Genomic DNA, 288,358 nt, shown 5'->3' with positions numbered 1-288,358 from the left:
CTCTGTTTTATTCAATGGGACCTCTAATTGCTTGCCAGTTCTAAACCAGGATCAAGTATCTTCACAGTTTTCCCATGCCCCACCATTGTTCCACCGTGGGATCCAAACTCAACCCTCAACACTAACCTTGCCCCAGCCCCAAGTCCCCCTTGCACCCTCTGTCCCAATAAGACCACCTTCTCTCCCATCCCAGAGGAGGACCAGTAGGGTATCTTTTGCTACATCCCAGAAAAATACACAATCCTTCACCCCAACTAAAATGCAACATCTGGAGTGGCCCTTGTTGCCAAAGCAACAAGGAAGGGGGAAGACTTTACCCACTATGGAGAAAAGATCTCCAAAATTCTTTAGCCAAGTCCCTCCCAAGCTTCTAGAGGACCACCAGGCCTCCCGGGCCCACAGATCAGGTTCTACTTATCAAGGGGACTTTGTCATCTTTAATATCCAGAAGCCACAGCTTCAGAGGAAGCTCAGCAGGGATAAACAGCAAAGCAGTTTGCCCCACAAGGTTCAGCTGTCTCTGGAACTGAGGTGGCCTCAGGATGAATCCCCAAGAATGAGTCAGGCACAGAGAGAGCAGGGGCTCTCAAGGCCCTTTGTGTTTAAAGGTAAAAGTAGCCAAGCTACATGGAGGACCAGGTCCAGATACCACAGGAAGTATAAAGCAAGATTCAAACTAGAGAAGAACTTTGGTAAGGGTCTATGGCAGTGTCTGAAGAGGACACCAACAGGTCTCTCCAGGATCTCAGCTAGATTCCCAGTGAAGGTTCTGGGAACCAACTCTGAGAAGGAGTTTGGAAGACCCTTAATAGGGGCCTTGGAGGGTGATCCAGGAAAATACTTAGCCAGGGGCCCAGACAAGAAACATATAGAAAAAACTTTAAAGGTTCATTTACACAGGAAATTAGGACAGATCAATATAGGTCTGATCCCTGTGACTGTGCGTCGATCCTGGTTTGTGGCCAGCCATGCTTTTCCCAAGTCCCAACCCCACATGGTTATCAGAAATCTAGCACCCTTAAAGGATCAGGAGCTCTGCGTAAACACCTCCCATGAGCTGTCCTTCCTTTGTCCTAACACTCAGCAGAAGCTGGAAACACACATCATAAGTTTTCGAGTGAGGCGTAAGTGGGACCTACCTCTCCAAACTGTTGAGCCCATAGATCTCAAACTACTTGAAGCTCAACATTTGCCTTTTCCCCAGTCCCCCTTTCCATGCTCAGCCACCTTTGTACCTGGGGCCCCCTCAAAAGCCAAATTTTACAAGTTCTTGGGGAAACCACCTCAGCCCCATCCAGAAGAGAAGGGTATAACTAAAAAGTCTGATCCCACTTCAGGGAGTCCCCTGCCTGTTCCCTCACCCATACGTGAGCAAATCCAGCAGGCCCTGGGAAGGACTTTACCTGGTGATGGCCATCAGTCCTCAAAGATGTCTTTATCAAGACAGGAGGGCAGTTCACCTTCTTGGGCCTCTATTCTCAGCCTCCCAAACAGAACCCTGCACAGCAAGACTGGTATGGGGGCCAAGAAAGACAACCTGGAACCAAGTCCAAGTTTAGCAATGGCCAGGAATGAGCTAAAAGAGAGTGGGGGTCAGGCCTCACCAGACATGGTAGCAACACTGAAGATGAAGCTCAGGTCCCAATCTCCAAGGTCTGAAGGGGCCACAGAGGCTATGGAGGCCAAGAAGGCCCCTGCCTGGAAAGTTGTCTTAAGACCCAGTGGGCTGGCCAACAAACCAGCCATTTATGTGGATCTGATATCAGGATATCCAGGTGCTAGGAAAAGCCCCTCACCATCTACAGTGTTGGTTGCTCAATATCCAGAGGAGGTAAGCCTTGAAACAAAGGTTAGTAAGGTTGAGCTCCAAGAGAAGATAGAGTCAGAGAACCAGCCTGAAGGCTCTACCACTAGTGAGCTTCCTCAAGATTCTCCCAGTGACCTCCTCCTTCCAGACTTTGCCACTTGTGTGCTTGTTGAAGACAGTGGCACCAATGTGCTCCCACCAGACTCTCACACTAATGCTGTCCTTGCTGCAGACAGCTTGACCACTCAAGAGTCACCCTCCTGTTCCCAAATGGAACGTGCCAGTGGAAAGACACCATCTTCCCCGGTGTCACATAACCTTAGCTCAAGTGGATCAAGCAGTGAGGGGCAGCAAGAGCCCTGTGGACCAAAGGTTGAGGAACCAAGTGACAGCCAGAGCAACAATGAGACCACTGATGAGGGAAAGGACGAGAAGAGACCCAAACCAGAAGAGAATAAAGACAGGTGTGCAGAACCATTGACAATCAGGGCTTCCCAAGCTAGCAAGATAGGCCACCCTCCCCAGGTCAGAGGATCAGGAGAGAGCCTTGGGAGCAAATACCTCCGGCTCATGCCACTGGAAAAGGGACACGTTTTTCCGGAAAGCCACTTTAGACAAAGGATGAAGAACTTTCTGCAGTGCCTTAATCCCAATAAAAAGAGCAAAGGACTGGAAGGCCCCCTTCAAAAAGGCAAGCCTGCATCGGCTTCTGCCCCGAGCTGGGTACCAGTCAGAAGCAGATCGGTTATGGACAACAGGGCTGCCGAAACTCAGACGGTAGTGACAGCCGTGAGACAAATCCTGGTGGAAAAATTGGGACTCCACCAAGGAATTCGGGCCTCAGAGATGTATCAGCACAAGGAATTGCAGGCCCCAGTACGTAGGCATTCTTGCCCTCACAGGGCTTTCGCCTTTACAGACCCGAAGAGAGTGATGGGAGGAATAGCCTCCAATCAGCAAGGTACCTCCAAGGGCCATAGCTGCCCGAGCAAGAGCCAGCTGACCAGATACAGGAATGGTGAATGGAAAAGCCTCCCCAGGAACCTGGGGCCCCCAGGCAGACCCAGCCAGCACCAGCCGATGGTGGCAGGTGTCTCAGGTCGAGTTCATCATTATCCTACATGCAGTTTTCGAAAATATGCCTCAACCTATCAGGCAGAGAACGCTTCACACATCTTTTCTGGTCAGAAAGATTTCCCTCAAGAAAAAATCGAGTATATGCAAAGAAAGTCCATTTTTTCTCATATTAGTACATCCTCTGTGTGCTAATGACTTCCCCATGCCACAATTTTGTCTCCTGAAAATATATGTTTGGTGTTTTTTCTCTCATGAGTGGTGCTGGACTTTGTGTGTGCCCTGCTTGGGTGGAGGGGATCAGAGTTTTCTCTCCCCAAAGGCCTTCTTTGGTTTCCAGAATGATGGGGCCTTGGAGGGCCAGGGACCTTGGGGTCCATCCCGTCCCCTTCCTCACACACCTTCCATTTCCACGACAAGGTGAACAAGACCCAGAGTGGGACCTTGCTCTGCCCATCCTCTCCTGCTTTCCTTCCACCTGAAATTTGTGTGGTTGTAGGGAGGGTCTGCTGAGGCATAAATCCCACTCAGGCTCCAGGAAGACAGAGTCCTAGATCAGAGTGGGGCCTGCAGTTGGGAGACGCAAGGCTGGCCTTGAGGGCAGAGGTGAGAAATCCTGCCCCCATCCACGTATCCTGTGGGGAGTAGAGGACGGCCATCCCAGGAGCCTTCTCACCCCCAGATAATCTCATCTTAGTTCCATGCAGCCCCTTTTACACTCGGAGCAGCAAGGGATGAGCTCTCTCCCAGCACTGAGGGTGTGTGGGATGCCACAGAGAACCCCAGGCACCAGCCTGCCCAGCCCCAGGGCACTGAAGGGGCCTTCTCACCACCACCCCCTTCCCCTTCTGGGGGATGGGTGGGGTGTGGCTGTTGGCAGGGGGACCCTGTACTTAGGGTGGGAGGCCAGGAAGGAAGCCAAGTGTCAGGGTAAGCCCATGCCTGGTGTGACGACTGAGGACCCTTTGTGTCCCACTGCCACCTACAGGCCCAGAGGGGAGAAGTTGGAGGCCCCGGGACTGTCCCCACAGGATTTCCACCCTACTCCAGCTGCCAAGTCCAGGGGTGGGGTTGTGAAGAGGGTGGGGTGGGGGTTGTACAGAAGCCACCTGAGCTCCCACATGGAAAGCCAGGTTCCCAGAGACAGCCAGGCCTTCAGGCAGAGAAGTTAAGTTCTGCACAATTTGATAAGCTTGTAGGACTGCGGGCCCCGGGAAGACTTGTGGTCTGTGACCTTTATGTACACGTGTGGCCCAAGGATGGCTCCCAGGGGACTGGTGGGGACTCGGAGGCCAAGGGACTGGCCTGGCTCCTGGTCATGGTTACCTCAGAGCCCAGAAGGGCAGGAGGACAAGATGGGGCTTGTCCCACCACCGGCTGGAAGGAGGTGTCCAGAATGAGGATGCAGTCCAGGAGGCTCCCTCACCACCCGTGTGCCCCGGTCCCAGCCCAAAATCATCCTCTAGGGCCCCTCACACATAACTCACATGGTAGAGAGTCCCACAAGTCGGACGTGCACTCCACACTCCTGTTAGTAGAAGTGCCGTGGACAGGAGGCTGGTGGAACAGCCAGAAACAGGAAGGAGCAAATCCCCTTGCCCTTCTCCTGCCAGATGGTACAAGAAGGCCAGAAAGGGAAAGCCCCATGCCAAGAGACCTTGTGCAGAGACCTCTGACAGAGACCCACCAAGGCCTCCCACAGAGACTCATACAGAGACCCACACTGAGACCTCCCACAGAGACCCACACAAAGCCCACATAGATCCTACACAGAGACCTCTGACAGGGGCCAACATCAAGAGCCCTCATGAACACCATGTCCACGGATGATCTTCAAGGCCCTCCCACACAGACCTTATGCAGAAACTCTCACAGTGAACAACACCAAGAGACTTCACAGAGAACTGTGACAGAGATCCACACAGATTTCTCTCAGACACACCTCAGAAACTGATCTGAATACCCACACACAGCTCTGCAGAGCCCACACAGAGGCCTCCAAGTGCCCTGCAGACACCAAAGACATACCTTGAACAGAGGGCTCACCTCTATCCTTAGGAGCCCAAGTAGCCACCCAGTGTCAGGCCCCGCTTGGATCTGAAGCCACTTAACAAACTGGCAGTGAAGTTGTGCTGTAAAGGCTTGTGTATTTTTTAATTACTTCTGAAAAAGACTTAGATTCCCCATGTAAACCTGAAAAATCCTTTCCTTCACAAATTTTCATTAGCCTGAGCTCCCATGCACAGTTTAAAGAATCAGAAACTGAAAACAAAACTTTGCCATCGTCTAATGAGGGAAGAACTCTTATTTGTCCAGTTTTAGCTACGGTTTAGTGAAATGGCCTCAGGGGTCATGTTCTTTATTTTGTTAGGGACAAGTCCCTCCACCAAAAGTGACTTATTCACATTGGAAATGCTGTAGGGAGGCCTACAGCCATTGGAACTTGGGATGGAGTGAACCAGCAGAGAGGTCATCGACTCAAATGTACAGACAGCATGCTCTTTGGCCCAGAGCAGCTTGTGGTAGGTTTGGGAGGCTTGCTTTATTTTTAAATCAAAGAACTCACAGTGTCAAACACATGAAGCTGTTTTAGAAATGAAACAGTTTGGCAATATATCTTTTTTTAAATTTTTTTTTTATTTTTTAAAAACATATATTTTTATCCCCAGGGGTACAGGTCTGTGAATCACCAGGTTTAAACACTTCACAGCACTCACCAAAGCACATACCCTCCCCAGTGTCCATAAACCCACCCCATTTCCCAACCCCCCTCCCCCCAGCAACCCTCAGTTTGTTTTGTGAGATTAAGAGTCACTTATGGTTTGTCTCCCTCTCAATTCCATCTTGTTTCATTAATTATTCTTCTACCCACTTAAGCCCCCATGTTGCATCACCACTTCCTCATATCAGGGAGATCATATGATACTTGTCTTTCTCTGCTTGACTTATTTCGCTAAGCATGATACGCTCTAGTTCCATCCATGTTGTTGCAAATGGCAAGATTTCATTTCTTTTGATGGCTGCATAGTATCCCATTGTGTATATATACCACATCTTCTTGATCCATTCATCTGTTGATGGACATCTAGGTTCTTTCCATAGTTTGGCTATTGTAGACATTGCTGCTATAAACATTTGGGTGTACGTGCCCCTTTGGATCACTACGTTTGTATCTTTAGGGTACATACCCAGTAGTGCAATTGCTGGGTCATTGGGCAGTTCTATTTTCAACATTTTGAGAAACCTCCATGCTGTTTTCCAGAGTGGCTGCACCAGCTTGCATTCCCACCAACAGTGTAGGAGGGTTCCCCTTACTCCACATCCTGGCCAGCATCTGTCATTTCCTGACTTGTTGATTTTAGCCATTCTGACTGGTGTGAGGTGATATCTCATTGTGGTTTTGATTTATATTTCCCTGATGCCGAGTGATATGGAGCACTTTTTCATGGGTCTGTTGGCCATCTGGATGTCTTCTTTGCAGAAATGTCTGTTCATGTCCTCTGCGCATTTCTTGATTGGATTATTTGTTCTTTGGGTGTTGAGTTTGCTAAGTTCTTTATAGATTTTGGAAACTAGCCCTTTATCTGATATGTCGTTTGCAAATATCTTCTCCCATTCTGTCAGTTGTCTTTTGATTTTGTTAACTGTTTCCTTTGCTGTGCAAAAGCTTTTGATCTTGATGAAATCCCAATAGTTCATTTTTGCCCTTGCTTCCCTTGCCTTTGGTGATGTTCCTAGGAAGATGTTGCTGCGGCTGAGTTCGAAGAGGTTGCTGCCTGTGTTCTCCTCAAGGATTTTGATGGATTCCTTTCTCACATTGAGGTCCTTCATCCATTTTGAGTCTATTTTCGTGTGTGGTGTAAGGAAATGGTCCAATTTCATTTTTCTGCATGTGGCTGTCCAATTTTCCAAACACCATTTATTAAAGTGGTCTTTTTTCCATTGGACATTCTTTCCTGCTTTGTCGAAGATTAGTTGACCATAGAGTTGAGGATCTATTTCTGGGCTCTCTAATCTGTTCCATTGACCTATGTGCCTGTTTTTGTGCCAGTACCATGCTGTCTTGATGTTGACAGCTTTGTAATAGAGCTTGAAGTCCGGAATTGTGATGCCACCAACTTTGGCTTTCTTTTTCAATATCCCTTTGGCTATTTGAGGTCTTTTCTGGTTCCATATAAATTTTAGAATTATTTGTTCCATTTCTTTGAAAAAGATGGATGGTACTTTGATAGGAATTGCATTAAATGTGTAGATTGCTTTAGGTAGCATAGACATTTTCACAATATTTATTCTTCCAATCCAGGAGCATGGAACATTTTTCCATTTCTTTGTGTCTTCCTCAATTTCTTTCATGAGTACTTTATAGTTTTCTGAGTATAGATTCTGTGCCTCTTTGGTTAGGTTTATTCCTAGGTATCTTATGGTTTGGGGTGCAATTGTAAATGGGATGGACTCCTTAATTTCTCTTTCTTCTGTCTTGCTGTTGGTGTAGAGAAATGCAACTGATTTCTTTGCATTGATTTTATATCCTGACACTTTACTGAATTCCTGTACAAGTTTTAGCAGTTTTGGAGTGGAGTCTTTTGGGTTTTCCACATATAGTATCATATCATCTGCGAAGAGTGATAATTTGACTTCTTCTTTGCCAATTTGGATGCCTTTAATTTCCTTTTGTTGTCTGATTGCTGAGGCTAGGACCTCTAGTACTATGTTGAATAGCAGTGGTGATAATGGACATCCCTGCCGTGTTCCTGACCTTAGCGGAAAAGCTTTCAGTTTTTCTCCATTGAGAATGATATTTGTGGTGGGTTTTTCATAAATGGCTTTGATGATATTGAGGTATGTGCCCTCTATCCCTACACTTTGAAGAGTTTTGATCAGGAAGGGATGCTGTACTTTGTCAAATGCTTTTTCAGCATCTATGGAGAGTATCATATGGTTCTTGTTCTTTCTTTTATTGATGTGTTGTATCACATTGACTGATTTGCAGATGTTGAACCAACACCACAGCCCTGGAATAAATCCCACTTGGTCATGGTGAATAATCCTTTTAATGTACTGTTGAATCCTATTGGCTAGTATTTTGTTGAGTATTTTCGCATCTGTGTTCATCAAGGATATTGGTCGATAGCTCTCTTTTTTGATAGGATCCTTGTCTGGTTTTGGGATCAAGGTGATGCTGGCCTCATAAAATGAGTTTGGAAGTTTTCCTTCCATTTCTATTTTTTGGAACAGTTTCAAGAGAATAGGAATTAGTTCTTCTTTAAATGTTGGGTAGAATTCCCCTGGAAGCCGTCTGGCCCTGGGCTTTTGTTTGTTTGGAGATTTTTAATGACTGTTTAAATCTCCTTACTGGTTATGGGTTTGTTCAGGCTTTCTATTTCTTCCTGGTTCAGTTGTGGTAGTTTATATGTTTCTAGGAATGCATCCATTTCTTCCAGATTGTCAAATTTGTTGGCGTAGAGTTGCTCATAGTATATTCTTATAATAGTTTGTATTTCTTTGGTGTTAGTTGTGATCTCTCATCTTTCATTCATGATTTTATTTATTTGGGTCCTTTCTCTTCTCTTTTTGATAAGTCTGGCCAGGGGGTTATCAATTTTATTAATTCTTTCAAAGAACCAGCTCCTAGTTTCGTTGATTTGTTCTATTGTTTTTTTCGTTTCTATTTCATTGATTTCTGCTCTGATCTTTATGATTTCTCTTCTCCTGCTGTGCTTAGGGTTTCTTTCTTATTCTTTCTCCAGCTCTTTTAGGTATAGGATTAGGTTGTGTACCTGAGACCTTTCTTGTTTCTTGAAAAATGCTTGTACCGCTATATATTTTCCTCTCAGGACTGCCTTTGTTGTGTCCCACCGATTTTGAACCATTGTATTTTCATTATCATTTGTATCCATGATTTTTTTCAATTCTTCTTTAATTTCCCAGTTGACCCATTCATTCTTTAGAAGGATGCTGTTTAGTCTCCATGTATTTGGGTGCTTTCCAAATTTCTTTTTGTGGTTGAGTTCTAGCTTTAGAGCATTGTGGTCTGAAAATATGCAGGGAATGATCCCAATCTTTTGATACCGGTTGAGTCCTGATTTAGGACCGAGGATGTGATCTATTCTGGAGAATGTTCCATGTGCACTAGAGAAGAATGTGTATTCTGTTGCTTTGGGATGAAATGTTCTGAATATATCTGTGATGTCCATCTGGTCCAGTGTTTCATTTAGGGCCTTTATTTCCTTGCTGATCTTTTGCTTGGATGATCTGTCCATTCCAGTGAGGGGAGTGTTAAAGTCCCCTACTATTATTGTATTGTTGTTGATGTGTTTCTTTGATTTTGTTATTAATTGGTTTATATAGTTGGCTGCTCCCATGTTGGGGTCATAGATATTTAAAATTGTTAGATCTTCTTGTTGGACAGACCCTTTTAGTATGATATAGTGATATAGTGTCCTTCCTCATCTCTTATTATAGTCTTTGGCTTAAAATCTAATTGATATGAGATAAGGATTGCCACTCCTGCTTTCTTCTGATATCCATTAGCATGGTAAATCCTTTTCCACCCCCTCACTTTAAATCTGGAAGTGTCTTCGGGCTTAAAATGAGTTTCTTGGAGGCAACATATAGATTTTTTTTTTAATCCATTCTGATACCCTGTGTCTTTTGACAGGGGCATTTAGCCCATTAACATTCAGGGTAACTATTGAGAGATATGAATTTAGTGCCATTGTATTGCCTATAAGGTGACGGTTACTGTATATGGTCTCTGTTCCTTTCTGATCTACCACTTGTAGACTCTATTTTTGCTTAGAGGACCCTTTCAATATTTCCTGTAGAGCTGGTTTGGTGTTTGCAAATTCTTTCAGTTTCTGTTTGTCCTGGAAGCTTTTAATCTCTCCTTCTATTTTCAATGATAGCCTAGCTGGATATAGTATTCTTGGCTGCATGTTTTTCTCGTTTAGTGCTCTGAAAATATCATGCCAGCTCTTTCTGGCCTGCCAGGTCTCTGTGGATAAGTCAGCTGCCAATCTAATATTTTTACCATTGTATGTTACAGACTTCTTTTCCCGGGCTGCTTTCACGATTTTTCTTTGTCACTGAGACTTGTTAATTTTACTATTAGGTAACGGGTTGTGGGCCTATTCTTATTGATTTTGAGGGGCATTCTCTGAATCTCCTGAATTTTGATGCTCGTTCCCTTTGCCATATTGGGGAAATTATCCCCAATAATTCTCTCCAGTATACCTTCTGCTCCCCTCTCTCTTTCTTCTTCTTCTGGAATCCCAATTATTCTAATGTTGTTTCGTCTTATGGTGTCACTTATCTCTCGAATTCTCCCCTCGTGGTCCAGTAGCTGTTTGTCCCTCTTTTGCTCAGCTTCTTTATTCTCTGTAATTTGGTCTTCTATATCACTAATTCTTTCTTCTGCTTCATTTATCCTAGCAGTGAGAGCCTCCATTTTTGATTGCACCTCATTAATAGCTTTTTTTAAATTTCAACTTGGTTAGATTTTAGTTCTTTTATTTCTCCAGAATGGGCTTTTATATCTCCAGAGAGGGTTTCTCTAATATCTTTCATGCCTTTTTTGAGCCTGGCTAGAACCTTGAGAATTGTCATTCTGAACTCTAGATCTGACATATTACCAATGTCTGTATTGATTAGGTCCCTAGCCTTCAGTTACTGCCTCTTGTTCTTTTTTTTTGTGGTGAATTTTTCCCTCTTGTCATTTTGTCCAGATAAGAGTATATGAAGAAGCAAGTAAAATACTAAAAGGGTGGCAACAACCCCAGGAAAATATGCTTTAACCAAATCAGAAGAGATCCTAAATGGTGAGGGGAAAGAAAGGGGATAAAAAGAGGTTCAAAAAGGAAGAAAAAAAAAGAATGAAAAAAAAAGAAAATGAATAAAAAAATATATAAAAAAGAAAAAAATATATTAGATAAACTAGTTAAAACACGTTAAAAAAGAAAAGGGTAAAAGTTAAGAAAAAAACTTTATCAGAAGGCAAGAAAAAAAAATGAAAAAGAAAAAAATTAAATTAACTGAAAGACTAAAAAAAGTCACAGGGAGAAAGCCATGAGTTCCGTGCTTTGCTTTCTCCACCTCTGGAATTCTGCTGCTCTCCTTGGTATTGAAACCGCACTCCTTGTTAGGTGAACTTGGTCTTGGCTGAAATTCTTGTTGATCTTCTGGGGAAGGGGCCTGGTGTAGTGATTCTCAAGTGTCTTTGCCCCAGGCGGCATTGCACCTCCCTTACCAGGTCCCGGGCTGAGTAATCCACTTGGTTTTGCTTTCAGGAGCTTTTGTTCCCTGAGCGCTTTCCATAGAGTTCCAGAGGAAGGGAATACAAATGGCGCCCTCCTGGTTTCCGTCACGGAGGAGCCGAGAGCCCGGGGCCCCTCTCCTCAGTGCGCCCTCAGAGAACAGTGCCCAATTACTCCCATCTGTCTGACCTCTGGCTTCACTCCGAGCTCACCGAGCCTGTGGCTGGTTCAAGGTAACCCTGAGCTGTGAGCTTACTGTTGGCTCTGTCTCTGTAGCTGGTTTTCCAGTTATAATACCTGCAAGCTCTGCGATACTCAGACACCCAGATCCTTTTGTGACCCTGCGGGACCTGAGACCACGCTGACCCTGCGTGGGCTTCGGCCCGCGTTTAGCCTCTGGAGTGATGTCCCTCAGTGGAACAGACTTTTAAAAGTCCTGATTTTTTGGGCCAGTGCTCCGCCGCTTGCCGGGAGCTGGCCCCTCCCCCCAGGGTCTATCTTCCATTCGCTTTGGATTCACTTCTCCACCAGTCCTACCTTTCAAAAAGTGGTTGTTTTTCTGTTTCCAGAATTGCTGTTCTTCTTCTCTTCGATCTGCTGATGGATTTGCAGGTGTTTGCAATCTTTAGATAAGCTATCTAGCTGATCTCCTGCTAGCTGAAGTAGTCTCAGCCTGCTACTTCTCCCCTCAGTTCGGCAATATTTCTATTACCCTTGGTTTGTTTATATTTACTGTTAACAACATAAAATAATTATATCTTTTTCTTTTTGTTTCTTTTAAAATATGATAGTATCCTTAGATGATATCATGTATATGTTCAGAACATGAAAAAAATCACAAGCTAATGATCAGCTATGGTAGCTTAAACTTCTGGAGTATTCAGAAAGTTTCATATTTTAGAGAATCTTAAGGCACGTTCAGTTTCTATGACTCAGGAAGTCAGGCTCTGCTTTATATTATCAGCTAAAAAAGGGCACAGTGCTTAAATAATTTTGAAATCTTAGAAAATGTTCCATTTAGTTGCTGCTTGAAATATATATTACCTCAATTAAATTAGTTGGAAATTGGCATTTTAACATCTGTTAAATTTTAAAAGTATACATTTAATCAGCATTTCATTATAATAACAAAGAGCTCACTATCTACCTAATATTTTCCAAGCTGGGCATTTAGTTGAGACTCCGTATTTCTCACTGGTCTTAAGACTCCTGTTGCCCTGACTTGATAAGATCTAGATAACAGATCTCAAGTGTATGCCTAAATCTCTCAGGTGACCCGTTGAGGTGATGATGCCACAATCTTTTCTCTCAGAAGAGAGGAAGAGCTGGTGTCAGTTCTGTGGGTATATATACACTTTTTAATTAAGAAAAAACATAGGCAGTAAAATATTTTATGGACTCACAGTTATTAATGTTATTAACATTTTGAAATTTGCTCCCCTGATGATACTTTCTCATGTTACTGAATCACAGGAACTATGGAAAATGGCCCTGGATAGCCTATAATGTCCAATCAGTAGTATTTAATAACCGAGACAACACATCATTTCCCTATAGTTGCCTGCATCCACAATATCCCACAATCATAAAAAAAGATACTTTCTTTTTTAAGTTTAAGCTACTTCTAAACCATGCTTTTAGTCAGAATAAAATTAAATTCTTGTAAGAGGTATAAAATAATGTAACTTCTAACAAAATAAATGGGAATTTTTGAAGTTTTACTGTCTTTTGAAGGAAAACATCACTGCCTTGTCTCATCCTGATAACAAGAAATGAGATGACACAGCTCTTTGCTCTCAGTAATTTTATGTGTGTGTGTGTTAGTTGGTTCTGTGGCTCAGATGCATTAGTATTTTTTTTAAAGATTTGTGGGACAGACTATTTTTATAGAAGAGATAAATAGGACATATGTCTTGTTAGTGTCAGTAGCCATTCTTACCCCACTTGGAATAAGGGCAAATGAGGAACCAACACAAACGTTTTCTGGGAAGTGATTCCATTACCTTGAACCTTTCTTAGTAGAAGAAAAGGTGGGAGATCTCAGGTAGGAAGCTGAGACACTTTTGCCTCACAAATAAGTACACTATTCATAGGCCATTAAAACTGGGAGGGCTGCTGCAGGCTGTTGGCTGGAAGGATTTGCAGAGAGCAAATGAAGACAGACAGGTACATTTAAGGTCTATTGGCCATAGCCAGGACACCATTTACAAAATGTGCCCATATAAATTTTAGCATTATTTGTTCCATTTCTTTGAAAAAGATGGATGGTACTTTGATAGGAATTGCATTAAATGTGTAGATTGCTTTAGGTAGCATAGACATTTTCACAATATTTATTCTTCCAATCCAGGAGCATGGAACATTTTTCCATTTCTTTGTGTCTTCCTCAATTTCTTTCATGAGTACTTTATAGTTTTCTGAGTATAGATTCTGTGTCTCTTTGGTTAGGTTTATTCCTAGGTATCTTATGGTTTTGGATGCAATTGTAAATGGGATTGACTCCTTAATATCTCTTTCTTCTGTCTTGCTGTTGGTGTAGAGAAATGCAACTGATTATATCATATGATCTCCCTGATATGAGGAAGTGGTGATGCAACATGGAGGCTTAAGTGGGTAGAAGAAGAATAAATGAAACAAGATGGGATTGGGAGGAAGACAAACCATAAGTGACTCTTAATCTCACAAAACAAACTGAGGGTTGCTGGGGGGAGGGGGTTTGGGAGAAGAGAGTGGGATTATGGACATTGGGGAGGGTATGTGCTTTGGTGAGTGCTGTGAAGTGTGTAAACCTGGTGATTCACAGACCTGTACCCCTGGGGATAAAAATATATGTTTATAAAAAATAAAAAATTTAAAAAAAAATGTGCCCATAATATAAGTAGGAAACAGAACTTGACCAAGGCTGCTGCGTGTCCTATCTTCCCTCAATTTACACAGCAAAGACACTGCCCTCCACCACCACCTCCCCACAGAATCCTCCCTCGTTGTCAGTCAGAAACTTACTGTGGACTTCAGATGAAGAAGTAGGTAAAGAAAGGAAGAAGAGAAGAGGGGAGACAACCATTACCAACACACACACACACACACACACACACACACACACACAGTGGTGTTGGTCTCTGCTTTATCCCAGCCACCTAGTTAACAAATGGGGATCCCATGGCACAGAGTCTCCCCAAGCCACACAGGTACTCAGTTTCCACACCTGACTTTAATCCAGTGCTTCCTCTGCTACACGACTTGAGCAGTGTAAAAGGATCTCTTTCCTAAATCAGACAGATGATATCCCTACAGGAAATTATTTCCACCACCACCAGATAATGGTACATATCACTTATTTCAGAGAGAAAAAAATGAAGGAAAAGTCATCTTGCCATTTAGATAATGAAAATTTCACAGAATAGAAACCTCTCTGGATCACAGTCTTGTTTTTCATTTGTTTGTTTTTTAAATATTTTATTTAAAAAACAGGAGTATAGAGAGGGAACACAAGCAGGGGAGCTGGAGAGGGAGAAGCAGGCTTCTCACCCAGTAGGGAGCCCAATGTGAGGCTTGGTCATGGGATTGAGCCAGAGCTGAAGGCAGACACTTAACGAATGACCCACCCAGGCATCCCAATGACAGTTTGTAATATTTCTCTAAAAGAAAAGAATGACAAATGGGAATTTAAATCTATTAACTTTCATGAAAATAAGTACAACGGAGTGTGTTCCACTTTTCCCTCTGGGTGGACTCCTTCGTGAGAAGTGTACCTTTGTCCGCATCTTGAATCCGCCTGCAATTCCAAGTAGTCCTCACAGATTTTGAGGATTGGAGGCAAAAGTACACAAAGTCCAGTTCCTGGAGATACCATCCCAGCTTTGCTCATCTGAGAGGCTTAGGAAGTCCATTAAGAGTGAGACAGTAAGGGCCTATTTAATGTTAAAATCTGTTTAACTATTAGGGCCTGCTTAGCTAGAGCAACTCCATATTGCCTAGGTAGCCATATTGTTGCTTACATCCACGGACTTCATTCCAGGAATAAACACCCCATTAGTTCCTGGTATCAGTTCCAGGTATCGATTCCAGGAGCAAACACCTTAACAATAGAAGCCACATACCTTGAGGTCCGTGGTTATGCCCTATAAAACCAGCTTGTGAGATCGGGATGGGGTCACTCTTTTTGGAGGCGGACCTGGCCAGTCAGTCTGACTTCTAGTGCTTGGCATAGAATAAAGTTTGCATGACTTTCACTTTGTCTCAGTCTCATTCCTTTGATAATGGGCCCGAACAGAGACCTTTTTGTGGTGGGGCTCACCAGGTGACTGGACAGGACAGTACACCGGGGTGCAAAGGAACACATTAGAACTTCCATTTGGAAACTTTTTCATCTCATTTTTTTTAAAAATCCTTATATTTATATAAGCTTTGCATTGGATATAAATTATAGACTTATGATGCATGTAGTTAACTTACAAATACATAAACACATACACATAAGAGGCTACATATGCTGAAAGATTTTTATGGGCTCAAAGAATGGTAGAAATGTAGAGACCACTGACATGAACAAAATTCCTGGTCTTTTCTAAGAAGCTGATCCAGAATCCAAAACAACCATTGGTTCTGGGCTCCATCAGCCAAACCATCTATATGGCTGGTCCAGAAAGAATGAGGACCATGGAACTCCAAAAGGGCTGTTTCACCAAACTTGGCAACCTTGATCATCCCCTCATAGGCAGGGCGTGGGGGTCCAGAAAGAATGAGGACCGTGGAACTCCAGAAGAGCTGTTTCACCAAATTTGGCAACCTTGATCATCCCCGCATAGGCAGGGCATGGGTGACACAGAGGTGAGTGAACCATTCTGCCCCAACTCACCTGCAAACACAGCAGAGCTGTGCACAAATAAAACCCCAAGCCTGTGATGAGGGTTGTGTTGAGGGGAAAAGAAAGGGAGGTGAGATTCAGTTAGAGTGCAGTGAAGGAACCTCATGCCTTTCCTGGACCATCAGACCTACGGGAGGTGTGGGGAGGGTGCAGAAGCCATGGGAACCCCGGACAACATTTAGCAGAGATCACACACACCATACTCAGGAGAATCGTTAAGAATGCAATGGTTTGCATTTCCATTACATTTTTGTGAGTATCCTATTGCTTTCAAGGTAAAATTTTGAAGGTATTTTCCAACGTAAAAAAATGGAAAATCCACTGGGAGATGTTATTTGCTTTGGATCATGTGAATAGTTCTGCGGACAGAAAAGAATGGATTCCTGCAGTCAAGTATATGGACACAGTGACTTGACTAGGAAGCAAGGGGGCTAAATACATTGGACCAAATTAAACAGATTGGCTATTCCTCGGGCACACAACCACTGATGGTGCTCACAAGCTGGCTTATTAAGACAGACCTCTAGCTAACAGGCCAAGCAGCTGCTGTGAGTGCACTTAAGCACAGTCCGCCTGGGAAACACCCCAAGGTAAGGGCTACAAGCAAGGATGCAGCGAGGTCAGCCAATGACCCAGTTCTGGTGAAGGCAGCATCTGCGCTGGTCAGCTCTCACCATAGAGGATGATGTGAGAAGCACAAGTGGAGAAAGAGAAGTATTTCAACTTCGATGTCAGAATCAATCACCTGAATGTATCACTAGATGTAGAAAACGAACTGAACTGAGAGTCTAACTGGTTCATCCACGACACGCTGTCTACATTACCTGCTTGTCTTCTGCAGAAAGGACGTCATTATTTAACAGATTCTCTAATCCCCACCACACTGGGAGAGTCTGATATACTTGTCAAGGTGAAGCCAGACATCAGGGGACAGACTCACAGGAAGTATGAATGTCGTGCAACTCCCTGAGAGACCGGCACCAAACGAAACATTTCATGGCATGACATGATAAGATATGATATATGATGGATGTATCGACAAACAAAAGGATGGTGAAAAAATACTATAAATTATAGATGTGAAAAAAAAATGACCTCTGCCATCTCAGGAGAAGTACCCTACTTTTAACTTAATTCTGCCACTCTCAAGGGCTATCATGTCTGTGTTCTTTTTATTGGGGTGTCATTTTTGCCTGTACTCAGCATATGGATAATTTATCAGTGAACAAGTTCTTATTAAAACCCTTTGCAGGAATGCCTGAGTGGCTCAGTGGGTTAAGCCTCTGCCTTCAGCTCAGGTCATGATCTCAGGATCCTGGGATCGAGCCCAGCATTGGACTCTCTGCTCAGCGGGGAGCCTGCTTCCCCCTCTCTCTCTGCCTGCCTCTCCGCCTACTTGTGATTTCTCTCTGTCAAATAAATAAATAAAATCTTTTTAAAAAACCCTTTGTATTCAAATTACAAGCAGACTTTATATAATAAATGCCTTTCTATTATATAAATGTCATTTATTTTTATGATAATTTATACATTTGTATACATCTTATACATTTTTATAATAAATGTTGTTATATAATAAGTGTTTTGTGAATGTCCTCTTTGTTTTATAACATTCCACTCTGATACCAGTCCACTAGTTTTCTAGGGAATAACAGTGGGATGGTGAAAAGTCAGAGGTTGAAATCTTAAGCAAAGGGAATCAGAGGGCCCAGGCTGAGACAGTGCTTAAGAGAGAGTGCAAGAACTGAAATCATCTTGGTGGTTTTAACATTTATGAATTTTTACTATGTCAAAATAAATATAAAATTTGGGAGTGGAAGAGTTAAGGCAATCTTAGAGAATACACCCAAACCAGCAATGCACTTACCCATTAATCTCTTTCTCCCCATACATTGAACAGGTTTTGCTAGAAGACCTGTACATTTCACTGATTTCTAGAATTCAAGAATTATATCTCCCAATAGAAGGTAAAAGCTTACCCATGTTCCCTTTACTGATGGGATGGTGGTGGGGGTATCCAGCCCTGCTAATGTCCAGAAGTGGCCCTGATTCACACCAGGGCCATGTTACTCTCCTCTTGGACATAAATGCCAAGGGGTATCACAGAACACCAACGCCAGACAAAGTTACTCTGAGATCATGATAAAGGGGGACAAAATGAAGGTAACTCATAATTGTTTTTAAGTATAGAAACAAAGATCACCCCCAAAATACCCCCCAAAATACCAGGCACCCCATTCTCTTCATTAATATGAGTGACATCTACCTCATTACCGGTAATGGTTTCTTCTGACTATAATCTTCCCTCCTATAGATAAGATTTATTGATATCATAGAATTGCCTCTGCCTTCAGCATCCAATTAAATGTGATTAGATTCAGCATTCAATCTAAATCCAATCTAAAGTGACCCCCCACTTTTCGTTCTTCCCTCAAATCACCCAACCAAAACCCAATCCAACAGCAGATTGTTTTCTAACACCTCCTCCCCAGACACCTCCTGGTTCCCCATGGTATATGTTCTCCCTCGTTGCAATGAATAATAAGCCCAGCTTGTCCTGGATAAAACTCGTTCATAGGAGTGTTCCTAGTGGTCTCTGGCTAGAGGATGTGGACTTTGGAATGATCTCAGGGCAACCAGCTGATTCTCCCTCCCAAAGGAGAACACCCCCCATTCTTCAGTCCTTCCTCCAAACACCACTCACTCCACAGCACTTCCATCCTCCCCCAGCTGAGTCAGGTCCCATGTGCTGCATTCTCCAGACCCCCTGCACTCCCTCCTGTGACAGCCACTGCCTATAATGTCAGGCTTCTCACAAGTGCATTGAAAGCTCCTTGCAGGCCCAGGGAGGAATGTCTGACCACATTGCCTGTAATTAGTCTGGGGCCTGTTGAGACGGATCAGTAAAAATTGGCTTATTCATGATCACATGTCGTAGAGCTTTCCAATCTCCCTGAAGACTGAATCACAACAGTGTAATCACATTTTTAAAAAGGTTTCCAAGTAGCCAATATGTTTTGATAAGAATCTGTAAGATAAAACAGCATTAACAATTGAAATTTAATGATGCAAAGAAAACTCCAAATTATTGAATCTAAGTCTTTTATTTTATATGTCAAATACAAATATCCTTGTCGCTTTTGAAATTAATCACAAAACTTGTTTACAGAATACAGTTTAAAAAGCATTTTACCTTAAGGTATTACTTTATGATGACGAGAAAAATCATTTAAAAAGCTATTACCAAAGAATATATTTAAGATAATTTAAATATGAAACTTGCAACAACCACATATATTGTAAATCTACTATTCTAAAAACAAGAAACAATTATCTCTTGTTTACTTTAACATTTAATGTGCTGAAAAGTCCAGAGAACCATTGGTTTATTAATAAATTCATATAAAAAAGGGTAGTGAACAATCACACTACATGCATTTTCCCTCTTTGAAAATTATTTTTGAATTATTGAAAGTGTTTAAAGACATTATTTGAAAAGTGTGCAAGAGAGAGGAAAATATGCCTGCGTGCTTACTGCCTAACAATTTAAATTACAAATATACAGAAGCACCAACTTTCAGTTATCAGATGAATAAATTTTAGATATTTAATGCATAAAGTGGTGATTATAGTTAATAATAATGTATTATACATAGAAATTTTCTAGGAGAGTAGATCTCAAGTGTTCTCTCCACAAGAAAAGGGCAAAGACATAAGGTGATAGTAATTTTAATTAGCTTAACTGTGGTATGATTTCCTGGTTTCACTTGTGAGATGATTGTTAAATCATTTCACAATATATAGGTAAGTGAAACATCACATTGTACAACCTTAATCCATACAATCGTTATTTGCCCATCATACCTCAATAAAGCTAGAAGAAAAAATGCACAGATGTATACACACACATGTATATCCATACATGTTACACGGTGTATATACATGTGTGCATTTTAGCATCCTTAAATTTGTATTACCTGTTCCAGTTTTTGCTGGAAAATGCTGTTTTCATTATTCTACATAATATGGCACACTAAGGTTGATAAGCAGATATGATGCCCAAGTAACTTTTTTCTTTCTCCAGGGGTTTCTTCCAGGTCAACCTGAACTTGAGTTTGGAGAATTACCTTCCTGCTCTACACCAACCACTGCCAGCATCCCCAGCTCATTCCAAATCCTCTGGTTCTCCAAAACTTTCATGAGCATAAAGAGAGGTTTTTTCTTGGGAAAACATTGGATAGCTCTACTATTGACCACCTGTGCATTTATAATGAAGGATCAATCTGTGTGATTTGTCTATAAACTTGGAAGGGCAAAATGAATGCTTTTCCTTTTTACTCAGAATAACTAAAGGTATAAATGGATATACTATTAAAGGTAAATTTTCATTAAAAAGTGTTCACAAAAAAGAACTAAGAGTTCTTTGTGTGTCCCTACCTCTAAGAGGTTTTCTCCTAGGATTTTCTTTGATCATTTTATAATGTTATGTTTTATAGCTAAGTTTCTGATATATTTTGAGTTAATTAGTATTAAGGGTCTGAAGTTTGGGTTGAGATTTTTTTTGAGCCTATGGATGTCCATTTTCTCCAGTATTATTTTTTAAAAGACTGGCTTTCCTCTTTCAGAAAAAAATTGTCGGAGACCATAGTGAGCGAAGAAAAAAAAGTAAAACTGAAAGTGAAGATTTTTATTGCCTTTATAAAAAATGCTTTAAGAGATTGCCATTTCTAAACAAATAACAATTTATAGAGGTACATTAAGCAAGAAATAATTGTGAAATTGAATCATGTTCAAAATTAACCTAGCATGTTTGAGGAGAAGACCTCATTAATCATATCCATTGCTATGAGATCATCACAACTTTGCAGGTATATTGGTGAATCTGAAACACAACTTGATCTCCCATGGCCCTGCTGTCATCTTGGGCCCTCACTCAGGATTGTAAGGTCACCTCCACTTTTTCTGTTGCATCTTCCTCTATCTTCAAGTCAACAATGATATGTCAAATCCCCCTGTGCCTGAAATCTCTCTGACCTTTTCTTCTTTTTACCAGACAAAGCCTGTGTAAAGAGCTCACCTGATTGGGTCTGGCCCACCTGGATAACCTCTATGTCTTAAGGTCAAGTGACTCAGAGTTTTAATTACATTTGCAAAAATTTCTTCACAGTGGTACCTAGATTAGTGTTTGATTGAATAATAAGAAGACCTGAATCTTTAAGAACTGTGTTTAGAGTTATTCCTACAATGGGGCACCTGGGTGGCTCAGTCAGTTAAGCGTCCAACTCTTGATTTTGCACAGGTCAGGATCTTAGGGCTGTAGGATTTAACCTATTTAAGATTCTCTCACTCCCTCTCCCTTTTCCCTCCCCTTCCTCTCTAAAATAATAATAATAAAATTATTACAACCATGGCTTACATCCATACTGTTCTCCGTACTGGCTTCACTAATTTATAGTCCTACCAACAATGCATGAGTATTCCCTTTTCTCCACATCCTCACCAACAATTATTATTTCTTCTGTTTTTGATGGTAGCCATTCTAACAGGTGTGAGGAGATATCTCACTGTCATTTTGATTTGCATTTTCCTAATGGTTACTGCTGGTATGCATTTTTTTTTGTACCTGTTGGCTATCTATATGCATTTAGAGGACTGTTGTAAGTTTGTTTGTATCTGCATGTACCTGTTGGCCATTCTCTTCCAATTCTATCTAGAACTCACTCAAGCAGGCTAGCCCACTACCAAAATACCTGCCTTAGAAATCATTCCTCCTCTCTCTCTGCCTGCTTCTCTGTGATCTCTGTCTGTCAAATAAATAAATAAAATCTTTTAAAAAATGGGGTGCCTGGGTGGCTCAGTGGGTTAAAGTGTCTGCCTTTGGCTAAGGCCATGATCCCAGGGTCCTGGGATCAAGCCCCACATCGGACTCTCTGCTCAGCAGGGAGCCTGCTTCCTCCCCTCTCTCTCTGCCTGGTTCTCTGTGATCTCTGTCTGTCAAATAAATAAATAAAATATTTTTAAAAATTAAAAAATTAACAAAAATTGGGGCTCAGTGGGTTAAAGCCTCAGCTTTCAGGTCAGGTCATGATCCCAGGATCCTGGGATGGAGCCCCACATCAGGCTCTCTGCTCATCAGGGAGCCTGCTTCCTCCTCTCTTCCTGCCTCTCTGCCTACTTGTGATCTCTGTCTGTCAAACAAATAAATAAAATCTTAAAAAAAATAAAAATTTAAAATTTAAAATTAAAAAAAAAAAAAAAGAAATCACTGACCACTTTCTACATCCAAAGTTTAATTGAAAATCTTTATCTTAACAAACACTAGAGCAACAATTGACATTGATGGAAACCAAAACCTCCTCATTGGAATGATGTCTTCATTTGTCTTCTAGGCACCCTATTCTCTGATAACTCTCCTACCTCAGGAGCCACTGTATCTATGTCTTTTTTGTTATTTTATCCCTATTTTCTCATTCTGCTTTTCTCTAACTCCTTGGAGTTAATATTGTCTCAAGACTTTAGATCCCATTGGTATGCTGGTTACTCACAGGTTTGTATTTCCAGCCTGGACCTATACCCCTGAACTCCTTCTCATATGTCTAACTCCATATGTGTTGGCTCAAACCAAGTGTCTAGAAGTCATCTGATCTTTCCTTATCTCCTATCCTTGCTCTTTGAATCTTTTCCCACCTCCAATCTTTCTTCTTCCAGCTAATGGCAACTCCATTCCCCTAGTAGCTTAGGCAAAAATTTTTGGTGTCATCCTTAATTTCCAACTCACATCCCACATCTCTCATATCAACCAATCCCACTGGCCCTATTTCAGAATTATAACTGGTGTCTAGCAATGTCTAACTCCCTCTCCTGCTCTTACCCAAAACTTGTCACTTTTTCCTGGGGTTTTTTCATTTCCTCACTTAGATTACCTCTACTGCTTATACCTTATGCTTCTACAGTTTATTCTTAAAAACCAGAAGGAGTGAGACTTCTAAAACAAGGCATACAGTGCCACCCCTCTGCTCAAAGCACCAGAAGAACTTCCCGATTCATGCAGTCAAGTCTAAAGTGTTTACTATGGCTAACCAGACTCTCCACTCTTCCCAGGAATCCCCCTTCCTTGTTCTCTACCTTCTCTGTGTTGTCTAGTTTGTCTCTGAGCTCTTCTTTAAACCTGTCACAGCTTTTCACCTTATTTGCTTTGGCTCTGTCCTCACGTGCTTCTCCCAGACATTTACATGGCCCTGCTCTCACTTCCAGCTCCTCTGCTAAAAAGGCACCATGATAGTAAAAACTTCTCTAATCACCCTCTTTTTTTCAAAAGACAATGGTCCCCACTTCCCCATTTTGCAATCTTTTTCCCCCTTTTGTTTCATTTTATTTAAAAAATTATTTTTAGAACTGGTAAAGAAAGATCATGAACTCACCTCCTTCCATAAACACAACAAACCTATGGCTGCATATGCAATAATTCCCTCCTCTGAAAGAATCCTGAAAACTGTAAGAACCTATTTATCCAGAGTGACTCCATCTCAGTTAAATAGCCACTTTGTTGTTTATGCAGTAAACTTAAATTGACCCTGCCCCCAGATAAACTTACTTAAAGCAAGTCCAGAAACCAGTAAAATGTAGTCAGCTAAGGGGGAACCCTCTTACACTGTTGGTGGGAATGCAAGTTGGTGCAGCCACTTTGGAGAACAGTGTGGAGATTCCTCAAGAAATTAAAAATAGAGCTTCCCTATAATCCTGCAATTGCACTCCTGGGTATTTACCCCATAGATACAGATGTAGTGAAAAGAAGGGCCATCTGTACTCCAATGTTTATAGCAGCAATGGCCACAGTCACCAAACTGTGGAAAGAACCAAGATGCCCTTCAACGGATGAATGAATAAGGAAGATGTGTTCCATATACACTTTGGGGTATTGTGCCTCCATCAGAAAGGATGAATACCCAACTTTTGTAGCAACATGGACGGGACTGGAAGAGATTATGCTGAGTGAAATAAGTCAAGCAGAGAGAGTCAATTATTATATGGTTTCACTTATTTGCGGAGCATAACAAATAATATGGAGGGCATGGGGAGATGGAGAGGAGAAGAGAGTTGTGGGAAATTGGAGGGGGAGATGAACCATGAGAGACTATGGACTCTGAAAAACAATCTGAGGGTTTTGAAGGGGTAGGGGGTGGGAGGTTGGAGGAGCCAGGTCGTGGGTATTATGGAGGCCATGCATTGCACAGAGCACTGGGTGTGGTGCAAAAACAATGACTTCTGTTACGCTGAAAAGAAATAAAAAAAATAGTAGTCGGCATAGAATAAAGCTTTGCATAACTTTAACTTTGTTTCAGTCTCGTTCCCCTGGCCAATCAGTCTGACTTCTAATACTTGGCACAAAATAAAGCTTTAAATAACTTTCACCTTGTCTCAGTCTCATTCCTTTGATAACGGACACTAACAAAAACTAGATGAACAGTGCCTCCACCACAAATTATAAAAGAGCTACACTGAGATAGGTAGGAGCAGCAGAGACATGCTTTCCCCCAAAACACCACCACTGCAGGCAGGGCAACACACAATCAGAAGGACCTCAAAGATATCGAACTTTTCCTGAGGGGCAAGGAACTTGTCTTCTATATCAGGCACCCCAATCCCTGGGCCCTGCACCAGAGAAATAAGCTTCCAAAACACTTGGCTTTCAGAGCGATAGGTACTAAAAAGGCCATGTGTTGTGATGAGCACTGGGTGTTTTGGGGTTTTCTTTTGCCTGATTTTTTTAACTTTTTTATTATGTTATGTTAGTTACCATACAGTACTGCATAAGTTATTAATGTAGTGTTCCATGAAGTGCTGGGTGTTATTCGTAACTAATGAATCATTGAACACTACATCAAAAACTAATGGTGTATTATACAGCGGTTAACTGAACATACATACATAAGAAAGACACTTGGCTTTCAAAACCAATAGGGAGTATGTCCAGGACAACCACAGAACTCTAGGGAATAGACTATCCATTCTTAAAGGACTTACACAGAGATTCACTCAGCCTGGGACTGAGCATAAAAGCAGCATTTTGAAAAAACCTAGACCATATGTGGAAACTACTAATCTTAAAGTGACTTCCAGCAAGACAGAGGCCTGTTGTGACTCTTTCCAGAAATGAAAGTGCTGGTGGGCACTACTGTTGTAGTCCCACTCTACCTATTAATGCTGGTGTTGGCACTCTGACCTACTAGTGCCACTGGGCACACCTTGCCACACACATAACACAGCACACTGCAGCCAGCCAGGAAAACCCCAGCTCTACTCTATATGCCAGCTACACCAGAGCCATCCAGGAAATCACCCTATCCCCCTGTGCTGCAGCCATGCCAAGGTCCGATGCCTCATCTATGTGCTGCCTACAAGAGACCCACTTCAAAATTAAGGCACATGCACCCATGAAAAGACATTTCATTTAAGTGAAAACCAAGAGAAGCTGTTGTAGTTAGACTCAGACAAAATAGACTTTAAAATAAAGGCTGTAACAATAGACAAAGAGGGGCATTATATAATGATAAAGTGGTCAATCCAGCAAGAAGATGCAACATTTATAAATACGTATGCACAAAATATGAGTGCTACAAGACAGACAGCAAATATTAATAGACCTGAAGGGAAGAATTAACACAAGAAAATATAATATACTACAATACAAGTAGACAACTTGAACTCCCCCTTACATCAATGGATGGATCATCCAATTAGGAAATACATAGGGAAATATCAGCCTTAAACAGCACGTTAGACCACATGGACTTAAAAGACATGTACAGGACTTTCCATCCGAAAGTAGCAGAACATATACTCTTCTCAAGAGCATATGGGACATTCTTCAAGATGTATCACATGCTAGGCCACAAAACAAGTCTCAGTATATTGAAGAAGACTGAAATCATATCAAGCATCATTTCCAACAACAGCAGTATGAAATTAGAACTCAATTACAGGAAGAAAACTGGAAAAATTATTAATATGTGGAAATTAAACGTGCTATTGGACAACCAATTGGCAATTAAAGAAGTCAAAAGAGAAATGAAGAAATACCTAGAGACAAATGAAAATAGAAATGAGACCTATCAAGGGCACCTGGTGGCTCAGTCAGTTAAGCATCTGCCTCTGGCTCAAGTCATGATATTGGGGTCCTGAGATCAAGCCCCACATCAGGGTCTCTCCTTCTCACTCTCCCTCTGCCCTTTCCCCACTTGTGCACTCACACGCATTCTATTTCTCAAATAAATAAATAAATAAAATCTTTAAAAAACTTTAGGAAAAATCGAAATGAGACATATCAAAATCTATGAGATGCAGGAAAAGCAGTTATAAGAGGGAATTTTGTAACAACCCAAACCTACCTCAAAAATAAAGAAAAATCTCAAACAAGCAATTTAATTTTACAGCTAAAGGAACTAGAGAAAAAGAAAAACAAAGAGCAAACAAGGATCAAAGTTAGAAGAGGGGAAATAATAAAGATCAAAGCAGAAACAAATAAAATACAGACTATAAAAACAATACAAAAAAAATCAATAAAACTTAGAGTTGGTTCTTTGTAAAGATAAAGAAAATTGACAAACCTTTAGGTAGACTAGCCAAGAAGAAGAGAGGGTTCAAATAGATAAAATACAAATAACAAGCAAGAAGTCATAACTAATGTCAAGAAAAATGCAAAAGATAATAAGAGACTACTAAGAAAAGAGAAGCCAAGAAACTGGACAGCCTAGAAGCAATGGATACATTCCTAGAAACATACAGTCTGAATCATAAGAAATAGAAATTCTGAACAGTTTGATTACTGGCAAGGAGATTGAATTGGTAATCAATACTTTCCAAAAACCAAACGTCCAGGACCAAGGATTTATAAGTATATCAAAAAGAGTAAAATACCTAGGAATGAATTTAATTAAGGAGGTTAAATACATGCATACTGAAAACTGTAAGACACCGATGAAAGAAACTAGAGATGACACATATAAATGGCAAGATATTCCATTCTCATGAGTTGAGAGAATTAATATTGTAAAAATGCCCATACTACTCAAAAAAATCTGCAGATGCAAGGCAATTCCTATCAAAATTACAATGCTGTTTTTTTTTTTAACAGAACTAGATTAAATAATTTGTATGGAGCTATGAAACACTCCAAGTAACCAAAGCAATACTGAAAAAAGAGGGACAAAGCTACAGGTATCCCACTCCATGATTTCAAATTATACAACAAAGCTATAATAATCACAATAGTGTTGTACGTACATAAAAACAGACCCAGATATGAACAGAACAGAACAAATACCCCAGAAATAAACCCATACATACATGATCGATTTATGACAAAGGAGGCAAGGACATACAATGGGGAAAGAACAGTCCATTTATTAAATGTTTGTAAAACTGGACAGCTACATACAAAGAAAAGAAACCTGATCACTATCTTACACCATATACAAAAATCAACTCAAAATGTATTTAAAAAAAACTTGAATGTAAAGTCTAAAACCATAAAACTCTTAGAATAAAACATAGACAGTAGTATCCTCTTTGTGTAGTTTTTCGTTTTTTTAAGATTTTATTTATTTATTTATTTGACAGAGAGAAATCACAAGTAGATAAAGAGGCAGGCAGAGAGAGACAGAGGGAAGCAGGCTCCCCGCTGAGCAGAGAGCCCGATGCGGGACTCGATCCCAGCACCCTGAGATCATGACCCGAGCCGAAGGCAGCGGCCTAACCCACTGAGCCACCTAGGTGCCCCATCTTCGTGTAGTTTTGTTTTTTTTTTTTTTTTTTTGGAGCTGACTCCAAAGGCAAGGGCAAAATAAACAAAAGTGACCACATTAAACTGAAACGTTTCTGTGCAGCAAAGGAAAACATCAACAAAAAGAAAAACAGCCTCATGATATGGAAGAAAATAGCTGCAAATCATATATCTGATAAGGAATTAGTATAAAAAATAAATTTTTTAAACATTTATACAACTCAATAAGAACAACAACAACCAAAATCTGATTTTTTTTAAAGATTGTATTTATTTATTTGACAGAGAGAGATCACAAGTAGGCATAGAGACAGGCAGAGAGAAAGAGGAGGAAGCAGGCTTCCTGCTGAGCAGAGAGCCCAACAAGGGACTCGATCCCAGGACCCTGAGATCATGACCTGAGCTGAAGGCAGCGGCTTAACCCACTGAGCCACCCAGGCACCCCCAAAATCTGATTTAAAATGAGCAGAGGACCTAAATAGATATCTTTCCTAAGAAATACAGGAGGCCAAGAGATGCTTGATAAGATGCTCAACATCGCTCATCAAGGAAGAAAAACCAAAACTATAATGAGGTGTCCCCTCACCTCTCAGAACGACTAGTATCAAAAATACAAGAAATAACGTGCTGGTGAGGATGTGGAGAAAGGAAAACCTGCTGCATTGTTGGTGGGAATGTAAACTGGTGCAGACACTATGAGATATGGTGTGAGGGTTCCTCAAAAACTGAAAAATAAACAGCCATATGATCCAGGAATTGCACTGTGGGGTGTCTATTTGAAGAAAATAAAAATACTCTTTAGAAAAGCTAGTATACTACAGAGATACTGTTCTGTTCATGGCAGCCTTGTTCACAACAGCCAGGATATGGAAACAACCCAAGCTTTCCCAACAAATGAGTGGATAAAGTAGGTTATACCTATATGATATGTGTATATATATATATATATATATATATATATATATAATTGAGCATTCTCATAAAAATAAAGTCGTCCATTCTCCAAGAATATATAGCAATTCTAAATGTACATGCTCCTAGAAAAAATCTTCAAATATATGAGGTGAAAGCTAATCAATATGGAAAAAAAAACACATAAATACCACAGTAGGGGAATTTAATACTCTTCACTTAATAAATGATAGAATAAGTGAGCAGAAAATCAGGTGAAGTATCTTGACTTCAAAAAGCCAGATGTGGGGCGCCTGGGTGGCTCAGTGGGTTAAAGCCTCTGCCTTCGGCTCGGGTCGTGGTCCCAGGGTCCCGGGATCGAGCCCCACATCGGGCTCTCTGCTCAGCGGGGAGCCTGCTTCCTCCCCTCTCTCTCTCTGCCTGCCTCTCCAACTACTTGTGATCTCTGCCTGTTAAATAAAAAAATAAAATCTTTTAAAAAAAAGCCAGATGTTTTTGTGATTTCAAAAACTCAACTAGAGATTATAGTGTACCATTAATATGTTGTTTTGGCTATTTCTCAAGCATTATCTGAAGAGCAAGTGTGGTTAAGTCAGGGTCTAGAGCTGTGTGCCATTTATAAGGATTTATCTCTTGCAAGGAACACCAGGAAGAAGCTAGTGGGAATGAAAGGATGGCTCATACAGAGACAGTGGCATAGTACATTTGTATTGACCTAATTGTGGAAGTTCTTGTATCAAGACTCCCAATACAATTCATTATGCCAGCACATACATAAAATTGGAACTTAACCATTCCTTTTCTTGAACCCTATTAATGTTATGAGCCCTCTCATAAGCAAGTTTCCTTACCAGTGAAAAGTTTTGTTTCTGATTTTTGTTTCTAAACTACAGTGAAAACTTCTTCAATCCAATTTCACACTAAAAAACAAGAAATTATAATAAATATATAAGAAATTGTTCAATGTCTCCAATAAAATAATGTTTGCACATTGAAGTGGGAAAAGCAAGGGAGAGAGGAAAGAAGATGACAGGGAATAGATATTAATATGTCTTCTTTTAAAAAAATCTAAACATGCTGGTATGTTAAGCAAAACTCAAAGTTAGAAATACATAAAAATTCACACACATGCCATTCCACAGCAGAGGCTGAGAACATGATAAACATGGCAGCAATTACAATACTAAAAAAATGAGAGTCTGGTTATCAAGAGCTGATGGAACTTCTCGAACCACAGAGCTCCTGACCCATTAGCGGCTGAACCGAAGTGGGGAATCAGCATCAAATAGCAGTTTCCTGGAACCATAACTAAAATAATAATTACATAACTGTGAACTTATGCACCACAGGAGAGAACCATTTACTTGAGTTTATTAAGAAATTAAAATTCCGGTATAACTCCAGAATAAAAGTCACTCCCTTAGGACTGACTATGGGAAGATAGTTGTACTTTACATAATTTACCTTTTAGCACATTATTAGAAATGTAGTGAAAATATCAGAGGGATTTATCAAATTTTTCATCCCTCCCAAGTAATTATTAATTATAAGTGACAGCATCAATATTTTAAAAGAACTAAAGGAGAAAACACTAGATGAAATATGTGCTTTGATTTAAAAAATCATAGAAATATTAAGGATAAAAAACATGTCTAACTATTGGAGGAACACAGCAAGTCCCATCATATGGATCAATAATCAGACTATTTAAAGAGGATGGACACATTATAATAGGAACATTCATGAACAGCTGTAGCTCTAGAGGAACAAGAACAGAAGATGAGGATTCTGAAACATGGTCTCAGAACTTAATGGGACTAAGATTTGCTGAAAATATGAGACCTGGAGGAGGTGCAGTGACATAGGGAAGTGAGATCTAACTTGCTAGAAAAATTAGTTGGAGAGGTCAAGAAGACTAGCACTGGTGTTCAAAGAGGCATATGTAATGAATACAGACTCTTCTACTCTGCCTGGAGCCCTCTCCAGGGAGCTAGCTTGGCCATAGCTGTAGAAGGAGACTATATAAGGAACACCTGTGGAAGCAGGAAGTTTCACTCAATGACTGAAATGTGTGAGACCTGAGGAGGGGCATTTAGATGGACTTTAGGGATATCTAGTCTAACTCCCAATTCCATGGGTGAGTTTACCAAGGCCTGGGAGGGAAAGAAATAAGGCAGTTGATAAGTAGCTGGGCTGTGCTATAATCTAGCTTTTCAAGTTTAGTGATAAGATCTTAAATTTCTTGAGGATAACTACCTTCCATTCTGAGAGATTTGAATTTCAAATTCAGGATTGCTTGCTCTCAGGCGATAGGTTTCCAGATGCCTAGTTTCCTGGAGACCTATATTGCTAATAAATGGACTACTACATAATTAGGCATTCAGTCAGTCCTCGTTTATTTGGCATATATCCTCATATCTCCTTTTAATGTTTCTAGGCCCCATCAAGTCTTATAATCCTAATCCAGGATAAATTTTAAAAACACACATATACATTCAGGAAGCTTCTTTCAGAAGTTTCATAAATGTCTGGGTCTTCATTATAAAACTATATACCACAAAGTGTACAGCTTCAGAAGTCAATGGCATTTCCTTTCTCAATCCCTCTTTGTTAAGTCATGACCTTAGGTACAATTATATCACCAAACCCAGAGATATAAAAAGTAAATTTATAATTTTTTCACACTGAAACCTATCTATAATTACCTTTTTTTTTTCTTTTGCCATGATGATACTCTCCAAAAATATGAAGTCCCTTGAGCTGATTGTTTCCAGAAGGCACTTTTTCTACTCCTAAATATGAATGCCAAGAGCAGGTAAATTGCCATCCTTAAGGGCCTTTATATTTTTATAATTATTTCACACTCTGCAATAATCAGTAATAGCAAAGAAAAGTTATTTCAGTTACCCTGAAATGTGCTACTAGAGTGACATATGGATGCTTGATTGACTAGGGTATGAGCACAATGTAATTTTCTGATTAATCAAAATGTCTAGGTTTTTTTAAGTCATATTTTCCAGCTAGTCAATAGAACAGGTCATAGACACTTTAAGTTTAATGAAAAATTTAAAAATTAGAAATATCCAATTAGAAAATTAGAATACCCAATGCATGGAAACCAGTAAGGTTAAACAAGTAATTACGCTTTGATGTTAAGATCAATCCTCATGGGAGTGAAGACATTGGTGCTGGAAGCCCCAAGCATCCATCTCTCCAGATGGACAACAATTGTACTAGCAGAAACCATCTGAAGAAAACACTTTGCAACTCTGTAGTTTCTTTGTTAACTTGAAATGTCCAGGGGATAGTTTGCTTGGGAAATTTTGGTTAACTTGATTTATTTAGGCATGAAGGTAATGGCAGCTACCCAGCCCCATATCAGGCAGTTGTAAAGAATATGACCCATGTTTCTGAGGAAGCTTATGGGACCAGGGTTGCCAATGATAACCTTGTCATCCAAATAGTAGGGACTTAGATTCTCATTAGGAGTTATTGCTCTGATTGATGAGATGGGGACAGGGAGGCTGGCCCCCAATACTCCAATTTCCACAGCTGAAGTGACTTCTGGGAGATTTGAAAGAGTCACATATGTTGTTTTGATATTAAAACAATTATAAGGGGGAATTTAGAAGGCCACACACTAAACCAAAGAAAGATGCAGCTCAGAAAAAACACCTCAGCACAGAGGTACCTTATAACATAAAAAAGCACCAAACCTTGGTTAAAGGGGGGAATCTTATTTCCAGTTTCCACATGATAAGATTCAAAATTCCAATTTTCAATTTAAAAAAATACCAAGGCATACAAACAAACAGGAAATTATAGCTGATTCAGAGAAGCAAAATGAACCCGAGGAAACCCAGGTGTCAGGCTTATTGAACAAAGACTTTAGGATAGCTTCCTTAAAGATGCTCAAAAAGATAAATGAAGACATAGACAAAGAGGAAAATAATATGTGGGAAAAAAATAAAAAGATAAATTTATTTTTAAAAAGAACCAAAAAAGGGGCACCTGGGTGGCTCAGTGTGTTAAAGCCTCTGCCTTCAGCTCAGGTCATGATCCCAGGGTCCTGGGATTGAGCCCCACATTGGGCTGTCTGCTCCATGGAGAGCCTGCTTCCTCCTCTTTCTCTTCCTGCCTCCCTGCCTCCTTTTGATCTCTTTCTCTGTCAAATAAAATCTTCAAAAAAAAAAAAAGAACCAAAAAAATGTCTAAAGTTGAAAAGTATAATAACTGAAATGAAAAATACATCAAAACGATTCAAAAACAGATTTGTGCACGCGGAAGAAAGAGTTGGTAGGCTTAAATAATTGAAATTATCAAGTCTGCAGAACAGAAAGAAAAAAAAGAATGAAAAAAAATTGAACAGAGTCTAAGGAACCTCTAAAACACTATTAAGTGGACCAACATAGGCATTGTGGGAATGCCATCAGGAGAAGAGGGATAGAAAGGAGCAGAGTGGTGCCTGGGTGGCTCAGTTGGTTAATTGCTGCTTTCAGCTTGGGTCATGTTCTTGAGGTCCTGGGATCAAGCCCCTTGCTGGGCTCCCTGCTCAGCAGAGAGTTTGCTTCTCTTTCTTCCTCTGCCTTCCCCCCATGCTTGCACTCTTTCTCTCTTTCTCTCTGTTTTATCACTCAAATAAATAAATAAATAAATAAATTTTAAAGGGAAGAAACAGAAACTAATTTGAAGAAATAATGTCAAAATACTTCCAAAATTTAAAGGATTGAAATTATAATAAATTAGTCTACACATTCAAGAAGTTCAACAAACTCTAAGTTGAGTAAAATAAAGATACTCGTCCAACTACACATTGTAAACAAAATGTTGAAAGATAAAGCCAAAGAAATGATCTTAAAAGCAACAAGGAAGAGGTGACTCATCACACACAGGAGATCCCCAACAAGATTATCAGTCAATTTCTCATTTGTGGAGCATAAGAAATAACACGGAGGAAATGGGGAGACAGAGAGAAGAGAGTTGGGGTAAATTGGAAGGGGAGATGAGCCATGAGAGACTATGGACTCTGAAAAACAACCTGAGGGTTTTGAGGGGGTGGTGGGGGGGAGGTTGGGGGAGCCAGGTGGTGGGTATTAAGGAGGGCATGTAATGCATGGAGCACTGGGTGTGGTGCATAAACAATGAATTCTGTTACACTGAAATTAAATTAAATTAAATTAAATTAATAAATGAATGAGCACTAGTGTAAAAAAAAAAAAAAAAAAAGAAAAAGAAAATCTTGGAGACCAGAATTAGGTGGTTTGCTCTACCCAATATGCTTAAAGGAAGAAAAAACAAAGACAAACAAAACTGTCAACAGAAAACTTTATATCCAGCAAAATTGTCTTTCAAAAATTATGAAGAAATGGCATTCTCAGATTTTAAAACACTAAGGGAGTTCATTACCACTACACCTTCCCTGCAATACATGCTAAAAATAGTCCCTTAAGTTGAAAAGAAAGGAAAATAGTAACTGGGAGCCATATTAAAAAAAAAGGGTATATAAGTTTATAAAAAATAAAAAATTTAAAAAAAGGGTAAAGGTAAGACATGAGCATTGGAAAAGCGATTATTATTATAATGTTGGATTATAATATAGGCCAACTTTCTATTTTCTTCAGCATAAAAAAGACAAATGTACATAAAATAATCACTGATTTATATTATGCAGCATACAATGTATAAAGATGTAATCTATGACAATAGTAACAGAAAATGAGGGTGTAGCTGTATAGGGGAGGAGTTTTCTATGCTATGGAAGGAAGTTGGCATCAATTCAAATTATATTATTAAAACTTTTAGCATGTTAAATGTAACACTCATAGTAACTACCAAGAAATTATGTATACAGCATACATATAAAGAATTGAGAAGAGAATCAAAGTATTTCACCACACACACACAGACACACACACACACACACACACACACAATTAACTAAAATGAAGACAGTAATGGAGAAAAATGAGGAATAAAAAGACTACAAGCATGTGGGAAACATTTGTTTGTCAGAAAATGGCAGAGATAATTCCCTCCTTATGAGTGATTAATTGTAAATAGATTACACTCTTCAATCAAAAAATAAGAAACTGGCAGAACGGATAAAAACATATGATCCAACCATATGCTGTCTACCAGAGACTCACATTATTTCTAAGACAAAAATAGATTGAAAGTAAAAGGATGGAAAAATATAGTCCACACAAATAGTGAACAAAATAGAGGTTCAGTGGATCTACTAATTTCAAAGAAAATGGATTTCCATTCTTAAAAATTTAAAAGAGGCAAAGGAGTAAATTATACATTTATAAAAGGTAGAAGAGTTCAAGGAAAATAAAAGTTATAAATATTTATGCACCTGATAACAAGACCTCAGATATGAAAAACTCAAAAATGAAGCAAAAAATAATAATAATTAATAATAATATGAAACGGAGGAATATCAGAAGTTTTACAATAATGGTTTCAATAATGGATTGATCAGTCAGACATAAGAAAAATTAAGAAATTAAAGTACATAAGCAGCACAATAAATCAACTAGATTAAAAAAAGATATACAGAATAGTCTACCCAACAGCAGCAGAAGAGAGGTTCCCTTTTAAGTGTACATGGGACATTCCATGGGACAGATCACATGTTAAACCATAAAACAAGTCTCAATAGATTTTAAAAGGCAGTTATCATACAAAGTATCTCCTCCAACCACAACAGGATGAAGGTTGAAATACATAACAGAAGGAAAACAAGAAAAGCTATCAATATGTGGAAATTCAGGAACACACTCCTAGAGAAGCAATCACAAGGATAATTAGAAAACATTTATAGATCAATGAAAATGAAAACACAACTTACCAAAGTTAAGAGCTGTGACAGAGGAAGTGCTCAGAAGGAAATCAATAGGTGTAAATGTCTGTTTTAAAAAATAAATAAGGTCTCCAATCAATAACACAACTTCACAACATAAGGAATTAGATATGGGAAAGCAAGCTAAACTCAGAGCTAGCAGGTGGAGGGGGAGGAGCAAGATGGTGGAGGAGTAGGGGACCCAAATTTGTTTTGCTCCCAAGAACTCAGCTAGATAGTTATCAAATCATTCTGAACACCTAGAAAGTCAGTAGGAGATTGAAGAGAGGAAGAGCAGCAACTCTAGGAACAGAAAAGTGACCACTCACTGGAAGGTAGGACGTGCCAAGAAGAAACTCTAAGGCTATATATGAGAGGAGAGACCATGGAGTGGGGAGGAAGTCTCTGTCAGCTGGGTACCGGCAAGCGGTGGAGCAGTGGAGTATGAAATCAGAAATTTTAGGAGTCTGCTCTGCTGAGGGACATCACTCCAATGACTAAGCAGGGGTTGGAATTCTCGTGAGGACAGTGTGGTCTCAGGACCCATGGGGGTCACAGAAGACCAGGGATATCTGAGTGTAGCAGAGCTCCCAGGTTTGGAGCAGGGAAGCTGGCAGCAGAGATGGAGCCGAGCATTGGGCTCTCAGCTGGGGTTGCCAGAAAACCATGATCCTGGCACAGTTGGGCAACTGCTCTTTGAGCAGGAACCCCACAAGTGGCAGATCCAGAAAAACCTTTTCTTATTTCTCTGGGATGAGCAGTGCAGGAGTGGTGCAAAGGAATCTGCTGGGTTTGGAGACTCCAAACAAGGCCATGCACCAGAGAAAGAAACACTCGGTCACAGGCCGTGTGAGCTCAGAGTGCGGCCAGAGACCAGGGAGATGGGAGGGATTGATGGCTTTTCTCTGACAGTGCACTGAGGAGTGGGTCCCCAAGCTCTCAGCTCCTCCAGCCAGAGACTAGGTGGCCACCATTTTCATTCCCGTCCTCCAAAGTGGTACAGAAAGCACTCAGGAAACAAAAGCTCCTGAGAGTGAACCAGAGCAGATTACTTAGCCCAGCCCCTGGCAAGAGTGGTGCAATTCCACCTTAGGCAAAGACATTTGAGAATCACAGCAACAGTTCCCTACCCCAGAGGATCAGCAAAAACATCCATCCAAGATCAAGTTCTCTGACCAAAATGAGAACTGCAGAAATTCAGACCAAGGGGAAGATAACACATAGAATTCATGTCTTTTTCCCCATGATTCTTTAGTCTTTCAAAGTTAATTTTTTTACATTTTCTTATTTTTCTTTTTCTTTTAAAAAAATTTTTCCTCTTTCTTATTTTAACCTAATCTTATCAATAATACCATTTAAAAAAATCTTTATTATTTTTCGTTTTTGCAGTCATATTCTATCCCTTCATTGTATTTAACCTCATTTTTTGTGTATATATATAAAATATATTATATATATTTTGTATCTATATATAATAAAAATAAATATTAAAAATATAAAATATTTTAATAAATATATTTAATAGATTTTAAAAATATTAAAAATAAATATTAAAAATAAATAAATTATATATATATATGTTTTTCTTTTTTGGGGGATAAGGTTTCTTATAATATATCCTTATATATCCTAACTCTAGTGTATCACTTTGTTCTAGTACTATGCATGATCACTTTCTCTCCCTTTTTAAAATTTTTTTCTTTATTTTTTCAACCAACTTCTTATCAATTCATTTTTTATAATCTTTTTAAATTTTACATTTACAGTCATATTCCATCCCTTCATTGTATTTACCCTTTGTGTGTGTGTGTGTGTGTGTGTGTGTGTGTGTGTGTGTGTGTGTATGTTTTTCTTTCTTTAAAATTTTGGAAGGCAGTTACATCTAACAGATCAAAATAAACCCAAAATCTAGTGTGTGGCTGTGTTCTATTCACCACCCTGATCATATTCCCCCCCCCCCCGCCCAATTTTCCAACAGTTGCAGGTCTCTTCTGATTCATTTAGTTTATATTTTTCCTGGATTGTTTTTACCCTTTTAGAATTTTATTTTCTCATTCATCTATGCTTTTCTGGACAAATAACAAAACAGAAAAACTCACCTTAAAAAAAAAAAAAAGAACAAGAGACAATACCAACTGCCAGGGACCTAATTGATACAGACATTAGTAAGATGTTGGAGCTAGAGTTCACAATGATGACTATAAATATACTAGCTGGGCTTGAAAAAAACATAGAAGATACTAGAGAATCCCTTTCTGGAGAAATTAAAAAACTTTAATCAAGACAAGTTGAAATTTAAAAAGCTATTAATGAGGTACAATAAAATATGGAGGCCTTTACTGCTAGGATAAATGAGGCAGAAGAAAGAATTAGTGATATAGAAGAACAAATGATGGAAAATAAAGAAACTGAGCAAAAGAGAGACAAACAACTACTGGATCATGAGGGGAGAATTCAAGAGATAAATGATGCCATAAGATGAAATAAAAGTACAATTGGGATCCCAGAAGAAGAAAAAAGAGAGAGGGGGGCAGAAGGCATATTGTAGCAAATTATAGTGGAGAACTTCCCTATTTGAAGGAAGGAATCAGGCAACAAAATACAAGAGGCACAGAGAACCCCCCTCAAAATCAATAAAAATAGATCAATACCCTCTCATCTAATAGAAAAACTTACAAGTCTCAAAGACAAAAAAAAAAAAAATCTTGAAAGCAGCTAAGTACATGAGGTCTGTAAGCAAAATGGTAGAAATATTAGATTGGCAGCAGACCTATTCACAGAGAACTGGCAGGCCCATAAAGACTGGCATGATATATTCAGAGCACTACATGAGAAAAATATGCAACCAAGAATACTATACTCAGTTAGGATTTCATTGAAAACAGGAGAAGAGAGAAAGAGCTTCCAGGACAAATAAAAACTAAAAGAATTTGCAAACATCAAACCAGTCCTACAGGAAATATTCAAAGGAATCCTCCAAACAAAAAGAGAGCCTAAAAGAAACATAGACCAGAAAGGAACAGAGACCATACACAGTAACAGTCACTTTACAGGCAATGGCACTAAATTCACATCGTTCAATAGTTACCCTGAATGTAAATGGCTAAATGCCTAATCAAAAGACACAGGGTATCAGAATGGATAAAAAACAAGATCCATCAATATGCTGTATGCAAGAAACTCATTTTTTACCCAAAGACACTTCCAGATTTAAAGTGAAGAGGTCAAAAACCATTTCCCATGCCAGTGGACATCAAAAGAAAGTTGGGGTGGCAATCTTTCATGTCAGAAAAATTAGATTTTAAACCAAAGACTATAAGAGATGAGGAAGGACACTATATCATGCCTAAAGGGTCTGTCCAAGAAGAAGTTGTAACAATTCTAAATATCTATGTCCCCAACATGGGATCAGCCAATTATATAAGCCAATTAACAACAAATAAATACATTCACAGATAATCAAATAATCAAAGAAACATTCACAATAATACAATACTAGTAGGGGATGTTAAAATCCCCCACACTGCAATGGACAGATCATCTACATAAAAGATCAACAAGGAAATAAAGGCTTTAAATGACACACTGGACCAGATGGACATCACAGATATATTCAGAACACTCCATCCCAAAGCAATAGAATGCACATTCTCCTCTAGTGCACATGGAACATTCTCCAGAATAGATTACATCCTGGGTCACAAATCAGGTCTTAACCAGTACCAAAACATTGGGATCATTCCCTGCATAATTTCAGACCACAGCTTTGAAACTTGAACTCAATCACAAGAGGTAAATTAGAAAGAACTCAAATACATGGAGGCTAAAGAGCATCCTACTAAAGAATGAATGGGTCAACCAGTAAATTAAAAAAGTATTAGGGGCACCTGGGTGGCTCAGTGTGTTATGCCTCTGCTTTGGCTTAGGTCATGATACCAGGGTCCTGGGATCAAGTCCCATATCAGGCTCTCTGCTTGGAGGGAGACTGCTTCCCACCCCATCCCCTGCTTCTCTGCCTACCTGTGCTCTATCTCTCTCTGTCAAATAAATAAATAAAATCGTTAAAAAAATAAAGAAATATTTTTAAAAATTGTGGAAACAAATGAAAATGGAAACACAACTGTTCAAAATCTGTGGGACACAACAAAGGTGGTCCTAAGAGGAAAGTATATAGCAATACAAGGCTTTCTCAAGAAATAGGAAAAGGTCTCAAATACACAACCTAAGCCTACACCTGAAAGAGCTGGAGAAAGAACAGCAAAGAAAGACTAAATCCAGCAGGAAAAGAGACATAATAAAGACCAGAGCAGAAACCAATGAAATAGAAACCAAAAGAATAGTAGAAGAAATCAATGAAACTAGGAGCTGGTTCTTTGGAAGAATTAATAAGATTGATAAACCCCTGGCCAGACCTATCAAAAAGAAGAGAGAAAGGACCCAAATTAATAAAGTCATGAAGGAAAGAGGAGAGATCGCAACCAATACCAAAGAAATACAAACAATTATAAGAACATAGTATGAGCAACTACATGTCAGCAAATTAGACATCTTGAAGAAATGGATACATTTAGAGACATATAAACTACCCAGACTGATCCAGGAAGAAATAGAAAACATGAACAGACCTATAACCAATAAGTAGATTGAAGCAGTAATCAAATATCTCCCAACAAACAAGAGATGGGAGACGGGCCAGACGGCTTCCCAGGGGAATTCTACCAAACATGTAAAGGAGAATTAATGTCTATTCTCCTGAAATTGTTCCAAAAAAAAAAAAAAATAGAAATGGAAGGAGAATGTCCAAACTCATTTTATGAGGCCAGAATTACCTTGATCCTAGAACCAGACAAAGACCCCATCAAAAAAGAGAATTACAGACCAATATCCCTAATGGACATGGATGCAGAAATTCTCACCAAAATACTAGCCAGTAGGTTCCAACAGTACATTAAAGGATTATTCACCACAACCAAGTGGTATTTATTCCTGGGCTGCAAGGCTGGTTCAACATCCACAAATCAATCAATGTGAAACAATGCATTAATAAAAGAAAGAACAAGAACCACATTATACTCTCAATAGATGCAGAAAAAGCATTTGACAAAGTACAGCATCCTTTCTTGATCAAAGCTCTTCACATTGTAGGGACAGAAGGTACATACCTCAGTATCATAAAGGCATCTATGAAAAACCCACAGCAAATATCATCCTCAATAGGGGAAAACTGAGAAATTTTCCCCTAAGGTCAGGAACATGGCAGGGATGTCTACTATCACCACTACTATTCAACATAATAGTAGAAGTCCTAGCCTCAGCAATAAGACAACAAAAATAAATAAAAGACATCTGAATCTGCAAAGAGGCTAACCTCTCACTCTTCACAGATATGATACTTTATGTGGAAAACCCAAAAGACTCCATCCCAAAACTATTAGAACTCATACAGGAATTCAGCAAGGTGTCAGGATATAAAATCAATGCAGAGAAATCAGTTGCATTTCTAAACAACAACAAGACAGAAGAAAGAGAAATTAAGGAGTTTATCTCATTTACAATTACACCCAAAACCATAAGAATACCTAGGAATAAATCTTACCAAAGAGGCAAAGAATCTGTACCCAGAAAAGTACAAAATACTCATGAAAGAAATTGAGGACGAGGCAAAGAAATAGAAAACGTTCCATGCTCATGCATTGGAAGAACAAATATTGTGAAAAAGTCCATGGTACCTAGAGAAATCTACACATTTAATGCAGTCCCTACCAAAATACCATCAACCTTTTTCAAAGAAATGGGAACAAATAATCCTAAAATTTATAGGAAACCAGAAAAGACCCCAAGTAGCCAGAGGAATATTGAAAAAGAAAAGCAAAGCTAGTGGCATCACAATTCTGCACTTCAAGCTCTATTGCAAAGCTGTAATCCTCAAGACAGTATGGTACTGGCACAAAAACAGACACACTGATCAATGCAACAGAATAGAGAGCCCATGAATGGACCTTCAACTCTAAGGTCAACTAATCTTTGACAAATCAGGAAAGAATCTCCAATGGAAAAAAGACAGTGTCTTCAACAAATGATATTGGGAAAATTGGACAGCCACATGCAGAAGAATGAAACTGGACCATTTCCTTATACTACCCACAAAAATAGACTCAAAATGTATGAAATACCTCAATGTGAGAAGGAATCCATCAAAATCCTTGAGGATAACACAGACAGCAACCTCTCTGACCTCAGCCACAGCAACTTCTTCCTAGAAACATAGCCAAATGCGAGGGAAGCAAGGGCGCAAATGAACTATTGGGACTTCATCAAGATCAAAAGCTTTTGCACAGCAAAGTAAACAGTAAACAAAATCAAAAGATAACTGACAGAATGGGAGAAGATATTTGCAAATGGCGAATTAGATAAAGGACTTGTATCCAAAAATCTATAGAGAACTTAACAAACTCAACACTTACAGAACAAGTAATCCAATTAAGAAATGGGAAGAAGACATGAACAGACATTTCAGCAAAGAAGACATCCAGATTGCCAACAGAAACATGAAAAAGTGCTCAACATCACTCAGCTTTAGGGAACTACACCACACACTTGCTAAAATTAACAAGTCAGGAAATGTCAGGTGTCGGCGAGGACACAGAAAAAGGGAAACCCTCCTACACGATTGGTGGGAATGCAAGGTGGTGCAGCCATTCTGGAAAACAACATGGAATTTCCTCAAAAAAATTGAAAATAGAGCTACCTTATGACCCAGAAATTGCACTACTTCATATTACTCTAAAGATATAAATGTAGTGATCCGAAGGGGCAAATGCACTCGTGTTTATAGCAGCAATGTCCACAATAGCCAAACTATGGAAAGAGCCTAGATGTCCATCAACAGATGAATGGGTAAAGAACATGTTATATATATAGAGAGAGAGAGATAGATATAGATATAAATGATATAGATATAGATAGATAGGTAGATACACACACAGATATTATACAGCCATCAAAAATGAAATATTACTATTTCCAATGATGTGGATGGAACTAGAGGGTATTATGCTAAGCAAAATAAATCAATGAGAGAGGAACAATTATCATATGCTCTCTGATTTGAGGAATTTGAGAAATAAGACAGAGGATCATAGGGGAAGGTAGGGAAAAATGAAACAAAATGAAACCAGAGAGGGAGACAAACCTTACGAGACTCTTGGTCTCAGGAAACAAACTAAGGGTTCCTGGAGTGAAGGGGGGGTGGGAGTAATGGGTGGCTGGGGGATGGACATTGGGGAGGGTATGTGCTATGGTGAGTGCTGTGAATTACATAAGACTGATGAATCACAGACCTGTACCCTGAAATAAATAATACATTATATGTTAATTTTTGTAAAATTCTAGCAGATGGAAATAAATAATGAAGTTTAGAGCAGAAATAAGTAAAATAGAGAAATAAAATAATAAGAAAAATAATTAATGAAACCAAAAATTGGTTCTTAGAAAACACTAACAAGTTTGACAAACCCTTAGGAGACTGACAGTATAGAGAAGAAAGAAGCAGAAGAAGAAGAAGAAGGAGGAGGAGGAGGAGGAGGAGGAGGAGGAGGAGGAGAAGGGGAGGAGGAGGAAATTTAAAAAAAAGAAGAAGAAACACAAATGAAATCCATCAGGATGACAGTCGTGGGGTACCTGGGTGGCCCAGTCTATTTAATGTCTGCCTTTGGCTTGGGGTCCTGGGATCCAGCCCCGCATCGGGCTCCTTGCTCAGTGGGGAGTCACCCTGCTTGTGTGCTCCCTTTCTCTGTTAAAAACACAAATAAATTATATAACTAAATAAATAAATACTTTCCTTCCCAGTTGGAATGATGGTAAGCTTTGGCAGTAGAGCGCTCTGGAGTGCTCTAAAGAGACATTGCAAGAAGAAGGGGTTTCCCCACCCAGTTATTGTATGCTCTTTCACCAGCCTAACTCTAACAGTGCCTACAGTCATGCCTCATCTCCCTGGTTATGTGTGCCTACAAGCTTCAGCTCACCGGGACTCCAGAATTATTGCTGCTTTCCTCATGGTTTGAGGCCAGCTCTGGCTGGGATGATCCCACAAACCCCTCTGCCATCTAGGGGTCTGGAACTACACCTTTATTTTTTGTATTTTTTTCAGTGTTCCAAGATTCATTGTTTATGCACCACACCCAGTGCTCCATGCAATACATGCCCTCCTTAATACCCACTACCAGGTTCACCCAACCACCCACCCCTCTCCCTCTAACACCCTCAGCTTCTTTCTCAGAGTCTACAGTCTTTCATGGCTTTTCTCTCCCTTCAATTTCCCCCAACTCACTTCTCCATCTCCCAATGTCCTCTGTGTTATTTCTTATGCTCCACAAATAAGCAAAACCATATGATAACTGACTCTCTCTGCTTGACTTATTTCACTTAGCATAATCTCCTCCAGTCCCATCCATGTTGCTATAAAAGTTGGGTATTCATCTTTTCTGATGGAGGCATAATACTCCATTGTATATATGTATCACATCATCCTTATCCATTCATCTGTTGAAGGGCAGCTTGGCTCTTTCCACAGTTTGGCTACTGTGGCCATTGCTGCTATGAACATTGGGGTACAGAAGGTCCCTCTTTTCACTCTGTCTGTATCTTTGTGGTAAATACGCAATAGTGCAATTGCAGGGTCACAGGGAAGCTCGATTTTTAATATCTTAAGGAATCGCTGCACTGTTTTACAAAGTGGTTGCACCAACTGGCATTCCCAGCAACAGTGTTAGAAGGTTCCCCTTTCTCCACATCCTCTCCAACACACGTATTTCCTGTTTTGTTAATTTTGGCCATTTTAACTGCTGTAAGGTGCTATCTTGGTGGTTTTTTTTTTTAAAAGATTTTATTTATTTTTTCGACAGAGAGAGATCACAAGTAAGCAGAGAGGCAGGCAGAGAGAGAGGGGAGGAATCAGGATCCCCGCCAAGGAGAGAGCCAGATGTGGGGCTTGATCCCAGGACACTGGGATCATGACCTGAGCCGAAGGCAGAGGCTTTAACCCTCTGAACCACCAGGAGCCCCTCTCGATGTGGTTTTGATTTGAATCTTCCTGATGCCTAATGATGATGAACATTTTTTCATGTGTCTGTTAGACATTTGTATGTCTTCTTTGGAGAACAGCATCTTATTCAACAAAGCCCAGATTCCCCTTCCAAGTTTGTACTTCCTTGGGTCCTCTCCCATAAGCCCTAAAGTACCATTTAAGGTTCTACTTCCACCTCTAGAATTACTCTCCTATACCAGCTTAATACTTCTGTATAGTTTCCCAAGTTTAAAAACTATGGTTTCTTTCTCCTGATAGCACTCAACTTGATAGCAAGAGTAGTTCCAGAAGATGGACCCATACCGAGGGGATCAGTGAGTTAGCTTTCTCGTGCCTTCAGGCTCAGTGCAGTGCTGAGCTCCTACCTCATGGAAGACAAGGTGCTAGTAATCCATGGCATGCAGGGCATAAAATTTAACCAAGCCACACTAATTATCTGTGTTGAATGATGAAAAAGCACCAAGTGACACATACACTTTGGGAGCCCAAGTGGCTGCTGCCCTTGACTAGTACAGCAGTGTTGATGACTGCAGTGTGGGATGAGTAATTTTTAGTGTAATTAAATTTTTATAGAGAAAAAAGAACATGCTCAGGTCTTTTAAGTCTCAGATGACAGCCTGAGAACCAGAGGGGTTTCCACATAACCCTTAAAAAATACCTATTTTTTGCAGCCACAGGATTGACATTGCTGCAAATTAAACACAATTCTCGTGTTCTGAGTAACACAACAGTGGAATTCACAGTTTCACCAGTAGTCCGCCCAGGGAGTAGTAAGGGCAGACATCACCCTGTTCCTTATCAGATGGGGAAAATACTCAGCCTTTTACCATTAAGTATGATGTTATCTGCAGGTCTTTTTGTAGATCTTGTTTATCAGCTTGAAGATATTACCCTGTATTCCTAGTTGTTGACAGACCTGCTGTTGATTATTGTGAAATGGTTGTTCTGCATCATTTCATATAATCATCTAGTTTTTTCTAGATGTTAACACAGTAGATTACATTGATCCATCTTTGTAAGCACAAAGGAGAACAGCTAAGCCAGAAGAAGAGGGAAGGAAAAATTAATAGAAATAAGAGCAGAAATCAATGAGGGAGAAAACACACATATAGTTTTAACACTGCAAAAGTTAATTCTGAGAAAGACCAGAACATGAATAAATCCAGTGGTATTTGCTCAATTTTTCTTGCACTCCATAAACCTTCTACCAAGGGACATAGTCAGTCTGGATCTGAAAGAAGAGACACCCCCCCATCATACATGGGGCTCACAAAAGTACATACTGCCCCTTGCCTCATACTGTTTTCCATCCCACAATGTATTATTTTAGAATCAATTAATTATGGAAAATTAAGTTGCAACTCATTTATTCTGGATTTACAAATACAAATTAGAATGTCTCAGCCACCCAAAGTAATTAGTTGTGGAGCTAGAAATATAATCCATTCCTCAAACATTCATCAGCAGGCATCACAACATTGAAGACATTTTCTTAGCTCACAACCTCTGTCCAGGGCTCTCTTCCTGGTTCTAGTTTCAGCAGCTATGGCATAATTTTTTTTTTATCTCTAATAACTGTGTCACTTAACATAAATCCTCCAACAATAACAACAACAACAAAAAGGTAAATGAAAACATAAATTTAGTATATCAACAAAGCTTTTAAGTACAAAGCTATTTACTGTATTTTCCAAACCTGAACTATAATGCTGTTCAAATTAGTATGGTTTCTAGAATGAAAACTTACTTTTCTGAAGCTACTTAACCAATAGAACAAGAAAAAAATGACATTTAATTCAATAAGAGCTGTCAACAAATGGAATGTTGTTAGTCCAATGTATAACTCAGAGCATGTGTTTTGCAACTTAATTTCTGCCAGTCAGCATGGTGCAGGAAGTTGACATTCAGTGTTCTGAAAACACAAACATGAAAACTTTGCCTTTGTAATAACTGTCACATTTGTCGCATTTGTCACAGAGTTACAGACACACATATACGCACAAACACACTTACTTACACAAGTACACTCATATGCATGAACGTGCATGCAAATACATACAAGTACAAATAAGGAACATACACATGCATAAACACATACACACATAAGCACACAGACACACCCACTTACACACCTACACCCCCATTTATATACATGCATGCATTTACACATATACACACCAACTTACACACAGATACCCATGCATGCATACACATACCTACACACAAACATGCATACCTACAGTCATACATACACATACCCAACCACACTATAGAGTGTGTGTACGAGATCCAAAAAGCCATTTTTAAAAGTGGGTTTAGAAAATATGAAAGCATCCTAATAAATCTAATAAATGCTGCATAAAAGCAAATAAAATGTGAACCATGCTTATTCGGGCAACAGAACCTTTAGCAAAAGAAATGTCCTTGAAAATTTTGTGCTTATTATTAACCATGGGTACAAATGTACCCTATTATATTTAGCTCAAATATTCTCATTTGTAAATCTGCTCCATTTCACCCCAGCCTCTTTTCCTATTCCTTCTCTGCCCTAATTTTCTCTTCTCCTCCCATCATGTGATGCTCCAACCCTGACTTGAAAGTAACCAGCATCCTATAGGCTGATTGGAATTGCTGGGCTATTAGTAGGAATAAAAATGGCTCAATAATTTCTAGTATTCCAGTCTTGTTAATGTCACCCCAGGTGTAGGGAGAGATAAAGAATATTCAATATCTTCACTGTAATAATATGGAAACAAACTACTGTGTTTTGATTCATCATTGGAAACAAGCAGACAATTCCATTAGAGGCAAGCTTGAGAAACATTAGGAAATTTGTTTTTGAATACATCCTCCTGTTCCTTTTGAGGGAGCAGGCTCTGTTTAAGGAAATAGGCTGCTGCCCCAGAGCCCCATCTTAATTGACTTCAGCAAAGACCATCCCTGGCTTGCCGTGGTTCCCTCCACTCTGTAAAGGAAGCAGACCGCAGGGCGAGGAGACACAGAGAGCACCAGGCTGGGCCACTGCACGCCACCACTGGGCAACCAGTGATTGGGAAAAAAGGCTAATTGCTCTAATAATCAACAATCCTTAGTCCTTTGTGTTCCAGACATACCTCACTGTGAACTGAGATGCGGCAAGGAAATGCACAATATTAGCTTCCTTAAGAGGGATGTCCTTGGGCCTGGACACAAGTGCACTGTCTTATGTCATTTTGCATCAACCCACAGCACTCAGAGCAGACCCCTGAGCAGTTAAAATACACGAGTAATCTTATTTTTCATTTGAAAATTCTAAAATTCTACCCGTGTAGTATGACTAATAAATTGGAAAAAGAAACAAACATATTCTTTTTTTTCCCCAAATACTGCAAAGTTCTAGAATAATGTTTAAAAGCAAAATTCCTCCATCTTTGGAATCTTAAATAGATGGTACACTCCTATAACCACTCTTTATCATGTAAGTTGACAAGACATTTATCAGCTTGAGTTGAAATAACAGCCTGCTCTAAATTCAGACTTAAACACAGGTGAAAAGCTCAACTTTGGGGCCATTCATTTTGGAGATTGAATTCAAGTAGAACAGAAGTGGTAGATGTGTGGTGGGGGGGGAATATAGAAGTGAGCAACAAGTCCTAGCAATGCAGAGGAAGAAGAGGCTCCCACATGTCTTGCCCTGTCCCCTCTATCCTCCTCCAACACACCTAGACCAACTGAATGCCACCATTTTGCACCCAGATGACTCATCCATCCCACAACTTCCTCCTTGGTCAATGCTTGGTGCCACTGCTATCACATTCACCCAAGTCACGGGTACCCTCTTCTTTATGTGACCTTTTCATATTCTTAGCAATCCTACATGCAAGTCAGTTTTATTGACAATTCAGGATGAACATGGAACTTGGTGGCTGCCCAACAATTTCTAGGGATGATTCATATTCTCAGTTAATTTTTTGTGTATGTATTCTATAAACATTCTACCTACTGGGAAAAAAAAAAAAACAGGAATAATCCCCAAGCCGTTTGTTGGCTATCTGATGGTCTCCACTGAAGACTGTACATAGGCACAGTCATCTACTTTGTGGGGGTCATGGGACTTGATCCCTCATCTAGGCAGAAACATATCACCCCAATTTCAGAGAGGCTGTAACACTATTCAGAGACCTTTCCTTCTGACAGCATAAATTGGCAGTCAGATAGAAAGAAGTGGTGATGAACATGGTCATTTTTTTTTTTTAAGGATTGAATAAAATGGCTTATGACAACAGCCATTTGGGACACAAAGAAAAAGTTCAGATGACTGTCATCATCTTACAAATGAAATGTCAACATCTCATCAATCCATTAAATAAAAAACACAGATTGTAAGCAGTTTCCATGCAGTTGTGAGAATACAGTCATTCTCTAAAATGTGATAGAGGGAAGATCACTTCTTCTCCATCTAGGATATGCACCACAAGCCTTCCTGGAAGCCCTTTCCAGGGATCTGTGGGCAGCTCTCCCACTGCCCCACAGCTCTAAAGCCAGAGAAATCACATCTAGAGTAAGAATTAATTTTTATTTTCAAGATTTCCTTATTAATTCGGGGTCTCTTCTGATTCCATACAAATTTTAGGATTATTTGCTCCAGTCCTTTGAAAAACACCAGTGGAATTTTTATCGAAATGGTATTAAAAGTATAGATTGCTCTAGGCAGTATAGACATTTTAACCATGTTTATTCTTCTGATCCAAGAGCATGGAATGGTCTTCCAACTTTTTGTGACTTCTTCAATTTCTTTCATGAGTAAAACTGGTGGCAGCATGTTACCTGATTTCAAGCTTTACTACAAAGCTGTAATCACCAAGACAGCATGATACTGACATAAAAACAGACACATAGACCAGTGGGACAGAGTAGAGAGCCCAGATATGGACCCTCAACTCTATGGTCAAATAATCTTCAACAAAATAGGAACAGTGTGGATGTTCCTCAAGAAATTAAAAATAGAGCTTCCCTATGACCCTGCAATTGCACTCCTGTGTATTTACCCCAAAGATACAGATGTAGTGAAAAGAAGGGCCATCTGTACCCCAATGTTTGTAGCAGCAATGGCCATGGTCACCAAACTGTTGAAAGAACCAAGATGCCCTTCAACAGACGAAAGGATAAGGAGGATGTAGTCCATATACACTATGGAGTATTGTGCCTCCATCAGAAAGGATGAATACCCAACTTTTGTGTCAACATGGATGGGACTGGAGGAGATTATGCTGAGTAAAATAAGTCAAGCAGAAATAGTCAAGTATCATATGGTTTAACTTATTTGTGGAGCATAACAAATAACATGGGGGACATAAGGAGATGGAGAGGAGATGGGAGTTGAGGGAAATTGGAGGGGGAGGTGAACCATGAGAGACTATGGACTCTGAAAAACAACCTTAGGGTTTTGAAGGGGCGTGACTGGGAAGTTGTGGGAGCCAGGTGGTGGATATTAAGGAGGGCACGTATTACATGGAGCACTGCGTGTGGTGCAAAAACAATGAATTCTGTTATGCTGAAAAGAAATTTTAAATAAATAAATAAATAAATAAATAAATAAATAAATAAATAAATAAAAATAGGGCTACCTGAAAAAAATGAATTTGATCAATTTTACCATTTCCTTACTCCATTCAGCCACTTCTTTGTTGAGTCCTTCCAAAGGCTGAATCATATGTATGGAGGACTATGGCATTAGCACAAACAACCAAATTATCATTTATTCAAGGTGACAAAGATTTTCCTCCAATACATTGGTTTAAGAAAAATTATTTCCACAAACATTCATCCACTGTTTCATTCTTTGGAAGTACTCTGTACTAATGAAATCGCCTCTAGCTTCACTGAGATAACATTTAGTTCTGGACATCATATAGTTGTCACTCAGCACCTGGGGAAAACCATGCACTGGAGAAGACAAGAGAAGAAGAAAAGATTTGTAGGGTATGGACAGAATGAAACCGAAGTAGCACTATTGTCACATTCATGATCCTGCATTTTTCTAGCAACCTTTTTTCTAATAACTTGAAGCTTTTCATGAATATTTGCTGCAGAAACACCATGAGATACGGTTTATGAATGGAGAAGACGTCAGGATCATTCTAACCCCAAGATTCCACCTGAGCTTTAGCTCCTGATCCCCTGACAGATAACTGTATGAGAAGGAAAGGGGTAGCAGTCATGCACTGAGCACCTCAGAAGCCCACATGTTTCCTCCAGGATCACCTCAGTTAACCTCTCCCCTGTGAGGCAGCTTCTGGGAGCATTTTATGGAGGTTCCCATGGGTCAACAAAATGACCCAAAGCATTCTGCCTTGAGGATATTGGAAGACTAATGAGCTCCAAGTGAATGCCTATTCCCTTCTCCATTCATGCCTACCCCTCAAATGAAATATAAGAGGGGTTCCTGGATTTTTCAGTTGGTTCAACATTTGACTCTTGGTTTCATCTAGGGTCATAATCTCAGGCTCATGGGATCGAGCCCCACATCAGGCTCCTTGCTCAGCCTGGTGTCTGCTTAAGATTCTCACTCTCCTGCCTCTGCTCCTCCTCCCACTCATGCTTGTACTCTCTCTTTCTCTCTCTCTCAAATCAATAAATAAACAAAACCAGGAAGGAAGGCAGAGAGGGAGTGAGGGACACCAAACTGCCATTTGGGGAAGGCAGAAGGCAGACAGGCCAAAATGACAATGCTCTTGGCATTACAGAACAGTGACTTATAAGGCAAACAATATTCTGAAGTAGATGCCAATTCCAGAAGAATTAGACGGACCTGAGAGAACACCCACACTGACCAGCCTAAGGTGATCTGGACACGTTTGTGCCATGGGTCAATGTGGAAAAATGGTATCACAATGTCGAAACATGGTATTATGGTGCCAAAGGCACGGACTAGTGACCCCTTTCCACCCCTCAACAGCTCTGCATGTCCATAAGCCCCTCACACAACAGTTGCACAAAGAACTTGCAAAATTTCCTCAATAAACTGAGAAATCTGGAATTGATGAGATGATTTACTATCAAGCAGAAATAGGATTTCATGATGGAAAATGAAATATTTTTAAAAATTACACTTTTGTCTTCCTTAGTAGATTTTTCAGATTGCCACTATGAAACCTTAAAATGGCTTTAGACCTTATTTTCAAAACAGGAACGTTTTTAAAGCATTGTTGAAATAGAATTGATATTTTCCAGCTGCCAAAGGAAAGTATATGATCTTCTCCTTATCCCTTTGTTTTTCTGTTTTCACCTTGAAAACTGGAACCCCCTCCTCTTGAAGACTAAAGCATTGTGCTGACCAAAGCAGAAATCATTAAAAAAAAAAAAAAAAACTCATCCTTTTTAATATTATAAGCTTATGGCTATTATAACCTTTTTTTTTTTTCTTTTTTTGGCTTGTCAGAAAGATTTCCTGTGTTACTCCACGTCCTCAGATATGGGAACAGGATATTGTATCAAACAGCCCCGCAAGGAGACAGGACATTCATTACCAAGATAGGAAAAACCCTGGCCTAATTATCAATTAATCCCAGTCCATCTTTGTTCTAGAAAAGCAGGAGGCTGTGAAGGTCAGAGAGCATGGATATTTACAACATCGTGTCCCTATTAAGTAACTAATGACCTATTTCAACTGTTGAGTCCAAAGAAATATTTTCTGGTTTCTAGCAAATGCCTGGGGTGGAGAGACAATTTTTCTCATATTAATTTTATTTTTATGGCCCTCAGAAAATTCTATCATATTAGGCAAATATGATGGTATTTTGAATTCCTCTGCAAGGTCTTTCTATGACACCTGCTTCCTGTGAGGTTCAGCAGCTCATTACTGACTGGTGAGCAAGATTCTTTGTAAAGTGGATGACACCCCCAGGCTGACATGAGCTTACTGGTCCCCATCATTTCCATTATTTGGCAGATCCTCTAAAATAGTTTTCCTTTTGTTTTTCAAATATTCACACCATAGTTAAAGAAAGGATAATCAGTGCCAAAGTTTTCATTTGTTTTAGTTAAGACCAAAATCGGGAACAAATCTAACATTTGAATAATATTTTGTTCTTCCTTTCTTTTTTTTTTTTAGTATAAATACTATATTTATTAAATATCTTTACAGTTTATTTAAATGTATTTACAGAACTATTCCTGCATAAGTTATATTTCAGACATCCAATTCAGGTCATTGCCTCTTGGGTAAGACAAATAATGATAGTCTCAACAGAAAAAAGCAGCTCATTAGTATACACAAATTAAAATTTGTTTCAGTATTTAGCCATCTTTGCAAAAAACTACCTGCTAACAGTTAAAATTTTGACATGGACACTGCCGTTTTTTAGTTGAGAAATTCAATTTTGCAAAGAATTTTTTTAAATGAATAGAATCTAAATGCTTTTCTGCTTCATAGTTTCAATTTTATAAGCAGATTTGGGGGATTTTTTTGATCTTGTGAAATTTGTTAACTGCAAAAATGTGATAGTTTCTAGGGAAATTGGATGCTATAGCTTCTAACAAAGATAGCTGGTATAAGGTGACAAGGAACCATGAACTTATTCAAAAGTACAAACATTTACAGTTCTAGCCAATCTTGTTTACAATCTCCAAAATGATCAAAACTGACTCCGTGAATTCCCACAATTCTGCCTTGTTACTCGATGTGGTAGGTTGGTGGTACTAAAGGTGGTCCTGAAGGCGACTGTTCTATCTGGAACAAATGCAGTTGCTAGAAGAGGACACTCTCCTATCATGCAAAGCTTGAAATCTAGTTTCTACTCTGGACACAGCCCAACCCCCAGAAATGCATACCTGGAGTGGATTCTTTTGTGATTTAGTACCTATCAACCATGTCAAGCCAGTACAGTAATTCAGGACAAATAACTTGTCTCCCTTACCCCCATTTCTTCTTTCAGTTTTTAAGAGCCCAATGGACTCTACTGCATTATCCAATCAGTGAATTTTTTTTTTGTGCGCAGGCAGCTTAAGTTCACATGTGTTTAGAGTGCACATTTTAAAACAGAATAAAATAAAATAAAAATTTCAAGTTCACATGTGTTTAGAGTGCACATTTTAAAACAGAATAAAATAAAATAAAAATTTCAAGCATGTAATAAAAATATTGATTTTTATAATACATTATTGCTTTATAAATATAGATGGAAAAGCTATAAACTTCACTGGTCTTTGATGCATCCAGAGAGGGATAATTTGCCATTTGTAAATTAGAAATCCAAATTCTTTTTGTTATAAAAGTCCATTACATGAGGCAAATGTGTGTGTTTTATTCTGCTTGATTTAAAATGCAATTAACACACATCAAGTTCAGAATCAGACCCAACAAGTGGTATATCGCAGTCACACCTCACAGAGACTTAGGTTCTGTGACCTGGAAAATTCCAGTATGGGTCCAGCAGAGCCTCTAACTACTGGGAGTGGAAGGAGTGTTACTTGTTAAGCAGCACTCCAACTGACCACCCCCCCCCCATCACTCCCTGGCAGTCATAAAATTAATTGTGTCACACACAAAGGACAGGGCAAAAAGAAAAGCGAGAAAATATTCTGTGTCACTAATCTATAGGCCAGGTCCAAAGTCAGCTCCATTGTGAAACTCAAATTCTTTTCCAACTATTTTCATATCACTGACACCAACATTGTCGATTTCTAATGGTCATTTCTCAAAAAAGATGAAGTTGATTAAATGAGTCATGTAAAACATCACCAATCTAGCTTTATAAAGATTGTGTTTGATGGGTTAAATGAGAGCAGAGAAAAGCCAGTGACTTGACCAGCACTGCTCTTACAAGGAATTAAATGTAGGCATTGGAAAATTAATGCAAAATATATCCAGATCATAAGGCTACATACCTCTGACCAGAAATAATTAAAAACCCAAACAAAAGAACTGAAATTGTCAGCCCAAATATAAATGTATTCCTTCTAACAAAACCCTTCTGGATGCAACTTTCTTTACTTTTTAAATACACAGAGACTGCAAACAGTTTGTGCAAAATAAATGCCCCGCCACTTGCCCCTCACGCTTCCATGTTTTATCGGAGCACGATGGGTACTCTTTATTTAAACAGAATGTAACTCCACCCAGCCCTCCCTGCCCAGTCCCCTATCTCTTCTACCAAAGAATTCTGTTTTGTCAAGTTAGGGTAGTTAAGGCATTCTGACATGTAATTAAAGGTGATTCAAAATAGATATCTAACATTATGCCAATTTAGCAATAGTAGATAAATTACTGAATGGCTTACAAATGAATAACTCATTCTTATTATAAATGAAATGCCTGTTACAAGCATGATGCATTGAAATATAGTAATGACATGTACATGGTACATGTTAAACAATTTTAAATAAAACAAAAGCTTGACAGTTACTCAAATATACAGTACAAATTCACAAAACAAAAATCTTTTAAAACAAGTTGAGGTAACCTCAAACGTAAGTTTTAATGCAATAAACCAGTGAATAAGTATCTCCTTTAGAGAAAGACACTTTCCGTATTCTCCTCCAGTAGATCCTCATCAGGTTTAATTGCATTCTCATCTATACACCAATGTTACCTGACTTATATATAAAACATGGCTTTAATTTAAGGATTTCTAAGTATATATACTTTTCTACCACCAAGTTAATGAAGGAAAAAAACTGACCCATAAATATATATCTTTACAGCAGTTGACTTGTACATAAACCTTAAAAATAAGTTTGAGCTTGCAGATAAAGGGAAAACTGAATGCAGGGTAGTTTTATAAGGAAACTATACACTGCAAGATGGCTATTCGGAAACTGTAAACATTAAGCTTGATTCGGACCCCTAATTTTCTGTGTAGGGCAAATGCAAATGTCAGATCATCACCAGGAGTTTTCCTCGTCGGCTCTTGTGCTGCTGCCACTGCCCACAGTACTCTTTTCACACGGACTCCCTGAATTTGGTGCCTGCTCTACGGAAAGCAAGGCTAGTAATGAAAGGTCTGAGAGGGAGACTATGAGTAGCATGAACATCAAAACCCAACCAGATTCAAAGTTACAGCTGTCCACGCTCAACCTATTAGGCCTGTGGGCCTAGAGCTCCCACATAGGGATCTCCTATCAGAAAGCTGGGAGGAATTTCAGCCATAACATTAAAATTCCTAGGATTTTAGGAGTTTTATAATCTTGGGTAATATTTCCATTGAAAAAATCTGGTAGGGAGACTCCCCAAGGCCTCCTGCATAAGAGGCAGCCTTGGGGCCACAAGCCTATAATTTGGACTTATCAATAAACTGCCAGAACTTTCCTCATAGGAGCACAATTAAGCATATTTTAAAAACCAGAAAAATATTTGCATCCATAGAACTAAACTAAATTTTTCTTCCAATTTTTAACGAAAAAGCTCCTGGGATGATGATTTCATAATCCAGAGCAATGTTTTAGAGCAGAATTATAAGCCCCTGAAAAATAGGAGTTTATAATGAAAACTTAAAGCCACACCAATCATCTAAACAAAGACTGTATAGTACATGTGTAACATTTCTTTTGATGATAATGTATGTTTCTAGTAGATGTACCATAACATACAATTTGTGTTAGACTTTTAAAATCTTTTTTACACACTGTAATTTTGAATTCACTCATTTTCAATACTTAAACCATTTTTAAAACATAATAGCCATTCTGGCATTGAAAACCTTCATTCCATCATAGAAAGGACAGTAAGAAGTGAAGGTCAATCTTCAAATCTTGATTCTCTTCAAAGTTGCTGGCAGATACAAGCTAGTGAACGACAGTAGTGGGTCTCCACAAAGATCTCAACCAGGTCTCAAAAAGACAGGCAAAGGCTTACATCACTGGCCATCAAGATCAGTAGCAAAGAAACAGTCCTGCCAGCAGGATCAGCACACATGGCAGGGGAGAATTTGGGAAGATGAAAGGAAAGGCCAGAGTTGACACCTAGGCGAGTCAGTCTGTATACTCAGCCACTACTGAAAGAAGGACGGTGATGTCATCAGGCTTTCCACCTCTCACATTCAATCCGTTGTCACATGCAAACTGTGCAAAAGGTGACATATAATTTGGGTCATAGGCCAGCTCATGGGCTTGCTCAGCAAAGCTTCTTGCCGTCTACTGTATACTTTCATAATTTGAATTCTTTATTATTATTATTTTTTTTTAGCTCCTGAAGAATCATATAATCAGGCATGTTGTCAAAAAGTCCATCTGTTGCCGTCAGAATAATGTCTCCTAACTGGACATCAAAAGATGTGCTATCAGCAGCATCCGGGCTGTCACTCAGGACGACTCCTTCGGCTTCAGGTGGTGCAATTGAGAGCTGGAATGGAGTGTTGAAGTAATGCTGCTGCTCATCTGATCGGTGCACAACCTCACCACCCCTGACAACCAGAAAGCCTGAGGCACCCAGGTTTGCTGTGTGTAAGCGGTGACTAGTTCTGTCCAGCACCATGATGCAGTCAGTACTGCTACCAAGCAAAGGTACTTTATTTTGCAGCAACTCACAGTAGCTTGTGGTGAGGATTCCGATGGGATTACTTCGGACGAACCGTCCGTATTAAGTCCCTGAGAACTGGGATGGATCAGCTCCATAGTGTCTCCACCCTCCTACACCATCTTCAACCCTGAGCACGTCTGCCGAGCGGTGCCGGGCCACAAAGCACGCGTCGTCCCCGTAGCACGCGCCCTTCTTGAGAAGGCCCTTGCGGAAGTCTTTGCTGAAGCCGCAGCCGGCCGTCACCAGCTCGTAGTCACCGCCACCGCCGCCACCGGCCCTGGGGTCGGTCTGCGCGAGGCCGCCAAGCACGGCGCGGGCTACCAGCCGCCCATACGAGAGGACCTAGAACATCGCCGCCGCTGCCCGCCCCCCCCCCCAGGAGGCGGGGGGCCCGGGGAGCAGGAGGACGCGGAGGCCGGGAGCCCGCTTGCTCCTCAGCCGCAGCAGCGCCGCCGCCGGGGCGCTCCTCCGGGCCGCGCAGAGTCGCCGCTGCCGCCCTTGCTCGAAGCGCGGGGCCTCGCACACGCTCCACCGCGCGCACCGGAGCCCGAGCGCGAGGTCAGAGCTGGCGGCTCCTCCACCTCAGCCCAGGTGGGGTCCCGGCTGCAGCCACCGCTGCCGCCGCCATCTTCGGCTCCACTAGCGTGTTCCGGGACTTCCTTTCTTTTTTTAATTCAAATGATATTTATACAAATATTCTCCCATGGAAGGTGATTATTTCTGCCCATAATCTGGATCATTTACACATTTCAAAACTAATAAATGGAATCTTAGCTTTAAGAAAAGTCTTGGGTTTAAATCCAAACACTGATGACCACCTAATGGTAGCGACATAAGCCACAGAAACTCTCTGAGTTGTGTTTATTCTTCCACAGAATAATATGATACTGCCTATTATAAAGCTCTATGAGGGAAGGTAACTTGGGCCATTTTGTTCACTACCATATGACTGGTGTCAAGAATTGTGCCTGATGTATGGTAGGCACTAAATCAATAATAGTTGAATGTATAGAACAAACAGCAACCATAATAATATGACCACCTTTGTATGATTTATTATACTAGGCTAGTTGATCAGCAATAGTATTTAACTCTCCATTATTCAGAAAAATTTTTTACCCGGAAGAGAGTGAAGTAAATTGTGCTTCCGCCACTGGAGAATTTGGAGGGAATGACTTCCAGGGAACCAAGACCCTGGGATCACATAGCCCACATGAAAATCTATCCCGAGGAAGTAAGTACTGTTCACATCATCTTTTCCAGTTGTGAAATAACCGGGAGCCACTCCTCAGGGAATGATCCCCAAGCCCATTTCTAGTAAAGCGGTCAGGACACAGGGCTTGAAGCAATGTCCAAATCACCCAATGTGTGGCCAAAACCATAACTGAAATGTCTTTCCAATTTCAGGGTAGAATTACTTATAAAGATGGAAAGAAGAGAGCACAGAGACATCCTCAGGAGAAACAAACAAACAAAAAAGAATGAAGCCATGAGGTGGGTCTCGCTGGGTCTAGGAGTTTATAGGTAGAAACATGGCGCCCCTTGAATGAGTTTTGTCCAGCATCTTACCGCTTCTTGAAACTTCTGTCAGTTCTCTAGCTCATACAGAGAGTAGTGGTTCAGAATGTGCAGTGGACTCAGGAATCAACAGAAATCATGGCCCCAACCCCTCACCAAAGAACAAGGCAGCAGGTACCAGCACCTTGAAAAGTCTAAAATGCCTTCCTGAAATGCAGCAGGATGACAGCTTGGAATCAGCTTTTGATGGTGCATATTCTTCTATACATGTTGTTTTGCGGGCATTCTATTTCTAAAACATTGGAATAAGGATCAATGAAAAGATATGATGAGTAGACCAAATCAATAGACCAAGAACCCCGGTTCTGTCACCGGCCTGAACCCCTGAACTAGGAAATTTCTAGTAGAAAGTTCTGCCTAGATATCATTGTTGCCTGTTAGAATAGAAATGCATTTGAGGAAGACTCATCACCCAGATGAATCAGAAAGTGCCAGAAGTGACCAATAGTTCCCTCAGCCTCATTATAATGTTAAAATCCGCTCCTGAATAGTCATCCCTGACCCTAACAAAAGGGGCCTGCTTTCCCTTGTTTGGGGCTTTGGAAATGATTCCCAGGATCTCTGTTAGTACAAATAAAGGCAACCTGGTGAGGCATGAAGACTCTGCCTGTATCTCACTGGAGAGCAGATTCACCCTGACCCTTGTTCCCAGAACAAAGCCTGGGGAGCTGCACTGAGTGTTACAGGATGATGGTAAGTCTCCTGGCTCCTAGGAGAAGTTCTGCCTACAGGTGCCACATTGCCAAGCACTTCTCTTACTCCAAAACTTGGAGCAGCTCTGGCCTGGTTGATTTTTAGGAGGTCTTTTTACTCTATATACCTCTGAGGGACACAGACTCTCTGCACAAGTGAGATAAAAGGGAAAAACAAAAAAACAGGAGCCTCTGTCTCCTGAAAAACTGCTATTCCTGGTGCCTGCCTTTATCCCCCGAAGATGAGAGAACCCAGTCACTGGGGCACCTTGCAAAGTAAAGTGCTTTCTGGGATGCCTGGCTGGCTCAGTCCATTTTATTATTATTATTATTATTTCTTTTTTATTTCTTTTCTTTTTTGTGTGATTCAAAAAATTTTTTAATTTCTTTTCAGCGTAATAGTATTCATTGTTTTTGCACCACACCAGGTGCTCCATGCAATACATGCCCTCCTTAATACCCACCACCTGGTTCCCCCAAGCTCCCACCTCCCGCCCTTTCAAAACCCTCGGGTTGTTTTTCAGAGTCCATAGTCTTTCATTGTTCACCTCCCTTCCAATTTCCCTCAACTCCCTTCTCCTCTCCATCTCCCCATGTCCTCCATGTTATTTGTTATGCTCCACAAAGAAGTGAAACCCTATGATAACTGACTCTCTCTGCTTGGCTTATTTCACTCAGCATAATCTCTTCCAGTCCTGTCCATGTTGCTACAAAAGTTGGGTATTCATCCTTTCTGATGGAGGCATAATACTCCACAGTGGCTCAGTCCATTAAGTGACTGCCTCCAACTCATGTCATGATCCCAGTGTCCTGGGATCAAATCCCACATCGAGGCTCCTTGCTCAACAGGGAGCCTGCTTCCCCCTCTGCCTCTTCCTGCCACTCTGCCTGCACTCTCTCTCTCTTTCTCTCTCTCTGACAAGTAAATAAATAAAATCTTTTTAAAAAGAGAAGTAAAGTGCCTTCTATTTTTATAGAAATATTTGAAAGACATTTACCCTTCTAAGTTCCCTTCTGCTCTCTCCCCATATTCTCTTCCCTGCTCAGGGTGTCTGCCCCCAAGTGCACATGTTCCAGAAACAGAAGTGAGGGGAGCCAACCCCCCTGTGTCCACAGTGCTGCAGGTCAGGCCCAGATTAAGCCTTCGTGCATGAAGAAACTGATCACCCAGCCATGTTCACATGAATCCTGATGAAAGCCAGGATTCCCTTCAAACCTGAAAAATGTTTTACTAAGTTTTTTTTTATTATTTTTAAGTTCCTTTTATTGTTTTAATAATCTCTACACCTAACATGGGGGGTTCAAATCCACACCCCGGGGTCAAGAGTTGCATGCTTTTCTGATTGAACCAGCCAGGCATCCCTAGTGTTTCCTCTTATCAGGCACTTCGTTTTATCGCTGTGTGCGTGGCCCACTTTTGCAAGGAAAGACAATTCTTTCTTGATTACCATGTAGTAAATCTTTGTACTTCTTCTGTCAATGGGGTTTAACTCATACCAACTTTCCAAGGCAAATACTATTATTTCTATTTTAAATATGCAGAGGCTAAGACTTGGGGAGATTAAGGGAGTTGTCTGTGGATACTCCAGTGATAAAGAAGAGAACCAGGTCTGTCCAATTCTGAAAACCCTCAGTCTTTCACTACACAGGCAGCACAGGCATTAATCTACTAAATGATCTAGAACAAACACAACTAAGCCAGGACAGAAAAGGGCTTATAAATGGACTAAATAAATATCTCATCTATATTGTACGGTCATAATTGGTAGAAAAAGGGTTTTTAAAGTCACATGAATAGAACTTCCAAAAATAACAAACTCATAAAGCCAGGTGAGAATTTTAAGGAAAGTTTTCCTAGCCAATGTACATTGTTATTTGAAGTTTTTTTTTTTTTCTTCTGAAGAAATCTCATTCAATCTTTTAATTAGTGGCAAACAAGATAAAAGATCATCATAAAGACATCATACATCCTGTCCCTTCAAACTTTAAATCCAGAAGTGTTTTTATTTTCTACTGTAATAAGCAAAGTGAGTAATATTGACATTCTTAATTATACCGAAGGAAGTGAAGGCAAGTCCATTAATTAGCTCTAGAGCTTTATCTACTTTAGAGTTGATGAAATAACTCATAAAATAATCTAACGCATCTTTAAAGAACTCTAGAAATACATGTCTGGCACTGGCAGAAAGACACTCACTAAAGGGCCAGTAAAGAGCAGCTTTACTCTGGACCTCCGGGTGCAGCTGGAGTTGAAGATCCTGTTCTGTTACCAGTAAGAGCACTCCATGCAGTGATCTAAGAAAGTGCAGAGCAAACAGTTCTAGGGACAAGCAAAAAGGAAAGAAAACACCATGTCTTAGCAAATCTTATGATATTTACCAAGGGAGATCTTTCATTTTATTGGTATTCCATAACCACCTGGTCCATTAAGTCTCCACTGCATATATTAACTCCAGAGGAGGCAAAATCCCATCTGGGACAGAAAAAACAATGAAAGCAAGACATATTTTCTGTCCTTAGAAACCCCTCTCCCCTGGAGAGGCCGCTTGTCAACGTACTTTCCAATGTAACAAGAGGTGGTTGCTTGCTAAGGAGGGTCAAGAACTTCTCATTTAAGGAGATTCTATGTTAGAAATGATAACCCATGGATCCCAGCTGTGTCCAAGGCTCCAGATCACTCAGACCAATTGTTCATGGTATAAACTGTTATCAGTGAATCCTTCAATAGCCACCAGCACCAATAGACACAAATAGAAATGCTCACCATGAGACACATTAGAATTTTCACTGCAGCCTGTTTTGGAATAGGCAAAAACTGGAAACTATGAAATGCCCATCAGAAGCATAAAGGAAAATAAACAGTGAATGCAAAGTGAGCAACAAGGCAGCAGTTAGCATGCATGAAGAATCTGCAGACATAACATTGTGTGAAAAAAGTCCACGACAAACGAGGACATGCTTCACAATGCCACTTTTAAAGGACAAGAATGAAAAAGCAAGCTATATACTGCTCAAGGACAAAAGGACAATCATAGGAGGAGCCAAGAACTTGCACAGATACTGTTCCAAAGAAGACTTACAGATGGCAAAAAGCACACAGAAAGAGGTTCCACATCATTATTATTCATTAGGGAAATACAAATCAAAACCACAATGAGATACCACTAAACACCTACTAGGATGGCTATAATCAAAACAATGGAAAGTCACAACTGTTGGCAAAGATGCCAAGAAATCAACACCATCACCCACTGTTAGTGGGAATGTGAAAATGTTCAGTCGGTGTGGAAAACAGTTTGGTGGTTCATCAAAAATTTGCAGGTAGAATTACTGCAGTTCTATTCCTAAGGCACATACCCTAAATGGCTGAACACAGGTGTGTAAATAAAAGCTTTCATATGGAGATAATGGCAACGCTATTTACAATAATCAAAAGGCAGGAACAACTCCCCCAAAAGAGGTTGGAAGTACTATTCTTAATATCAGTCAAAAGCAAACACCTGTGAGATTTGGAATTCTGGTTTACTCCCAGTATTCTGGGGTCAGCAAACTGTACTCTCCTGCATACACAACAAAAATCTGTGCATATGATGCTTATCCCCTCAGCACATAGTGAAATTAGGACATCAGATGAATTTGTAATTTTCCTATTTCAAACATCTAAATCTCACAACCTAAGAGAGTCTGACAACATATTTTAGGCTTCCGGTTATACTGATCTCATAAAAGAGATGCTTTTCCATTTTCCCAGGTATTTTCTCCAACCTCGTCCTCCACTGGCCTGATGCTGATGCATCATGTGCATACATTAGCTTCTTAGGGGGTCCCCAGTACATGCAAACTGCTAGAGAGAGCATCTGCTTCTCGATCCTTCCTAAATCTCCACCATTGACACCTTTACCTCAACCCCAATGGTTAAACCACATAAAGTGTATGACACCTAAAGGGCAAGTGGGCAGTCTCTACCTTACATGTCACTCACGGTCCTCCCTTCTTCAAATCAGAGGTCTGTTTTGTCACTTTAAAAAACGTAATAGTGAATCCAAGAAGGCCTGATGGGATTTTGTTGAGCACAATAAGACAGTGTCTAGAACCCAAGAGCCCTGCTGACTCTCCCCTGCTGCTTGGCTGTGCCTCTGCTCGCTCTCAGAGCTGAACTCAGGCAACGTGTCCCCACATCTCCCCTGCAGTTCTTCTGTTCCATGCCACTGTCACAGTGGGGGTGTGGGGTTCAGCTTCCTGAAGTACCCTGTTCTGATAAAGACAAAAAGGACACTGATGAGTCCTAAGGGCAACATGTCTATTTAGCACAGAGCAGGAAACACTTGCCTTCATAAGAAGAAGCCCACTTATTACATGGGGATCCCTTTCAAATATATGCAGGAGTTGAGGGTTTTAAGGGCGTCTTCCATTTCCCTATCTCTGAAATGATGACGAAGGCGTGAGGTACTTATAGTCTCTTTACCGTCTCCCAGGCAGTGGTCTGAGCTAGGAACTCATTGAGGGTGATAGATTCACACAGCACTTTCTTGGCACCCACAAAAGTAAAATCATTTATTTTTTTATATAGCTTTCCTCTACTTGACACGATCTAAATATTCCTGACTTCCTACAGAGATCTCCCAACTCTGAACATGCTAGTTTTATCAATAAATGTGTTTATAATAGCATTGTAACTCCACAGAACTCATTAATATTATTAATAACTTAACCTTTTTCACCTCACGGGCTCAGTACAAAACTCTTCACATGTGGATTGTTAAAATACATAATGACAATGATAATGAGAAGCGTATTCCTCATTCCCAAATTACTACCTGCTCCAAGGACCAGCTTTTGAGGACTTCTGAAGAATGTAACACTTTTTTTTTAAGATTTTATTTATTTATTTGACAGAGAGAGATCACAAGTAGACAGAGAGGCAAGCAGAGAGAAGGAGGGAAGCAGGCTCCCTGCTGAGCAGAGAGCCCGATGTGGGACTCGATCCCAGGATCCTGATATCATAACCTGAGCCAAAGGCAGCAACTTAACCCACTGAGCCAGCCAGGTGCCCTGGAATGTAATACTTCTTATATTGGATAACAATTTCAAAGGCATCAGCTAAAATTATGAGTCATATGTAATCAAGTTTGATCAGCTCCCTGAAACATATGAGAGACACTATGTGGAGACCCTCATCAGATACTTGAAGGTATGTGACCAATGGGAAAATCAGTCGTTCTGATTTGCACAACAGAATGTGCATTTGGGTTCCCTCAACAGGGGAGATGGGGGGAAAGTCATTGGAATGAAGTGTTTTTTAAAAAAAAAAAAAAAATCTCCTGATTGAATGGAGAAAGACAACTATCAAATAATCTCCCTGATATGAGGAAGTGGAGATGCAATGTGGGGGGTTTGAGGGGTAGGAAAAGAATAAATGAAACAAGATGGGATCGGGAGGGAGACAAACCATAAGAGACTCTTAATGTCATAAAACAAACTGAGGGGGGCAGGGGGTAAGGGGTAGGGAAAGGGTGGTGGATTATGGACACTGGGGAAGGTATGTGCTATGGTGAGTGCTGTGAAGTGTGTAAACCTAGCGATTCACGGACCTGTACCCCTGGGGATAAATATACATTATATGTTTATTTAAAAAATTAAAAAATTTAAAAAATAATAATAATTTTTTTTTAACTCTTAAAATTTTTTTTAAATTTCCTAATTGAAGAAAATATGTTTTGCTTTTCTTTATAACTTAAATTGGCTATAGTATTTCAAGCATAATGACATACCCTTACTATTGAACAAAATATGGTTATACTAAAACAAACCGACAAACGACCTTCAAATGCTCTTCTTAGCCCATTTTATCACACTTGCTTCTGCTGGAAAAGAGGGAAAGTTCAGATGACACACTCAAACCATCCATTAGGAGACCCAGCCTGAATAGTATCCTATCACCCCATAATGGCCATGAACAGACAGACCCCTTTGCCATTCTGCCCAACACAAGGTCAATGGACAGGGTTCTGAGACAGCCCTCCCTGATTACCCTTGGCAGACTGAGGCAGTTTTTCTATTCTGTGAGTGATTGCAGCATTACCTGGATAGTCTAAGTCCAAACTCTTGGGTGAAAGTCTTGAATAATTTGCAGCTCCTGCCATGAGCTCACCCCCAATCTATCATATGCCATCAACACAGCTGTCTGTCTGTGGATCCTGGCAACAGGTAGCAAGAACACACTGAGTGCAGGGAGAAACCTAGCCCCCATCCCCACACAAAATCCTCAACAAGATGGACAGGGCAATTAGATTCTGTCACAAAGACTCCAAAGTAAGCACAGAAGCTCTGCTGTTAGCGACTTAGTGCTGACCCAACCAAGCCTCCACTCTTCTTTCCCCACACTCCTCCCTTTCTTTTATAACCTCTCTCACCTTTCTTCTACCAAATGCTCGAGTAAAATTATCCCCCTCTTTGTTCCATTGCAAATAACCCCACTTGGAAATGAGATGAAGACAAGAAACCACCCAAACAATAGAAGGATGGAAAAGGGCAAGACCTGTATTCAAGCCAGTGAGGAACAATGGCCAACACTCATTCAGAATTATCTATGAAGTGTTTCCTGTCAAATAACCTGGACATCTAGCTCACGGAGTAAGAGTTCCTGTGTTTGAGCTAGTGGGGTCACAACCACGAATCAACTCCCATTATGTGTGAAAGATTACCACATATTCTCTTTCATCACAGTTCTGTTTCATTTAAGAGTAACCTTCCAACAAAACTTGCAAAGGGATTCTGCCACTGAATTGTACACCTTAAATGGATTAATTGTATGACGTGTGAATTATATCTCAAAAAAAAAGAGAAAAAAGTAAGAGAGAGAGACTCAGATTGCTGTCTGCCACCTATCTCCAGGTGACAGGAAGTGGATTTTTAGAGGGAGGTGATCAAGGCTTTCCCCAGTGTGCAGGAAATAAAATATAGCCACATGACTGTTTCTCCCCATCATTCATTTTATCAGTGAAAGGCATGACAGCACTTCCTTAGTGAGGTGCTGAGCCCTGTGCAGGTCTGTAACCAAAAGAAGGAGGAGGGAATAAGATAGAATGACCGGATGCTTAAAGCACTGTCAAAAGGAATAAAGTCATCTAAAGTGATCATTATGACAGTGATGAGGGAGCAGGAGGCTGGCTGAGGACAAAGCAAAAGCTGGCGCCTTGTACCCCCCCGCCCTTCATCCGCTCCCCTCCATATGTGTAGCATCCCTCAGGCAGCCCTGACTGCCATGAACAATAAGCAAAGAGTTAACTTGCAGAGCTTACAATCCTGCTAGACAGGAGTCTCCCTTGGCTTACAAATGTCCTAAATCTCACTAACAAAGACGATTGATAGCAGGATTGTGACACCCCACCAAAAAGTCTCCCAAAGATCTTAATGTTAATGGCTGGTCTAAAGACAACATTGATCCAGCAGCAAGGGCAAGGCCTCCGGCAGGCCTGGAACATCCTGGCACCTTGTAGGCCCTCTTTAACATATGAAAACTCCACTGAAACCTCCCTTCCCCTCCCCTTCCCCCAACAGCAGGGTACATAACCTGCCATCCCTCACAACCCGGGGCAGCAGCTCTTCCTGCCCACGGGTCCTGTCCCCGTGCTTTAATAAACCACCATTTTGCACCAAAGATGTCTCAAGAATTCTTTCTTGGTCATCGGCTCCGGACCTCAGCCCACCAAACCTCACCTAGGTTCTAGAACTTCATCATATGGCACCCAACGTGGGGCTGTGAGTCTTTACATTTGGACTCTGAGCTTCAGTGCAAAATTGGTAAGTACTTTCTTTCCATTTACTCTGATTTCAGGGGCTTTTCAAGGAGTATGGTCTTATTGGAACACTTGCATGTCAATTGCTCAGGCTGTAATCCTCTAGCCCGTGGCTACTCTATGGGGAGGAGAGCATCTGCCTTTTGGCTGTAAGCTAGTACCCTGGCCAGAATGGCAATAAGACCCAGAAACTTGATGGCCTCACTCTATTCCTGTTCTTATAGAAAGTTGTCTCTCTTGGGCATGGGACAGCCAACTAAGTCACCAGGACGGCTGCCAATCTTAAGACTCCCGTGTGAGGTTTCCTCCTGAATGATCTAATGTGATCCCCTCCACATCCCTGGTCTAGCCACTTCTGGCCGCGAGACCTCCACTGGGAGCCGGCCAAAACCAGTACCCGATTGAATTAAAACGCAACCGGGGACCGTTTCCTAGGGAAGGTGGCTGCAAGGACCACATGTGTTGGAATGTCGCATAGACCATGATGGATTTCAATCTTTACTGTTTCTCGTCAGTGTCTTCTGCAAACCGCCTAAAGCTATGAAATTGGGTAATTTCCCCTTGCCAAACTTTTCTAGTATTTCCATGGGTTAATATGACAAAACAGTATGCAGTCTTCAGGACATACGATAGCATGGCACAGCGTTTTGGTCCATTCACCAGGCACCCATCAGCAGCCTAGGATGCGATGGGGAAGTGGAGGGACGCCGGCACCCCTCCAGGGCCTTTTATGGCAGGAATGTCTTCCCAGGGAAGGCAGGATGGTGATCAATAGCGATATCTTGAGGGACGCCTCTGGTCGCTTTTGACACACAGGAACCTCTGACATATCCTGCGTGGGACGCTACCCAGGAGTCAGGGGGGATTTGGTAATGGACCTTCTTTACTTTTATGGAAGCATGGCCTCAGTAGGCTTCTTCAGTTCCCAAGGACTCTACCTTGGGGTGCCTTTTAACCCACTGGAAATAATTTGGATTGCAAAACTTAGGAAAGGACTGAGCTCCTGTAACACTGCATGGCCTCAGTGGGATCTATCAGTTAGATCTCCTCTGCAGGAAACAGGGCAAATGGACCTAGGATACCTTTACTGCTCATACCTAGGCCTTTATTGCTCTATACCAGGACCCCAGACTAAGGGGCTTTTGCGAAATGTGTTTGCCCAAATGAGTCAGCTAGTAAACTTTCTCCTGACATATTGGATGGAAATTATGTAAATAAGCCGCCTTCTAGTAAACCCAGGTTGCTGGGCCATCCCTAGCAAAGGGGACTCTGGCTTTATTTCTCTATTTCTCTTAATAGATGTGGGGGCTTCTCCCTCACTCACGTCCCGTGTTAATGGCTATAACTGGAGCCAACTGGGGTTGGTCTAACTCGAGACAGAGACTATAAGGAATATTCACAAGCAGCTGCCGAAACTCTCTTTGTTTCGGGGAAGTTTCCCTGTGTTCTCTGGCCTGACTTGGACTGCCTAACCCCTCTCCCCTTGCTGGTGGGAAAGCATGGCGTCTGCTCCTCTGGGGCTTATGAGCTCTGAAACCGGGAATCCCTTCTCTGCCTCCTGGCAGCACTTTTGTTTCCTCTGTTTTCCCCTTCTGTTTCTGCACCAAGGTGCGTGCAGCCTGCATGACTAGCTTCTAGATCATGCACCACGGCTCCTTCTCTCTTCACTGTGAAGGAACAAGAAGAGTACCCCCTGGACCTAACCCACCCACTCCAGATCTTCCCACGCATGTCTCAGGTAAACAATCAAATTGGAGTGGGCCTAGGTGGAACGTAAATCAGTATTGGAACTAAGTTAAGTTTGTTGGTTTAATTAAGATAAGACGTGTCTTTGAAGTTACAGCAGTAAATGTGAAACTTTTATTCTATCCAAGTTTACTGAAGGTCAGATAAGCTTGTGTTATTAAAATTTGTTAGCAAAGAAATGACTATAAACTGGTGGTTAATTGTCTATCTCAAAGTTCTAATGGGTAATTGCTGAAGTAACTTTAAAAGTCTTTGGTAACCTGAAAGTTTTTTAAAGTTTTGCTTGGATGACCAATGAAATTAAATTGTGGACATCTAGGTCCTAACCAAACAGGATAAAATGCTAAGTCGTTAATTACTGGATGTAGGTTTGTGCTTTTGACTTCTTACTGCAAAGAAACTAAGAGTATTTAAAACTGTTGGTAAACGTGTTTGGCACTTTTCATAAATTTGCACTGTTTCATAAATTTGTCATCTAAAGAATTGTTGTAACAGTTCACAATTGGTTAATAACTAAAGGTGTTTCTAAGAATAAAAAGTTCTGCTTAGTGTAACTAAGACTGATGGAAATCAAGGGAAACTCTGTATGTAGGAAAGTAGGAGATATGTAAGAAAGACTTAAGGAATGGGAATACATTTTGTGGAAGGTAAGGGAAGGTAATTTTGTCCTAAATGAGATGGTTGTTTAGAAAGAAATGACTTGGGACAAAACCTGAATGCAAAGGAAAGTTGTAGAAGGTTTGTGAAGGGAAATCTTCAGAAAAGGAATTTTAGCTATAGTCAAGAATGAACGAAGATTGAAATAAATGGGTTTTAAAGGTACGTTGGTACAAGACTGAAATTGTCTCTGTTCGAAAGGACAATGTTTTCTTAGATCAATTGATCTGCTGTTAAGAAAATGTAAATGGTTTTCTCTTTGCCTGCCCAGAAAAACCAGTTTCTATGCTTTTTTTTATCAGGTGTTTAACATCCCTAATTATATTTAGGCATGTGCTTCAACACTTTCTAAGATTTTAGCAAATGTTGACAAGATTTAAATTGTAAATCTCATTAACTCAGACTTTTCCTTGGTATGTGAAGTTGCTCATGAAGTACTACTGAACCAATGATAAACCTTGGGTTACATTTGGGAAAATGCTATAACTATTCTAGAGATTCTACGCACTTCCTAAAGTTTTAATGTTTTGAGAGATCATCGCTTAATACTGTAATTATGAAAATGTTAAATAACCTGATTTCCTTGCAGCTAAATTGTATAAACTCTCCTCATCAACTCTAACCATATCCATTCTGAATTTTTGTCATTTATAATTGTTTTAATTCTCTTGTAAAATTATCTTCAAGGAGATTCCTGTAAAGGACTTTCAGGACAAATATAGATATTTGATATGCTTGAAAATCCTAAAACCGAAATGGGTAAGAATTTCCAAAACTGACTAAAGCCGCATTCACCAGAATTAGTAACATGGGACTAAATGAACTAAAAGATTATAGTGTTGTGTCTCTTAATGTTTTATCTTACTTTAAACATTGCTGGTTCTCTCTAATGTTTGCTCTTCCAGACTAGGGATACTTTTTCTTAAGTTATCTGTAACTTTACAGAGATGTAAAAGTGCTCATTTGTAAAGATGCTCAAGGCATTCACCTTTTCTCTCTATCTGAACCCTCTGAAACCAAAAGGTCTTAGTAACTATTTTTCTTCCATGGCAATCAGTCATTTGCATAAGTTCAATAAGAATCTGTTCTCCTTGTAACAGGAAAGAATTGGAAACAAGGGTAATTTTACCAAGGCTTTGACTGGGATGTCATATTTGAAAAGACTCAGATATGACCAGACAGCTTTAAGGAACTAAGGTTGACTTTATGAAACCTGGAGCCATAAAGCCCCTTGGGACTGTTGGCCTGATACCTTGCTTACAGAGTTCCCAGCAGCCTCACCAGGTGAGTAAAGAATGTCACTCTTTGGTAGGTGCGGAGACTCAGAAGAGGCATTCGCCCAAATTAACAGGTATTGCAGGCATGCCTGATGGCAAGTACAGGGCTTGGCTTCTGGCCCGGAGAGGCTACTAAAAGTTCAACCTAGAGATTCCTTATACAAAGTTCCAGCAAAGCAGATTCTAAAAGATCTATTGATCACACTCACTGTTCTTGCTGAGCTTATGTAAATAATAGGCCAAGTTTGTTAAAACTGGACTTGTTTCACAAGTGAATTAGTCCTGATTTGGCTATCTCTGTAAATGAGGGTTATTTTAGAGAGAAAAATTGTTTTAGTAACACCTTTATGGATGTTAAATTCTAGATTTGATTGTCTTTAAGTGTTTGTTTACCTATGCTAAACAATTTGAGGTAAACTTCAGAAAAGTTGCACAATAGCTTCTTTAGTCGATCTTATTATTTTGTGGATATATGAACAAGACCCCACAGCACATGATTAAACAACTGGAAAAATGGGATTGATTCCCCTACAATTGTATAACTTGACTAACCCCTTATGTGTGGCTGGGATAATGAAATTGCCTAAAAGCCACCATACCACACTCCATAGGATTAACTATGGACTTGTGGAGATAATGGATGACCCCACTTTCTTTATGAGTGGATTGGATGATGCATGGCGGACTCCCCTTATCTCTTGACAAGTTTTCTCACTTGCCAGTGATCCTCTGTAATCAGGATATTGTTAAGGCTGGACCACTCAAAGGTCTTCTTATTGGTTTCATCCCTTAGTCATATTTATCCTAGAGGCCACCTCTGTTGAGGTGCGATTGCAAACAGATGCTTTAGCTAAGCATGGAACAGCCCTCCTATAAAGGAGCCTCAAAGCTCACTGTGGGATAGTCCTTGACTGTAATGATGTCACATCAGGTCCAGATTTGTCTTAGAAGGCAAAGGCCACCAATGGATGATGTAGGCCAACTAATTAAATATTGGACTATACTTACAGATATGCCAGAAATAATATGTAAAATTTGTCAAACTTTAAACCTAGTTACCTGTATGCCTGAACCTGACCTGTACTCCTTTCTCTATAGAGCAAAAATGTTCAGAGGTTATTGATCTTGCTTACTCTATTTGTCCAGATTTAAGATGCCCCTGTTAAAAATGCAAATGACAGTTGGTTTTCTGATGACAGTAGTTTTCATAGAAAAAAATAAGATAAGCTAGGTGTGCCATAGTGCTCACTAGCACTTTGCAATTGCCAAAGCATAAGAATTAACATTTATACTGACTCCAAATGTGCTTTCCTGGTACTACATGCCCATGGAGCAATTTGGAAGGAAAGGGGATTGCTATCAAGCCATAACTCCCCAATCAAATATGGGCCTAAGTTCCAAAACCCTCCTTATCGCTATACTAAGGATGGCCTTAGATGTCCTGACAGCAGCACAGGGTGGCACATGTGCAATTATCAAGACAGAATGTTGTGTGTACATTCCAGACTATCACAAAAATGTCACAGGACTAATAAAAGACATGAATACCCAGATTAAGGCTCTACAAGATCCTTCTCTCTCAGTGAATGGTTAAGTTCCTGGTTTGAAGGAGGACTATGGCCAAATCTCCTTTTCAGGCTTCTCATTCTTATCGCCTTATTAACTTTAATATGTTGCTTTGTTCCATGTTTCTCTACTTGGTGCCGAGACTCCATTGCTGCAATGACTTCACCACAACAGATGATCCTTACCACGCGCAAAGACACTCCTTCACTGTCAGCGCTGGATTCGGCTGCCTCTGCCTTTCCTAACTCCCCTATACATTCCTCCACTGATCAATATTGACCCCAGTAGGTAGGGACAGCTCTACGCCCCTATTCAGCAGGAAGAAGTTACAGAAGATGAGACCTTCCACCTTCAACCACCTTAAAGATTTAAGGGTCAAAATTGTTCAGGGGGGAATGATGAGGGAGCAGGAGGCTGGCTGAGGACAAAGCAAAAGCTGGCGCCTTGCACCCCCCCCCTTCATCCGCTCCCCTCCATATGTGTAGCATCCCTCAGGCAGCCCTGACTGCCATGAACAATAAGCAAAGAGTTAACTTGCAGAGCTTACAATCCTGCTAGACAGGAGTCTCCCTTGGCTTACAAATGTCCTAAATCTCACTAACAAAGACGATTGATAGCAGGATTGTGACACCCCACCAAAAAGTCTCCCAAAGATCTTAATGTTAATGGCTGGTCTAAAGACAACATTGATCTAGCAGCAAGGGCAAGGCCTCCGGCAGGCCTGGAACATCCTGGCACCTTGTAGGCCCTCTTTAGCATATGAAAACTCCACTGAAACCTCCCTTCCCCTCCCCTTCCCCCAACAGCAGGGTACATAACCTGCCATCCCTCACAACCCGGGGCAGCAGCTCTTCCTGCCCACGGGTCCTGTCCCCGTGCTTTAATAAACCACCATTTTGCACCAAAGATGTCTCAAGAATTCTTTCTTGGTCATCGGCTCCGGACCTCAGCCCACCAAACCTCACCTAGGTTCTAGAACTTCATCAACAGGACACATCTCCCAGGAAAATGCCTATCACAAAGAGCTTGCATGGGGGCAGAAAAGGAGTTCTGGCTTGAAGCCACAAGGAAAGGTCTGTAGCAGTAATTCTCAGACAGAATGGAGATAGAATTAAAGGTGAGCCCAACACCCAACACTGAGGTAAGAATGTGCCGGGTAGTACAGGGGTGGGCAAGTGCCTGCATCAGCAAGAAATGGGGGATTCGCTGGTGATAGAGGCTGAGCGGTTGGTTGGGTAGGATGTGAGGGGTCTCAAATGCCACGCTCAGGACAGCAGCTGCCTCTGGCATCACGGACAAACACCTTGGAGGCTGGCAGCTTGAGTAGTGCATCAGCACATCTGATATCTTGCCGGTATAAACAGCACCCAAGCAAAGGGTCTCGGAGGAAAAAATAATGTGATTAGATATGTGCTTTAGAAGGACAACACCCCGAACAAAGCATAGCATGGTGGAGCACAGAAAACTGTAGCAACATTAACAGTTTGGGGGCCCCCAGGGAAGGGTTTTTTTTTTTAATATTTTAATTTTTATAAACATATATTCTTATCCCCAGGGTTACAGGTCTGTGAATCACCAGGTTTACACACTTCACAGCACTCATCAAAGCACATACCCTCCCCAATGTCCATAATACCACCCCCTTCTCCCAAACCCCCTCCCCCCAGCAACCCTCAGTTTGTTTTGTGAGATTAAGAGTCACTTATGGTTTGTCTCCCTCCCAATCCCATCTTGTTTCATTGATTCTTCTCCTACCCACTTAAGCCCCCATGTTGCATCACCACTTCCTCATATCAGGGAGATCATATGATAGTTGTCTTTCTCTGCTTGACTTATTTCGCTAAGCATGATACACTCTAGTTCCATCCATGTCGCAAATGGCAAGATTTCATTTCTTTTGATGGCTACATAGTATTTCATTGTGTATATATACCACATCTTCTTGATCCATTCATCTCTTGATGGACATCTAGGTTCTTTTCATAGTTTGGCTATGAAAAGCTATTGACATTGCTGCTATAAACATTCGGGTGCACGAGCCCCTTTGGATCACTACGTTTGTATCTTTAGGGTAAATACCCAATAGTGCAATTGCTGAGTCATAGGGCAGTTCTATTTTCAACATTTTGAGGAACCTCCATGCTGTTTTCCAGAGTGGCAGCAGCAGCTTGCATTCCCACCAACAGTGTAGGAGGGTTCCCCTTTCTCCGCATCCTTGCCAGGATCTTTCATTTCCTGACTTGTTTATTTTAGACATTCTGACTGGTGTGAGGTGATAGCTCATTGTGGTTTTGATTTGTATTTCCTTGATGCCGAGTGATATGGAGCACTTTTTCATGTGTCTGTTGGCCATCTGGATGTCTTCTTTGCAGAAATGTCTGTTCATGTCCTCTGCCCATTTCTTGATTGGATTATTTGTTCTTTGGGTGTTGAGTTTGCTAAGTTCTTTATAGATTCTGGACACTAGTCCTTTATCTGATATGTCGTTTGCAAATATCTTCTCCCGTTCTGTCAGTTGTCTTTTGATTTTGTTAACTGTTTCCTTTGCTGTGTAAAAGCTTTTGATCTGGATGAAATCCCAATAGTTCATTTTTGCTCTTGCTTCCCTTGCCTTTGGCGTTGTTCCTAGGAAGATGTTGCTGCGGCTGAGGTCGAAGAGGTTGCTGCCTGTGTTCTCCTAAAGGATTTTGATGGATTCCTTTCACACATTGAGGTCCTTCATCCATTTTGAATCTATTTTTGTGAGTGGTGTAAGGAAATGGTCCAATTTCATTTTTTGCATGTGGCTGTCCAGTTTTCCCAGCACCATTTATTGAAGAGACTGTCTTTTTTCCATTGGACATTCATTCCTGCTTTGTCAAAGATTAGTTGACTGTAGAGTTGAGGGTCTATTTCTGGGCTCTCTATTCTGTTCCATTGATCTATGTGTCTGTTTTTGTGCCAGTACCATGCAGTCTTGATGATGACAGCTTTGTAATAGAGCTGGAAGTCTGGAATTTTGATGCCACCAACGTTGGCTTTCTTTTTCAATATGCCTTTGGCTATTTGAGGTCTTTTCTGGTTCCATATAAATTTTAGAATTATTTGTTCCATTTCTTTGAAAAAGATGGATGGTACTTTGATAGGAATTGCATTAAATGTGTAGATTGCTTTAGGTAGCATAGACATTTTCACAATATTTATTCTTTCAATCCAGGAGCATGGACCATTTTTCCATTTCTTTGTGTCTTCCTCAATTTCTTTCATGAGTACTTTATAGTTTTCTGAGTATAGATTCTGTGCCTCTTTGGTTAGGTTTATTCCTAGGTATCTTATGGCTTTGGGTGCAATTGTAAATGGGATGGACTCCTTAATTTCTCTTTCTTCTGTCTTGCTGTTGGTGTAGAGAAATGCAACTGATTTCTGTACATTGATTTTATATCCTGACACTTTACTGAATTCCTGTATAAGTTCTAGCAGTTTTGGAGTGGAGTCTTTTGGGTTTTCCACATATAGTGTCATATCCTCTGCGAAGAGTGATAATTTGATTTCTTCTTTGCCAATTTGGATGCCTTTAATTTCCTTTTGTTGTCTGATTGCTGAGGCTAGGACTTCTAGTACTATGTTGAATAGCAGTGGTGATAATGGACATCCCTGCCGTGTTCCTGACCTTAGCGGAAAAGCTGTCAGTTTTACTCCATTGAGAATGATATTTGCAGTGGGTTTTTCATAAATGGCTTTGATGATATTGAGGTATGTGCCCTCTATCCCTACACTTTGAAGAGTTTTGATCAGGAAGGGATGCTGTACTTTGTCAAATGCTTTTTCAGCATCTATGGAGAGTATCATATGGTTCTTGTTCTTTCTTTTATTGATGTGTTGTATCACATTGACTGACTGCGGGTGTTGAACCAACCTTGCAGCCCTGGAATAAATCACACTTGGTCGTGGTGAATAATCTTTTTAATGTACTGTTGAATCCTATTGGCTAGTATTTTGTTGAGTATTTTCGCATCTGTGTTCATCAAGGATATTGGTCTAAAGCTCTCTTTTTTGATGGGATCCTTGTCTGGTTTTGGGATCAAGGTGATGCTGGCCTCATAAAATGAGTTTGGAAGTTTTCCTTCCATTTCTATTTTTTTGGAACAGTTTCAGGAGAATAGAAATTAGTTCTTCTTTAAATGTTTGGTAGAATTCCCCCGGGAAGCCGTCTGGCCCTGGGCTTTTGTTTGTTTGGAGATTTTTAATGACTGTTTCAATCTCCTTACTGGTTATGGGTTTGTTCAGGCTTTCTATTTCTTCCTGGTTCAGTTGTGGTAGTTTATATGTTTCTAGGAATGCATTCATATCTTCCAGATTTTCAAATTTGTTGGCGTAGAGTTTCTCATAGTATGTTTTTATAATAGTTTGTATTTCTTTGGTGTTAGTTGTGATCTCTCCTCTTTCAATCATGATTTTATTTATTTGGGTCCTTTCTATTTTCTTTTTGATAAGTCTGGCCAGGGGTTTATCAATTTTATTAATTTTTTCAAAGAACCAGCTCCTAGTTTCGTTGATTTTTTCTATTGTTTTTTTCGTTTCTATTTCATTGATTTCTGCTCTGATCTTTATGATTTCTTTTCTCCTACTGGGCTTAGGGTCTCTTTCTTGTTCTTTCTCCAGCTCCATTAGGTGTAGGGTTAGGTTGTGTACCTGAGACCTTTCTTGTTTCTTGAGAAAGGCTTGTACCGCTATATATTTTCCTCGCAGGACTGCCTTTGTTGTGTCCCACAGATTTTGAACCGTTGTATTTTCATTATCATTTGTTTCCATGATTTTTTTCAATTCTTTAATTTCCCGGTTGACCCATTCATTCTTGAGAAGGATGCTGTTTAGTCTCCATGTATTTGGGTTCTTTCCAAACTTCCTTTTGTGGTTGAGTTCTAGCTTTAGAGCATTGTGGTCTGAAAATATGCAGGGAATGATCCCAATCTTTTGATACCGGTTGAGTCCTGATTTAGGACCGAGGATGTGATCTATTCTGGAGAATGTTCCATGTGCACTAGAGAAGAATGAGTATTCTGTCGCTTTGGGCTGAAATGTTCTGAATATATCTGTGATGTCCATCTGGTCCAGTGTGTCGTTTAAGGCCTTTATTTCCTTGCTGATCTTTTGCTTGCATGATCTGTCCATTTCAGTGAGGGGAGTGTTAAAGTCCCCTACTATTATTGTATTATTGTTGATGTTTTTCTTTGATTTTGTTATTAATTGGTTTATATAGTTGGCTGCTCCCACTTGGGGGCTTAGATATTTAAAATTGTTAAATCTTCTTGTTGGACAGACCCTTTGAGTATGATATAGTGTCCTTCCTCATCTCTTATTATAGTCTTTGGCTTAAAATCTAATTGATCTGATATAAGGATTGCCACTCCTGCTTTCTTCTGTTGTCCATTAGCATGGTAAATTCTTTTCCACACACTCACATTATATCTGGAAGCTGTCATCGGGCTTAAAATGAGTTTCTTGGAGGCAACATATTGATGGGTTTTGTTTTTTTATCCATTCTGATACACTGTGTCTTTTGATTGGGGCATTTAGCACATTAACATTCAGGATAACTATTGAGAGATATGAATTTAGTGCCATTGTATTGCCTGTAAGGTGACTGTTACTGTATATGGTCTCTGTTTCTTTCTGATCTACCACTTGTAGGCTCTCTCTTTGCTTAGAGGACCCCTTTCAATATTTCCTGTAGAGCTGGTTTGGTGTTTGAAAATTCTTTCAGTTTTTGTTTGTCCTGGAAGCTTTTAATCTCTCCTTCTATTTTCAATGATAGCCTAGCTGGATATAGCATTCTTGGCTGCATGTTTTTCTCATTTAGTGCTCTGAAAATATCATGCCAGCTCTTTGTGGCCTGCCAGGTCTCTGTGGATAAGTTAGCTGCCAATCTAATATTTTTACCATTGTATGATACAGACTTCTTTTCCCGGGCTGCTTTCAAGATTTTCTGTTTGTCACTGAGACTTGTTAATTTTACTATTAGGTGACGGGTGGTGGGCCTATTCTTATTGATCTTGAGGGGCGTTCTCTAAACCTCCTGAATTTTGATGCTCGTTCCCTTTGCCATATTGGGGAAATTCTCCCCAATAATTCTCTCCAGTATACCTTCTGCTCCCCTCTCTCTTTCTTCTCCTTCTGGAATCCCAATTATTCTAATGTTGTTTCGTCTTATGGTGTCACTTATCTCTCGAATTCTCTCCTCGTGGTCCAGTAGCTGTGTGTCCCTCTTTTGCTCAGCTTCTTTATTCTGTCATTTGGTCTTCTATATCACTAATTCTTTCTTCTGCCTCATTTATCCTAGCAGTGAGAGCCTCCATTTTTGATTGCACCTCATTAATAGATTTTTTTATTTCAATTTGGTTAGATTTTAGTTCTTTTATTTCTCCAGAAAGGGCTTTTATATGACTCGAGAGGGTTTCTCTAATATCTTCCGTGCCTTTTTCGAGCCCGGCTATAACCTTGAGAATTGTCATTCTGAACTCTAGATCTGACATATTACCAATGTCTGTATTGATTAGGTCCCTAGCCTTCGGTACTGCGTCTTGTTCTTTTTTTTGTGTTGAATTTTTCTGTCTTGTCATTTTGTCCAGATAAGAGTATATGAAGGAGCAAGTAAAATACTAAAAGGGTGGCAACAACCCCAGGAAAATATGCTTTAACCAAATTAGAAGAGATCCCAAATCGTGAGTGGGGAGAAAGGGGATAAAAAGAGGTTCAAAAAGGAAGAAAGAAAAAATAAAGAAAGAAAAAAAGAAAGAAAAGAAAAGAATTAAAAAAAAGAAAACAAATAAGAAAAATATCAAAAAGAAAATATATATATATTAGATAAACTAGTTAAAAAATGTTAAAAAGGTAAAAGTTTAAAATAAATTTAACCAGAAGGCGAGAAAAAAAACAAAAAATGAAAAAGAAAAAAAATTACTTTAACTGCAAGTCTAAAAAAAATCACAGGAAAAAAGCCATGAGTTCCATGCTTTGCTTTCTCCTCCTCTGGAATTCTGCTGCTCTCCTTGGTATTGATTCCGCACTCCTTGGTAGGTGAACTTGGTCTCGGCTGGATTTCTTGTTGATCTTTTGAGGGAGGGGCCTGTTGTAGTGATTCTCAAATGTCGTTGCCCCAGGCGGAATTGCACCGCCCTTATCAGGGGCCGGGGTGAGTAATCCACTCGGGTTTGCTTTCAGGAGCTTTTGTTCCCTGGGTGCTTTCCGTAGAGTTCCAGAGGACGGGAATACAAATGGCGGCCTCTTGATCTCCGGCCTGGAGGAGCCCAGAGCCCAGAGCCCAGGGCCCCACTCCTCAGTGCGCCCTCAGTTACTCCCGTCTGCCTGACCTCCGGCCGCGCTCCGAGCTCACCGAGCCTGCGACTGGTTCAAGGTAACATCCAGCTGTGAGCTTACTGTCGGCTCTGTCTCTGTAGCCGGCTTCCCTGTTCTAATACCCACAAGCTCTGTGACACTCAGACACCCCCGATCCTTCTGTGACCCTGCAGGATCTGAGGCCACGCTGACCCCGCGTGTGCTCCGCCCCGGTTTAGCCTCTGGAGCAATGTCCCTCAGCGGAACAGACTTTTATATGTCCTGATTTTGTGCGCTGTTGCTCCGCCGCTTGCCGGGAGCCGGCACCTCCCCCCGGGGTCTATCTTCCTGTCTCTTTGGATTCACTTCTCCGCCAGTCCTACCTTTCAGAAAGTGATTGTTTTTCTGTTTCCAGAATTGCTGTTCTTTTTCTCTTCAATCTGCCGATGGATTTTCAGGTGTTTGCAATCTTTAGATAAGCTATCTAGCTGATCTCCGGCTAGCTGAAGTAGTCTCAGCCTGCTACTTCTCCGCCATCTTGACTCCTCCCCCTTCAGGGAAGTTTTAATACCTCCATAGAGTGGAAATGTCAAGGCAGTCATTAAAAATCATGATCTTCAAAAAAATGTAATGTGACTTGGGAAAAGAACATGTATACAATATTAAAAGAAAAAAGCAGAATACTGAACTCTATTAGATGTTCCAATTTTATTTTTTTAATTACTCAGGATAAACATAAGAAAGAGGTTAGTAATAAATACACCATATAGAATTCCACTTCCAGGATGACTGTGAGAAGCTCCAAGGACCCACTCCCCAGTGAAGCCAGCAAAGCTGGTAGAAAAAGGCTTTTAAAAGTAAAGATATCTAGAAATTGTCCTCAGGGCGGTAGCAAATGAAGAAACTTTGATTCAAGAAAACTTTCTAAAATGGTGTATGAATATTATGGCATTTGAGCCACAAACTATTCTTTCCCTCATTACCAGAATCGCCAGATGGGCTTAGCAGAAGGTCTTCTGCAGATGGGCATAGCCAAGAAGATAGGGTCCCTTTTCCCTCTGCTCTCAATCAAGGCTGAATGTATCTCATCAAGAGGGATAGGCAACCCACATTCCTCATTTCCTTCAACCCCAAGTTAAAAGGGTTATATTCCTGCTAAGTGTAGCCAAGAGGCCATGACCTCCCTTCTCTGACACAGCCTCTCCCCACAAAATGGAGGCTCCAGTGAAAGCATGGCAGACTGAGAATCCTGGGGCCCTAGCCACCCTCACTACAGCTCACCTGGGGACCAGCTTTCATGCTTCTGAGAGGCAAGCTGAAATGACCAGTCTACTGTCTCACCTGGTGCCCAGTGTGGTTCAGAGAGTTTGTCTAGGGTGAGCAGAAGTCCATAAGAAAAGTGAGCTCCAGAATTCTTCACAAAGGGTGTGGGCAATTCAAGTGAAAGAGCTCAAGACAGTAGTCTCTCTTAGTTCATATTGACAAGCTGAGCCATTGCCCAGCTCGTTCACCAAAGACCCAGGGAAAGAGGCCATTGAGAGCCCTCCTAGGGTTCAAACAGATGCTAAAGACTAGCCTAAAAATCTCCCTCTGCCCAGATGTAATTGGATCAGACAGTTGAAGAGGTGATGCCCAGCACACTGGGGAAAAAAGTAGAGAAATCACAAGGTAACTAACAGGACCATGGGTATGGTGGGTATGGGTATGATTGGGCAGAGGAGTAACACGAAAATGCAGCAGGCAGCTTAACAGTGATGATGGAGAGACAAAACTACACCATCGCAGGGCAACTGTCTACATGTCCAGCTGCACCATCTGAGGAAACCTGCTGCTTCACACTGTGGAAGAAAAAGACTTCAGAACAGCCAACCAAGTCACACAATAAATAAGACAAGTTAATAACAACAAGCCTGGAAACAGGGAGGGGAATTAGTACCCACAGTTGCTACAATATATTATCCAAAATGTCCAGTTTTCTACAGTAACAACAAATATAAGAAGTGCGAAGAAATAGGGATAGGAACACATATTTGGGCAAAAAAAAAAAAAAACAGGCAACAGAAATTGCCTTTGAGTAGGGTAACGCCAGATTTAATACACAAAATTTTCAAAATAGCCATGAAAAAATACATTCAAAAACGGATGTAAATCATACTTAAAGAAGGAAATCACAGTATGAAGACCTCAGCTCACCAATAGAGAATGCCAATCCAGAGGCAAAATTTATTTAGAAAAAAAATGAAAATTCTGGTGTTGAAAGTACCATAAATAAAATTATAAATTCATTGGTTGGGCTCAGCAGTAGATTTGAACTGTTAGAAGAAATAATCAGAAATCTTGAAGATAGATAGATAGATAGATAATAGAGATTCCATAATCTGAGAAATAGAGCAGAAATTGAATGCAGAAAAATGAACAGCACTTGGGACACCATTAAGTATGCCAACATGGCCTGAGCTAAAACCAGAGTCAGACTCTCAACTGAAGGTGTCACCCAGGCAGCCCAGCCATCTGTGATTTCTGTCCACAGTCTATGTCAGGCTTATCCCATGCTTCAGTGCTGCAGCTGCACTCCATTTTTCCATGGAAGATTTCAGTTTGAGGTGCCCCAATTGGCACCTCCATGAGTGCCAATTAGGCTCTGCAGGTCTCACTGGGTGTTGTTGTTACTGCCTGTATTACACAGATGGTTGCCTCATGAAATAGTTTCAGGTATTTTTCTTGCAGTCTCTTCTAAGTGTTGACATAAATCTCAAGTATTGTTGCATATGATCCAATGTTTCCATTGGAAACAGAGAGTATAATCTAAAGAGCATAAGAGAAAATCAGGCAGACACACAAACATCAGTAATTTTTTTTGCTCTGAGTTCTGCCTCCCAAGACATGTGGTCCTTTTTAGGGATTCCAACACAAGCTTGTAGATCAGATTCAAGAGATTGGAAAACCTGGTGAATTTTGTGTGCAACTGTAGGTGAGTGTGCGTGGATAAGTGAAGTTCACTTTTATGTGCTACATTCTGTGACTTTCATCTGATCTCAAAAAGATTCATAACCTGGAAAGACCAAGAATTGTAGCTCTATAATGAACTCTATACTGAACTCTATAATGAACCCTTCTATTTATAAACACATCAAGTTATTTAGAAAGAGAGAATGGTTGAATTTCTTATTTAAAAGAGTCTTAGAGGGGTGCCCCAGTTGCTCAGTGATATAAGCCTCTGCCTTCATCTCAGGTCATGATCGAGCCCACGACCAATAAAACCAAATTCATAATGAGCTCGAGCCCCATGTCAGACTTTCTGCTCAGCAGGGAACCTGCTTCCCTCTCTCTCTCTTTGTCTGCCTCTCTGCCTACTTCTGCCTACTTGTGATTTCTCTCTCTCTCTCTGTCAAATAAATAAATAATCTTTTAAAAATAAAAATAAAAAAGTTAAAGAGTCTTAGAAAACAGTTTGACTATCTTTGTAGTTTTATGGAAGGAATCCAATTTTCTTTGCTGGGTGTTCCAATACTAAGCATAAAGCTTTTTCCACAGACACTTTAAGGACCTGAGAGCACTCAGGTAATAAAAAATTTTCTACCTTGAGAGCAACAGAAGGCTGTAGGTGTAGTCTTAGTTCCTTGGTGGTAACTAAGACCAAATCTTCAGAAGCACAACTCCATGATCTAAAGTCACATGAATACTTTAATATCTTCCCCATATAGTTCAGAACTGGTACTTTGCAGGGAGTAAATGATTGTCATTGTGTTTTATGACATTTCCTCTCTTAATTTGCTCATTATGAATTTGGTTTTATTTTTAGTCTTTGTAGATGTCTTATTTCTCTCTTTTCTCTGATCATTTGTCCTGAATGTAGGCCATTCCATTTTTCTCTTTGTACATCTGCCACCTGTGATTCTTCCTTTTCTCATTTCCAAGTCTCATTTCCCCAATAAGTGTGTCTCCTGCCTTGATCATGAGATCTGTTATTCTCAAGAGACTTTAGGCATCTTCTCTTTTGTTCTGTCCGAAGGCTGGAAGAGGCTCTTGGTTGTTGTTTTTGGTGTGTGTGTGTGTGTGTGTGTGTGTGTGTGTGTGTGTGTGTTTCTAAACTGCACGGTCATAGAATGAGAATCTAGAAAGAGGTCTGTGAAACTCTTTGCTTGTTTTCTTTTTTTAAGGATTACCTTCTCTCGTGTTTCTTTGAGGGTTTTTTTTTTCCCCCAATTTAGAATATCCGAAGGAGAGTCCATCCTGCCCAACATGCTTCCTAAGCCTGCAGGAAGTGCTTGTTGACTGGCTCACTGATTCTTTAAGAGCAACCTTAGTAACAGAAAATTAATCTTGACATCTAACCTAGAATTGTTTCTACTTCAATTCTTTTCCCTCTAATTACTTTGAGTACTTTCCTTCTCAACAATCTAGTACATGGAGCTCTATTCCCCACTATCTCATTCTCCTTTATTTCTATTCAGTTAAATATTCAAGTGCCTCATAAGCCCATCATGTGATTTATGTGCTTTGCTTTTTATTTTTATTCTGTTCTCTGTTCTGAAGACTTGTCTTTACAAACCATAATATCTCTGGTTCCCTGAGGATCAGCTGACATACTGACATGGTATTAGGGATTGAAATCTCAAGGAAGCAGAAGAGAGGGAAAGCAGGAAAGGAGAGAGATCATGTAGGGAAGGGAGCACTGATCATTACACCAACCCGCGGCAGCAAGTGCAGCCAGTGCTCAATCATAGAGGGTCATTTCAGAGATGCCAGTCATACCACCAGTTCTTGGGACAGTAAGGGGCTGCAGGCGGGAAAAGAAGGATTTATCTCTTTCTTCTCACTCTCCCATTGGTGTTGACTCACCCACAATTTTCTAGTAACAGCACCCAGTGGTTACTGCAGCCACAGGAGCTCAGAGCTCCCATGGCTCTGGATCCAGCCCTGCTTGTACTCAGTGAAGTGATCTCTCTTACCCAGCTGGCACCACAGTGCAGAGCCTCCCCACCTCTGCTGATTGATTATGGTGACAACATCCGCAACCTGGACCATCACTCTGGGGACTGTGGAAGCCATGACAAGTCAATTTCCTCAGCAAGCAGAACCAGTGCCCATTAACTGGGCCCCATGTAATACCCTTTATAGAGAAAAATAGCTTACTCTATCCTGGCATGCTGCTCCTATCATCTTCCATGAGGAGCCAAACACATTCTTCAGTATCAATAGTGTGTGTGTGTGTTTTTAACCTCACCCACACACCTCTCTCCAGAGAAAACCCTCTTCCCTCTCATAGCTCTGGCTCCATCCCTACCTCTCAAAATCATCTTCTTTGAAGTCCATGGAATTCACCTACACTTTCCTTTCTCCTTTAATCTGTGCTGGCTTTCTGAGATCAAATGCTGAAAGGTTTTGTGGTGTTTCTTAACTATCTTCTCAACATTTCCCCTGCCCTGTGCCCTGCTCTGCCCCTGAGGGATCAGACCTTGACTGCCTACCAAACATGCCATAAATCAGCCTATAACTGTTGGACACTTGGGGCCACTTACCATATTTCACTCTTATAAATAATGCTTAAAATTTGGATCTCTCTATGGTTGTTTCCTTAGGTATGTTCCTAACAAAGAAAGTACTATGCAACTGGAAGGTTTAATTGATACTGAACTTTCTCTCAAAGAGTACTAAAGTGCGTGTTTATTGACATTCTTAACAATATGAATGACCTTGCCCAAGTTATTTAATAAAATAGAAAGATAATATATAATATAATGATATATAACCAATGCTATATAATGCAAAACTATAAGGGATCTTATTCATTCATTCATTGCCTGACCTTTATTTTTCAGACTTTTCTGTAATAAACATAACTACAAGGAGACCTATTTTGTAAATGACATTTAGACACATAGCAAGCAACCTATATGTGTAAAATTTAATATCATATGTAAACTTCACAAGAAAACTGAATGTTTGCATCATAGACAAGAAAAACAGTGAATTTCACATTACTGAATGGGATTCAGAGCATTATGAACTCTCTTTGCATTGGGAGAGGTAAGTTTTATGACCTGATTTTCTTTTGTGGTGCTTAAGAAAAGTCCAAAAAGTTTCTCCTTCCTGAAAATTTACTCTTTTGGGGTCATGAAGCTACCTTCTGTGTAATTTCAGAATTCTCTTGATAAACTATGTTTACTGCATGAATCATCCAACAGATGTGCTAGTACTTAGAAGCTGGCAATGAATATGGATCCTATGGATTTAAATTCTTAAGTTTTTAAATATGGGATTTTTAGTTTATATTTACCTTCCAGCACAGAGGTATTTTGCTTTCTATTTTGCATTCTATTTTTGCTTTCTCTAATCTCTACCAATATTTTAACACAAAATTGCATCCAAGTAATTTGGAAATATTTTAATCATATTAGACCTGTGTGTTAAGAAAAATATAAGTCATGGGGTGCCTGGGTGGCTCAGTGGGTTAAGCTGCTGTCTTAAGCTCAGGTCATGATCTCAGGGTCCTGGGATCAAGCCCCGCATTGGGCTCTCTGCTCAGCAGGGAGCCTGCTTCCTCCTCTCTCTCTGCTCTCTCTCTGCCTGCCTCTCTGCCTGTTTGTGATCTCTGTCAAATAAATAAATAAAATCTTTTAAAAAAAGAAGAGAAAAGAAAAAGAAAAATTTAAGTCATAAAAAACAAAAGTGTTGGAACACCTGGGTGGCTCAGTCATTATGCATCTGCCTTCAGGTCATGATCACAGAGTCCATGGATGGAGCCCTGCGTGGATCTCCCTGCTTAGCAGGAAGCCTGATTCCCCCCTCCCTCTTCCCTCCTTGTGTTCCCTCTCTCTCTTTCTCTCTCTCTCTGTCTAATATATAAATAAAATCTTAAGCAACAACAACAAAAAGTGTTCCCTAAGATATTTGTCATGAATGCATAAGCGTAAATATGACAAATCTGAAGGCTTTGTTATCAAACAGGTCATAATACAATCAGATAAGTTCTTGGACAATTCCTGGAAGACATTCTATCATAAATTATTTTTTTTTAATTTACTAGTGAGGGACACCTGGGTCACTCAGTCAGTTAAGCATCTGCCTTCAGCTCAGGTTATGATCTCAGTGTCCTGGGATAGAGCCCCACATGGGGCTCCCTGCTTGTGCTTTCTTTCTCTTTCTCTCTCTCATTCATTTTCTCTTTCACAAATAAATAAAAATCTTTTTTAAAAAAATTATTAGCAACTCCCCACTTTACCCAAAACTTTAATGTTTAATAGTAAATTGTTCATCTTTTCTTCTTTCCTTTTAAGCCACCATATTATCTTCGACTAACTTTCTTCCAAATTTTCTGAGTAAATGTAAAAAGTAAAAGCTTTTGTCAGAGGTAAGACTTATTTTTTTAATAATTTATTTAATAACATAAAACAAAGGATTTGTAGTAACTTATTCTGGCAGCAAATTGTTAAGTCTTGTTACCAGGCTCTCTCTTTTCTAATAATAAGACTATATTAATGTTCCTACACAATGGATTAAGTAAATTTGCATCAAAACAATGCTAAAATCTGGTTTTAAAGTGGTGGAGTAATAGAAAAAAATTCTCAATAGTCTGTATTTTTTTTTTAATTTTTATTTTTCAAAACAGACACATAGACCAGTGGAACAGAGTAGAGAGCCCAGATATGGGCCCTCAACTCTATAGTCAAATAATCTTTGACAAAGCAGGAAAAAAGATACAGTGGAAAAAAGACAGTCTCTTCAATAAATGGTGCTGAGAAAAATAGACAGCTATATGTAGAAGAATGAAACTCGACCATTCTCTTACACCACACACAAGGATAAACTCGAAATGGACAAAAGACCTCAACATGAGGCAGGAATCCATCGGAGTCCTAGAGGAGAACAAAGGGAGTAACGTCCTCAACATTGGCCACAGAAACTCTTTCCAGATATGTCTCCAAAGGCAAAGGAAACAAAAGTGAAAATGAATTTTTGGGACTTCATCAAGATCAAAAGATTCTCCACAGCAAAGGAAAGAGTCAACAAAACAAAGAGGCACCCCATAGAATGGAAGAAGATATTTGCAAATGATACTACAGACAAAGGGCTGATATCAAGGATCCATAATGAACTCCTCAAACTCAACACACACAAAATAGATAATCGTGTCAAAAAATGGGCAGAAGACATGAAGAGACACTTCTCCAATGAAGACATACAAATGGCTATCAGATAAATGAAAAAATGTTCATCATCACTGCCCATCAGAGACATTCAAGTCAAAACCACATCAAGAGATCACCTTACACAGTTAGATTGGCCAAAATTAACAAGACAGTTAACAACGTGTGTTGAAGAGGATGTGGAGAAAGGGGAACCCTCTTACACTGTTGGTGGGAATGCAAGTTGGTGCAGCCACTTTGGAAAACAGTGTGGATGTTCCTCAAAAAATTAAAACTAGAGCTACCCTATAACCCTGCAATTGCACTATTGGGTATTTACCCCAAAGATGCAGATGTAGTGAACAGAAGGGCCATCTGTACCCCAATATTCATAGCAGCAATGGTCACAGTCACCAAACAGTAGAAAGAACAAAGGTGCCCTTCAACAGACAAATGGATAAGGAAGATGTGGTCCATATATACAATGGAGTATTATGCCTCCATCAGAAATGATGAATACCCAACTTTTATAGCAACATGGACGGGACTGGAGGAGATTATGCTGAGTGAAATAAGTCAAGCAGAGAGAGTCAATTATCATATGGTTTCACTCCACAAATATGTGGAGCATAAGGAATAACACAGAGGACATGGGGAGATGGAGAGAGAAGGGAGTTTGGGGAAAATTGGAGGGGGAGATGAACCATGAGAGACTGTGGACTCTGAAAAACAATCTGAGGACTTTGGAGTGGTGGTGGGTATTACGAAGCGCACATATTGCATGGAGCACTGGGCGTGGTGCATAAACAATGAATTCTGGAACACTTAAAAGAAATTTAAAGAAAGAAAAAAAGAAAGAATAAAAAGTCTGCATTTTCAAATGTAAAAATTTTAATCTAACTAATAGTTGTTTATAAAAAATAATTCTGTAAGGCATAGAGGCTTGTTGCAAATAATGAATTTTCAGATTAATAATATATCTGAATATCTTCTAATATCTAAAGTAATAATATTCTACATTAAAAGCTTCCTTGGGCTAAAATATTTCCTGGATCTACCTGATGTGCTCTTAGAGTTTTACGAGAGAAATCATAGGTTCTTGAGCTATCATTGAGGAAATGATAACAAAGAAAATGTTTGAGTTTTCTCTTTTTCCTGGATCTTTTGATTACTGAATTTGCCATAATAAGTTAGCAGCATTGTTGGGTATATGTTTGTACATGCTAATGTTATTGAGACAGGCTTAGTTTCAATTGTGGTAACTTTTTTCTCTGATGAATAAAAAGGAGGAAATTTTAAATAAATAAATACATAAAGTGATAGAGTAAGATGATTCTGCCTCTTCTCCCACAAATGCATTCCATATAAGAGAGAATAGGACATAGAAGATATATACTAGATGAAATAAGTCAGATAGATAAAAACAAATAGCAAACAAATAGGAAGACAAATATGAGTTCACTATATGTGGGATCCCAAAAAAATCAACAAATGAATGAAAGCAGAATCAATCCTATAAATACAGAGAACAAACCGATGGTTGCCACATGGAAGGGGGTAGGAGGATGAGCAAAATTGGTGAAGGTTTCCAGTTATGGAATGAATACATCATGAGAATGAAAAGTAAAGCATCAGTAATATAATCAATGATATTGTAATAGCGTCATATGGTGACAAGTGGTAGCTACACTTGCAATAAGCATAATACAGTGTAAGCATAACATAACATTATATGTTTAATCTCTATGTTGTGCATTTGACACTAACGTACTGTTGTGTCTCAACTATACTACAATTTTTAGAAAGGGAATAAGAAGCAGAAATACATATCTATCTTCAAAAAAATAGAACCATTTCAACTAAAGCACAAAACATGAGGATTAGCTACCACACATGGTGAAAATCAAACAAGAGAATGAAAAGAACATTCACCATCTGTACCCCAATGTTCATAGCAGTCATGGCCATGGTCGCCAAACTGTGGAAAGAACCAAGATGCCCTTCAATGGACGAATGGATAAGGAAGATATGGTCCATATACACTATGGAGTATTATGCCTCCATCAGAAAGGATGAATAACCAACTTTTGTAGCAACATGGACGGGACTGGGAGAGATTATGCTGAGTGAAATAAGTCAAGCAGAGAGAGTCAATTCTCATATGGTTTCACTTATTTGTGGAGCATAACAAATAGCATGAAGGACATGGGGAGTTAGAGAAGAGAAGGGAATTGAGGGAAATTGGAAGGGAGGTGAACCATGAGAGACTATGGACTCTGAAAAACAACCTGAGGGTTTTGAAGAGGCAGGGGGTGGGAGGTTGGGGGAACCAGGTGGTAGGTATTAGAGAGGGCATGGATTGCATGGAGCACTGGGTGTGGTGCAAAAATAATGAATACTGTTATGCTGAAAATAAATAAAAGAGAAAAAAAGACAAAAAAAAAGAAAGAAAGAAAGAAAAGAAAAGAACATTCACTTCAGAGACATAGAGTTAGAAAGCTATTGTTCCATTCTTAGAAGACAAAACCTGAACAAACACCATATCAGTGACTTTTCTTGACCACATCAGAAATGGTATTTTCACGGCAAGCAAACAACTCAAAAACTGGAAAAGACAAATGCATGAAGTAGAAACAGGACTCACTTAGTCTTCTCTGAGACATATAATGCAGAGCTCCATATAATCCAGAGGAAAGACCTCAAAATCGTAAGTCTCAGATGTTAGTAGGTACACACTGGAAACGAAGGAACAAAGTGGGGAAAGTAAAAGATACTCTACCCATGTGGAAGGACAAAGAATATTTGTGAAGACTGGGACTACTGCCAAGGACTGAGGACTAAAGCAGCAAGAGATGCAAAAAGAACACCTCTCCAGGAAGTATAACACAGGAAGGACCCACAGTCAAGCACAGAGACAAAAACAAGGTCATTCAAGGCATTTTTCTTGGTGTGAATAAGAACAACAACCATCCATTTCAAGCTGAAGTGAGAAGACACTGAATGGTAACTCAAGGCCATACAAATAGCTCTGGTAATGGTAAATATGTAGGCCAATATAAAAGTTAGCAGTATTGTATTTTTAGTTTACAATTTTAGTTTATAATTCTTCATTTTAATTCCTACATATTTAAAAGACAAATGCATAAAACAATGATTATAAATATATATAAATCAGTGTACAATGTATAAAAATGTAATTTTAGACAACAACAACATAAAGGAGAAGACAGCAATACAGGATCAGAGATTTTTTAATCTGTTGACACTAAACTGGCATCAATTCAAATGAGAGCATTTCATGTCTATAGTGTTAATTGTAATTCCAGTGGTAACCACTAAAAATTACCTAAAAATGTATAGAAGTTGAAATGAGAAGGAAATCAATATGATACACTACAAAAAGAAAAATCAATTAAATCCCCAAAAAACAGCCATCATAGAAAATGAGGTATAGAAAAGGAAAAAGACATAGAGAAAGTAAATAACAAAATGACAGGAGTTAAGTCCTTTATTAATATAAATATAAATAGATTAAATTCACTAATCAAATTTAAGGATTGGCTCAGTGTATTTTTTAATTATTAAATATGCACTTCTTACAATAGATTCACTTGATATTAAACGATACAAATATATTGAAAGTGAAAGTATGGAAAATATACTTCATGCAAATAGTCACCATAAGCAGGAATTAATGAAATACAGGATGGAAAACAGAAAGGACTAATGAAACCAGAAATTGACTTTTGAAAGGATCAACAAAATTGACAAACCTTTTAGCTAGACTAAGAAAAAGAGATAAACTTCAAGTAACTGAAATGAGAAATAAAAATGGGGTCATTACATCTGAACTTACAAAAATAAAATATGATTATAAGAGAATAATGTGAACAACTGTACACCAACACACTGGATAACTTAGATGAAATAGAAAAATTGCTAGAAACACACACTACCAAGACTGACTAAAGAAGAAATAGAAAATCAGAATAAATATGTAACAAGCAGAGATTGATCAGTAATCAAGTGCTGATCCATTCTGCAATGTCAATGAACACTGAAATCAAGCTAAGTGAAAGAAATGAGTCACAAAAGTTACATTTTGTGTACTTCCATTTATGCAAAATATCCAGAATAAGTAAAGACAGACACAGAAAACATAATGATGGTCTTTAAGCGCTGAGGAGCAGGGAGATAGGAGAATGCTTAATAGGTATTAGATTGCTTTTTTGAGTGATAGAAATATTTTTGAACTAGACAGAGATATTAGTTGTACAACACTGTGAATGAACTATATTCCTCTGAATTTTTTGCTTTAAAATCACTTTACATTTTATGATTTAATTTTTATCCATTAAAAACACATAAGCAAAACTCATAAATCTCAAAGAAAATGTGTAAAAACATAGTTTTAGGTAGAGATTTAAGTATTCCTCACTCAGGAATTGATAGAAAAAAAAAGTCGGAAAATCAAATATGTTATAGGTGAACTGAACAGCACTTAGAGCCAGCTTGAGCAATGGATGCTCACAGAACATTCCCTCTAAGAATAGAACACAAGTTATCTCAAATGCACATGAAAGACCATATTCTGGACTACAAATCATAACAAGTCTGAAGTAATAAAATTTAAATCACATAAAGTACATTCTCAGTTGATAATATAATTAATAATAATAGAACAGTAGCTGATATATAGGAAGAAAGTTTCTGCCAACCCTCTTAGGGTCTCCAGGTAGGTCAAAAAATTAAACTATCAAGGACAGATTAAGAGAAGAGCATGCAAATTTATTTAATAAAAAGTTTTGCATGGCACAGAAGATTTCATAAGGAAATGAAAACCCAAAGAAGAGTTAGGGCTCAGTATCTTTGCTTAGATGAGGAAGCAACCCAAGTGAAAAAGATGTGAAATATGTATCTAGGTGTATAGATATATATAAAATCAATATTACTCAGCCATAAAGAAGAATGGGATCTTGCCATTTGCAACAACATGGATAGATATAGAGGGTATAATGCTAAGGGAAATAAGTTCGTTAGAGAAAGACAAATACATATGATTTCATTCATGTGTAGAATTTAAGAAACAAAATAAATGAATAAAGAAAAAATGAAACAAACAAACAAAAAGACTCAAATACAGAAAACAAACTGGTGGTTGTCAGAGAGGAAGTTCATGGGGAATGAGTAATATAAAGGGAATTAAGAGCACACTTATCCTCGGGCGCCTGGGTGGTTCAGTGGGTCTGCATCAGGCTCTCCTCTCAGCAGAGAGCCTGCTTCCCCCCTCTCTCTGCCTACTTGTGATCTCTGTCTGACAATAAATAAATAAATAATCTTTTAAAAAAGAAAAAGCACACTTATCCTGATGGGCACTGAGAAATGTAGAGAATTATTGAATCATATTGTACACCTGAAATGGATATAAACTACATGTTAATTATACTTCAATTTAAATAATAGACATAAAAATGAAAACAAATATAATAACAAAAGCAAAATTGCAAAATTCGCTTTCAGACAGAGACACCAGAGAAAAATAATTCCTGTGATTCTCTGCAACTATTGACCAGAAAACCACGCATGTGCCACGTTGGATCCCATCTCCTGACTGCCCCCCAGCTGCCCCGGCTCTGCCCTAAATCAATCGGGCTCAAGGGTACAGTAGCCACAGTGAGCACCACTCATTGCTATCAGGCAGCACACACGCCGCCACACACCCTCAAGCACAGTCAAATCTGAAACCACGCAGTGATTAAATCTGGAGCAGCAGGCAATCATCCTCTGAGATGACTCGCAAGCATCGGACAAGCAGATCAACCAGTGACAGTATGTCCGATAACAGCTGTCCTCCTGTGATTTCAGAAATATTTTTAAATACTAACGTAATAAAAATAATAAGAAAAAATTAAAAATTAACTCTCAGAACTATTGTCAAATGACCAATGGGATCTTCTGTGACAGAACCCCAGGTCTGAGCCCGTGTTGTGTTGATGATATTTCTTGTCACCACTCTCCCCATTGAAGAACAGTGGCCATCGGCACCCAACAAATACACTCGTTGTACAGCCTGAAGAAGACACACCAGACAAAAGAAAAGGCTGTACTAAGACTGTCTTTGTCAGCCCCTAATTGGTGCATTTTCGTTCGCTCCGGTGACAGGACTGATGACTTTATAGAACCAGATAACATGGGTAATGATCACTCACTGTCATATTTTGCCAAAACTAAGGTTGTGCCTGATGCACAAAATAGACACAGCCAACTACCTTTAGCACACAATGTCTTGTCTGGTGACACGAGGTAACTCCTGCTCAGTGCTGCTGTTAGAGCATGGCTCCCATGAGGATGTTGAGGATGGCTACTCCAAACTTCAGGTCCTCTGGAATCATGCCATGTCTCCACTCCTGGTGTCTTCCAGTTCCAAATACAAAACAGGTTGGCTGGTCCCCCCAGGAACCAGTCCCTAAACGTCCATGGAGCTTTAGACTCTATTGGATTCCCTAAAAGCAACAGGTCCAGTACCATCTTCTGTCAGCCTTCTAGGTGGAAGCCATTCTTTGGAACATAAACATTATGAAAAGAGAGGTCTCTGTGGAGTAGATGTCACACATCGCAGGACACTTTGTCAACATTCGGGGCAGACATGAAGGGCTCAGGAGCAGGCAGCTATTGCACTCACTGGATTTTCACTCAGAACAAGTTAGTTGAGAGTGTGAGATAGCAACGAGGAGTGAGGAAAACTTAGATATATAAAATTTTTTTCTTCACATAAAGAACAGATTCCATGAGTGGCCCCTTGGAAAAGAGGCTCCAGGAAGATCAGGTCACTTGGTCATCTAACTGGTTACAGTCTGACATATAGGCAAAAAACACACTTTGGTTGTGTTGAAGAGTTTACTCCAGTGACTTGGGGATGGCTTGTTCAGACAGTAACAGTGCGCACAACCATCTGTGTGATGTTCAGAGCCCAATGCACGTGAGGGCACATGGCATAGCCTCACACCTCTACTGTTGGCCAGGCACAGTGTCAGTTTCTCTGACTCATCTGCTCTGTGCCATGGGCTGTCGTCCACTGTGAAATGGGAGCATGCCGACATCCTCCCTCTCTGGGATTTCAGAACAACTGAAAAACAAATCAACAGAAGAATGTTCAAGTATAATTGGATTCTTTTCAAATACTGGAAGATATTTTAAATGATCTCTCCCTGTAACTTTAAACACGGACATGATGGTCACAGAGCAGGGGCTCTGGGATCAGGCAGGACTTTATGGTCAGGACGTACGTACAAACTGGGTATGTGGGTAAAATGAAGTTAGTAGGCTGATGAGGTGGCCTTGGACTTTACCTAGAGATTAGAGAACACCAGTTAGTGTCTAGAATAAAACAACTCTAAGTAAATATTTGTAAGTCTTACTGTGGAGAATATTCTCTTAATTACAATACCTTCTAGCTAGCTATCTCTGGTCTGAAATGGGCTAATTAAAACAATTTTTTAAAAAAAAATCTGTAAAATAAGGTAAAATCTATAAAAATAAGGTTCACAAGTTTGCTTTTACAAGGTAAGGAGAACCCCAAGAATTATGTCCCATTTTGCAGAATCATTGAAACTTTCCAAAAAGTTGCTACACAGACGTAGATGGCATCCCAGTTTCATAGTGGCCACACCTCCCAAGTAGAATTTCCACCTTGTCGGTGGCCGAACACAACTTTGCTGGGGAGCAACATATTTTCTGTGATTTTTCAAAATCCTCCCACCTCCTTCTTCCCTTCCCACAACAGTCTCCAGGATAACCCCTGCTCAATCTCCCTAGATCTCTCCACTGCTGATTGCCTTCTTCATTCACTGCATCCTCTCAAAACCCTGCACACACCCCAGGCAAAATTCAGCCCCCAGAGAATGTAGAGAAAGCTCTGTTCATTACACACATGCCTGCTTCCTAGAGCAGCTGACCTCGTGTCTGTAAAGTGGGAATTGATTAAATAAATATGATATACCCAGACCACAGAATATCTTGTATGCATCGGTAAAATAGCTGAATTATGTTAATCCATAAAACAGGCATGTGGTGTTAAGTACCGAAAGTAGGCTGCAAGTAGTCCGATACAGTGTGTACATATGTGTTTGGAAAGCAAGGTAAATGTGACATACAGTTCATTGCCATGGGGGGGTGCTGAAAATGAACGTGCATTTACTGATTATGTATTATCTATCATTTATTATTATTTCTTTTTTATTAATTTTTTTTATTAACATATAATGCATTATTTGCCCTAGCGGTACAGCTCTGTGAATCGTCAGGCTTTCACATTATTTCTGTTTGAGTTTTGTACAAGTGTATTTTCTAGTCACAAATAGTAGAAAATGAACAAATTTATTTTATAAGAAAGATAACGTGCTGTAATTTGGTAATACAAAGAAGGGATATATCAAAACTAAAAATTAGATTATGAGATTATTTTCTCCAAAAATGAATTCTTCTTTTTTGGACAATTTAGTCATCATAATTTATCTTTTAAATGGTGCTTTATGTGCCTGCCTGTTTATGTGGGCCCAGATATAAACTCCTCGCTTGGGATCCTGGAACAAAAATAATAACACAACAACACAAAATCAGAATATTAGAAGATACTCAGTAAGCTATTACCTGTCAGTGAACATACCCCACCTACAAGAAAAACCCACTTAAGCGTAAGTTGTATAAAATTGCATTTGTATTGCTTTTATTTATTTTTTTTTAATTTTTCATTTCTTTTCAGCGTAACAGTATTCATTGTTTTTGCACCGCACCCAGTGCTCCATGCAATCCGTGCCCTCTCTAATAGATTCGCCTGCATTCCGGCTTGTTTGGAGGTCAGATCTCTCTTTTCAGCACGGGCCGCTCTCTTTCCTAGGCCAGGAGGCCCTTCAGCCTCCTCCAGGCAAGACCCTGTCTTCCAGCACTTAGTACAGGCACAGAAGGGCCGGTGGGAGGATTCGCTCTGGGCGTCCGCTCCCCCTACATTGTTACACTGTTCAGTGATCTTTTTGCATCTTTTGAGGTTTGGGCTCCCTCTTCCGGACAACCTGTTTCACATCGCCAGTTTGTTTCCCTAAAAGCAGAGCACTTAGATGATGGAGTGTTCTGGGCAAAATGAAATCAAAACATAATTTCTGACAGTTTGGGGTAATCTTATTTCTAAAACCCGAGGTAAGTTGTTTGCTGAGTTCCCACAGGAGTCAAAGAAGGGTTTGTGGGCTTTAGCAACAAGAGCATCTGAAATTACAGGACACCCCTTCGGCCCAGACCTGAGAACCATCAGCTCCAGGCTCTGCGGCTAAACATCCCGCTCTGAGTAACACCGAGAGAGGGCAAAGGGGCCCTCAGGCAGCGTATCCAATGCAGCTGCTCCTGAGGGATGTGAGGTCTGGTGATGTAAACAGGCTGGTGACATCCAAATTCAGAGCACTTGGGACTGTCTGGAGCCCTTAAACACATACCCGGTTATTCTACAACCACACAGGGGCTTCTCAGTAAGCCCAAACGAAGGCAGGCATCTTTTCTGAAATGCCAGGGCAATGGGCTTTGGAGAGTTGTTTGGGGGGTAGGGGCACCCTGGGTATTGCCGTTAGAGCTCTGGTCTCCAGGCAGGAGGGCTTGATTCCCTTTCAGACTCTGCCACCAAGAGGGTGCTAGGCCCTGGTGGATCTGCACTTCACATGTAACCTAAGAGAACCGGTCAAGAGAAGTACCTTTGGCTGCCATTGGCTCCTGCTGTCCACAGGCTGCTCAGGCGGATGACTGAGATAAAACACACTCCTCTGTCTAAAAAGCTGGGCTGTATCAAACGTCTGTCCCTTTTCCACATGGCTCCCAGGGACTGGGTTCATCAGGAGGAACGAGCTGAAGCAACATAGGCAAACACAAGACATCTCCTGCATAATTAAAATTGTTCACCACCAAACTCTTAGATTAAAAGTTTGGCTTATCATATGATCTCCCTGATACGAGGAAGTGGTGATGCAACATGGGGGCTTAAGGAGGTAGAAGAAGAATAAATGAAACAAGATGGGATTGGGAGGGAGACAAACCATAAGTGACTCTTAATCTCACAAAACAAACTGAGGGTTGCTGGGGGGAGGGGGTTTGAGAGAAGGGGGGTGGGGTTACGGACATTGGGGAGGGTATGTGCTTTGGTGCATGCTATGAAGTGTGTAAACCGGGCGATTCACAGACCTGTACCCCTGGGGATAAAAATATATGTTTATAAAAATTAAAAAAATAAAAATTTTTTTAAAAAGAGGTTAAAAAAATAAAAAAAATAAAAGTTTGGCTTAAATATGATTTGGGAAAAGCAAGTCTTGTTAACAGGGTAAGGAGGAGGCTGGTACTAAACTTTGGCTTTTCTGATTTTGGCAGATGCTGCAGACATCAGAATTCCAGTGGGGATGTGGTAATGCCAACACGACACTGTCATTAACAGCCTCCTTATAAGCAGTCTTATTGTTCTTGTCAATGGGTGATGGCACTCCCGTGGGTGTCAAGTGAATCTCATTACAGTTCTGACTTGCATTTCCCTAATAACTAGTGATGCCCAGCAACTTTTCAACTTTTCACGTACCTGTTAGTGATTCATTGATACTTTTTGGGAAAATGTCTATTCAGGTCCTTTGCCAATTTTTTAGTTTGATTACTTGGTATTTTTTACTGTGCATTGTATGAGTTCTTTATATATTTTGGATATTAATCCCTTATCAGATATATAATATGCCCATTTTTCCCATTCCATAGGTTTTCTTTTCATTTTGTTGTCTGTTTTGATGCCAATATCATATTCTTTTGATTGATAAAGCTTTGTAATATAGCTTGAAATCAGAAAGTATAATGCCTCCCACTCTTTTCTCAGGATTGCTGTTTATTCAGGGTCAATTCATGGTTCCATATATATTTTAAGATTTGGTTTTTTGTTTTTTTGGTTTTTTTTTACTTCTGTAAGAAATGCTATTGGAGTCTTGATAGTGATTATGTTGAATCCATAGATGGATTTTGGTAGTACTGACATTTTAACAATATTAATTCCTCCAATCTATGAACACAGAATAACTTTCCCTTTATTTGTATCTTCTCTCTCTCTTTTTTCTTTTCACCAACATCTTATAGTTTGAAGGGTAGAGATATTTCACCTTCTTAACTAAACTTATTCCTGAGTATTTCATTGGTTTGGATGCTATTATAAAGGAGATCTTTTTAAAAATTTCTTTTTCAGATAATTTGTTGTTAGTGTATAGAAGTGTTACTAATTTTTTATGTTCTGTATCCTACAACTTTACTAAATTTATTCATTAGATTTAGTAATATTTGGTAGAGTCTTCAGGATTTTCTGTACATAAAATCATGTCATCTGCAAATAGAATTTTACTCTTTCTTTCCATAATTGGCTATATTTTCTTTTTCTTTTCTGATTGCTCTGGCTATGTCTTCTAGTACTATGTTTAATAGGAGTGGTGTGCATGGGCACCCTTGTCTTGTTCCTAATCTTAGAGGAAAAGCCTTAAAATTTTGGTGTCAGGTGTACTCTTAACTATGGGCTTGTCAAATATGGCCTTCATTATGTCAAGGTATATGCCGTCTATACCCAAATTATTGAGAGTTTTTATCATGAATGACTGTTTAATTTTGTCAAATAAATTTTTTATGTGTTGGAAATATCTTGTGATTTTTTTCCTTTCTTTCTACTCATGTGGTATAGGATATTGATCGATTTGTGTGTGTTGAATCATCCTTTCATTCCAGGTTTAAATCCCACTTGGTCATGGCGAATGATCCTTTCACATGCTGCTGAATTTGGTTTGCTAGTATTTCAGGCAGGACTTTTGTATCTGTATTCATGAGGGATGTTGATGTATGGTTTGTTTTCTGGTGATATCCTTTTCTGGCTTTTTTATCAAAGTAATTCTTGTCTCAGAAAATGAGTGTGAGAGTTTTCCCTACCCTTAATTATTTTTTTGAGAATATGAGAAAGATTAATATTAAATCTTGTTTAAATATTTGGTAAAATTCACCAGTGAGGCCATTTGGTCCTGAGTTTTTCTTTTTGGAGAGATTATTGATTACCAATTCAATCTCCTTTCTAGCAATTGTTCAGTCAGATTTTCTATTGCTTCCTGATTCATCTTGGTAGGTTGTATGTTTCTAAGAATTTTTCTATTCCTAGATTTTCCACTGTGTTGATGTACAGTTCTTCCTAGCAGACTCTTATAGACCCTTTGTATTTCTGTGATATCTATTGCATGTCAGTTTCTCATTTACAATTTTATTGATTTGATTCCTCTTTTTTTTCCCTAGGTTATTTTAGATAAAGGTTTATCAATTTTGGTAATCTTTTCAAAGAACTAACTCTCTTGGTTCTCTGATTCATTGGTCATTCAGAAAACTCTTCCATTTCCATGCATTTGTGAATTTTCCAGTTTTCCTCTTGTAATGGACTTCTAGTGTAATGCCACTGTGGTCACAAAGGTTAGTTGCTAGATCTTAATTTTCTTGGATTTGTTAAAACTTGTTTCATGGCTGAACCTAAGGTCTATCCTAGGAAAAGTTTCATGTGTACTTGAGAAGAATGTGTATTGTACTGTTCTCAGAGTATTTTGTACATCTGTTGGGTCCGTTTATTCTACAGTGTTGTTCCAATCTGCTGTTTCTTTATTGATTCTGTCTAGATGATGTATCCATTGTTGAGTGGAGTATTAAAGTCCCCAACTATTATTGTATTGCTGTTTATTTTTCCTTTTTAGTTCTGTTATGGTTTGCTTTATATATTTAGATGCTCCAATTTGGGGTACATAAATATTTACAATTGTCACATCTTCTTGATGTGTTGATCCTTTTATCATTATATAGTAGCCTTCTATACCTCTTTATTATTTTATTTTAAAGTCTATTTTGTCTTATATAAGTATAGCTACCTATACTTTCTTTTTTTCTTTTCTTTTTTTTTTTTTTTTGGTTGTTGCCATTTGCTAAAAATACATTTTTTCCATCCCTTCACTCTCAGTCCGTGTGTATTTTTATTTATTTTTTTTCTTTTTTTAGAGAGAGAGAGAGAGCATAAGTAGGCAGAAAGCAGGCTCCCCGCTGAGCAGAGAGCCCAATGTCGCGCTCGATCCCAGGACCCTGAGACCATGACCTGAGCCGAAGGCAGAGTTTTAACCCACTGAGCCACCCAGGCACCCCCCTGTGTGTGCCTTTAAAACTAAAATGAGTCTCCTTTAGGCGGCATGTCATTAGATCTTTCTTTTAAACATCAGCTGTTCTATGTATTTGAATGGAGAATTATTTGTTTATATTTAAGATAATTAATAGGTAAGGACTTATTATTGCTATTTTATTAATTTGTTTTCTGGTTGTTTTGTAGATCCATTGTTCTTTGTTTCTTAACCTACTATCTTTTTGTGTTCTGTTTTGTTTTGTTTTGTTTTGTTTTGATGTCTTTAGGTATCATTGCACTTGACATCTTTATCATGGTGTGTGTGTGTGTGTATAATTACTACAGGTTTTTCTTTTTGTGCTTACCCTGAGTCTTACATAAGATATCCTGAAATTATGCACCCTATTTTAAACTAATAACAACTTGTCATTCTGGGAAGCATTTATTTTCATGTCCTTTGCTCTCTTCAAAATGTTGCAAGTTAAGGAGTGAATATCAGATATATTGATTACATCAGAATACTTGTTCTTGGAGTAGGAAAGCCAGAGAAGTAGTACTCACTCAACAACCTGTCAGTTACAACTTACTTCTCTTGAGGACAGCACAACATTACCCTTTCACATATATTAGCTCATTAGGCCCATCCAACCAGATGATATTGCCATTCTATTATGAGAAGAAATATTTAAGCTTACACATACGAATAAATGATTTATTATTCAGGATTCATCAGACTGAAATGTCACTGCAACATGGGTCATCTACTCCTAATTCAGTGTATAAACGGTGTCTGGAATAGTGTGTTATGACACTCTGAAAACATTTGTTAAATATATTAAAATTAATAAAATGGACAATTGCTGCTTAACATTAAAAACTAAATAAAGTTTCAATAAAATAAAATAAAATAATAAACTAATAATGACTAAATTTTAATAGAATCCCTAAGCTTTACACTTCTACTTCTATTTCCCCTCAAATTTTAGATTATTGATGCTACAATTTATGTATCTCTTATGTTGTATAGCTAATAACAGATTATTGTTGTTATGGCTTTTTTTTGCTATTTTTTTCTAAGTTTTAAACTGGAGTTATAAGTGAATTATACAACATTATTTTCATGTTGTAGATTTTAACTTTGACTACATGTTTACCATTACCAAGGAGTTCTACACTATCTCCTGATGTTTTTATGAAGTTAATTAACATCATTTTCTTCCACTCAAAGAACTCCCTTAACATTTCTTGTAAGACAGGTCTCACAGTGTTGAATTCCCTCACTTTGGTTTGTTTGAGAAAGTTTTTATCCCTTTTCATTTCTGAAGGACTACTTCACTGAGTGTAGAGTTCTTGACTGACAGGTTTTTTGTTTCCACATTTTGAATATGTCATCCCTTTCTCTCCTAGTTTGAAAAGTTTCTGTTGGAAATATTCATCTATCATATCCTGGGGATTTCCTTAAATGTAATTTCTCTCCTTTTTCCTTTTCCTTCAAAATTCCTTATATTTGGCTTTTGAAAATCTAGTTCTAATGTGTTACTGGGTAGCCATATTCAGGTTCAGCCTATTTGGGCCTCATGGATTTTGATGTCTGTTTCTCTCCCCAGACTTGGGAAGTTCAATTGCTTTAAATACATTTTCTATCCCATTATCCTTCTCTTATCTTTCTAGAGTTTCCATAATGCAGATATTGTTGGGGTTTTGTTTTGTTTTATTTGTTTTTATCGTGTCTTATAAATCCCATAGGCTTTCTTCACTCTTTTTCATTCTTTTCATTCTTTTTCCCTGTCTGGATACTTTCAAATGTCTTCTCTTCCAGGACATGGTTTCAGTCTGCTTTTGAAGCTCTCTGTTGAATTCTTCAGCTCAGTTATTGTATTTTTCAATTTTAGAATTTCTGGGATTTTTTAAAGGTTTCTATTTCTTTGTTGAACTTTTTGTTTTGTTCATGTATTATTTCCTTCATTTCATTTAGTTGTCTCTCTGTGTTCTTGTAGTTCACTAAACTTACTCTGAACTTTTTGTCTGACAGATCATAGATCTCTATTTCTGTGGGGCCAGTTATTAGAGCTTTATTAGTTCCATCTGGTGGTGTCCTGTTTCCCTGTTTTTTTGTGATCCTTGATTCCTTATGTTGGCATCTGGGCATTTGAGAAAGTGGGCTCCTCTTCCAGAATTTACAGGTTTGCTTCTGCAGAGCTAGTCCTTTACTTTTGCAGCTCAGTTTGGGTGTTTGGACATGTCTGCTGGTAATATTCTTGAACAGGTGGGGCCTGCTATTAAGGTCTATTTGGGGGCAAGCTCAGTTTGGGTGTGATTGTGCCATTGACTTATAATAGCTGGATTGGACTGCTGGCTTGCTTGCCTGCCCACCTACGGCTATAGGATGGCCTCCAAAGTTGTCTGCATTTGTAGATCAGGACTGGGTACTGTATTTAGCAATAGGTGGAGCTATAACTTAACTTCCTGGGTCTGGCAAGGTAGCAGGATAAAACAGGACCTACGCTACTTGTTGTTTAGAGACCTGAATCAGGCAGGAGTGTTCCCTGAGTTCCCTGGTCAGATGAGGCCACGAGTTTTGCTCTGCTGAAAGAGAAAGCCACAGGCTGTGCTCTCTGTTAAGTGTCACTGTAAGCAGGGCTGATGGCTGGGCTATACAGCTTCTCATATATACTCTGGTTAGGTTCCCTAGGCAGGCAAGCTGAAGGCTATATTCAGCAATGAGTTGGTCTACAGATTAGTTTTTCTGCACATGTGCAGCAAGAGAAGCAACTCCAAGGCTGCTAAGGTTCTTTGCTTGTGGTCTTAGCTCAAGCTGAACTGTGCCCCACTTTCCCTGGTCAAAAAGGGCCATAGAGTTTGCTCTGAGGGTGGTCAACTCTGCCCTTCCACCTCTTGGCTCCAGACTGGCTGAGTTACACAGCTTTCAGGTATTTCAACAGCTTTCAGCTCTCATATTTACCAGGGACTGGGAGCCATGCCCCAGACCATATGGCTCTATGACTCAGGTCCCCTACCTGGGCATGGGCAGACTAGGTTCCAGACCAGCAAACTGCTCATTCAAGGACCTGAATCAGTCAGACCTGCACCCCTGGTCACACTGCACTACTGACTGGTTCTGCAGGGGAGCAAAGCTACTGATTGGAACTACTATTTAGGCTCTGCAGGCAGGAACTCAGTCTGCCAATACCTGAGTGCAAGTTGTTGGAAGCCCCTCTCCCTTCTCTGTCACAGAGTCCCAGTTTTGACCTGAAGATTCCCCTGCTATTCCTGTGAGACCAGACCAGAAAAGAGGCCCTCACAAAGTGCCTGCAACACTGGAGGGGCCGGATTCCACCCCTGGGCTCTCTTTTCCCACTGGAGATGTAGGCTCAGAAGAAATCCCTGTGCTTGGTGCCATGCCAGCCTGGGGGAGGGGCAATACAATCAGTATGTATCTCTTTCCCTTACCCCTCTAAAAGTCTGTCTTGTTCTCTGTGGTTCAGGGGATGCTTCAGCCTCACTCCTATGTTCTACAATTCTGTCAGTGGCATCTCGTTCATGAATAGTTGTGAGTCATTCTTTTGAGAGGAAGTGAAGTCAGAAATTACCTATGTCACCATCCTGGTGACATCACTCTTCTGCATGAATTCTTTTTCTTTCTATTTATTTATTTATTTATTTATTTAAGACAGAGATAGAGGGAGAAGGAGATAGAAGAGGACCAGAGGGAGAGAGAACCTTAAGCAGACTGCACTCTGAGCGTGGAACCCAACATGGGGGTCAATCTCATGACCCTCAGATTACAACTGAAGCAGAAACCAAGAGTGAGATCCTTAACCACCTGAGCCACTCAGGTACCCCTGGTTATGAATTCTTAACGGAAATTGGTTTTCTTCCTATTTAACACTAACTTGAAGATATATATGTTCCATTCTGTCTCCTTCTGTGCAGTAAATTTAATTATTGTTCACATTTGTTTCCTTTTTTATATGGAGGTAGCATTTTAGACTCCCCACATCTACTGTGTCCTAGATTTTATATTTTTGTATTCCCTGTATCAAGGAATCTTCAGTAACTACTGTGCTTGCATTGGTTCAACAGAGCCATTGGGAAGAAGTCCATGTTTACTACTTGCATATATCTCAGAGATCTCACCTTCTCTCATCTTAGGTCTCTGCACTTCCACAACCTGAGGAATATAATCTTTTAAATGTCACATTTTTTATAAAGATTTATTTATTTATTTATTTATTTGAGAGAGAGAGAGAGCATGAGCAGGGAGAGGGACAGAGGGCAGAGGGAGATGGAGAGAGACTCTCCAGCAGACTCCCCACTGTGCTAGGAGCCTGACTTGGGGCTCAATCCCATGACTGAAATCATGACCCAAGCCAAAACCAAAAGTCACTCAACCAAATGAGCCATGCAGGCACCCCTAATATGTTACAATTTTTTCAGTAATAGAGTTATTTTTATGTTAATAAGATTATTCAGACTCTGAGTCTGGCTTTAACATATTTATTTAGACATATTAAAGATTTTTTTTCTATATGGTATTCCTATTATCTACAGTTTCAATAATGTAATATCTGTTCTGATTCTATTCTTATTTTCATCTTGTAATTTTCATCACAAAGTTTTGTTTTGTGGTATGTTTTGTAGAAATTGACTGTTAAAACAGATTCCTTATTATTTTATCTATGAAAATTCTTTCAGCTTTGCTTTTAAATTAAATTATTGTGCAAAGAAGCTTCATTCATTTTTGCCAATCTGGTGAGCAGATTTGGGGTTTGTTGTTTGGAACCATGCATGTTGTGTGAATTATACTGATATATACATGTAATTGTAGGTTTGTGGTTTGGAATGCTGTTGAGAAAAATTGGGCTGGAATATCTATGTTTGTACTATGTAGGATAAAATAGTTTTCCATTTCTTAACTTCTAAAGCTATTTTCTTTAAGAAAGGTATTGAATTTATGAAGAATCTCACATTGAATAGCTCACCATTTTGGAGAACCACCAGGCTTTGTCTCTGTCTTCCTCAAATATTCACCCCATAAACTTCAAAGTCTAGTACACCAGACATGTGCAAATTCTCTAAGTGGTGAAAGTAACTTCAAAGCTTATTAATATTCCTATACTCATTCTTTATAATGTCAGAATTTCAATTAATTTACTGCTAGTTTACACATAAATTTAGGAGTTAATTTTATTTTATCCAAATTTTTAATGTGTTCTCCATTTGGAGAATGTTTCTGAACACATAAATTCTGTCATAATGTGGGGAATAGAATCCAAAATCATATTTTTTATTTTAAAACATATTCATCAAAAAATTTTCCATTTGTATGTACTTTTCAATTTCTTGGCATATAATTTTCTACATTACCCTGTTACTAGTTTTGAATCTGTACTGATCATAAAATTTTATCTCTGTGTGTTATTAATATTGTTTGTTCTTTTTCTACTTTTCCTAGTCTTATAAAACACACTCTTACTCAATTTTATTGGCAAACACTCTTTGATATTTTTGTTTCGTTTTATCCTTTAAAATTGCTTATTCAAATTATATCAGGGCCTACCATTTATATGCTCTGGTTAGCTCTGTTCTTTTTAACTCCTTATCTTCAAGTGTTTATCTTATTTAAGTTAACACATTTTGTTCTTAAATATAAGACCTTATGTATACATTTGACTCCTGATTCAGATGGAGATCGCATGAGATGTACTGAAATCTTTCAGGATTTGTACTGAGATCTCTCGAAATTTGGAATAAGTCCTCATCTCATGGTATTTGGAAGGAGTTCTCATGATATTTGGGTAAAAATCTCACGAGAACTGCCTGAGTTCTCATGAGATTTGGACTAAGAGCTCATACTTCCAGTGGCAGGAACCAACACTGCCACTTCATCCTGTGGCTGGCACTGCAACTGTCTACTGCCTCCAGTGGCAGTAATCAGCACTGCAAAGCATTCTGGCATCCCTCACACTGCAGCTGACCACTGCCTCCAGTGGAAAGAAAGACATAGTTTCTTCTTCCAGGAAAAAAAGACATAGTTTCTTCTTCTTCTTCCTGAAGCTCACCACTGCTTCCAGTGCTAGGTAACTAGACTGCCACTCCTTCCAATGCCTCAAAGTGCAGCTCAACCTTGTCTCCAGTAGCAACAAGCTGCTCAGCCGAGCCACTCATGGTCTCAAACTGCATCTCAACACTGCCTCTAGTGACTGTACACAGCACTGCAAAGCCTTCGGACATTCCTCACACTGCTGCTGACCATTGTCTCCAGTGGTGGGAATGGACACTGCCTCTCCTAGGGTCTTGCCCTGCAGCCCACCACTGCCACCAGCGGTTAAAAAAAAAAAAAAAAAAAAAAAAAAAACCTTCACTACCAGGCCTTGCAGCACCTTAAACTGCAGCTCACTACTGCTTCCAATGATAGGAAACTGCATTGCCACTCTTTTAGGGTCTCACACTGTAGCTCAACAATGCCTCAGGGAGACACACTGCATGTCAACATTGACTCTAGTGGCCATAAGAAGCACTGCAAAATCTTCAGGTGTCCTTCCCACTACAGCTGACCTCTGCCTCCAGTAGCAGGAACCAACACTACCACTTCTTCCAGTGTCTCCCACTGGAGCTCACCACTGCCTCTAATTGCAGGAAACTGCACTGCCACTCCTTGCAGCATCTCACCCTGCAGCTTAGCCACTGCCTCCAGTGGAGACAATGTGTACAGCAATGCCAGGCACGGACTCGCACTGCATATCAACACTGCATCTTTGGCCATAAATGACACTGCAAAGCATCCTGGCATCCCTAGCAACAGGCAGCTGACCTCTGCCTCCAGTAGCAAAAATCAGCACAACTTCCTTTTCCAGCATCTCACTGTGCAGCCCACCACTGCTTCCAGGGCTAGGTAACTAGATTGCCACTCCTTGCAGCATCTTGAATTGCAGTTCACTGTTGTCTCCAGTGGCAGGAACTGACATGGCAACTTCTTCCAGGAACTCTCACTGCAGTTCACCACTGCCTCGAGTGGTAGGAACCTGAGTGGCCACTCTTGCAGGGCTTTGCCTCCAGTAGCAACAAGTTGCAAAGCCATGCTACCTATGGTCTCCCACTCTTTCTCACCACTGCCTCTAATGACAGTAAGGAGCACGGCAAAGCCTTCTGGTATGCCCCAAACGGCAGCTGACCACTAGCTTCAGTGGTGGGACACTTCACTGGCACTCCTTTTAGTGCCTCAAACTGCAGCTCAGCATTGCCTCCAGTGGAGATAAGGTGCATAGCCATGTCATCCATGGCCTTGTACTGCCACTAGTGGCTGTAAGCAGCACTGCAAAGCCATCAGGCATCCCTCACACTGCAACTGACCACCCCCTCCAGTGATGGGACTGTCACTGCACTTCTACCAAGGTTTCACGCTGCTCCTCCACACTGCCTCTAGTGGCCACATTTTGCAAAGCCACACCATTAACTGTCTCACACTGCAGATCATCACCACCTCTCATGGCATTAATGAACACTGCAAAACCTTCTGGCATCACTCACACTCTAGCTGACCACTCTAGCTCACCACCTCTCATGGCATTAATGAACACTGCAAAACCTTCTGGCATCACTCACACTCTAACTGACCAATGACTTTCCCATTTCTTCCAGGGTCTCACAATGCAGCTCACAACTGCCCGAAGTGGTTGCAAGCTGACTGGCACGTCTCCCAGCTGCTCTCACAATACAGCTAAGCATTGCTTCCGGTGACAGAATTCTTCACTGCCATGCCACCAAACAACTCTCATTATTCAGCTTCCCACCACTGGAGGCAGTGCTGAGCTCCAGTGCAACAGATGCTGAAAGACAGGGCACTTCAGTTTGCCACCAAGGGAGGGAGTGATAAGCTGCAGTGGGCGAGACACGGGAAGATGTGCTGCTGGAACTTCCTGACAATGGATGCAGTGGGCAGGCACAGTGCAAGGCATGGGAAGTTGAAGCAGTGTGGATTCCCTCCACTGGAGGCAGTGCTGAGTTGCAGTCTGAGGGATGGTGGAAGATGTGCCAGTGTGGCTTGAGACCAGTGGAGGTGTTGTGAGCTGCATTGCCAGACACTGAAAGGCCTAGCAGTGCAAGATCACACCACTGGAAGGAATTGTGAGCTGTGGTGCTAGAGGCACTGGAAGACATAGCAATGCTGCTTGCCACCACTGGAGGCGGCGGCAAGCTGCCATGGGAAAAGTGCTGGAAGAGGAGTCAGTGAAGCCTGTCAGCACTGAGGGCAGTGGTGAGGTGCTGGGTGACAGACCCCGAAAGGTGAGGCACTGAAGCTTCTTTCTACAGGATGGTATGGTAAGCTGTATAGTCTCTGTTTTCCCAGGCTCAAGAGTGGAGGTAACAACCCCTGGAGCCAACCCCCACTCATCATTGTGCCCTGTGTCCCCAGGTTTGGTGGTAATAGGCTGTCAGGATGGTGTAGCAGGTGTCTCCCAGTGGGGGCTCTGGAGCCAGGGGGAACCAAACGTGACACATGGTGTCTTTTGAACCGAGGTGTTGAGTGTTTGTTTGGAAGAGTCTATTTGCTTCTCCAAAAAGGACAAGGGCATTGGCCGACTTTTGAAGTGAATGACCACTAAAGAAACAAGCCTGTATCTCTCCTTCTCCCAGGACTTGGAGCAGGTGTGCAGGCTTCAGGTGGGATGTGCCTGCTTATCCCCACCTGACAACCCTTCTTCACGCTGGCTCCACGAGACCTGAAGTTTGGAAATCAGCATCTGAGTCTGTTATGCAGCTTGTCCCAGGACATCAGTGTTCAAAGACTATAGCAGGCCCATTGGGTGCAAAGTCACATCCATGCCAGGATGAGAGGTAAAACTTCTCTTTCACCCCAAACATCCTGGGCTTTTCTCTTGTTTCCAGTGGAGCCACAAAGTCACACTGAAGCAGCTGTCAGTAATGTAGAGTGGGTGCCAGAGTTCCTGAGTTTCCCTGCAGGGTGCTCATGGCAGGGGATCCCATTTAATCTGTTAATTTCTGGCTTATGAAGGTATTTAGAAAAGCTCTTTCCTAGGCAATCCTTGGATTAAAAGAGGAAGATGAGATGGGCTCAGTGTGTGTTTTGAACATAGAATTTTTACTTCATCTAATAGTGTTTATTCTGTTGGGCCTAGGCTGTGGTAGAATGGCCAGCATCTAGAGTTAGGTGGCTGTTTGTGGTCAGATAGAGACATGGATGATGGCTTCTCCTTTGTCCAAGATGATGTATCCAAATGGATTTGTCTTTTGATCCAGAGTTTCAATGAGGGCAGAGGGAAATTTCAAAAGGATTAAAAGGAACCTTGGATGATTGAGAAGGGAAACTTGACTTTCCAGTTTCACTCAGTGGACCATCTAGATAGTTGGACATGCCATATTTTCTCTGCAGTTTCATTGGTGGTGAAGTTAGAAGGAGAGTCTTTGGAAATTCTCCTGGGTAGAGGCATTCTGGTGGCTTCATGGGGCTTGGTGTCAGGAACCCTGGGGTGAAATTCTGTAGCTGCTTGCCTGATCCTGGGTGAGTCATGTTATCCCACAGGTTTTCCATTTCTTCCTTAGGAAATGGGTATCAGGGAATGTTCTGTTTAAAGTGGAACCCACCTGTACTGTCGGTGGGCATGCGGGCTGTTGCAGCCACTCTGAAAAAGAGTATGGTGGTTCCTCCAAAAGCTAAAAACTGAAGAACCCTAGGATCCAGCCACTGCACTCCTATGTATTTCCCCAAAATGCACAAAAATGCACATTCAATGGGGTACAAGCACCATGATGTTTATAGAAACATTATCAACAATAGTGAAACTATAGAGGTAGTCCCAATGTCCATTCACTGATGAATGGAAAAAGAAGATGTGGGATACACACACACACACACGCATACATGTTAGGTCCATTTTTTTTAAAGATTTTATGTATTTATTTGACAGAGAGAGAGAGAGAGATCAAGTAGGCAGGCAAGCAGAGAGAGAGGAAGCAGGCTCCCCACTGAGCAGACAGCCTGATGTGGGGCTTGATCCAAGAACCCTGAGATCATGACCTGAACCGAAGTCAGAGGCTTAACCCACTAAGCCACCCAGGTTCCCCCATGTTAGGTCCATTATTAAATGAAATGAGACAGAGACAAAGTGAAAGTTATTTAAAGCTTTATTTTATGATAAGTATTAGAAGTTAGACTGACTGGCCAGGGGAACAATACTGAGACATGGTGAAAGTTATGCAAAGTTCTATTTTATGTTAAGCATTAGAAGTCAGACTGACCAGCCAAGGCCGTCTCTGAAGAGAGCAACCACCCCCAGCGTACAGGCTCAAGAATTGACTGACTGACCGGTCAGGGCCGCCTCCGAAGAGGGTGACCCTTCCCCATCTTACAGACTACCTTTTATAGAGCAAAAGTCTGGCCACACATAGGTGGCCAATGAGATTGTAGTCATGTCAGGTCACATGCAGGTGGCCAATTGAATTACAATTTACCCTATAGTAGCTGTTTGAACTAACCTATTACTCTGGTCAGAATTGGTGCTCAAGGTTGGTGCCCTAATGGTGGGGTTTACATTCTTTGGTGGTTAGGGAAAAAGTATGTGTGTTTTACTGATTTGATGTCTCCACCTGGCCTGACTCATCCTTGTATTCTGGGCTCTGTTATCAGGAACTAGCTGACCATATTCTGCTGGTTTCCCAGACTTGTCTTTAAGTAAGTTTCTCTGGGGGTGGGGGCGGCAGAGTCAGTTTAAGTTTCACTGCACAAACAACAAAATGGCTTTTAACCAAGATGGAGTCGCTCTGGCTAAATAGGTCTTTACAATACACATAGATAGATAGATAGATAGAGATAGAGATTATAGTTAGATATAAATCTATCTATCTTTTGATCTATCAACACAATGGAATAGGACCCAGCTTCAGAACGAATGAAACCTTACCATCTGAAAGGAAGTGGATGGATCTAGAGTGGATTTAACTAAGCAAAATCAGTAAGAAAAGACAAATATCCTTGACTTGACTCCTATGGAATTTCAAAAAGAAAACAGATGAACATATTGAGGGGAGAACGATAGGCAAATAAGGAAACAGACTCAACCTTAGAGCACAAACCAAGGGTTGTTGAGGGCAGGGATGTGGAGGAAAGGGTTAAATGGGCGATGGCTATTAGGGAGAACACTTGTGATGAGCTCTGGGTGTTCTATGCAGGTGGGGAATCACAAAATCCTACCCTTGAAGCAAGGAATTAACACTGCATGGAAACAAATTGGAATTGAAGTCAATGAAGAAAAGAAGACCACGTTCTGCTTCATGAGGAGTGAGGTAAAAATGGAGTGATTCTCACTATCTTATTATGTAGATGATTATTTTCAAACACACTTCGGTAGGATACACTAGTTTCTGGTTGCAGAAAGCTGCAATGAAAGATTCAGATCCCAGAGCATATCTGTGTTCCATTGATATGTTCCTTCCAGTTTGCCCAGGTACAAAGGTGAGTGTACATAAATATGGCAGAAGAGGAAAAGAGGTGTTAAGCATTCAGGAAGGAGTATTTTCCCTTTCTTATGAAAGACTTGGGCCAGTGTAATTTTGGAAGAAGGAGGGCGGATCCTATAGCCTTGTGGCAGACAGGGGAGTTCCAGGTCTGGGTAGAATTCAGGGGTCCTCGAGAAGACCAGAGTGCATTCTGCAGGAGGATATGGCCAGGTTGGCTCCAGTGGTGGCTGTGTGTCTCACATGTGACAGTTGTGACAGGTCAGGGCTGTGAGGAGGTTCCTGGCTGAGGACAGGTGAGGCCCAGTGGAGAGTAGGCAGAGCGCCTTCTGTGCCACCAGCCTCAGCCAACACACACAATCTCCTAGTCTGTCCCTGTCATTCCAGTTCAGGCTTCTCCATGTTGCCAGGCTGAGACATTGGTTTGGGCTTCGTTCTTTGAGTGAGTGTGAAGTTTCAAAAGTTCGATGGTTGGAATGATGGGTCTTCAGAACATATGTTCCTTTTTATTTTCTTGTTCTTCTTTCAATCACTGAAGTAAATCAGACCTGTTAGTGGAAGGACAGTCTATGTGTTTTTCTTTCCTGAATTTCCATTAAACAATGGGAAAACAGCCTTCTGCAATAGTCAAAGAATCCTTTGTGAGGGTTTGTTTTTCTCTCCTGTGAATCACTTTCTGATACTAGAAATTATGTTTGAGGGGCACCTGGGTGACTCAGTCATTCAGCCTCTGCCTTCACCTCAGGTCATGGTCCCAGGGTCCTGGGATCAAGCCATGCATTGGGCTCCCTGCTCAGCAGGAATCCTACTTCTCCCTCTCTCACTTCCCCTGCTTGTGTTCCCTCCATAATGTGTCTTTCTCTGTCAAATAAATAAATAAAAATCTTTTTTAAAAGAATTGTTTTTTAAAGTAAAGCACAGCCTCAGAGCTGTAATGGGGTACAGTGCCCTTTATGAGGGGGAGAAATGGAGGAGGAGTGTAGGTTGTTAGGAGCATGGAGAGTGGCTCATTGTGCTCCCAATGGAACAAAAGCCCATGTTAGCCTTCCTGGTGGGAACTGGGAGACAGTGTGTGTGTGTGTGTGTGTGTGTGTGTGTGTGTGTGTGTGTGTGTGTGGCTGCTTACTTGGTGGCACATCCTGGGCTCTGAAACCTGATCCTGTGAGTCCCTTGTGACTTTAATTGGGGAATTTATGAAGAAAACAGAATGAATCCTAGAGGGCACCTCCATCCTTTGCACTCAGACAACTCCATGGAGCAAAGGAATCCATCACCCATGAGGCATGTCAGGATCCCTGAGAGTGTGGGCCTTGCTTCCTGGCAAGAGGTTGCGTCTTCATCCTTATCTGAATCAGAGCCATGTTGTCTGGTTAAGGAGATCCAGATCTTTATGTAACCATGTCATTATTATTCTTGTTATTTTAAGAAAGTAATATAGACATTGACTTTGAGATCCAAATATCAAAATGAAAAACACAAGGTCAAATATATATATATGAGGACTGAACTTGTGGTGCTTCTCATTAGTATGGGTAATGTAGGACTGCCCGTATGAGAAAGAACAAGGAATTCTATTTGGATAGAAGTGTGCTGTGCACATGGAGTGCTTTATTCTATCCTTTTCTTTACTTCTTTGAAGGGAAAATGGAGTGATGACTGAAGCTTGGTTTCTGATTTGAAGGAATGGAAGACAAGAGATTTGAAAGAGCAGTGTTCATGCTGACATGGTTTTCCATGCCCAGTGAGTGAGGTGTTTGAAACCTGGAGTTGGAAGCATTGGTGTTTAGGGAGGATGTGCTCTGAGTTTCCCGCACACAGAGTCACCCGGCTGGTCTGCCTCATTGGACCAGTTCCCGCCTTTTGAAGAGCAGCTTTAAGGTGGCTTGAAACCCTAGGGGATGAGAGGAATTATCTGGAAGGGACACCTGGGGGCCAGTGTAGACAAACCCAGGAAATTTCAGAGCTAATGAGACTGGAGTTGGCTTCTCTGTGAGAAGCATCGAGCTGGGGTGGAAAGCAGTCTCTGGGTCTTAGGAGTCACTGTGTCAGCAGGTGTGAGCCTGGCAGTGGAGTCAGATTATATCTTGGAGACTGTGAGGCTGTAGCAGTGGGCCATCATTCTTGATGCACAAGCCAGCTTGCTCCAGGGACAGGGCTTTGCTCCCCAGCCAGCCCTCCTGCTGCAGATGGGATAGGAAATTTGTTTCCTGTTGGATTGGAAATTTGTTTCCTGTTGGATTTGTTGCCTGTGGACTTGGTGGGAAGCAGCCCACAGGCAGCCTTCTGGATTCTTGTCCAGTGTGCCCCTTGCTTCCTCAGATAAGGCACCACAGGTGTCCTCTGCCTGGTGTCTATGAATTCAGCCAGCAGAAGCACTTCTTCCAGAGCCACACCCCTGAGAAATCCTCCACTTTCCTGTGTTATGTGGAAGAGACAACTTTTCATTTGGAACTGAAATCTCAGCTCCTGCCATTAGGTTTCAAGGCCACATTACACCAGTCTCACTGACACTCTCATTCCACATGGGAACTCATGTGCCAGACTAAGACTGAATCAAGGAGGTCTATTGCTTGCTTTGCTGCTGCTGCTGCTGCTGCTGCTGCTTCATGTTCCTTCCTGAAAACTGTGCAGCAATGCCTGGTTTGTGATGACATCCCAGGAAAGAGGGACAGGTGCACCATTCTGCCCCAACACAGAAGGATGCCAGATGTCAATCACAGGTGGCTGGTGCAGGGAGGAGAGATGTCTGTTTCCCAAGACCTTGGTCAGAAGAAGATTTGGACCCTGGGATGCTCTCTGCTCAGCTTTCTCAGATGAGTACATCAGGAAAGGAAAGGAAGTGTGTGTGCTCACCTGGAATGGAGGGAGGTGTCTGGTTTCAGGTTTCATGTACAAATGGATTCCTCTTATGGCTCATCTTCATAATGGTATTCAGGGTGCTGTAAGGTGACCCATTGTCCTAGGCATCCTGGTTGTGCAAGAGCTCTGGTCAACTTTTCCACTAGGGCTCTGGACTAGGAAATCAGAGGGAGTCTGTGGTGAAACAATCTGAGTAGGCCTCCGTTTCCCCCTTGCTGAGATGGGCTGGTGACTGTGATAACTGCTCTGGAAATATAAAGCAGGAGACAGGGCTGGGGTGCTGAAGGGGAGGTGACAGTGGTGCTTGCTATTCCTATAGGGTCCAGGTGGGACTTCGCTAGGATGGTGATGTTTGAGTCAGGTTAAAAAGAAGGTGTGTGATCTCATATCAAAAACCTTCTAAAAGGAAGGAAAAGCAAATGCAAAGCCCTTGGGGCAGGAACATACCAGGTATGTCCAGGAGCAGCAACAAGGCCCTGTGGCCATAGGATACGGCTTAAGACATGACCTCAGGGAGGTGACAGTAGGGTGGCAGAAAGCCATTGCAGGGCCAGACCCTATGGGACCCCATTTCACTGGACCATCCTGGCAACAGTATTGAGAACAGAAGCTTTCCCAGAGCAGAGTTGAGGGAGGAGTGGTGACTGAGCGTCTGTCTCTGACTTTTCAGGTGGCTAGGGTGCCCAAGGATGGGCCTGGCCTCAGTGGGGGCAGAAATGTATCAAGGCTTGTATACAGCTCTGAAAGGCACCATTTAACCAGGGTGGTAGAGGAAATTGTGGCGAAGGACTCAGGACTCAGGATCAGGATTGATTTGGGCAGAACGCTCATGAGAATTGGCTGGCATTGGGCAGCCCTGGGGACCGCCCAGTTTGCTGTGGCCAAGAGCTCTTTCTTGCTCAGGGAAGGTGGCCGCCACCCAGAAAATGCACTGAATTGACGCAGCACAATGGGGACCCCGGCGCAGGGGAGCGTTCCTGGAGCAGAGTTGAGGCAGGGGTTCTGGCCGGGAGTCCGCCTCCGACTTTTCAGGCGGCTGGGGCGCCCAGGGATGGGGCTGGCCTCTGTGGGGGAATGAATGGATCTCTTGCTTTAAGGCTTGTTCCCATCTCTTTTCTTTTTGATAAGTCTGGCCAGGAGTTTTATTAATCTTACTAATTCTTATTAATTCTTTCAAAGAACCAGCTCCTAGTTTTGTTGATCTGTTCTACTGTTCATTTGGTTTCTATTTCATTGATTTCTTCTCAATCTTTCTATTCTCATGCTGGGTTTAGGCTTTCTTTGCTGTTCTTTCTCCAGCTCCTTTAGGTGTAGGGTTAGGTTGTGTACTTGAGATCTTTCTTGTTTCTTGAGAAAGCCTTGTATATACTTTCCTCTTAGGACTGCCTTTGCTGTGTCCCAAAGATTTTTGAACAGTTGTGTTTTCTTTATCATTTGCTTTCATGAATTTTTTTCATCTATTTATTTTCAGCATAACAGTATCATTATTTTTTCACCACACCCAGTGCTCCATGCAATCCGTGCCCTCTATAATACCCACCACCTAGTACCCCAACCTCCCACCCCACCACCACTTCAAACCCCTCAGATTGTTTTTCAGAGTCCATAGTCTCTCTTGATTCACCTCCCCTTCCAATTTACCTCAACCCCCTTCTCTCTAACTCCCCATGTCCTCCATGATTTTTGTTATGCTCCACAAATAAGTGAAACCATATGATAATTGACTCTCTCTGCTTGACTTATTTCACTCAGCATAATCTCTTCCAGTCCTGTCCATGTTGCTACAAAAGTTGGGTATTCATCCTTTCTGATGGAGGCATAATACTCCATAGTGTATATGGAACACATCTTCCTTATTCAGTCATCTGTTGAAGGGGGGCATCCTGGTTCTTTCCACAGTTTGGCGACTGTGACCATTGCTGCTATAAACATTGGGGTACAGATGGCCCTTCTTTTCACTACATCTGTATCTTTGGGGTAAATACCCAGGAGTGCAATGGCAGGGTCATAGGGAAGTTCTATTTTTAATTTCTTGAGGAATCTCCACACTGTTCTCCAAAGAGGCTGCACCAACTTGCATTCCCACCAACAGTGTAAGAGGGTTCCCCTTTCTCCACATCCTCTCCAACACATGTTGTTTCCTGTCTTGCTAATTTTGGCCATTCTAACTGGTGTAAGGTGTTTCCATGAATTTTTAAATTCTTCTTTAATTTCATGGTTGACCCATTCATTCTTTAGTATGACGCTCTTTAGCCTCCATGTATTTGAGTACTTTCCAACTTTCCTCTGTGGTTGAGTTCTAGTTTCAAAGCATTGTGGTCTGAAAATATGCAGGGAATGATCCTAATCTTTTGGTACCAGTTGAGACCTGATTTGTGACCCAGGATATGATCTATTCTGGAAAGTGTATCCTGTGCACTAGAGAAGAATGTGTATTCTGTTTTTTTGGAATGGAATGTTCAAAGTATATCTGTGATGTCCATCTGGTCCAGTGTGTCATTTAAAACCCTTATTTGGGGCGCCTGGGTGGTTTAGTGTGTTAAAGCCTTTGCCTTTAGCTCAGATCATGATCTTAGGGTCCTGGGATCAAGCCCCACATCCAGATCTCTGCTCAGCAAGGAGCCTGGTTCCCCCTCTGTCTCTCTGCCTGCCTCTCTGCCTACTTGTGATTTCTGTCTGTCAAATAAATAAATAAAATCTTTTTTAAAAAATCCTTTATTTCCTTGTTGATCTTTTGCTTAGATGATCTATTTCAGTGAGGGGGATGATAAAATCTCCTACTATTATTGTATTATTGTCAATGTGTTTCCTTGGTTTTGTTATTAATTGGTTCATATAATTGGCTTCTCCCATGTTAGGGGCATAGATATTTACAATTGTTAGATCTTCTTGCTGGATAGAACCGTTAAATATGATATGGTGTTCTTCATCATCTCTTATTGTAGTCTTTGGGTTAAAGTCTAATTTATCTGATAGAAGGGTTGTCACCCCCAGCTTTCTTTTGATGTCCATTAGCATGGTAAATTTTTTCTACCCCGCCCCCACTACTTTAAATCTGGAAGTGTCTTTGGGTCTAAAATGACTTTCCTGTGGATAACGTATTGATGTGTCTTGTTGTGTTTTTTTTTTTTTTCATTCATTCTGATACCCTGTGTCTTTTGATTGTGGCATTTAGCCCATTTATATTCAGGGTAACCATTGAAAGATATTAATTTAGTGCCATTGTATTGCCTGTAAGGTGACTCTTACTGTATATTGTCTGTGTTCCTTTCTGGTCTGTTACTTTTAGGCTCTCTCTTTGTTTTGTTTGTTTGTTTGTTTGTTTGTTTTATTTTGTTTTTGTTTTAAATACTTTATTATTTTGTTTTAAATACTTTAAATACATTATTTTAAATACTTTATTTGACAGACAGAGATCACAAGTAGGCAGAGAGACAGAGGGGGGAAGCAGGCTCCCTGCTGAGCAAAGAACCTGCTGCGGGGCTCAATCCTAGGACCCTGAGATCATGACCTGAGCCAAAGGCAGAGGCCCAATGCACTGAGCCACTTGGGCACCCCGAAAGAAAAATCTTTTTATTGTTTATTTTAATTCCAATTGAGTTGACATACAGTGCTATATGAGTTTCAGGTGTAGAATAGCATGAGTCAGTAATTCTCTGTATCACTCTGCTCATCCAGAAAAGTGTGCTCTCAGTCCCCTTCATCTGTTTCACTCATCCCTCCAGCCACCTACCCTTTTGTGATCATCGGTTTGTTCTCTGTTGTTAAGAATCTGTATTTTGGGGGGAGACAAGATTGCAGGGAAGTAGGAGGAGGCGCCATTTCAACCTATACCCTAAAGTGAGCTGATTACCTACCAAAGAACTCTGATCACCCATGAAATCAGCCTGAGATCAAAATTACACACATCTGGATCTCTACAGGGGCAGAAGACACCAGTGGGCAGGTAAAGTGGAGTGGGAACATTGGACTGACATCAGAAGATAAACAAAAGGGGGATAGAGCCACCAGAGGTGACCCATTGGAAAGTAATACCCCAATACGAGGGTACCCTGCATCTGGGGGCCAGCATTAACTTGGACTCTGGTTGAAAGCACTCAAACAAAGCAAAGGATCATGGGGGGAAATTGTGGGAATCAGGGTGGTTAGGGACAGGGACTTAAGTCCCCGGACCCTGGACAGCCACCCCTGGTGCTGAGCCAGAGAAAGTGCAGCGGAGAAACCAGGTCTTGGTCCCTGAGCCGCCAGAGCGCCTGAGAACGCATGGGGTCCAGCTCCCATGAGGGGCTGGGAGCCTTGCCAGCTGGCAGAAGCACAGCCTTTTTGCACTCTCCACATGAGCACTGTGCTACGCTATCAGAGCCTGAGACACATGCACCCCACACCCTCCCCTGAGAGAGGTGCGCAAAGGCGCCAGCCCAGCGCTCTCGGACCAGGAAAGACCAGGCACTCCCAGCCCAGGCCAGTGGAAAAATCTCAGTGTGTGATCACTGCTTGGAAACTCTCAGGTGGTCCGGAGCTGCCCAGACAGCCACCACTGTCCTGGTTTTGGATACAAGCAGGAGTTCCTGTGTCCCCAGGGACCACGACTAGGAACGTGCTCTGCCAGTGGCTGAGGGGGAACTTATGTGCTTTGTAGCACCCACGGGGGAACAGACTGAGGTTTCTCTCTGAGAGGGAGGTCAGGGTGCAGTCTCCCTTCCTCTAAACCTCCAAAAGCCATCAAAAGCTGTCAGGTGAGAGAAAACAAATGAAAAAACATAAAAACCTCCAGAGAACAAAAGCCTGAAAAACTGGTTTCCTCAGAGCCCACCACCTTGAGGGGGGCGGGAGGACTTAACTCAGGGAACACTGCCTGAAAACCCATGTGGCAGGCCCCTTCCCAGAAAACCAACCAGGAAAAAAAAGACAACAAGAGAACAACCACCACTACTTCATAGATACAACTTTTATTTTTAATTCATTCCCACTATTCTGGTTCATTTTTTTAAATTTTATATAGATAATTTTTTAATCAATTTACCATCACAGTGAGATATCTAGTACATCAAATTCCATAATAACATTTTAACCTGAAGTTTTTGATACATATGTCCATGTTTTTCTTTTTCTTTCCTATTTTTTAACTTTTTAAATTTTAGTTTAGTTTAGTTTTTTTATTTTTATTTTTAAATATTCATATAAAGTTAAACTTCAAGGTAATACCCTTCCCCCAATCAATGCTACCCCTATAGGTAAACCAATTTTTAATCCCCCTTTATCTTAGGAAAGCTGAGTCCTTTAACAAAGATATCAAGATACATCCAAGAAGAATCAAAATAACCTTCCTTGCCCACACTGAGAATTTATAACCACTCTCCCATCTTTTTCTTCCCCCAGTGTTTCTGTGTATTTTTGTTTGTCCTGATAGTATACAAATCTTATACTTGGGGTTCTTTTTGATGAGTTTCTTTTTTTTTTTTTTTTTGCTTTTATATATATATTTTTTCTCTTGTCATATACTTTTATCAGTATTTTTGTTTTCCTGCTTTTGTATACTTCATAAATCGTACCCCTTGGGGCCCATTTGGGCTAAGCCTTCTCTTTTATCTTGCCTTTTTTTCTCCTCTCTCTCTCTTTTCTTTTTCTTTTCTTTTTTCTCTCATTTGAGTGGGGACTCCTGATTGCTCAGAACCATTCCAGGGTGCACCTTGACTGCACCATGGTTGATATATCCAGCTACATCCATTCAGCCATCACTCACCAAAATGATGAGGAGGAGGAATGCCCAACAGAAGAAAAACTCAGAGGATGGGCCTTTTGCAACAGAACTAATGGCTATCTGCATAGACAATATGCCTGAAAGGAAATTCAGGCTAACAATTATCCAGGCAATAGCTAGGTTGGAAAAAGCCATGGATGACCAAACGGAATTGATTAGGGCAGAACCGAAAGCCACCAGGGATGATGTTCACAATGCTGTCAATGAGTTCCAATCTAATATAAATTCTCTAAAAGCTAGGGTAACTGAGACAGAAGATAGAATTAGTGATCTGGAGGACAAACAGAGAGAAAGGATCAGGAGGAAGCCTGGAACAAACAGCTTAGAAGCCACAAAAACAGAATCAGGAAAATAAATGATGCCATGAAATGTTCCAACATCAGAATTATTGGAATCCCTGAAAGGGAGGAAAAAGAAAGAAGTCTAGAAGAAATAGTGGAACAATTTTTCCATGAAAATTTTCCCAATCTCACAAATGGAACCAGCGTTCATGTACTAGAGGCAGAATGGTCCCCACCCCAAGATTATAGATTCTTGAAAGTCCTCCAGACACCTAATAGTAAGAATGAAGAATTATAATTGTAGGCAGGCCCTCTTGAAGGCAGCTAGGACAAAGAAGCTCCTTATGTACAGAGGAAAGCCCATCAGAATAACATCATACCTGTCCACAGAAACCTGGAGAGCCAGAAAGGGCTGGCAAGATATATTCAGGGCACTAAATAAGAAGAACATGCAGCCAAGAATACTTTATCCAGCAAGACTGACACTCAAAATGGATGAGGAGATAAAGAGTTTCTAAGACCGGCAAGGCTTAAAAGAGTATGAGACCACCAAGCTGACACTGCAGGAAATATTAAGGGGGGGTTCTATAAAATAGTAAAAATCCTAAGAATATTATTGAACAGAATTATAAAGACAATCTACAGAAAGAAAGACTTCAAAGGTAACACAATGTCAAAAAAACATATCTATCAATAATCACTCTCAATGTGAATGGCCTAAATGCGCCCATAAAATGACACAAGGTTGCAGATTGGATAAAATGACAGGACCCATCCATATGTTGTCTACAAGAGACCCATTTTGAACCTAAGGATACACCCAGACTGAAAGTGAAGGGATGGAGAAGCATCTTTCATGCCAATGGGCCTCAAAAGAAGGCCGGGTAGTGATTCTCATATCAGATAAATTAGATTTTAAACTAAAGACTGTAGTCAGAGATACAGAAGGACACTACATAATTCTTAAAGGGACTACCTACCAAGATGATCTAACAATTGTAAATATCTATGCCCCAATATGGAAGCAGCCAATTACATAAGAAAACTATTAATCAAGATAAAGAGTCATATTGATGTGAATACATTAATAGTAAGAGATCTTAACATGCCTCTCTCAGTAATAGACAGATCATCCAAGCAGAAAATAAATAAAGAAACAAGAGCATTGAATGACACATTGGACCAGATGGACCTCATAGATATATAGAGAACATTCCACCCTAAAACAACAGAATACTCATTCTTCTAAAGTGCACATGAAACCTTCTCCAGAATAGACCACATGCTGGGTCACAAATCAGGACTCAACAGATACCAAAAGACTGATATTATTCCCTGCATATTCTCAGATCACAATGCTTTGAAACTGGAGCTCAATCACAAGGAAAAGTTGGGGAGGAACTCAAATACCTGGAAGCTAAAGACCACCTTGCTTAAGAGTGCTTGGATCAACCAGGAAATCAAAGAAGAACTGAAACAATTCATGGAAACCAATGAGAATGAAGACACTTCAGTCCCAAACCTATGGGATACAGCAAAGGCGGTCCTAAGGGGGAAATACATAGCCATCCAAGCCTCCCTCAAAAAAATTGAAAAATCCAGAATACACCAGCTGTCTCTACACCTTAAAGAACTGGAGAATCAACAAGAAATCAAACCAACTCCACACATAAGAAGGGAAATGATCAAGATTAGAGCAGAGACCAATGAGGTAGAAACTACAGATACAGTAGAATGTATCAATAAAACTAGAAGCTGGTTTTTTGAAAGAATCAATAAGATGGATAAGCCATTGGCCACAGCAATCCAAAAGAAAAGAGAGAAAGCCCAAATTCATAAAATTATGAATGAAAAGGGAGAGATCACAACTAATTGAGGAAGTAGAAACAATCATCAGAAGTTATTATCAACAGTTATGTGCCAATATGTTAAGCAACCTAGATGATATGGATGCATTTCTGGAAAGCTATAAACTCCCAAAATTGAACCAGGAAGAAATTGACAACCTGAATAGGCCGATATCTAGTGACAAGATTGAAGCAGTGATCAAAAATCTCCCAAAAAACAAGAGCCCAGGGCCTAATGGATTCCCTGGGGAATTCTACTGGACTTTCAAAGAAGAAATAACACCTATTCTCCTGAAGCTGTCTCAAAAAATGGAAGCAGAAGGAAAATTTCCAGACTCTTTGTATGAAGCCAGCATTACCCTGATCCTCAAACGAGGCAAAGACCCCACCAAAAAGGAGAATTTCAGACTAATATCACTGGTGATATGGATGCTAAGATTCTCAACAAGATCCTAGCAAATAAGATCCAACAGCTCATTAAAAAGATTAGCCACCATGACCAGGTGCAATTCATCCCTGGGTTACAAGGATGGTTCAACATTCGCAAATCAATCAATGTGATAGAACAAATCAATAAGAGAAGAAAGAAGAACCACATGGTTCTCTCAATTGATGCAGAAAAAGCATTTGACAAAATCCAGCATCCGTTCCTGATTAAAATGCTTCAAAGTATAGGGATAGAGGGAACATTCCTGAACTTCATCAAATCTATCTATGAAAGACCCACAGCAAATATCATCCTCAATGGGAAAAGCTCGCAGCCTTCCTGTTGAGATCAGGAACATGACAAGGATGCCCACTCTCACCACTCTTGTTCAACATAGTATTTGAAATCCTAGAAACAGAAATCAACAAAGAGAACAACAAAGAGAAATAAAAGGTATCCAAATTGGCAATGAAGAAGTCAAACTCTCTCTCTTTGCAGATGACATGATTCCTTATATGGGAAACCCAAAAGACTCCACCCCCAAACTACTAGAACTCATACAGCAATTCAGTAATGTGGCAGGATACAAAGTCAATGTACAGAAATCGGTGGCTTTCTTATACACTAACAATGAAAATACAGAAAGGGAAACTAGAGAATTGATTTCATTTACTATAGCACCAAGAACCATAAGATACCTGAGAATAAACCTAACCAAAGAGGTAAATGATCTGTACTTGAGGAACTACAGAATACTCCTGAAAGAAATTGAAGAAGACACAAAAAGATGGAAGACTATTTCATTCTCTTGGAACAGAAGAATAAACATTGTTAAAATGTCTATACTGCCTAGAGCACTCTATACTTTTAATGCCATTCTGATCAAAATTCCACCGCCATTTTTCAAAGAGCTGGAGAAAATAATCCTAAAGTTTGTATGGAATCAGAAGAGACCCCGAATTGCTAGGAAATGTTGAAATGTTGAAAAAACAAAAATAAAACTGGTGGCATCACGTTACCTGATTTCAAGCTTTACTACAAAGCTGTGATCACCAATACAGCATGGTACTGGCATCAAAACAGACACATACACCAGTGGAACAGAGAGAGAGCCCAGATATGGACCCACAACTCCATGCTCAAATAATCTTCAACAAAGCAGGAAAAAATATACAGTGGAAAAAACACAGTCTCTTCAATAAATGGTGCTGGGAAAATTGGACAGCTATATGTAGAAGAATGAAACCCGACCATTCTCTTACACCATACACAAAGATAAACTCAAAATGGATAAAAGACCTCAATGCTAGACAGGAATCCATCAGAATCCTAGAGGATAACATAGACAGTAACCTCTTTGATATCAGCCACAGCAAATTCTTTCAAGATATGTCTCCAAAGGCAAAGGAAACAAGCAAAAATGAACTTTGGGGACTTCATCAAGATCAAAAGCTTCTGCACAGCAAAGGAAACAGTCAACAAAACAAAGAGGCAACCCACGGAATGGGAGAATATATTTGCAAATGACAGTACAGACAAAAGTTGATATTCAGGATCTATAAAGAACTTCTCAAACTCAACACACACAAAACAGATAATCACATCAAAAAATGGGCAGAAGATATGAATAGACACTTCTCCAATGAAGACATACAAATGGCTATCAGACACATGAATAAAATGTTCATCATCACTAGCCATTAGGGAGATTCAAATTAAAACCACATTGAGATACCACCTTACACCAGTTAGAATGGCCAAAATTAGCAAGACAGGAAACAACGTGTGTTGGAGAGGATGTGGAGAAAGGGAACCCTCTTACACTGTTGGTGGGAATGCAAGTTGGTGAAACCACTTTGGAGAACAGTGTGGAGATTCTTTAAGAAATTAAAAATAGAGCTTCCCTATGACCCTGCAAGTGCACTAGTGGGTATTTACCCCAGAGATACAGATGTAGTGAAAAGAAGGGCCATCTGTACCCCAATGTTTATAGCAGCAAAGGCAACGGTTGCCAAACTGTGGATAGAAACAAGATGCCCTTTAACAGACAAATGGATAAGGAAGATGTGGTTCATATTCACTATGGAGTATTATGCCTCCATCAGAAAGAATGGATACCCAACTTTTGTAGCAACACGGACGGGACTGGAAGAGATTATGCTAAGTGAAATAAGTCAAGCAGAGAGAGTCAATTATCATATGGTTTCACTTATTTGTGGAGCATAACAAATAACATGGAGGACATGGGGAGATGGAGAGGAGAAGGGAGTTGAGGGAAATTGGAAGGGGAGGTGAACCATGAGAGACTATGGGCTCTAAAAGACAATCTAAGGGTTTTGAAGGGGCAGGGGGAGGAAGGTTGGGGGAGCTAGGTGGTGGGTATTAAGGAGGGCACATGTTGCATGGAGCACTGGGTGTGGTGCAAAAACAATGAATACTATTATGCCGAAAAGAAATTTTTTAAAAAGGAATCTGTATTTTGGTTTGTCTCTTTTTTCTCCTTTATGTATGTGTTTGTTTCTTCAATTCTACACAAGAGTCACATCATATGGTATTGTCTTTCTCTGACTGACTAATTTCACTTAGGATAACCTTCTCTAGTTCCAGCCATGTGGCTGCAAATGGCAAGATTTTATTACTTTTTTGCCTGAGTAATATTCCCGTGTGTGTGTGTGTGTGTGTGTGTGTGTGTGTGTGTGTGTACACATCTCATTTCATTTATCACTTTATCAACAGACACTTGGGTTGTATTTTGATCTTGTAAATAATGCTGCAAGAAACAAAGGGGTGCATGTATCCTTTTGTGTTCTTGTTTTCATGTGCTTTCGGTAAATACCCAGTAGTGTTGTTGCTGGATCCAGGGCAACTCTATGTTTAACGCCTTGAGGACCCTCCATACTGTTTTCCAGAGCGGATGCAGCAGGTTGTTGTTCCACCAACTGTGCATGAGGGTCCCCTTTTACCACACCCTCCTAGCACCTGCTGTTCCTTGTGCTGTTGATGGGAGGCGTTCTGACAGTATGTGGCAATATCTCATTATACTTCTGGTTTGCATTTTCCTGAGCTTGGGTGATGGTGAAACAGCTTTTCATGGGACCATTGGCCATCTCTATTTCTTCTTCAGAAAAATATCTGTTCATGTCTTCAGACCATTTTTTAACCAGATTACTTGTTTTGGAGGTGTTGAGTTGTATCCATTCTATATATTTTGGACACTATCCCTCTATTGCATAGGATATTTGCAAATATCTTCTCCCTTTCAGTAGGGTCTTCCTAGTTCTCCTGTGTGGAAACTTACATATATATATATATATATAGTCTCAGTAGTTTATTTTTGCTTTTCTTTCCTTTACCTCAGGAGACAGTCTAGAAAAATGCTGCTTGGTCCATGTCAAGAAGTTACTGTCTGAGCCCTCTTGTAGGGTTTTAATGGTTCCAGGTCTTTCACTGAGGTCTTGAAACTGTTTTGAGTTTATTTGTCTGTATGGTGTAAGGAAGCAGAGTAACTGCATTATTTTGTGCGTGGCTGTCCAGTTTTCCAAAACCATTTGTTGTAAAGACTGTCTTTTTTCCTTTTTGATATTCTTGCCTGCTTTGGGGAAGATTAATTTGGCACACAACTGCCAGTTTATATCTGAGTTTCTGTCCTGTTCCCTTGGTTGCTGTGTGTATTTTTGTGCCAGGACCATTCTGTTAGGATGACTACAGCTTTGTAGTAGAACTTGAAATCTGGAATTGTGACTCCTCCAGCTTTGTTTTACTTTCTCAGTATTGAGTTGGCTGTTCAGAATCTTTGCTGGTTCCATATAGATTTTTAGGAGTGTTTGCTTGAGTTCTTTTTGTTTAACTTAAATTCAATGAGCCAACTTAGAGTGCATCATTAGTTTCATATATAGTGTTCAATAATAGATCAGGTGTGTGTAACACCCAGTGCTCATTGCATCCCGTGCCCTCCTTAAGGTCCATCACCTAGTTACCGCATCCCCTAGCTACCTCCCCTCCAGGAACCCTCAGTTTGTTACTGTAACAAACCCAACAGTTTGTTTCTGTACTGAAGAATCTCCCATGGTTTTTCTCCCTTTCTGATGACTTCCCATTCAGCTTTCCCTCCCTTCCCCTCTGATCATCTGTGGTTTTCCTTCTATTTCGCATAGGAGTGAACCCATAAACCAACTGTCTTTCTCTGATAGACTTATTTTGCTCAGCATAACACCCCCCAATTCCATCCAGGTGGATGTGATGATAAGTCTTCATCCTCTCTTGACCGAATAGTATTCTGTTGTAGATATGAACCACATCTTCTTTATCCATTCATCTGTCCATGAACATCTGTGCTCTTTTCATACTTTGGCTAGAGAGGATAATGCTGTAATGAACATTGGGGAGCAGGTGCCACTACATTTCATTCAATCTGTGTCTTTGGGGTAAATACCTAGTAGTGCAATTTTTGGGTCATAGGGTAGCTCTGTGTTTAAGTTCTTGGAGAAACTTGATAACATTTGGCAGAGTGGCTGTACGAGCTTGCTTTTCCACCAGCAGTGTAAGAGGGTTCCCCTTTCACCATGTCCTCGCCAACATTTGTTTTTCCCTGACTTGATAATTTTAGCCATGCCATCTGTTGTAAGGTGGTATCTCATTGTGGTTTTGATTTGTATTTCCCTGATGCTAAGTGATGTGGAGCACTTTTTCATGGGTCACTTGATCTCTTGTATGTCCTTTCGGTAGAAAGTTGTGTTCATGTTTATACCTATGTCTTAATCTAGGATAGGGGTGGTCCCAGGAGCATGGAAGGTGTGATCTGCTTAGGTGTGGAGACCTTCCCAGATGTCTGAATTGAGGGCAAGAGTTAAGGAGAGTATCAGGCTCAGGCTTTGCATTCAGTATGGTATGGAACTATAAATAAGCAGGGATTGGTTCAAGATTTTATTCAGATTTCTTCTCTAAATCCTTTCTGCAGTTCAAAAGGCATGATTTCTGACTTTGTTGTAGGATGAGCCCTCTGCTTCACTTAGGTGTCCCCAGTCCCTGGGGATCTGGAGCCATACCTCTGGGCATAATCCTTTAAAAGCCAATTTAGGGTTAGGGTTGGGGCCTAGGATTATGGCAGGTTTAGTCTGCCAACTGTGTGGCAAGACTACTGAAGGGCTGAGTTCAGGGCATGGTCAGGGTTTGAGTCAGGCTCCAGGTTTGAGTCCAGCCGGCACTGAATGTGAGGGTTGCCTTAGGTGGGCATGCAGATTTCTCCTGCTCTGAATCATTTCCAGAGTTCCAAATGGCATGGTTTCCTTCTGAGTGGCAGGTGGAATCCTCTGGATTTGCTCAGGTGTCCCTAGTACCTGGGACTTTGGCATCAGATCTCTGGGAACAGACCCATCTGAGCCCAACCTAGGGTCAGGGTTGGAGTCAAGTTTACAGTCATGGTTTAGGGTCACAGGTTAGGGTCACAGGTGAAGGTTAGGGGTTTGGGGTAGGGTTAGGGTCAGGGGTTTGGGTAGGAGTAAGTTTAGAGTTGTGCGAGGGTTAATTTGCCTTTTTTTTTTAAGATTTTATTTATTGGGGAGGAGTCAAGATGGCGGAGAAGTAGCAGGCTGAGACTACAACAGCTAGCAGGAGATCAGCTAGATAGCTTATCTAAAGATTGCAAACACCTGCAAATCCATCAGCAGATCAAAGAGAAGAAGAACAGCAATTCTGGAAACAGAAAAACAACCACTTTCTGAAAGGTAGGACCGGCAGAGAAGTGAATCCAAAGCAACAGGAAGGTAGACCCCGGGGGGAGGTGCCGGCTCCCCGCAAGTGGTGGAGCAATGGAGCACAAAATCAGGACTTTTAAAACTCTGTTCTGCTGAGGGACATCGCTCCAGAGGCTAAACCGGGGCGAAGCCCACGCGAGGTCACAGAAGGATCGGGGGTGTCTAAGTGTCGCAGAGCTTGCAGGTATTGGAACCGGAAAGCTGGCTACAGAGACAGAGCTGACAGTAAGATCACAGCTAGGGGTTACCTTGAACCGGTCGCAGGCTCGGTGAGCTCGGAGCGTGGCTGGAGGTCAGGCAGACAGGAGTAACTGGGCGCAGTTCTCTGAGGGTGCACTGAGTAGTGGGGCTCCGGGCTCTCGGCTACTCCTAGCTGGAGACCAGGAGGCCGCCATTTGTATTCCCGTCCTCCAGAACTCTACGAGAAGCGCTCAGGGAACAAAAGCTTCTGAAAGCAAACCCGAGCGGATTACTAAGCCCGGCCCCTGGTAAGGGCAGTGCAATTCCGCCTGGGGCAAAGACACTAGAGAATCACTACACCAGGCCCCTCCCCCAGAAGATCAACAAGAAATCCAACCAAGACCAAGTTCACCTACCAAGGAGTGTGGCTTCAATACTAAGGAGAGCAGCAGAATTCCAGAGGAGGAGAAGGCAAAGCACGGAACTCATGGCTTTCTCCCTGTGATTTTTTTAGTCTTGCAGTTAATTTAATTTTTTTCTTTTTCATTTTTTTTCTCTTCTTCTCCTAAAATTTTTTTTAACTTTTACCCTTTTCTTTTTTAACGTTTTTTAACTAGTTTATCTAATATATATCTTTTTTCTTTTTTATATTTTTCTTTATTCTATTTCTTTTTTTAATTCTTTTCTTTTATTTTTTTATTTTTTTTCTTTCTTTCTTTTTTAACCTCTTTTTATACCCTTTCTCCCCCATCACAATTTTGGATCTCTTCTGATTTGGTTAAAGCATATTTTCCTGGGGTTGTTGCCACCCTTTTAATATTAGATTGGCAGCTGACTTATCCACAGAGACCTGGCAGGCCAGAAAGAGCTGGCATGATATTTTCAGAGCACTAAACGAGAAAAACATGCAGCCAAGAATACTATATCCAGCTAGGCTATCATTGAAAATAGAAGGAGAGATTAAAAGCTTCCAGGACAAACAAAAACTGAAAGAATTTGCAAACACCAAACCAGCTCTACAGGAAATATTGAAAGGGGTCCTCTAAGCAAAGAGAGAGCCTACAAGTGGTAGATCAGTAAGGAACAGAGACAATATACAGTAACAGTCACCTTACAGGCAATACAATGGCACTAAAAGACAAGAAATGACAAGTGTTGACCTGGGTATGGAGAAAAGGGAGACATCGTGCACTGTTGGTGGGAATGTAAATTGGTCCACAAACAGTATGGAGGTTCTTTAAAAGAATTATAAATAGAACTGTCATATAATTCAACAATTCCACTTGTGAGTATTTATCCAAAGGGGAAAAAACACACTAACTCAAAATATATTGGCACCCCCATGTTCACTGATGTTCACTGCAGAATTATTTATGGTAGTTAAGACATGGAAGCACTGTAAGTGTCCAGTGATGGAAAAATGGATAAAGAAAATGTCACACACACACACACACACACACACACACACACACACACACACACACAGGAATACTATTCAGCCGTTAAAAAGAAGGAAATCTTGCCCTTTGTGACAACATGGATAGACCTCAAGGACATCGTGCTAAGTGAAATAAGTCAGACAGAGAAAGACGAATACTATATGATCTCATTTAGGTGTGGTATCTCAAACAAAAAAACAAAAAACCCCAAACAAAACCTAAACAACTGAGCTCATGGATACAGAGAACACAGGGGTGTTTACCAGAGGTAGGGAGGTAGAGGGGGAATGAAATGAGAGAGGTGAATTAAATAGTACAAACTTCCAGCTATAAGATAAATAAGTCAGGGGGATATAACGTACAACATGGGGACTATAGTTGATAACAATAATGTATGGTATTTTTTAAAGTTGCTAAGAGAGTAGATCTTAAAGGCTTTCATCACAAGAACAAATAATTCTGTAACTATGTGGTGACGGATGTTAACTAGAGTTAGTTTCGTGATCATTTTGCAATATATAGAAATATTGACTCATTAATGGTGTACATTGAAACGGATATAATGTTATATAGCAATTGTATTTAAATTACAAAATAAGAAGAAGAAATACTATAATACTCCCCAAAGAGAAAAAAGTGAGAAAGTATTTATATAAAAATTTATCTGAGCTGGTTATTAAAAAAAAGGCACAGAATACAGTTCATTTGGTTTATCTAATACAGTCTGTGTAGTACCATTTATAAAATTTAAAAGGTCTCATTTGAAAAGTAAAACTAGAACACCAAAATTGTTGGGCATCTTGGTTATGAAGCCATACTGCCCAGTGACAAAATCTGCTGGTTATAAAAGGAATGATTTTTTTTTTCTTATTATGAGTTACTGGGGTTATCCAATTTAAAATTTATCAGTCTTGCTTGTCAACATGTGGTAGTTGGGACAGCTGGCCAGCATTTTCTCTAGGAAAATAAGGAATCCCGCTTATACACAAACTTATTAGAACTAAACTGATGTTCTTTACCATTTTTGCATTTTTATAGAAATTGCAATTTACAAACCTTTTCCAAGGGAGCACTTTCATAGCCCATTACTTTTCTGATCTTGTGATGGCAATTATCACTTATTTCTCAGCATAGACAGACTATTTGACATTAGACCCAGAACATCTGAAGTCCCTTCTATGTTGTAATCACCAACTATAGGTCTTCAGATATTAAGCTGGTGAAAAAGCCTCAAGGGAGAAGTAATGTTTGTCCCCAAATATTTGAAGAGACGTTATGTGAAGGACAGTTTCAAATCAATTCATTTGTAGTGCGTCTGAAATAAGTCATTCAATAAATATTCGTTAAGGAACTACTAAGTGCTGGGGCACCTGGGAAACTCAGTGGGTTAAGCATCTGCCTTCGGCTCAGGTCATGATCTTAGAATCCTGTGGTCAAGACCCGACATTAGGCTCCGTTGCTCAGTGGGGAGTCTGCAACTTCCTTTCCCTCTGCCCCTCCCACCCACTCATGTTCTCTCTCGCAAGTAAAGAAATAAATAATCTTAAAAAAGAAAGAAAGAAAGAAACTAGTGAGTACTAGGAGCAGTATTCGGAGGTCACACATGGAAAGATTTTCATTCTGTATAGAGAAGAGCTTTGTAAGATTCATGTCATTGGACTCAAGTGGGATTCTTTGGAAAGAGGTGATTTCTCAGTTGCTGATGTTTCAACAAAGGCAGTATAACCATTTGTCATCATACATGTAGAACACTTAGTATAGTTTGCAGCTTACAGGAGAGCCAGACTGAAGGTCTCGAGACCTCAACCTGACCCTCTGGTCTAAGTTTGACCACTTCTTTATTGAGGGTTAGATATAGTAGTGTCTCTTACAAATGTCTTTACATGTCTTTACAAAGATATTTTAGAAAGGGACAAACTCATACATAAAGAACAACCAACAGTGTTTTCACATTCAAACCAGAAAGATCTGATCAAATATGTCTAGGAGCCATAATTTTCACCTTCTATTGCCTCATTAAGTGATTTGGCATTGTAAAGTGAGGACACTTTACCTATGGTTTAACTTATAGGATGTCCCAACAACCCAGTCATAAACATGAGCTCAGAGGTATTCAGGGGCAGGTTAAGTGTACTCAAAATGCCCATGGGCCAGCTCTAGGATGGTATCAGTAATAACATCTGCAGAGGGTTCACTGTGTCCTGGGTGGGGTGTCACACATGTTGAGTTACCATCTCTGAGATTGTTCCCTTTTTGAGAAAATACAGCCAGTAATGGTGCATGTCCCCAAGTTATTATCCAAACCCACGAAGATAATGAAAGTTCTTAACAACATGGAAGGCATATCATAAACTCTGAATAAATAGCTACTATTACAGTCATCCCATTTGATTCTCATGATAGCCCTATGCAGTAGATAGCATTTCCATCCCCATTTTATGGATAAGTGAGATGAGGCTAAAAAAAGGCCTTTGCCAACAGGTAGCTTGAAAGAAATTGACCCCATGTTTGAGACTAGGTAGTCTGTCTCCAATGATTATGTTCTCCACTATAATGCCTCTTTAGGATGGCCTAAGGCCAACGTCTATAAGATGCTGCTTGGGACATTGACCAGAGGTTTATATAATTTGGCCTAAAGTTATTTGGAGAGGTGTATAATTTGAAGAAATGCATTAGTAGCCTCTGAATTTTAGCAATGGTATTAATAAAGGTTGATTCAATAGCACTTGATAAAATTAAATTATTCAATATAGTATATTACTACAGCTAACTCATGATGCTAGAGGACTAATTTTTGCTTCTCAGAGGGAAGAATATGAGAGATAAATGTTCACATTAGGCGTTCACTATAAAAATGCTGAAGTAATAAGCAAATCTGTCATCTAGTAATTAATAAGTTCACATATAAATTAAAAATCCAAGAAAAAAATAAGTAGGATTTTAAAGAATGAGCCTTAACTTAAATAGACACATTTATATAGATAAATATATACACATTATATATATACATTTATATAGATGAATATGCAACAAATATTAAAGCTCTTAAAAAATTCAAGGGTTTATAGGAAAAAAATGAGTTCAATAATTCAAATACAAATTTTGCCCAGCAGAAGTTATACTCACGATCTCCTCAGAAACAAGCTCGTATTTCTCTTGATGTTTAGTATCTTGGTGAACGTTGCATTTCCTTCTTATATACAAAACTTCCAATAATGGCCAGAACTACTCAGCCACTGATTAGATTCCATAATCTTAATATCTGGACATCACCTAATTATCAGAGGACAAACCTAAAAATCAAATACTGCATTAATTTTCACTTAGTATTGCGATCACACCTTTAATTTCTAACAACCACAAATATTGGCCAAAGGAGTCATGCCCAAAAGGGATTTAGGAAACATTAAAAATGATTCTTGATAGCTTAAACATATAAAGAATGTTGAACCAAAGGTATAAGACAAATGATTATGTAGTGTAGCTCAGATAAAGGGACCTAAGATAATAAAAGGTCTCCTCTTGTTCTTTAAAAATATGGCACATAAACTCTTCTGACTGGATACTTACATAACTTCCTGCAAATGAATGTAATCGGTAAGGATTAGCATTTTATTATGGTCTTTGATCAGGGTCTCTAACTCAGCAGATAATGATCTAACTCACAGAAAACCCCAGCTGCTGCCCTTTAAAAACATGTGGGTGGTGCCATTTTTTAATATAAAATCATTACTTGGAGTTTGAACAATGTAACTGTGTTAATAAATGACTTGTGTAGTTAAAAACTTAATATTTAAAAACATAGCTTATCCTTTATAACCACCATGAGCACCCATACTTTATAGTGAGAGAAAAAGAGAATTGTGTTTTGACTTCTTAAGATAATTTGCAAATTTATTTTTAGGAATCATCATTTTTTCAGTAGCACTTATGTTACCTGCAGAAATTGTGAAGAAATAATCATTGCCGGAAGGAACACAACGGTGGGCTATGACAGCAACTTTTCACCAAGTACCATCATAAAACTGAGCAGAAGTGCTTGATTTGAGCAAACTAGGAGAAAGGGCATAGCCAGTACCACAAGTATTTGCATATACTTATGTTTCTAATATCTCAGCTTCACTCAGCTCTGGTTGATTGTCATTGACAATAGGAGATTTTTGAAAAGAGAGTCGCACAATCTCCTAGGGTCAATGTGGAATGGGAAGGTGTTGCTCGCTATCCTAATGCAGTCTGAATTTATGTTCCCAGCAGGCGGTAAAGAGCTTGACCACGTTTTTCATGTCATCATGTGTACTCCTGCAAAAGGAGAATGCAGGACGTGTTCCCTTGGCCTTTTATTGTAGCTGAAAAGCGTTTGGAGTCAGAGTGTGGTATATCTAAACACTAAGGATCTTGTAAAGAGACCCATAATTCTTGCCATAACAATGCAGCCAATCGGCCAATTGTTTCTTTATAAGTACCTTAAATTCTGATTCATTAGGGGTAATTGTCGTAGTCATAGAAACTAGAAAAGAGGAGTTAGGGTCCAGTGTGCAGCATATGCTAAGGGCCATGAGGAAACATATTGCCTTTTGTACTATATCAGCCCCTCTAACCTCCCTCACCCTGCTCACTGTCCTTTTCCCCTTGCAACTGTCCTTCATGTATACACAGGTCTCAGCTCAGTCTGTATTTTCCTGACAGTGCTTATCGTTTCTCTGTATTGGGCTTCGTCCTTTTATATGCACTGCAATGGAACCCTATGGTCATCCCCATCATAGGACTTACTGATCAATGGGCTTTGTCAGATCTCTTCCCTGGCACACAACACACACACGTAAACTCCGTAACTGTAAGGGCTTCACCTTGTTCAATTGCTATTCTATCCCCAGTGCCTACCCCTTGTCTGGAACAAAGTACACAATTCATAGGTATCTGATGAAAAAAATCATTAGGGAAAGAAAAAGAATTGCCAAGTCATCTATACACATGCATAAGCATACCAAATACATTTTGTAATATTAAACTACCTGGTGGATATTTTAAAAATCTGATTAATGGAATGTAAATCAAATGAAAAGAGGATATCAAAATATACACTAGAAAAATATATGTGTTAAATTATTATGATCTCTTATTTTTATACTCATAAGAGATTTTACTAACGATTACAGAAAGCCATTTATAAGCTGCTGAAAGAAAAGTCATAATTTAGGAGTTGTACCAATTGTTCCACAGATACCACCTTGACCACACAGTCTTTGGGTTAGACGTTATCAGAATCCACCGATGCAATTAATGTGTGTATCTTTAATTAGGACACATGAAAACATGACTGTGGTGTGGAAAGTGTCTTTGAGTGAGACTGTACTGTTGAGAGAAGTCAAGGGCAGGAGGAATGGTTGTACCTATATAACCTTATGTTAGGTGACTCAAGGCAAAATACTTACTCACTGGGCCTTAGTGTGTGTAATAAACTCTATAACAGGAACAACACCCACCCAACTACCTGGTGGGCTTCTCACAGAAATATCCTGATTTTCTTTTGTTGCTTCCTATCTTTTCTTCAAGATTCGGGGTTCACTCTAAATGTCACATCCGTGGTCACATCTGAATCTCCCTGTCGAGTCAGTGGTTCCGTCTCCTCATTGTTCTAGGTCCTTATTGGTCCTTGTGCACTGACACTTTCCATATTTTAAATCTAAGCTTTTTTCTGGTCCAGATGGTGTCTGCTGAGAGACATAACAGATAGGTAGTTGAATGAACCCATGAACAGAGATCAAAGGAAATAAAACAAAAGCAAATGGTTTGGAAAACTTAAAGAGCTAGAACACAGAAGATAGTGTTTTCAGTAGTGTCCATAAGACCCCTAAGGTGACACCAGCCTGCAGGTGCTGTCCCATATATAGTGGGGGAATTTCTCATGCTTATTTCTGGACAGAGGGAAGAAGAGTACAGGTCTAAATGGATGGCTTTAGTGTCAAACCCACTAAGATCAACAGTCACCTGTTGTCTCAACGGATTTACATCAGTTTGTAAGGCAGGATGATAGTGCCTTCCTCTCAGATGGCTTTTATGAAAAATAAGTAAGTTCTACACTCTCCATTGCATCAAGCATGGCATAAATTCTTGGTAAATTATCCTTTAAATTTTTTATAATGAGAAATTTGACCAATTGCTGAAGGCCTCATTCCCCAGTTTTTCTTTTGAGTGCTTATTATATGCTTGAAGCTCTCAGAAGCCAGAAAGAAGATCTTACAAAGGGCAAGCAAGGTTCGTGCTCTCTAGAAGCTTTGGTTTGGAGGCACAGGAAGGTGTTAAAGAAATGAATATAAGTCTTGGTGGATTGTACAAAGGGCTTGAGGAAGTCAAGGGCTCTTTGAAATAGAAGAGACACACTATTTAGGAAGGACAGGTTGGGAATGTTCCTCCAAGGACAGAGCCAGGGCCAGGTGACAAGAAGGAGCCAGCCTTATGAAGAGTCCGTGAAAAAGGGCAGGGGTAAGAGCAAGTTCAAAGACCATGAAGTACAAAAGGCCTTGTCACATTGGAAGGACATCAAAGAGGCTGGTGTGGCAGGGATCTGATGGGCAAGGGTGAGAGACAGGAGCCACCCCTAGGGCTCATTTAATCTGTGATAAGCAATTCTGACTTCATTTGAAGAGTTGAAAGGCTTTGAGCAGGGGAAGGCCTTAACTTGTTATATATGCATTAACAACCAACCTAGAAGCTGTGTTAAAAAAAAAAAAATGGGGGGGGGGGTAAGAACAAGAGCAGAAACACCAGTTGGAAACTTCTGCAATGTCCAACTGAGAGATAATACAGGTTTTGATCAGAGTGGTAGTAGAGAAGGTAAGAAGAACCAATTCAAGATATACTCTGTTCTTACAGAATTTGCTAACCCACTTGATTCAGCAGGGATCGGGATGGAGGTAAGAGAGGAAACAAGGGTGATCAAAGGTTCTTGCACTGATGGTCTGGGGGAAAGTCATGATGACTGCATAGACGAGAACTGTAGGGTAGGAACAGATGAGGGGTGAAGGTAGGAAGCCAATGCATTCATTTTTTCATATATTTGACACATTGATTATAAGTAGGCAGTTTTCTTATGGAGACTGGAGTTCAAGAAGTACTGTATTGGAGACACAAATGTGGCCATAATTAGTATACAGATGGCATCTACAGATGGGATCACCTAGAAGAGCAGCTCTCAATTTTGGTTACACATGGAATCATCTAGAAAACTTTTAAGTACTGATGGCCAGTCTCCAGTCCCCATCCACTGAATCAGCCCTAGGGTGCTAACCAAACCTTGGCATTCAATAACAATAACAACAAAACCACTTTATGTTAATTCTGATGCATTTCTGAGACCTGAAAACCACCAACCCAGGGAGAAATTGCAGAGAGAGAAGGGAAGATGGTCCCAGACTGAGCTGTAAGGCATGGCAGTGCCTGGAGACCAAAAGGTCCCTAGCAAAGGGAACTCACAAAGAGCTGCCAGGTAGGCCTAGCAACAGATGTGAGCCCCTCAAGAGACTGTTAGGAAAAAGTGTGACTAACTGGCTTCAGGGTCACTAAAGGGTCAGGTATGGTGAGGACAGATACGGTGTTCTTATACTGATTTCTTATTGAACTGTATATACAAATGATAAAGGATACACATATCGGGTCCACGTTTGATTACTTTGTGTACATGTCCATATTCGAGTAACCATGGTCCAGGTGGATATATGGAACGTTTCCAAAATTCCATAAGGATCTCTTAGGCTCCTTGGTTCTTATCTCCCTCTCCTTTGGGAAGTGACTGCTTTCTGACTTGGACAGTATGGATGGGTTCGTTTTGCACATTTTAAAACTCCTTATCAGTGGAATTCTCTAGGCTGTATTCTTTGTATCTTGCTTCTTTTGTCCAACATTATTTCTGTGAGCTGTACCCGTCATTCCTTCCCATACAAGTGACTTGTTCTTTTTCTAATTCTACAGTCTGTGATTGTACGAATTTGCCACAATTCATCCACTCTCCTGCTGAGACGTAGTTTTCAGTACTCACGAATGAAGTTGCTATCCTTGTCTTTTAATGGACATACATTTCTCCTTTACTGGGTCCATTCTTAGGGATGGGATTACTGTGTATTAGGATATGTGCACCTCTAAGTTCATTAGATTTTGACACACAGTTTTCCAAAGAGTTGTGCTAACTTACACCTCCTCCAGCAAGAAATGAGAGTTCCAGTTTTTCTATATACTCTCTAACACGTAATTCGGTCATTCCTTTCCCTTTTAAACATTCCGGTAGCTATGAAATGATATTTCATTGCGGTTTTAATTTTCTTTTCCCTGATTAATAATAAAAGACATTTCGTAGACATACTGAACATTTTGATCTTCTTTTGAAGTTTCTGTTTCCATCATTCTGTTGATTTAATTGAACTATCTCTTTTTATTATTGATTTGTGGGAATTGTCCCTATATTTTGGATATTGGTCATTTGTCAGATGCATGTGGGATGAATGTTTTCTCCTAGTTTCCTAGGGGTTTACTTTCACTGTCTCTGAATGGTATCTTTTGCTGAAAAGAGCATTCATTTACATGAAATCTAATTTTTCTCAATTCTTTTATGGTGTTTCTCTGTAACATGTAAAAAATCTTTGCCTGCACCAAGGTCATGGAATTCTGTTTTCCTCTAAAAAATCTTATTGGTTTACCTTTTCACATTTAGGTTTACAATCCATGCCAATTTGATTTTTATATTTGTAGAGAGGAAGGGTCGATATTAATTTTGTTCCGTGCAATGCCTAATTGGCCTAGCGGCCTTCCCACTGAGTTACAGTGTCCCTTGGATTGTTAATCAAATGTGGGCCTGCCTCAGGGCTGTATTTGATTCCACTGACTACTCACTTTCTAAGAAGTGGCCATAATCTTCCCTCATATTCTGAGGTATTTTCCTTTATTTGTTGCCCCAAATTGGGAGAAGTGAGTGAAGCATGTGGTTCAAGACTCCTTCACACTTTCCCAACTTCTTGGTTGGATCAAATAGTCTAAAAGCTTCCACTCCACTCTGACATTTACATGCAATGCAATAGAACATGAAATTATTCGCTCCGAGACATCTGTCCTCTTGTAGGTATTCCAAATTCTCACACCCCACAGAGCATGATTTATGGCCTCCTCCCACATTCACTGCCAATGTTCACTGCTCTTAATCCTGGTCTTTCCAGCTCAGAAGGGCTTTCCATGTAGTAACTGAAGACTCACACCCATGTTGTAGCTCAGCATGGAATCTAGCTTTAAAGTAGAGGTGACCGCTCTGCTTTGAGTTAGTTGGCATGTATGAAACCAGTTGGATGAGCCCAGGTTGAGTCCAAAGTGCAAGCTAAATTGTATCACCTTTTGGCTTGAAAATTTGCAATGGCTCCCACCATCTGTTTGAATGGAATTCAAACAGAAAAGAATGTATTTCATCAACAGAATACGGATTTTTTTGGAGAACTCTCATGTTTCAGGAGTGGAGTGTTCCTAAAGTTCCCATTGCCAACTGATCTCTCATTTTCTTATGATTGTCTATTGTACTTTGGTGACAATAAAGTTTATTTGGCTCATGTGTCTCTGCTGTTCTGTATTGCTTCTTAATGACTTCAGAAAATGCTCTATTAACTCAACAAGATGAACTCCATTAGAGCACATATTTATATCACTATAGAACATGGCAAAGGGCTTTTCACTCAGCAGGTGCTTAGTATTTTAGATATTAATGAATTAGCTTATTTCCTGCATCATTTCACAAATACAGGAGACAACTCTTGGTGCTTAGGAAATGAGTTTATTTGACTGTCCCCATAAAATTCCAGTTCCTTTATCACTTGGCAGAGATAACATTGTCTTTACAGCTCCTCTTAGAAACCTAGAAACTTTCTCTTAGAAACCTCGTTACTCTGAATACTTGACACTAACATTGTAAGGGACAAATGTTCATGACCTGGGGCCCATATAAATATGTACATTTCTAAGGTGAATAGTTGCATGATTTCCATTAAATTCTCAAATTTTCCTTCATTTATAGAAAGGTTAAGAATCTTTGAGACTATGACTTTGTCTCAGGTCATGATCCCAGGGTCCTGGGATCAAGTCCCACATCAGGTTCCTTGCCCAGCGGAGAGCCTGCTTCTCCCTCTGCCTGACACCCCCCTCGCTTGTGCTCACACACTCTCTCTCTATGAAAAATAAATAAATAAGATATTTTTTTAAAAAAGGTATCATTGAGACTAGGGTCATGTCTAACAATCCTTCATACAACAATTAAGAAAATGGTCAATAAGTACATGTCCAATAAGACTGAATGACAATGAAAAGCAGAATATTTACAAGGATAGAAGAGTCCATCTACATTAAAAGAAGAAAGAAAAAAAAAGAAAAAAAAGATGATGAAAAAGGTTATTTTATGCGTACTATGAATTCAATGTCAGCACTGAAAGAATAGTATTGGAGATAGATGTAGTAATGATTATTTATGTAACTTTTTGTAAAACCAAAATAGTACAGTCCAACTTAGGAAATAACTGTGAAAGAACATGAAAAATAAACAATAGCATTAAGGAAAAACAATTCCATTGTCAATTAAGAAAATTCCAGAACTTTGCATCTAGTAGAGTTTTCTTTATTGGGTCAGTAATTTTGTAAATTTCATAGTTAATATCCTGAAGTGCTTCATGTCTACACTACACTACAACCCAATCCAATTGGTTGTAGAAGGTATAGACGGAAGGTGAATGAGGTTAGGGATCTGAAACAGTATGTTGCTGACATCTTTAGTTTAAGACACAGGACTTTTTTCCACCAACAGTGCAGCCCTCAGTCACACAGTACTGTAGAGGAACAAGCTAAATGAACATAAAGAATTTTCATGAATAATCGTACTTGGAAGCAACATTGGGTTTCTGTAAAACCATTTCATTAGAAGAGAAGGTGTATTTTATTTACGTTATTTTTATTATTAGTGAAAGTGAGTTGGTGTTAAAATATATAGCTAAAATATACACACACACACACACATCACACACACATACATACATATGTACACACACACACATATAGCTTCTGGAAAAAAGGTCCCTTGTGCATTGGCCAGTGTAAAGTTCCATATCGGAGCAGGCCCACTATACCTGGCAAGCTTTGGTGCCCTTCTACACACAGGTGGAGGTTAAGGGAGAGACAATATTTTTATTCCTAATCCTTAAAGCAACAGTAAAATAGATGATTAAAAATAAAACCGGATCTGCTTTGTTGGAACTCTCAAAAAAACAAAGAGAGGTGTGTTTTGAAATTTCTAGATAAAGACCACTTTGGGTTAATAGCTATTTTCCTATTCTGGTCAATTGGTCTTGAATTGATCCCTTAGGTCCAGAGATAAAGGTGTTGCTCTACTCTTAGATTCAAGGAGTCCTGCCCTAACCCTGCTGAGACTTGTCCCTGCCCTCTTCCAGTGCTGCCCCCACTTGGGTAAGGCAAGTTTAGAAAGGACCTTAACAAAACAATGGAGGCAAGTGAGGACAGTGGAGGAAGGAAATTGAGGGGGCATTGGCTGAGAGTGAGGTATTGGGATAGTGTTATGGAAAACTACTTTGGTGAGAGAAAACTCTTGGATATGTTGACTAAGAATTTAGAAGCAGAATCTGCCACTCAGTGTCAAATATATGACAAAAGCATGAGAACAAAGTTGTCTTTGGTTGTGTCATTCAAGGTTTAGATTAGGTTGAAGAGATTAAAAAAATATTAAGACTCTGTTAGCCTCAGAAGACACGTTGTATGTTTTATGTGATTTCACTCATATTAAGATATATAATCTCTAGAGCCAACCTGTGAGACAGTCAGTAGGGATCACCTGTAACTGACACCTCTAATTGAACCAGCTCAGCGACCTTACTGGAGAAGCTAGGAGAAGAGATTCAGGTTTTATATACAGTTCACCTTCTGGATGACCCTGAGGGTTCTCTGCAGCATTCAACAAAAGTCACTGCATTCGCTTACTAGGGCTGCCATGACCAATACCACAGTCTGGGTGTCTTGAACCATAGCAGTAGAAGTCAGAGATCAAGGTATTGGCAATGTTGGATTCATCTGAGCTCTCTCTCCTTGGCTTGCCGATGACCGCCTTCTCCCTGTGTCTTTATATATTGTTCCCTCTGTACCTGTCTGTGTCCAAACTTCCTCTTCTTACAAGCACACCTCTCGCACTGGATTTTGATATTTAACATAGAAGTCTTTTAGCTATGTTTTCTGACATTTTGTCATCACCAGAAATTGCCCAATATTTTTAAATAGTAAAATAAAACCATTATTCTTTTGAAAATTCAAGAATTACATTTTTTCTTAAGGAAGTATCACAAAGAAATGACACTAAAGGAGTCAAATGGAAAACCGAGAAATTATTGTCCACATAGAATCTCAACTTTCTTTTCTCTAATTACTAAAAAGAATAAAACTGCACTAAAATTTAGGTGTCCTTTGGGGACATTAAAAAAATACACACTTTGGGTGCCTCAGTGGCTAAGTCAGTTAAGCATCTGCTTTTGGCTCAGGTCATGATCCCAGGGTCCCGCATGGGGCTCCCTTTTATCGATAAGTCTGCTTCTCCCTCTTTCCCTGCCCCTGTTCGTGCTTGTGCTCTGTCTCATTCTCTCTCTCTTTCTGAGATAAATAAATAAAATCTTAAAAATAAAAATCCATACTTACCTCTCATGTAGACCAATGTACTTAAGAATAGGGAAGGCAAGAGTTCCGGCAGAGAGCGAGGTGAGAAACGCAGCAAGGCGGTCGATCCCAGGCCCTCCAGGCCCTCCGGCCTGAGGCTGGCGGGTGACCTGGGGGGCCCGGGGACAGGTCGCGGGCTCCGACCTGCAGAGACCCAGCGGCCTCGCCACCGCTGCCCATCGGCCAGGCCCAGAGTGAAGCAGCTGCGAGCTTCTCCGCACCCCCCACCCCCACCTTGGCGCAGATGGCGGCGGCCTCTCGGAGCCCAGACCTCGCCTGCTGCCCACTCCCCCGGCGCAACTCTGCGGGGCCTCCGCCAAGCCCCTGCCCGAGCCAGCGGGCTCGGGGTGCCTTTGGACGTCGGGTGTGGCGGAGCGAGAAGAATGGCGGCCACGCGAATGCCGCGGAGGGCCATTGGGGCCGCCGAGGGCCTGAGAAGGCGGGTCTGCGTGGACGCAAGCTCCGCAGCCTTTGGGACTTGGAGCCCCACAGGCCCGGCCCTGGAATGACCGCTCCGCCCCCACTGGACGAAACCTCACTTTCTATGGAGAACGGTGGACAGAGGCCCTACCGGGCCGGGAAGAAATGTCTTTTGAAAATGGCTTTGAAATGGAATTGCTAGACCACCTCTAGGAGGGACATCAGGAGCGACTCGCGTCCACGTTTGTTCAGTGGGTAAGAGGACATGAAGTAGACGACCTTGAGGAGGAAGAAAAGAAGGTTCGGTGCCAGACTGGTCATATTTAGAAGACATTTTCATATGACAACCATTGTTTTGTGTGTGCATTTTATCCCTCAACTACTGTATATATAGTTGACAATGCTAAGTACATTTTTGAAACATCTAGTCTTTCTAGATGTTCTGAAGTGCCTGATAACGTGTTAAAAATAGAGGTAGGAAAAAGACATTCTTGTAAATACCTTTCTGTTAACATTCATATGGAATGCCGTCTAATTTAGGGGGAATGGCCGAACCACCTCTTTGAATAGTACACATTGTGTTTGTGCACTGGTGCAGAGGAGGTGGGAGAAGGAAGTGCAGAGAGCTCTGCCAGTGTGTTCATAGTGAGGAAAGATGAACCATTGTCCTTTATGTTCCTGCATTTTGGTTTACTTAGCTGTGTATATAGTGTACATACTGGACAAATGAGTCCTAATTTTCAACATCTAGTCTTTCTAGATGTTAAAGAGGTTGCCAGTGTATGACAAAAATAGAGTTAGTAAACTAATACATGGTGTACATTTTATGTTAAAATTCCTAGAAAGATCGTCTTCTGAAAATTTGAGCATTATAGCCCACTGGGTTGGTGGAGAAAGGAGAGATGAGAATGGATAGTCTTAGGCTAGAATGTTCACATTTTGAAGACACTTTCAGATTATAACTGTTACATGTGTGCAGTTTATTCAAGACTGCTGTGTATATAGTGGACAAATTATGTCCTTATTTAAAACATCTAGTTTGTCTAGATGTTTAGAAGTGCCCAACGTATGTTAAATGTAGAGGTAGTAAAATACCGCTTTGTAAATATCTTTTTGCTTAAAATTCATAGGAAATAAGCCGTCTTGGTGATGGAATTGTTTAACCACCTCTGAGCAGTATTCTATCATGTATCTTTGTTCTGTTGCTTGAAGGAGGTGGAAGGGAAAGAATTGCAAAAGGTAATATGTTAGTGTGTTTGTGCTTGGACATTTTCAGACAAAACCATTTTTTGTTTTGTGCATTTTGTTTTGCTGTGTATATAGTGTATATAATGGACAAATGAGTCCTAGTTTTGCAACATCTAGTCTATAGATGTTGAAAAGGTTGCCAATGTATGACAAATTAGTAAAATTAGCACATTCTATACACATTGTGTTGAAATTCAAAGGAAAGCTTTTCTTCTGTAAATGACTTTTGGATATGAATTTGTTCAACCATCTTTAAACATTACACTTGCCTGTACTTGTCTACTGGATTGGTGGTGGAGAGAAGGAAGTGAGGGAGGGAATAGTTTAGTCCAAAATGATGGTCATATTTAGAATATACCTCAGATTATACCCATTGTTAGGTGTGTGCGGTTTTATTTAACAGTGCTGTTGTGTAGTCAGTGGACAAGTACTTGTATGAAATATCTAGTCTTTCTAGATATTTAGAAATGTTTGATGTATGTAAAAGTCGAGTAATGCTTCTTATAAATAGCTTTTAAAAACTGATGGGAAATATTTTGGAAATAGAATTGCTAAACCACCTCTCTGAACAGTATACTTGTTCCTTGGTTTGAGGGAAGTGGGAGGGAAGAAATTGCAAAAGATGCTTTGCTAGTGTGTAGTAGGAAATTTCAGCTTATTCATTGCCCTATATGGTATGTGTATTTAACTTGACTATATATTGTATATATACTGGACAAATAGGTCCTAATTTTATAATATCTAGTCTCTAGATATTAAAGAGGTTGCCAATGTATGACAAAAGTAGAGTTAGTAAACTAACACATTTTGTACACTTTGTGTTAAAATTCATCAAAAAGCTGTCTTCTGAAAAGGACTTGAAGAGATAACAGTCACATCTAAGTGACACGTGCCTATTTGCACTCACCCACTGGGTTGGCGGTAGAGAGGAGTTGTGAGAAATGAAGGGTTCTAGACTGGAATGTTGCCATGCAGAAGACACTTTCAGATATAACCCATTGTTACATGTGTGTAGTTTATTCAACACTACTGTGTATATAGTGGACAAACTCAAGTCCTTATTTGAAACATCTAGCCTTTCTAGATGTTTAGAAGTACACAAAGTATGTTAAAAGTAGAGGTAGTAAAATAACACATTTTGTAGATAATCCTTTTGTTAAAATTTATGTGAAATACTGTCTTTTGAAAATGGAATGATCAAAATGATGAAACGACCTCTCGGAGCAGTACACATTATATGATATTTGTTCTGGTTCAGGGAGGAGGGAGAAGAAAGAGCAAAGGGCTTTATACCAGTATGTTTACAGTTAGGGAGGATTAACCATTGTCCTGTATGTCTGCATTTTGTTTTATTTAGCTGTGTATATAGTGAATATAAAAGACAAATGAGTCCTAATTTACATCTAGTCTTTCTAGATGTTTAAGAGGTTGCCAGTGTATGACAAAAGTAGTTAGTAAACAAATACATTGTGTACACTTTGTGTTTAAAATCAGGAAAGACTATTCTGAAAACTAGAGGAAGTGAAATTGTTAAAATCCCCTCTAAGCATTACAGATGCTTCTACTTTCCACTATGTTGATAGAAATGAGAAGAGGAAGGATTCTAAGCCAGAATATTCTTTCAGTGCTACTATGTATGTAGTGGGCAAATTTTAAATAAATACTTACTTGAAACATCTAGTCGTCTGGATGTTTGAAAGTGAACATCATGTTAGGAGTAGAGTAGCAACACCCTTTATTGTTAATTTACAGGAATGTTTGTATTTTGGGAATGGAGTTGTTAAACTTGATGTCTTCTTGGAGAGTATGCTGACTGTTCACTGGGTTCACTAGGGGATGGGGATGGGGGCAGGGAAGGAAGTGAGGAGCAAAGGGTTCTGTGCCCATGAGTCTTTAAAGTTTTGTATGTGCATTTTAGTTAATGTTGCTGTGTGTCAAAAGATAAACAAGTCCTAATACCCAAAATATATTAAAAGTAGAGGTAGTAAAATACTCCCTTTATGAATGCCCTTTTGTTAGTTTTTAGGAAGGACTGTTCTGGGAGTGTCTGTCAGTCACCTCTTAGAGCTAGATGTAGTACTATGCTTGGTCATTAAAATGGTGGAGGGAGCAGAGGAGGGGTGAAGGGAAGGGCTTTTTGCTAGTTATCTCCACAAATAGAAGACCATTTTCGGTTATAACCATAGGTCTGGATGTGCATTTTGATGAAGTACCTGTGTTTGTTGTGGACAAGTGTCATTATTTTGTAACATCTAAGCTTTTTGGAGTCCTGAGGTGACAATGTATGATAAAATGTACAGCTAGTGAATCAACCAATTTATAAGTTTTTGTTATCATTGCTGGGAAAGAAGCATCTTGGACATGGAATTGTTACACTGTCTCAGAAATGTGAGGACTTACTAGGTTGGCCGCAGAGGGGCAGGAGGAAGTATAGAGGGAGAGCTGTATGCGGATGCGTTCATACTTTCGTTGTATTAACTGTTAATGTGTGTGCTTCTCTTTGGCTGTACTATAGGAATACATTAAGTGATTCAATGGAAACATACCCCGTTGCTAATATTTGAATAGTATAGATTGGATAATGAATTCTTTTAGAAGCATTATACATTGTGTACTCTTACTTATGTCTGTTTTAACTGAACATTAAGGGAATGCAGTATTTTAATGGTAACCCTGCCAGTATCTTTAGAGGCCTGTTGCCATTTTTGTCCTCTCTGAAATCTTTGTCGCCGAGAAAGGTGGGATTACACTTTTTCTTTCAGATGGAGTTGGTGTATTGTATTCTTGGTTATCGAAATACTCAGTTTGGGGACTTTGAAATGGTAAATATTCATGGTGTGTAAAAAAGCATGATACTCGGGACGCCTGGGTGACTCAGTTGGTTGGACGACTGCCTTCGGCTCAGGTCATGATCTCGGAGTCCCGGGATCGAGTCCCACATCGGGCTTCCAGCTCATGGGGAGTCTGCTTCGCTCTCTGACCTTCTCCTCGCTCATGCTCTCTCTCACTGTCTCTCTCTCAAGTAAATAAATAAAATCTTTAAAAAAAAAAAAGCATGATACATAACTACGATCTTAATTACATTAAAATGCTTACTTTTGTAGATACACACATGGGACCTAGAAGTCAAACTGTAAACTGCTTGTGATTATGGATGACTTTGTTCTTTGCTTCTTGTGTTTTTCAGTTTCCTTTTATGCACATGTTAACTTTTAAAAAATAAGTTTTTTAAAACCTAAAAAAAAAAAAGAAGAAGAGGGAAGGCCAGTCACATCAGATTCAATCATAAAAATAATTACACTCACAGGAATGGAATGCTATTTAAATAAATAAAAATCAAACTAATAAAATGTATTTACTATAAACATTTTATTTTATAAAATATATATTATTAAAAAAATAAAATCAGTGGTCAACTAAAGCCAAATGGATTACTTTATCAAATCTTACTGTTCATCAGTCTAATTTTATCTCTGTATCTCTTATACCCCTGGCTCGGTATCCTGGCATACTAATATCTTGAAATCTCTGCGAGATATTATATTTACAAAGCTTTTTAAGTTAATAGTTAATTCTTGGTTTGCTTTATTTGTCTAAAAGTTAAGAACTTAAAAAAATTTATCAGTGTGTCTGACTTTTAGAAATAAGTGTGAATATTTAATAGGCATAGGTGTGAATACTTAATTGCGAAAAAACTGAGTGTTTTCCTTCCAAGATATGGAACAAAGCAAGGATGTCTCCTTTCACCACCTGTATCAGCATCACCGCTTGCATAGCACCACCTGTATGTTAGTGCAATATAGAAAGAAAAAAAAAAAAGAGGCCTAAGATTGAAAAGGAATCTTCCTTTCAATTTCCACTGTTAAAAATCCCAAAGAATCTACCCCAAAAAGCTATTCGAAATAATGTACGTTTAATAAGGTTGTAGGATGCAAAAATATCCAATGTATTTTTATATGTTAGATAAAACAAATGGAAATATTTTAAAAATACCTTTACATGCTTTGTCTCCCCCTCTGCTTGGTTGTGGGTATTAAGGAGGGAACATATTGCATGGAGCACTGGGTGTGATGCTTAAACAATGAATTTTGGAACACTGAAAAAATAAAATAAAAAAATACACTTAAAATAACACTAGAAAACAGGAAATATTTAATGATAAGTTTTAAAAAAAAATAGGTATGAGATCTATATGCCAGAAACTATACAAAAGGAAAGAAATGGAAAATACCCAAATCAACGGAGAAATAAATCATATTCAAAAGAAATATTTTGTGTTACTGTACTGGGTGTAATTATCTTTAAATTAATCTATAGAATTCTACACAGTCTCAATCAAAGTCTCTGGAGCGTCCTATTGTAGTTCTTGACAAGCTAACTCTAAAATTTATAAGAAAAAGCAAATGAACCAAGAGAGACAATTTTGAAATAGAACAAGTTCAAGACTCACATGACTTGATTTCAAAATATATTTTAAAGTTAAAGTACAGTATTGATATAATGATACACAAGTTGATCAATAGAAAAGGATGAAGAGTTCAGAACTAATTTCACATCTTTATGAGGAATTGACTTTTCCAAGGTTGCAGAGACATTTCAGAGAAAAAAAGATAGTTGTTTCAACAAATGTCACCAAAATAAAGTTATTCATATATGAAACAGCAAACTTTAATGAATAGGTTACATGATACACAAATATTAGCTCAAAATGGATCATAGATTTAAATGTAGAACACAAACTATAAAAATATTAAAAGAAAATATGGTTAAAAATGTGATTTTGGATTAGACAAAGATTTTTTAAATACAAATATCAAAAGAATGATCCATAAAAGGAGAAATTGATGAATTGACTTCATCAAAACTTAAAACTGCTCTTCAAAAGACACTTAAAAAGAGACAAGTCATAGTCTGGGAAAAAATATTTGCAAATTATGTCTGATTAAGGACTTGAATGGAAAACAGCACCATTTTTTGAAGTGACTGTCCTTTTTTCCACTGGATATTTTTTCCTGCATTGTCGAAGATTAGTTGACCATCGAGTTGTGGGTCCATATCTGGACTCTCTACTCCATTCCATTGGTTTGTGTGTCTGTTTTCATGCCAGGACCATACTATCTTGACAATCACAGCTTTGTAATAGAGCTTCAAGTCAGACATTGTGATGCCACCAGCTTTGGTTTTCATTTCAACATTCCCTTGGCGATTCGAGGTCTTTTCTGGTTCATACAAATTTTAGGTTTGTTTGTTCCAGCTCTGAAAAATGTTGATGGTATTTTGATAGGGATTGCATTGAATGTGCAGATTTCTCTGGGAAGCATGGACATTTTAATAATGTTTTTGCTTCCAGTCCATGAGCATGGAATGTTTTTCCATCTCTTTGTGCCTTTCTCCATTTCTTCCATAAATGTTCGGTAGTTTTGGAGTACAGATCCTTTACCCCTTTGGTTAGGTTTATTCCTAGGTATCTTATGGTTTCTGGGTACAATGATAATGTGGGATCAATTTCCTAATTTCTCTTTCTTTAGTCACATCATTGGTGTATAGAAATGCAACTGATTTCTGTGCATTGATTTTGTATCCTGCCATGTTGCTGAATTACTGAATGAGTTCTAGAAATTTTGGGGTGGAGTCTTTGGGTTTTCCACATAAAGTATCATGTCATCTGCAAAGAGGGAGAGTGACTTCCTTACCAATTTAGATGCTTTTTATTTCTTTTTGTTATCTGATTGCTGAGGCTAGGACTTCTAGTACTGGATTGAACAAAAGTGGTGAGAGTGGACATCCCTGTCATGTTCCTAACCTTAAGGGAAAAGCTCTCAGTTTCTCCATTGAGAATAATATTCGCTGTGAGCTTTTCATAGATGGCTTTGATGATATGAAGGCATGTACCCTCTATCCCTATACTTTGAAGAGTTTTAATCAAGAAAGGATGCCATATTTTGTCCAATGCTTTTTCTGTACCTGTTGAGAAGATCATATGGTTCTTGTCTTTTCTTTTATTAATGTGCTGTATCATGTTGATTGATTTTTAAATGTGGAAACACCCTTGCATCCCAGGGATAAATCCCACCTTGTTGTGAATAATCCTTTTAAAGTACTATTGGTTGGTATTTTGGTGAGTATTTTGGCATCCATGTTCATCAGGGATATTGGTCTGTAATTATTTTTGATACGGTTTTGTTCTTACTCTTCTTTTTTTAGGATTTTATTTATTTATTTAGAGAGCACCTAAGGGGGAGGGGTAAAGGGAGAAGGGAAAGAGAGTCCCAAGCAGACTCTGTGCTGAGCGTGGACCCTGATATCATGACCTGAGATGAAATCAACAGTTGGACACTTGACAGACTGAGCCTTGCAGGCACCCTGAGATCTCACTCTTAAATGAGAAATCCTCCCTACTCACCCATTTTAAGGGGAAAAGCCACTGTGTGTAGGGGGGAACATGGAGATACTTCTGAGATAGCAGACCTCTGATCTGAAGTTACAGAGCCCAGAAACATCTAAACTGTCTGATCCAAGAATCCCTAAATGCCAGTAGAGAGGAGCACATAGTTTAACAAATCTCCAAAATAACATTTGCATTTCTGATTGCACGAGAAACTGGTGGGTGGACAGAGGAAGACAGAAAAGGCTCATGAGAAATGTGTTAACCAGACCCTGCATAGTTTTTTGAGTCTGGCTTGGAACTCCTGCTTTCCTGAAAACCTGTCTCACAGTGACAAGGTTAGCCAAAGTGTAAAAGGTAATATTTGTCCTTTGGCTTTCTCCCTGTGTCACTCTCACCCTGCTAAGCCCCTTATCTTGGGGTACTCCTGCTGACCCTCACTTGTCCTGCCCTCTAATGGAGCGTTTTGCTGAGTGTCAGAGAGAGCAAACACTCCTTCCCTTTCCCTCCACACCCAAGTATATGACCTTGTAGTCTCTGCTATCAGTGGCAGCCCCTACCTAGGAGGTGAAAATGGGAACTCTGAGTTTGTGCATTGGACCATTCTGAACGTTCAATGTGTTCTCCACTACTAGATCTAATTTACGCTTATGATAAAACTGTCATTCAGACATTTCCTTCAAGTCTTGAGTGTGATGCCACTGCCTCAATAAAACTTTAACCAGAACATCTTTACAAAAATTTTAACACTAGTCTGATACCACCCACTCCACTGTATTTTTCCCCATTGCACATATCCTTTTCCAACCCCATCTATGATTTCCCTGTTTCTTTTACTTATGGTCTGTCTCAACCTATTAGAATATAGCATCCCTTAGAACAGACTGTGTTTCCTTAAAGCTGTCACCCTAGCAGACCACCTAGCACAAAGCGAGTGCTCAGGAAGGAACTGTTGGATGAATTCATTAATTGGTGATAAAAGGAGCTCTTATCGTGAACAGTCTCCCACTTTGCTACCTTTCCTCCATCCAGTCTTTTCTCTCTCTCATCTGGATTGTTACATTCTTACCAAGTCATCTTTGTTCAGTTTGGTCTCAGAGACAGACTTTCCTTCCTGTTGCTCAAGAAGAGAAATTTCTAAATTATAACATGAGACCCAATCCATAGTGCTAGAACACACTCTCTGTCTCTCTGTTTTTGGCAGGATAAAGTTCAGCAGAGAGGACTACTCTCCATGATCTTCCTTAACTTCTAGCCTCTTCCCGATTCCCATGCAGTGCTGGGACCTGTTCCTATAGTCTGGAGGAGAACCGAGGGTGTGCTCCCTTCACCAGTTCTGCGTGGAGCCCCTCCAAGGTGGTAGCTTGAAAGCAGTTCTGTCAAGAATTATTTTCACCAGGAAGATCGGCAAACTCTACAAATCAGGGTGTTTTCCCCCCTTGAGAGACAGATACAAAATATCCTCCTGCATACCACAGTTCCCTCTCCCACCAAATAAATACCCAACTCTCACTAGTGCTCTCCAACTTTAGACACATGGGAGAATGGTTTCCTCATCCTGCCACACTCTGATGGGATTCCTCAAGTGAGAAGTTGCAAGTTCTCAGTTGACATTCAACACTTGTATGACTTTTGTGTTCTAGTCCATACACGGGCACAATACAATGAAAACTGAGATAATTTACTATTTGAGTAAAATGGATGTACCAGAAAGAATTGCAAGCTGCTGCAGACTTTTGTGTATAAATATCAAGGAGTGAAATTGTGGGGTTGTATGGTAAGGATATGTTTACTTTTGTGAGAAACTGTCAAAATGTCCTCCAGGCGGCTGTGCATTTCATGTGTCCACTAGCAATGAAGGAGAATTCCTCCTTGTCCATGTTCTTACTAGTATTTGATGCTGACAGAGCTGCAGATTTTGGTTCTTCTCATAGGTGTGCAGTGCTATCTCATTGTTGTTTTAGATTGTGTTTCCCTGTTGTGGAACATCTTTTCATATGCTTATTTGCCACTTGTATATCACCTTTGATAAGGTGTCTGTTCAGATCTTTGGCCCGTTTTTAAAATCAGGTTTTAAAACCTGATATTTCTTATTGTTCCATTTGAAAAGTTCTTTGTAAATTTTGGATAACAGTCCTCTATCAGGTGTGCTTTTACAAGTATTTTCTCCAAGTCTGTTCTTCTTATTTTCTTTTTTTTTTTTTAAGATTTTATTTATTTATTTGACAGAGAGAGATCACAAGTAGACAGAGAGGCAGGCAGAGAGAGAGAGAGAGAGGAGGAAACAGGCTCCCTTCTGAGCAGAGAGCCCGATGCGGGACTTGATCCCAGGACCCTGAGATCATGACCTGAGCCGAAGGCAGCAGCTTAACCCACTGAGCCACCCAGGTACCCCTCTTCTCATTTTCTTGACATGGTCTTTCACAGAGCAGAATTTCTAATTTTATGGGGCTTGAGCTCCATTGTTTCTTTTATGGATCATGTCTTTGGTGTTGTATATAAGCACTCATCTACATATCCAAGGTCATTTACATTCTCAGGTCATCTACATATTCAAGGTCATCTATGCTTCCTCTGTGTTATTTTTTAGGAGTTTTACAGTTTTCCATTTCATATTCAGTTAGGATCTACTTTGATTTAATTTTTGTGTCTAGATTTATTTGTATGTGTGGACATGTGTGCCTACACCATCTGTTGAAATGAGTCTTTGCTCCATTGCATTGCCTTTGATCCCTTGTCCAAGATTAGTTGATTATATTTACAGAAGTCTGTTTCTGGGCTCTTTATTTTGTTCCATTGATCTGTTTATCTATTCTTTCACCAATACTACACTGTCTTGATCATTATAGCTTTATAAGTAAGTACAGTGAGTCTTGAGGTTAGGTAATATTGACCCTCCAACATCGTTCTTCTCCTTCAGTATTGTGTTGGCTTTTCTAGCTCTGTTGCCTCTCCATATAGCACAACTTTAAAATAAGTCTTTCAATATCTGCAAAATATGCCATCAAAAGAAATGAAATCTTGCCATTTGCGACAACATGGATGGAACTAGAGCGTATCATGCTTAGCGAAATAAGTCAAGCAGAGAAAGACAACTATCATATGATCTCCCTGATATGAGGAAGTGGTGATGCAACATGGAGGCTTAAGTGTGTAGGAGAAGAATAAATGAAACAAGATGGGATTGGGAGGGAGACAAACCATAAGTGACTCTTAATCTCACAAAACAAACTGAGGGTTGCTGGGGGGAGGGGGTTTGGGAGAAGGGGGTGGGATTATGGACATTGGGGAGGGTATGTGCTTTGGTGAGTGCTGTGAAGTGTGTAAACCTGGTGATTCACAGACCTGTACCCCTGGGGATAAAAATATATGTTTATAAAAAATAAAAAGTTAAAAAAAAATATGTTACTGTGATTTTGACTGGGATTGCATGAAAGCTATAGATCAAGTTGGGAAGAACTGACATTTTGACAACATTGTGTCCTCCTATGCATGAACGTGTGATATCTCTGCATTTATTTAGTTTTTTAATTTCATTCATCAGAGTTTTGTAGTCTTTCTAATATAGATATTGTACTGCTTTTGTGGTATTTATAGCTAAGTATTTTATTTTGCAGTGTTATTTAAATAATGTTATGCTTTTAATTTCCAATTCCAGTGGTTAATTACTGACATATAAGGAATTGATTGGCTTTTGTGTATTAGTATTGTATCCTACAATCTTGCTGTAATTGTTTATTACTTCTAGGTATTTTTTTAATTCTTTCATATTTTCTGCATAGACAATCATGTCATCTGCATACAAAGATAGTTTATTTCTTCCTTCCCAATATGTATACCTTTTATTTTTTTTCTTTGTATTGTCTTGTTGCATTAGCTGGCACAATAATTTACATTTTATTCCTGCACCGGTTCCACTCAGCAAGCCATCACTTTTCCCTGAAGATTACTGCCATGTCTTTTTCACTGGTCTCTCAGCTCTCACTCGAGTCTCCTTGAGTCCATTCTAATGAAAGAGCCAGAATGACCCTTTTGAAGACATGTTTATCCAGACCATGTCCCTCCCAACTATAACCACAGCAATGGCTCCTCGTTCCACTCTAAGGAAGACTTACATTCTAACAATGGCTTCTAAGATGCTGCACCACGTGACTTACCTCCTGCTATCACCTTGATGTCCACATTCTATTATCTGCCCCTTGTTCACACTATACCAGACATTCTAGGATACTTCCAGCCTTAGTCCTTTCCAAGACAGTCCTGTGTTATCTCTCTGGGAGGTTCAGGAGTGGAGCATAAGAGAAGAGTAGTTTTATAAGTAAAGACAGGCTAAAGGTCAGCATTATACTAGGAAAATTTAGCATTTTTTTAAATAGGTAATTCTTTATTTAAAAGATTTTATTTATTTATTTGACAGACAGAGATCACAAGTAGACAGAGAGGCAAGCAGAGAGAGAGAGACAAACAGGAGGAAGCAGGCCCCCTGGGGATCAGAGAGCCTGATTCAGGGCTTGATCCCAGGACCCTGAGATTGTGACCTGAGCGAAAGGCTGAGGCTTGACTCACTGAGCCACCCAGGTGCACCAAAATAGGTGATTCTTAAGTAAGTCTTTGGAAGGTGTAAATGAGATGGTTGACATGTATAAATACATCTATTTCAGGTTGATTTAGTGACAACTATACTCACTGAGTGATCACACTTTGCTACAACACATTCCTATTAAACTGAATAACTACTTTATTTTCACGGTTAATTAATTTCTAAGTTTTCCCATCCTCCCTTCTTACTGCATTATCAAGAAGATGTGATCTCTTTTCAGGAGAGGGTACCTTGCATTACCATCCTGGAAACAAGGACTAAAGCAGAAGAGCAGTTACAGAGGGCAATGCAGTTGAGTAGATTTTCATTTAAGTCAATGAAGACACAGCAATGGTATCAGGAAGGTGGGACCTGCAAGTGACACAGGGTCCCACATTAAAAAGAACCCATCCTTGGTTTAATGCATTACCATCACTTTGACCTTGAAAAACAGTCATTTTAGAAGGGGCCCTGGGTATGCTTTTGTACTGGACTCTGTAAGTTATGTAGTCAGTTCTGTGAAGACCTAAGCAAATCATTTGATGGAAGAAAATGACATTGTAAACAAAAAAATTATTGAAGATGCAAAAGGGAGATGATAAATAGAACGAGATCCTAGAAGAGAAAGAAAGGGGGAAGGAAAGAATATGGGTACAGGTAATAGAATCAACAGTATCATGGACTATAGTTTTTAAAAAGTAGGGAAGTGTGGAAAGAAAAGATGAAGAAATGAAGTGATCCTATGCTTTAGAGGGAGAAGATACAGAGGTTTCCAGCTCTTAATGTTCTCTCTGTTCTCAGTAAGGCAGCCCAGCATGAAGAGCCTGTGCTTAAACAATAGAGATCTTAAATAATTTTTTTTAAGATTTTATTTATTTATTTGACAGAGAGAGATCACAAGTAGATGGAGAGGCAGGTAGAGAGAGAGAGAGGGGGAAGCAGGCTCCCCGCTGAGCAGAGAGCCCGATTCGGGACTCGATCCCAGGACCCTGAGATCATGACCTGAGCCGAAGGCAGCAGCTTAACCCACTGAGCCACCCAGGCGCCTCCTTAAATAAATATTTGAATGTGGGAGAAAATAATTATCTATGAGAAAGATAGTGGAGGACTAAATGCATGAGAAAAAGTAAAGCAAATATAAACCAAACCCTATCAGAGTAGAATGTAAACATAAAGTCCTAATGGAGAAAGTTATAACAACAAATGTAGAAGAAGAAAACAGTGTGTGTTTGTCATGCCTCACATGTGTCGATATAGCTTCTTAAGACATGAACAAATATTCAATATTCCATAAGATAATAATGTGATTTCCTGGAGTTCCTGGCTGGCTCAGTCTGTAGAGCGTGTGATTCTTGATCTTGGGTTTATGCATTCGAGCCCCATGTTGGGTGTGGAGGTTATTTAAAAATAAGGGAGTTGGGGGAAATTGGAAGGGGAGGTGAACCATGAGAGACTATGGACTCTGAAAAACAATCTGAGGGTTTTGAAGGGGCGGCAGGGTGGGAGGTCGGGGTACCAGGTGGTGGGTATTATAGAGGGCACTGATTGCATGGAGCACTGGATGTGGTGCAAAAATAATAAATACTGTTATGCTGAAAATAAAAAATAAGTTAAAAAATAAATAAATATAAAATAAAATGTTTTAAAAAATAGTGTCATTTCCTTAGTTATTATTGACTATACTTTATTCATAGGGAGACTGAATAAGACTGTCATGTTTAAGTTCCCGAAAATTCTTTTGGCTACCATTTTGTCATAACAAGTGTTAAGGGTTCTTTATCTCTAATATTTCCTGTATCAACCCGCCAATGAATTAGCTACATTCATATTATAATCAGTCGTCCCCTAAGAATCACTTAACTGAAATTTTTCCCACAATTATAACTAAGCTCTTTATTTTTCTTTTATTTCTTAACTTCTTTGTTGATGTATAACAAAAACAGCAAAATCTACATACCACAAGGGCATGAATCAATGAGTTATCACAAATGAATGCAACCATGTAGCCACCATCCAGATCAATAAACCCAACCCTACTGACACCCAAGAAATAGGCCCCAAGCCTTGTCCCATTTACTCCCAGCTTTCTTTCCAGAACCTTCTCTTTCTAACTATCTCCACTTCTAACATTACAGATTCTTTTTTTTTTTAGATTTTATTTATTTATTTGACAGACAGAGATCTCAAATAGGCAGAGAGGCAGAGAGAGAGAGGGAGAAGCAGGCTCCCTGTTGAGCAGAGAACCCAATGTGGGACTCAGTCCCAGGACCCTGAGATCATGACCTAAGCCGAAGGCAGAGGCTTAACTCACAAAGGCATCCAGGTGCCCTACTGTTTCATTTTTGAAGACTATATTAATTAAACCAGGCATTCTCATGGTCTTACCGAAGATTAGGCTTTTGAGACTCGTATGTGTTCCTGTGTATAGGAATGCTTCGTTCATGTTCATTACCACACAACGTGTTGGATGGATACAACATTTAATTTATACTTTCTGCTGGTGTTGATGGCTATTTGTTGTGTTTCCAGTCTTTGCTAGTAAGGATAATGCTGTCATGAACATTCTTTTACATTTTTGGTCCACATCTGCCTTCAGTTTTGTTGGATATATGGAATTACAGTCCGTAGTTATTACCCAACGTCAGCAGTCAATGCCAAGGTTTTGCAAAATAATTTTGTCAATTTATATTCTTGCCAACAGCATATGACATTTCCATTTGTTCCATATTCTTGACCAACACTTGGCATTTCCAGGCTTTTTAATTTCAGTTATTCTCTCATCTTGTTATAGTTTTATTCTGCATCTTTTCAAAGCTTTCAAATGTGGAGGCTGTTTTGAAAGGTTTCATGGAATTTGGGATTTTCTCTTTTATGAAAGTCTGTTCAAGTATCTGGTCTCTTTTATTATTGGGTTATCTGTCATTTCCTCTTCGGTTTGCATTGAAAGTCCCCAAGGCCAGTGTTTCACTAGAAGGACTTCCAAGTTACAGAAAACCAGTTATGCTCGTACAGAGAATGGATCCAGGCTAATATCAGCAAAGGTAAAGGCCCCAGGGTGAAGTTGAGGACAGACCAGGTGCAAGTTTCCAGCTTCCTTCTCCCAGTGGAGTTACATGGGACTCTGTTTCCTTTCCCCAGGAATAATGTCTGAAACTCTGTAAACATGCAGTGTTTGCATGACTGGCTTTGGCCACTCAAACTCCAGCCCTAAGAGAAAAACAGGCGTCACTGTTAAGTCACACTCTTTGCACGAACTGCCTGATCCAACCTGTACCACACGGCCCAGGCCTCAGATCTACAAAAATAGTCTCATCAGGTAGAATTTTCCAAAGGTCAGAGTCTGGCCAGTCCTGAAGACAAGCCTTTCTTGGGACTGTGCAGAGTTTGTGCAACACTGGCCTGCTAAGCTAACCCTTGACTGTACAGACTTGTAGAAATTATTCATGTATTGAGGCACCGGGGTGGCTCAGTGGGTTAAAGTCTCTGCCTTCAGCTCAGGTCATGATCCCAGGGCCCTGGGATTGAGCCCCACATTGGGCTCTCTGCTCAGCAGGGAGCCTGCTTTCCTTCCTCTCTCTCTGCCTACTTGTGATCTCTGTCTGTCAAATAAATAAATAAAATCCAAAAAAAAAAGGAATTATTCATGTATTATACATTGGAGCCCATTTCCCTTGCATGTGTTATAATTTTTATCTCCTACTATGTGACTGGTTTTTTATTATCTTAACTGCTTTGATAAGCCGAAGTTCTTACTTCTATTTCATCGACTAATCCCTGCATTAATTACTGTGGTTTTATAATAAGAGAATTGATTACACTGTTACTCTCCCCAATCCTTGCACATGGTAGATCTATCCATTAACTCATGCATTCCATAATTCATCTTTAAACAGTGAGAAACCTATTAGGAAAGTAGTTTCCTCTGTGTAGAGGTCTCAGACAACTTTTATTATATTTTTTCCAAGATACTTGATATTTTTTATGTTATTGTACATAGCATACTTCTAAAAAATTTACTTTATGTTTATTCTGGTTAGAAAAAATGAGCTAGAGGAAAAAGCATTTTTTAAGAGAAGTTTACTTGCAATTAATATAAGAAGTCAGAAATTAGAAGTACCAGCTCACCAAACTAAAAAAAAACAATTCAGTAGGTGTTAAAAAAAAAAAAAAGCAAGATCATCCTCAGACTGTTTATAGTAGAAAAATAGCTACTTCTTTGCATAATCATCACATCCCCAGAAATCATATTTTTCAGACATCAGCATTGCAAAAAAATTACTGGGAAAGACATTTTTCATTAGAGTATATTTTGTCCTGCATAAATGGTTCTTCACCCGGTGTTGAGTTAGGCAGTCTCCCTCCAGAAAGTAATCAGCTTCTGCATGGAAAATATGCTGGCATTCCTGATTATAGCCCTTGGGGCCATCTGACAAGTGTCCATTTGTAATGATTATGTCAACTGGCTGACCAAAGATAAGAACTCTTCATCTAGTTGCTGCAGAATCAATATTTAGGAAGTTATCCATGCAGCCCTTTACCAATAAGGTGATTTTCTACATTTCTTCCAAAAACAGTGATCGCCAGATGATCAGATCCTTAAGCCAAATATCTTCATCCAAGCATCGAGAGAGACATATTTGGCCACACACACAAATCAGTCCCCCGACCAGAACCAGGCTGGACTGAGAACTGCACATAGTCTGGAACCGAATTAGAATAAGAGGTAGAAAACAAAGAGTGGGAGGAAAAGAGAGAACTCTATGACTACATAAGGTCATAAACATAAATAAACATAAAGTAAAATTTTCAGAAGTATGCTATGTACAATAACATCAAAAATATCAAAAGCCTCAAAAGCCAAGTAAAGGCTTGCCTCAATGTGAGGGGTCAATGGAAGCTTCACTTAGCACGCTGTCAGTTTCAACTCTTGGTAGGCGAGTCTCTCTGGACATAGACAGATAGATAACTCAGAGAGAAATTATTATATTAGAAAAGAAAATTAGGGGTTTTCTTTCATAAAGTACAAGGAGAGACTTTAGAAGGCCTGGCTTATCAAATAAGAAATATAAGGAGTATTTGAAAGGAGAAAAACCAAGATTACAAAGGTTGTATTGTTTATATTAGTTCATTCATGTTGGGAAAACAGCAGTGTTTTTGTGTAATTATCATAACCACAAAGATTGTGAAATTTATTCAGACAACAGTACTATACAGGGCAGTAATAAAGATTTTTTTTTTTAATCAAGAGTCAACAATTTATGAGAGAAGCTCCAGGTTACATTTATTTTGAGACCTACACTGAGGTAGGGTGACCCAATTCTTTTTTATCCCAGGGTAAAAAGCCATTCCCCCCCCACCGCCTTTTTGGCCACAAATGTACTGTGTATGCTTATTGACAACAGTGTTGGGGCAACGTGTCAGTTCTGCTTCTATATAAATGGTCCATATAAATATAATATTTTTAAGACTGACCTTAAGTCAAAGTAACTTTGCTAAACCCACTGATTAATTCTAATGATTTATATGTAAATCCATTTCAATTTTCTATGTATTCAATTATATTAATTGAGAATAATGAGCTTTGCTTTTCATTTTACTAACCTTCACACCTTTGTTTCCTACTCTTGTGCTGTTGCACTGGCTAGGATCTATACTGCAAAGTTGACATGAGTATGTGATGAGGCGTATTGTTCATCCCAGCTCCAGCAGGAAAGCTTTCGATTCTCCATCAGTCACTATGAGGTTTGATGTAGATTATGTTCTAAATACTCTTTGTCAGATTAAGAAAACTTTATTCTTACTCAAAGAGTTATCATAAGTAGATTTTAAATTTTGTTGAATACTTCTCATTTATTAAAAGGATCATATGGCTCTCTACTTCCCCCTTATACTCTTAACATGGTGATTTTCAGTACTGGTTGTCAATATTCAGGCATTCCTGTTTTTTTTTGTTTTTTAATTTCTTTAAAATAAAATATACACATCTGTGTGTAGAAGAAATAGAAGTACACAGAAATGTGCATAGTGGTTTCAGAGTTGTGCTTGCTCTTTTTTCTTATCTGTCTTCTGTTATTTATTTATTTATATGAACATATAATGTATTATTGGCCCCAGGGGTACAGGTCTGTGAATCGCCAGGTTTACATTTCACAGCACTCACTCCTGTTTTCTTTTCTCTTGAGTAAATACCCAAGAATGGAACTGCTGGGTTACATGTTAAGTATATTTTACTTTTATAAGAAATCACCGGGTTGTTTTGCAATGTATAAGGATTCTAATTATTCCACAATCTTCCCAATACTTAACAATAACCTCTTTTTTATTTTGCCATTCTGGTGACTATGAAATACTTTGTACTCTTTTAATTTGTGGTTCTTTGATGACTCATAATGCTGAAAATCTTTTCAGAGGCTGATTGGTCATTCCTTTTTTTCCCCCACAGCTATATTGAGGTATGATTGACAAAAGTTTTATATATTTAAGGTGTAAATTTTGATATTTTGTTATATGTGTATGTTCTACGATGACCACAATCAAGCTACATAACATAACTATCACTTCAGGTCATTATCTTTTGTGCGTGTGGTGAGAATGCTTACTATCCACCTCCTTTGTAACTTTCTAGAATACAGTATATTATTATTTATTTTTTTAGAATAACAGGATATTATTAACTATAGTCACCATATATACATCTCTTATATAGGTCTCTTACTCATTTATAGGTCTCTTACTCATCTTTTTTTTGAACTTATCTTTTTTCTTAAAGATTTTATTTATTTATTTGACAGACAGAAATCACAAGTAGGCAGAGAGGCAGACAGAGGGAAGCAGGTTCCCCACCAAGCAGAGAGCCTGATGCAGGGCTCGATCCCAGGGCATGACCCGAGCCAAAGGCAGAGGATTAACCCACTGAGCCACCTAGGTGCCCCGAACTTACTCATCTTATTTCTGACAGTTTGTATCCTTTAACCAACATCTCCCTATTTCTCCTACGCCCTGGTAGCCACCATTCTACTCCCTGTTACTATGAGTTTGACTTTCTTAGGTTCTACACTTAAATGTGATAATACAGCATTTGTCTTTCTCTGACTTATTTCATTTAGCGTAAAGTCCTCCAGGCTCACCCAGGTTTCCACATCTTTGTAAATGGAAGGATTTCCTTCTTTTTTAAGGCCGAATTTTATATGCATATATAATTAGTGTATATTGATAATGATGATAAACCTGATGCTAGTACATAAACATCTACCTCTATGTACACCTAGATAGATAAATGATCTTCATCCTTGCATCCATCAACAGTCACGGGCTGTTTTCATATCTCAACCACTGAGAATAATGATACAATGAACATAGGAGTGCAGATATCTCTTTGAGATAGTGACTTTATTTCCTTGGGATATATTACCAGTTGTGAGGTTATTGGATTCTATGGTAACTCTATTTTTAATTTTTCAGAAACCTCCAGAATACTTCCTGTAGTGAACCTACCGATTTACATCAACAATGGATATAAGTTTCTCTTTTCGGTCCATTCTTGCCAATACTTGCTATTGTTTGAGTTTTTGATTCTAGCCATCCCCACAGATGTGAGGTGATATCTCATTGTGGTTTTGATTTTTATTTCCATGTTGATTAATGATGTTGAACACATTTCCCTATACCTGTTTCGCTAGTCATTCTTACATCTTCTACGAAGAACCTGTTTAAGTCTTTCACTTAAATATCCTTAGGTTCCTTTTCTTCTGAGTTTGAGAATGATTTTTATGTATTTCAGATAAATAGATTTTGTCATATTTATTTGCTGTATGTATTTTTTTCCTCCAGTGGTGGTTTGTCTGTCATTCTCTTAAAGTGTCATTTGACAGGTAGGAGATTTTAATTATAATTATCAAAATTTTTTTTATGACTGCTCATGTTCTGTTTCAGCTGGGATATTTTAGCCTACCCCCAAGTTGCAGAGAATTTCTCCTCTGTTTCTTCCAGAAGTTCTAGAGTTTGGGTTTTGGATTGAGGTCTATGTTCATTTCAAATTAAATTTTATGTGTGATGTAATATAGAGGTCAAAGTTCATTTTTTTGGTAATCATATCCACCTTGGAAGACAATAATCTTTTACCCACTGAAGACCAACTGACTACCTATATGTTAGTCTATCTCTGAACTCTGAATTGTCCCATGGATCTAGAAGTTTTTTTTATATTAACTCCACACAGTCTTAATTAAGGAAGCTTTGTGATTTAAATCTTGCAATCTTGTGATTTAAATCAAATCCTCCAATATTTAAAAAAATTACTTTGACAATTTTAGATTAATTGTAATTCTACAAAAAGTTTAGAATCAGTATAACCATTTCCATAAAAAAAGAAAACCCTGTGGAATTTTGATTGCAATTCCTTTGAATACATGGATACATTTGGAAGAGTGGAGATCTTAATAACATTGCCTTTCAACCTGAGCACATTTGTTTATCTGTGTTCGTAAGTATTATAATTGTCTGTAATATTGTAAATGGCATGTTTAAAATATCATTTTGCAATTATTTGACATTAGTATATAAAGACACAACTTATTTTTGTAACCCAACCTATCCTGAAACATTGCAAGATTTTAGCATTATTTCTAGTATTTATATGACTTGATCTTCCTTCAGAGAAGACTTACTTTTGTTTCTGACGGATGGCTATGGCATCGGTATTCCCAGATCATCTTTGTACATTAAGAATTCTTAAGATTCAAAGGTGGTCTGCAGTTTCTGAAAGGGTGATCAATTTCTAGTTTGACTTTATTCTAAAGGTATAGTACTTTGAGGTTTCAGTCTAAAGCCTGAGGATCAAGGTTTATCAGAGAAACTTCCCTTCGGTAAGCTGAATTACAATTTTTGCTCTCAACTAATTATTTTCAGGATTTTAATTATACACCTGGAGTAAGCAGATGTTGCTGGGATATAAACAGTTAAAATGCCAGGCTTACTTTCCTCGGCTTCTTTTCCTTGACCCTGTAATTTTCCCCCGCATTTTTAATTCTCCTTTTTTTCAAATAAATGTTTTTCACATTGTCCCAGTCCACCATCACCAGATACCCCCAACTTAGTTTTTAAATCTCAGCCTAAGTAATTCTGCATAATTGTCATCTCCCATTTGTCTTATTTGAAGGGTCATTTGAAAACTTTGAAGCAACACTTAACACTATATTCACATTCTTAAATTCTTTAAAAAGACCTCTCTAAATGTGTATCTATTCTCAGTGCTCTGAGAATTGATACCATAAAAAGGGAAGGACTGACCTGTAGCCTGAACTGTGTCCTTTAAAGTTATGTGTCTTCTCTTAGTTGCATTCCAATAATCTTATATGCATGTATTTTATTTTTTTCTCACTATCTATGCATATTCCATTATTTTTGGTAGAAGACTTTTTAAGGCCCTTAAGCATGTGTGGAACACAGAGTTAGCAACCGCAGAGTGAACTGGACTTGGCTTGGCTTTCAACCTCCATTTTGCCTGGGGCAGGAAACTTAATATTCTAATCCAGGAAATTACAGATTTTTTTTTCTGTCTTTATGGGGTAAATTTACACTCAATTCTAGAACTCTCCCTTTTCATCTTGCTGTCCCCAGGGACTAAGAAAAGCCTGTGAAGTTATGCATTATAGAGGAGTTGGAAGGACTGGGGTCTAAGTTCTTGTATGTGATGTCCCCTGTACCACCCTCTGATGCCCACTGATCCCAGGGCTCCAGAATCATTGCCTGAGCCAAAGGCAGATGCATAAGGACTGAGCCACCCAGCTGCCCCAACCACAATTGCGACTCTTTGCACACACTTTCTGGAAAGGTCAGCTATACACCCGGGAAGTGAAGTGATGCAAACCCTCTATAGCTTTTATGATCTCCCTACTTCTGAAGCTTGGCCAGAAGTGGGGCAGATACAGCCCTATCACACTGGTATCCAGGCTCTTTCTTCCCTTTTTTTCTCCCCTGAACTCCTTTACATAGCTCAAAAGTGTTTCTACTCTTCATTCATTCAGAGAAAAATTAGCTTTCATATCTGCAAGCATTCTCCCAAACTCTTTTTATATCATATATGCTCATCTTTGAAGAAAAGAAAGCACCTTTCTCAAAAAATTATCCCTTTAAAATTCTGCTTTTAGTTACTTAAAACACAACAGACTGCTTCGGGCCATGTTGGAATCTGCCATTTCCCCTCATATGACAAATGTCACTGATTTAATGAATGGAAGGCCTGGGGCAATGAAGAAAAACAGGGAAAAATTCCAGATTTTATTTAAATAACAGGAAAAACATACATAGCAAGAAAATAATGATTGGCTTTTAAGAGAAATGAAATGGATCCTTCAACACAGACTACTATAGTTCTTTATAGACTGCCTTGGACAATGTCAATGATTTCACGGTAAACTTGCTGATATACATCTAAACCGAACAAAAAGTCTATATGATTGTAGCAAGAAATAGTTTTATGGTAAATAGGGTTCATAATTTCAGAAAGTAGATTTTTCACATCTTGAGGATCGGCCAACAAGTCATTGCCCCCGTTCCAAGTCGCTGTCGATACGTTCATGTTCCTCACGTCGTAATATGGAGAAGTGGACTAAATGTAGAAGGTTTTCGCAGAAAATGATACATAGAAGGTGTTCTTTACTATTCTTTAAATGATTAATTAATACAAGTTTAAAGTACTTGAATCTAAAATAATTACTATGATGGAAGCAAGGAATATTGAAAGAATTGTTATTATGATTTTTACTTAGAAATAGATCAGATACAAATCAAAACTAGACCATTTGCTCTAATTCAGGGTGTTCAAACATGCCACAGAAGGAATTTCGTTTTATTTATAAGGCACGAAAGTATTTTAATCAAAATTTTCTGTAGCTGGGGCGCCTGGGTGGCTGAGTTGTTGGGCATCTGCCTTCAGCTCAGGTCATGATCCTGGGGTCCTGGGATGGAGCCCCGCATAAGGCTCCCAGCTCAGCGGAAAGCCTGCTTCTCTCTCTTCCACTCCCCCTGCTTATGTTCCCTCTCTCACTGTGTCTCTCTCTCTAATAAATAAATAAAATCTTTAAAAAAAATTTCTGTAGCTGTATAGCTGTCAATATATTTATCAATAAATGGTAAATATTGGAGGGGGAGCAAGTCTGATTTTATTGATTTTAATCTTTCCAGTTTACTTTGGAGTTTTACACAAGAAAACCACACCAGGCATGAAGTTTAGCTAAGGCAGAAGAGGATAATGGGAAAGAATAATTTTGAAGATGGCAGATTTGGGTTCTAATACCTCAAGATTTCTGTCATCTTCTTCATACAATATTACTATCTTCTCATTAACTTTTGTCTTTTCCTCATAATTACAGGTTTGTCTTATCTTCCCAAATACAATCAAGAGCTTTTAGGGTCAAGAACCATATTATGCCTTTTATTTCTTATTTAACTAACCACAGAGCTATGTGTATTATACACACAATATTTTTTCTCCTGAGGGAGGATGAATTACTCTATAGCCTGTCAAACTTCTCCAGGCTTACCTGAGGTATTTGTTGTTAAAATACATAGAAAATCTGGAAAAGCCCCCATTGGATGTGAGACTATGGAGCCAAATCATGGCAGTCTTTGCCTGCTGGTCCTTCTCACTGTTATTATCCTCTCGGGCTTTACACGAGCCCTTCTCTGTAGCCACCTCCTCTGAACTGACCCAGGAGATAGTTTTTAGCTTATGCATAATTATGTACCTGATTAAAATGAACCAAGTTCAGAACGGGACTGCCTCAATCAAAAGCTCTCAAGTGACTAGAATGAAAAACCTGAAAGAAAAAAAAAATTTAAAGCAAGATTATACTCATCTGTTTCCTACAGTGCAGCTGGTAAAGTAAGGTGTGAGTTTCATATACTGTCCCTCTGTATGGGACCTGTTGGAATATATATGCACAGGGACACGTCTTCACTTCTCCCTTCCTTTGAAAAGGGCAAGAAATGGAATGGGGGAGGTGGTGAGGGGCAGGGGCATCTACGGAATGTGATTCTATCAGTTTCATATAAATGCACGTTCCCCCAAGGCCTTTTACCTTGTTAATGGGAGCCTGTGTGCTCATCAGCCCTCCCCGGAAAGCCTCAGCTCCATCCACAGAGGACAAAAGTGAGTGTCTATGGGCACCTACATGGCTCAGTCTGTTACGTGTCCAACTCTTGGCTTCAGCTCAGGTCATGTTCTCAGGGTTGTGGGAGTGAGCCCCGCATTGGGCTCTGCACACAATAGGGAGTCTGCTTGAAGATTCTCCCTCTCCCTCTTCCTCTGCCCCTCCCTGTGCTCACACTCTCTCTCTAAAATAAATAAATATCTCTTTAAAATATACATAAATATAAATATATCTTTTTAAAAAATCTTAAAAGAAAAAAAAGTGTCTAGTGCTAGGTGCACTAGCACTGAAATAACATGTCCCTAAACATCCTTGCTTCAAACAACAGCTCTCAAGAGCATGTTCCAGAAGCCACCCCTTGCTTGCTTCACCTTTCATAACTGTAGCCTCACCTCCACCACCTGCTGTGAGCCTCTTAGGTCTAATCTGATCATATCCCTTTCTCCCCCTGGTAATGTTTTCATTGAGGGAAGTTTCAGACTCTCAGCTTCCAGATCTTCTCTGGGACTCTAACCCTGACAGGTCTCCGTGCACCCACCATTTTATCTTCTCCTAACTCCTCCCAACTTCTAAAACTCTCTCTGCCATCTGGACTTCCATTGTTAGCGTATATCTTAAAATCCATCTCTGATGGGTTCCTTTACCTTCCTGCTCTCTGGACAACCTGATTTTCTCCCAACAACACTTCTTACCCTGCAGTTCTTTCCTTCCACAAAACCAGCTGAGGTTATTCATGATCTTAGCATTTGTAAAACTTGTCGATTCTGAGGAATTTCCTCACATTACCCATGATGCCATTGCACCCAGCTGTTCATTTCTATCCTAGAGCTTTTCTCCTTTTAGCTTCTGGAATACCGTCATTTCTTTTTTTTTTTTTTTTTAATAATTAAAAAAAATTTTATAAACATATAACATATTATTAGCCTCAGGGGTACAGGTCTGTGAACCGCTAGGTTTACACACTTCACAGCACTCACTATATCACATACCCTCCCCAATGTCCGTAACCCCACCACCCTCTCCCTACCCCACTCCCCCCGGCCATGCTCAGTTTGTTTTGTGACATTAAGAGTCCCTTATGGTTTGTCTAATACCGTCATTTCTTGATCTTCATTTTTCACTCCCGGCCCCTTTTTGGTTTCTTTGCTGTATCCATCCAACTGCCACTGCCTGACCTTTGAATCCTTCCATGTCTCAGCCTTCTACCCATGCTCCTCTTCTCCCCATCTGTATTTACTCTGTGTGTATTCTCATCCAGTTTCTTGGTTTTCAGTAGTGTCCATACTTAAAATGTTTATCCTCTTCTGTAAGTCTCTTCTAAATACAAGACTCCTATACACAACTGCTTATTCAAGTTAAACACTGGGATGCCTCACACTTAACATCTCCAAATGTGAACATCTTCTCTGTCCCTCAAACATGCACTGCCACCAAATGTCCCTATCTCCTTTAATGGCAATTGCATATTTTCCTTGCTTAGGCCAGAAAGTCTGGAATCATCCAGGACTTTGCCCTCTCTCCTTTCACGGAATCCATATTAAATGTCTTTGGCTGTCTTTGTCTTTACAATACACACGTACACTCAGAACCCAACCCTCTTTGGCACCCTTCCTGGAAACACATCTGTGCAGGCCATCATCAATCTGGATTGTGGTGGTCTCCAAAATTTCTCATTGTTTCCACTTCAATCTACCCAACATGGCACCCAAAGCATTCTTTTTTTTCCCCCAAGTAAACTCTACCCCTAAAGTGGTGCTTGAACGCATGACCCTAAGATCAAGCATCACATGCTCTGTTGACTGAGCCTTTGAGGTGTCCCCTAAGCATTCCTTTAAAACTATAAGTCATATTGTGTCTGCTCCCTGCTCAAAAACCTGCAGTGGCTGCTCACTTAGCTAGAAAGCCAAAGTCCTCCCAATGGAGTCCTTGTTCCTTTCTGGCTCTAGTACATTTCTGCCCCCTTTTCCCTACTTCTTTCTTTCTTAATTGCTGAAATCAGCCACAGTGACCTTTTAGCCATCCCTCTCAGAAATGCTCCTACGTAAAGGGCTTTGCTTTGGTCAATCCCTTCTAAAGTTTTAATAATTTATTTATTTGCTATGCTTAATGTTTATTGTCTGTATATCTAACTGCTAGAATGTCAGTTTAAGGAGTACAGGAATATTTACTTTGTTCATTGATGTCTACCCCAAGCATAGAACAGTACAGGGCACATAGTAGGTACTCAGTAAATATTGTTTTAATAGATAAATAGATGCAAAGGTTGCTTAGACTTTCCTGGTCTATTTATCACCAGGAATGAACTAAATCTAAATATAAGTTAAAGATTTTTAATAATTTACCTCAAAACAATCACTTTGTAGATTTAGACATGTTAAATGAGAAAGTCCTTCCCAATATCTCAATGATACTTGAATTCATTAGTGTTCATTAAATTTAAACAACACTCTTGATCATCACCGTTGAACTGTCATAATATTTTTGTTAGTTAAGTCAGAGCATTATTATTAACTCCATTTTTAAAATTAAGGAAACTGACTTCATAAGGAGTAAGTGAGCTTGCTGAGTGTCTCACTAGCAGTAAGTTTTAGAGAAAAGATTCAGTGCCTGATATTTTGATCTCAAGTATACTGTTCCTTCTAAGATTTTATCCTGGCTCTCAACTTTAAGATGATATTCACACTGGATTTTTTCTTCATTAATATTCATGCAACATATATTCTTGAGTGTCTGTTGTTTGCCCAGAACTCTTGGCCTTGTACATATAGAAGTGAATAAAACTTGCTCAAGGGCCTTATGAAGTTCACAATTGAACAGACGAGAGAATGAAGTCTAGTGAGAGACTAGGCATTGGGATACCTGTGTTTTAGTCTTAGGTTTTTAAAATTTTATTATTGTTGTTATTATTATTATTAGTCTTAGGTGTTTTTGAAGGAATAACTCTGAATCTTTGGGTAAGTCAAATAATAAACATGGCCTCAATGATTCCTAGTCTACTATTCCAAATTAACTTTTTCTCATTTGTAAAACAGAAAATAGGTATATTGCTCTGATTATTGCTTAGGGTTAGAAGATCTAATAGATTATGATATTAACATATTAGAAACCATGAAGAATTACATAAATATGTAATAGTTACATTTTATCCTTCTAAATTTATCATCCTAATGACAATGGCATGATTCTCAGAATGATGGGATAAACCAGAGTAGTATAAATAAAATTGTACTAAAAAGCACTTGAAAAGTTATACCTGACTCCAGTGTAGCATATTTTGAACAGATGTCCCTGCTGGGTTATGTGACAAATACACATCCAGACGACTCTGAGGGGTTAAAAAATTTTTTTTATACTTAGGCCACCCTGAGAAAGCATAACTTTTTATATTTGCTACACTAAATAATTTCAATAAAATTTAAAGTAATTTTAAGCAAATAATATAAATAAAATATAAAATTATATTTTAATTAAGTACATAAATGTACTTACTAAATATTTAATTTTACATTAATGTAGAAGCTATTATTGGATTTCCGAGTTATGTAGTTTGTCATCCCATACTGAAAACAATCTAAACTCTTAGGACTCACACACAGACCCTTTGGAGAGCACAAATGACTGAAAAGATAGAAATTACCAGGAGAAATGGAAAAGGAAAATTTAAAAACCCTCAAAAAAGCAAAGTACTAAAGCCAGTTTTTTCTTCAAGGTATTTGCCAATCCCAGAGAATCTGAAGTTTAATTGTAAGAACTAAGCTAGTTGAGGAAAACAAACAAACAAACAAACAAACAAACAAAATCAGCCCACGGCCTGCCAAGGGTGATTAGGAGATTTAAAAAGAAACCCTTTCCATGATGAACCGGGCTCCTGAAATGCTACACAACTCACAGTGAAACAATCAGAAATGCAGCAGCTTTCATGTCAACCTGTCATCAAGGTTTGAATTACCTACAATGTCCCTGGAAACCTTAGTCAGTGAGCAAGACTTACAATGTCAATGTAGTCCTATCAAAATCTCAGCAAGTTCTCTTAAGGATATCAACAAACTGTTTTTCAGATGGAGAAGCGGAAGACCCAGGACAGCCAATACAATATTGTAAGGGAGGAACAAAGTTGGAGGATGGACGTACACAACTTCAAGATGTACTATCAACCTACAGTAATCAAGAAGTGGGGTACTGGTGGAAGAATAGACAAACAGATCCATAGAATGGAAAGAGGGCCCCAAAATAGACCCCTATAGAGTCAACAGATCTTTGAAAAAGAGAAAAGGCAATACAATCAAGAAACAATGGTGTCTTCAACAAATGGTCCTGGAACAACTAGACGACATGGAAAAGAAAAAGAAAAAAAAGAATTGAGGCACAGACTCACACCCTTCGCAAGAGTTAACTCAAAATAGAACACAGATCTAAATGTCAAACTCAAAACTATGAAACTCCTATAAGATGACCTAGTAGAGAAAATCTAGTTGACTTTGGGTCTAGTGATGGATTTGTAGATAAAACACCAAAGGCACAACCTATGAAAGAAATAACTGAAAAGCTGAACTTCTTCCGTCAAAAACGTCCACTTTGCAAAAGACAAAGAGAATTAGAAGACAGGCCACAGACTGGAAGAAAATATTTGCAAAAGACATATCTATGAAGGTGTTATCCAAAATGTACAAAGAACTCTTCAAACTCAAAAATGAGAAAATAACCTGATTTAAAAATGGGCCAAAGACCTTAACAGACAGCACACCAAATAGATATACAGATAGCAAATGACCATGAAAAGATGCTCTGCATCATACACCATCAGGGAAATACAATTTAAAAGAACAATGAAATACCACTACACGCCTATGAAAATGACGAAAGTCTGAAATGTGGACAGCGCCAAGTGCTGGTGAGGAAAAAGTCACAGGAACTCTCCTTCACTGCTGGTGGGAATGCACAATAGTACAACCCCTTTGGAAAAAAACAGTTTAGTGGTCTCTTATAAAACAAAAGGTATCCTTGTCACACAATCCAGCAATTGCACTCCTTGGTATTTATCCAAAGGGGGTAAAGACTTGTGTTCACGCAAAATCTGCACGTTGATCTTGATAGCATCTTTATTCATAATTGTCAAAACTTGAACGATAATGTCATTTAGTAGGTGGATAGATACACAGTGATACATCCCGACAATAAAATATTTTTTCAGCACTAAAAATAAATGAGATACCAAGCCAAGAAAAGACATGGAAGAACCTTGAATCTATGCTGCTAAATGGACAAAGGCAATCTGAGAGGGCTACAAACTATGATTCCAACTACATCACATTCTGGAAAAGGCAAAACTGTAGCAGGCAGTAAAAAAATCAGTGGTATCAGTGGTTGCCAGGATTTAAGAGGGGAGGGATGAGTAGACAAATCACAGAGGATTTCTAGGGCAGTGAAAATATCCTACATGATACTGTAATGGTAGGTCTATGTCATTATACATTTGTTAGAACTCACACAATGTAGAACACCAGAGTGAACCACACTGTCAACTATGGATTTGGGGTACTTATGATGTGTCTATGTAGGTTCATCAATTATAACAAAAAGTACAACCTGGTGGTCCTTGCCACATCCAAGATCATCTAGGTTTTTCCCTATTTGATCTTCTAGGAGTTTGAGAGTCTTACATTTCACATTTAGGTCTATGATCCAAATCTGAGTTAACTCTGTGAAGGGTATTTCATTTTTTTGTATGTAGACATCCAGTTGTCCCAACACTATTTGTTGAAGAGACTATGGTTTTTCTAGTGCACTGCCTTTCTCCTTTGTCAAAGATCTGTTGATGGTATTCATGAGACTCTGTGTCTGCACTCTCTATTCTGCTACACTGATCTTCTTGATTCTTTCATTAATTGCACACTGTCTAGATTACTGTAGTGAAGACTAAGTCTTAATGTTCAACAGTACCAGTCCTCCAACTTTCTCTTTCCCTTCAATTCTGTGTTGGTTACTCCAGGTTTTGCTTCCCTCCATAAACGTTAGAAGTCATTTGTCAATATCCTAAAATTAGCTTGCAGGGGTTTTGGTTGGGATTGCCTTGAATCCATAGACTATGTTGGTAAGAATGAACATCTTGACAACTTCTCTTTCTTTGAATGAATAAATTGATTCTTGCTGGGAAATTATTAAATGGTACAGGTGCAGGAACCAACCAGTAGTTTGAATGCCACAACTGCTTCTGCTAAAGCCTGTTTTTAAATTTAATGTGCTTAAAAAGTCTTAGAATGAATGCGTACATCTGTAATAGCATCTATACACAATCAAACTGTATGGCTTTGGGAATAGTAGCTTGAGCCCCTAAACAGTGTCCTACTCCAGGAATTTTGATGAATGCCCAAAGCCAGTAAGGTTATTAGCAGGCACAAATGCCAATTACAAAAGAGTCAATAAGAAAGCAAGGGAGTGTTAGGAACCAAGATATAAGAGCAGGAGTTGTTAAAAAAAAATAAGAGATAGAAGATGGGGTGCCTGGGTGGTTCAGTGGGTTAAGCCTCTGTCTTCAGCTCAGGTCATGATCTCAGGGTCCTGGGATCGAGTCCCTCATCAGGCTCACTGCTCGGCAGGGAGCCTGCTTCCTCCTCTCTTTTTCTCTCTGCTTGCCTCTCTGCCTACTTGTGATCTCTCTGTCAAATAAGTAAATAAAATATTTTTAAAAAATAAGTGATAGGAGAGAACTTAAATACAAGAAACTTCAGGAAACTAACACCCAATAGTAAAGGCCAATTAAAAGACCCAGCACAGCACCTGCTCTCTGTTCTCTACAGAGAGCAAGACAAATCGGAATGCAAACTAATCCCAGCATGCTCACGCTGATTAGTTTCAGAATGTTGATGTAGTCCCCAAACCAGGAAGGCTAAGAATCTATCAGTACAAGTGGATAAATCATACAATGACATGCAAGGCATAAAGTACTAAGAGCTGCTTTCTAAAAATGGACAAAGTACATTTCAAATTCAATTTGTTCTCACCATATTTAAGTTCTCCTGGTCATATCCATATATCATAAACAAGATATCATGGCAAATCTTATCAATAATCTTCAGTGGACACAGCTTGGAACCAACAAATCTTTTGAATGAGGTATTCGGTAGGAAGTCTTTGTTGCCAAGAAAAGCCTGTAAGACAAGTTTACTTTATTCATATTTAGAAGACCAAAATAAATGGTGCAATGAGCTCATTATATTTATAATGAAATTCACTGTCGCACATTAGTTCAAAATATTTAAATGAGAGAGCCTGGGTGGCTCAGTCGGTTTAGTGGGTGACTCTTGATTTTGGCTCAGGGTCATGAGATGGAGTCCCATGTTGGGTCCATGCTCAGAGCAGTCTGATTGTCCCTCTCTCTGCCCTACCCTGCCACCCTTGCCCTTGTGTTCTCTCTCTCTCTTTCTTTCTTTTTTTTTTTTTATATATATATATTTTTTTAATTTTTATTTTTTATAAACATATATTTTTATCCCCAGGGGTACAGGTCTGTGAATCACCAGGTTTACACACTTCACAGCACTCACCAAAGCACATACCCTCCCCAATGTCCATAATCCCACCCTCTTCTCCCAAACCCCCTCCCCCCAGCAACCCTCAGTTTGTTTTGTGAGATTAAGAGTCACTTATGGTTTGTCTCCCTCCCAATCCCATCTTGTTTCATTTATTCTTCTCCTACCCACTTAAGCCTCCATGTTGCATCACCACTTCCTCATATCAGGGAGTTCATATGATAGTTGTCTTTCTCTGCTTGACTTATTTCGCTAAGCATGATTCGCTCTAGTTCCATCCATGTTGTCGCAAATGGCAAGATTTCATTTCTTTTGATGGCTGCATAGTATTCCATTGTGTATATATACCACATCTTCTTGATCCATTCATCTGTTGATGGACATCTAGGTTCTTTCCATAGTTTGGCTATTGTGGACATTGCTGCTATAAACATTCGGGTGCACGTGCCCCTTTGGATCACTACATTTGTATCTTTAGGGTAAATACCCAATAGTGCAATTGCTGGGTCATAGGGCAGTTCTATTTTCAACATTCTGAGACTCTCTTTCTTTCAAATAAAGAATTAAATAAAACCTTTAAAAGAAATACATTTCTTTATTTTTTCAAGATTTTATTTATTCATTTGACAGATAGAGATCACAAGTAGGCAGAGAGGCAGGCAGAGAGAGAGGAAGGGAAGCAGGCTCTCTGCTGAGCAGAGAGCCCAATGTGAGGCTCGATCCCAGGACCCTGGGACCTGAGCCGAAAGCAGAGACTTTAACCCACTGAGCCACCCAGGCACCCTAAAAGAAATACATTCAAATTAAGGGCAAAACTTGGAAGCAGGAGATAGAGATAAGCTGACTACTGGATTTTCCTTCAAAATGAGATGTCCAAAGCTATTATAAATAAAATCTTATTCCTTTGTAAATACAAAAGAAAGAATCCAGTGTCGCTGAAACCAAAAAATTAAGTTCATGCAAACATAGTCAAGACCTTTTATTTTGAAAGGACAGAATCATTGTCATTTTGATTTATAAGCTATGTAAAGGAAAGGAATAACATACCTTTAACACTGACCTCCATTTGTATGCCAATTTAATTAAAGGGTTCTTTGAGTATTTGATAGAAAAAACTGGAGCTAAGGCAAAAAATATTTTGATTCTTTCAGCTATCTGTGGTATTGTGGAAAATGTTATGAAAGCTGAAAGAAAACAAGATAGAAATTAACTATTCTTACACCATTACTAGCATGTAAGAAATGATATCATGGCAAGTGAGAGTAAATTCAATATGTTATGACCACTTAATTGACTCATTCATTTCTCAATTCCCTTATCAAACATTTCTCAGTCACCCAGTATGAAACATACATATCGATCAAACATCAGACTGATGATTAATATTAAAAACAATGTCTAGACCATAAACAATGATAAATCAACAATAAAAGAGTCTTGTAACATTATAGTTGAGAAATCAGAAACAGTATTGAAGATTTCTATAACTGGCAATGCTGAAAATAGGTTAGTGAGCTTTTTGGATATTTGAGTCTTACACTTTAGATGACAGATCCAATACATGTCAAATTGTTTTTATATTTACTTTTAATATATTTTAAAACATCCTTGCCTTATTGTGCAGAAGATACTAGTTTATATTTTATTGTTAGAGTCATTAATATGACAAATAGTTTTCCCTTTTATGACATCTTATCAAGCTACATTCTGGCACATCTTTTTTATTTTTTTTAATTTTTTTTCCAGTTTTACCAATAACTTTATTTAAATAAGACACAGGAACTTCTATACCGAAAAAATACAAAACAAAAGCCACACATTTCCTTGTGTAAAGCCATATTGTATGGTAACTCCAATACTGTTCAGCGCAGTGGCTAGAATTAAACAGTACAACTATATACAAAATTTAAACAATTTCTGACAAATTTCTACAGCTGGATGTAGGATACATTTGAGCTCAACAACTTCTGGGAAGTTTACGTGGCAAAGCATACGCTTTAACACATTTGGTTCAAAACTTTAATATATGCTAAGAACAAATGTACAACACAATTAATATTTAGTTTCTCATGAGAAAATAAAAGCACATGTCACTATAAATATCATACATCAGATTTCATCACCAAAAAACCATTCAGTCCATCTTTCAGAAATTGATATTGATACACTATTGCATCATATTTGGACAAAAGCAGAGCGTAAGGTCAACACATTATGTAATGCTAAACCAGATATCAGAAGTTAATGGAGCTCATATTTATCTTACAGAACTAATAATTTTCTCCCTTTAACCATAATCTACAAAATATAGTATTTTCATCAAGGCCTGAGATTATTAGGGTTAAAGGTGTCTGCTGCTGAAGAGATTGTTTTAAAAGGTTCCCCTGTGAAAATGGCAAAAGTAAACTGAGTCCTTTTCCATGACAGTCTCCTACAATATAACACTGACTAATTTTAAAGGAGCCAGAATGCACCTTTAGGAAAGAATATTACTGCAAACTTTGGTGGAAAGAAGATAATTGGGATCTTGAGAAAATAATACACAGAATACATACACACGCAAATATATATATATATATATATATATATATATATATATATATATAATTTCTTAAATCAATGGTGTTGCTTTCTTCTCTATCACCTATTCCTTCTTCAACCTCCTTAGAAAATAAAACAAAGAAACCCCAAGGAATGACTGAAGGGAACTGAAACGTTCCTGTGACTGTAAGCACCTTATTCCCCTAATTCTTAAGAAAACAGTGCCATATACTGTAGGTATAGATAAAACAACTCTATGCTTTACTGAACTAAAAGCAATGGAATAAAAATACAAAAACTTCCCTTTGCTTTTGGAGACTCTCTTTGTGCTGCAGAAAACAAAGTCTGAGAGTTGGGCTCTTCCACTGACCAACTGGGATTATCTAGGGCTCTCATCACACAACTTCGTTGAGAATTCAGGTCGAGTCTGCAAGTGCAAGGCGATTTACTTGGGTTTTTGCTTTACTTTGCACATCTGAAATACTAACAGAACCATCCATAATACTGTGAGGAGAGGCTTGGAGAGACAGCTGCAAACTACTGCTTTCCTAAGTCACCAAACAACCAGCTTTCTGTGCTGTACTGCTTCTGAGACCCACACATTCTCTCTCCACATGAATGCAACTCATGCACCTCAACTGCTGGAGGAAAACAAGAACCAAAAAGTGTGACATTTGTAAACCCTCAAGTTAAAGAACTTCCGAGAGAGAAACTGAACATTAATAATGCCTTTAGCTAAAACAGCACTTTGTGACTTTGCTGGCCAATATAAACAAAAAAATCTCACCCATCCCTTGTGAGAGTTCACTTTTTTTTGCAATTAAACCTAGACTTTCTTGTTAAATTCCAACAGGCACAATTGGAATGTTTATGTACAGCCTGGTACCGGAGACACTTCATTTGCAACATTGTAACAGTCAGGAACTGAGCAACACCTGAATTTGTTTAAAAAAAAAAAAAGCCACATGTACACATGTTGAAACAGTGAATTCAACAGTTGTGTTTTACTTGTAACCGCAGGACAAAAGTGATGTCAGACACCACAGATTTGCTGGTTCTCCTCATGTTCACCCATGTCCAGGATTATTGTTCTCCTAGGGTTGAATGCACTTCTTATTCGAAGAATGTGGAATGTAATGAGGAAAGGGAAATGCATAAAATAAGGAAAGGCAAAAGAGTGATGCTCCCTCTTTAGCTTTTTAGCTGTGAAATATTTAATATCCCAATATGATATACATTCCAAGTTACCTGAGTTTAGACTTCAACTGAAGTACCTGAAGCTAGGCCATAGGGTGGGCTCTGTGCAACTGTTGTGGCCATTTACTTCTTTATTTTTTTGCATTGTATGTATTATAGAAGTTAGAAACAAACACCTGGATCAATTGTAAACAATCCTGAAGTACAATATTTTCCATAGGACAAAGCACAGCAAGACATTTTCTATTTAGACAGGCAACTTTTTGATATAGAGCTTATTTATACTGAAGAATTTGGAACAAAACACAGGACACAGTACTAATCTGTCAAACATACTATGAAATGCATAGTCTCCACTTAAAACGCTGAATGACACACACATTTTGCAAGCAGTCCTGCTTTCCACAAAAACTGCTGAATAGGAGTTCCGTCCCTGCCAAGATCAGTGTTAAGAGATACTTTCTGATGCTGATAAGTATTCTGTTGGTGGTGGTGGTGTTCTGAAAGTTTGTCACTCCATGCAGATAAGCTGTCTGAGGTCTAGTTCCTAATCCGTGAAGGTAGGGTAGAGGCCAGCTCCCCCTCGGTTTTAGATGATCACATAGTTCTGAGCAGAGATGTGCTCCTCGCCCTGCAGGTCCTGCAGGAGCTGCTGCTGCTGCTGGGATGGCTGTTGGAAGGAGGCCTCCATGGTGCCCACAGAGCTGGTGTCATCGGAAAGAGACATAAAGGAAACCCGGGAGGAGAGCTGCTCCATGGTCAGAGTGGCCAGGGCTGAGCTCTGGCCTGAATTAGGAGAGTTCTTGACCATCAGGTCGGAGGCAGGTAAGAGAGGGCCTAGAAGTTTTACAGGACAGAAAGCTGATCCGGTGGGGATGAAATTAACCTTGTTTTTGTCAGGACAGGAAAAGAGAGGGGCTGAGATAGGCTGACCAGACCTTTATCACAATCATAGAGTAAATCTTCTGTTGAGCAAGGGCTCCCATCCTGGGACTCGGGGCGGGGGGGACAAAAGGGGGAGACACAGGGTGAATGGCTGCTACAGCTACTGCTGCGCTCCTGCACAGAGGGGGTCTGAGTGTCGATGCTGCGAGTGCTGCTGCTTGGGTAGTGAGCAGGGAGTGGGGCTCTTCGACCGTCCGGGATCTCCAAGGGCTTGGACACTTCCTCCTTCCCATTATTTTCTTTAATGTATACCTTTTCTAACTCAGGACTTATCCCTTCTACATTGCAGGGCACACGTGAAACGGAAGATTTTGGCACTGCTATATTTGACAGCGGCATAGGGACTGATCTTGATCCAGCAGCCTGAGTGTGATTGATTGTTTTATGGTTGCCATGAAGAGGTGACTGAGGATCTTTCTCCTTACTGTGCCGACTACTCTCTTTAGTACGTTGTAGTTGCTGCCTCAGTTTGGCAATCTCTTTTAGTTGATCAGCACTCCCCCATGATGCAGAACGCTGATGTGACCTTTTTTCTGCTCCCTCTTCTGCCCAACAGCTAGGTGTCTGAGTAGCTTTATCTTTCATGCATGAAGGGTAATGAACATGAGGATCCCGTGGCCACTGTCCTGTGAGATAAGGCCCTGTTATCGTATCCAAAGAAGAGGTTCGCCTTATTGTACTAGAGGTTCGAACTTGCTGAGATTTTGGCCTGTCCACTCTGCACACGGGCGAGCCGGGGCTCCGTCTCTCAGGTGAGTTGCTCCTCCGGTGGTTCTCGGGGGACCGTCTCGGGCGGCCCTTGGCCCGTGGGGCCTGCTCAGTCGGGGCCGCGGCCGGCGGCAGCGTCGGGCTGGGTGGGCTGGGGCCGCGGGCCGCGCCGGCCCCGAGAGATTGCCCAGCGAGGCGGCGGCGGCGGCGGCGGGTGGGCGCGTGGGACTGCGCTGGCTGCCCCGCAGGAGCTGGTAGGGCACGGTGGCGCGGATGGGCTGCAGCAGCCGGCCGGCTCCCGCAGCCGGGGCGCAACCCACGCCGCCGCCGCCCGCACCGTTCCCGCTGCCGCGTTCTCTGCGGCGGGGAATGAGGGGTCTGAGAGGAACTGGAGGAGGAGGCAGTGGACATGGTGGCTCCGAGGGCCCGGGACGACGCTGGCCGACACGGAGGCTCAGAGCAGGAGGCCACATCTTTTTTATTTTTATAGCTTTTCTGTTTTCTGAGTTCTAAGAAGGCACACAACCAGAGAATCATATAACATATTAGAAGTCAGTAAATTTTAGCACATAGCCACTTCTTTCTTATTTAATAATTTTCCAAGATTCCTGGTTCCAGATAACTGTTACAGCTGGAAAATCCAGAGTACAACTCACACACATGATTAATAAATGTCAGAGAAAATATCTGTGGAAAATTGGATTAGACTGTTCTTCAACATACTCTTTTAAAGCAGGATGTGGCTTATTCCTATAAGAAAATGATCATTTTTCAGCCTAGAAAAGACTCAGTGAATACTGGTTGCTACTATCAAGTAGGCTTTGTAACTTTCCCAGTAGAAAGAGTGGGAGTAAGAAGGTTTACCATATCATGTAAGAGAATTATGTTGGGTTTTAGAGAATTATTTTCTGAAAGTGAAACTATTTCATATTAGGTGGAAGCATTGTTGCTGTGAGCTGAAAGAAGTTCTTTTTTAGTCTTTTTAAACATATGAAGGCTTAGGCTCATCTTTGTGCATGTCTAAAGTTTAATCTGTCCTAAATGTGTAAGCATGAATGGCCTTCTCACATCCCTTCCTCATGAGGTCCTTTGCCACACTTAAATAACAATTATAAGTATGAAATTTTTATTTGTGAATCAAGGGGTAGTTATGATCTTATGATCTCACTTTGATCCCAAGATGGATATCCAACTTCTGAACACTTGGGAACAAAGACAACCTGTTATTACAATGAATTCTTTGTGACTGGAGTAGACAAGGTAGAAGGAGGAAGGGGGTAATTGTCCAGGGCCCGGCTGTGGGTCTTCTTCTCGGCGCTCTGTTTTGTGTCACTTGTAGCTCTGGGAGCTTGCCCACTTCCTTAGGAGGTGTGTCTGCAAACCCTACAAAAGACATTGCATACTACGAGCCACAATCCTTCTGGCCATACCAATAGTGGTACCCTGGAAATGGCCTATATAAAATATTTCCTCTTGTCCCGTGTGTTTCATGATGAAGTCGATGGAGGCTGGGAGGTCGTATTTTGCCATCTCGTCAAAACTACAAAAGAAAAAGCGAAGTTGAAATCCCCTTGCTTCTAGAATGTGATGCTAACCCTTGAAGATAATGAACAGGTAAGTGAAGGCAAACTATTTTCAACTCTCTTTGGGTATTATCAAGAAGTTATGGGGTGGGGCACCTGGGTGGCTCAGTAGGTTAAAGCCTCTGCCTTCGGCTCAGGTCATGGTCCCAGAGTCCTGGGATCAAGTCCCACATCGGTCTCTCTGCTCAGCAGGGAGCCTGCTTCCCCCTCTCTCTCTGCCTGCTTCTCTGCCTACTTGTGATCTTTGTCTGTCAAATAAATATATCAAATCTTAAAAAAAAAAAGTTGTTAAAAAAAAGAATTTATGGGGCCCTTGGGTGGCTCAATTGGTTGAGCATCTGACTCTTGATTTCAGCTCAGGTCGTGGTCTCAGGGTGGTGAGGTCGAGCCCTGTGTCTGGCTCTGCATTCAATGTGGAGTCTGTTTGAGCTTCTCTCTCCTTCTCCTCTGCTCCTCCCCCCACTCATGCATGTGCATGCACTTTCTCTCCAGCTCTCTCTCAAATAAATAAATCTTTCTTAAAAAAGAATTTATATGGTGTAATATATCTACTTAATAAAGACTTCCGTGAGAACACAAAGTCAGGGAATAAAGTAGCCCCAAGATCGTCTTATAAAGAGGCTGTTTATTTTGCATACAGGGGGATAAAGGAAATATATAGGTTAAGGAGCAAAACAATAGGAAGGGTGGGGTTAGCCAATAAAGGTTACTACTGACAAACGAGAAACACACTTAAGGTCAAGCAAGCATTCTTTCATTTTCAAGCAAAAATTGACATAAATTGTCATGGTCTGTTACAAGACCTGATTGAGAAAAGACACTTCTGTTCTACTTTATTTCACTCAAACACAAGACAAAATATTTGACACACTAATAAAATAAAATGAAACATTACTTGATGTTATTTGTACCTGAAGGCCCAGAATTCTTTAGAATTTGTCTTCAGGTACTTGTGTTTCCTGGACCAGGTGGTCCCCCTGCTGTTCCCCATCCACACATCATAACCAGCATCTGCCAGAATGAAGCCCAGGCTGTTGTTGGGCAGATTGGAGATCCAGCTGCTGGCAGATGTAAACAAACCATGTTACAAGTAGACAACAAGCCTCTGAGCTAGAAAAAAAAATGCAGAGAATTTCTTCTTAAATGTTGTAGTATCTGTATAGATATCTTATCTGAAATTAAATCTTTTAACATGACAGTTTGAAGTTTTCAAAATATATTTTTAAATTTTATATTGTATAAATATGGTAAATTTTTCATGTTTAATCCCATTGTCATTGTTTAGGAAAGTTTACAAAGTTGCACACTTAGCAAAGTTTACAAAGAATTTTTTTTCAAATGACCAAGTATACCATTAGGTCATGTCTCACTTAAATATATAAACTTTAAAGATTAGAACATTCACATAGCTAATAGTCATGAGAGCACTCATATACATTTTATTTTATTTTATTTTATTTTTATTTTAGAGAGAGAGAGAGTGAGAAGGGGGAGGGGCAGAGGGGGAGGGAGAAAGAGAATCTCAAGTAGACTCCACATTGGGCGCGGAGCCCAACATAGACCTTGAGCTCACCACCTGGAGATTATGACCTGAGCCAAAAACAAGAGTCGGACATTTAACTGAGCCACTCACACTTCCATCATATACATTTTAAATAACATATTACAGTAGATGTCAGCCAGATACTGGTCTTAGTCACCCCAGTGCTGTGCAGTGGGCTCATGAAAGAAGTAGCCATGATGAGAGAGATGTAGGTTAACTTGGGCCCCCCAGTGTGGGTGCCTTACCACGGCTACTGCTAGGAAAGTATGTCTAACCTGCCTGCAACAGATATCTCACAGGGTACCATCCCCTCAAGGAGACCAAACCAGCTACTTGGAGACTAGTTGGGGGCATCAGACCTTTTCTCTTCTGGAAAGGTCAACAACCCACTATGACTGGCATTGATATATATTTTGGCTATGATTTGCCTTTCTTTCCACATAGGACCACAGCAGAGTTCCAAGAGTTCATGGAATGTCTGATCTACAAATATGGAACCCCTCATGACATACCTCAAATAATGGGAATCATTGCAGGTCAAAGAAGGTGCATTCCTCAGTATTATGGCCTTGGAAGGCCACTGGTCTGAGAGCGTAACCACCATCAAGAGGCTGCCAGCCCAACCAAGCAATGAAATCAGCACCCAGTAGAGATGCCAGCTGGGAGATGACATCCTGTAACTGTGGGTCCTGTCCTTAAGGACTCATTTAATACCTTAAACAAATGACTGAATATATTGCTGCTTCCTCTAATCAGTAGAACACGGAGTCTAAGAGAAAAGGGGTAGGATGAAGAATGGTCTTACTCACTATCATCCAGTAACTCACTTGAGAGTTTGTACTTTTTGTCTTCACAATTTAAGGCTCTTATAGATCCAGAGGCCCTGGTCCCCAGACAGAAGACATGTCCACTAGTTCACACAGTAAACATCCTAATAATAAAGCCATGACTGCTGGGAGGCTATGACTTTGGACTCCTCATGATAGAAGACTAGAGGGCAGCAGTGGCAAAGAAAGGAAAAACTATATTGGCAGGAGTCATTGGCCTTGATCATCATGACGAGGTAGGGCTTCTGATACAGAATGAGGATGGAAAAACATACTTGGTGTTCACGAGATTCAGTGGGACATCTTTTGCTACTCCGTTGCCTTGCTTTCCCTATAAAATGTACAAGTACTGCAACTGCGACCTGTTACAGACACAGTAACCCTTCAGGATAAGGGCCTGGCTTGCCACATCAGGGGACACAGCTGAGAGGGAGGGGAATCTACAGTGGGTAGTACAGGTGGGAATTAACAAGTGACAGCCATGGCATTAGGATCAGTGGCAATGGCAGATGTCACACTTTGTTCCACTCAGCTTCCTCTTATAAGTTTCCCCAGAAATTCTGACCTACCCGTACCCTGGAAAACCTGCACCTGGATGAAATAAGTTTAATGTGAAAAACAAAAGGATCTGTGTCATGTAAGAGGTGCACTCTCTGTTATTTTGGTGCTCACCCAGACTTCCTTTCCAAAGTAGGTGGAGCTCCCAGATGTTGTGGGTGTTGCTTTCTAAGTGCTCACTATTGCCCCTCTATCCCCCAGGGCTAATGGCAGTTGCCTTACCTAGGAGATTACACCAATAAAAGTAGCCTTAGGCAATAACTAACTGCTGTGGCAATGCAAAAGGCTAACTCCTTAACTTCAAGGCAGGACAGCTTCCACAATGCAGTTCCTGGATCCATAAGCTCCCCTGAGATCAGACTCCAGCGGGACTTAGCTGAGACACACCCTTTCTAGCTCCTTTCCTAGCCCTCTTGGATTTCCACATGACCTTCTCCTGATGGTAGACCAGTAATAAATCACATGCTTCTGACTCCCTGTCTCTGGCACTGCTTCTAGACAACTCAAAAGCACTTACTGTATTTTGAAATTACCTTTCAATATTTTATTACAGTATTCACAAAATTAGGTCAGACCCTGAAAAATGATTACTATAATTATGTTAAATCTATGTTAACATTTTCTGTCTGGTAGTTCTGACCTTTATAAGAATCCAAAATTACATTGATTGAGGTTGTTTCAAATTAGTATCTTTCCTGAAATATACTTTACTGCTTAAAACTTGAGAGGGCATTTTATAATATGAGAAACATCCTTTTCACGGAGAAATATCTAAAGAGAAAACTAAAAAAAAAAAAGTTGGCTTTTGTTTGAACAATTAGATGAATAAGCAAAAGTAATCTATTGCATATTCTTCTAGTAAGTGACAGATATAGGATTATAACCCTAGCGACAAATTCGAGTGCTTTATCTTTTTCACCGCATTTGTGGATAGTGATGTACCTACTGTTGGGATAAAGAACCAGGACCAAACTCATCTCTTTGCTATTATTAGAGGAGACAGGAAGGACATGTTTACCAGCCATTTTCCAAACTTATGTTACCATGTTACCATTTCTAACCCTTCATGAAACAAAGAGATTGGAAAGAACCAACAGAAATTAGTAAAGGGACCCACAAAGCACATTTGGAACAGCTTAGTTTCCATCACACTCTAAAACCATCCTGTGAACAAGAAGCCAGGGGAGAATCAGGCTCTCATCTGGGGGCATGTAGAGACATGGGTGAGAAGTTAATTGTGCGCTTCATCTTTAAGTCTTTTCCTTGTCTGACACTCACTGAGGGCCCAGATAGTCACCAAGTTGTTCTGAATTGAATATTACCTGAACTTTCACTGTTTGTCTTCCCATAAGGAATTCTATAAAGGCCAAGGATGTAACCATCTTCAGTTATAATACCATACACTTCATCTGGGTAGCCCCAATAAGAAATAATTAGGCTCTAGATAAAGAAAAAGGAAGGCTTTTAGGATACAATTTCTGGTCAGTTAATGGAACCTGATAATAACCTAAGCTGTTAATGTAATAATGAACCTTGTATAGTCAGTCTCTCAACCTCAGGACTATTTTTTTTTCACTAGTTCACTGATTCATTCAGTAATAGATATTTTAGTACATCTATAAACATCATTCTTATACATTACTTTTTGCCTAACTACTAATCACTCAAACTTTTACCTGCTCAGCCATATAAATTTTAAAATATATGTTTATCCACAAATATTTGCATGTCTATGATTATAGCTAAGCTTATATCTGGAATTTGCATGTATGTGTGTGTATACAAAAAAGAATTTATAAGTCTTCCACAAAGGCATTTAAATGTCGGTATATATATTTTCACCCAGGGACAAAGTAAGGGTGAAGGGGAAACTGTGAGCTACAGAACGGTAAATGGGGACTATTCATTGACCCATATCAAAATATATGAATACAGGGATATTTTTTTGACTGCAGCTCTATTAAAATAAAAGCCCACCCTCCCCAATTAAAGAGTAGCATCCACTGTGTTATTTCAGCAGCTTAGCATTTATTTCCTAGCAACTTACAATGTTCATGTTCACTTCAGGGTTCTGAGCTCTTCCATATAGAAAGAGCATAGTCCTACTACTTGCATAGTCCCAAGAATTAAAATAAGAGAGGTCACTCTGAAAAGATAGGACATTTGGGATCTGCATATAAAAGGAGATGTTAATACTACTAAAATTGCAGCAAGTGATACCATTTGACTGTTTAAATAATTCTGTGAGTTAGGGAATATTACTGTTTTCAGGTCAGAAAACCAAAGCCTGGAAAAATTAAGTAACTTGTCTAAGGACACACAATGTATAGTTGGCAGTCAAGAGTTCAATTCATTCTTGCTTCATTCCCACATCAGTGCTTTTCCAGCTGTCTTCTTTTGCAGCACAAAACCCTCTTTGAGGTCTCCATTATAGAATTGTTTAGCCCAATTCCAAAAACTTTATCATATACTACAAGTTAATTGATACCTGAATTAATGATGTAATGATATTCTTACCAGACTAACACTTGTTTATTTCCTTTAAAGATTTTATTGATTTATTTGAGAAAGTGTGTGTGTGAGTGTGTTGGTGTGTATGTGTGAGAAACAGAGTCAGAGAGAGAGCACAGAGGGAGAGGCAGACACCCCACAGAATGGGGAGCCAGATGCAGGACTCTGGGATCATGACCAGACCCAAAGGTAGACAATTAACTGATGGAGCCACCTAGGCGTCCCTAGACTAACACTCGTTCAAAGTATGTTTAACAGTTGTTGAGTTTGGGGGAGGGAAGGGGGATGGCGAGAATCTTAAAACAGTAAGAAAAATAACTTGTTATCTATAATGGAACCCCCATAAGACTATCAGCAAATTTTTTTAGCAGAGACTTTGCAAAATATAGATTGCAAAATATACATATATGCAAAAATATATATTATATATATATATATATATATATATATATATATATGTATTTAGGATTTTGTTTTATTTACTTGACAGACAGAGATCAGAAGTAGACAGAGAGGCAGGCAGAGAGAGAGAGGGGGAAGAAGGCTACCCCCTGAGCAGAGGGCCTGATGTGGGGCTCGATCCCAGGACCCTGGGATCATGACCTGAGCCAAAGGGAGATGCTTTAACCCACTGAGCCACCCAGACCCCCTATTCAATATATATTGAATATATATTCAAAGTGCAGAAGGAAGGGAAGAAAGGAGGGAAGGAAAAAAAAAAAAAAACAACCTGCCAACCATGAACATTCAACAACCCAACAAAGCTGCCTTTCAAATTGGAAGGGCAGATAGTTTTTCAGACAGGTAAAAGCTGAAGGACTTTATCACCGGTACTAATTGGGCCTTACAGTACACATTAAAGGGACTTCCTCAAGCTGAAATGAAAATAAGTGACGGGAAATCATGTGAAACTATAAAACTGTTCAGGTAAATATATAGGTGAATTCAGAAAACTCTAGTGTTTCATGGTGGTGGTAAATCTTTAGATTTCTTACAAAGCTGGTAAAGAGCAACTGTGAAAGGGAAGGTTAGGAAAGGCAAATCTGCTTGACCACAAAGGCTTTTCTAGACGTATTAGTGAAAAGTACTTTCAGCAGTTCAGAAGGTGGAAATTGACTTCCTTAAAATTCTGTCTACCATTTAGAAAATCTTCATTTACTTATACGTATCCTGTATGAGGACCACTGTCCCAGGACCACTGTCCTATCCAGTACTTCAGTTGCTTTGGCAATATCCCCCATTGTGCCCATCCACATTCCGAAGGTGTCCCCGTTGCAGAGCTACTTCATGAGAAAGTGTGTTCCATTTTTAGATGCACCTACTTAAAATTATTCCTTAAATTTCTTCTTTGAGAATATCTATATTCTCAATAAATAACATAGATATTTAATATATAATACAAATAATAAATATCTATATTATTCCTTAAATATCTTTAAGCCAGAATCTAGTTCCTTATAATTTTCATAAACTGATTTTAATATGCTGATGTATCCAATTATTTTTCTTTCTTAAGATCTTTTACATGTTTGCAGATGGTTTTCGTGTTTTTGTGACATTTTCTTCAGGCTAGCAACCTAGCAATCTTTATCCCTCTTACCTATTCAAGCAAGATAATTTCAAGTCCACTTATCATCCTGGACATTTTTCCTTGAATGGCCCCATTTATCAACAACCCTTTTGAAATCTGGGGTCCAGCACTGAACCTGGTATTCTAAATGTGTTCTGAGCAGTGTAAATAGTGTGGGACTGTCGCCTGCCTTGTTCTGCACACTCTAATCCATTTGTCATAGCTTAGGTTTATATTTAGCTTTTTGTCTTAACAGCTCTATTATATTGTTAACTCAGAGTGAACTTAAGGTCAAGTATAATTTTTATTTCTTAAGTAGGCTGCACACGGGGCTTGAACTCACAGCCCTGAGTTCAAGACCTGAGCTAAGATCAAGAAAACATTTAACCATCTGAGGCACCCAGGCACCTAAGCCCAGTAAAATTCTAAGCTCTCTTTCCTTGATTCTGTAAAATTGTTTTCTAGATACAAAGGTAAGACTTCAAATAAACTCCTCCATTTTTTTGTTATTGTTAAATTTCAGTGACTTCTATTGAAATCTTTTAAATTCCTGATCTTAAAGTAACCCTATGAGGCTATTCACCTTGATTTTATGCCATCAAAAACTGATTTGCCATTAATGATTATCGAAGTTATCAATAACATGGTTAGTTGGGGCGCCTGGGTGGCTCAGTGGGTTAAGCCGCTGCCTTCGGCTCAGGTCATGATCCCAGGGTCCTGGGATCGAGCCCCACATCGGGCTCTCTGCTCAGCAGGGAGCCTGCTTCCTCCTCTCTCTCTGCCTGCCTCTCTGCCTGCTTGTGATCTCTGTCTGTCAAATAAATAAATAAAAAAATCTTTAAAAAAAAAAATAATAACATGGTTAGTGAGAACAGACAGAGCTGTGCCTCACATAAGCAGGCAACCTTTGCTGACTGGCATGATATTTTTATAGTATTACAGTCATATTATACCATAAAAAAGCACTCTCTGAGAAAGTATTTTCAATACTGAAACTGACCCACTGAATTAACATTTGGCCTATCTTAGTTTAAGCATAATTCTTGAACGGCTTGCATACTTTCTAGGCAAAGAGTTACTGAGCTCTGTGTCTGAGAATTCTGACTTTGATTCTAGTTGCCAGGGATACCGTATTGACTATGACAATGTTTCTGTCCACTTAAATTCTATTAAGTAAACAACAAATAAGTAGGCAAGAAAGCAAGATAACTTCTAAAAGTGATTAGGTAACATGAAGAAAATGAAACGGGTTGGGGGAATAGAGTCACAGGGTGGTTCTTTTAAGTCAAATAGTTAGAAAAGTCTTCCTTTAGGTGACTTCTAAGTGGGACTTAAATGAACAGAAAGAGCCAGCCTTGCAAAGATCAGGAATAGGAAAGAAGAGAAAAGGTCAAGGTGGCTAGGAAGAGTAAATACAGAAGCCTGTCCTAGCTATTTTGCAATCCTACTTTCTTTAGTTGTCTAGTCATTCTCAAATATCCCAGAAAGATGCACTAGTACCTGTAGCCAACCGTGGACCTACAGCCCTACAGTTATAGCTCTGGGCTGATGGAACCCATTCTGGAGATTGGGGATGGGGGTAAGGTGGGTGGTTATACAAGTCCTTAAAGACTAATGAGAAATCACAAGCCATGATAGCCACCTCCATTCAGTGATCATAACCATCTCCAATTCTACATACTTTTTAAAGAACATATGAGTGATCACACCAGAAAAGGAAAAGAGTGAAGAATTCATGCAAATGAAGAATACTAGAAATACAAGTCAAAGAAAGTATGCTCTGTACTCAAGAACTACATAAACAAAGGCTTACCGCTTTCACAGATATGTGGAAAATCTATTGGGGAACATAAAATAATTCCATTTAGCTATAGCACAGGACATACAAAGATTACCAAGGTTAAGATATAAAGATAGGATGGGGAAATATCATTGAACAACAGTTTTTATGCCAAGCAGTTGAACTTGGTTCTGTATGAAACTGAGTGCTACTGCAAGTTTTCTGAGAATGGTAGTGACTGACCCAGAAGCTCAGTGGAAAACATAGATTAGGAAAGGGGAGAAAGTCATTATAATAATAATAATGAAATAATATTCATTATAATAATAAAAAGTCATTATAATAATCCAGTTAAGAAGTAATGACTGCTTGGGGGCACCTCTGCAGCTCAGTCTGTTAAGCGCCCCACTCTTGATTTCAGCTCAGGACACAATCTCAGGGTCGCGAAACTGAGCCTGGAGTAAACAAAAACAAAAAACAAAAAACAAAAAAAAAAAAAGAAGAAGAAGAAAGAAAGAAAGAGAGAAAGAGAGAAAGAAAGAAAAAGAAAAAAAGTAAAGCTTGAGTTTTCTGGTGTAGAATTGCATGGGATTGAATATAAGAGACAGAGAAGAAAAGGTCCAAAGGACCAGAGGACCAATAGTTAATAAGAGTGACAAAAGAGAAACTATTGAAGATGACCATGAGGTTTTAGGCCTGATTGTACAAGAAACGAGGAAGCAGGAGCTGTTTGAGAACAGACTCAAAACAATCCAGGAGACCTGCCCTGGTCTCATCCTTGAAATACTACATAAATTTGGGCAAATTCACTTTAACTTAGTGTCTATATTTACATTATGTAAAATGCTGTTGGCAGAGCGTGGTTGAACTAGATTACCTCAAATCTCCTTTCCAGACAGTTCTGAGATCTTTAGCATATGGTTGTGAAATCTCTTTAAAGCAGGGATTAACTTCTGTCTAGAATATCAGCTTTATTTTGTTTATAACAAATAAATTAATAGATTCATATGACTTTTATAAAACCTTGAAATTAATAGAAAAATGTAGATACATCTGTTTCCTCTCGAATTTCTCTAATACTGTGGTCATACTTGTCTTTGTGTATGTTTGTAAAACTGGGATTTTACTAGTTTTGTAGCCAGTTTTTCAACATTATAGAATGAGTAATTTTCTGTACATCCTTAAATATTTAAAGCCATATTTTCTTAGTAGGTTGTTTGGTTATAGCCGTCAATGTTTCTTTTTTTTTTTTTCTTTCAAGATTTTATTTATTTATTTGAGAGAGAGCATGCGAGGAGAGAGGTCGTGGGAGAAACAGACTCCCTGCTGAGCAGGGAGCCTGATGCAGGACTCCATTCCTGGACTCCGGGATCGTGACCTGAGTCAAAGGCAGTCACTTAACCAACTGAGCCACCCAGGTGCCCCTAGACATCAATGTTTCTAATAACATTGAGGTAAACACATTTTTATGTAAATTTTAATGTATAACTATATATTATTTCCCCCAGATAAATGTCTAGACCTGGTATGTTTCATTCAAAGAACAGAGTTTTAGGATTTTTGATAAATTATCAAACTCTACTCCGGTTTGCTATTATATTTTGTCCTGTGCATTTTGCAACACACAAGTTGTAAATAACTATGTATTTAGTGTTTTTCTGTTCAGCTCTATCTTTTATTTTTATGTCTTTTTACAGGCTGTAATTCTATATTTCAATCTATATTTTCTTTTCTTTTATCAGATATATGTATTGTTGGTCCACCACCAATTTGATGTATGGTAATTTCTTCACAAGGGGGCATAAAGTAAAACTTTTAATTTTTAAATTTTTTCATTATCTGGCTACTACTGTCAACTTTCGTAGCACTTCTCATAGCTATCCAGTTTCTCTAGTTTTGCAGGTAGTAATTTATCCACAATCTAGGGTAACTGAATTCTTTATTTTTTAACAGTTCACAGTTCTCATTGCTTTTTGTTGTTTCACTGAGAATGTCCAGGACAATATTGAAGAGAAACGAACCGGTCGTGTGTCCTTGACTTGCTCATCTTTATATACCTCAGAGCACGTGGAATGTGTTCTAAAATATGTACCGAAGAGGCGAGTGAGCTCAAGTTTTCTGGTGAACGGTCACCAATCTGACACGCAGACGTTACGGAACCCCTTTGACAGATGGAGAAACTGAGGCTCAGGGTTACAGGGCAGGCACAGAGCCGGAGCCAACCTGAAAAGGACAGCACCTGCACTCACGTGCTTCAGGAGGAGGTGAGCAGCGGCCTTCAGGGTCCCTCCCTCCGCCCTGCGGGACTGCGCGGTCACTCCCGCTGCGGCTCCGGCCTGGGGCGGCGCTGTCGCGCTCCATGCTGCATCCCTGTCCCCTCCACGAAACTCGGGAGCACCGGGGCGTGGCCCGCCCCGCCCCGCCCCGCTCGCCTCCCGTCTGCCCCCTGGAGGCCGGCGGGCGGCACTGCGCGCGGGCGGGGCGGGGCGGGCCTGGAGCGCGGAATCCGACAGCCGCGTGCGGCCTCGCCCCGAGACCCCCGGCAATGGCGCGGGTGCTCATCGCGGGCGCCGGGCTGACGGGAAGCCTGTGCGCAGCGCTGCTCAGGAAGGAGGCGCCCCCTCCAGTGCACCTCACGGTGTGGGAGGAGGCTGGGGACTCAGGTGGGTCGTGGGGTGGTCGAAACCGGGGAAAGGAAGCCTGCTGGCGGCCTACACCGGGAGGTCTGTGGGACGATCCGGTCACCGCGGCCACCACCTCCCGGCGGCAGCGTGCGCGGTGCTAGCCGGGTCACGTGACCGGAGCCTCCAGCTCCCCGGAGACGCCCGGGGGGGCGGAGTAGGCGGTGACCCCCGCGCCGGGCGGGGAGCAAGGGAGTGGGAGGAGCCCCGCGGGGCCGGGAGGGAGGAGCGGGAGGAGCCCGGCGGGGCGGGGAGGGAGGAGCGGGAGGAGCCCTGGGTAGGAAGAGGGGGCCACTGGGGGAGTAGGAAGATCCCCGCGCGGGGTCAGGAGCGTGAGGAGGGAGGACACCCGGGATGAGGAGTGGGGATTTGGGGCGGGAGGCGGGAGGAGCCCCGCGCGGGTGAGGGAGGAGGAAGGAGCCTAGGGTAGGAGGAGAAGGGGGATAGGGAGAGAGGGAGCCTCGGTCAGGGTCTAGGTTCCAGAAGAGCAGGAGGAGCCCAAGGCTGGGGAAGTGGGCGTGGCGGGGGGGGAGGGGAGCAGGAGAGGGAACCTTGGTAAGGGTCGGGGAAGAGCGGGAGGAGCACAGGTCTGGGGACCACGAGCGGGAGGAGTCCCGAGCGGGGTCAGGGAGGAGGAGCGGGAGGTGTGCCACCCCGAGGGCAGCCCAGGAGCTCTGGCGGTTTGCACAGCTTGGGCCTACCCCCTTGGCCAGTGCGCGGGTTTTTTTGTTTTTGTTGTTGTTGTTTTGGTTTTCATCTCGACCTGGCCTTGCTTTCCAGGCCATCTGCACTTGTCGAGGATCCCAAAGTGCCCTTGGACCAGGACTACCAGGATCTAGTTGACAGACTCCCTTTTTTTTTCTCACGAAACCTGTTTGCGGGAGTGAAAACATGCTCCCAGTGATTATTCTGACATGTCATGCGTTTTTTCGTTGGACGTTCTCCACGCACCCATTCCTGTTGTTTAAATGTGTGAATCCAGGGGCCAGGCACAGCGCTGAACACCGCTGTGTCCTCTTTAAAAATACTTCGCAGTGACCAAGTTGTCCTAAGGATGGTAGAGGACAAAGCCCAAAACTAAAACAGAAAAGCACAACAAAGTCCTCTTTTAATACAGCCCTAATCTCTTTGGCCCCCCCGGGGGTGCATAATTGAGGTGTTCATTGCAGAAGGGTCATTCTGATGCACTAAGATGTTTCTTGTGAATGAATCCAAGGGGGAAGAATGACGACAGCCAGGAGCCCTTATAATCCACAGAGTACGGTTGACTTGGGTGCTCAGTACATCACCTGCACGCCTCACTATGCCAAGCAACACCAAAGGTGAGTTAGTTGGCAGAAATCAATCTTCATGCCCATAGGATGTAAAAAGATAGAAATCATTAACAGAGCGACACCTTGCCCCGTGATATAGTGAAGATATTACAATAACGTCATTGATGGCATTAGCCTGAGTTAAGTGGGAAAGCCAGAGTCCCTTCCTCCCAAGGGTGGTCCTGGATACTGGAAGAGACGCTACATCCAGGGTTCAATTTAAATATGAGTTACTGTGCTGTGTTGGCAAAGAGGACAGCTAGTCCTGGGGGGACTGCATACCTTTCTATGTTCACTGTCTGTAATTTTGAGATATACAAGAAAATAGGCCTTCAGCTAATGTCAGCAAGATTTATAGATTCGCAAAACGTTTCTGTTCTTCACCTGGATGATGGTTTACTGATTTTTTAAGGAAACTCTGTGCCCCACGTGGGACTTGAACTCACCACCTCAAGACCAAGAGTCCCCTGCTCTATTGACTGAGCCATCCAGGTGCCCCTTGAATTGTTTTCTTAATGTAAAACATGCACTGAGTCAATCTTATGAAGATTTCTAGTTATTATGTAGAGTGATACTCTCTAAGAATTCTTGGAAGAGAATAGAGTATTTTTAAGCTAACTGATAGTGGTATTTAATTATATCATATATATTAATTTATTTCAGTTTTTATGATGACCTGTTAGCTCTTGGCATTTTGAAGCCTCTGACCTCTCCTATTGAAGGGATGGTGATGTAAGAAGGAGACTGTAACTTTGTGGCACCTCAAGGAGTTTCTTCAATTATTAAGCACTACTTGAAAGAATCAGGTGGGGATAGGAGTTTCTCTGCTTTCTTTTACTACTGGCATTTAAAGATAAAAGTCGTAAACATAATTAAATATTAATACTATAAAGAAAGTTATAAAATAGATGTTCTTCTCTTTACCAATAGCTGATTTTCTTTTATCCCTAATAATAGTTTTCAGTGTATGCGTCTAGAAAAAACTTTATTCATCTGTGTATTGATTTACATGGCTGCCTCTATTTATTTATTCATGTGTGTTTATATTTATTCTTTTTAAGTATACCAATGGGATTATTTTTCATAAACCAACACCTTGTTTGGTCTATTTGTAATAAATCAGCCCCCCCCCCCATTATCTATCTGTCTACCTCCTGTTGGTTCTGTTTCTCTGGAAAATCCTAATACATCATCATAAACTAAATCATATCTTAGGTCTATTTTCATAACAACAAATTCAGTATGCTTCATTTTTCTCAATGCCTGTTCAGTGTTATATGATTTCTTTATGAATAAATAAATTCATTGCTTATGTCAGGATTAGCTTTCTGGAAAATATTTAGGTTGTTGGTGGGGTGAGGGGTTGTTTTGGTTTTTGCTAATACAGGTATTGCTGCATTGTTTAAGTGTAACACACTTCTTTAGGCCTATCTGTAGGACCAGTTTCTAACAGGACAGTTGCTGTATCAAATGGTATTGTGAATTTTTAATTAAACTAGGTGGTTCCATCTGTTCCTCTTAAAGAATATCTCATCAGCAGTGAATGAGGAGGTGCCTGGGTGGCTCAGTCAGCATCCGACTCTTGGTTTTTGTCTCAGGTCACAATCTCAGGATGGTGGGATGGAGCCCCACTCTGAGCTCAGTGGGGAATCTGCTTGAGATTCTCTCCCTGTCCCTCTGCCCCTCCCACTCATGTTCTCTCTCTAAAACAAGTAAATAAATCTTTAAAAAAAATTTTAAAAAGCAGTGAATGAAAATTTCTCTCTCTGTGCATCTTGATATTATGGAGATTTTTAATTTTTGCTAGTGGGGCAGGTTAAAGCTGATGTCTTTTTGTGTTCTGATTTGTACTTCCATAGTTATGACTGAGTTTATGCATCTTTGTGTTTTTAGCGAGCTCTTTCCACCTTCTTTCTGTGAATTTCTTATTTATCTTTGTCCATTTTCTTATGGATTTTTTATGGAGTACCTATGTCCATCTCTTATAACCTTTGTCCATTTTCTATTAGGATTTTCATTTATTCTTTATGTATTTTATGCATGTTATGAAATGATCTTTTTTTAAAAAGTTGATAAGTGATCTTTGATGATAAACAATTTGGGTTTTTTTAATTTTTTAAAGATTTTATTTTTGTGGGGGAAGCAAGCGCATGTGCATGAGGCAGCAGGCAGAAGGAGAAACAGATTCCTCAGGTGAGCAGGGCGCCCGGCCCAGAACTTGATCCCAGGGCCCCGGGGAACATGACCTGAGCAGATGCTTCACTGACTGAGCCCCCCAGGCACCCAACAATTTGTTTTTTTAATTTTTTTTTAAGATTTAATTAATTTATTTATTTGACAGAGAGCACAAGCAGGCAGAGAGAGAGATAAAGAGAGAGGAAGCAGGCTCCCTGCTGAGCCGAGAGCCCAATGTGGGCCATGACCCACCCAAGCGCCCCAATTTGTTTTTTTTTTAACAGAAGTAAGTTTCTTGATGAATCATAAGTAAGTAAGGTGCCCAATTCAAGATCACTGATGAAAGGTGCTGAGACGTTTTCTTCTATAAACTGTTTCTAGAATAATTATTATTATTTTTTTCTAGAATAATTATTGTTTTGATTTTCTTCATCAAGTTTTACTTGTTGGGAACCCCAAGAATCCCTGATAGCAGGCAAGGGAGGGGTCGGTTAGATTCAATATCATACAACATGGGGACATAGTAGATGTCATTCTGGTTAGACAGCTTCTTATAATATATAATATATAATATATAATGTAAAATATATAATATATAATTATAATTATATAGTATTATATTATATTAATTACATATTTAATATATTTTATAGATATAATTATATATAAATATCTAATATATTTTATATATGATTTGGTTATTAACATATAACTATATATAATATATAATATATGTATATGTATTATATACACAAATATATATAATAGGATATTATTATATATAATAGGATATATTTGTATGTATATGATTTATTATAAAGAATTGGCTCTTGATTAGGGAGATTGGCAGGTGTCACGATCTGCAGGATGAACTGGCAAATCCCAATACAAGGGGTAGAAAAACTCCCAACAACTCCTTCTCCCAGTCTGAAGGCTCTCAGTCAGGAAGATTCTTTCATTTTGGGGAGGGTCAGTCTTTTTGTTTCACACGTGCCAATGACTGGATGAGAGCCATGGGTATTAAGTAGGGAGGGTAATCTGCCTTACTCATTCTACCAATTTAAACGTTAATCTCATCCAAAATCATTGTCAAAGACAGAGCCAGAATAATATTTGACCAAATATCTTGGGGGGGACTCCATGACCCAGTCAAGCTAGTGCATAAAATTAACCCTTACAGAATGTGATAGCATTGGATTTTTGTAGAATGTCACCGTCAGCTTCATCTCTTGCCACCATATAACTTTTTAAAAAATCTCATTTCCATCGTGATTTGACCCAATTTGGATGTTCCTATTTACTGAAATCCTCAAGTACTTACCAGCTGTATTATATGTCCTATCCATCCGTCCACGCACGTACACATCCCTTCAGTAAACACTTACTGAGTACTTCCTATATGCCAGATGCTGTGTTAGGTGCTAAGGATACAAAAACCAAAGTCCTTGCCCTCTTACATCTGTTGTTCTTCTGGCAGAGGAACAGTTCTTGAATACACAGTACCTACATCCTTCTCTTGGTAGGTGTTTGGGAGAATATATATTTTATCTTCTAATTTTGCTTTGGAAGCTCTTGGGAAAAGAGGTCATATTTAATTATTTGTGGCTCACATAGAGTTTAACCTATCCTGTACATGGCTTGGGTCTCAGAACATACCCTTGTACCAGGTGCCGCCGGTGCTGCCGGCCTGGGGTCCACAATTAAGAGAACCACAGACATACACCTTGCAGAATACTTTGGGATGCATATCCAGGGCATCCGGCTGGGTATGGAGAATTTCTAGGTCCATGGACTTCAGTTCCCTGAAGCACACATGCCTGCTTACCACTGCCCGTAACCGTGCACCGCTCTTTCCCACGGCACCGTAAATAAATAGAACCGAGTGAAGGGGAACAGTTCAGGCCGGCCTGGAGCTGGCGGGTGGGAGTTGAAGGGGCCTCGGGGCAAGCAGGCAGGTTGGAGTCTGTTTACTAGCTCTTGCTCCAGTGTATGAACAGAACGAAGCTAATTGCCTCAAAGAGACGGACGCCTGGGCCTAGTTAGCACCTTGTTCCTTCTAATATATTTGCATTTGATTTAAAAACTGAATGTTCACAGTGTTGCCGCGGGATTCCAGGGACAGTGAAAGCATCTGAGGTCTAGAGACGTGACATCGAGGAAATGAGTGGTTTTGGATGGATAAGACATACCTGATACAGGCAGATATTTTGAATCAATGTCAGAAGGACCGTGGAGGGACCTTCTAGGGGAGGAGGATGGAGTCGCCTCAGGAAGGAAGCTTCAGGGCCAGGCGGACATAAGCCGGATGTTGCATGGCTGGGATGCTGTGGTGTCCCCTGGAAATGATGAACGAGATCTTCCAGCGTGCTTTTGTGTCTTGTTCTTTCTTCATTTCTTGCTTTTCTGTTCCTGAGACTGCATACAAGCAGATTTGTAAAAACAAATCCAAGTTTTCTGGTAATTGAGATGTGAGTAAGTGCTTGGTCTCACAGAGACTTAGCGATCCAGGGATATTTTCTTATCTTTTGGTTTATGGTTCCTGATTCATTCTCTTCAACTGGTACTTAGGAAATTGCAGTATGTGGCGAGTACTCTACTGTGTATGAGATACGGTCTTCACAGACACAGACACAGAGCAGACATGATTCCTTCCCTGGGGGCTCACAGGTTAATAGGGAAGAAAATATTAGTCAAATAACTACTCAGTTAATTATCAAAATACCTTGGTGATAAAGAGGAAAAATGCGATGAGAGGACATTCTCAACTGTATTTCTCTTCATTCTAATTTTTTTTAAAGATTTTATTTATTTGACAGAAATCACAAGTAGGCAGAGAGGCAGGCAGAGAGAGGGGGAGGAAGGCTCCCCGCCAACCAGAGAGCCCGATGTGGTGCTCGATCCTAGGACCCTGGGATCATGACCTGAGCCAAAGGAAGAGGCTTTAACCCACTGAGCCACCCAGGTGCCCCCTCATTCCAATTTTTAATAAAGGTAAATTGATCCACTAACGAGAGCTTGGATCTCGTTCACAGACACCTTTTTCAGGTTTAAGAGGGAAAGAGAGGAATTCCGACTTAATGGGGAAGTGAGCCCCGAGAAGGGCACCTTCACTGTTCAGTTCCCCTGAATGGATCCAGTCTGTAACTCCTCTCTCTCTGCCTGTTCATACTGGAAACCCTGAGGATGTGAACATGACCTTGCTTTTGGACAGGTGCTGATGTCTGCTTCAGACACCGTGTGACTCAGGTCAACCTGCGGAATGACAAGTGGGAAGTCTCCAAGGAAACAGGTCCCCCTAAAACTAACCCCTAAACCTCTCAAGTTTTCCTGTCATTTTGCTTCTATTTTAAAGGCCTCAACCCATAGTTAAGCCCTCTTAACTGTACAATAGAATTCAGTGCAACTGAGAATGTACAAAACCTCAGAAAAGAAAAAAAAATCAGATTTCACATGGGGAACAAAGTGTTTTATTATTTCTTTCAAGTTCTGCCCCCTTTACACTTTTCTGGATGCATCTCTCAAGGCAGGCATTGCAAGAGATTTTGAGGAGAGATAAATGGTGATCAAACACAAGCATGGCAGAAATGCCTTTTCTGAGGGTTAATGAGGTCACATTGTTTGTCATATTTTTTGAAGTCTTAGAATACTTGTGGATTTTTATTCTGATGACAAAGTGCAGCTGTTTTTAGTCAACTCTTTTAAATAAATTTCTTTCGTAGTGCATCCATTTCAGAATCAGCCAACTGGGCCCCCAGTGAACCTTCCCCTGTGTGAATGCCAGACACTTCCATTATTTGTGGGAGTTAATCTCCAGGTTAATCTCCAAAGATAGATTTTTTTGGAATCACATATAAGTAAATAAAAATCCCCATCTGGATCTCTGCATCTGAGACTTGTTTTGAATTCATATATAAATTCTTTATTTCCACACAATTGTGCTATGTTAACCATCTCTGAACATAAATTACACTTTTCCACTGCTGAAATTCTCAAGTGACTCAATGAGTATTTCATTCTTTTCTCCTCCAGGGTCCCCTGGGGACCCTAGATTTGGAAGGAGTTCACTTATAAAACTGTCATCATTCACACCATCTTTCCCCCTGCCTTTTATTTTTATTTTTACTGAAATATACATATAGAAAAATCCATGTGTATTAAGTACACATCTTGGTCAATTCTGGCAAACTGAACATACACCCATATAACCAGTGTCCCTCCCAAGAAACAAGACACACCAGTGCCCTGAGAAGCCCCCACTCACACTCCTGTCCCATCAATGCTTCTCCCATCCCCCAGTAGCTATCTGCCTAACTTCTAGCAGCATAGACTTTTTCTTGTCTGTTTCTGTGCTTTATTTACATGAAATCAAACAGTACATGTGCTTAAGTGTTTAGCATATTTCTCTTTCCATTTTTTGTAAGTTATCTTATTGATACATGTAGTTAAAAATGTTTCTTTTTTTTAAGATTTTATTTATTTATTCATAAGAGACAGGGAAAAAGAGGGAGAAGAAGTCTCCCTAAGGAGCAGGGAGCCTGATATGGGGCTTGATCCCAGGACCTCAGGATCATGACCTGAACCGAAAGCAGATGCCAAATCTACTGAGCCATCCAGGCACCCAAAAATTGTTTCTTCTTACTGCTGTGTAGTATTACACTGTAGGGACCTAGCACATTTTATCCATTTCCGTTGATGGATATCTGGGCAGTTTTCTTGTTGATGCTTCTACAGATAGTGCTCGCTCCTGTGAGCATTTTTCTGGATTTCCCTTGGTGAGCAATTTGTATACATCTCTCTTGTATCTATATACATAGGAGATCATCAACGTATTTTATGTTTTCAATTTTTTTTAAGATTTTTTATTTATTTATACAACAGACAGAGATCACAAGTAGGCAGAGAAGCAGGCCGAGAGAGAGGAAGGGAAGCAGGCTCCGTATAGAGCAGAGAGCACGATGCGGGGCTAGATCCCAGAACCCTGGGATCATGGCCTGAGCTGAAGGCAGAGGCTTTAACCCACTGAGCCACCCAGGTGCCCCTTTATGTTTTCAATTTTATTGATGAAACACTTACATCACTGACAATGTCTGATCCACATAAATCAACCAGAGTGACTCTGTTGAGTTGATATAATTTTTTTTCCCTAAATCATAGAAACTCAGCATTTTAGTTAGCCAGGCTTCCCTCTTGGTTTCAGTCAAGCTCATTTCATTTCCACCCTGTGCACTGTCTGCCTCTTGCCCTGTAGACCTACTCGTGCTCACTGTACTCATGCTTACTCCTCCCTCTTTGCTTGTACTTCTTAGTCATCATACTTCTAGTGATAAGTAACAACAGCAACTGTGTATTGAGCACTAACCGTGTGAAAAAAGTTATATTTTTTACTTTATTTTATTTGACCCTTACATTATTTTCATGTTATGCAAATATTAGTGTCCCAATTGATCAGTAACTTTAAAATTATGATTATTATGATACAAATCTACAAAACAAGGACCGAGAACAATGTAGTTAACCTTCATGGACTCAACCCTCAGATTTAATTTATGTAGAAAGTCTGACATTTTTGCTTCAATTTTTTCCTGTCCCCAAGCTTTAGAATGAGACAACTTGCTCAAGTCACGCTACCATTAAGGGAAAGAGCTGATATTAGAGCCCAGAAGATATAAGACTCTTCATTAGTGTCCCTGTAAATTCTATCCTCCCGCTCATACTTGGTATTATTTCAAGGTCATACCTCCTTCAGATGGCTCTTCCTTGAATGACTCCATCCTGTTTTAGCTTTACTTTTTCCAAGAATACCAGCCAGTGTTTATTCATTTAGCCAACAAATATTTACAAACTTTTTTAGGTACCAGGAATGCTAGTTAGAATCTTTCCATGTCTCTTGTAATTCTTATTACAGCCTGTGGGGGAGCTACTTACTACAGCCTGTGGGGAGTTCAGCTGACCCAAGGGGAAACCACAGTTTAGAGCCTAAATCCCTTTTTAGTGCTCTAGATCTAGGAGTCCCCCAAGCCAGCACCCATCTCAAGTGCATCTGCTTCTAAAACCAATGCTTTTTTTTTTTAAGATTTTATTTATTTATTTGACACAGAGACAGATCACAAGTAGGCAGAGAGGAAGGCAGAGAGGGGGAAGCAGGCTCCCTGCTGAGCAGAGAGCTGGATGCGGGTTCCATCCCAGGACCTTGGGATCATGACCTGAGCTGAAGGCAGAGGCTTTAACCCACTGAGCCACCCAGGCACCCTAAAACCAATGCTTTCAATAACCTCTAAAATGTTCCTTGGAGAAGGAATGTTACTTTTTATTTTTTTGGTAATGGTAGTCAGTATGCAATGCCAGCTGGGTGTGAGTCCCTCTCCCCAGTGTGTTCCATCTCCCGTTACACAAATGGCAATGTCCACATCCAGAGGGGTGTGTGATGGGCACTGGGTCGAGGGCTACTTTGGGAAGCCAGGGCTGGATCCCATCTTCACCACACCCAGTGCAGGGCTGCTTCTCTGTGACATGACGTGCAGGTCTCCAGGCAGGAGGGGGCAAGTATGTGAACAGGTCCATCCAACAAAATCAAACCTCTGGTTAACTCTCTGATAAAAACTTTTTCTTCAAGCCCACATCCAGTGACCTCATCATCCCATGTGAACCTGTTCTCAGTCTTCACCCTCCTTCCTTCAGAGCCTCCTTCTGAGGCACCTCTTCCCCTGGCCACTCGGCACCTCAACTCTCCTTGCTTTCTCTCTAACTGCAATCACACTCTCTCTCCTTCCTAAGTGACTCTTCCCCTTCCTCCTAAAATACAGCCAATACTCAAGGCTTTGCCTTGAACTCTCTTCTTTTTGTGTTCTCTCTCTGTCAGCGATCTCATTTACCCCAGGACTTCCTGTGTAGAAGACCCCAAATCCTTTTATTTTTAGCCCTGATTTCTCCTTTGTGATTTCTTTATTTCCTTTTTATTTTTAATTATTTTTTTATTTTTTATTATGTTATGTTAGATTTAGACCCAGGGCTGGAGCTGCCTGTGGAGTTCAACTCGTGCCAAGCAAATTTTGGCATTTGCTTTCCACCCCACACCTGTTCCTCCCTTTCATCCCACTGGTTGGCTATTCTCTCTGTCGTGACCCCATGCCTCATTGACCTCTTGCCTGTGCTTTTATAAGGGCTCTTCCTGTTCCTCATTTCTACTTAAACCCAGCCTGGTAACTGAAACCAAAGTCCTTTTCTTAAGGGCACCACGGGTCATTTCAGTCTCCCATCCAAATAAATTTTGAGGTCTCCCTGGTGCCCACCAACTAAAATTGACCCGTCTGTGTCCCCTTTTTATCTAATTTCAACTGATCTTTCAAATCAAATTAATCTTTTTTTTTTCTCCTGATGTGTCTACACTTTCCCTTTTCTGAATCTTTTCCTAATGCTTTTTCTTTCTTTTAAACCAGGGATGATGGACAGTAGGGGATAAGTCCCATCAAAGGGAATCCACTTCAAATGGGGAATGGGACCCACATTTTATACTTGGCAAGAATAAGAGGGTTGATTAGGGACTTTAACTTACAAAGTGTAACTGAAAATTATGTTATAAACATAAGTTTATTTTCCTTATAATTAATAAGACTTAGGTTATAAATGAAATTATGTGCTAATTCTTGGAAAGTACAAAGAGCAATTATTGATCATGTTTTGGCATGATTTTCTGGCAACTGTAAAATAAAGTGACTCAATCACATTGATTTTGACTTTTGCAACACAAATATAAATGATTTTTAAAAAATTTTGGAAACTTAGTTTTATTTAGAGCACCTTTTAAATTAACTTGATTTTACAAGCACCACGTCAGTCCTTTAATTACTTGGGTTCTCTGTACTAGATCCTCATTTATGAGTGTCTTTGCATGGAATTTGAGTGGTTCTTCCCTGTCTCTTCTTTCATCGAACTGTATGCACCTGTGCAGAGTTTCCAATATCTACATTTAGCACTAGGTTACTGTTGATGTTGTAATCATTAAACAATTTGCAAGACTTCCTTTGATGACCTGACACTTTTCCCTTAGGTCTTCTATGGTGTTTACCATGGTTTGAGTGTTTGAGTACGTATCTGTTCTACCAGGTTTTCAGTTTCTTGCAAGGCAAGAATAGTGCTTTGTTCTTTTCTGTACCTTTGTCAGAATCCATGGAAATGTCTTATACATAGTAAAAATTTAAGAAGTATTTGTTGAATTCTGTTTTCTATTGGTTCCCCAGTAGAACCAAGCTTTGCCTTTTGCTAGATCTCATCATTGGACACAATGCCATCTAGTTTATGGAAAAATGGGCCATTTTTTTTTCTATAAATGTACTGTACTAATGAGGAGTTCCATTCCAAATCAAGGAGTCAACTTCAGATATACCAATAGTGATATAGCCAATAGTGCTTCATAAAAGAGAGAATAACTAAAATCTTCTATGATAGCAAGTAAAACGTGTATTCCAAATCTTGTAAAATATTTATTGGTACATGATGTGTAATGGTTATTTGTGCTAAAATATATACATAAAATGAAAAGATATAAATTAGGCTATTTAACCTAAGTGTAAAAGTTGTTACAAAAATCAGTTAAGATTCTAATTGACAATATTCTCTTCTCTGTCCTAAACTTAGAAGGGACTTTGGAAGATGATTTTAATAATCCAATTCTTTCTGGGACCCCTGGGTGGCTCAGTTGGTTAAGGGTCTGCCTTCAGCTCAGATCATGATCCTAAAGTCCTGGAATTGAGCCCTGCATCAGAGTGGGGAGATGTCCCTGCTCAGCAGGGAGCCTGATTCTCCCTCTTCCACTCCCCCATCCTTGTGCTCTCTCTCTCTCTTTCTGCCAAATAAATAAATAAAATCCTTTTCTTAAAAGATTTAAAAATATTTTAATATAATAATTTTTAATAATAAAATATATTTTTATTTAAAAATAACTATATTCTTTTAAAAAAATTTTACTCAAGGAGTAGAAGTGTGTACCTTTGGCTCAGGTCATGATCTCAGGGTCCTGGGATCAAGTCTCATGTTGAGCTCCCAGGTTCGCAGGGAGTCTGCCTCTCCCTCTGCCCCTAGCACCTGCTTGTGTTCTCTCTCTCTCTCACTCTCTCAAATAAATAAAATATTTTAAAATTAATTAATTAATTAATTAAAATTTTTCAAAAACCTCACTGGAGTATGCCTTAAGCAGATTACTTTACTCCTAAGTAAGTAGAGATTGAGTTTGGGAGAAGCTGACAATTCTGTCAACTTTAGATTTGCCTCATCTTATTTCAGGGGTCATGCAGTACCTCTTTGAGGACAAGATAATAATTTTGTTTCTACCACTAAGAGCTGAGCTAACATTTTACCCAGTCACCCCTTTCTTACTCAACTTAAAGCCGTTCAGTTGGAGAACAAATAAATACTACATAAGAGCAAAAAGTAGTCATGGCATTCTCCTTGATATTTAGTAATGAGAATACTTCACATACCATTGGAAAGCCATTCAAACTATTACCAGGTCAGTGGAAGGGACATTCTTCTTCTGGGCAGAAGACAATGCCCAGACTTAGCATGTACTGTTATATCAAAATCAATGAATGAATAAAGGTGGCAAAAATCCAAGAGTGGTAGGAAATACGTGGCTGTGATTGAGAAGCATTGTGATCTATGAAGTGGGTTGAGGCAGTGACCACCAACATTGCTAACATCTAACTAGGAAAAAAAAAAAAAAAGAATTGCCTCCATAACTTGAACAACCTTGCTCTCTCTTACAAAGCTTTTATTCATAAGTAGCAATGTAGTGTACCTGGCTTAATGTGGGTTTTTTCCAAATGTTCTGATGAATATACTCTGGGGTCAAATTAAAATAGATAATGTAAGCAAAAATGAGCTTTTATACCATTTTTTATACTTCCCTTTCTTTTCAGTACCTGAATCTATCCTTCTGGCTCGGAGTTTCTCTTTGTTGCCCTAGCAATGCCTATTAACTTGGAGGCTCCTTAATAAAGAAGGCTGCCTTGTGATGTATTTTTCGATGCCCCCATGTACTTGTGACAGCTGAAATCAGATGCTGTTCTCTGTTCCTCTCCAGTCGTAACATGCTATTTCCTAACCTTTAGCTGGGTCAGGTATTAGGACCCATGACTTCAGGACCATTTATCAAGAAACAGTTGTTCAGTTCAACTCCTATGAAATAATACTTCATTCAGACTTCTTTGGTCTTACCATGAAACTTTTTTTTTAAATTTTTTATTTTTTATAAACATATATTTTTATCCCCAGGGGTACAGGTCTGTGAATCGCCAGGTTTACACACTTCCCCAGCAAATTCTCATTTGAAACAGTTTATTAGAGAGCAAAGCAACATCCATTTCTGGAATCCGTATGTTATCGTATTAGGCTTCTTGGATGACCCTGCCTTGGTGGACTCACTCAAGGCACCCCTGTGGACTCACCCATTCATTTATTTTGTCATCAGCACATTCTTATTAAAAGAAAACTTTCACTACACATGGCATTATATTCATCCAGAATGAATGCCATCATTTGTGAGAAAAAGTATAAATTCTCAGTTATCCAAAGGCTAAAGGATAATTATTATTTACATACCATCACTATGAGAATTATTAAAGGATGTACTTAAGCAGGAAGAAAAGCAAGACCAAAGGAAAAAAATAAGACATACAGGAAGCAATAGTGAGCATGGAGTTTCATCAATGGATTTGTACATGTAATTAACTATCACCTGCAAACAAATAGCTATTTTTTCATATTTTTAAAAACATTAAACCAAGATACTAGACAGCACCAAGGAGATTGTATGTGCATATGTTCAATGGGTGATTAAATTTGTGATTCCAGAAAAAAATAACTGGATAAAATTATAGCTTCTAAACTGGCAGAGGGGGTCACCTTGATGGCTCAGTTGGTTAAGTGACTGCCTTCAGCTCAGGTCATGATCCTGGAGTCCAGGGATCAAGTCCTGCACTGGGCTCCCAGCTCCAAGGGGGGTCTGCTTCTCCCTCTGACTTCTCCTCACTCATGCTCTCTCGCTGTCTCTCAAATAAATAAATAAATAAATATTTAAACTGGAAGAGGAAAGAACATGGAATTGAGGAAAATGTCCATTCAATAAAAGTTAGGAAAAGAAAGAAAATGAACAAAGGGAAGAGAAAATACAGAAGATGACAGAAGTAAGCTCAGAGTGTTAGTAGTCAACCTCAGGTCAACATGTCAGTCCCACCAAGAAGAAAGACTCAGTGCAGGTGCTCTGGTGTGTGCCAGGTGTGGCTCTGAGTTCTCTATCCAGAGCAGCTCATGGGCTCTTAACCGACAGCCCATGAAGGGGGGACATTTCTTACTCCCATTCTGTAAATGAGGATACTGAAGTGTAGAGAGAGTAGGTCTCATGCCAGAAGTCACACAGGTTCAAGGTTGGAGCCAGGATTTGATTCAGGTCAAGTGTTCTTGGGCCTAATACTCTCCACTGGCATCACTGTTTAATCGCTAATGTTGCCTGGGAAACACGAGTTGCAGAATTGTATATTCAGTATGATGCCACTTGTTAAAATGCTAAAATCCATAAAACAGTGGTCTATACATACGTATAGACCATAAAAATATGGTGTATATATGGTCTATACGTAGTGTATGTTAAAAGTATTGGGAAAACACATTCATCAGAATTCCAGAACGATGCCAGTTTCAAGATAGTAGTTATCTTTGGAGAGAGAGAGAGAAAAATAGTATATGATCTCAGAGGGCTTCAGCTGTATCTGTTATGTATTTGTTTTTAATATATGGTCTGTGGGGTGCCTGCATAGCTCAGTTGGTTAAGCGTCCAACTCTTGATTTCACATCAGGTCATGATCTCAGGGTCCCGGGACTGATTCCCGTTTAATTCTCCCTGACCCCGCTAACCCCTCCCCATGTTCTCCCTTCCTCTCTCTTTCTGTGTCAAATAAATAAATAAATCTTTAAAAAAACAATATATGGTATGAAGCAAACATGGCAAAAATGTTACACTTTGTTATGGCTGGGTGATGATTCACAAGTGTTTTTGTAATATTTTCTATTCTCTTTGTATGTTTGGAATATTTCACAATTAACATATTTTCTCTTAAAGCAAAGAAACAGTCCTAGGAAGGAGACTCTTCTCTCTTCTATACTCTAGGAAATTAGTCATTGAATCCTGAATTTTAAATTGTTCTTTTTACATATGGCTCATTCTGTAGAATACACTGCTACCCACCATTGTGCATGTACAAAACTATAACAGTGTTGCTGTTTGGGGGAGCAGTACCTAACAGACCTTTCCTTCACTCGAATTTGGAACCAAATTGACAAAGACAAAGAAGTCAGATAAATGCAAATCAGACTATCACCATTTGTTACTTACAAGACATCTTGGAGAAGGTGGTGGGGTGTGTGTGGCAAAAGTGGGCTTTTAATACTGAACAGACCTATCCAGCCAAGCAGGTGGCCCTGGAGAATCATGGACCGTTGGAAGGGAGGGCCTGCCCCTGTGAGATTTACGCCAGTGAGAGGAAAGACCAGGCTGGAGTTTTCCTGCATGAGGGAGGAAGCAGCTGAGCTCTCTATACCCAGCTCCTCCCCATGGCCCCTCTGGCCTCAATTCACGACTGTGGAAGACTGAGGCATGCAAGAGAGGCTGGAACTTTCTAGAGAAAATTATCCTAGTGTAAATCGGAAGAGTCAGGAAGAAATCTTCTATAATCCTCCCAAGCCCACTCAAACAAGAGTAAATCCGTCTTCTGTAGCTTCCAGATGCTCAGAATACTAGGAGTTTTGAGGACATGAGTCATTAATATCATTAATTCATAGCCTGATTGGCACATCTGGAAACAGGCCGTCCCATCACAGCAGATATTCTTACCAACTAATTAGTTTATGTATGTATTTTCATTCATGAATTCATTTATTATTTCCTTTTCTGAGAGACTCTCTCCCTTCGTGCTCTCCCTTCTGGAGCTCTTCTCTACGTGAGTTGCTCTGTGATCCCGCCTCAGAGCTGCCATTCCCCATCATTTGGGATATTTCCACCACCTCTGCCCTATGTCATGTCCTACTTCCTGCTTGTTTGCTTCACTCCCTCGTTGGGGTAGAAGGTGTCTCTCTGTGGTTTCCTGACAACAGGTACATGGGAGATTCACTCTTCAAACATGCCTCTCTAGAAGCATCTTTTCCCCACTCTTCCCTACTGCTTTCCATCTTTGGGGCTTTTTTCTACTTTTTTTTTTAAGATTTTATTTATTTATTTGACAGATATCACAAGTAGGCCGAGAGGCAGGCAGAGGAGGTGGGGGAAGCAGGCTCCCCGCTGAGCAGAGAACCCGATGTGGGGCTCAATCCCAGGACCCTGAGATCATGACCTGAGCCAAAGGCAGAGGCTTTAACCCACTGAGCCACCCAGGCACCCCCTTTTTTCTACTTTTCAAGTCTTCTTCAGTGTTATCCTTCCTTCCTACTGCTGCATGTTTTTGACTGTTTTATTTTTATTGTTGTGTCCTTTATTATAAAATAAGATACAATAGCTTCTCTTATCCATCTGAGGATAACAAACTTTTTTTTTCCAAGTTTCCTTTACCTTTCCTCTTGGTTCCTGCTTTTGTTTGTTTGCTTTTGGCTTTTGGTGTTCTTCATGGCCGGTGACCCTTGGTCGTCCGTTTCTATTTTAAAGGCACACTGCTGTAATGCCATTTGAAAGTTTCGTGTGTGTGTGTGTGTGTTTGTGTAGTGGGAAGAGGGGACCTGTGGGCTGGCACACTTCACTGAAGGAGGCAAAGTTCTGACCATTGGCGAGGAGACCACTCAACAGGACTGCAGTTGACCCATATAGCCCCTTTGTAGGAATCAGAAAAAAGGATCCCCTAAAGCACATGAGTTGTTGACCTGTGGATGACTTCATGCTGATTAGAAAAAGGTAGCCCCCTCCCTTGTATGGGGGGTAAAGACTGGATTTCATTCTTTACTCACCCTCTCAGGCAATGTCTGTTGCCTGAGAAACTGTGAGGGCCCAGCTCCTGAATGTTGGTGTGTTTAGGCCTTTTTCCTCAGATGGTCAGTGCTCTGCCTGGGGGCGAGGCTGGCTGGGGTTGTGAGGGTGGGGAGGGTCTAAAGGTCTGGTGCCAGAGTTCCAGAAGCCACGTAGAGGAAGAAAGCCGGGGAGGGGAGAAGGTCTCACCGGTGAATGTGTAGGCTTTCCCTTAATCCTCTGTTGCACTGAGGAGAGCGACCAGTACCCAGATAACCAAGCCTGTCTGACTCAGCGTCCCAAGAGTGACTTCACAGTCTTCTGGTCGTGAGGGGCAGGGGAGGAAATGGGGGGAATCCCTGGAACCCAAGGACTCAACCATACTCTTGTTTTCTTCTCCATCCCTCCCCGTTCCTTCTAAGACACAGTTCCTGAATCTTCTTGGAATTTTGCATCTCTGCGGGCTTCCCATGTCTTACCTGCTTCTCAGACTTAGAGTTCAGGCTCTCTCTAATGAGCCTGGGAAACTTCCCTGCGTCCATCTACTGAATGACTTTCAAACTTTTGGTGCTGTGCCTCCCCTACTGTTTTCTCAAATGTTCTTTGTCCTTTTGTGTTTATTCTGTTTTTATGTGGGTAATGTCATCTTAGTAGGAAATCGTAAAGAAGTAGAAAAAAACACGGACGCTCTGTTCGTTGTGTTTCATTGGAAAGTCCTCACTTCTTTATCATTTGGGGCAAGGTTTCTGGTTTACTAAACTTCTGCATCGACTCATTCTAGCATGAGTTCTAAATTTGGTAGTGAAGGGTTTGATGCATTTTACTCAATACTGTAGTTGTTGGCGTTGCTCTTACTGTTCGGATTTTTTTTTTAAGATTTTGTTTATTCTGTTTCTGATTTTCTTTGGCAGTAGTAAGGTGCTAGGGTCCTTTGCAAGATTGAGAAGATGAAGTAGATTTAATTAAGGGTGAAGGTCCAGCTTTGGTGTGCACATTCATTCACTTGGACCTCCTGTCATCCCACAAAGTTAATGGGGCAGATGCATGGACCCAATCGCATCTTTACGATCCTGCTTGTACCCTGCAGCAGCCCTCTGTCCAAGCAATAGAAAGTAATATCGTTTACCAACCACTTGACCTGAGTGCTTCTTCTTTGTGTGTGGCTATGCCCTTGCAAGATCTTAATTACAAGCCTGAATAGCTAATTTGGTAAGATACAGTGATCTAGAAGATGATGGATTACTTCTTTCACCACAAAATCTATTTGAATACCAGTCAGTCAGTGTTTGCATGTGCTTGTGTGCACGTGTGTGCACGTACATATATACATTTGTGCATATATGCAGATATGGGCATATGTGTGTGTATGTATAGAATTGCACATCTAAGCTATGATTGCAAACTCAGGGAGTGTTATTTGTAAACATAATTCTTGTTAACAAAAAAAAAACTAAATAAATTGAAAATAAAAATGAAGCTTGCTAGAAACCTGTTTACAGATGCTCCTCTTCCCTTGGCGCCAAATGCTTTTGTGCTCTGCTGCGGATTCCACCACCTGAACTGTTTCCAGAACTTGGGCACTCTACGTGCAGTTACCAGGACGACCCCAGGGCATTTGTACATTTGAAGAACATTGATCATCCTGTGAAAGGAGAAGGTTTACAGGTTTCTTTGTGCTCTGTAGAGCGTATTTCATATGAGGATTGAGGATTTTATGTAGAATGAATTAATGATGATATGAAGTCTTTGGTTCAAATATATCTTTCACACACACACATACACACACACACACAACAACAACAACAACAACAAAAATGCAGCATCCTTTTTTGTTACTCAGATGACAGAAAAGTCAACTTTCTCCTTGCCGATATTTTTTTTTAAGATTTTATTTATTCATTTGACAGAGAGCACAAGTAGGCAGAGAGGCACGCAGAGAGAGATGGGGGGAAGCAGGCTCACCTCTGAGCAGAGAGCCCAATGCGGGGCCCGTTCCCATGACCCCAAGATCATGACCTGAGCCGAAGGCAGAAGCCTTAACCCACTGAGCCATCCAGGTGCCCATTTCCTTGCCAATATTTCTTACCATTGGGTCATTGGGGTGGGTAAAGAAACTATAGTGTTATCTGCTTTCAGACTAGGGCAAGGGTTTTTAGTACTTGAGGTGTGTTGAAAGGCTAAATAGAGTCAGTATTTGGACAAAATTATCCAGAGAGCCAATGTTATACAGATAAATTTGAAAATGGTCTACTCTAGGAATATAGAGAAGAACTTTTCTGTGGTGATGGGAATGGTCTGTATCCTGACTGTTGGATCTAGTAGATGCTACCACATATGGCTGTTGAGAACTTCAAATATGTGTAGTGTGATTGAGGAATTGAAATTTTGTTTAATTTTAATGAATTTAAATTTAAATAGCTAGCCTTTTCCTCCCTGGCTGCTTGAAGCTCACCTGCCACCATCATGAACGACACAGTAGCTATCCAGACTAGGAAGTTTATATCCAGCCAACCACTTCAGTGACCTGAACTGCTCCAATGACCAACAAATAGTCATTGATATTCTCCACCACAGAAAGGCAATAGTACTTAAGACAAAATTTGGGGGGAAACTAGCCAAAATGTACAAAACCACACCAGATGTCATCTTTGTCCTTGGATTCAGAGCCCATTTTGGTGGTTGGAAGACAACTGGCTTTGGCATGATTTAGGAGTCCTTGGATTATGCAAAAAAAAAGTTAACCCAAACATAGACTTGCAAGATATGGGCTGTATGAGAAGAAAAAAGGTCTCAAGGAAACAGCCAAAGGAATGCAAGAACAGAATGAAGAAAGTCAGGGGGACTGCAGAAGCCAATGTTGGTGCTGGCACAAGTGATCTATAGGTTGCACAACAGAAGGAGTAAGGATTCTGCAGTGACTTTATCTGTGGTCATAGTGCAGATTTTTCAGAAGAGGGTTGATGAATAAACTAAGAACTTAAAAAAGATAAATCTAAATAGCTAATAGTTAATAGAATGTTCTTCTACAATTGCCTGGGACTATAAATTGCAGAGTACATTTATTTTGAGTAGCAGATCTAGTTTACAAAAAAGAAAATTGCCAGTAGCTTGACTATGATACAGGTCATTTATTCACACACCGATTCAACAAATACTAAGTACTCGCCAAGTTCTCTTCTATACTTACTGTATTACACTACCTGTTGAGGTCAGCAACTTTCCCGTTGCTGAATTCATCCTGAAATAAATTAAAACTTTGTAAGGCCACAATATCTACGTGAAGCTGGCCAATTAAGGTTAGAACATGATAGAAAGAAGAGAATGGCCCAGAAAATCATCAGGAACATTGCCTACAGCCAAGGACAGAGGACAGAAGCCAAGAGACCTGAAGAATTGTTTGTATTTAATCAGTTTGAAGAAATGATGTATGGTTAAAAATTACCAGATCGAGTTCAAGAAGCTAAAACAGAAACAGAGCCAAAATCAAGTAGAAATTGTTTCAAGATTGGCAGGGTAAAGGGCACATCCCAGAAGACTGTTGTTCAACCAGGATCCAATATTGTTCCAAACTAAGCCAAGTGACCATAAGCCCAGATGAAATCCGTCTAGCAAGCAGATGTAGACTGAGGTGTGAGCCCGCCACTCGCTCATTCCCGTACACAGTGTCCTGGCTCAGCAGAAGGAGACGACAGGGTTAATTTGTGATCTGAACAGTGACATTCTGAAACCACTGTGGTCCCGAGCCCCAGCTAGATTCTGCATTTCTCTACAATATCTAACAAGGACTTTTCTTGGCTTCTTTTTTAAATGGAGTCTGTGACCAAAAAGCTGCAATGACTCATGAATCTGAGATTGTAGAATGTAACAAAAGAATATTTCGTTTTGTTCTTTGTAATTTTCTAAACTCAAAGGGCAGGATGGACTGTAGCCAAATGTTCCCGAGCTTGGAACCTGATATAAAGTGACCCCTGACTTCCAAAGGAGACAAGAATAGAGAGGACAATAATAAAAATGTTACGATCTAGTCATTTTTCTCTAGAGGCTGAAACTTACATGTGAACAATTCCTTTTAGAAAAGTTGTCACTTACTTTCCAAAAGTCTGTAAACATTCAGGTTTGTGGGATGGTAGACGGTCCAGTGTTCTGCACTTAGCTGGGAATATAGACAACTGAATACAGTTGTTTTCTGAACAGCGCAATGGGACATTGGCAGAACAGACCTATAGCTAATCAACAACAATGTTAAAAAAGATCTTTATGATTTAAGGTTCAGAATCCACCCTTTTAAGCTTCTTAAGAAAAAGCATTCTTGTGAGAGTTCCTTCTCACATCTCTTGATGCCTGAATGTATGTGAGGACTTCAGAGCTGTAAAGATAGAACAGGATTTCTGTGTCTCCAAAGTTGTTCCTTCTTCCCTGGACAGCTGTTTCCATCCATAGAGGTACCCTCATGCTAAGGAGGGTCCAGAGCAAGAAATCCAACTTCCTGTTACAGTCTACGAGACAGAACCATCCAGCCCCTGCAGGCAGGCAGTAATTGGGTGAAAAACCACTCTGGTGTCCCCTGTCAGGAAGCCTGTCTTCTCTTGTGCTACCTACAGGAAAGCCGACCAGCTGCTTACCACAATGACAGAATGCTTAAAGATGACTCTTGGCTTATCAGCCTTCTCTCTTTGGTTAAATAAACCATATTTTTTGTCTTTCTGTTTGGGGCCAATTATCCTACTTTTATTTTTTAATTCCCTTCATCTCTTTGATCAGTCTCCTTATGATTCCTTCCAAATGCTATAGATGTTTTCAGTTTGCAGACCTAAAATGGAGGCTAATCATTACCCTTCCGAAGGCTGGCCTGGTGCTGAGCGCGATGGAGCAAGATTGACTTCAGTCATCAGTGACATGTGACAAAGACTCTTGCACAGAACTCAGTTTTGAAAATTAAACTGTAGCGTCCTCAGCTCATTTTAGCCCTGTTTTTTAGGGCCACAGGTTTTTGTTTGTTTGTTCTGTTCTGGTTTTTTTTTTTTTTTTTTTTTTTTTTTTGCGTCATGGATACTCAACACCAGGCTTGCAAAGTCTTTATTGGCTCAGGAGGAAAAATCATCTCTGTCGAATCTGTATTGTTGTCTCTCTTAGCCAACCTCTAAAACACCATTGCCATTTAGCATTTGATTTGGTTCTCCAACTTCTCCATCAAGTTGGTGCAGAGGAAAGTTGTCCCTGTTCAGGCACTCGTTGGTTCCTCCACATATGTTTACTGAACTCCTATTTTTTTTAGGCACTGCCTGTCCTCCCATGCGCATTTTTAACATATCAATCAATCCTTTGAAATCACTGCTGCAACCTCATTGCAGTCAAGGCAAGAGTGCACTGGCCTTGTTTATGGGGAAATGTAGTTAAGGAAGTATAAAAAAGTCTTCATTAGAACGAGAGACTTTGAAGACCGCATTGAGGTGATGTTCTGGTGTTGGAGCGACCAGGAACCCGAGCCTTCCCAGGCTAGTCTGAGCATTTACCCCTGAGGCAAAAATGAAGCAGCCCTTACTTAGGAGTTTCTTGGGTAATACCAATTAACAAGAGTTCCAAGAGAAGTCACCCTCTCAAGTCCACTTACTGGCCAAAATCTGAATCTCCTTTTTTTCACTTTCCATTCTGGTAACTGTGGGTGTTCCTGGGGTTTATTTAGTTCTTGGTGTTCGGTTCTCTCTGTTCTCTCCTTTGGTGATACGATCCTGTGCTACAGTTTTAACTCTTTTTGTCTGTATTTATCTTTGTATCTTCCCTGTCCAAGCCTCAGCTCTATACCATTAACAATCTCAAACACCATTACCTGAAATGTGTTTTATCTCAAACTGAGTACATTTTATTCTCTCCCAAATTATTGCCCAGTCCTGATTGCTGCGTTCCTTTTGCTGATATCCACCTCCTTCACTTAGAACCTCCTTCATTTTTTTTTTTCATTCTGCCCCTCTATCATTCTGCTCTCTCCTCGGGGTCACCTGCTTTGGGGGGCCTCCTCTTTATAATCCATATTAAACCATTATGGGAAGACGGGATTTCATCACATCATGCTTCTCAGAAATTTTCAGTGGTTCCCCGACATCTGCGGGATGAAGTCCCAACATTTCAGGACACGCAGACCTGGGAGCAAAATGGGGTCAGAATATTAAACATGATTATTCTAGAGTCTTGCCTCTGTTCACTGCTCCCAACTTCTGAACCATCCAGTTAGTTCCCTGAAAGGCAAAACCTTTGCAAGTCAGGACAGGGAAAAAGTGTACCCTTGGTTAGGGTCTGAACCAGAACAGGCTAATTCAAGAATAAGTTGATTTGGACAGAAAAGATTTTAAGCACATTTCCCAGCAAAGCCTATAGAAGACAATGCATATGGGCAGGAAATAAATAAGGTGCCCTAAGAGGGAGAACAAGAGTGATGGAGGAGGGCGTGATGCACTGATCTCTAGAGTGGAAAAAGTAGTGAACACCCCAGGGCTGCCCGGTACATTAGTATAAACGAGGGTCTACATAGCATCTTGGCTTTTGATGACTTGCCTTCCTACAACTCTCTCCAGCTTGTTTTCAGTAGGCTGGTATTCAGGGGGCAGAGTTCTGCTCAGGGATTTAGAACTTCTCCTCTTGGTGGAAGCTTTGTGGCACCTGTTGAGTAAGATATATATTCGCTGTGTGGCTTGGCCCTGCTCAGCGTGTGAGACACAGAGGAAGGCAGGGGAAGGCCACGCAGAGGCCCCTCGGCTCTTCCACTACCTCAGTAGGCCCTTTGCGGTCTTAGCTAGTCCTCGGAAGCACATTCTTAGTGACATAGACATCGTGGTGGTTGCTAGCTGCAGCCTAAACCAGGCCCATTACCCAAATCTACACACATCTGGGCATGTCTTGTGGGGCCGGTACAACTGACCCAGCTGGCAGACAGTTCATGGGTGAGATGGGTCAGAACTTTTGGAGAGAAAAGCTGTCACGGGGTGGATGGAGTTAGACAGAGTTAGTCCAAGAACACAGCTTTGGTGATTGTTGGGCGTGAACTGAGAAGATCACAGTGCCCATCGCTTGGTTTGTCTACCAGCCTTTCCCACTTGAAAGGCCAGGTGAATCCTATGGAGACGTAGGCAGGAGGGAACTTGAAAGAAAAACAGAGAGCTCTGCCCTACAGTCTTGGAAGTCTGTGGGGCAAGACTGCTGTAGCGCACATGTGATAAAAAAAGAACACTGTGTCCAGGAGTGTGGGATTCCCAGCCAACTGTCCACTTCCCATGCAACATGCAGTGACTTCTGCATCTCATGACCTGCAGAGAGCCCAGACCTTGAGCCTTGAGCTCTTGAAGGACTCCGGTTCATTGGCCCGAGAGCACTGCGAGGAAGTGGTATCCATCAGAAACGGGCAGTGTTTGGCAGATGCAACAACGTCTAGGAAGTTATGGTGGGAAATCAGAGATCTGTCTGCCAGAGGCTGCCGATAAACACACTTAGACACTATAGAAGTCTTCAGAGCCTGGGTTTCAGACATAGTGGGGATGGGGCCAAGAGCACACATGAGATAAACCATAGAGGTCGTAATTATTTGTGAAAGGCTTTGCAGGGCATCAGAAACATTGTGTTTTAATAGGTGGGATCGGGACATAGCACAACATGAATTCTTAAGTGTTTTGGGCTTAGAAGAAGGCTTTGTCTGGTTGTCGGTTGGTTTGTTAAGGAATTCTTGAAGTAAATAATGATATTTGAAACTTTAAAGAGCGAGATAAGATGTATTTTAGAAAAAGATATGTATTTTTTTTTGTTTTAATAAGTTTAAAGAAATGGTAACTGGGTCTCTATAAACATTGATCTGACGTTTACTGCCTACTAAAGGAGATACATATCTATGAAATCCTTTTTTACGATGCCTGGAACTTAAGTAGATGTTCAGTAAGTATTACTGTGCATGTACTTCTTATCTTTTCCTTTCAACCAGAAAGATGTTTATAATTTAGGGGAGGATAGGGCTAGAGCATTTGCTAGGTTTGGACAAGAATAGAACTTCAAGCCTGAATATGCATCATATTCAACTGTGGAGCTTTTTTAAAAATAGAAATGCCTGGGAGGATCCCAGACCTTCTGATTCAGGATCTCTGGCTAGGGGACCCAGATACTTTTAAAATGTTCCTCAGAGGATTCTGATGAGCAGCCAAGCTTCTGAACCGTCAATTGGAGGCTGGAGAAAGTGCTGGTTTTCTGCTTTATAAAAAACAAAGCCAAAGGATTATTTCTTCTTTTCCTGAGGATGCAGTGGTCAGATGGAAAAAGTATGGCACTGGGGTCTGGTCCTGGACTCGGCTCTGCTAAGGGAGAAAGTCAGTTAATCTCTTTTCTCCCAGTTTCCCAGCAGCTTAATGGAGACTCTGATTCTTGCTGCCCAGAGCTGTGACGCATCTGGGCAAGTAAAGGAAATGAAGGAAATGAAGTAAAGTAAAGGAAAGTAAAGGAAATGAAGGAAATGAAAGCACCTCTCCCTAGGAGGTGATCTGAGGTAGACAATGACCATTACTTCCTCCCGTGTATCCTCTGCCCCTTTCTCTGGGTAAACAGTTATTCTTCAAAACAAGTGCTTTAGCTCCCCCTTTCACAGTCTAATGGGGCAGATGAGTGACAAACCAATTATACCAACATTCATTCAGTTACAATTTTGTCAGTGTCACAGATGTAAATTGCATGGCATGGTGGTCTCTAACGGGATTTTCTGACCTAATCTACACAGTATGTTAGCCTTCTGTTTTAGCTATGATTTTTCTTCATATTGATGTATTGAACTAATTTTTTCTCCAGTGTCAATACAGGAAAGCTTATTGTAGGGAATAGAAATCCCTTATCCACAATTATAAATGAACAAATGCACACCATGTTTTGCCCTTGGTTATATTTACATATGTATGTTACTTCCTATTATGGGTAAATATGTACACAATGCCAATCTTTTTGAAAACCTTTTTTAATGTATTTTAATAAAGAATCTAGATTTTAAATTTTATTTAAGCTGTTGAGTTAAAGTCAAAAAGACTAGTTCTCATTATGGTCTAACTTGGCTGAAGTGACAATGAAGAAAAGTCCGGAGTCAGTTTTATTTGGCAATACTAGAAAGAGAAATCTCTCCTACCATGTTTTTAAAAACAACTTTCAATTAAGTTTCATTTGGGATTAGGGTCTGTCTTAGTTACATACTTCAGAAAAACAAAGTTTATAAGAGAACAGTCCTAGTGTCTTAACACCATTAGGCAGAACTGTAATCTGGTCATTGTTTCCCGTTGTGTAAAAGTCAGTGTTCCTTTTCAAATGGCATGAGAATTGCCTCTCAAAATCTTCTGGCATTGGTGATCAAGCCTTGTTAGGTGGAAAATCTTTATTCAGTTTTTTCACTTTTCGAAAGTAACTTAGGCATTCAGACAACTGTGTCAATAACAAATCTTGAAGACATCCCTTTGCTGAATGGTATAGATGCCCATACAGGAAGATTCTAGATTACTGGTAAAAAATATTTGAAGAAGAAAAGAATGGCTTGTGGAAAAATCACAATTTAAATTTGTCAACTTTTATTATGTATGTATATATAAATGTATAAAACAAAAGGTTATTTCACCCAGTTTATATTGTACACACATAAGATAAATATCAAAATGAACCTCTGAGAAAACATCATAAAAATTAGCACATTTAAAGCATTTAAATTCTCAAAGCATTGCTAAAACATTAAACCTTTTAGATATGTTCTCAACTAAATATTATTATCCCCATTTTATAGCCAGTGTTATAGGCATCCAAGGGCAATGTCGAATTTTGTTAATAAATAGTGCATCAAATATGTGCATGGCAAAAAAATTGATACATTTATTCTTTCCTTATTATGTAAAGTCTGTTTGTAATATAAAGGAGTTCTGTACATAGGGTAATAGATTTATGCACAATGAATTCATAATGATTTCCCAGATGTTCATATTTAACTAGCAACCATTATGAAAGGAGTGAGGCTTTCAAAGGTCATCTTCTTGATTAACAGCTTTCACCGTCCCTGGCTGGGTGATTTTATAGTCTGTCAGGGAAATTAACCATGTAGCCTCCAGATCATAGCCATCATAATAGAGACAATATAATTTCACACGTTTCCATCATAACTTCAAGTGAAAACCAGACATTACTTGATTTCAGTTAATGATTTATGTAGTGCCATAGCTATATTGACTTACCCAAAATAAGAAGGGAAATGAACAGTTTGTCAAAGTTGTCATATAGTTTTTAATACAAAATTATGGCCATCATCACAGATGAAACGCATGGCCACAAGAGCACTCCCAAGGACTTCAGGTCCCATGATTAATTTTTCTTTTTCTTGTAATGCCATTGAGTATGGCAGTGTATCAGATTTCATTTTCTAAAGAAAGCATCTCTTTGAAACAAACTAACCCAGTGGGAAAGAGGGAACTAAATCTGAAAAATATCATTTCACTTTATAGGCAGACTAAAAATTATAGTGATCTTTCAACAGTCCCAATAATGCAGTGTTGCTGGGAATGCGTGTACCTCCTTCAGCTTGAGTGGCTTATTATAATGAGACTAAATTCTCACACCATGTAAATCCATTATAGTTTATGACTTAAATCCATGAGAATTATAATTGAGAGAGCCTTACCCAATCAAAATCAAATTTAATTATATGTTCACATTATAATCTAGAGAACAGAGGTTTTAGTTTAAAATCAGCCTCATCTCTTTGTTCTGAATGGAAAATAAAGAACCTCTCTTTCTTTCTCAATTGGGACATACTTGCCAAGACATACGGCTCTCTACTGTGCCTCTAATGGTCCACATTTAGACAGCCCCCAACCCAGCCATCCTCCTTCTGCATCCTCTAAGCCTCTCCGTTGCTTTTCTGGGACTGTGCTTTTCTAGGGTTGCCGTACTGGAAATTTCACAGACTGGGTGACTTAAACCACAGAAATTTCCTCTTTCACAGTTCCAGAGACTCCAAATCCAAGGTCAAAGTATTGTTGAGTGCTCCTGAGGTCTCTTCCCTTGACTTGCAGACAGCTGCCTCCTCGGCATGTCCTCATGCACTCTTTTCTCCATATGCATACATCCCTGGTATCTCTCTGTAGGTCCATATTTACTCTTCTTAGAAGGACATTAGTCAGATTGGATTAGGGCCCCACATCAACAACCTCATTTTGCCTTAACCACCGTTTAAAGGCCCTGTCTCCAAATACAGTCACGTTCTGCCGGACTGGGGGTTAGGGGTGTATCGTATGAATTTGGGGGAGGGCATACTTCAGGCCACAACACCCTGTATATATTGCTCCCACTCTCCCTTGCTTCTTCCCTCTTTTCCTGTTTCCTTGCCTTTTTCCTTAAACATTTATTGATCACTTGCATATATGCCCTGTACTGGGCTAGTGGCTGAAGACACAATGATGAACGAATAAATCGTAGCCCTTTTCCTCACAGATCTGGAGGAGAAAGCAAGGAAGTAGCTCATAATGTCAGAGAAGGAAGGTGTTCTGATCAGGGAACACATAGGGTACTGTGACAAGACAGGATGAGACCACCGAGACCAGCCTCGGGGATTAAGGGCACCGTGCTGTCCATGCAGCCTCTCCACTCCGTCTGAAAGGACCGGTAGCCATCATCCAGGAGAAAAGAACTGAGAGAACATCCACAAAGAAGCCATATCTTACAAGAGCCCGTAGGTGGGAGAGATGCTGCCGAGTTGAACCTTGCAAATAACTCAGTAGAATGCGAGTGAAGCAGTTGTGAGGGTTGAGACTGGGGCAGTCAGTGATGGAGAAATACTACATATTTATCACTGCCTGGAAATAAATTAACATAAAGATAAAGTCACGATTGGAAAAGTACGTTATAGTAAAATCAAAATAGCAATGACAAACTTGGAAAACAGCAATCACAACTTGTAATAGAAGGCTCGTTTTGGGGGCACCTGGGTGGCTCAGTGGGTTAAGCCTCTGCCTTTGGTTCAGGTCATGATCTCAGGGTCCTGGGATTGAGCCCCGCATCAGGCTCTCTGCTCAGCGGGGAGCCTGCTTCCTCCTCTCTCTCTGCCTGCCTCTCTGCCTACTTGTGATCTCTGTCTGTCAAATAAATGAATAAAATCTTAAAAAAAAGAAAGAGGGGCGCCTGGGTGGCTCAGTGGGTTAAAGCCTCTGCCTTCGGCTCAGGTCATGATCCCAGAGTTCTGGGATCGAGCCCCACATCGGGCTCTCTGCTCGGCAGGGAGTCTGCTTCCCCCTCTCTCTCTGCCTGCCTCTCCGCCTACTCGTGATCTCTGTCTGCCAAATAAATAAATAAACAAAATCTTTAAAAAAAAAAAAAAAAAAGAAAGAAAGAAAGAAAGAAAGGGCTAGTTTCCTCAGTATAGAAAGTTGTACTACTCAGAGTGAAAAGGCCGGTAATCTGGTATAAAAATAGGCAAAGAATAGAGAACTGAAAGGAAAAGAAATGGAAATGGCTTCTACACATATGAAAAAAAGATACAAAATAAAACTATACATTTTTACCTTTGGTATTGGCAAATATTTAAAAATTTGAGAATATGAGGCACCTGGGTGGCTCAGTCTGTTAAGCATCCACCTCTTGATTTGGCTCCGGTCTTGATCTTGGGGTCCTGGGATTGAGCCCCGAGTCCCAGGCTCAGCACTGAGCATGGAGTCTGCTTAAGATTCTCTCTATCCCTTTGCCTGACCCTTCTTCCTCTCTTTCTCTCTCAAATAAATAGATTAATCTTTTTAAAAAATTAAAAAGATAAAAATTTAATGATAATAATATTGTAAAGGTAGATAGAAATAGATAACTTGCCTACATTGCTGGTGGAAATATCAATTATTATAACCTCAATAGAGGAAAATTTGGCAATATCCCTAAAAATTATCAGCACACGTTCCTAACAATCCAGTTTCTGGAAAATAGCTACACACTATGTGAAATAGCGTTTCTACAAGTGTTCATTGTGGCATTGTAATGGTAAAGCTTACTACTTAATAATAAATGATATGCATTAAGTATTTTGAGGGAGGTGTCATGATATGTGCAACATGTCTTGAAATTAACAATGAACAAAAATGTGAGAGATGGGATAAAGCAAGTATATAATAAAATATTATTTATAGAATCTAGGTGGTAAGTGTATGAGTGTTTCCTGTTAAATTCAACTTTTGTTTATGTTTGGAAAGCTTTATAATAATGTGTTGGAGAAAAAATATGAGTAGGAATCTTAAAGTCTATCCATGGGGGAGTGATTCATTATCCTGGATCACTACAGCTGTTTTAAAAAAAGATTAAGACAGTTGCTTGTGTACAGACAGAGAGGGTTCTCCAAGATACATTATAAAGTGAGAGAAGAAAAATGTCAGTAACTGTGCTTGTATACCACCTTTGTGGATAATATCTCTACAAGGATGCACAAAAAATTGGGAAAAAAATGTAGCCTCTGGTAGGGGAACTTCATCTGGGGGATGGAGTGTAAAGGAGATCTGTTATTTGACATATTTTTGAGTTTTGAATCATGTGCATTTGCCGTCTATTCGAAAACAGAGTTTAAAAACATAATGGAAAGTTATTGGGCCACTTTTGATGTGTTACTTTGCATAATTGTCACCACCATCTTGCAAGGTGGGGAGATCATTGGCACCATTTGCTGGGGGCCGAAAGAGCTTCTGAGAAGCTCAGTGATTGTTCAAGGTCACACAACGAGCACGCGGGAAAGGCAGAGCAGGGCCATAGTTCTGACTGAATCCCAGACCTTTGCCCCGGGCATCTGTTTAGTAGTGATGGATGAGAGCCCTGCATTCCAACCAGAGGAGCAATGTGAGAGGACACAGCCACCGGCAGGGGAAGCGCCCCAGGCGGGAAGGGGAAGCTCTCGCGGGAGACCTGGAAGCAGCGCAGAGCGCTGCGGTGCAAGAATGCGCATGGAGAGCGCGAGGGCCAGGCCACAGAGGAACCCGGTATCCACGATCTTACAGACGCCGGGAGCCGGGCATGATGTTCAAGATTAGTTACTTTGCAGTCCTGTATGCCGAAGGATAGAGAAGAGGGAGACCCGACGATTCCTGACACCCGGCATCGTGGTAGACTTTTGCTGACCTTGTTTTCTGAGTGCCAGTGAAGTGATGGAATGGGGAACGCCTGGTGAACACAGAGCACTTTTCGCTGGAAGTGGTCGTGCCTCCATTTTATGTGCACGCATGGAGACCTTGCGTCTCCCCACTGAGCAGAGAGCCTGATGCGGGGCTCGATCCCAGGACCCAGGATCATGACCTGAGCTGAAGGCAGAGGCTTTAACCCACTGAGCCACCCAGGCACCTCTATTTTTTTTTTTTTTAAAGAAGGTGGGATTTAGAGAGAAGAGTGTTGACGCCCTTTTGTCAGGAACAAGTCCCGTCCGGCCATAATTCTTGCTGCAGTAGCTTGGGGAAGTTCTATTTGGGAGGCTTCTGTTACACCTAAGCAAGATTTTTATTTATTTATTTGACAGACAAAGATCACAAGTAGGCAGAGAGGCAGGCAGAGAGAGAGGAAAGCAGGTTCCCTGCTGGGCGGAGAGCCCGATATGGGGCACGATCCCAGGACCCTGGGATCATGACCTGAGCTGAAGGCAGAGGCTTTAACCCACTGAGCCACCCAGGTGCCCCAACAACTCACTCTTTAAAACAAATACAGTGTTTGGCACTATAATATAGTAAGCCTTTAATAAATATCAACTCGCTTACCTTTTATTTTCATCTTTGGTGATACAAATATGTCCTCTTTATTAACAGAGATTTTGCTGGAAGCTAAAAGCTGTTCACTGTTGAGTGAAACATTTTAGGGGCAGGAGATGTTTGTCAAAAGCTTGGTTCTGAAGCTGTTTGTGATATGAGTCAGTGGAAATTTTAATTGACACTATTAAATAATTCCTTGTTAGTTTGTATAATTGAAGAAAATTTAAAAGTGTTCTTTTATCTTTTTCTGTGCTATTTTTTCACCAGTTTATGTCAGGATGGCTAGGATTATCTGCCCAAATGTTTTGTTTCTATTTTTTTAAAGGGAGTCCTCTCTCGCATTAAACCAGCGGTTGCTTGATATCCTGTGTGCATTCAATTCTTATACAAGCCCTGCTATTCTGTTGGAAAAAATATAGTCCTCCATGTGAAAGGCTGACATAAATTTGACATACTTTCACGAAATGTGAAATGGTGGAGACTTCCAATCCTAAATTATTCTCTAAATGTTCATTTATATTAAAAGCCTCGGTCGCACATGTACTCCAAATGTTAATATCCTAGGAGATTACTTACAATGGCCATTTGGACATAGCTGGAAAGGAGGCGATGAAAAATTTATCAGCTTTGGAATGGGGCTTGAGAAGTCATCTTGGCAGAAGTGGCCCTAAACTGTTCCAGGCAGATGGGTATCACTTTTCCTGTTTTCAAAGATGCTTGAAGAAGAAAGATTATATGACCCATTGGTGTCTTACCATAGTATTGAATGACCAGCTGTGAGGGCCTCCTTCCCTCCAGATGCTACCATGACAGCCTCCCTCCTAACATTGGGTTCTTATTTGAGAACAGCTCACCTTTATAATCACTTCTTGCATTTATATATTTTTAAAGATTTTGTTTATTCATTTACTTGGCACAAGTACACGTGTGCAACAGAGAGAGAGAGAGAGCATGAGCTACAGTGGGGGAAGGAGCAGAGGGAGAGAGAATCACAAGCTGACTCCAACTTGAGCATGGAGTCTGTTGTGGGCTGTCTCATCACCCTGAGATCATGACCTGAGCTGAGATCAAGAGTTGGACACTTAACTGACTGAGCCTCCCAGGTGCACCACAATTATTTTTGAATTGTCCCTTGATCCTTCATTTTCCTGACCTAAACAGTTCTTAAACATTCGGCTTAACCATTGAGTGACATTTTTAAAGAAACTTTATTTATTGGGGCGCCTGGGTGGCTCAGTGGGTTAAAGTCTCTGTCTTTGGCTCAGGTCATGATCCTAGGGTCCTAGGATCGAGACCCGCATCGGGCTCTCTGCTCAGCAGGGAGCCTGCTTCCCCTCTCTCTGCCTACCTCTCTGCCTGTTTGTGATCTCTCTCTGTCAAATAAGTAAAATCTTAAAAAAAAAAAGAGAGAGAGAGAGAGAGAGATTTTATTTATTTATTTGAGAGAGAGAAAGCAAGAGCAGGGGGAGGGATGACAGGAGAAGCAGACTTCCTTGTTCATCGGGGAGCTGAACATGGGGCTCGATCCCAGGACCCTGGGATCATGACCTGAGATGAAGGCACAGGCTTCACCACCAGAGCCATGCAGGTGCCCCTGGGTGACTTTTTAATTTTTTTAAAGCTATCAGATGTTTTATAGATTTTATTCGGAGTTTAGAATTGCCCTTTTCCTTCCTTTCCTTCTGCCCATCCTTTCTCCCTTTCTGTCCGCTCTCTCTATTACTGTCTTCCTGCCATTTATTCTGTCATTCGGTAAACGCTTTCCCAATACCTAGCCACACCAGCCGCTCTGCTGGGTATTGGGAATGCAGTGGGGGAGCAGGGTCCATGTGGTACCTTGTCCCACGGAGCTCGCAAAGGCAGCTCTGTCCCTCACTTAGGATAGCGGGCAGTCATCGCCTGTGTGTCAGGGTCAGAGGCCAGCCTTCCACAAAATCATCATCAAACAAATAGAGGAGAAAGTGATGAGTCTGTCTAGGTCCTTAGTTGTGTCGCGACATTGATCTTCACGGTTGTGCCTTTGTTCAGTATCACTTCGCTGGGGGTCAGATAAAAACCAAAGGGAAATTCAGTTTAAGAATGCAGGAGAACTCCATGGGGGCAATCTTGGCAATCTTGGAAGAGGTTCAAGAGCCGGCACATCCTCCCCCCGCCAAAAAAGTGCATCACCAAAGGAAGAACAGTCATTTAAAACGATTGCATCCTGGGACCCAGAGAGAAGCATGCCGTGTCTTCCAGAAAGGATTGGGGGAGGGTGACAGTAACTCGTAAATCAGCAGTTATATTTAGGGATTAAGCTGGAAGGGGGAATATTTGACATTATCAGTGCCAGTGTTTCTTTAAATTTCTGCATAGTTTTCTTCTGCATACATAAGGTCTCAGATAGACCTTCCTGGATGGGCTAGAATGCGGGGAAAGCAGTGGAGGGGATTATGGGAAATCGGCCTTCACCAAAGGACACAGAGCTCCCCCACCTCCACGGCTACTGTGGCTACCACCGCCACAAGCTTAACCCCAATCGATTCACAAGCTAGTGATGGGACAATGGTGGCAAAGACACATTGTCTCGTGGAATCATCACAACCTACCAATGGGGTAGGTCATTATTACATCCCCGTCTCACAGATGGAGAAGTGAATGCATGGAAAACATGCGATTTTCATTAGGTTGACAGCTTGTAAGTGGTGCAGTTATGACAACCCAGGTCTGTGTGACCACAGGGGACACCGTCATAACCACAGGCTGCGGTTCCCCTCTGCAGCCCAGTTTCACTCGAGAACCTTCACTCAGGTACCCTCCATTTCAAGCCGATCTTCACTTGGGCTTTGCTGTTTTTCCCCCAGTCTCACAGATACACAGCTGGCGACTGCAGACAGGAAAAGAGATTTACTAATAAAAGGCTTCAAAATAGTGCTTACTTACAGTATAGAGACCATTCAAGATTAAAATCCAGATTTTCAAAGAATGGGGATTCGTTTCGCAGCTGCAACTGCTCTCCATTAACTTATTAACTGCTCTCACTACTGACTGTTTACCCTATTTTAAGGTTGCAGAAATACCCAGTTAATCCTGCAGTTACCAGTCATACAGACATTATATTTACATAGAATCAAAGTTCAAAGTCATGCCCATGGACGTAATAAACGGTTCCGTTCTTTTATCGGTGGGTTTAGTTTCTCAGTGGCCGGTAATTTTGAACTTGCAATGTGTGCTTCATTGAAATTAAATATTCATTATGATCTTTTGAAGTTTACATTGGAAAGTACTTCAAAAACGAGCAGTCCATCAAATTATAATGTATCGCTTCTCTTTTAAAAAATCTGATCGTGGTAATCCTTTGTGAATTTTGCTCTTTACAATTCTTTCATCAATGCAGATGTTAGCAACTCACATGGGACGGCTCAAAAAATGCCTCCTCATAAAAGCTGTGGAAGAAAGTCAGTCATAAATCATACCCTTTAAATACGGGGGGAGTGTCTTGCTGTCGATTGTAGAGTTTCTCAAGAACAGATGATCGTGAAATGAAGGGTTTAATACTTCCACGAACAGAGCTCGTTCTTTATTGGTTTGTTTGCTGCTGATTGGACTCCTTCTTTGGAGGATGCCATTTCAGACTTACATTCCGTATTCTTCAATAACCTTGTAAAATTACCAGGAAGAACATTCAAAGAGAATTCTTAGCCTCACTTCCTGTACGAGTGTGTGTGTGTGTGTGTGTGTGTGTGTGTGTGTGTGTGAGAGAGAGAGAGAGAGAGAGAGAGGGAGGGTGGGTTGGGAGGCCCTCAGACTATGCATTCATATTTAATTGCATTGCATAGTTCATCTCGTGGCGCTTGGACTTGACTGATGGCTAACAGTAAACATGTATAATTATTCTTTCATGCACTTGGCCATTGGCAAGGGATTTTCATGGCAGTAATTTAACTGCTGAGGTTGCAAGTCGAGATTCCTCAGTTTTATTGGGATGCTGAACCTTGCAAGCTTATGGTTGATAATGTTATTAACGCTCTCCGCATTTCCTCTGTAGTAGAGGGGAAAGTTGGAGGTACAGCACTTTTTGACAATAGTCCATGTGTGGGTAGAACACGGGGCCCCGGCAGGCTCCCGCAGGTCCCTGCCACCCTAGGGATCTCGGCTGTGCATTTTGTTGCTTTGGGAATACTTCAATCTTTCACTTGGCAAAAATGCATGCCCAGATTTATTCTGTGTGTTGACTCTTGGCTTTTTTGGCTTTTGTCTTTTGGTTCCTAGACCTTTTTTGGCATTAATTTTGGTTCACCTTCTTAGGAAAATGTTCAGAATTGCAGAAAAGCTGAAAAAAAGAGCTCAATGACTTTTATATACATTAACTATTAGTGTTCTTTCAGATTGAGTTTTCCTATGTCCAGGTAAATAGAGGGAAATTTTAATTTATCTGTTTATGTTTATTTTTCCTGAATCATTTGAAAGTAAGTTGATAAGTTGCAGACATCTTGATAGGTTTTCTTTTTCTTTTCTTTTTTTTTTTTTTTTTTGAAATCAGAATCCAGTTAAATCTCATTCATTGCATTTGGTTGTTATATCTCTTTAGCTTTTTTTTTTTTTTAAGATTTTATTTACTTATTTGAGAGACAGAGCACAAACAAGGAGCAGGGGCAGAGGGAGAAGCAGACTCCCCTCTAAGCAGCAAGCCCAGTGCAGGGTTCCATTTCAGTACCCTGATATCATGACCTGAGCCGAAGGCAGGCAAGTAACCTATTGAACCTGAGGTGCCCCATCTCTTTAGCTTCTGTCTAAAGGTTTCTTCCCACAAACCCTCCCAGTCTCTAATTTTTTGTTATTTGTGAACAAATAGGCCAGTAGACAATATGTTGATCTGAATTTGTCTAATTTTCCCCTCATTAGATTCAGGCGCAACTAGGGGTTCTCAAATTTTAGCATGCTCTTGCATCATCGGGAGGCTTTCTCAACCTAGATTGCCTGCCCTTCCCCAGGCTTCCTGATTCGATAGGTCTATGTTGGGGTCCACTCACTCATTTCTAACAAGATCCCAGGAGATGCTGATACTGCTGGTCTGAGGACCACACTTTGAAAACCACAGGGTTAAGCATTTTTTACATCACTGACGTACATTTCTTGCAACATAGGGCAAAAGGTGAAGAACAGTTCCACTACTGATGATAAGCTTGATCATTTGCTTAAGGTACCAACTGCTCGATCTCTCCAGTGTAAAAGATCGTTTTTCTCCTTTGTAATTAATAAGTTATCTATGGAATGATGCTTTGTAATTAATAAGTAATCTATAAGGAGAAGACTGTGAATTTCTATTCCTTAGCAACCTGCTTTTAGCACCCAGTGATAATCCTAGCCTGAATCAATTGTCAATTTTCTTTCTTCCTCCTCCCCTCTCCCTGTCCAGACACCCCTACACTCTCCCTCACGTCCTGTCTCTCTCGCTGTCTCTTTCTTTCCCCTCCCTGCACACCTACTACACATACAATTTCTCTCTCTCGCTTGCTGTCTTCCTGCCCTCTCTTCCACTCTCCCTCCTTTCTTCCTCCCACCTACCCTGTTTCTGAGTTTCACTTTGGATCAAGATTTTTAAAATTTTGTTATTATTTGGGGATCTTAAAATTTTCCACATTTATCCAGTAACAGCCCCTTCTGGGTCCTTTTGAAACGATGCCATTACTCTCAGGCATTGCCTTGTTTTCTGGCAAAAGATGTTCAGCTCTCACCTTGCATTTTTCCTGCTCTAGGCCCAGAACCTGCCATTTCTTTAAGGAGAACTGACTCCTTTTAGGAGGGAATATCATTTAGAAGCCAGTATCTGCGTGCTGGGGGGTTCTAATTGTACTGGAGTGTCACTCGTGTCAGAGAACAAACCCGAGACTTCATCCCTTCGGAAGTGATGAGATCACACTGATATCTTCAGTTCAAATGCAGCATCAAATGCACCTTCCTCTGGTCCCCACTGGTCCCCACACTCATTTGCAGTGAAAACTCTGATGCTCTAAAATAATTTTTTTCTTATAACTTTAAAGTATATACATACTCATTTGCTCTAGTGCACACAGAATAGATTCAGAATTGCAACAGCGGTCCTTCAACCAACAATAATGGAACTACTAAGAAAACGAGATTTCCTTATAATTTTGTGTCAGAATTTACTACAGGGTCTAGTATTGAGTGTGGTAAATAGTCTGAGTTCTGTGCTTCAAAGGGTCTTAAATTATTTTTTATTTGTGTTTGTTATCAATTTGATAGACAGTTTATTGTAGTTGTTCCTGTTTTTATTCCATTTTAGGGTTTTTTCCCAATTATTTTTATTTCATTTTATGTCTGAATATGTGAAATATTTACTTGGCTGAAGTAAAAAATTACATAAAAATAAAAATTGAGATGTTTTAATCCTATTTGTGTTTATTAGTCTCAGGTTTATTTTTTTTTTTTCCTATGTTTCTTTTGACAAGAATAAGTGCATGGACATTTCACCCCCCCTTTTTTTTTTAAGATTTTATTTATTTATTTGACAGACAGAGATCACAAATAGGCAGAGAGGCAGGCAGAGAGAGAGAGGAGGAAGCAGGCTCCCCACAGAGCAGAGAGCCCGATGCTGGGCTCAATCCCAGGATCCTCAGATCATGACCTGAGCTGAAGACAGAGGCTTAACCCACTGAGCCATCCAGTTGCCCCAGAGCATGTGTCTTGATGAGCACAGGATGATGTATGGAGCTGCTGAATTACTATATTGTATGCCAGAAACTAGTACTATATTGTATGTTAACTATATTGGAATTTAAAATTTAATTTAATATAATTTAATTTTAAAAAATGTGTGAACATATTTTTACAACTACCGCATTGTCTAATGTGGAGACTTCATCTCAAAACACGTATTCCATGATAGCACTTGTACTATATGAACTCACAAGAATTATCTCACTTAATGCTAACAACCATCCTGTCCCGTGCCACACATCTCTCACATCATAGCTTTATAGTTTTAATGAGCTTCCTGGCTGTAAATCAGTTGCTATGACTGTACACCTTATATTACATTTTAGTGGATCACCGTACATGTCTATGCTACTAAGTGTCTTAGTTATTGTTTTAATGTTTTGAGGACAATGATTTTTAAAATGTAACCAAAGAAGAGACAATGAGGAGATCATGGGGAGCATGGGGAGAGATGAGTGAGGTGATAGATAAAGAAAGACTGACTCTAAGTTGGTGATTGTTGAAGCTCTGTGAAGGAGAGAAGCTTTGGGGCTCATTATACTGTTCTATCTACTTCTATATACTTTTTAAGCTTTCCAATATGAAAAGTCAAAAAAGGGGGGGAGAGAAAAAGAAAACCTATCTCTTTTCATTTCAGTTTTCTGCCCAAGATTTATTGCAGTAAGGGAATATAAGTGTTTTTAATCATTGGAAAACAAAACAAAAACAAAAACACAGCAGATGAGCAGTTCTTCTCATGACTGACAACTTTTCCGGTCATCAGAATGAGCCACAACTTTCTAACACGTAGCCCTTCTTCTGCGACAGAGTCCCCAAACTTTACCATACACAGGAATCACCTATAGAGCTTGTTAAAATGTCCCCAGGTCCCAAAACCAGCAATTATCATTTAGAACATTTTGGTAGAATAAGGAAATCTGCATTTTAAGCAAATACCCCTGGTGTTTCTGATTTCGGTGATAAATAGGCCTCAATTTTGATATACACTCTTCTATAGATTTATAGTGAGGGCCCTTTCACATGTCAAGCAGTATGATAGATACAAAGATGAATGTGATGTTCATACATTATGCTGTATTTCCTAAAGAGACTTGCCAACTGGTAGAGAAGAATGACATGCATAAAGCATTATAACAGGTGTATAAAGACTTAGGCTGAGTCCATGTTATCCTACCAGCTCTCAGTAAGGAGTAAAGATCAGATTTCTTGTTGGGTTGAGCAGAAGATAACAGGAGCTCTGAAAATATAGAGGAATATATCATTGTTTGCTTTTCTAAAGAATCATGTTTCAAGCTGGTCTCGTCAAATGGTGAAAACTGTTTATTTTTTGCATGACATCTCTGATAAGTTCCAGGGGTTTTGGTTTTTTTTTTTTTTTTTAAGATTTTATTTATTTATTTGACAGAGATCACAAGTAGGCAGAGAGGCAGGAGGAAGGAGGAAGCAGGCTCCCCGCTGAGCAGAGAGCCCGATGCAGGACTCGATCCCAGGACACTGGAATCATGACCTGAGCTGAAGGAAGAGGCTTTAACCACTGAGCAACCCAGGTGCCCCAAGGGTTTTCGGTTATTGATTAAAGAGGAACCCACATGCTTTGAATATAAAATATGCAAATGAAAAAGGTAGTGTGGAATTAAATTCATATTGTTGGCATTAATTGTTTTCTAATAGCCAAGCAGGAGAAAGACTCTCCTAGTTCAGTAGCATCAAAATAACTAACTTTTATTAAGCAGTTATAAATGAAGGATAGTATTCAATATATATTAATCCATCATATATTGTCTCTTGAGTTAAGACAATAATCTCATTATATGGTGGCTATTCATAAAGGGTAAGGGAAAGCAATCTAATTTGTCCATTTGCTAGACTGAGTTACATTTTTATTGCGTATCTCTCACTCGTGAGTAATCTTTTTTTAAAAAGAGTTTATTCGACATTATCACATAAAGGACTAGTATCCAAAATCTATAAAGAAGTTATCAAACTCAATACCCAAAGAACAAATAGTCCAATAAAGAAATGGAGAGAAGATATGAACAGACATTTCTGCAAAGAAGACATCTAGATGGCCAAGAGGCACACGAGAAAGTGCTCTGCATCACTCGGCATCAGGGAAATACAAATCAAAACCACAATGAGATACCACCTCACACCAGTCAGAATGGCTAAAATTAACAAGTCAGGAAAAGACAGATGCTGGTGAGGATGCAGAGAAAGGGGAACCCTCCTACACTGTTGGTGGGAATGCAAGCTGGTGCAACCACTCTGGAAAACAGCATGGAGGTTCCTCAAAAATTTGAAAATAGAGCTACCCTATGACCCATCAATTGCACTACTGGGTATTTACCCTAAAAATACAAATGTAGTGATCTGAAGGGGCACGTGCACCTGAATGTTTATAGCAGCAATGTACACAATAGCCAAACTATGGAAAGAACCTAGATGTCCATCAACAGATGAATAGATAAAGAAGAGGTGGTATATATACACAATGGAATACTATGCAGCCATCAAAAGAAATGAAATCTTGCCATTTGGGAGGACATGGATGGAACTAGAGGGTATTATGCTGAGTGAAATAAGTCAATCGGAGAAAGACAATTTTCACATGATCTCCCTGATATGAGGAAGTTGAGAGGCAATGTGGGGGGTTTGGGGGGTAGGAAAAGAATAAATGAAAGAAGATGGGATCGGGAGGGAGACAAACCATAAGAGAATCTTAATCTCACAAAACAAATTGAGGGTTGCTGGGGGGAGGGGGGTTGGGAGAGGGTGGTGGGGTTATGGACATTGGGGAGGGTATGTGCTATGAAGTGCATAAACCTGGCAATTCACAACTTGTACCCCTGGGGCTAATAATACATTATATGTTAATAAAAAGTTAAACATTTTAAAAAAGAGTTTATTTGAGAGATAGATAGGGGAGGGGGAGGGGCAGAGGAGGAGGGAAGAGAGAAGCTCAAGCAGACTCCCCACTCAATGCAGAGCCTGACTCCAGGTTTGATTTCACAACCTTGAGATCATGACATCAGCTGATGTCAAGAGCCGGCCACTTAACTGACTGAGCCACCATCTCTTAAAGGGATGAGTAAGCACAGAGAAAAAGTGTAGCAAGCAAGCCAAACTTTTTGAAGAGGAGGATAATTTAAAATATATCTTTGGAATAAATGGTGTTGATTGAATTGAGCACTCATCTCAATTTCAGAGAAATGTCAATACTAAATAGTGCGATTTGCTTGCCTTAATTTCTCTCTGTGGTTTTGAAGAACTGCTTCTATCCTGAATAAAACGAAACAAAGGTAGAAGAATTGAAGTGTATCTAAGAGTCCAGGTGGCCACAGGAGCATTAACGACTCCTCATGTGTCCCTGAACAATAGGTCAGAACTAACTCTGGTGAAGCCTGAAGTCACTCTAGAGTAGAGCATCTAGTTTAGCAAATACAGGTCTCTCGAGCGCAAGTGAGTTCATTCAGCTTTCAAATATGTTTAACATCAGTGCTGGAACAGATTATATAATGGTCTGTATAAATCCCAATGCTGAAAGTGAGGCATGTGGCTCTCCTTACTGTCTGCAGTGACAGTAGACACTTGTGGGGTAGATGACTCCTCTGTTGAAATAATGAAATGATGGCCTCCTGTTCAAACAGCCAGGAGGTAACTTACAGCTAAGGTATTTGAGAATAATCCCTTGAATTTCATGTCCCATTAGTCAAAAGTTCTATTTGGTGCAACAACAGAAATAACAGCTTAGAAAATGCTCATAAAAATTGTATTCTAACCAAAGCAGAACTGTGCCCTCTTTAAATCATTACCGATTCATTGTAAAGGATATTTATGAGTATACATTATTCACAATTCTCCATGCCTCATCTTGCTAACCAGAGAATCTCTGAAGATGTGCATATCTTATAAATATATGCAGAACATTCCTGCCTCTCCCTTTTATCTCTTTGACACTTTTCTTTAGACCACAGTGCATTTTTCTTGCTTATCTGCTTATTTGTTATATGTACTTCTTGGATCTCAGTTGGATGATGAACAAGACCTGGGATTTAGGGATATCAGGGCAAATGTGCTGGGTCAGAGCTGGCAGAAATTGATTGCAGAGCTGGTTGAGGGAGAAGAGCCTGAAAAGCTATTTGAGAAATAACCCAGGCTGTGTCTACTTCTGGGATCCACAGCTACCTGGTTACTGGGGAGGGTGGGGTCTGAATAAACCTACATACAGAGCCACCAAGAAGCCTCCTTGGAGAGGGCAGAAGTAGGGGAGAATGCAACATATGCCCCCCTTTCAAGAAAAAAAGCCTGACAAAGAAGTCACAGTAAGAAATAATTTTTGTTGAGAGCTTGTACCGTGTTAGCTATTATGAACACAGGCCTAAATCCTAGGGAGAGAGAGAGAATTGTAAGGACATGCTGAAGGGCTATTTACACTAAATTTTGGAGCTCATGAGAACCAAAAAATCCTGCTTCAAAATCCATCTAAAAGAGTAATAATCAAATAGGAGCTCTTGTTCCCCGGGGATCAAGGCAGTCACCGGCAGAGAAATGCTGTGCCCAACTAAGGGACAAAGGAAATATTGAGTGTTGGGGAGCACCACAGATTGGTGAGTATGACTGCTGCCACTATGCCTTGTGAGCAACGATGGAACCTTCTCCACACATGGAGCTTTTACTATCGTCACTCCAGCACATCTCCTAAGACTGAGAACATCATTCTACATAAGCACACCACGATCACTAAACCTGAGAAAGATCAGTTATTATGTAATTTCACCTAATATTTTGTCTATATCTGGGTTTCCCTAATTCTCTCAAAAAACTACAGCTGGATCTCCCTACCAACCACCACTCCCCCACCCCCAAGCTGGATCCAAGGCCATTTCATGAATTGTTTTAGTTTGGCTTCTTTCTCTAGGGAGTTTTTCATTGCTAATTTGGAAATAATTTCAGAGTTAGAGTTACAAGGTTACAAGCATAATACAAAGAATTCTGATGTATCTTTCACTTGGATTCCCTAAATGTGAATTCCTTTTTTTTTTTTAAGATTTTATTTATTTATTTGACAGAGAGAGATCACAAGCAGATGGAGAGGCAGGCAGAGAGAGAGAGAGAGGGAAGCAGGCTCTCTGCTGAGCAGAGAGCCCGATGTGGGACTCAATCCCAGGACCCTGAGATCATGACCTGAGCCGAAGGCAGCGGCTTAACCCACTGAGCCACCCAGGTGCCCCCCCCTTTTTTTAAAGATTTTATTTATTTATTTGACAGAGAGAGATCAAAAGAAGGCAGAGAGGAAGGCAGAGAGAGAGGAGGAAGCAGGCTCCCTGCTGAGCAGAGAGCCCGATGCAGGGCTTGATCCCAGGACCCTGGGATCATGACCTGAGCCGAAGGCAGCGGCTTAACCCACTGAGCCACCCAGGCGCCCCCCTAAATGTGAGTTCTTGACCTCATTTGTTGTCTGTCTCTCTCTGTCTCTGTCTTAGTCTTTCTCTCTCTGTACGTGTATAAGATGAAATTGTTATTTCTTTCTGAACTGTTTGAGAGTAAGTTGCAGAAGTGATATTTCATATCCTTAAATACTTCAGTACATATTTCCTTAAAACAAGTACACTCTCTTGTATAACCATAGTACAATTGTCAAAACCAGGAAATTAGCATGGATACAATATTATCTAATCTACAGACTTTATGCAAATTTTGCCAGTGGATTCAGGGATGCCTTTTATAACAACAGAAAAATATTACTTTTTTATACTCCAAGATTCAATCCAGGATCACATGTACATTAAGTTGTTATGTCTTTTTAGTTGTTGGGTTTTTGGTTTTGGGTTTTTTAATCTGGAACAGTTCCTCAGTCTTTGTCTTTCATGACTTTGGTACTTTTGAAAAGTTGGAAAGTACAGAACAATTGTAATACAAAGTGTCCCGTGATTTCAGTTTGTCTGATGTTTCCTCCTGATTAGATGCAGGTTTTGCCTTTTTGCCTGGATGTGATGTGTGTTTCTCAGAACATTGTGTTACAAGCCATGTGATGCTGCTCTACCCCACCACTGGTTAACTTACCCATCACTTTACCTTGGTCGTGGTAACTGGTGATGATCACTGGGTAAGAGGATGTTTGTCAGATTTCTCTACTGTCAAGTTACAATTTTTCTCTTTGTAATTAATAAGTAATTTGTAGGGAGATACTTGGACTATGTAAATATCTGTTTCTTTAACCCACTGGTTTCAACATCCATGGATGATTCTTGACTGAATCCAGATAAATTTTATGCTTTGACCAGGACTTTTTGCTTCTTTCTCTCCTAAATGACCTCAAAAACACTATTTTATAACTCTACTCAGAGTTTCTTCCAAATTCTAGCTCGTTGGCTCCAGATATCTTCCACGGTATGTTCATAGACCAGGTGTTGTTGTGTCTCTTCCTTCTCACACCTTCCCCTTGGACAGGTGCTTGTTCTCTCCCAAACTTTTATTGGCTTAAGCCATCAGTTTGTTATGTAAGACATTTCACATGACATTTCTGCTTTGTCCCAGTTTTTCTCCTGACTGTTCCTGGTTTTAAACAAAAATCTTTTCTCTTTAATGCCCACATCCTGAAACACATCTACTTCTGTTTCTCAAGTGGGCATTTAACAGCTTCCTTCGTGAAAGACTTTCCCATTGTTAGTTGCCGTTGTTTTATAACCATGGCTTTGAGCTTCCAAATCTTCCACTTTCTTTGTAGTGTCCTTCTTCTACCTCTGCCGTTTTAGCTTTGGAAGGTCACCTTCATCAAGCCTCTTAGGATCTCTTCCCATGTGGGCTGTGGGAATTTGAAGCCCATTGCCCGGTGGTTGTCATCTTACATCTTCGAATGCTGGAATGCAAAAATGAGCAAATTCTGTACTGTTCTTTCTAGCACCTCTGCTTCCAGGGAACTGACTTGGGTTCATTACCTGTATTATTACTTTTTCCCCTTAGGTTATGTTTCTTCTATAGTTTTACCAATTTCAGCTTGTCTTCCAAAAACACTCTGAACTCATGTTTTACAAATAGTTTGTTCATTTTTCCATTTACCACAGATTGCATATGCTTTCCCCATCTGTGTGGCTGCAAGCAATCAATTTCATTCTCACGAGTGCCCATTATACAGCTTCCCCTTCATTTTCATTTTGATATGTTTCCCAGAGAAGCAGTACATTCAGTGTGAGATTCTAAACCTTCGGTGTACCTGTTCTTGCCTTTATTCTACCATGTCCTGTGCTCTGGCCATCTCCATAGCTATGTCTGTATTCTTGCAAAAATTCCATATAGTCTCCCTCTTAAGAAATACCAGGTCAATTGGCAGTTCTCAAACTTGAAACCTTCCCCAGCTGCACCCCACAGAGAAGTGTTTTTTTGAATGACAACTACCATTTCTTGAGCTTTAACCATGCCCTTCCATGAAATCAAGTCTTCTTTAAAAGAAATGCAGTTTGGGGCACCTGGGTGGCTCAGTGGGTTGAGCCTCTGCCTTCGGCTCAGGTTGTGATCACCAGAGTCCTGTGATCGAGCCCCGTGTCGGGCTCTCTGCTCAGCAGGGAGCCTGCTTCCCTTCCTCTCTCTCTGCCTGCCTCTCTACCTACTTGTGATCTCTGTCTGTCAAATAAATAAATAAAATCTAAAAAAAAAAAAAAAGAAATGCAGTTTGTTGTGTGTTGTATATAGTGAAGGACATAGCACATGATCACAGGTAGCCTGTGAAGTCCTTGAAATTGTGTCCAGACTTTTGTGCATTTCTCTTGGGGGAGAGGGTTTATGGCTTCATCAAATTCTCAAAAGCATCTGCCTCTCTTTCTGAAGTTCTGGTCTAAGTTCATCTTCTCTTGTCTAAAAGCCAACCAGACTACCTCTTTTGCATTTTAGCATCTTAAGAAGTAAATCTTCAATACCAGAGTCTTCCTCTTCTATGCCATTCTCCAAGTGGGTACTGGGTTTAGCTTTTCCCAGGTTACTGAAATTCTGAAGAGTTCTCTTGGAGTTTTCCCATCCTTTTCTCATCAAGAGAACCCAACTTTGCAATTTGAAAATCCTGTCAATTCCCGAACCCCAGGGGCATTAGTTACGGTGTTGGATTCCTGCATTGTAGTCTGTAATCACTCTGCTTTACTGGGCAGTTGCTCTCCTGTTTCGTAGGCAGATGACTACAAATAGTTTTCCTTCCAGGTGTCCTTCTGGAGTATTTCTCCCTTCCAGAAGCTACATCCATGTTCCCTGCCCTCTTCCTTCTGTCTCCCGTACCTTCTGTGGTCCATATGGAGGACAAAATAGACAGGTGAAAGGTGTTTGCCTCCTTTCCATTTATTGTCTTCTGTGTCCCCCACCACAACTTTGATAACTGCTGCCTCTGTCCTGCCCTAGTTTTCCAAATATGCTTTTGTTCCTTTCAAAATGCCCACTCGAAGCTGACACTTATCAAAATCCTGAATCAAAAGAGAAAATATGCTGGGATACACGTCTCTGTACTCTCTCATTTCCGCTTCCATTGCTCTTGCTCTTGACTTCCTTTGTTGGTTAGCTCTGCCCTTGCTACACCCAAACCACACTTTCATATGCCTTCCCTTTTCCCTCTTCTACTGTCCCACCTGCTCCTTCCCAGGCAGGCTTTCCCCCACCTCCCCAATATTGGCCGTCATATTCCCATCTCTGCATCCTCTTTCTCCCCTCATTTCCCTTCCCCTTCACCCTCTCCAGCAGTCTCCCCCTGATTTTCCTTCTTTGCAGTGTGCTCCACTCACTTAAATGGAGATGATTTGTTTTGACACAATCTCTGTGAGGTACTGAGAGCAAATGTATTCTATGCTCCATCTTATAAAGATAGTAAGTGAAGCTTGAAAAGTTTAACTTATGTGTCTAACACCACACAACCAGTTGCCACAAACCCAGAGTTCCCTTGTCACACTCGTTTTATCTAGTGATAAGACAAAGAAATAGGTAATACTTGAATGTTGCTTATTACTCTCTAGAATCTAGAATATAAGTGACTTTATCTAGTGTCTTGGTTTCCTGAGATTTCTGCATAATTTTTAATCAAAAAGAATAAAAAATTAACCCTGGCCTAGAGAAAGATTCACTACTGATTTGGGGAGTTACTGTTGGCCCAAATTATGTACTTGGCACAGCAGTGGGACCATGACCTGGGCTACGTTCTCTGCTCCCAGATCTGATGCTCTGCTCTTTTCTTTTCTTTCTTTCTTCCTTCCTTTCTTCCTTCCTTCCTTCCTTTCTTCCTTCCTTCCTTCCTTCCTTCCTTCCTTCCTTCCTTCCTTTCTCTCTCTCTCTCTTTCTTTCTTTCTTCAACATTTTACTTATTTATTTGAGAGAGAGCGAGCCCAAGTGGGATTAGGGACAGAGGGAGAGGAATATTCCCTGTGAGCAGAGAGCCCAATGTGGGGCTTGATCCCAGGACCCTGAGATCATGGCCTGAGCTGAAGGCAGACGCTTAACCAACTGAGCCACCCAGGCACCCCACTGATGCCCTTCTGACATAGCTTCACCATCACTAGGAATATTATCTTTTGAAAATACTCCCTCTACCAGGCTAGCCTTTCAATATGGCACCACTCACCTTCAGAAAGACCTCACGCTTAATTTCCCAATGCTCTTGGGTCACCTTAGAAACAACAGAAGGACTGCTTTTGAAAAGTAAGCAGAGATTCTCATAAATCCTTTAACAAAATGAAAAAGTGATAATAAATATTGTTCAATTAAATCGTAGAGTCTCCTGTTAATTTTATTCACTCCTCTTTAAGCTCTGTAGTTATCCTTGTGTTCTGTACTGGCTCAAAGCTGAGCCTGTTCACAGCATGAGTGAGAAAGTGTTTTGCTGAATGGAGAGATGAACGAATATTCCATTTGTATGCTGATGATCAAGAAAGTGAAAGTCAGAAAACTTTGTTTCATACTTTCACTTTTTTGCAAACAAATAGTAGTCAATCACGATGCCACACAACTTCCTGTCATGGTACTTTCTCCACTCTGACCCTGACCCTGACCCAACTCCTGCTTTCTGCATTCCTCTCAAAAATCTGTCACTGTCCCTGTGTGTATTTTAACAGAATCCATGTGTGCCGTCTTCTTCCCCTTTACCTGATTTTGTGTGTGTGAGCCCTGTGCACATCAGGCACGGGCATCTATGTTGTACTATCATGACGAAGGATAATCTATCTTCTTTTAGGTTAATTTCAGAGCCAGAGGTCAAGACATTGTCATCTGAATGGCTTCCAGTGTTTTCCATCTTGCTTATGCTCTACTAATGTTAGAATTGTTTGGGGATGTTTTTATAACCCAGTCATCCACAGTGGTAAAAAAAAAAAAAAAAAAAAAAACATGGAAAAATAGAGATTTGAGAAGTGACTTCACATCCCACATCCCATCAAAGGGAACGATCAGGAGAGTTAAGATTTGTGCCTTCAATTTATTGCTTGATAAAAGAGGGTAAAGATAAAAAAGGACAGGGAAGGAGAGAGAGAAAAAGGAAGGGAAAGTCTTCTCCCACAATATGAACAGATCTAAATTCATAGTCATGGCCCCACAAAAATGGAAGACTGTGGTCTTGAGTTGGCTTATAAAGTGATAAGGACTAGTAGAGCACTCACTGTCTCAAAAATAATGTACAGAGGAAAACCTGGGAAACTTACAAATTAAAAAATGAACCAGGGGAAGACACTCTGCTGAGCATTACACAAAATCACAGACCACCTGATATCATTGTAGTTGCTCATTAACTGATGACTGATACTCAGGTGTCATGCTTCCCTCTGTTCCAATATAGCTTCTGGTAACATCCAAAGATACTCTGCAGGAGGTGGGGGAAAACCAGATTATTATCTGCTCAAGCCTCTATTAAATATCCACTTATATAAATAAATATCCTTTATTATCTACTTTGCCAGAATATCAGAATATACATTGTTGACGAAAACAATTATAGTATATGTAACTCCTATTAAGAGTCTGTTTATTGTGTTTTCTGACGCTACATCAGGTCATTGTAATGGTTTATTTGACGCTGGCTTGTAAGTCAACACACGCCAAAGCCAGAGGTGACTCATGCTGGTGAGACAGTGAAAAATAGCATTGATTGAATTTCTTGTACAACAGGAAAAGTTGACTAGTGTAAAAGGTCAGCTATTGGAGGTAGGCCTCATCTGCAAATGTTCTGGGTTATAAAATATGTTAAATGGTTTCAGATCTTATTCACTTTCAGTCTTACAGGAGTTTGTCCTGTGTGGAAGGAGGACTGCCATACATGTAGGGAGGGAACAGAGGCTATCCTGTCTCTAAGTTTGGTCTTCTGTTTCCCTACTTTTCATTAGCTAATTTATTTGTTTGACATAGAGAGAGAGAGAGATCACAAGTACGCAGAGAAGCAGGCAGAGAGAGATGGGGAAGCAGACTCCCTGCTGAGCAGAGAGCCCGATGTGGGGCTCGATCCCAGGACCCTGAGATCATGACCTGAGCTGAAGGCAGGGGCTCAACCCACTGAGCCACTCAGGGCCCCCTGCGTCCCTACTTTTAGAAACCATCTACAGGTCACCTTTTGGTAATATTCAGGGATGAAGAGATTGAAAACAGGGGATAAAATTGCACACACACAAAACTGAGCAGGAAAATCATGTTGGGAAAATATAAAAAGCCCACAAAAGCAGGTGAAAAATTTACATTTTACTGTTATAAATACATTAGCAGCTTGTATGCCATTTCCCATAGCTGCTACAATACCCACCTCTTGGATTTTTCCTGATGTTTCTTTTTTTTTTTTTAAAGATTTTATTTATTTATTCGACAGAGAGAGATCACAAGTAGGCAGAGAGGCAGGCAGAGAGAGAGGAGGAAGCAGGCTCCCCGCTGAGCAGAGAGCCCAATGTGGGACTCGATCCCAGGACCCTGAGATCATGACCTGAGCCGAAGGCAGCGGCTTAACCCACTGAGCCACCCAGGCGCCCTTTCCTGATGTTTCTTATGGGGACTGAATGTTACTTCAAACATTACCTTCTGAAATGCAGCGGGCACCTGTTCCACGAGGGTACCCTAAGAAAAGTTCTGCAGGCTGAGGGGTGGTGGGAGGGGGGCTGTGGAGTTCCCAGTAAAGTAATATTAGGAGGTTCTCACACAATCTCTTTTCCTCTTGACACACATGATGCGTAGTCGTATATGGAAAGTTCTGCTGTCAAGCCAGTTATTTAACTTTGTTTATCCTAGTTTTTCTCAAACATACTTCTGAGGTATTTTTTAACCAAACTTTTATGTTACTTGTTTTGTTTTACTTTACTTTATTTTTATTTTATTTTACTCTCACACCATTTACCAGCTCTGAGAATTGGCAGTCTCACTTCAGAAAACACTGGGCCGCCCTTCACCTTCATGGTCCTTTGTCACCTCCTGTCACATCAGCCCTAGTGCCTCAAGTTCGGCAGCGCTATTAGGGGTAATTATAATTAATGCTCCTTCTCCTGCTGCATATGCTGCAGACACACAGGGCTGTGGATGGAGAACTCTCAGCACTGTTCAGTGAGGTGGAGGAAATCTTCATAAATGGCAGCTTAATGCGATAGTTTGATACATTAAATCCCGTTTTGAAATAGGGGCCAAAGTACTAAATAGGCTGTCTGGGAATTATACGTTAGTTCGTTGGTTAGCTCATGTATACTCAAGAGACAATGGAAGCTGATAGAGGAGAGTCGGTTTCAATCCATTTTGGGGTCTATAACACAGGAAAATATTTACTAGGGTTTGGAATGCCCCAGGGGTTTGGTTGTTTTTTCCTCCTGTTTTAGGCTTTACTATGTTACAACTCCTACGTAGTTTGTATGCTGTGGCTGAATTGCATAGCTGTAGTCTTTTCAAGAAATCTTATAGGAAAAACAAAATTTTAAATTTTGAATAAAATCCCAGTTTTAGTTAAGAAGAGGTTTATATTTTGATGCTTTATTGTACAACCTTAGAATTCTGAGAATTTGAATGGTTCATCAAAATAAATCCAGTTTAGGGGCGCCTGGGTGACTCAGTGGGTTAAAGTCTCTGCCTTCAGCTCAGGTCATGATCCCAGGGTCCTGGGATCGAGCCCCGTATCGGGCTCTCTGCTCGGTGGGTAGCCTGCTTCCCTTCCTCTCTCTCTGCCTGCCTCTCTTCCTACTTGTAATCTCTGTCAAATAAATAGATAAAAACTTTTTTAAAAATCCAGTTTTAAAAATGAGTATGTCATATTTTTCAAATGGGTTGTGACTGTGACTTGCAGTTTGTAAATTTACTTTTAAGAGATCTAGAACACGTTACTCCTGCAAAAACTGTGTTTACATTTGCTGAGAATAAACAGGATTCTTGACCTTAAAAAACAGACAACGTTCTCTATCATCTGATCTTGTTGAGTAATTTATTGCCAGAGTCGTGCCTAACGTTCATCTTGTGTGCACACGGTTCTTTTACATAAAGATTGTAGGTGCTCCCACTCACGAGGTTAAAAAGATCATAGGTAAGAGTGAAGAAAAACTTTTGGTTTAAAATGGCACAGTAAGGGATTAACCATAATTAAAGTAACTGCTTACTATGTGTGCTTCCTTTAAAATAATCTCCGACTACTTGATATTTAATAAACTTGGAGATTAAATATTAGAGAATTACCTCAAGGCATTGCAAAATAATTTCACTAATTCAGTTTCTAAAAGGTAAATGTTTTGCTGCAGCTTACTCTTAAATCAGCTTAAACCAGGTCCTTTTGATGGCTAAGTGAACAAATTGAAATTAGCATTCTGCCACATAGTTTTCTCCCCGTAAAATCCAGCCAAAAATCCATATAGAAGGTTTATTTTCCAAAGAGTTTTAAGAGACTTTTAATGTCATTCTAATCAATTTTCCAAGACAGGGGGTCCCTTTAGCTGAGCAATGGGCTGCTGCCTCACATTGCCGCCCATCTAGCTGCTCAATATGGAAAATCAGTATTTCAGAAAAGAGTTTGTAGTTTGATCAAGGCCAGACTTTCGAATTTCCCTTCTTCTCTCATAAGAAATGACAGCGTGAATACTCTGATTCCATATTCTGAATTGCTTCTGGGTACAAACAGCTTGAGAATACCAATGAATGGTCTTCAAAATCTTGGCTGATGAACCGAGTCTTCCACATCCACAGACATGGCCATGAGGTTGACTTTGCTGCCGTAAGCGTCTCCCGAGACAGGCCTGATATACCGGTGTGGCCGCCCGCTGAAAGGGGTTATCTGTTCTTGGAGAAAATGGGGAGCTCGAATTGAGGAGGTCTTGCTATTCAGTTTCAATCTGAAAAACCTTGGGAACCATACACTCCACATTCGTTTTGGCCTTCGGCTTGTTTACACAAAGGGAACAGATTCAAAGGACTCATGTCCTAGAATTCCTACCGGCCTCGTCGTGCAGAGCTGTGGGTTTGATGTTCTTGTTCTCAATGTATCGCAGGGTCTGAGTACCCGGGTACCATGGTGATTAAGTGCCATTGAAATGCACAGGTCATCAGTCAGTGTGCAGGAGGATTGCTTTCTCCCTTTCCTTTTGCCAACAGACAAAAGCAGTCTTCCTAGAAGCAATGAGCATAAGAGGACACTTAACATTTATGTTATGAGGACAGCAGTGATAAAGGCAAAGATGCCATTTAATTACTAACTTCACCTGGGCAGGGACTATCTCCAGGGAAAGAAAACCCGAGTTGGCCTCTCCCCATATAGAACACAGGCCTCTTCCCCCCACCCCATTTTTTAAATAGGAAGATATTGAAATGACCAATCATTTGCCTCTCAAGCTGACTTCAGGTCCAGAATGGAATTGGGACCAAGACCCAGAATTCTTGGATTTCCAAGCAAGACCACTGTGTGGAGGGGGTTGTCTCATAGATCCCCATCCTCGCTTGAATCACTCAAGTGTCCTGAAGAGAAAGCAGGTGGTGGTTGAAAAGAGGCCATGCTGGCTAAACTAACGAATAATGCTTTCTTAAGTCTTTGAAATATTCAGATGCACACGTTTCATTTTAAACATTGGCAGCTTTGCCATTCACAACTATGACCCAAATTCCTCCCTCAAATATTTTAATTGAAGCCAAATTACTTTGCTTTTCTGTTTTTACATAAGAATGTAGCACCCTTATTGCTGTGACAAGAATCATGGAAAATTTGGCTTCTGGCACTTTTGCTTTCTTAGCCTTCAACCTCTGTTTCCTCACATTTATGTCCTTGTTCAACCCATGTTCTCATACTTTATATTTTGTTTTCTTTGATTCATTTATTGGCCTTTTTCTTACAGTCATCTCTGAGACATTTTTAACAGGTAACATTTCACTGTTTTTTTTTTCCTTAAATTTATTGAGGTATATTTGACAGACAATATATATATTTAATAGTATTTAATATATATTTAAAGTATTTAGTATGGGGTGCCTGGGTGGCTCAGTTGATTAAGCGTCTGACTCTTGATTGTGGCTCAGGTCATGATCTCAGGGTCCTGGGATCGAGGCCCACATTGGGCTCCATGCTCAGTAGGGAGTCTGCTTGAGGTTCTCTCCCTCTCCCCCTACCCCCGCATGCTTTCTCTCTCTCTCAACAAATACATCTTTAGAAAAAATAAGTGTACAATCTGATAAGATTTATGTATTGTACACTCATAAAACCACTTACAATAATAAGGGCATCCACAATCCCCCACATTTTCTCATGGTTCTTTGCAGTCCACCCCATCACTCCTTCCACCCTTGCATCCCTAAGCGACCACTGATCTGCTTTCTGTCTCTGTAGAGACTCTTGACTTACCTAGAATTTTATATAAATGGAATCATGCAGGCTGTACCCTTTTTTCACTTCTTTCTCTCAGTCTAATTAGTTTGAAAGCTATCCTTGCTATAGTAGGTGTCAAGAGTTCATTTCTTTGTATTAATCATTAGTATTCATATATGGGTATATCACAGTGGGTTTATCCATTTATCTGTTGATGGATAATGAATTGTTTCCAGTTTGGGCTATAACAAATGGCCATTACCATTCCTGGGCAAGTCTTTATATTTCCTGTTCTCTTACTTAAATACCTGGGAATGAAATGGCTGAATCATAGGTGAATTGTAGGTTTAATTTTTTAAGAAATAGTCTAATTCTTTTCCAAATGTTTATGCCATTTTATATTCCCATCAGTGGCATACGAGAGTTCCAGTTCCTCCACCGTCTTGCCTATGCATTGTATAGTCTTTTCATTTTAGTCATCCTAGTCAGTGTGTAGAAGTATATTATTGTGACTTTAATTTACATTTAATTTAATTTTTATGTGTCATTGTCTAGTGACAGATGATATAGAACACTATTTAAATATCTTTTTTATACATTTTTTTGTACATTTTTTATTCAGTTGCTTTTTAAATTTTTGAGTCTTGAGAATTCTTTATTTAAGTATTCTAGATTCAAGTTCTTCATTAAATATATGCTTTGCAAATATTTTGTCTCAGTTTTGGCTTTTTTTTTTTTCCTTAACAGTATCTATTGAAGAATAGAGGCTTTTAATTTGAAGGAGGAGAATTTGAGAATTTATTTTTTGTGATTATATCTTTGGAATCACAAAGATTTTCTTCAAACTTCACTGCAAAGAAATGTTATGGACCTTAGGTTTCACCTTATGCCTATGACCCATTTTGAGTTAATTCTTATATATAGTATGTAGTATGGAAAAAGGTCATATTATACATATGGATATTCATACAGTTGTTATTCCAGAACAGCTTAATGAAAAGACTGTTTTTTTCTCCACTGATTTGCCTTTGCACCTTTGTCAAAAAAACAATCACCTGTGTATGTGTGGGTTGATTTCCAGACCCTCTGTTCTCTTCCATTAACCTAATTGTCTTACACCCATGCTACACTGTCTTCACTTCTGTCGCTTTATCATAAATCTAGAAATCAGTTAGTGTCATTCCTCCAGTTTTGTTCTTCCTTTTGAAGTTGCTTCATTAACTCTCGTTTCTTTGCATTTCCAGGTGAAATTTAGAATCAGTTTTTTCAATTGCTTCAAAATTTGCTGGGATTTTGATGGGGATTTTCTTGAATCTATAATATCAAGTTGGGGGAAATTGACATCTTTAATGAATCGAGTCTTTTGACCCAAGAACAGGCATCAAATACTAAGAAATGCTCAGGTATGAATCTGACTGTGTGTGAGTTATATACCCTGAAACCACAAAAATTGCTGAGAGAAATTAAATGTCTAAATACATAGAGAGATATGCTTCAACTGATCATTTAGAAATTTTGCTATGCTTTACTTGCCTTGTAAGGTTTTTTCCCCCCCCTTCTTCTCTGTGTTGCAGTCCAACTTTGTAGAAATAATAACTTTAAAGGTGTGCTATTTGACTCTACCTTCAGTCACTAATGAAAAAGTGACTGATGGAAAGTTTAGAAAAGTAGTGTTTACAATTAATTATTCATGGAATCATTAGGTGCTCTATGTATTCTCTAGGCACTTTGTTCTTTCTCTTCTTCCATTTTTCTGTCTACCTTCTGGCACTTCTAGTTCTCATTAGTGTCTTTTGGGGTAGATGGGGTAGAGAGGAGAAATGGGACTGAACTCAAATTCTTTTGTCATTGCTATTAAAAGCCCTTATGGAAGAAGAGATTGAATGTTGTGTTTAGGGATTTCACTTATCTTTTTGTTCCCATTCCATGTCCTGCATTTTCATAGATGAATGACAACTGGCAATAGTAAGAAAGTACAAATAAGTGCTTTTAGCTATCCAAGGCTACCTCCTAAATTTGTTAATGTGCCTTATCAGTGAATACTCAGAACATATGTGAAGTGAATTTCTCAAGAGGGAAGCCTATCTTTTTGAAGAAGATTTTTCATAATAAAAATTTAGAATTGGTCATTGGTTAAATTATCTGGTAGAGTTGGTTTGGTAGCTGTTGCAATTAAAACAAGCTATTACTGAGAGCCCTCATAAACTTCTGTGTTATTCCTACTTCAAATGAATAATTCTTATGGAAACTTCCTTTTGGTTCTCATCTTGTCAAAGACTTGGTATAAATTATAGTATATATATATATATATATATATATGGTTACCAACACAGGGCTTTTAAGAACTGTAAGGTCTGGGGGTGCCTGTGTGGTTCAGTGGGTTAAGCCTCTGCCTTTGGCTCAGGTCATGATCTCAGGGTCTCGGGATTGAGCCCTGCATTGGGCTCCCTGCTCAGTGGGGAGCCTGCTTCCCCCTCTATCTCTGCCTGCTGCTCTGCCTACTTGTGACCTCTCTCTCTGTGTCAAATAAATAAATAAAATCTTAAAAAAAGAGAATTGTGAGGTCTGATAAATTGGATGTTATTTATAAGAGTATCTTCAATAAGAGATAGTCAAACCTATATTACTCTGCATAAAATAAAGAAAGAAAATAATACATATTATGATGCAATATCCCTAATTATCTTCATTATAGTTACTTGGTTGTTCATTTGCAAATAGGTAATCAGCAAAAGACACTCAGTTATTACCCCCAATTTGTAAGGTGTTCATGCAGTTTTCCTTCATTTAGAGTATAACTGCTTACACAGTAGGTAGCATGAGGTTATCAATTCTCTGAGGGAAATTGTTGTGAACAAAGAGAAACAAACAAAGATGGGAACCCAGAAATTGTCAAGAAAAATTGTATTTGGTCTTTGAGAGGTAAAACTATAAAAAACACAACTATAATAAGAGAAGAAATAGTTCAAGAGTATCAAGATAATCATTTTGCAATATGTGTGGGTATTGAATCATCATGTTGTACACCTATATGTACACAATTATATGTCAATTACATCTCAATAAAACTGGGCAGGAGGGGAGAGAGTACTAAGAAAGACTAAATTAAAAAGGCTAAATTTATTCAGTAAATTCAATAAATTTATTTAATAAGCAAGTTCTGTGACATGCATCATATGACTTTTAGGGAACCTGCAAATGTCATCAAGGAATCAGTAGCCATCAGCTTGAAAAATCAGAGGTAACAAATAATTGTCCATGTGATATTTAGGAAATGTATCTATCTTTAAAAAAAGAAAATTAAAAAGTGAACTTCTCTGCCAACAGTTTCTGCAAGCCTACTATGATTTAAACCTTAGAATGCAGAGATGAAAAGTCAAGATCCTGATTTCAAGGACTTCCAGCTGTGACCAAATAAGAAGCTTGGTTAATCTTCCTCCCAAAAAAAGTGATTATAAAGCTGGAAAAAAAAAAAAAAGAAAAACTTAAGTGTTGTAGAATCAACCAAAGACATGTGATAATCTGAGAAGCTTTATGCTTGGAAAACCATTTACTGTTGGATCTATTCATCAGAGGATGGAGACTTTACTAGCTCAAGATGTTTGAGTGGAATAACCTCAATCCAGTCATTGGCTGACCACTGAACTGTGCAGTTGCAAGGGTGACCCCTAGGAATCAGGTTTAAAAATAAAAACAAGAATTAAAAGAAAACCAAGTATGGACATAACTAGCTATACTCCGTGGGGAGACACATTTCATTTGTGTTAGCCCAGTCAATTTGCCAAACAAACAAAACAAACAACAATACAAATAAAAAACCACCACTGTTGGGGGGGGGGGGAATCAGAATCCAGAGTTGCTGCAATATATTATCTAAAATGTTCAGTTTACCACAAAAAGTTAAGGCAACTGGAAAGTGTGACTAAGAAAGAAAGCAGTCAATAGAAATTATCTGAGTCTCCCCAAATGTTGGATTTAGTAGACCAATACTTCAAAGCAGCTAAATGAACTTATTTTTAAAGAATCAAAGGAAATTATGACATTCTGAATCAACAAATAATAAATCTCAGTAAGTGGATAGAAATTATTTTTTAAAGAGAATCATATGGAGATTGGGAAGTTAAAAATGCAGGACCTGATCACTGTGGAGTATTATGCCTCCATCAGAAATGATGAATACCCAATTTTTGTAGCAACATGGATGGGACTGGAAGAGATTATGCTGAGTGAAATAAGTCAAGCAGAGAGAGTCAATTATCATATGATTTCACTTATTTGTGGAGCATAACAAATAGCATGGAGGACAAGGGGAGTTAGAGAGGAGAAGGGAGTTGGGGGAAATTGGAAGGAGAGGTGAACCATGAGAGACTATGGACTCTGAAAACCAATCCAAGGATTTTGAAGGGGCGGGGGGGTGGGAGGTTGGGGGAACCAGGTGGTGGGTATTAGAGAGGGCACGGATTGAATAGAGAACTGGGTGTGGTGCAAAAACAATGAATACTGTTACGCTGAAAATAAATTAAAATAAATAAGAAAAAAATGCAGGACCTGAAATGAAAAATTTAGAGTGATTTAAGAGCAGATCTGGGATGGCAGGATAAAGAATCTGATAATTTGAGACTGATCAATAGAAATTATCCAATCTGAAGCACACATAAAAGGTACTGAAGAAAAAGTAAGTGTGCATTAGAGATTTATAGGGCAACAACAAAAATACCAACATACATGTAATGGGAGTCCCAAAAAGAGAAGAAAGAGAGAAAACAGCAGAGCAAAAAGTTTGTTGAAATAATGGTTCAAAACTTTCCAAATTTGAAAACTACCTTTACAGATCCAAGAAACTTAACGAATCCTATGAAAAATAAACACAAAATTATCCACGCCTAGCCACATCATGGTCAAACTCTGGAAAGCCAAAGAAAGAAAATCTGGAAAGCAGCAAGAGAGAAACAGATCATTACCTGAAGATCTGGTGCACTTAATGATTGACTTCTCATCTGAAAGAACAGAGTCCAGAAAACAGCTGAAGGATACACTCAAAGTGCGGACAGAAAAAATATATATATACCAAGAATTATATATCTGCAAAACTTACCTTCAGAAATGAAGAAGAAATAAAATCATCCTCAGATTTAAAGAAGAAAATAAAAATACTGGAAGAACACATCGGTAGTAGACCTGCCTTTGGAGAATACAACAGGAAATCATTTGGGCTGAAAGGAAGTGATACCAGAAGAGAACTCAAATTCACAGAAAGAAATGGAATGCACTAGAAATACGAAATGTGTAGGTTAATATAAAAGGCTCTGTAAGTATATTTTATCATTTCTTCTAATGACTTCTTAAAAAGGCATAATCTGTAATTTAAATATCATAACATTATATTACTATATTCGGATATATAGGTACACATTCATATATAGGTAATATTTATAACAATAATAGCACAAAATGGATAGGAAATGGAGCTATAAAGGATCCAGTTTTCTATATTTTACTGCAATTAATTGACTCTTAGTCTGCCGTCAGAATGTATGTTGTAACTCTAGAGCATCCATAAAGACAATAATTTGAGTAAAATCACAGAAAAATCAACAAGAGAGTTAGAATACTACACTAAAAATACACTTAATCAAAAATAAATGAGGAATAGAACAAAAAAAAGACAGGATATATATAAAAAACAAATAGCAAAATGAAAAAAATATAAATCCAACCATGTACATTAAATATGAATGGTTTAAACATCTTGGCAGACTAGATTTAAAAAGCAGGATCCAACTATATGCTGTCTACTAAGACCACAAATTAGATTCAAAGATATAAATTTATTTACATAAATGATGGAAAAAGATATATTATACAAACAGTAGCCATAAGAAAGATATAGTTATTATAATGATATCACACAAAATAGGCTTTAAAACAAAAAAAATATTGCTGGAGAGACAGAGGAGTATTTCACAATGACAAAAGGGTCAGTAGACCAGGAAGATACAAAATTATAAGTATATATACACACACCTAACAATAAAGTGCCAGAATACGTGTAGCAAAAGCTGACAGAATTGAAAGGAGGAATAGAACAAATCATGGAAATGAATTGGTTATTTTAAACCAACTAAAAACATACCAATATCTGGATATGACCAGTCATCTCTTTGTTAAAATAATGTTATACTAGACCAGTATAAGTTCTATTTGCAATATATGTAACACACACACACACACACACACACACACACAAAAGTACTGGAATTAACAATATAGATTTCAGTCTCATAAGAATCCTAAAAAAGCATGAACTTTATTAAAGGTTTCTCCTAAGTCTTACAGAGGTAGGAATTTGACTAAAGTCTCATAATAATATTAGAGAAGTATGAATGTTACAAAAGGTTTCTCCTAAATGATAATTACCCATGGTTAGGCATCAACTTTGAAGAACCTATCAAATTCAGCCCAGAGCCATGTCAAAGAACTTGTACTTAATTGATGACCCAGGAAATAGCACTCAGAATATGCTTACCAGATTTAAAGGTCCCATATGAAATGACATTTCTAATGCTCTCAAAGGGTGAATTAAAATTCAAAATATGTTATTAATAGGAAAATAAGCCCACACAAATTAAACGAAGTCCTGGCAAAGCAAGTAGAGTACAAAAAAATGCAGTAATATGCTGGGTTAAGACTGACTCATCATAAATTTAAAAGAAAAAGAGCTTAAATAATGGGTGAACACTTGATGAATGTAAAAAGCTGATACAATGCAAGACTCTGTTTTTTAAAATGCAACATACAAGTTTTAAAAAGGAATGTTTTTATTAAGATGGGTTGGTGAATTTTCTTCATATGTTGTATCCATTTATTTCTATTATACCTTTAAAAAAGGAGAAACAAAAAGAAAATACAGAGAAGAATGGCTGATATGAAAAGATAATGAATGGAAAATAGGTCCTTTGAAAGGGTAGAAAAAAAAGATATCTGGGTTCCTCTTCCCCTAATGGGAAAGAGTAAGAGACGGCAGCATAATTTTCAAGTTCTCGAGTTTTAATATTTGTAGGTTTTTACAAAGCAACTAGGTAAAAATCTAACCAAGGGAAACATCAGTCTGAGGCGGGTGGTGTACCACGTGACCTCCTCTGATTCCATGCATGTATTCAACAGATCTGCATTAGGTATTCAACAGATCTGCATTAGGTGTCCCTGTGACCCTAAAATCCCCCAGCTGTGAGGCAGAGACAGGGGCAGTGCCCACCTCACCAGAAGGTTGTGGGAATTAAGTGGGGGGTGGGGTGTATAGAGAGCCTTTAGTCCAGTGCCAGGCATGGATGGTGACTGAGTCAGATGTCACTGATGGCTGCCTCTGAGTCCCCATCATCACTGTCACCCCATCACCATCACCGTCCTGTTTAGCATCTTCCTCTCCTTCATAACCATCACCATCATCCCCACTGCTCTCTACGGCCCCGTCATTTCTGGCCTCCAGGTTAGGAATTCTGCAAGGTGATAAGCACCTATTTTGTTGCTCTGTGAGTCGGTTTTTTCTGTGAACAAGTCCTGAATGCTACCGTTTAAGGGGCAAATCTAGATGTGGAACAGGTCCAGATTTGTTGTTAGTTTAGGTCACACCGTGTCATTCTCCTCTTCATGCTGTAATAATAGATAGTTAGCCATCATTTAATGACATTGATGCAAAAATGTAATTTGCTGGAATTATTCTCACTGGGGCTACTCCAAGAACTTGAGTTCCATTTATATTATAGCAAATTAATTGCTTGGAAAAAAAAGTCACACTAGTGTGGCATTCTTACCTCTTGTGGCGAAGGAACACAGTAGAAAGCACTTAGACATATCCCTGTTCAAAAATGATTGAATTCAATTGGAATTCAGCTAGCATTGCTACTCGCATTTGCTGTTTTACCAGGCTTTGTGCTTTGCATGTTTGATGAACGCTGGTCTGCTGGTAAACAAGGAATGGAGATCTGGCCCCTCTTCTCTGCCTCTAAACTCCATTTGTGCAGGTTTTAAAAAAAATGATGGAAAGAATTTGGCCATCTTTTTATTATTGCTAAATACTTAAAATCTGTGGAGAAGAGATTTGTGTTGCAGAAATGTTCTTAGCAATTTAGGGAGATGGCTTCTATTTTTGTCCAGACTTTAGCTTTGAAATGTTATTGGATTGTTGATTTAGGAAGTGGCTTTGACCAGCATTCCTCAAGAGAAAGGAATAGTGTGTTTCCATATGCCACAGATTCATGTTGGTGGGCGTGGAAGCTCGTTTTAGATTCACCATCGTCCTCTTCCTAGCGCGATGCATTCCACTAAGGTTAAGGGTAGTGCCCAGTGAATGATGGAGTCATTCCTCGGCTCATCTGTGGACCGGAGCCTTCCTGCAAACTGCCTGCTACCCATCAATGACAAGATAAACCAGGTACTCAGAGTATGTGCTTAGAACCTTTCATAGTAATGGCATATAGGCATGACATTCAAACATATGCTTTTCTATCTAGCGGAAATCTTACTTACTAATTGATTGAAAGTAAAAAGAAAAAAGAAAAGCAGTCACAATAACCAAAGCACGAACAAACAAAATTCTTGTTCTTTATCTTAATGACCTACAGAACACCAGTTCTGTGGGATATGAATAAGGGAATAAGGTTAGGACAAAAGGGCATAACATCCTTCAAGAGGTTTGGGAGGAACTGATCGAGTAAGTCGGGTAAATTCATGTCTTCAGGGCTCCTCCGAGACTGCATTGTTAACCTCCAGGAGAGGGGTAGGATAAGCCTCTGATCTCATAAAACCCTGCATTTGTACATTACCTGCAACGGGGACTGTCCTAGGAAGACCTTTATGAAGAGTTAGTAGCCCATAGCTGTCCTTTTTTTTTTTTTTAAGATTTATTTATTTACTTATTTGAGAGAAAGAGTGAGAGAGAGGGAGAGAGAACCTCAAGCAGCCCTCGTGCTGAGGGAGGAGCCTGAGGTGGGGCTTGGTCCCATGATCCTGAGATCATGACCTGAGTGGAAATCAAGAGTCAGCATCTCGACCGAGGGAGGCACCAGGCGCTCCTATTCCGAGGCTGTCTTAAACGTTACACTCTCTTCTTACATAGCATTAGGGCAGCCCCATAGTTCTTAAAACTTAATTTTTCCCTTATTTAAAAATTTTTGAAACCCCTGTAATCATGTTACCATTTTTCTGGTATCATGGGTTACTTTTCATTTAGTTAAAAAAAAAAAAAAAACTGACCAGTTGATCAAAAAGAGACAAAGTCCCAGCTCCTAGAAGCCAGGGACTACATTTCTCCTATGATTTCTGAATCATCCCAGAGAACGTGGGAAGGGCCTCGGCAGATTATGTGAGGGATGACTTGGCAATAATTGTGTTGGAAAATACTTCTTGGCAAAGGAAAGTGAGATTAGGAACTGAACGGATCCTGGAATGAATCAGATACAAAAGGTTTTTTTCGTGCCACTCAAAGAAGGTAGAGGGAAAAAGATAGGGCAACTGAGGGTTTAAAAAAAAAAAAAAGTCATCGAAAATGTGCTTTAAAAAAACAAACATAAAAGTGGTCTTTAAACCCTGTTGGATATCAGCGTTCTGAGGCCAAGGTCTAACGGGAGCAGAAGGTTGTAGGGAAGAGATAACTTCCCTTCCCGGTAGATCCAGCCTCTCCTTTAGCTAGCACACTATCCGTTCCAGTTTCCTTTTTCTTGAGCTTCATCTCGTTTAAGCAGCTCTGATGAGTGCTGGCCATCTCTCTTGTTGCCGGGTGTTAATAGAGTGCAGAGCAGGTGAAAATCTCGGGGACATTGGGCATGGTCCGCGAACACGTAAGCGCAGCCTGGAGTTTGGAAAAGCCGCATAGAATGCTGGTGAGCTCTCGTCCCTGTGTGCCCAGCTGGCATCCTCATCCTCTCACGCCACCTCGCGGCCCTTTACATCCTCCTGAAACTCAGCCTTATTTTCCCTACCATCCCAGCCCGAGGCCTTCAAGAGAGCGCGTCAAGTACACACAGTGTTTTCAGGAAGGGGAGGGGCGTGGGAGAGAAACTGACAACTGGAATCTGTCTAGTAACTTTTTACTTCCCACCTCCCTGTTTTTGCAAAACGTCTTAAACAAGGTAACTGATTTCCTGGCCACCTCCGCTGTCCTTCGTCTCCGGCATCTGGCTTTCCCATCTGGACAGCACCCACCGTGACTGACTTGACTGCACCAGCCTGGCTGCCCGGTGCTTAGCGGGTGATGCTTCATTGCATTCTTAGGCCAACCCTCAGGTCTTACTCCTACTGCAGTGTTATCGGTGGGATGTTTAGATGAAGCAGCTTGCTCTGCACAGCGGCCCCTGTGGACCGGGCTGGGATTAAGCTACCTCTTTGTTTACCCCAAAGTGCCAGGAAAATTTTTCCAACTTGGAGAGGCATTATTATTATTCATTTAATGCACCTGCTTTTAGCTGGGAGCATCACCACCTTCCCGGGGGGGGGGGGGGCAGTTTGCAGCAGGTTTGTAACGGTATTCGGGTATCTCAAGGTGAGAGCTGAGAATGTTCCTGGGATCTAGTAGCCAGAAAAAGGAGGAGGACCATGGTGAGAAATGCTGAGGACCACCTCATGGGACAATAGATTATCCTGCCTCAAATGCCAATAATGCCCGGTTCAGAAACAATGGTAATGGATGAGAATCTAATAATGGATTCAGAAAGCCTAAATAACTTCCCCAAATCTAGAGCCATAAATCAAACTGATCTCTGTCTGGCCCTAAAGCTTATGCCCTGTTCACTCTCTTCAACAGAACATTAAAATATTATGTATAATTTGATTTACTCTCTGAATTATCATATTTTATATGTAGCATCTCAAATATAATTTATTTAGAGAATAGTTGACTAATTTCCTGATTGAATGTTCTTTTAATACATTTAACGGAGATAGCATGTATCATAGTATTTGCCAGATTTTCAGAAGGATGCTGAAACTTAATAAAAGAAACCATCAGCACTGTATTAAATTAAGAGAACTGCGTATTCTGGAACATGCTGCTTCTCCATGTCGGCCAGGAGGGGAAAGGACTCCTATAGGGAAGGAGAAGGATGCAGGAGGGGGAGGCGAAGGCCAGGTGAAGAGGTTAGGAGAGAAAACCAAAAACAAAAAATCCTTGGATTTTTTATTTCATTCGGCTTATGTCCTGAGCTCTGGGCTGTCACTAGCAACATTTGCTTCCTCTGGAACTTTGCTTTTAAAAACGTTCATGAACGTTCTAAAGGGCTGCCCAAACTTAAATAAAATTCTCTGCTTTCTCCATATATAAAGGCATCTTTTAATGTGCTCATTTTCAAAATATATGTCATGTCTTTTTTGAAGCAGTCTTGGGTTTTGCTGGGCAAAGACCTTGTCATTCTTGGTTAAAAGAGCTTCGGCCTCATCAGATCGCACACAGGGCCATGCACTTGGACATCCTCATCATCTGCAGATCTTAGCCATCCTTTCCTAACAGAAAGGCCACACATACACACCCACACATATGTAGCCACCCAGAAAAATGTTATAGTTTTAGCCTCACTCCATGCCTACCATGGAGATTCCCATCCTGAATTGGAAAAAAGGAGGAAGAAAAAAAAAACACAAAAAAAACCCTGTATCTATTGGTTTCTATAGTTTTTTCCTTCCTCTTTTCACAACTTGAGATATATTTAAATTCCCAGTGTATTCCCAGTGTAAATGACTTTCTGGGCACCAGAGAGAACAGAGAATCTCAAACTTTAGTGGTGAGAATATCTGGGGAGCTTGTAAAAAATGCAGATTTTCAAGCCCTGCACTAGAGACTTGAATTTGGTAGCTCTTGGGGGGTGTAATAGGCTTTGTCGACAAGCTCCTCAGGGGACGGAGTGTGGGGGGCTCATGAACCAAACTTGGATGATGGTTCATTCAGCACTTGGTAGGCCCTTAATAAACAGTTGGTGAATGGATCCGAAGGCTCTCCTGGCACGTCTGTTGGTATCAAGAGGCTGTTACTTTTAATCACATGGGCTTACGATCCTAGAGGACTCTAGGATTCTAGCCCCTCAGCTTTGTCCCCGTTTTCAGTGACTTTGAAAGTTGGCTGCTTTTCACAGTCTCCTGCACAGGCCCTCTCCATTCCCACTGCTTCAGGCCATCTTGTCCCACGGGGTGTTGGCAGGGTCCCCAGGCTCCAGAATCTTCCCTCCAGCTTATCTTTAAAACCACTCCCACGTGTGTTATTCTCATCCCCGTGCTTCTGTGCATTGAACCTCTTCATGGTTCCTCTTCATGGTTTGGGCGAAGCTACTTTTCCACTTGACCTCTCGCTCCTCTCCTTCCCTTTAATGCTACTGGTTTGCACTCTTGTCCCTAAGTGTGGGCTGTGCATTTCCACCTCTCTGTCTTGGCTCATGCATCTCCCCAGGGGGAGAAAAGGGTTAACTCAGCAGGCCTGTGTCGTTCAGACCCCACACTTGCCAAAGAAATGTGTCTTTAGGACTAGCCCTTCGCCAGCTCCCAAGAGATAACCTCTGAGCCCCTGAAATATTCTTCTTCATAAGAGTGTCTTTGTGTACCAAAGTCCTGGGGTCATGCTGTGTATATGCTGTGTATACGTGTGTGTATGCTGTCACGTTTCTCTTTGTATGTGTGTGGTATATACTGTGCCCAGCAGACTCGCTTTTCGGAGTTTAGTCTTTAAAAATCATACAAGGGTAAACTGTGTGTTGCGGTCTTGTTTGTTGAGTCAGAAATCGGAAATAACTCAGTTATCCACTGATGACAATATTAATGGAGTAAGAATTCCATAGGAGAAATAGTGATAGAACTCCCAATTACTGAGCCCATTCTGTTTCAGCCCTGTGCTAAGGGTTTTACTTACAGTATTTCACTTTCATTTACAGCAAATCCTCTGTAAGTTAACCCCACTTAGACAAACACTGAGACACCTAGCGGTGAAATGAGGTCACGTGGCCAAGATAGGTATGACTGTACCCGTCAGTTCACAGGAGGGTAGTAAAGAGTGATTATGACAGAGTCATAGAGCCCTGTGTGCTGGCACAGAAGGATGCTTATGGCACATTATTAAGCCTAAAGAGGAAAAATCATGAACTCATTTGCATGTTACCATCTTGTAAGCCATACATATATGTCTATGCATAATGTCTATGCATATTGTGTAAAAGCTATGTTCAACATATATATTAAGAGTAATTTTTAGCTGTAAAAATATCTAGTAAATGAAACAAAGAACAAAGAAGAAAGTCATGGTCCATGGCCTGATCCATTATTTCCTTAGAGCAGCATTTCTTTTCTGGGTCCTAAGACCAGATCATACCAGCAGACCTCAGAGACCTTGGTGCTAGCAGGCTTTTTCAAAGAAGAGAAGAAAAAGAAAAGTATTGTTGTTGAACTAAATTTAACAAACACGTGTCACATCCTTTCCTTGTTCTGGATTTCTGTGATATTGTGATTGTCTAACTCTTACACAAGTTGACCGTCCCTCCCTGGGCAGCCCGCGGGATGGAAGGTGACTGTTGCTCCCCACCTCATGGCAGGAACCTGGGCGCTAACCACACTGTTTTCTCATCTCTTCATCCAAAAACAAATCAAGAGTTCCAGTTTATTGTCCCAGTATTTGTACCTTCGCGTACCACCTGAGCCCACATGCCCAGGCAGTGACTATGGAGATGGGCATAAGAAACCCTGATCGGTTGACCTTGGTCATAAGTTGGACACTGTGGCCAGGGTACTGAGCTCTGTGATGGCCCAGATGGCATGAATCACCAATATCTGAGTTGGGAAAATTAGTTGCACCTTGGAAAAGAGAGGAGGGAAAAGATGGCAAAATGGAAGATGTCTTTATATGTGGCCTTATTCTCTTCCTGTACTCTGGTTGGAGCTCCTTCCTGTTTCATACAAACATGTGTTACGTGTTCACACCATATATTCCTTCTCATATTATACTTTTTAAGTTAATATATATTATGAACATTTATTTCCCATTGATATTATTCTTCAGAAACATGAACTTTTAGAGCTGCTTCATGTTCCATTTTATGAATGAAATAGATCTATTTGTTTTTCAAATTTTATTTTAAAGTCTAGTATAGTTAACGTACAGTGTAGTGTTAGTTCTGAGGGTATGATATAAGGATTCAGTGCTTCCATATGTCAGCCGGGGCCCATCACATGTGCACTCCTTAATCCCCATCTCCTATTTCCCCCATCCCCGACCCACCTCCCCTCTGGTGACCATCAGTGTGTTCTCTGTAGTTAAGAGCCTATTTCTTGGTTTACCTTTCTCTCTCTCTCTCTCTCTTTTTACTTTGCTCATTTGTTTTGTTTCTTAAATTCCACAAAGAAATGAAATTATGTGGTCTTTGTCTTTCTCTGACCGACTTACTTCACCTAGCATTATACCCTCTGGATCCATCCATGTTGTTGCAAATGGCAAGATTTAGCTCTTTTTTATGACTGAGTAATATTCCATTCCATATACCACATCTTCTTTATGTCTTCATCTAGTGATGGACACGGGGATCATTTCCATAATTTGGCTATTGTAAACAATGTTGCTATAAACTTAAGAGTGCATATACCCTTTTGAATTAGTGATTTTGTATTTTTTAGGTAAATACCCAGTAGTGCAATTACTGGATCATGAGGTAGTTTTTGTTTTTTTTTTAACTTTAAAAAAAATATTTTACTTATTTGAGAGAGAGAGAGAGTATGTGTGTGCATAAGCAGGGGCAGGGGCCGAGGGAGAGGGAGAAGCAGACTCCCTGCTGAGCAGGGGGCCCTACTCGGGGCTCCATCCCAGGACCTCAAGATCATGACCTGAGTCAAAGGCAGACGCTTAACTGACTCAGCCGCCTAGGCATCCCTATTTTTAACTTTTTGAGGAGCCTCCATACTGTTTTCCACAGTGGGTTGCCCAGTTTACATTCCCACCAACAGTGCGCAATGGTTCCCTTTTCTCTACATTCTCGCCAACACTCATGTCTTGGGTTTTTTATTTCAGCCGTTCTGACAGGGGTGAGGTGCTATCTCATTGTAGTTTTGATTTGCATTTCCCTGATGATCAGTGATGTTGAGCATCCTTTCTTGTGTCTTTTGGCCATCTGGATGTTTGGAGAAGTGGCTGTTTATGTATTTTATCCATTTTTAACTGGATTATTTTTGAGAGTGTTGAGTTGTATAAGTTCTTTATATATTTTGGATAATAACCCTTTATCCAATAGGTGATTTGCAAATATCTTCTTCCATTCAGTAGGTTGCCTTTTCATTTCATTGATCATTTCCTTTGCTGTGCAGCTTTTTATTTTGAAGTAATGCCAATAGTTTATTCTTGCTTATTTGAATGAACTATACTCTATGAGTAGAGTATATTCCTCTATTGTTAGGCATTTAGCTTGTCCCTAATTTTGATCTTATAAAGCTCTGGTTTGGGGCGCCTGGGTGGCTCAATGGGTTAAAGCCTCTGCCTTCAGCTCAGGTCATGATCCCAGGGTCCTGGGATCGAGCCCCGCATCAGGCTCTCTGCTTAGCAGGGAGCCTGCTTCCTCCTTTCTCTCTCTCTCTGCCTGCCTGCTTGTGATCTCTCTGTCAAATAAATAAATAAAATCTTTAAAAAAAAACAAAAACAGAACTCTGGTTTATACATTTAGCATCAAGAATTCTTCTTGGTTCTCAACATTCAGCATCACAAAGAACACACATGACACATTCTACTCAAAGTTATGTAGAACGGGAACAGAGCTTGCTGGAAGGGCAAAAATGGGTACTCCTTGCAGTGGTCCACAGAAGTTCATGTGCAAAGAGATGAAATGCACATCAAGTTAAGCACAGGAACTGTCCTGTTTTAGAAGCCTTATGCCTCCCCAGGGAACCATAACTCTGACAACAGTATCACTGGGACAAGTTTCAGGGTCCTTATAAAGGACATGTCCAGTTATAAGAGCACATGCTCAGAGAAGCTCAGAGCTATGGTTCCTATCCGTTATTTATAGTTCCCATAGCTTAGATGCCACTCAGCACAGCCCACGGTCAGGTTTACTATAAGTCATGTTGACTAGTTGTCAACATACTTGATGCGCCCTTTCATCAGGTTACCAGGTAAATGAAGGTCAAATTCTCATGCGGAAATAGGGAAAAGCTTTATAAACCCTTTACCCACAAACATTTTAAACATAAATCACTGTCCAGATATATGCTTATTTTCTTTAAAAAACAAAACAAAACTTAAAAATGGGAATATTGAGTCTAAGAGAATTAACAATTTAAAAATCCCTAATGCATACAGAGAAATTATTGACCAGAAAGGTAGACCGGATTAAAATGCTGCTGGTGGTACTATCAGGGTTGTACCTCCACCTGACTTTCCGGCATCACTTCTTTCACTTTCTACCTGAATGCCACTTTCCCTCTGGCCCCATGAGCCTCTTGACCATTTCACTCATTTCATCTTCTTTCACATCTCTTGCTTAGCCTTGTCCTCTAACTGGAATGTTCTATCATTTCTCTGCCTGGTCCTACCTGATTTCCCTTTAAGGGTATTCTAGAAATGTCATCTCTCAAAATGATCTCCAGACACTGCTTCCCCTCGACTTTTTCCTAAGTAGCATTCTTGACTCACCTCTGTCCTTCCCAAAGCTTTTTGTTCTGAAGGCTACTTTAATGCTTCTTAGGTTATCTTACGGCCTTATTGTTCATACTAGAATATGAACTCCTTATAGTTAGAATCTACATTTGTAATCCTCTAGCTCAGAGCACTTTGAATAGCCTATAATGGTCTTTTAAAAATGTTTCTTGAAGAGCATGGATTAGTTTAACAATCAAGATTTATTGAACAGTTCTTCTAGGGCGGGCACTCTTAAAAGTACTCCATCCCTGGCATCTAGAACTGTCCCTGCACATAACAGATGGCCCGTGAACAAGCAGCACTGGTTGAATGAGTGACTGAATGCAGACAGAGCACTGAATTAAGACAAGTTCCCCATTCTCATGAAGAATGCATTTTAAAAAGGGGAGAGAGAGAATAAACCAACAAATAAGGAAACCAAGAAACAAGATGGAATAAGTGCTATGGAGAGAATTAAAAGGAAGATGATGTTATAAAATTCTGGGTGGCTACGCTAGCTTGTAGCCAAGGAGGGTTTTGCTGCCCAAGTGACAAGCTGGGTTATTTATGCCAAGAAGTCGCTGGCCATGGAAAGATGTGGAGAAGAGCGTCCAGGGGGAAGTAGAGCCTAGGGCTAGGACCTTTGATGGAAAGAGCCTGGCATGCTTCAGGTGATGACAAGAAACACACTGGGGTGTGCCAAAACAGAAAAACAGATGATTTTCAAAATATTTAATGGCTGCTCCATTATGAACATGGATGAATCATCACTCATTTCAACCGCTGTCTCCCTCTCCCTCCCGTCGTCCCACTTTCCAACTCTGCATGTGTCCTGGATCCAGAGCCCAGAAAGCTTTAGGGACACCCATCTCATCAGTACCATCCTTTTGTTCTCCTCCAACTCTGATCGGGTGAAGGAATACTCCCTATCTGTATTTATTGCATGGAACGTCGGGCAGATCATATTTTCAGTGGGTATACTGGAACTCCTCTAAGACTGAGTCTGAGACTATCAGCAGGTTGTTTGCAATAGCTGTAGTGTAGGGCCCTGATTCCCAAACTTTAATGCCCTGGGGAAATCCCCCAATTGTCCTGCTAAAATACAGGTTCTAATAGGGCATGGCCTGAGATTCTGCCTTTCCAGATGATTCGGGCACTTCTGGTCCATGGTCCCCACTTTTTGTAGAAGGGACAGAGCTCTGATTCTGAGTCTTGACCCCCTGTTAAAATCCACAAGGGAACTTTTCAATCTCTTGGCCACCCCCAGGCTGTTGGATCTAAACTTCTAGCATTAGAACTCAGGCAGATCTATTTTTTAAATTCCCCCCAGTAATTCTGCTCTTTGGTCCTGGTGTCACCCAGTCCCCTTGGTCACAGGCTAACTCCTGTAGTCATCAATGAGGCAGCAGGTGCACTTTCAGAAAACAGACCTCCTAGGAACGAAAACCTTACCCTGTCAAAGTCCAAAGAGAAGTCCAAAGATAATTAAGGTTTCAGGTTTTTAAACTTTGTTTTTAGTAAGAGTGTGTTTGTGTTTCTTCCCTTAAGAACAGGCAGGACTTCGTTCTTGGTCTTCGGCTGTCCTAATTTAAAACCTCTGTTATTGATACTGGCCTCTCTTAAAAGAACTTTTCTTTTTCTGAAACCTTTTAGACAAACTAGGGCTATAAAGTGGGGGGGGGGGCAAGGAGGGACCTGGACACTGGCTTTTGCTGTATAGCCCAGTGGAATGAATTAATGGAGTCTGAGGTTTGGGGTAAATATGGTCACACCAGGTTGGCGTTCTCTCCGAACTGATGAAAAAAATTACACCCTTCTGGAGCCCACTGTAATTAACTCTCGGATAGCATTTCCATTATAAATCCCTGTTTTAAGAAGTTTGTTACTCAGCTGTAAAATTTTGCTCTAGGCTACAGCTTGGACATAGACAATTTCAGCTTGAAAGAAGCTTTAAAAATAAAAGGTTTTTTTTTTTTCTTTTTCATTGAGCAAGTGAAGTGTGGTTTTTAAAAGGAATGAAATACCCACAATTCTCAGACATTCTTTGCATCTTTCTCTATTTTTTCTCCAAGTGGTCTTGATTCCCAACAAATGAAGCCTAGTTATTCACATATTTTAAACCAATCGTTTAAACTACCAAATGTTTGAGGGACTCTTTGAATTAAGGAAATGCATTTTGAGGGTCACGACTCAATAAAAAGGACGGAAAATGTTCTTTCCCGTTTTTCAGATGTGCAGATCTTCTTTGAAGATCCTCAAGTCTGTTGTTCATTTTTCAAAGGGGAGTTCCACAAGAAGACAGCTGCATTGAACAACAGGAAGCACATTCCCTATGTGAACGCTTTCACCGACAGTTTCTCCAGGGCTTTCTAAAACGTCTCTCTGTCCTACTGCATGTTAAAATCAACAGTGGTCAATTTCAGGATTAGAAAAAAATCTTGATTTCTGTGTCTTGGTGTCCAGGACTTCTTCTGAGGTCACTCTCTCCCTGAATTCGGAAGGGACTGGCACCTTTCTCTGGCTTATGTCGCTCGCCCAATGGCGTACTGAGCAGGGCAGTCTTGGATTTCTCACAGGACCTCACCTGTAGCCTCATTGGCCTTCTATCTGCTCACAGTGAGTTCCTTTTCCCCACCTCTTTCCTCTCCCTCTGACAAAGGATGCCACAGCCATCGCGTCTACCTCCTGCCCAGCTGTGGTGTAACAGGAACCCAGTTGCACACCCCGGGGCCCAGAGTGGCTCTGCCCTAGGACCCTGAGTCTGCACAACCTTACTAGGGGTCAGTCTTGGTCGGCCCAAGGCCCCACAGAACTTCATGCATCCAGACGGACCTTACATAGTGTGATGGTGGCAAGTTACCCTTTATAAATGTATGCTGTTAGCGTGAAAAGTACTATTTCATCTATGGGGTGCTCAGTCAGTTAAGCACCCAACTCTTTTAAAGACTTTTTTTTTTTTTTTTAATTTGACAGAGTTTAAAAGTAGGCGGAGAAGCAGGCAGAGAGAGGGGAAGCAGGCTCCCTACTGAGCAGAGAGCCCGATGCAGGCTCCATCCATCCCAGGACCCTGGGATCATGACCCAAACCGAAGGCAGAGGCTTTAACCCACTGAGCCACCCAGGCGCCCTAAGCGTCCAATTCTTGATTTCGGCTCAAGGTGATGAGATCGTGAGATTGAGAGCCAGGTCAGGCTCTGTGCTGAGCCTGCTTAAGATTCTCTCTCTCTCCCTCTCCCCGTCCCCTCCTCCCCCACCTGCCCCACTTGCAAGCTCACTCTCTCTCTCTCTCAAAAAATAATAAATAATAAATAAAAGTAGCATTTCCTTTGCAAGATGAGATAATATAAAATCATGGCCCATAAAGATTCTATAAACAACTACCAAGGGAAGAAAGAACAAAGGTATGCATTGACTTCAAAAGCACACTTTGAGTTCTTGGTCAATGGTGCTAGGGAATTCAAGGTGTTCTGGCTGTTACCCTCAATCTGATTGGCCGTCTCCATTCTAACTGAAACAGTGACACCTCACATTTTTGTCCAGACATCACCTCTAGGGAATGCCGCCTGATCGTGGCCCACCCCCACTCTCCTCCCCTACCCCAGACAGTCTGGATCAAGGCTTTCTCCCTCCGGCTTCCTTCTACTCTGTCCTCCCACTGTACCCTCCCTTACCTGAAATGTAACTCCTCAGAATGTCTGCTCTGTCTGCTCTCCACCAGCCAGATTGTGAGCTCTTTGGGGTCAGAGACTATATCTTATTCACTGTCAGAATCCTAGGCCATGGAGCCTTGCCCCAGTACAGGGCTCGATGAATATTTGTTGTATAAATCAGTACTAAAACGAATAAACCAACAATGTGGGAACATAGAGACTTGTGTCTAACCAACTCTTGAAGTCGTTTGCCAGTATCCAATACTACTTTCTGGTTTTATCCATGTTTTGGGGGGAAAAAAAGAGTCTGGTTTTGTTTGACGAGGCTCATTCCTAGCAGTGGCAGTAGAAATGAGAGTAGTAACAGGGAACATTTCCAGAGTGTTCAGTCACAAGGCACTCTTCAAAGTGCTTTTTTCTTTTTTTAAGATTTTATTTATTTATTTGACAGAGATCACAAATAGGCAGAGAGGCAGGCAGAGAGAGAGGGGGAAGGAGGCTCCCCATGGAGCAGAGAGCCCAAAGTGGGGCTTGATCCCAGGACCCTGAGATTGTGACCTGAGCCAAATGCAGAGGCCTTAACTCACTGAGCCACCCAGGTGCCCCCAAAATGCTTTCTTTACAGAAGCCATTGACCATAGTTGACGGATGAGGAGACCGAGCTATAGCCCCCATCACTACTGCTGGTGGTTTAAACCCAGCGATTTCCACCTGAACCACCTTTAGTCACTGTGGCCTGTGCATGAGATAAGCCCACTTGGCCGCCTTCCCTGTGTCGTGGTTGACTCTTTTCGCATCAGCGGAACCGTGGCTCTTCTGCATTTAGCTTGGCAACCACCACACCCCCATGCAAAGTCCGTTTCTCTGATCTTCATTTCCTTGTAACATGCACATGTTTTCCTTTCAGCCCCTAGCTGTTAGTGTTTTATGACTCGGGGAGCTCGAGGAGGCAGCTGTATTGTTAATGTAAGTCATTACCAAGACGTTTCTGCTGTTTTCCACAACCTCATAATTTTTTATAAGTTCTGGTTTGGGTTTTCCTCACGTCTTATTGCTGACAGTTTTAGCAGTGTATGCCAGCATTATTGGCTGTCTCCAGGGTACCAACTGAGACAGGAAGGTTTCTGTAATTGTCTGAGATCACTTGCCACTTTATATAGTACAACTTGCTCATGTAGGTTTACTCTGCTTCCCAGCGAATCTTCTGGCCCCAGTGGGCTATAAAATCATCTGATGCCACTATAACTTTAAAGACAACAAAATATTAGCTCGGAATCATTTGCTTTGGTTAACTCACGTTTTAAGGCTGCCTCTGTATGCTGAGAAGGGGGAAAACGATAAGCCGGGATTCTTTTGTGAAATGAAAAAAAAATGGATATTTTTCTCATCCTCACTTCTTTTCATTGCTGATGATAGCAGTTTTCAGTGCTATTCTTAGAAGCTTTCTACTAGTTCTTTCCCATTTGAAGCATGGATATTAAAAATTTTTTTTTGCAAACAGTGGATCATGGCCAGTTTCAAAAGCTGCTCTGACCCAGGTTTTGCTTGAGCTGATAGCAGTTTAAAAATGAGCACCAGTACAAGGCCACACAGTTCGTTGGGGCCCAAACCGAGGCTGGACTCTGGCCCCCAGACACACAATTCAGTGTTTTTTTCCCCCATTGTTACACACCCTCACAGTTTATTGGATTGACATAATGGTCCATACTGTGTCTTTGCAAGAGAAGTTAAAGAAAGAATTCACTTGCTAAAAGCCAATAATTTTGAGAGCTCCAAGTCCTCCTAGATTTAAGTTCCCAAAGAGTAACACACGCACAACCACAAGTGGCTTGCTAGGAGCCTAACAGAAAAGCGACGTAAAACCCATCTTTCATTTCTAGCCATACACTAGCCTGACCTAAAGCTAAGCTAAAACAAAACAAAAGTGCATGTGACATATCTGAGCGCCCTGTGGGAGTTACTATAGACAGAACTGAAGAAGGGATAGTCATCATTCAACTCCCGGCAGGAGGCTTTCTGCAGCCTAGAGCGGAGGGAGGTAAAACTCCTATAAATATCAGCTGATACCGACTGTCTTTAAAGTGAAATTTGAGCAATCACATTTTCAGAGACTGAGAATATTCTGCAAATAGTAATAAAGACCCTGAAACAAGGAAGTAATGGTTTCCCAAGCAGGCAGAGTAGTTTAAGGACCCATGTCAGACTCAGAAGGAGGTCAGCAGAGGCTGGGAGAAGAGAAATCTAGATCAAGCCAGAACAGAAACAGCTCCCCAAGCCACAATGGGCAACAGCTCTGTGTAGCCCCTCAGGGAGGAAGGGATGGTGGCTGTCATCAAAATTCTACCCCTGGTTATATAATGATTGTGTTAATATAGAATAAAATATGTGTGGTTCTTTTCTCAATGGCATCTCTGTCACCCTTGTTGGATTCCTTTATTATTTCCACGAGGTCCTCAGTTAGGAGGCCCCTCTAGGAATAGAGATACCCACCCACCTGCCGTTTGGAGTCATTTCTGGGGAGGAAAGTGGCTTATCCTTGTCAAAAGAAGCTTCAACCAGCTTCCTTTCTAGCTGGGCCTGCGACATGTTCTCCTGGCCTAGGAGACTTTCCCCAGCCAAGCTTCTCTTTCCTTTGTTCACTCACTCATTCATTCATTCATTCCTTCAAGAAACATTTATTGAGCACTTACTATGTTGCAGGCACCGTGTTAGCTTCTGGATATAGAGCAACAGCAAAATGAACACAGCCCCCGCCTTATTGTTCTTACAGCTCAGCTCTGCATGGGAAGACAGACAAGAAACAGGTAAGCCGATAAATGTACAATTCCATCTGTAGAAAAGGGTCCTGAATGTGGGGGGAGAAAAGAGGAAAATCATGATGTTCTCCAATGGGGAAGAACAAGAGACATTCCACCGAGGAAGATCATCTAGGAGCCTCTGCCTGGGGAGATGGTAATTAAATCATTTTGGTCTGTATGCACTTTGTCTCGTCAATATATCATAAACACCCTGGAGACAGGGATTTCTGCATTTGGCAAAGTTAACACACACAAATAGGTGCTCATTAAATTCACTGATAAGGCGGCTGCCTCTTTGTCTTCCAGAAAGGGTCGGTCTAACTCTGGGTTTTGACCTCGTCTTCTGCTCAACTATTAGGTCCCCAGGGCCTTATGGATGGTGTGTGTCTTTGCGGTTCCCAGCAGGCTAGAGGACGCTGAGGAATGATCTTGGGAAAGGCTACCTTCCACATGCTGGCCTTGGCTGTTGACGCAGGCATCCTGGGAGGGTTTGTCCTGTCTGGACAGTTGTCTGTAGCTTTAGTGTTGCTCTGTCCACTCTCTTAAAAAAAAAAAAAAAAAAAAAAAAAAAAGGTACCACAGTCAAAGTCATTATTAAAAGGGAAAAATCAAACAGTAATAACACTCCAGAGACACCAGAAGTATTATGAAAAGGAAGTGTTTAAGTGGAAAATACTGAGCTTTGGAAACAAAACGGCAGGCATCCGAACTTACTTACATAGGAAGCCCCGGGAAGGGATACGAGGGACGGTGGGGAGGTCTTTTGCCACTGAGTCAAGTCCCCAGCATTTGCTCTGGGATTTGAAACTTTCCATGGTCTTACATTTCATCAGCTGCTTTGAGTTACGTTTAAAGAAACACATTTTTAGTGAGAAATTTTTGACAGAGAACGGGGAGCAGATGTAATGCTTTGGAATAATTACTTCCTTTGTTGACAGCTTTTTTTTTTTTTCCACAGCACCCACTTGCAATTAAATACAACAGTAATTAAAATCTCTAAATTCACTCAGAATGACTGTCCCATCGGTCACCTCCAGAAAGCCTTCAAATGTCATTGTGAAAAGAATGTCTTCTCAGAGATGCCTGGTGCTAAGACAGAGGGTTTGCATTTTTCTAATTTGTAGTCAGAAATTGATAATATGCAGGAAATGTTTCACTGATTTGAAAATCATTGCCGTGAATTAAAAATCCAAGGCTAGAGACCATAGGATAGCTTAAACTCTCTTAGGGAAAAAAAAGGGGGGGAGACCGGGTTGGTTTTGTTGTTTTTTGGTTTTGGGAGGTGGAGGTGTTTGGGGTTTTTTTGTTTTTGTTTTTGTTTAACATTTTCATATAAATTACAAGCACATCCAAGAATTTAGTGACATACATGTTAGCGACATAGACCATTCCCCCAGTGCAGACATGAAACATTCGGTCTAATTTAGCCATGATCTCGGTGTCTTTTTGAGCCTACCCCTGAGACAGAGTATGTATACATCTGTTGGTAAACCTGTCAGTTGAGTCTCTGCAGGTTTTTAAAGTGATTCAAGAAGGGCCTCTCCTCCCCCATCATGTTCACTCCAGTCCTTACAAAGCCGAGCCCTTCCCCAGGGCCTCTGATACATCCCTCTCCTATTCCTGTAACTCTGATGCCCACTTTGCCCACCCACAGAGCACGGCAGGATTGAGCCTCAGTTTACCTTCTTGTCCTTAGTTCTCCGTCTAGATAGCATGCTGACCCTCCCCGCACCCTCCGCCGTGCTTCTTTCTCCACAGGGAATGCCTTTCTTCTTGGGCGTGCCCCTCTAATTTCTCTCCACCCTTGAGCCCCAATCTGAGAAGAGCTGCTCCGTGAAATGGGTCCTAAGGTCAGCAAGCAGGGTGCGGGGGGAGCCTGTGTGGGAATCCTAGGGCATACGGAAAGTTCTCCATGCTGACTCAAATCACATTCAGGCCCTCTTTTCTCCTCGGAGCCACAATCGGAAATCTTCTCCTGATATGCCCATCCCCTACAATTAATTCTCACCTTTTTAAAAAATTAATTTATTTATTTTCAGCATAACAGTATTCATTATTTTTGCACCACACCCAGTGCTCCACGCAATCCGTGCCCTCTATAATACCCACCACTTGATACCCCAACATCCCACCCCCCGCCCCTTCAAAACCCCCCAGATTGTTTTTCAGAGTCCATAGTCTCTCAGTGTTCACCTCCCCTTCCAATTTACCCCAACTCCCTTCTCCTGTCTATCTCCCCATGTCCTCCATGCTATTTGTTATGCTCCACAAATAAGTGAAATTGACTCTCTTTGTCAATTGTCAATCTCTCAAGTGATAATTGACTCTCTCTGCTTGACTTATTTCACTCAGCATAATCTCTTTGAGCCCTTCAACAGATGAATGGATAAGGAAAATGTGGTCCATATACACTGTGGAGTATGATGCCTCCATCAGCAAGGATGAATACCCAACTTTTGTAGCAACATGGACAGGACTCAAAGAGATTATGCTGAGTGAAATAATTCTCACCTTTTGTTCTTTTGCTCTTTTATTTCCAAGGAATGAGACTGAGAATCGGGGGACTGTCCTGGCCAGTTTGGGGGGTACAAGTAGGACGGAAGGAGACTGGCTCCCCAGCACTGTTGGTAGATAATCATTCGCAACTTGAGAACATTCAATGAGCCCTCCTTGCAGGGATAGAAGATCTCCAGCCTCGTGGACATGAGTGTGAAGAGCGAGCTCTCAGTCCTGCTGGTGACCTTCAAATCCTCAAGCTCCAGACATTCCTAGCCATGCTTTGAACCTGTGGGATTTCTGTGAGGTGGAAGAATTAGGAAAAACAGGATGAGGGGAAAGACAGAGTTTCGCGGTTCCACTGCCTACAAAAGGAGGTTCTCTTATGCTCAGGGTCTAGGGCTGGGTCTTCTGGCTGCGAGAACACGCAAGCTAACATACACAGGTCAGTCGTTTGAGAATCCATAGGACTGTCACAGAAATCCAAGAACAAGAAGGAAAAGCACACCTGGGTGCCTCCCAAGAACCACAGCCTGGAAACTTCTAGAACCTAGGCCATTATTTACTTAGACTCACCCACATTACTCAGCACACCTGTTTCTTCCTTCTTGTCCTCCGCTGTCTGTCCTATTACCTCACAGTCTTTCCTCCCTCATGATGTTCACCTGCCCTTGGCTTTTTAAGTCCTCTCTTGCTTCTTACCTGAGCCCCTTGCCCTCCTCTCTTGGTCTCACTTGACCTGGGATCTTCATGTCCATTTCCTGACTGGCTGGACCTCTCAGCCCCCATTCTACCTTGCTGAAAGAGCAGTGTGATCTACCCAAAAACCCTGTGCACGGTCCCTGAGCAGCCTTATCAAGGCTCCCACCCGGCCTGTTCTGTGTTAGTGTGAGGGGGCGGTCTTCGTAGCAATCAGTCACGTGGTAGGTGTGACCACTCATGAGGAGAAGTTTTTCCTTCTAGCAGGGCAGGGATTAGAGCCCACCAGGAGCCCTCCAGGATCCAATGCGAAAGATGCTGGAGGGGGTGAGGGTGGCAGAGCTCCCAGTTCTCCCCTCACCACGTCTGTTTGGGGTAGCGAGCACACTGGGAAGTCTCTTCCACAGTTTGATAACCTAGCCTACTGGGCTCCTCACTAGGACCTTAAAATGTTTTAAGCTATTGCCTTACTTTACAGTTAAATATTAAGACAGGATTTAGGATCACACACTCATGGAAAGATGGCTCAACTTCCATGACTGCTGAATTCTTTCTTTAAAAAAAAGGAGAGTCTCCCTCCCATATAACTCATTGGGGTCTACTCTGTGGGAAAGGTCCAGGAAATAATTGTGAACACCTGAGATAATTGGCCACCTTTGCCAACTACCGCTCATAAGAGAAGGATTTGCCCATCGCTGTTGGAACTCCTGAGGCTTAGTCCTAAGGTTTAGGATTAAGGGCAGTTGTCAGATATGAACTAGTGCAGAATCAAAGCCCCTACTCAGAAAAGGGGGAGAAGGCGAGAAGCAACAGTAGAAGGTCCTCGTTACCTCGGCCCCTGCCTCCCTTCCGGGCATGTTGAGCTGATGAGGAGAAAACATGCCATGTTTACACCTGGTTATGTGGTTGGTGAAGAGCCAGAGAGATAGCTTCTATCCTGTTCCCCAGGTGGCTCTGTCTTGTTCCATGGCTGCAACAGGGCCCTGAGGTCCTGGCCTGGAAGCTGCCTGATCAGACTCCTGTTCTCTGTGGGGCGGGCTTCTGCTCTCAGAGGGTAATGAAAACTTGTTGTGACTGGGAAAAAAACACAACAACGACAACTAGAAAATCAGACCGCAGTCTATCCATCTTGCCCTCCTCATGGGTGGGGGATGTCCTGTCACTTGTCACTCAGGGTCTTGTTTTCATCCTACTCTGCAGTGACAGTTGGACACAAAGCAAGAAGACCAGGGTAACAGATGACCTCTCTCCATTAGGAAATGTATTTATTTGATTAAGTTAAATGGGGAGAAACTCACTTCTGCATGAAGGTCAAAAGGAATTGGATAAAAATACGATATCAACACTTTTTTTTTTTTACTTGTTCAGTAACCTAGAAAGAGAGAGAACAAAGAGATAGAACCCAAACAAGATAAAGAATGCCTATGTACAGTCAGCAGCTAATATGATATACATGGTGAAAAAAATGAGTCCCACTAACACCAAAAATAAGATAAAGATGTCCTCTCTTACCATGTCTAACGCAATCTGGAATTTCTAGTCAATGAAAAAAGACAACAAAAAGAAAAGCGAGAGGGAGCTTTGGGGAAGGAGCTAAAATTGTGGTCTGTATCTAATATCGCTATTGAACTAAAAAAAAAAACAAAGCAATTAATAAAAATTATCAGTCCAAAAAAGAGACTGGAATAGGACAGAAAGATCTAAAATAGACATAAATTTTTTTTTTCGTTAAGTACAGCAGGAGTGGTATTGAAATTGGATCAAGGTGATAGACCAAACGCAGATGACTGCCAGATTTTTAGGACAACAGGGATAAACCCAACAAGCACAAGAAACTAGGAGAAAGAAACATACACCAGAGAAAAACTCTATGAAGAGTAAAAGAGAACGCAAGACCCTCCACACAGATTGGAGAAATACGAAGACTGGGAGGGGGGCCTTGGCTCCATCAATACGTGATTATACGTGATTAATAGTTCACAAGCAGTGTTAACATTTCCTTGGCCGTTTTGTATATTCCTGTGTAAATGTACATACATATACATGAATATTTATGTATTCTATTATTGAGTTATTGGAGTCACGCTCCTACTAAGGTTTAGAGTTTGCAGTCAGGGAAGCTGAGGGGAGACCTTCAAGGTCACCAGGGATAAGGACTGGGTAATATCCACGGGGTTTGGCAAAGAAGGAATTAAGCTGGTAGGCTTGTGTGGAACAGCTCTGGAGGGCTCGCTGGAGAAGAGACCTGGCTCCCCACATGGGAGATGAGGGAGAACAGAGCACGCTGTAGCTAGAGGAGGGGCTGCGTGGCACGAGCGACTTGACTTGTAAGCTGGGAAAAGCTTGAATGTGTTATGTAGATGGTGCCCATGCGTGTCAACATCTGGAAGAACGAGGAGAGTCACTAAGAGCTCAGTGGTCGGGGACAAGTCGAGGCAGAGCCAGAAAGTTCTTTGAACGTGCCAAAGCAAATGGGGAAGGAATCCTGGAGGGAATTGCCTTAGACACCACCAAAATGACTTCAGCAACACGTTCTCCTGCCTTCTCACTAACAAGAAACAGTGGCACACAGCACTTAGTAACTTCCACGATCGATGGCAGGAGATGGCCTCCAGTTCTTGATCCGTCTTAGGATCCCTCCTGCTTAAGCCTGGGGCTTCCTTCCAAACCACAGAAAAGACAACCAGAAGTGGTGGGACCATCCTCAAATCTGAAAACCATCATGGCCCTAGCTGAGACCTCCATTTTCTTCACACCAACTGTGTACGCTTAGGATAGCTAAGCTGTGGGAATAGATCCAAACACACAATGACTCAACATAATAAATGTTTATTTCTGACTCGCATAACAGTCCAGGTTGCGATTCCGGAGAGTAGGGAGGCCTATGTTCATGGCAGCACCAGGATCTTTCAGACTTGGTTTCCAAGGTCTCAACTCAGTTGGCCGGTAGGAAGAAAAGCATAAAGCCTAGCACAGGAGAGGTCTCAAAGGCCCTTGCCAGGATGCAGCACAACTCCCTTCTGCACACATGGTGTAGACTGGCATAAGGACACATGGCCACACCTAGCAGCAAGAAAGACAGAGAACTGTTATCTAGCTGTGTATCCCGGCAGAAGACGTACATTTGGGAAAACAGCTGGTGTTCTCCGCTAAACATCTTTTATTTGCCCCCCCTTCACTCTGCTGCCAGAGTGGTCCAACATGGAATTTGGGTAACATCTGGTGAGTGCGTGAGTAGGCGAGAGAATGGCATCTGTAATTCTCCTCAAAGCTCCCCAACGTCTCCCCATCAGCTACAAGGCAAAGACTGTAACTTCCTGTCATTGCCTCAAGGCCCTTTCTGCTCTGCCCCTGATTTCCTTCTTAGCTTCATTTCACAATTTCCCTCTGCTCACACGAGCCTTCAGCCAGACTGCGCCATTTGCCATCACCCGACTTTGCCATGTTCTCTCATATGCGATGTCTTTACCCACTTCTCATCTCACTTTTCCACCCACAGAACGCCCACGTGTCCCTCAAGCCTCAGTTCAAGAGTAGCTTCCTCTTGGAAGCCCTCACAAATGCCCAACTTCCACGTCCACCCAGGCAGAGGTAGAGGTGGGCTCCCCCTTCAGTCCCTTGGCATCTGGACCCACCTCCAGTCCACCGCTGCCAGGTGATCTCGTGATTCCGTGCTGGGATACGTGTCTCTCCCCCAGGAACAAAGCTGGCTCACAGGGAAAGCAGTGGCTGTTCTATCTACTCTCTTCCTATCAGCAATGGGGCAGCTACCAGTCAGCCATCTTTAGCTTTCTCCGTATCAGATTCCACTAGCAGCCAATAATAAGCATCAGCGTACAGAGAAAATATCAGAGAAGTAAATAAGAAGTTCCCTGCTCCTGTTGGGTAAAGAGCACCACTGGCATCCAATGGGGCTTGCCTCATCTTCCTTCATCATTTGCACTGAAATCACCAAATCCTATCCATTCCACGTTCTTGATGTCGCTGGGTCCCCCTCCTCTCTGTGTGCTCCACCCTGGCAAGTCCTGCCCTTCCCCCTCACTCTCTCCTTCTCCTAACTGACCTCCCTCTCCTCAGGCTCCCCCTTCCACCATATTTGCACCGGTATGGATCCAGGAGGGGACTTCTAGGGGCACTCTCTCCATCCTAGCTGGGGCCAGCTCCTCTCCCTAAGCGCTAGGAGGTCCCAAACTCTTCCCAGCTTCATCCCCTGCACACCTGCCCTCCACCGATGCTCGAACCCCAAATTGCTGTCTATCATTCCTTGACTCTAATAGAAACGTTGAGCCCTCCAAGTCTGGCCCTCTCTTTGGAAGCACCCTTCTGCCCCAGTCCCCACCCTGTCCTTTCCTACCACAGAACTCTTCATTAGGAACTGATGCAGAAAAGATCTTCTTCAGAATCCATTGCAGCACACAGAGGTCCACACAGAGCTATTGAGTTCTACCCTCAGTTAAGCCATGTAGAGAAAAAGGGGAGCCCTGCCCCTAGAGGTATGGGTGGCTCCCACATGTGGGTGATCCCAGGAAACTTTTCAAGACGGCCAAGAAAGAAGTGTCTTGCGGAGGCGCCTTGACAGAAACAGGCAGGAAATTCTCCCAACCTGACCCTGACCCCTGGCCTTCTTCACTCAAAATCAACCAGTATTCCATTAAAAAGTTGCAGCCACAGAATAGGGCATTCTTTCCTTGTGATTCACATTACCCAGAAGTCTCTGGTTTCCCGGAATTTGTGTTAAGTAGTAGCTTTCAAAGATGATAATATTTGCCAATAATCCTGGGGCACCACTTTACATTTTCCTAAAACAAAAAGGGGATTATTTTGTCCGTATTTCTCCTTTCTACAGGCTTTGGCCCTATAGTCGCTCTTGCCCCCTCTGGCATTAAGTAGCAATGCTGTCCCATTAAATTATGAGAATCACGCTTTGTCCTGAAACATCGGTTGTCAATTAAGGTTGACAAACAGGCTTCCTGACATTCTCAGGAACATCTTGCCCAGCATGTGGTTACTCATTTCTCACTCCTTTTGTGAAACACTGGTCCCGGACAAGCAGGCAGAAATAAACCCAGGAACGTTTGGGGTTTTTACCAGCTTCCCAGCCCCACCTTCTCAATTCTCCGCGCCTGCATTGCCCTTCCCAGTAATGGGCTTGGACGATCGGGAGAAGAAAAATGAGGCTGTGATCATTGTTGATCGAATAAAATCAAATAATTCTCTGTGAACGGTTTGTTATTTTTCTCCTCTGGCTTTTCCCAGCCTCCCTCGTAATGCAGGAGGGAGGGGTTTGTTAGCTGTCTCCCTCCCGCCTGCGGATCCATGATCCAGATTTTGGCTTCCGTGTAAGGTGCCGTGTGTCAGCTCTGTGAAGGTAGACACAAGTACTCTGTGCCCCTCTGCCTGTTGTGTTTCGTGCTCCACATGTACAGACCGAATTAATTCCTCAAGATCCAGCCCCATTTCTTTCCTAACCAACCCCAGGTTCACTTGTGCCTGATACTATGTACATACGTATATATATATATGTACTTATACATGCATACAGATATGTTTATCCACATGTGTTCACAGACTTTCTTTGGATAATTCAATATACCAAGCATCCAAAGTAAGTAGCCTTATCCCTATTTTATAGATGAGAAAACTGAGCATCAGAGACATCTCAGTAATCAGGTTACTAGTCTGAGGTAACCTAGTAACCTAGTAACCTCAGTAATCAGGTTGCTAGGTCTGAGGGGCAGACCCTGCCCTCACATTCAAGAATGTCTAATGCTACAGAGATCTTTTTACTATGCCGCCCTGTCTCTTACCACTCCCAGAGGACGGAAGTCTTCTTCACTTCCCCAAACCAGCAGCAGCATCACATAGTCCTTCCAAGGTTATGTTTATTTTAATATCCATATTCCTTTGAGATTATTTCTGTTTCTGTTCTTTACCTTGTGGGATGCTGTGCTTGGGAAAACCTTCTGCCTGCAATGGGCGCTGGCACCCTTGGCAGCCTTTTCCATATAGAACATTTTGGCTTGGATTTCTCTCAATTCTTACACTTTAGTAAAGTTTCCCAAGCCCCACCGAAGGTTTTGTTGTCTGTACGCACGTCTCCTCTGTCTTCCTGGCTACCCCTCTCTTAGGACGGACCATCTCTTTACTAATAATATTTCATGTGAGTATCAGCTGGCTAGCTTCCCCCCTTTGCTTTTTTAATTATCCAAGTAATACAACTTCACTGTAGAAAGGATAGAAATTTTATATAAGTAAAAGGAAAATGTTTAATAATTAGAAATCTCACCCCCCAGATGGGTCTGAGGGAGGACACGAGTTGTGATGAGCACTGGGTGTGGTAGGTAAGTGATGAACCACTCAATTCTACTCCTGAAACCTGCACTGCACTGTATGTTAACTAACTAGAATTTAAATAAAAATAATTTTAAAAACTGGAATGCCACCCCAAAAAGAAATCCCACCACCCAGAGAAAATACTTTTCCTACTGCTGTCTCCATCTTGCATTATTTTTACCCAGAAAAATATATTTGTATACATGCATGCAGAATTTTAAAAATAAAATTATATTATACACATGAGATATTTTTAACTAAAGATTTGTCATTTAGTGTTCCAGGAACTTTAAAAAAAGAAGACTTTTTTTTAATAAAGAATAAAATTTGTTACATATTTTTAAGTATTATTTCTATTACTCAATTTATCTATAATCACAGATACTTTTGTCTCTCTGATTAGGTAAAAACTCAAAGGAATTATGCTAAGGTTTCTTTCCACTATTGTTTTGATTCTTCTGTTCACAGATTACAAGTAGAGTTTGTAGTATATATTTTGTTGTCCAGTGCATATAATTTTATTATAGTAATTTTACTGAAGCTTGTGTATGTCAGCAAAAAGACTGCAATCCTTCCTCCCATTGCTGATTTTTACACGAGTATATAACTTTTTATGTTAAAACTGGCATATATGTATTGAGTACCTACTGTGCTCAGACCCCTGCCCACCCAAAGCTCATGTTCCCATCACAAGTAGGACTCTGCTCGGCAAAGTGTAAGTAAGTAATTCCGTAAGCCTGAATTCAAGAAAGTCACCAAGCTGTTTCCAGGTGCTGTTAATCTTGTCATGAATTCATGCACGGGTGTATCTGGACCTTTCTTGAGTTCAGAAGCAGCCTTGCTCCCTTTCCTCTCTCCCTGTCAGGACCGCCATTGATCCACGTTGCACCTTTCTTTTTTGTCTACCCGTTGCAGGTCCGGGATGTTCCTTCCAGTTCTCTGTTCTCATTGTCATTTTCCTCTGTGTTCTCAGAGCGCCTTACACTCGCCTTTCACTGAACTGACCTTATTCTCTGCAGCGGCGACATTGCTCCTTGTTGCTTCCAATGCTGTTGCAGTTTCTGCCACGGTCCTACCATCCCCTTGAATTTCCCTTTCTCTCCCATTTTGTTGTCTTAACAAACATCTTTTAGCTCTTCTGTAAGAATTCATGATTTCTCCCAGTGCCCTGAGCGCATTAAGCGAATGCTCCCTGGGATTTCCCTCTTTCCTGAAATGCTTTCATCCCCTGGTTTCAAAAGCTATGGCGATCCTCTAATTCTCTCTGCGGCAGAGTTTTTTCATCTATCTCATTTCTGTCTTGTTCTATTGATGTTTGCTTATTTTTTAAGTCATTCACTTAATTGGAAAATATATTAGTAGAAGATCTCCACATGTCAGGCACCAGAAGGAAAATGGTGAAAGGGAAAAAAAAAAATCCTAGGAGTGGCTGCCAGTCCCATTCCCTGCTGTGAATGAGACTATAAACAAGCAAGAAACCAAATATCCAGTATGAACTGGGGCAAGCTATTAAAGAAAAGGAAGGGAGTCCTTCAAGAGAGAATACCAAAGGGGGAGGAGTCTGCCTTTCACTGGGTGATGCACTAGACCTCCTGGGAAGTGACAGTTAAGATGAGACTTGGAAGATGAAAATGAGCAATCCAGATAAAGAAAGGATAGGTGTGAACTAGGCAGGTATGAAGCACAGCAGGTGCAAATGCCCTGAGGCTGGGAATGCTCTTGCTCTTCTCTGTGCTAATCACTCTACACGATCTAAAGTGAAAGAGATGGACAAAACCAGGTCACTCCCAGGCTTGGATGTTCTCGGAGATGCTATAAGAAGTTACTAAGATGTTCAAGGAAAGGAGTGCATGGTCTGACTGAGACTTTAGATCTACCGTGGCTGCTCCTGGGAAGCACAAGGTGGAAAACAAGTCTGTTAGGATGCAAAGTCAGTGATCCGAATGAGAAGTCACAGTAGTTCAGATATTGGCAAAAGGATTCAAGATGTATTTTTGGAATTGGAATTTTGGATTAAGTGAACTGGATCAAATGTGGCATAGAGGGTTTCATTAAATAAGAGGAAGAAATTGCTAGGCTTTAGGTTCAAGCAATGGAGTGGATAATGCCACGCTCTCAGCAGAGAAACAGGTTTAAGGGTGAGAATCAGGAGTCAGGTTTGGGACACAATTGTGATGCCATTTGAAAAATAGACAAGCTTGGGACTTTGAAGGGAAATCTTGGATAGAAATATAAATTTGGGAGTCCTCGGGTTACGGAAGGTGTCTCACATCACGTGAATGGATGAGGGCACCATGGGTAAAAGCACAGAAAGAGAGATGAGTAGATCCAGCTGGAGAGCTGACTTGTGTTCTCAAAACCATTCCAAAAGAAGTCTACAGAAGACTGGAAAGAACTGAGGCCAGAGTCTGCCCCCGGGTCCCACTGCACTGGGCTAATTTGTCTTTGTTGGTTGACTTCCATATTTCATTCTCTGTTGTAGGAAGGCAATTCTCCACATCAGTTTGCTGTTGGCTTGGTAACCACTCTTGGTACATCCGCTCACATGAAACAGCCCTCCATCCTCTAGAGAAGAAAGTAGACGTTAATACCACCCTGTTTGGGAAAGTCCTTATCTGCCTCCATGTGAAACCCTGAGTTACTGAGAAGATGGATCAGAGAAAATCCCCAATTTGCTTTTCATTACCGTAAGCCATGTGTCATGTTCTTATTTTAGCCACCTATCCCATCCTCATTCTCAACTTTGATCACTTTAACTTAGGGGGTGCTGATAGGGCTTTAGGATTTCCTTCTCTCTCTGTCACTTCGTCTGGTCCCACTGCTCTGTACTTAATAGAAATTCTTTGAATTTTGAAATTCTTTGAAATGTGGTTGGCATCATTCCCTGGTTTCAAAACAAATTAGTTGGGGGTATTTTGTTTTTATTTCTTTAATGTCTCTTGTCCATTTCCAATTCTGAGAAGAGCTTCAGAAATGTATACATAAGTTACCATCTTTGCCAAAAGTTCTGTGGCAGCTGGCATGATTTCTTGATTCCCCTACATGTACTTAATTCATATCTAAATATTCTCAGAAAACGTGTTAAAAATAGACCTTTTCAAGTTCACAACACAACAAGGACTTGTGTTGTAATGTATACTAGATCACACCACCTGGTCCCCTGTTCATTCAATAACATATTGTTAACAAGAGACTTTAAGATTCTAATGCAAATAAAAAGTGGTATATCCAAACAATGGAATAGTATTCAGCCACAGAAAGGGGTGAGATATCACATGGATGAAACTTGCAAACGTCACACTAAGTGAAAAAAGCCAGTCACACACACACACACACACACACAAATGTATTACATGGTTTTGTTAATACGAAATGTCTACTGTACACATCTGTTGAGACCCAGAGTAGATCAGCAGTTACCAGGAGATTTGTGTTGCATTTGCTTGAATTTCAGTATACCTCTAATACTCTTACATGCTTTTTCCAAGATTCTCCAGCATCTGTGTCACCTACCTCCTGATAACTTTTTTCCTGCACTCCAAAAACACTGGTTCCACTCCTCCTGGAGACATGAGGCCTCCCTGAGGACTCGACGTTTCTGTTTCAGTCTGGACTGGTTTTCCTCTAGGCCTGCTCTGTCGTTCTATTTTTAGGACTTCCTTTTGCTGTTCTCCCTCCCCTTGCCCAGATCCCATGTCTTCCTCTTTCTTGGTTTACTTCCGCATTTTCCCAGGACACGTTCTCCCATACCTTGCCAGGAAAGGTTGCATAGGTGATAAAAATTCGGAATCCCTAAATATCTGAACATCTGTCTATTCTTACCTTTGACTTGATTGATGATTGCGTGAGGTCCGGAGTAGTTCTAAATCGGTGTATTATTCTACAGGTGATTCTTGAACGTGCCTTTGTAACTGAATTAATATGATAAGTACTAGAAATAGAAAAGTGAGTGAGTGAGATATGAGGAAGTCAAAACAAGGGTAGATTCTTCTTTTTTAACTTGATTTTTAAAAAGAGAGAAAAGGGGGATGGGGAATGGGCAAAATGGGTGAAGGGAGGTGGGAGACACAGCTTCTAGTCATGGAATGAGTAAGTCATGGGAATATGAGGCAGAGCGTAGGGAATATAGCCAATGATATTGTAATAGCATTCCGTGGTGACAGATGGTAGTGACACGTGTGGTGAGCATAGCATCAGTATAGAGACGTCAAATCACTATGTTGTGTACTTGAAAGTAACGTCACAGTGTGTCAACTCTACGTCAACAAAAAATAGATTTAAAGAAATAAAAAATTAATACAAAATAAAGAGAGTGCTATGTAAGTAGAATGCAAGATAAAGGTTTTCTTTTTCTCCTTTTACTAAAAAAAAAAAAAAGAGGGGGAAGAAAAGGATATCTAATGGGCTCTAAGAAATGACCCAAAGGAGATTAAAATGTCAAAAATGAGATGAAAAAGAGATAATTCAAGAAGACATGACCTAGGTCCCAAGAAAGGGAGGACAAGGAGCGCAGTAAAAAAGCTGGCCTTACACAAGAGGAAGAGGGTTTTTCCTTTTGCATCACAGGGAAGCAGATTGAAAGAGGGAGAGTGTGGGTTGATGATAGAAGGGCAGGAAGTTGAGAGTCTTTATTTATTTAGGAAAAGGCCGGGGTAGGGCTGAGGGAGAACGGCGGAAGTGGGAAGGACAGAAAGCGCAGGCAGAGAAGGTTTGTGGAGCAGGAGAGAGCCGGACCCAGGAGGAGGCTGGGTTTGCCAGGGAGCTCTGGATGAGGAGAAGTCCCTCTGCTCATGGCCCAACCCTCAGTGGCAGACTCCTGCGGGTCAGGGCGGACACACACTTCCCCCTACTCATACTGCGAGGACTCAGATAGCCGGGAGGCCTGGACTGAGAGTGACTCGGAAGCTTCTTCAAAACATGGTGGCACACGCAGCGCCCCTGCTTCAGACTGAAGAGCCAGAGGCTCTGCGAGGGAGAGGCAGGTCACAGGGCTGGTGAACGGTGACACCAAGAATCCGCCCGGTGGCCTGAGCCGGTCCAAAGCCTGAACCTTAAACAAAAACGCACACAAATTTTGTATGCTCATTACTTCATTCAGTCAGTGCACGCTGAACAGTCTGCTGCTTGAATGAAGAAGGGGAGAGAAAGTCCCTTGTGTCCCATAGCAGCTGTCCCTTTGGGGCCTGACCCTCGCCTACTGCGAACAAATCATGGGAGGAGAGCTCGTGGGGCCCTAGCATTCCTCAAAGTGCAGACTGATAACACAACAGAGACCAGACGGAGTCTTCCGGGAGGCCCTCTGGTCAAAACGGGGCCCCTGCTCTGTCTGCAAACCTCAGAAAGAGCAGTTAAAAGTAAAGTTAGGTTCTTCTTCAAGTTACTATTCTTTGGTTGGAAACTGTTAGCTCGGACAGCACTGTCCACTTTCTAATCTAAGCCATATCTATAATTTTAAATTCTCTAGGAACCATATATTTTTTAAAAATATAGATGAAATTAATAATATTTTCATATAAACCCATGTATCTAAAACTTATCTTTTTAACCAGTAATTCCTATTAAAAAAAACTACCGATGAGATATTTTACATTCTATTTTTCATACTAAGTCTTCAAAATCTGGTGTGTCACTTACACTTAGAGCACATCTCAGTTTGGACTTGTCCTAGTTCAAGTGCTCAATAGCCACAATGTGACTAGTGGCTTTAGTAAAGGGCAGCACAGAGCTAGGACATCAAACTGTCTTCTCCAAAGTCCCTCTTGGTGATGCTCTGTAAACTGAGAGACCACAACTCCATTCCTTCCAGGGACCTTAATCTCTCATGTTACAGACACGGAACACCGGTCGAGACTTGACATCACTTGCTCAAGGGCGTCCACTGAGTTGGCAGAAACCAGGATGAGCACATTTTCAAATATTCTAACTCCTCATGCTATGATGTTCCCGTAAGGCCATGCTACTTCCTCTCATTAGGTGGCGTTCACAGATTTTATACTTGATAATACCCTCGGTATTTTCCTTTCTCAAGGCCAATTCTTTTCTCTGTGCCCCTCCCGTCTGCCATTTCCCTACCACGGCATTTTGCATATGGCGGGTACTCTATAAACGGTGTCTAATCAAATGAGCTTGGTTCAGTTTGTACAAGCAGTAGCCATACAAATTATCCTTCAACTGTCTCTTCATAGTTATTAAAATACTTCAGGGTATACGTATGCCACGTGAAGCACTTGTCAGGTGATTGTGCAGGAAAACAAAACTTAAGATGACCTCCCATGAGTTATTCTGTAGGGTTCTGAAGCTACCTGCTATGGGATATCATATAGTCTTTTTCTGGGAATCAGAGTTGGCCAGAATACATCCCCTGGGAGAGTGAAGGCAATCTTTTCTCATTCCTGCATGTCTGAACTCTCTCCCACTTCTCCTAATTTATCACAGATTACGGCTAGTGATTTTGAGACCATTTTCATGTTTCTTCAGCACCCTGGAAAT

The 288,358-nt window shown here is 40.4% G+C and overlaps 3 protein-coding genes, 2 long non-coding RNA genes and 2 pseudogenes across 9 annotated transcripts in view; 4 read left to right on the top strand and 3 right to left on the bottom strand.

The window, feature by feature from the left end:
* LOC309859333 (spermatogenesis-associated protein 31E1-like) overlaps positions 1 to 3,123 on the top strand; it is a gene marked incomplete at its 5' end in the record, with an annotated part of 5,843 nt that extends 2,720 nt beyond the window's left edge. Inside the window, one exon of the mRNA XM_082719984.1 lies at positions 1 to 3,123. This exon is cut by the window's left edge and continues 870 nt beyond it. Coding sequence (XP_082576110.1) covers positions 1 to 3,076 — 3,076 coding nt within the window. The 3' untranslated portion in view covers positions 3,077 to 3,123.
* Positions 3,124 to 56,249: 53,126 nt separating this feature from the next.
* LOC309859332 (protein phosphatase PTC7 homolog pseudogene) lies at positions 56,250 to 108,344 on the bottom strand (annotated as a pseudogene). The gene is made up of 2 exons: positions 108,174 to 108,344; positions 56,250 to 57,461 (listed from the first exon to the last, which is right to left on the bottom strand). The product of its transcript is annotated as a protein phosphatase PTC7 homolog pseudogene (transcript).
* Positions 108,345 to 129,383: 21,039 nt separating this feature from the next.
* On the top strand, positions 129,384 to 273,543 carry LOC309859798. Of its 2 annotated transcripts, none has more exons than XR_014308913.1 (3): positions 129,384 to 129,436; positions 272,244 to 272,347; positions 273,300 to 273,543. It is a non-coding gene; the product is annotated as an uncharacterized lncRNA (long non-coding RNA). The 2 variants fall into 2 exon arrangements; XR_014308914.1 differs by lacking the exon at positions 129,384 to 129,436 and adding an exon at positions 257,380 to 259,145.
* LOC309859801 lies at positions 143,853 to 148,821 on the top strand. The gene is made up of 2 exons (XR_014308917.1): positions 143,853 to 145,008; positions 146,913 to 148,821. It is a non-coding gene; the product is annotated as an uncharacterized lncRNA (long non-coding RNA).
* Positions 166,638 to 188,910, bottom strand: LOC309858736 (lipase member J-like). Its single transcript, XM_082719050.1, has 5 exons — positions 188,080 to 188,910; positions 187,330 to 187,472; positions 186,044 to 186,065; positions 171,855 to 171,926; positions 166,638 to 167,058 (listed from the first exon to the last, which is right to left on the bottom strand). Exons 1-5 carry the CDS (start codon positions 188,206 to 188,208, stop codon positions 166,825 to 166,827), a joined length of 600 nt encoding a protein of 199 aa, XP_082575176.1. The 5' UTR covers positions 188,209 to 188,910; the 3' UTR covers positions 166,638 to 166,824.
* Positions 180,102 to 181,965, bottom strand: LOC309859225 (glucocorticoid-induced transcript 1 protein pseudogene; annotated as a pseudogene). The gene has a single exon. The product of its transcript is annotated as a glucocorticoid-induced transcript 1 protein pseudogene (transcript).
* On the top strand, positions 194,406 to 201,358 carry LOC309859226 (renalase-like). 2 transcript variants are annotated; one of them, XM_082719821.1, is made up of 4 exons: positions 194,406 to 194,556; positions 195,791 to 195,896; positions 196,551 to 196,693; positions 201,274 to 201,358. In XM_082719821.1, the coding sequence occupies exons 1-3, from the start codon at positions 194,439 to 194,441 to the stop codon at positions 196,621 to 196,623; spliced, it is 297 nt and encodes a 98-aa protein (XP_082575947.1). In that variant the 5' UTR covers positions 194,406 to 194,438; the 3' UTR covers positions 196,624 to 196,693; positions 201,274 to 201,358. The 2 variants fall into 2 exon arrangements, with proteins under 2 accessions (XP_082575947.1, XP_082575948.1); XM_082719822.1 differs by lacking the exon at positions 196,551 to 196,693.
* Positions 273,544 to 288,358: the final 14,815 nt, after the last annotated feature.

This window comes from Mustela nivalis, assembly GCF_964662115.1.
Source record: "Mustela nivalis genome assembly, chromosome: 2".
Lineage (NCBI taxonomy): Eukaryota > Metazoa > Chordata > Mammalia > Carnivora > Mustelidae > Mustela > Mustela nivalis.
This window is presented reverse-complemented; position numbering and strand designations above follow the sequence as displayed.

Coding starts and splice junctions, on each gene's coding strand:
- LOC309858736 (XM_082719050.1), bottom strand. CDS start 188,208: ATGCAGATCCCAAATGTCCTATCTTTTCAGAGTGACCTCTCTTATTTT. Junction 186,066..187,329: donor ATTCAATTCAGAACAACTTG/GTGACTATCTGG, acceptor TATTTCATCCAG/GTGCAGGTTTTCCAGGGTAC. Junction 171,927..186,043: donor GCAGGTTTTCCAGGGTACGG/GTAGGTCAGAAT, acceptor TTAACCCCTCAG/AGTCGTCTGGATGTGTATTT.
- LOC309859226 (XM_082719821.1), top strand. CDS start 194,439: ATGGCGCGGGTGCTCATCGCGGGCGCCGGGCTGACGGGAAGCCTGTGC. Junction 194,557..195,790: donor GGAGGAGGCTGGGGACTCAG/GTGGGTCGTGGG, acceptor AATGAATCCAAG/GGGGAAGAATGACGACAGCC. Junction 195,897..196,550: donor TATGCCAAGCAACACCAAAG/GTGAGTTAGTTG, acceptor AATTTATTTCAG/TTTTTATGATGACCTGTTAG.